Source organism: Salmo salar, chromosome ssa21, assembly GCF_905237065.1.
Source record: "Salmo salar chromosome ssa21, Ssal_v3.1, whole genome shotgun sequence".
NCBI classification, from domain to species: Eukaryota; Metazoa; Chordata; class Actinopteri; order Salmoniformes; family Salmonidae; genus Salmo; species Salmo salar.
This window is the reverse complement of record NC_059462.1, coordinates 44848552-45073462: the sequence shown is the minus strand read 5'-3', so window position 1 is coordinate 45073462 and position 224911 is coordinate 44848552. Positions and strand designations below refer to the sequence as shown.

General features: G+C 43.0%; 3 protein-coding genes across 6 annotated transcripts; 1 reads left to right on the top strand and 2 right to left on the bottom strand.

The window, feature by feature from the left end:
* Positions 1–14218: 14218 nt before the first annotated feature.
* On the bottom strand, positions 14219–25245 carry ccnt2a (cyclin T2a). 2 transcript variants are annotated; one of them, XM_014165473.2, is made up of 10 exons: positions 23837–25239; positions 23116–23197; positions 22902–23030; positions 22520–22580; positions 20391–20453; positions 19659–19704; positions 17468–17631; positions 17219–17289; positions 15911–17057; positions 14219–15804 (listed from the first exon to the last, which is right to left on the bottom strand). In XM_014165473.2, exons 1-10 carry the CDS (start codon positions 23992–23994, stop codon positions 15737–15739), a joined length of 1989 nt encoding a protein of 662 aa, XP_014020948.1. In that variant the 5' UTR covers positions 23995–25239; the 3' UTR covers positions 14219–15736. The 2 variants fall into 2 exon arrangements, with proteins under 2 accessions (XP_014020948.1, XP_014020950.1); XM_014165475.2 differs by lacking the exon at positions 14219–15804 and having other exon boundaries at positions 16423–17057; positions 17219–17266; positions 23837–25245.
* A 1991-nt stretch (positions 25246–27236) lies between these two features.
* Positions 27237–45976, bottom strand: acmsd (aminocarboxymuconate semialdehyde decarboxylase). 2 transcript variants are annotated; one of them, XM_014165471.2, is made up of 10 exons: positions 45786–45976; positions 39023–39067; positions 30489–30585; positions 30278–30327; positions 28736–28972; positions 28444–28537; positions 28237–28332; positions 27944–28116; positions 27671–27769; positions 27237–27554 (listed from the first exon to the last, which is right to left on the bottom strand). In XM_014165471.2, the coding sequence occupies exons 1-10, from the start codon at positions 45873–45875 to the stop codon at positions 27492–27494; spliced, it is 1044 nt and encodes a 347-aa protein (XP_014020946.1). In that variant the 5' UTR covers positions 45876–45976; the 3' UTR covers positions 27237–27491. The 2 variants fall into 2 exon arrangements, with proteins under 2 accessions (XP_014020946.1, XP_014020947.1); XM_014165472.2 differs by having other exon boundaries at positions 28444–28486.
* Positions 45977–47417: 1441 nt separating this feature from the next.
* On the top strand, positions 47418–172959 carry LOC106582396 (transmembrane protein 163). Of its 2 annotated transcripts, none has more exons than XM_014165470.2 (8): positions 47418–48131; positions 63854–63973; positions 133087–133130; positions 134084–134175; positions 139340–139436; positions 171033–171144; positions 171758–171899; positions 172765–172959. In XM_014165470.2, the coding sequence occupies exons 1-8, from the start codon at positions 47948–47950 to the stop codon at positions 172823–172825; spliced, it is 852 nt and encodes a 283-aa protein (XP_014020945.1). In that variant the 5' UTR covers positions 47418–47947; the 3' UTR covers positions 172826–172959. The 2 variants fall into 2 exon arrangements, with proteins under 2 accessions (XP_014020945.1, XP_014020944.1); XM_014165469.2 differs by having other exon boundaries at positions 47421–48134.
* The last annotated feature ends 51952 nt before the right edge of the window (positions 172960–224911 follow it).

The window sequence follows — 224911 nt, the reverse complement described above, 5'->3', positions numbered from 1 at the left end:
TTTTGGACAAGATACCCCCATGGCTATCCAACTCGAGGATTCTCCATTCACTGAGCGGACAGAACGTTGGATTCAGAGAAAGTGAGAGGGGGAGGGGTATGCCTCTTTACCAACAGCAAATGGTGCGCTGACTCTAGTGCAGTGGAAGTCTCAACCCAATGTTCACCCGTCTTGGAATACCTGATGGTCAAATACCGACCCTCAACCTCCTGAGAAAGTTTTCAGCTGTCAAATCAAATGTATTTGTCACATACAGGTTAGCAGATGTTAATGCAAGTGTAGCGAAATGCTTGTACTTCTACTTCCGACCATGCAGTAATATCTAACTAGTAATCTACCAATTCCACAACATCTACCTAGTACAAACAAGTGTAAAGGAATGAATACGAATATGTACATAAAAATATATAAATGAGTGATGACCGAACGGCATAGGCAAGATGTAATAGATGGTATAGAGTACAGTATATACATATGAGATGAGTATTGTATGGTATGAAAACATATAAAGTGGCATTGTTTATTGTGGCTAGTGATACATCTAATTACATCAAGATGGCAAGATGCAGTAGATGGTATGGCGTACAGTATATACATATGAGATGAATAATGTAGGTTATGTAAACATTATCTAATATAAATAATATAAAGTGGCAAGTGATAAATTGATTACATCAATTTTCCCATTATTAAAGTGGCTTGAGTTGAGTCAGTATGTTGGCAGCAGCCACTCAATGTTAGTGATGGCTGTTTAACAGTCTGATGGCCTTGAGATAGAAGCTGATTTTCAGTCTCTCGGTCCCAGCTTTGATGCACCTGTACTGACGTCGCCTTCTGGATGTTAGCGGGGTGAACAGGCACTGCCTCGGGTGGTTGCTGTCCTTGATGATCATTGTTGACTGTCAACAACTACAGACCAGTATCCTTTCTTTCTTTTCTCTCCAAAACTCTTGAGCGTGCCGTCCTTGGCCAGCGTGCCGTCCTTGAGCGTGCCGTCCTTGGCTCTCTTGCTATCTCTCTCAGAATTACCTTCTTGATCCAAATCAGTCAGGTTTCAAGACTGGGCATTCAACTGAGACTGCTCTTCTCTGTGTCACGGAGGCTCTCCGCACTGCTAAAGCTAACTCTCTCTCCTCTGCTCTTATCCTTCTAGACCTATCTGCTGCATTTGATACTGTGAACCATCAGATCCTCCTCTCCACCCTCTCCGAGTTGGGCATCTCCGGCGCGGCTCACTCTTGGATTGCGTCCTACCTGACAGGTCGCTCCTACCAGGTGGCGTGGCGAGAATCCGTCTCCGCACCACGTGCTCTCACCACTGGTGACCCCAGGGCTCAGTTCTAGGCCCTCTCCTATTCTCGCTATACACCAAGTCACTTGGCTCTGTCATATCCTCACATGGTCTCTCCTATCATTGCTACGCAGACGACACACAATTAATCTTCTCCTTTCCCCCTTCTGATAACCAGGTGGCGAATCGCATCTCTGCATGTCTGGCAGACATATCAGTGACCACCTCCGTCACTGACTTCATTAGGAAATGCATCGGCAATGTTTTCCCCACAGTGAAGGTTCGCTGCTTCCCCAATCAAAAGCCCTGGCTAAACTTAAGGACAGGGTTACCGCACACAGGGCTATCACAGCCAACCCAGAGGATACAGCTGAGGACACTAACAAGTACAAGAAGTCCCGCTACGACCTCCGCAGAGCCATCAAACAAGCAAAAGGACAATATAGGAATAAGGTTACAAAGGAAGACCCAGCTGTGATCTGCCCGACGATGCCTCTCTACCAGACGAACTTAATGCATTTTATGCACGCTTCGACAATAACAACACCCCGCCGGCCTAGAGGACTGGGTGATCTCGCTCTACGAGGCAGTGTAATGGAAATGATATGATTAAAGGTTTGACTAAATGATTTCACTCAGAAACCATATAACTTGTTGAAATGTATTAGTAATTATAAGGCTATAATAATATGTTAACTATAATCCAATACAGTGTGTGAGGAGACTAAGACACTGTTTAAGACTAAGACACTGTTACCACTTCAAAATGAACAGGGCAGAGTTGATAAGACGACCTTGGGAAAGGAACAGGAGAAGAGGCCTCCCTAAGTTAGGGAGAGAAACAACGGCCTGGGAACGGCTTAGTTGGCAGGAGATTAGAAGACAGGTGGCAAGGTTTGATAAGGAATATATGTGTACTGTGGAAAAATACAGCCACCTAAAGCGGGGTGGAGTTCTCTACTGATGTAAGTTTATTTGTGTGTGTGTGTGTGGTAATATAAAAGGCTGTGTGCATTGTATGAATTTTAGAGCTCTCATAAATAAACGTTTTGACCATTGTTGGCTGGGTCTCCGTCTACTTCATTCAACCAGAATCTTACACACTCTGGTGGGGCAGACTGAGTAGTTTAATTGAAGTTCGGTTTAAGAACATTGATAACTTAATTCCCGTAACAGGCAGACGTGAGTAAGGTCTTTAACAGTGGTGGAAAAAGTACACAATTGTCATTTTTAACTGCCTCCTACACCACCTCAGAAGCTAGGATATGCATATTATTAACACATTCGGATAGAAAACACTCTGAATTTTCTAAAACAGTTTGAATGGTGTCTGTAAGTATAACAAAACTCATATTGCAGGCAAAAACCTGTGAAAAATAGATTTAAAAAAATGTGAATTTTGTGACTGTACTATTTAGTGTCATTGTTTTATAGATACCATAGTGAGAAAGGATTCATTTCGCAACACCTACGGCTTCCACTAGATGTCAACGATCTTTATAAAGTTGTTTGAAGCGTCTATGATAAACAGAGAGCAAATTAGGATGCAAGGAAGTTGACATGTCGTCACTTCATTTTTTGCGCCTGCGCATGAATCTGAGAAGCGTGAGTTTGTCATTAATTGTTTATCAAGACATAGGATAGGTTGTGTGAAAATATTACTGATGTTTAACGTTAAAAATGGAGCAAAAGATTAATGCTAAACAACGTTTGACATGTTTGAACGAACGTAAATAGATTATTTACTAGGTTTTTTTAGCTTTTCGGCGTGATTTTACAACCCCCCCACCACGTTTTGTGGGAGCATAATGAACGCTAACTACTTGGTGTTATTTGGACATAAATTATGAACTTTGTCAAAAGAAACCACATTTGTTCCGGACCTGGGATTCCTGGCAGTGCCTTCTGATGGAGATAATCAAAGGTAAGGGGATATTTACAATGTTATTATCGATATTAGATGATGCTAACTGTATAGCATAGCTTATTGTTCTTAGCATAGCACCCCGTTTATTGCAAAATGTGATTTCCCAGTAAAGTTATTTTGAGATCTGGCCATTCGGTAGCAATTACGAGATGATAATATATTATTCTTTGAATGACAATATTATAATTTACCAATGTTTTCAAATAGTAATTTTGTTATGTTCACCGGAAGCATTTCAGAGAATGAAAAAATCGGAATTTCACGCTACTGTAAAATGCTGTTTTTGGATATAAATATGAACTTGATGGAACAAAAAATGCATGTATTGTATAACATAATGTCCTAGGAGTGTCATCTGATGGAGATTGACAAAGGTTAGTGCATAATTCTAGCTGGTTTCTGCTTTTGGTGACGCCTGACCTTGAATTGAAAATGGATGTTTGTACTTTTGTGGCTATGTACTGTCCTAACATAATCTAACTTTATGCTTTTGCCGTAAAGCCTCTTTGAAAATCGAACAATGTGGTTAGATTAAGGAGATGTTTATCTTTTAAATTGTGTAAAATAGTTGATTGTTTGAGAAATTGAAATTATTAGATTTTTGATGTTTTGAATTTCCAGCCTTGTTAGCAATCCCGACTCGGGGTTCATTGCTAACCTGTAGCCCCAAGGGTGTTTTCAAACTTTGTGAATTGTTGCCAATTGTTGTGAACTCAGTGCGCTTCGCTTAATTTTTTTGTGCACTGTGAACACTCCAAATGAACTCAGACCCTTATCTGCTTTGTTTGTAACTTATTTTAATGTTGCCGCTACCATCTCTTATGAAAAGAACTTCTAGACATCAGGACTGTGATTACTCACCACGGACTAGCAGAGTCCTTTTTCTTCATTCACTACTCTGATGAGCCCGAGGATATATACGGCTCCCTTCGGGATCAGGCCCCGACCCCAGTGATCTGCATGAAGAGAAGGCGGAGAAAGAGAGGCCGGAGAATGGGCTGCCTTCTGAGCAGTCGGAGGCGATCGAATAAACCCCCACTTCCCTCTATTCTGCTAGCAAACATGCAATCTTTGGACAATAAAATGGACGAGTTAATGGTGAAGATTAAACTGCCAACGGGACATTAAAAACTGTAACATCTTACGCTTCACAGAGTCGTGGCTGAACGACGACAATATCAACATACAGCTGGCTGGTTATACGATGTAACGGAAGGTGGCATCTGGTAAGACAAGGGGCAGCGGTCTATGTATTTTTGTAAACAACAGCTGGGGCACGGTATCTGAGGATGAGTTTCTCATGGTAAGCTGCAGACCACACTACCTACCGAGGGAGTTTTCATCTATATTCTTTGTAGCTGTTTACATACCACCACAGTCAGAGGCTGGCACTAAGATAGCATTGAATGAGCTGTACTCCGCCATAAGCAAACAAGAAAACGCTCACCCAGTGGCGGCGCTGCTAGTAGTCTTGGACTTTAATGCAGGGAAACTTAAATGTGCTCAAGAACACTAAGGTAACCTGCCTAAATGACTACCGAACTGTAGCACTCACGTCTGTAGCCATGAAGTGTAAAAATTGTCAAAGACTCCAGCCACCCTAGTCATAGACAGTTCTCTCTGCTACCACACGGCAAGCGGTACCGGAGCGCCAAGTGTAGGTCCAAGAGGATTCTAAACAGCTTCTACCCCCAAACCATAAGACTCCTGAACATCTAGTCAAATGGCTACCCTCCCCTCCACACCACTGCCACTCTCTGTTGTCATCTATGCATAGTCACTTTAATTAACTCTACCTACATGGACATACTACCTCAACTAACCGGTGCCCCCGCACATTGACTCTGTACTGGCACTTCCATGTATATATTGTTATTTTTTACTGCTGCTCTTTAATTACTTGTTACTTTTCTCTTATTCTTATCCGTATTTTTTGAAACTGCACTGTTGGTTAGGGGCTCGTAAGTGAGCATTTTACCAAACCTTTTATGCACTCTGGCCGAAAGGGACGGTTCCATCAGTGTGACACGCTCTCTGACATCATCGTGGCGTGGCTACTTTCTTATGCACACTTTATAGTGAATAGATTCTCTTATACCTCAAAGTCACATTCCTATCTTAAAAATACATTAATATTTTTTTCATTCTATATGCACTGTATTGGATGAAAACTTGACAGTATTCTGTCCACACAGTTAATGACATCACAAAATGAAAAACAATATGGAATTAGTTTTCTATAGCTCCCCACTAAGCGTTCCCCACATTCTTATGTTAAAATTATTGTTCCAGTATTCACATTTGACCGTGTTAGAGTTTCGGCGGGAAAACTGTGAAACAAAGAACATTCCTTGGGTTAAATACTGGAGGGGGAGAGAAAGTTTCCTTCTCCTGTAATTTACAACAGGGTGTGAACTGTCAACCTTCCAACTTAAGGAACCAGAGTAAAACATTCTCAGAACCTCCCTGCTACCTAAAAATACATGTTTTTAGAACATTACCAAAAATGTCATTAAAGGTAACTATGTTTGGACTTTTAGGAAATGTTATGTTAAAGTAATGAAATACATACATACATACATACATACATACATACATACATACATACATATAGTTGATGTCAGAAGTTTACATACACCTTGGCCAAATACATTTAAACTCAGTTTTTCACAATTCCTGACATTTAATCCTAGTAAAAATTCCCTGTCTTAGGTCAGTTAGGATCACCACTTTATTTTAAGAATGTCAGAATAATAGTAGAGAGAGTGATTTATTTCAGCTTTTATTTCATTCATCACATTCCCAGTGGGTCAGAAATTTACATACACTCAATTAGTATTTGGTAGCATTGCCTTTAAATTGTTTAACTTGGGTCAAACGTTTTCGGGTGGCCTTCCACAAGCTTCCCACAATAAGTTGGGTGAATTTTGGCCCATTCCTCCTGACAAAGCTGGTGTAACTGAGTCAGGTTTGTAGGCCTCCTTGCTTGCACACGCTTTTTCAGTTCTGCCAACAAATTTTCTATAGGATTGAGGTCAGGGCTTTGTGATGGCCACTCCAATACCTTGACTTTGTTGTCCTTAAGCCATTTTGCCACAACTTTGGAAGTATGCTTGGGGTCATTGTCCATTTGGAAGACCCATTTGCGACCAAGCTTTAACTTCCTGTCTGTTGTCTTGAGATGTTGCTTCAATATATCCACATAATTTTCCTGCCTCATGATGCCAGCTATTTTGTGAAGTACACCAATCCCTCCTGCAGCAAAGCACCCCCACAACATGATGCTGCCACCCCCATGCTTCACGGTTGGGATAGTGTTCTTCGGCTTGCAAGCCTCCCCCTTTTCCCTCCAAATTTAACCATGGTCAATATGGCCAAACAGTTCTATTTTTGTTTCATCTGACCAGAGGGCCAAAAAGTATGATCTTTGTCCCCATGTGCAGTTGCAAACCGTAGTCTGGCTTTTTTATGGCGGTTTTGGAGCAGTAGCTTCTTCTTTGCTGAGCGGCCTTTCAGGTTATGTCGATATAGGACTCGTTTTACTGTGGATATAGATACTTTTGTACCTGTTTCCTCCAGCATCTTCACTGGGTCCTTTTCTGTTGTTCTGGGATTGATTTGCACTTTTCGCACCAAAGTACGTTCATCTCTAGGAGACAGAACGCGTCTCCTTCCTGAGCGGTATGACAGCTGCGTGGTCCCATGGTGTTTGTACAGATGAATGTGGTACCTTCAGGCATTTGGAAATTGCTCCCAAGGATGAACCAGACTTGTGGAGGTCTACAATTTTTTTCTGAGGTCTTGGCTGATTTCTTTAGATTTTCCCATGATGTCAAGCAAAGGGGCACTAAGTTGGAAGGTAGGCCTTGAAATACATCCACAGGTACACATCCAATTGACTCAAATGATGTCAATTAGCCTATCAGACGTTTCTAAAGTCATGACATCATTTTCTGGAATTTTCCAAGCTGTTTAAAGACACAGTCAACTTAGTGTATTTAAACTTCTGAACCACTGGAATTGTGATACAGTGAATATGTAAAATAATCTGTCTGTAAACAATTGTTGGAAAAAGGACTTGTGTCATGCACAAAGTAGATGTCCTAACCGACTTGCCAAAACGATAGCTTTTTAACAAGAAATTTGTGGAGTGGTTGAAAAACTTGTTTTAATGACTCCAACCTAAGTGTATGTAAACTTCCGACTTCAACTGTACATGTAATTCTGTGTGATTATTTAGTAAATAAATAATTAAGCCAATTTGTGTATTGCTGATTTGACTTATTAGCTAGGGTTCGTGCAGATAACCAAGTACTTACGACAATCAGAATGAGATTGATCGAGGTGACGATTAATAATTGACTGCTATTGATATTAAAGATCTTCAGATCTTGTGTAGGCCTTCATTGTAAATAAGAATTTGTTCTCAACTGACTTGCCTAGTTAAATAAAATTAAGAAAAGTTTTGACTGTACAGACTAATTGAGCATGGCCTTGCTATCGAGAGAGACTGCCATAGGCAGACCTGGTTCTCAAGAGAAAGGCTGTGCCCACTGCCCACAAAATGAGATGGAAAATGAGCTGCTCTTCCTAACCTCCTGCCAAATGTATGACCACCTTAGAGATACATATTTCCCACAGATCACAGGGAATTTGGCTGTTAGGGGCGGCGGGTTAGTGGTTAGAGCATTTGGCCAGTAACCGAAAGGTTGCTGGATCGAATCCCTGAGCTGACAAGGTAAAAATATGTCATTCCGCCCCTGAACAAGGCAGTTAGCCCACTGTTCCCCGGTAGGCAGTCATTGTAAATAAGAACTTGTTCTTAACTGACTTGCCTAGTTAAACAAAGGTTACTTAAAAAAAATATATATATATATGTTAGGTGAAATACAGCAGTGTGCAATCACAGCAGCAAGATTTGTGGCCTGTTGCCATGAGAAACAGGCAACCAGTGTGTAGAGAGTGAGGGGGACACTTAACAGCTAAGACCATTTTTATTTGGCTTTATTTAACTAGGCAAGTCAGTTAAGAACAAATTCTTATTGTCAATGACGGCCTAGGAACAGTGGGTTAACTGCCTTGTTCAGGGGCAGAACGACAGATGTCAGCTTGTCAGCTCGGGGATTTGATCTTGTTACTAGTCCAACGCTCTAACCACTAGGCTACGCTGCCGCCCCATTTACAAACCCCAATTTTGCCTTCAGTGGTCAGGGCTCAAGTGTGACATCTCACACTTCTCAAAAATATTTCCTACAGATCACACGGACCCACAAAGAATTTGAAAACAAATAAAAACTACTGCAGTGTCCCATCACAGTAGTAAAATAAAAGAAATACTGCAGTGTCCTATCACAGTAGCAAAATAAAAAAAATACTGCAGTGTCCCATCACAGTAGCAAAATAAAAAAATACTGCAGTGTCCCATCACAGTAGCAAAATAAAAAAAATACTGCAGTGTCCCATCACAGTAGTAAAATAAAAAAATACTGCAGTGTCCCATCACAGTAGCAAAATAAAAAAAATACTGCAGTGTCCCATCACAGTAGCAAAATAAAAACATACTGCAGTGTCCCATCACAGTAGTAAAATAAAAAAATACTGCAGTGTCCCATCACAGTAGTAAAATAAAAAAATACTGCAGTGTCCCATCACAGTAGTAAAATAAAAAAATACCGCAGTGTCCCATCACAGTAGCAAAATAAAAAAAATACTGCAGTGTCCCATCACAGTAGTAAAATAAAAAAAATACTGCAGTGTCCCATCACAGTAGCAAAATTAAAAAATACTGCAGTGTCCCATCACAGTAGCAAAATAAAAACATACTGCAGTGTCCCATCACAGTAGCAGAATAAAAAAATACTGCAGTGTCCCATCACAGTAGTAAAATAAAAAAATACTGCAGTGTCCCATCACAGTAGTAAAATATGTCTTGAGTGGTCAGGGCTCAAGTGTGACATCTCATACTTCTCTAAAAAGGTAATAATCATTATTACACCCTTACCTAATCCATGCACTGGGTTGTGGGGTATTAAAGACAATGCCAATGCAATGCTAACTGGATAAAATAGCACAAAACATGATCGTTGGCTCATGTCGTTGCGATGCCAGGGGCGTGGGTTTGGTTCTAGCTGGGGCCCCCCTTGTTTAAATATATGCACACATTTGCTTAATGGAATTCACGTGTATCAAAGCTGGGACTGAGAGACTGAAAAACAGCTTAAATCTCAAGGCCATCAGACTGTTACACAGCCATCACTAACAGAGTGGCTGCTGCCTACAAATAGACTTGAAATCATTGGCCACTCTAACAAATAGATCAATAGTCACTTCAATAATGCCACTTTAATAATGTTTACATATCTTGCATTACTCTTCCCATACGTATATAATGTATTTTATACAGTCTACTGCATCTTGCCTATGCCGCTCAGCCATCGCTCATCCATATATTTATATGTACATATTCTTATTCCATCCCTTTACTTAGATTTGTGTGTATTAGGTAGTTGTTGAGGAATTGTTAGATTATTTGTTGATATTGCTGCACTGTCGGAACTAGAAGCACAAGCATTTCGCTACACTCACAACAACATCTCGTACCATGTGTATGTGACCAATACAATTTGATATTATTAAAAGTCTGACAAAAGTATGTTTTTCCTAAAACGTTAAACCGGAGGCTCAAAGGTGTTTTCTCTGACAGGGGGAGAGTTATCTATAGAATATTGTGTCTATTATATGAACAGGATGTCTGAGGAAGAGGATGGTGATCTGGGAGAAAAAAAGGCCACATTCTCAATGTGTGAGGTCAGTGTCAGAGAGAGGTAGTGAAAGAGAGGGCATGTGTGTGCATGCCTTGTCTGTGTAATAATAATAATAATACATGGGTGACTATATTTGTCCTATTTCAAACAATCATATTTAAAAGAATCATGAAAATCTAATAAGAATCTTGTATGGCAGAAGATTATTTGGACCTGCTAAGATTTTGTATGTCAGTGGTGTATTTGTATGTGTTCATTTAATTACATTTTGTTTTTTTATTAGTCAACATAAAAAACGACAACACTGTGAAGGAAATAAGGTTATATTCTCAGAACATACTTTTCTTATATTCATAAATTAATCATATTCTTATACTTTCTCAAATATATCATACCATATCTTTGTAGGAAATTCACCACAATCACGTATGTCATATAAAGCATAGAAGTTAACACATATACTGTACACTACATGACCAAAGGTATGTGGACACCTGCTCATTGAACATCTCATTCCAAAATCATGGGCATTAATATGGAGTTGGTCCCCCTTTGCTGCTATAACAGCCTCCACTCTTCTGGGAACACTTTCCACTAGATGTTGGAACATTGCTGCTGGGACTTGCTTCCATTCAGCCACAAGCGCATTAGTGAGGTCGGGCACTGATGCTGGGCGATTAGGCCTGGCTCCCAGTCGGCGTTCCAATTCATCCTAAAGGTGTTCGATGGAGTTGAGGTCAGGGCTCTGTGCAGGCCAGTCAAGTTCTTCTACACTGATCGACAAACATTTTCTGTATGGACCTCGCTTTGTACACGGGGGCATTGTCATGCTGAAACAGGAAAGGCACAAAGTTGGAAGCACAGAAACGTTGAGAATGTCATTGTATGCTGTAACATTAAGATTTTCCTACACTGGAACGAAGGGGCCTAGCCCAAACCATGAAAAACAGCCCCAGACCATTATTCCTCCTCTACCAAACTTTATAGTTGGCACTATGCATTCAGGCAGGTAGCGTTCTCCTGACATCCGCCAAACCCAGATTTGCCCATGGGACTGCCAGATGGTGAAGTGCGATTCATCACTCCAGAGAACGCGTTTTCACTGCTCCAGAAACCAATGGCTGCGAGCTTTACACCACTCCAGCCAACGCTTGGCATTGCGCATGGTGATCTTAGGCTTGTGTAAGGCTGCTCGGCCATGGAAACCCATTTCATGAAGCTCCCGACGAATAGTTATTCTGCTGATGTTGCTTCAAGAGGCAGTTTGGAATGCGGTAGTGAGTCACAACCGAGGAGAGACGATTTTTACGCGCTACAGCACTTGGCGGTCCCGTTTCGTGAGATTGTGTCCTACCACTTCACAGCTAAGTCATTGTTGTTCCTTTCCACTTCACAATAACAGCACTTACAGTTGACCAGGGCAGCTCTAGCAAGATAGAAATTCGACAAACTGACTTGTTGGAAAGGTAGCATCCTATGACGGTGCCCCGTTGAAAGTCAATGAGCTCTTCAGTAAGGCCATTCTACTGCCAATATTTGTCTATGGAGATCGCATAGCTAACTTAAAGCGGTGTCCACATACTGCTGTAAATACATGTTTAGATACTTATTTTTGGCCAAATACCCTTCTGCCATACAATATTCTTATTTGAATTTCATGATTGTTTTACATATGGGTGTTTGAAATAGGACAAATAGTCACCCACGTAATTATTATTAGACACAAGGAGCGCACTCTCTACCTGACACACATTGAGAAAGTGGAGGGAAAAAAGGCAGCAATCACCATCCTCTTCTTCCTGTCCTCTCCTCCTCCTCAGACTTCCTGTTTATATAATTCTCCCCGTCAGAAAACAGCTTTGAGCCTCCGGTTTAACGTTTTAGGAAAAACATACCTTTTTCAGACTTATAAGTACATTCCATTAAGCAAACACTTCTATTTTACTTACAGTAGTGTGTGCATACATTTTCAGATGGGGGGGGGGCTCACAGGAATCAAACCCACAGCCCTGGCATTGCAAGCAACACAATCATGTTTTGCGCTATATTACCAAGTTAGACTTGTATTTCTCCCCCTCAACTCCTTTTTTTCTCCCCTCCTGAATGGTGCTAGAGGTCCGCAGGACGTCGGACATCTGGAGCGTGGGGTGCACCGTGTTTGAGACAGCCACTGGGAAGCAGTCACTGTTGCACAGGGACAGTGTTCTCCTTGCATTGTTCTACATCTGTGAGGAGAGGCCCAATGCCTGACGGGTTCTCAGAGGACACCAGGGACTGTGTCTGGCTGTCCAGGGGAGTTGATTTATGATTCTGTACTTACAAGCAAAATGTTAAATATAATAATTTTAAAGGAATAGTTCAACCAAAGAACTGTATCCTTGCCTTGAATGTAGTCTCTGGATAAGCAGAGATTGGAATCTACACTGTGGGTCAGTATAGAAAGCTACAAAGACTAAAACAAACCAAGTGTGGATACAAATTTCAGTAACTGTTAATTACGTCAACCATCACTAAGTCAAACAAAGGTAAATGTGACATCTTACCCACAGTCAGTAAATCATAATAAAGTGCAGCCAGGTTGAATAACAATCGGTCATCTTTGAAGTGACCAGAAACAGCACCCAGCTGCAGAACACCTATTGGGCCACCTTTTCTAAGGATGTCATTTTAGTTTAGAACCTACACTCAATGTTTGGCGCTATTTCCGGAGTTCATCAAGAAGTGAAAAGCCGTAAGACCTATCAAGATTGTATATACACTACCGTTCAAAAGTTGTTTGTGGTCCCTTTAAAATGTACTTGTTTGTCCATTAAAATATCAAATTGATCAGAAATAAAAAGTGTAGACATTTAATGTTGTAAATGACTATTGTAGCTGGAAATGGCTGACTTTTAATGGAATATCTACATAGGCGTTAGAGGCCCATTATCAGCAACCATCACTCCTGTGTTCCAATGGCCACATTGTGTAGCCTTTTAAAATAATAAACTTGGATTAGCTAATTGATCATTAGAAAACCATTTTGCAATTATGTTAGCACAGATGAAAACTTGCTAATTAAAGAAGCAAAACTGGCCTTCTTTAGACTAGTGGAGCATCACCATTTTTGGGTTTCGATTACAGGCTCAAAATGGCCAGAAACAAAGTCCTTCCTTCTGAAACTCAGTATATTCTTGTTCTGAGAAATGAAGGCTATTCCATGCAAGAAATTGCCAAGAAACTGAAGATCTCATACAACGCTGTGTACTACTCCCTTCACAGAACAGCACAAACTGGCCCTAACCAGAATATAAAAAGTGGGAGGCCCTGGTGCACAATTGAGCAAGAGGACAAGTACATTAGTGTCTAGTTTGAGAAACAGATGCCTCACAAGTCCTCAACTGGCAGCTTCATTAAATAGTACCCGCAAAACACCAGTCTCAACGTCAACAGGTGACTCCGGGATGCTGGCCTTCTAGGCATCCCAGAGGTGTTTGTTTCTCAAACTAGACTAACGTACTTGTCCTCTTGCTCAGTTGTGCACCGGGGCCTCCCACTTTCTATTGTGGTTTAAGCCAGTTTGCGCTGTTCTGTGAAGGGGTAGTGCACAGTGTTGTACGAGATCTTCAGTTTCTTGGCAATTTCTCGCATGGAATAGCCTTCATTTCTCAGAACAAGAATAGACTGACGTGTTTCAGAAGAAAGGTCTTTGTTTCTGGCCATTTTGAGCCTGTAATCGAAACCACAAATGCGGATGCTCCAGATACTCAACTAGTCTAAAGAAGGCCAGTTTTATTGCTTCTAATCAGAACAGTTTTCAGCTGTGCTAACATAATTGTAAAAGGCTTTGAAAATTATAAACTTGGATTAGCTAATAATGTGCATTTGGAACACAGGAGTGATGGTTGCTGATAATGGGCCTCTGTACGCCTATGTAGATATTCCATTAAAAAAAAATCTGCCGTTTCCAGCAACAAGTCATTTACATCATTAACAATGTCTCCACTGTTTCTGATCAATTTGATGTTATTTCAAAAATACATTTCTAAGTGACCCCAAACTTTTGAACGGTAGTGTAAATCTGTCAAATTCACATAATATACAGTATTTAAATTCCTTTTCAAAATGTATAGGCTTGAAACCTTCATCACCCTTGGAACAAGATCTTGCAGAGGATACAAATAGGGCATTTGTCTAACATTTTGCTTCCATTCTCTTCATATAAACATTCAGTACATACCAATCATACAACATAGGTCAAGTTAAGGTAGTGTTAACCTTAGGATTTATTTGTAGAACTTAAATAAAATCATAAAACTGGTTGTCCAGATTTGCACTTGCCTTCTTGTTATCAAACCACTGTCTGTGCCCAAGAGTATAAGTACTGGTGGAACATAGCATCTTGGCCCCAATACCAACTGTCTGCACACTGAAATAAGGACTAACCAGTCAAAGAACAGTTCTTAGTTTGTGTCCAGAATTGAGAACGATATCTGCCATATACAGTAGGAAACTGAGCTGTATCAGCAACACTGATGGAACGTTAAGCCCAATAACCAGGCTACTTTTCTGCCACGTCACTGGACATCAACAATCCTACATTATTTACCATTACTGATTAACAGCTTTGCATCTATCAGCTACAGGGTCAAGCCAAGTAACCATTTCATGTAAATGCACTTCACAGCAAAGGTTAGGCATGTAAACTATAGCACTAGTATTACTGTCCTCGTGTCTTTATTTTTTTTTGCGAGGCAGCCTTTGGCATCCAGCTTTAGGTCATGTTGGAGGTCCCCCCCAAAAAAATTGTTGTACAAATTGCATGGCCTCTGACAACATGCCAGGTGGTTGGTACTGTTTGTAGGGTCTGCACTGGAGGAAATCCAGACCCTACAAAGGGATGGAAAGGTCGAAGGCCGAGTGCACTCTACCGGCAGCCATGCGTAGTACAGGCTCTAAGCACAACAGTGGAACGCTGCAGTCAGAATCACCAATGATAGGACTCCTACATCAAGTTACAAGTCTTTTTCTCCATCATATATAATATATATATCTTGTTATACTTACAAGCAGTTCCAAACCTGAGTATTTATGGTATAGCTTTTTAAACATACAAAAATGTATGTACATTTATCTCCACTTTCTGTAAACAGCAGTCTGCATTCTGCTTTATCCCTTTGATGATAGAAACATGCGGATCATCGATACAGTATTGAGTATAAAAAAAAAAGGGAAAAAAGACTTTCAACAAATAAAATCCAGCTTCCATTGGCGGCCATGTTTGGCGTGCCTGGCCTTCCTTCTCTACTACCAACTGAGAGAAGCCCCCCTCCAGCCGTAAGAGGACCGCTTGCCTTGTTTTCTCACCAGAATGGATTAGTTGTGGAAATGCTGTTTTAATTATTATTTAAAAGAAAATAAATTGCATCTTTCATGCCTTTTCAGTATTTATAATACCTTTTTTCAACATTTAAACTAGGATGACCCCCTAACTCTCACGTCCACATTTCAAGACCCATCCAGAGAATATGGAGAGGACTAAGCAGCAGTTATACATACAGAAACAGGCAGGACTATATCAGCACTGCCAAGAGATCAGATGATCGGGAAGCATAATAATTAGATTTCTGTCCTACACTTTGCTTTATATTTTTTGCTTTACCTTCCATTTCCTTGCTATAAAGGGTTCATGAGTTTATTCCTTGGGCACTTAACAGGAAATGTGAGCATGTCAAAAGTGTCTGTTTGGTGCTGGCAGTACCCCAGCCGGCGACCTCAGGGCCGCGGCTCTCCACTGGCTTCTTGTCCAGTTTCACTAGGGTGTTGAGATGTCCGTAGCCCACCTGGTATGTGACAGGGGGAGGAGGGGGAAGGGAAGGTTAAAACCAGAGCTGTGAGACGACACACACTGTGACTGCAGCTGAACAGAGGAACAATGAGAGGAACTACCTGCGCCGCCCTTGGAGCTTTTGCTCGTTTTGGAGGAGTGGTGGTTGTGGCCGGCAACGTTGGGGTGTGCCCTCTTGCGGGAGGAACTGGAAACAGAAGCAAGGGCCGGGCCCGCCAACCCCTCAACGCTCCCTAGCCCCAGGGGGCTCCGGAGGAGGGCCGGCCCGACACCTGCTGGCCCCTCGAGGCCTCCCCGGCCATTGCCACTGTGCTGTGCCGCGTGGAGCTGAGAGTGTCCGTGCTGCTTGTGGTGGCGGTGGGCAGAGTGGTCCCGATGCTTCTCCTTGCTCACCAGCGGGCTGGAATGTTTGCTCTTGGGCCCGCCCTCATCAGAAGAGCTGTGGCGCTCAGAGGACACCTTGATTTTCATCTTCAGCTCCTCTTTGCTGGCCACGCCCCCCTGAGAAGGAACTGGGAGGCGGAGTTTGAGTGAGCCCCCCTTGTCCCGTTTGTCAGAGGGGAGCCTGTCCTGGCCTGGAATGGCCAGCTTCATTTTAAGAGGAGATGCAGTGGTGCCGCTGCTGCTCCCTGGGTTAGGGTGGGGCTGCATGTGTTTCCTGTGGTCTGACTGGACAGAGGGTATATAGGCATCCCTGCCCTCAGGCTCCATAGCCTGTTGCTCTGTCTGTTTGCGTTTCTGCTGCACCGCCAGCTCGGCAGCATGCTTCTCTCTGTACTTGTCCAGGGACATTTTCTGGGCAGGCGGGGGCTGCTGTTGCTTCCCCCCCCCCGCTACAGCCTTGTGTTCAAGTTTAATAGTGTTGAACTCCATGGTCTTATCTGGTCTGTGTGGGTTCAGAGAGCTGTGCTGCAGAGACAGTGAAGCCCCCTGCTGGAGGCCTAGTGCATCTGTTTTGAGGGAATAGCCTCCTCCCTCCGAGCGACCCCCCGTGTCCTGGGGCCAGTCGCTGGGGGCGGTGAAGGTGTAGGAGCTGCCCTGCATGGAGGCGATGGAGTCCAGGGAGAGGGGTCCACTGGCGTGACCCGGCAGTGGGACAGGGAACGAGGAGGCAGCTTTGGAGAAGGCTGAGTTGGAGACCCCAGGGATGCCGTCTCCCAGGGAATGTTCGTGGACCAGGGAGGGTCCTGGGTAGGGGTCGTTCGCCTGAGAGCCATCTCCCTTGGGCTTCTTGGCAGCTTGTGTGGCCTGGGGGAGAAGAGAGAATGATGACGTGGTAGTGAAGAGCATGAAACTGTACAATGAAACTACACTAAAATAAAATCAGCAGACAGCAAGGACAATCTACAAATGTCTAGAGAGAGTGCGAGGTCTTAATGATGATTCACTGGAGAAGAACTTCAGCTTACCCTCCAGTTCCGGATCCTCTTCAACCTGCTCGGCGTCTTCTCCAGAATCTGAAGGAAGTCGTGTGTCAGTTCTGAAGGACAGGACACACTTGGTTTTAACACCTAATATAAAATGGCAATAACATATAACCACACATTTCTCATTGACGAAAACAAAACTATTCTCCCAAACTAAAAGATTGTAAGTAGGCATTCTGCATGTCTTTCCGACTACGAGCGTGAACTAATGAACTATAATCAAAGACTCACCATCAAGAAGCTCCAGCGTGACAGAGTTGTCCACGTATTCCCACCAGTGTTTCCCGTCAGTGGAGACAGGGATCTCCCAGTTGGACCATTTACAGGCCAGGTGGATGCAGACGCAGGCGATGACTGTGGGTTTATGCTGCAGGCAGAACGTGGTGAGGTGGAGGCTGCGCAAGGAGAGGCCGGAGCGCAACGACAGGCCACATGGAGAAGAGGGGCAAACACAATAAGTCACAGGCGTTTTAGGCTGAGGTAAACCATAGTACACAGTATTGAGAACAGAAGAAGCATTGCAAAATAAATGTTATCGTTGACACAGTTGCACACTTAACAAAAGAACAAACAATTACTGACATGCAGAATAGATCATGAGTCAGTTTCACATTATGGCTACCATCCTAGTGTTTACCAAAAGGAACTGCAGATATAGCAATAACTTCACATTTGCGTCAAATTCAAATAAAGACTAGTAGGTTTTTTGGTGGGAACGTGACCCAATTTCACCATTCATTAAAGAAATCCACCACCAATAAATAACACTTGGTCAACATTTTATGGTAATGTAGAAAATGAGCTTGCAGTAAATTCAAGAGACACTCATTTACACTAACTGGTTGTGGTGAGAAACGCCTTCTAGTCAACTGTAATCCACGTTGACTCAAGTTCTTTGGAACTCAAGTTATATAGAAATAGATGAAGCTACAATATTGAACCTTGAACGATTTAAAAAAGGGCCAGAGAGCTAGATGGTATTTCAAATGGAAGACTATGGTAAAAGCTGGATGGTAACCTTGTGCCACAATAAGTTAAATGCCTGGACATAATGCATATTAAAAGGAGAATATTTTAATATCCCGTATCACTGCGCTGCCTGAGACTAGTCCACACAATCCTGAAAAACATCAAATCTAAGAAGTATTCACCACGGTGACTGTAACCCTAATAGAATCCAAGCCATAGAATACTAAAACATATATTCCCATTCAAGTCAATTATATTTCTAAGGCTTGGGTACCGTTTCCACTTTTCCCTTCACTGTTTAGTCTACAGGGTACGGTCAGTAACCATGGCGAAATCTATTTTTATGACCCAAACAAGGCCTTTCTGTGGCTGGTCAGAGTTCAGGCATTAAGCACTTCATCCTCTAATTACCACAATGTCTACGGCACAGCGTCAAGCTCTTTAATTCTCTGTTTACTGTTCGTCATAAGCCTCTCCAGTTCTAATGCAGCCTGCCTTCTTTAGAACAGGCAGTTTTTGGAACAATGTTGTCTTTAGCTCGATCATATTTTTTTCCAAACTAAAAATAATACTTTTCATACGATTGCTGGATGCGTTAGCAGCAGCTTAATTATGACCAGGCCCAACTTAAAAGCATTTATCAAGATCTGTGTCCAGACATTGTAGTTAGTTTGAGGGCATTTTTTTGGGCTATGGGAAACAAAAAGGCTATATTAAATCCCAACCCAACGTCATGGCAAAACTAACCCTTCAGGACCTTGTTCTGCCATTATTTGCAGAATATAAACTGTATGGTTGTTTGTAAGTAAAAAGCCAAAAAACAAGACTAATACTTATGAAGGATGAACAGATATTTTGCAATACAATGAAATGGTGTATTAAAACATGTATTTTTCTCTTCAAATTCAAAAACATGCCATCTGAGAAGGTCCTTAATGGGTTAACATCAAACATGTTAATTAGCGCTTCCATTTGTTCTTTCTCTATATTATTTATATATATCCATCTCATTACATGAAAAATTTGCTTAACTGACTGAAAATGTTTCATTAAAATGTTAACTGTGAAAAATGTTACTTACCAGGACGACTTCTATGTTATGTTTACAGCTGTGTAATCTTTAGCTGCTATTCAGGCTACCAAAGTGTCTTTTTAGACTTATGCACTTTTGTAACCAAGCAACCGTGAGGTTCAAGCCCACCACTACACTTCACATTGGGCATTCAACCCCACTGTGCCAACTCTGGTCCCTTGTACAATACACCGCACTGCGACCGGGGCCGGTACAGCCAACCACCCCACCCCGGGCAAGAGAGGGGGCTAGCGTCCCAGAAGCCATCGGCGCATAGAGGGCCGTTGGACACAGAAAGGGTACCCTGCTTACAGGAAGCTATAGTGTGCAGTAGTCACAGTGCAACAGGGGGAGGGGGGGGGGGGGTGTCAGGATAACAACCTGTTGGTAGCCATGAAATAGGAAGTCTGTGCCAGATCCTTGCTTGCTGTAAGTGAAAGAAAAGAGGGTTAAGGTTTTTGCTGACCAGTGTGCTCTGTTAATAATTATAAGTTGAAATGTTACCTTTAAAGGTAGACTCAGCGATATGATGCAGATGCTAGGGGTGTGAATGTTTAAACATTAACGAAATGAGGATCCTTAAGGCTAAAAGAAATCCTTAACCTTTTTCCGCAACAAATTTTCGCAACTACTAAGTGTTGAAGCATGAGGCTCAACTTCACTGTTTTGGTCCCGTGGCTATCACGCTCTAACAACGTGAAGGCAACCTGCGAGCATGCGCAGATACTGTGTGTGACGCTGTCAGAGCGAAGTCTTGCATCTCACTATCTGCAGTGCTGCTCATTTCGCTGTGTCTACATTTAATGTACTGTACGTCATGTTTAGTGAAAACTCAAAGGTCAACAACGATTTGTTACACAATCATGTCAGCATTTATCCTCCTACACGACTAGAGGGTCATGGCTAGAAGTGATCCAGCTTTTGTCAAATTAATGTTTTTGCATTTAAACTAAAACTTTTCCTAACACGCTACATTCATTTTCCTAACCTACTGCTTAAGTTCTCATAAGCTGCTACGAAAGGTCCAATCTGATATTAATTTGACAAAACCTGGATCCCTTCTAGTAATGACACGACTAGAGGGCATGAAAGAGCAAAGAAGGAAGCCTCTACCTCTCACTAGCTGGGAACATTTCACGACATCAGTGTGTGGATGTTCAATAGTTATTTCAAATCCTGGAACAAAATACATGACAGGTGAGTTTCAACAGGAACAATTTGTCAAAGATGCATCAAAGTAATGTTCCATCCATGGTTCTTCCCCTTTATTCTTCAACACAAGAGCACAGTCAGGATTACATGCGGATTATGAAAGGCAGTTCCTCTTTCTTTACATCTAATTAAGGGTGAGTATATTGACGTTGTATAACAAAAATGGCCGCAGATGGTGGCAACATAATTGGAGTATTCCGTAGTTGTGGAGACCACAAATTGGAACATGGATGGGACTGCTGTCTGCTAACATCTGAGATTCATCAAGATACCATTTCGACCTGCAGCAATAGAATATTGGCATTGAGGATTGTGACGTTACCGTGACATACAGTGCATTCAGAAAGTATTCGGGCCCCTTGACTTTTCCCACATTTTGTTACGTTACAGCCTTACTCTAAAATGGATTAAATAAAAAAAAAAGTCATTATGGGGTATTGTGTGTAGACGAAGCAAAACAGGTGGTACATTTTTTTTAGCAAATGTATTACTAATAAAAAAACAGAAATAGCTATTACATAACTTTGACTCTTTCCTATGAAACTCTAAATTGAGCTCAGGTGCATCATGTTTCCATTGATCATCCTTGAGATGTTTCCACAACTTGATTGGAGTCCACCTGTGGTAAATTAAATTTATTGGACATGATTTGGAAAGGCACACACCCGTCTATATAAGGTCCCACAATTGACAGTGCATGTCAGAGCAAAAACCAAGCCATGAGGTTGAAGGAATTGTGCGTAGAGATCCGAGACAGGATTGTGTCAAGACACAGATCTGGGGAAGGGCACCAAAACATTTCTGCAGCATTGAAGGTCCCCAAGAACACAGTGGCCTCCATCATTCTTAAAATGGAAGAAGTTTGGAACCACCAAGACTCTTCCTCTAACTGGCCACATAGCCAAACATAGCAATCAGGAGAGAAAGGCATTGGTGAGGTGACCAAGAACCCAACTGTCACTGATAGAGCTCCACAGTTCCTCTGTGGAGATGGGAGAACCTCCAGAAGGACAACCACCTCTGCCACACTCCGCCAATCAGGCCTTTATGGTAGAGTGGCCAGACAGAAGCCACTCAGTAAAGGGCACATGAAAGCCCACATGGAGTTTGCCAAAAGGCACCTAAAGACTCAGATGATGAGAAACAAGGTTCTCTGGTCTGATGAAACCAAGATTGAACTGGCCTGAATGCCAAGTGTCATGTCTGGAGGAAATCTGGTACCATCCCTACGGTGAAGCATGATGGTGGCAGCATCATGCTGTGGGCATGTTTTTCAGCAGTAGGGACTGGGAGACAAGTCAGGATTGAGGGAAAGATGAACAGAGCAAAGCACAGAGATATTTATGAAAACCTGCTCCAGAGCGCTCAGGACCTCAGACTGGGGTGAAGGTTCACCTTCCAACAGGACAACAACCCTAAGCACACATCCAAGACAACACCAGGAGTGGCTTCGGGACAAGTTTCTGAATGTCCTTGAGTGCCCCAACCAGAGCCCGGACTTGAACCCGATCGAACATCTCTGGAGAGACCTGAAAATAGCAGTGCAGTGACGCACCCATCCAACCTGAGAGCTTGAGAGGATCTGCAGAGAGGAATGGGAGAAACTCCCCAAATACTGGTGTGCCAAGCTTGTTGTCATACCCAAGAAGACTCGAGGCTGTAATCACTGTCAAAGGTGCTTCAACAAAGTACTGAGTAAAGGGTCTGAAAACTTATGCAAAAGTGATTTTTTATTATACATTTGCTAAAATTTCTAAAAAAACGTTTTGCTTTGTCATTATGGGGTATTGTGTGTAGATTGCAGGGGGGAAAAAAGCAATTTAAATCTAAATCAAATGCTGTAAAGAAACAAAATGTGGAGAAAGTCAAGGGGTCTGATACTTCGAGTACACTGTACCTAATTTAAATAACTGAAAAATGGAACACGAGGCAATTCATCAATGCCTGGCAGCAACGGTCCAACAGAATATTGAAACATAACACTTTGTATACTAGATCAAGTTCTTACTATACTCTCAGTCATTACTTACCTAAAGTCTGCAGCACTATGGTTTCAAGTATCACCAGCTCTTGAGCTTGCTGGAGGTATGCCTGAAGTTCAATAGACAATCATTACATGACATGTGTAATGTGTCTATCGATACCCCTATTCCAAAGTAACAGTATGGGTTATTTCTTAGTGCCAGATGTTTTAAATGTAGTCTTGCTACTAGGAATATCATCACTAAGAACATGCCGAGAGAGGACAGACATCCGTCTAACAAAGACTGCAAATTGCTTCTGTCATACTACGGTCAGACTCAGCTTACCCTCTGGTGACACACCCCAAACTACACAAAAGCAAGTGTTGATGCCATTGACAAAAACAGGGAGAATAGCAAAACCTACAATACCCATAGTACCCAGACTTACATTACTCTTCGTATCAAGCGGGGCCTCTTGAGGGTTTAGACAAGCATGTGAAACCTTAATGACATGCTCCAGTTTCCGAGGTTGCTCTTCAACTTTTGCAGCTAGGAATAATGTGGTTGGAGAAATGATCTGTAACAGGAGATAATTCATTGTAATACATTATGTAAACAGGTTGCATATTTAAGGAAAATAGTCAGGCTGACTAAATACTTACATTTCTGTGGAATTTGGTGAAAGAGTGGTACATATAAAATCTATGCATGTAAACAATTGCTGTATTTATAGTAAGTTGTGAGCTGGAGAAAACGGGTTAAGGAATTCAAGTATGTTCAAATGTAACTTCAGTAAATACATGATTTGTTGTTGGGTAGATAACACAACAGGGTAACCGTGCAAAAGAAAATGACAAGCCCAACAATAATGCACGTTCTTGCATTGCCGTTGTATGGGCCGTGGAACTAGCTCGCGCTAACTACACAGAAACTCAATGCTGGTTTGCTAACGTTAGCTAGCATGCTGGGCAGCCGTCATTTGGCTATGTGGATATTCATAATAAAACGAAAAACACATCAACGTTAGCTAGTTAACATTTCAATTAGGGGAACTAACAGGGAAGATTAGTAAACTAATGTTAGCTAGCTAACTTACTGCCAAGCTAACAGCTTGCTAACTGGCGCCAGATACATGGCCTTCATGTTGATGACGGATTATGTTTGCTAACTAGTCAATTTGGCTGTATCATTACTACACAACACCGAATACATTAAAGCGACCACTGGCACATTTGTAATGTTCTGATATTACAAACTACGGATAGTGAGTGCCTCTGGCGCGTGCCCCCAGCTCCCACACAGCACCCTGGGAAACGGGCCTACAAAGCACCATGTCTATACTTCCTTCGACATGTCTGGTGATGATTGTTTATAAAAGGATACACGTTGAGTCTCTGGCCCATATCTTGAATGAGGTTTGCCGCCTGCTGTCGGTAAGAGAGCTCTCTATCCGGCTCCACTCCCGTACGGCGGGACGGCGTGGCTTCCAGCTGCTCCCGGGTGAAAAACCATTTTGACGAGGATCCCCGGCACGCCGCCATAGCTCTCCAGCATTCGCACAGGACACCGATAACCGGATGGACGCAAGTACGCTGAAACCATGATTGGCACGTCCCGGAAACCACAATATTGTTTTTTTTCTTCCTTCTTTGATATTTGTTTAGGCACGGCCAAACCAACTAGTCGTGCTTTATCGCCACCATTCGCCCTGGATTGTGAACTTCACAGAATGCAAAGAAATCGCTACGCCATTTCCTGGTTGCTAGCTACAATTATAATAAGCTGTGTTCGAATACCCATACTAACATACTGTATACTACATACCATTAGGTCATTTTAGTATACTGTAAACAAACGGTATCGTTTAAGTTGAGCATATTAGAGCGTTGCCTGTCTACCGGAAGCGGATGACGTTGCTATGCAACTTATTGCTAGGTTGTTAACGTAACAAATTACTAGCTAAACATTTTACGATTTCGGGTGTGTTTGTAAATTCAATCTGGGGTGCCAGAGTGAGCTCTGGGCGTTCATAAATCCAGAGTGTTTACAGAGTTGATCTGATCGTTCAACGGCAGTCAAGCACCCAAACTAACTGGCTAACGTTGGCTAGCTACTTCCAGACACAAATGAGAGAACACCTCACTCTGACCATTTTACTCACCCTAACAGCTGATTAGACTGTTTTCATGTTATCCAGAGCGTAGGTGACTGTAACTGGGCTGCTGTCAGCAATTTCATTAGTCTTTGACACCACCGGCCATATTGGTGTTGAGTGTTTGTAAATTCATAAGTTATTCTGCCGAGAGCGCTCTGAAATCGGAGTAGATAGCCAGAATTAACAGTCTATTGAAACGCACAACGACTATACCACTTAGCTGAGAATGATATGAATAATCAAGTCAATAAACGTTGGGTAGTTAGACAGCAGATCGTTAATATACTGGCTCGCAAGTTCGATGTATTAGGTTACCATACACAAATTGTCGGCCCTAAAAGCACGGAAATAGTGTCCACTGAATGAATACTTCGTATTTTGGCGAATTTTGTACGACATCCGGAAACCTTTTGCATACTAACTAATATCCATACTATGACCAAAAAGCATACTATATACTTAATTCACGTCACTAATAGTGCGGTTAGTATGAGTATCGAACACAGCTATACTTTGCCCTGTTTTAGTTTATGTGACAAAACAAGCTAGTGTAGAGAATCATTGTGCCATCTAAACCGCTGAGAAAAATTATTTTCCAGAACCACAAATATTGCATTATAAGCTGTTTGAAGCTGGTGTACAAAACGAAAGTAAAAGATGCAACAACAAAAAAAATGTAAGAACTGGAAGCAAAAAAAATAGCGCACATAGAACCGATCTACCGCTTCTTAGACTTGCTTTCAATGAGACTGATAGATGTATAACTCATAGTTCTATGTGAATTTGGTCGGGTCGCCCAAATCCTTAGATACTACATCCCTTTTTGGACTTATAAATTAATTATATATACCCATTGTTTATTGAAGAATTTAACTTATAAATGCCTCGAGCTGTCTTACCACATGATAACCCAAAATATAAGCTTGTTTTCCTCTAATGTTTGTAAACAATGCAAATGTAAAGACACTGTATAGCCTCAAAACATGGTTAAAACTATAATTTTGATATTATGGATGGTCAGTCCTTACATCCATAGCTATGTCTATGGAGAGTGGTTACATTTCTCCAGCCCCATCCCTCAGCTTTTTCCCGAAAAAGGGGCAGGGAATCTTTAGATATTGTTTCTTCTACTGATTGCCTCATTAATTAAGAACATTCCTTTTCACATTTTTTTTGTCAAAGACTCCAACCACCCGAGTCAGACTGTTCTCTCTGCTATGGCACAGCAAGCAGTAATGATGCACCAAGTCTGGAACCAACAGGACAGCTTCTATGCCCAAGCCATAAGACTGCTTAATAGTTAGCTAAATAGGTAACCAAGTATCTGCATTGACCCCTTTTTGCACTAACTTATTTTGACTCATCACATACGCTGCTACTGTTAACTATCTGTCAGTTTATTCCTAGTTATATGTACATATCTACCTCAATCGGGGTGGCAGGTAGCCTAGTGGTTAGAGCGTTGAGCCAGTAACCGAAAGGTTGCTAGAGCGAATCCCTGAGCTGACAAGGTAAAAATCTGTCGTTCTGCCCCTGAACAAGGCAGTTAACCCACTGTTCCTAGGCTGTCATTGTAAATAAGACTTGTTAACTGACTTGTCTTTAAAAAAATAATAATAATTGTACCCCTGCACATTGACTCAGTACTGGTACCACAGGAGGTTGGTGGCACCTTAATTGGGGAGGTCAGGCTCGTTGTAGTCGCTGGAGCAAAATAAGTGGAATGGTATTGAATCCATTCAAGGCATTATTATGAGCCATCCTCCCCTCAGCAACCTCCTGTGTGTGTTAACCTTATGCAACTTTCCAAATACAGAAATCATCTCTGTAGGATGCATACAGGGATGATTTCTGTATTTTGAAAGTAACATATCCTGAAAACTTGATTGTTGACAAGCAAAATATTTTAGACTATGTCAACAATGGACTAATAAAACAAATACCAAAATATTGTTTTTGGGTGGATTTTTCCTTTAAATTAAGACCAAATAGCCAATTTTGACTTTGTGGCTGTGGAATCTGTACAGATTGGAGGCCAGGCAATGACAGTTCATTCAGTTTCTCACCGCTCTCTAATGGTGTCACGACTTCCGCCGAAATTGGTGCCTCTCCTTGTTCGGGCGGCGATCTACGTTTCATTGTCCATTTGTTTTGTCTTTATTGTACACACCTGGTTTCCATTACATTATGATTTATTCCCTATTTAACCCTCTGCTTCCCACATGGTTTTTGTGCGTGTTTGTTTGTTGTTAAGTGTTCACTATTTCTGTGAGCTGGAGTATTTTCCCTGCGTGGAATTATTGTTGTGGTTTATTCGACTAAAGCACGTTTTTTACTCAGTTCTGTGTCCTGCGCCTGACTCCGTCCTACCAGCTGCACTTTGACACTTGACAAATGGTCATGGCTAGAAAGGATACCGTTTTTGTCAAATTAACGTCAAACGTCTTTAGCTAACCCTTTTCCTTACCGTGGCCCAATTCTCCTAACCTGCTGCGTAAATTATCCTAACCTGCTATGAAAAGACTGATCTGACAAAAGCTGTATCCCATTTAGTCAAAATCCTCTCTCACCTGCTGGCTGGTGCAGCTGTTTGTTTGAATTTGAATGAACTGACTGAATATTTGAAGCTGTTTGAAATGGACATTCAATTTTATTTAGTCATAAACAGCAAAAAGAGTGTTGACCACAGATGACTTCCAACAGTGTAAACAAAAATCATGATAAATTATCTAAATAGATGAAAAGTATCTTCGTAATTAAATATTTACATTTTGGTCACACAATAGGTTGTATCTGTTTTATGGTCCTGCCAATACTCAAGAGTAATTTGAAAGTCAAACATTGTTTTCCATTTTTGTTTTGACAGTATCTTCATGCTGTAAATCACTGAAATTGTTCTCTTCTAATCCCCAAAAAGTCCAGTGCATTGCCTGCAAGCAGTTTGTCCTGAAAAGGAAAAGCAAACACATGAAAATTCATAAACCAACATGTTCCCGCTCTTATTCTTTTATCACAGACACTTTTTGCAAGAGAAAGAAAGCACATTCAGTGGGTTACCTTACCTTTAAACCACCATCAAACTCCTTCATGGACTCTATTAACGCTCCTGGCTGCAGCTCACCCAGTGGGAATGGATAGTCTGTTCCTAACATCACCTTATCCTATGGGAGAAAATAATAAGAACTGAGACTGTAATAAACACTTGTGTAAACTCTACCAATACAAACTTCAAACCTTCAAGCCATTTAAACTACTTACTAATGAGAAATATAATTTGTCTAGATCAGTGAAGATAACTACATTGCCATTTAGAAATTAGACACATCACTGCATACCTTTCCAATCACATCAATAAGTAGCTTGAGGGCGATGGGGTCATGCACTAAGGAGTCAGTGTAGAAGGAGCCCAGGTATTTCCGTGGGTTGACTTTGTTATCCACAGCACAGAGGTCAGGACGGACCTGGAACCCATGTTCAATTCGGCCAATAGTGAACGGGAAAGAACCCCCTAAGGAAAAAACGTTGCTTCACACGTCAATCTTTCAAGGGTGATTCTTGGATTCTCCTAATTCATACTTCTACTGTTTACTGAATGTCATTATTTGTTCCTCTATATATTGTAAATTACCTCCATGAGCAAAGCAGACCTTCAACTTGGGAAATCTCTCAAAGACACCTCCGAAGATCATTGAGCAAATGGCCATGGTAGTCTCGGATGGCATACCTGTACAAAAAAATAAATAATGTTTACTCATTTGTGACAATGTCATCCAGGGAGGCTGTGACATGGCATTGATTGATCAGAACAGAGCTGAGTCTTTACCCTCTTACTCACCCACTAACCAGGGGAGCCAGTACTTGGCCATCCTCCCATCGATCTGCATGTCCCATGGGTGTACAAAAAATGAACAGTTCAGTTCCTCAGCAGCCTATAGAAAAGCGGGAATATCACTTTCTTTTCATAATCGACATCATTACACAGTCATGATGAATTGATACTCGAACTTCAAATGTGTCTAGTTCATAGGCCACTACTATCTGGTCCACAAACTATCTTAGGTTTAGTCTAGACGGAGCCAGAGTATGATTTTCAGTAGGGTTTCTATCTGGCTTTGTATGGCTCTTACAGCATAGATTGGGTAGAGTTCGGGGGCGTTAAGATCCCAGGTGTTAATGTGGGAGCCGATCTGGACACCAGGGAAGCCCAGCTCCCTAACACAACGCTTCATCTCCAGCACAGCCAGGTCAGGAGCCTGCATGGGCAGGGTACCCAGCCCCACGAAGCGCCGGGGGTGGAGCGCCACTGTCTTAGCCAGGTCGTCATTCAGGATCCCACACAGGTCCAGGGTGTCATGAGGTTTGGCCTGTCACAACAGGGAAGTGAACTCAACACAACCAAAGCCATAGTAATGCATTGGCAGCTATGTTTACAGTGAAGTAAGCACATCAAAGTCTTAGAAAAGGGAGAAGTGAGGTAAAAAAAAACATGTCAGAGAGTAAAAGTAAGGATATTTTTTTACATTTTTGCATTGTAACTTAAAAAGAATACCATAATATATCGCTAATAGTGGAATGATAGTGTTTCACAGTATTACTTACCCGACAGTGTTTATGATTGGCTGTGATATTTACCTGTTGATTTCTCCCACCAGACTTTTTGGCTGTGTGGTCTTGTGGAAATCGCTCTGTCATTTCCTGGTTGCTAAAATTCTACACTGTTCACTTAATTTCAGTGTGTGGTTGCAACCTGGTCTCAGAGCATTTCTGATTATTTTGTATGTTAATCAGATGATGCTCCAATTAGTATGATATGTTACATTTCATATGGTATGTAATAGTTTGTGGATGTCCATCACCTATTTCGTATAATAAGTTGTGAATTATAATTTGTATGATATTTTACTAATTTATCAAATGTACAATATGATATGAATTTGCTAAATGTATTATATGTTACAAATTTTGAAAATGTACAATATATTACAAATTTGAATATATGTGCAAAACCTATGATATGTTACAAATTCTAGCTAGGTGGCTAACATCGTTAGCAAGGCTAGGGGTTAGGGTTAAGGTTAGGGCTAAGTTTAGGAGTTAGGTTAAATGGTTAAGTTTAGCATTAGAGGAAAGGTTGTTTTCTCACATAAACTGAAATTGAGTGAACAATGTAGAATTGTAGCAACCAGGGAATGAGTGATTTCCGCTAGATATCACAGCCACAAAGCCAGAACAGATTTCACAGTTTGACAACAGATGCTGCTCTGGCGGGAGAAATCAATAGGCGAATATCACAGCCAATCACGACACTGGCGGGTAAGTAATGCCGCATTCAAAACAACCTGGAACTCTGAAAAACAGGAGGTCAAATCATGACGTCAGTGATCTTCAGGTCGGAAAGTCGGAGCTCTAGAAAGAGGCCTGAGTTCCTGAGTTGGAATTCCGAGTAGAAGCTAGTTTTTTCCCGAGTTCCCAGTTGTTTAGAACGCGCTGAGGTCAGAAGTTGGGGATTTCCGAGTTCCCATTTCCGAGATCCCAGTTGTTTTGAATGTGGCATAATAGTGTGAAACTATTAGCGGCAGATATATTATGGACATTTTCTGAAATATCCTATGTGAAGCATCTTTAACAAAAATCTATTGTTTATTTTTGCCACTTGCAGACAGACTTACCCAGTAGTTAAACATGACAGGCACTGTGGACAAGGCTTGGACCGTCACCCCTAAAGTAGAGCATCATCATCATCATCATCATCATCATCAAAACCCACAACATTCCAATACAGACTTACTTTACAGGCAACATGAATGACTCTGCCGTCTTCAAAATATGCTGTCAAGAGGATTTTGACATGAGGATGATATTGGATATGTGTGTATATACCGTGTGCATCCATGTCCCGAATCCTTGCGTCTGCATCCCAACAGTTCTCCTGGATCACACGGAACAACTTCCCGTCTTTCATCATTTTTGCTTCCCCCTAAAATATGGATTGGCACAAAACTCCAGAGAGTGAAGGACACTTGATTTGTCTTTTTTGGTTTCTATGCCTTCCATTGTCTTCATTGCTTCATGCCTACAATTGATGTTTGATGAGCAAGAACACTTCTATGGCCTCCCGAGTGGCGCAGTGGTCTATCTGTGTTACTAGCGATTCTGGGTCCGAGTCCAGGCTCTGTCGCAGCCGGCTGTGACCGGGAGACCCATGGGGCGGCGCACAATTGACCCAGCATCGTCCGAGTTAGGGGAAAGTTTGGCCGGGATCAATGTCCTTGTCTCATTGCGCACTAGCGACTCCTGTGGCGGGCCGGGCGCAGTGCACGCTGACACAGTCACCAGGTGTACGGTGTTTCCTCTGACACATTGGTGCGGCAGGCTTCCGGGTAAAGTGGGCATTGTGTCAAGAAGCAGTTGTGTTGGTTGGGTTGTGTTTTGGAGGACGCACGGTTCTCGACCTTCGCCTCTCCCGAGTCCGTACGGGAGTTGCAGCGATGAGACAAGACTTTAACTACCAATTGGGGAGAAAAAGGGGTAATAAACAATAGAAAAAAAGAAAAGAAAAAAACAAGAATACTTCTATGTCATATAAGAAGCAAATCACTCAAGTGGAATTGAAATGTGTATGTGTAATCAGCCACCTGATGGCAGCAAAGAGAAACATTTGGAAACTAGAGAGGGAGTTGAAAGTGTCTCATTGGCTATTACTTTACATTTAGGTGTCAACACACACAAAAGCAAGTACATGTACGCACACAAGTTATGTTTACAGGCAGCCCAAGTCTGATCTTTTTTTCACTAATTGATCATTTGATTAATCAGATCAGCTCTGAAAAAGATCTGATGTGAAAAGATCTGATGTGATTGGTCAATTAGACCAATTAGGGTAACAAATATTTCAACACAGCCATAGTGACACACAGGGGTGTTGCTGGACCCAGTGGGTGCCAGTGTCTGTATGACATCTTACTGTGCTGCCCACTCACTACCCACAGATGGCACCAAGAGGGAGGCTTGGCTTTGTGTTGGCCTCTCGAGAACCAGGCTTCGAGGCGTGACAACGATGTGATATTTGAGGTATGGCAACACTAGACTAGCTTTGTGTGAATGAGATCTTGTAGAGAGCCCAGGAGAGCCTGAGTAGAGGGCTGGCCTGCTCATTAGGCAGGATTAGGTGGTCGCCTACAGCCACAGATTGACAAGGGCGGAATTTTCTGAGCTAAACTGAACAAGATGTACCTACAACAATACATAAAACCTCACATAATTCTGGCCCAAATCAACAACAATTTCTCTCAACCAGTGGCATGTGGGTTTTTTAGGGGAGCATTGATGCCACGCTGTGATAAGCAGTGCCCACTTTGTCAAAGGCAGGGAGGCAAAATATTTATCTTGTCCATTCTCAGCGCGCCTCTCCAGGGTCCTCTTGGAGAGACACATCGCTGCAGCGCCCTACCAACATTCCGTCAAGAAAAAGAATGTAACATAAATCATGTAGCAGATATAGCATATGGTAGAATAGAGTATGTGGAGATACAATGTAATGAGACGGACACTTTTTACATCATGCAGGTTTCTCCGATCAAATAGCCTAACCTAAATGGCGCCCAATCAAATAAAAAATGCGCTGACATGTTAACAAACAACATATCCTAAAAACAGGACAGATCAAAGTAAAATGAACAATATGGGATGGAAAATCAGGCTACTCAACTGCTGTCCAGGAGTTTCATCCCGTGAGCTAAAATATGATCAGTGATTTCAAGTTTGTATCCTTACATTTTTATCCTTACATCCTTACAAAAAGAAAATACTTCTGCATTTCTCGCTGTGTAAACACATTGCAAACAGGCTCAGGATAACTCCTCCTGATAAAGTTAGGTAGCTGATATTCAGAGCTTAAATAGCCAAACTGATTAGTTACAGGATTCAGGACCAATCAAACCAATTCACATTTTATTTTTCACTTGCGCCAAACACAACAGGTGTAGACCTTACAGTGAAATGCTTACTGACAAGCCCTTTAATCAACAATGCAGTTTTAAGAAAAATAAGTGTTAAGAAAGTTTTTACAAACAAAACGAAAGAAAAAAATATATAAATTAAATTTAAAAAATAAAAATAAAGAAGAAAAATAGAAAACTAATAATTAAGGAGCAACAACAAAATAACAGTAGCGAGGCTATATAGGGGGTACCTGGTCAGAGGCACAGGTTAGTCGAGGTAATTGAGGTAATATGTACATGTAGGTAGAGGTAAAGTGACTATGCATGGATAATAAACAGAAAGTAACAGCAGCGTAAAAATGGGGGTGGAGTGGGGGTGACAATCCAAATAGTCCGGGTGACAATCCAAATAGTCCGGGTAGCCATTTGATGACCTGTTCAGGAGTCTTATGACTTGGCGGTAGAAGCTGTTAAGACGCCTTTTTGTCCTAGACTTGGCGCTCCGGTACCGCTTGCCGTGCGGTAGCAGAGAGAACAGTCAATGACTAAGGTGGCTGGAAACTTTGGCAATTTTAAGGGCCTTCCTCTGACACCGCCTGGTATAGAGGCCCTGGATGGCAGGAGGCTTGTCCCCAGTGATTTACTGGGCCGTACGCACTACCCTCTGTAGTGCCTTGCGGTCGGAGGCCGAGCAGTTGCCATACCAGGCGGTGATGCAACCAGTCATAACGCTCTCGATGGTGCAGCTGTAGAACTTTTTGAGTATTAGAGGACCCATGCCAAATCTTTTCAGTCTCCTGAGGGGGAATAGGGGTTCTTGTGCCCTCTTCACGACTGTCTTGGTGTGTTTGGACCACGATAGTTTGTTGGTGATGTGGACGCTCTCAACTTGCTCCACTACAGCCCCATCGATGAGAATGGAGGCACGCTCGGTGATCACGTTGAGGGAGAAGTTTTAGGCTGTCTCATCGTTGTCGGTGATCAGGCCTACCACTGTTGTGTCATCGGCAAACTTAATGATGGTGTTGGAGGCGTGCTTGGCCATGCAGTCATGGGTGAACAGGGAGTACAGGAGGGGTCTGAGCACGCATCCCTGAGAGGCCCCCGTGTTGAGGATCAGCGTGACAGATATGTTGTTACCTACCCTTACCACCTGGGGTCAGCCTGGCAGGAAGTCCAGGATCCAGTTGCAGAGTGAGGTGTTTAGTCTCAGGGTCCTTAGCTTAGTGATGAGCTTTGAGGGCACTATGGTGTTGAACGCTGAGCTGTAGTAAAAAAATAGCATTCTCACATAGGTGTTCCTTTTGTCCAGGTGGGAAAGGGCAGTGTGGAGTGCAATAGAGATTGCATCATCTGTGGATCTGTTGGGGCAGTATGCAAATTGGAGTGGGTCTAGGGTTTCTGGGATAATGACCAGCCTTTCAAAGCACTTCATGGCTACAGACATGAGTGGTACAGGTCGGTAGTCATTTAGGCAGGTTACCTTGGTGTTCTTGGTTACAGGGAATATGGGGGTCTGCTTGAAACATGTAGGTATTACAGACTCGGTCAGGGACAGGTTGAAAATGTCAGTGAATACACTTGCCAGTAGGTCAGCGCATGCTCCGAGTACACGTCCTGGTAATCCGTTTGGCCCTGCAGCCTTGTGAATGTTGAGCTGTTTAAAGGTCTTACATCGGCTACGGAGAATGCGATCACACAGTCGTCCGGAACAGCTGATACTCTCATGCATGCCTCAGTGTTGCTTGCCTTGAAGCGAGCATAGAAGTTATTTAGCTTGTCTGGTAGACTTGTGTCACTGGGAAGCTCGCGGATGTGCTTCGTCTTTGTAAACTGTAATAGTTTGCAAGCACGAGTTTGCAAGCCTGACGAATCTGGAGGATAGAGTTATGGTTAGATTTGCCAAATGGAGGGCGAGGGAGAGCTTTGTATGCATCTCTGTATGTGGAGTAAAGGTGGTCTAAAGTTTTTTTTCTCTGGTTGCACATGTAACATGCTGGTAGAAATTAGGTTAAGAGGATTGACGTTTCGCTGCATTAAAGTCCCCTGCCACTAGGATCACCACCTCTGGATGAGAATTTTCTTGTTTACTTTTGGCCTTATACAGCTCGTTGAGTGCCATCTTAGTGCCAGCATTGGTTTGCGGTGGTAAATAGACAGCTATGAAAAATATAGATGAAAACTCTTTTGGTAAATTTTGTGGTCTACAGCTTATCATGAGATACTCTACCTCAGGTGAGCAAAACCTTGAGATTTCCTTAATATTAGATTTCGTGCACCAGCTGTTATTTATAAATAGACACAGACTGCCACCCCTTGTCTTACTGGGGGCAGCTGATCTATCTTGCCGATGGACCAAAAACCCAGAGAGCGGAATGTTATTCATGTCGTCGTTCAGCCACGACTCGGTGAAACATAAGATATTACTATTTTTAATGTCCGGTTTGTAGGATTGTCTTGATTGGAGCTGATCCATTTTATTATCCAATGATTGCATGTTGGGTAATAGGACTGATGGTAAAGGCAGATTACTCACTTGCCGTCAGATCCTTACAAGGCACCCCGACCTACGTTCCCAATATCTCCGTCTCTTCTTCATGCGAATGACAGCAATTTGAGCCTTGTCGGTGTCTGAAGTAAATCCTTTGCGTCCGACTTATTATAGAAAGAATCTTTGTCCAGTACGAGGTGAGTAATCGCTGTCCTAATATCCAGAAGCTCTTTTCGGTCTTAAGAGACGGTGGCAGAAACATCATGTACAAAACAAGTTACAAATAACATGAAAAAACACACAATACTACAATTGGTTAGGAGCCTGTAAAACGGCAGCCATCACCTCTGGCGCCATCTTCTCCATCCGTTCTGGACCAGCCTTGATCCATAATAAAGCCAATACAAGGGTCTTTTTTACAAACGGTGGGCCTACCACATGGATGGGCATTCATAAAATTCCATTGAGGGCCAACATGGTAGGCTACACCCCAGTAAGCACGGGATGACGTCTTTGGAAAAGCATTCTTTTTTTTGTGTTTTACAAATGGTAGGCCTACCACATAGATGGGCATTCTCAAAATTCTATTTCAGGCGACACTGTAGGCTATACCTCAATAAGCACAGGCTGACACATTCTGGACATCATTTTTTGGTCCTGTCCGGATGGCCTTGATTTCCACGTCCACGGATGTTGGATTTTGGTACGATCTGACCCAAATAATGAACATATCATAGACGTCTATGTTTGGTTCAGATTCTGTCCGGTCTGGACCAGCCTTGATTTGTCCCAAACATAGACGTCTATAAATTACGGCTATTTAATTTTCTTTCAGAACTGAAAATGAACCTGATTTCAACGTCCGAAAAATACATATTTTCAACTTTCATTCAGAACTGAAAATGTATCTGATTTCGACATCTGGAAAATACGTCTTTTCACTTATAATTCTGATTGAAATTAAACCTAATTTCAACGTCTGTAAAAGTACGTATTTTAGAAGTCTTTTCAACTTAATTTTGCTTACTGGGAGTATTCTAGTAGGGGAGCCAATGTTTTTGTCTCGTCTAGGGAGGCAGAATGGCCAGGACCAGCCCTGCCTGTGTAGTAGCATTGCAGGCCAAGGTAACTGCTGTATGTGGCATTATCACATCTCATGGAACATGGGCAGGCAAGCTCTCATAACAAGGAGTTAGGTCACATCTCAATTCAGTGAGAACAATGTACACCACATACACAAATGGCAAGTACACTACAGCCCCATTCAACTTCGAAAGCTTGCTGATACATGGACTAAATAGGCTGTATGCTTGATACATGGACTAAATAGGCTGTATGCTTGATAAAAAAAAATATATATATTATTTCACCTTTATTTAACCAGGTAGGCAAGTTGAGAACAAGTTCTCATTTACAATTGCGACCTGGCCAAGATAAAGCAAAGCAGTTTGACACATACAACAACACAGAGTTACACATGGAGTAAAACAAACATACAGTCAATAATACAGTAGAAAAATACGTTTATATACAATGTGAGCAAATGAGGTGAGATAAGGGAGGCAAAAAAGGCCATGGTGGCAAAGTAAATACAATATAGCAAGTAAAACACTGGAATGGTAGATTTGTAGTGGAAGAAAGTGCAAAGTAGAAATAGAAATAATGGGGTGCAAAGGAGCCAAATAAATAAATACAGTAGGGGAAGAGGTAGTTGTTTAGGCTAAATTATAGATGGGCTATGTACAGGTGCAGTGATCTGTAAGCTGCTCTGACAGCTGGTGCTTAAAGCTAGTGAGGAAGATAAGTGTTTCCAGTTTCAGAGATTTTTGTAGTTCGTTCCAGTCATTGGCAGCAGAGAACTGGAAGGAGAGACGGCCAAAGGAGGAATTGGCTTTGGGGGTGACCAGAGAGATATACCTGCTGGAGCGCGTGCTACAGGTGGGTGCAGCTATGGTGACCAGTGAGCTGAGATATGGGGGGACGGTTGAAGAGCATGCATTTAGTTTTACTTGTATTTAAGAGCAGTTGGAGGCCACGGAAGGAGAGTTGTATGGCATTGAAGCTCGTCTGGAGGGTTGTTAACACAGTGTCCAAAGAAGGGCCAGAAGTATTCAGAATGGTATCATCTGTGTAGAGGTGGATCAGAGACTCACCAGCAGCAAGAGCGACATCATTGATGTATACAGAGAAAAGAGTTGCCCAAGAATTGAACCCTTTTGCACCCCCATCGAGACTGCCAGAGGCCCGGACAACAGGCCATCCGATTTGACACATTGAACTCTATCATAGAAGTAGTTGGAGAACCAGGCGAGGCAATCGTTTGAGAAACCAAAGCTACTGAGTCTGCCGATGAGGATGTGGTGATTGACAGAGTCGAAAGCCTTGGCCAGGTCAATGAATACTGCAGCACAGTATTGTTTCCTATCGATGGCGGTTACGATATCATTTAGGACCTTGAGCGTGGCTGAGGTGCACCCATGACCAGCTCTGAAACCAGATTGCATAGCGGAGAAGGTGCGGTGGGATTCGAAATGGTCGGTAATCTGTTTGTTGACTTGGCTTTCAAAGACCTTAGAAAGGCAGGGTAGAATAGATATAGGTCTGTAGCAGTTTGGGTCTAGAGTGTCCCCCCGTTTGAAGAGGGGGATGACCACAGCTGCTTTCCAATCTTTGGGAATCTCAGACGGCACGAAAGAGAGGTTGAACAGGCTAGTAATAGGGGTTGCAACAATTTCGGCAGATCATTTTTGAAAAAAAGGGTCCAGATTGTCAAGCTCGGCTGATTTGTAGGGGTCCAGATTTTGCAGCTCTTTCAGAACATCAGCTGACTGGATTTGGGAGAAGGAGAAATGGGGAAGGCTTGGGTGAGTAGCTGTGGGGGGTGCAGTGCTGTTGACCGCGGTAGGGGTAGCCAGGTGGAAAGCATGGCCAGCCATAGAAAAATGCTTATTGAAATTCTCAATTATAGTGGATTTATCGGTGGTGAGAGAGTTTCCCATCCTCAGTGCAGTGGGCAGCTGGGAGGAGGTGTTCTTATTCTCCAAGGACTTTACAGTGTCCCAGAACTTTTTTGAGTTTGTGTTGCAGGAAGCAAATTTCTGCTTGAAAAAGCTAGCCTTGGCTTTTCTAACTGCCTATGTATATTGGTTTCTAACTTCCCTGAAAAGTTGCATATCACGGGGGGCTGTTCGATGCTAATTCAGAACGCCACAGGATGTTTTTGTGTTGGTTAAGGGCAGTCAGGTCTGGAGAGAACCAAGGGCTATATCTGTTCCTGGTTCTAAATTTCTTGAATGGGGCATGCTTATTTAAGATGGAGAGGAAGGCATTTAAAAAAAAAAAACAGGCATCCTCTACTGACGGGATGAGGTCAATATCCTTCCAGGATACACGGGCCAGGTCGATTAGAAAGGCTTGCTCGCTGAAGTGTTTCAGGGAGCGTTTGACAGTGATGAGTGGAGGTCGTTTGACCGCTGAACATTACGGATGCAGGCAATGAGGCAGTGATCACTGAGATCTTGGTTGAAAACAACAGAGGTGTATTTAGAGGGCAAGTTGATACATGGACTAAATAGGCTGTATGCTTGATACATGGACTAAATAGGCTGTATACTGTATGACGTGAAATCTGTTGCTAAAGTCTGTAATAAATCATGCATCAAGTAAAACATTTAATCTCCATTATACTGTAGAATGTGCACATTTTATAAGTATATGGAAAGGTAACAGAAAACATATGCTTCAACATTAAATGTTTTTTTTCTTCTTTTTTTTCTTTCTATTGTGTTATTGACTGTACGTTTGTTTATTCCATGTGTAACTCTGTGTTGTTGTTTGTGTCGCACTGCTTTGCTTTATCTTGGCCAGGTCGCAGTTGTAAATGAGAACTTGTTCTCAACTGGTCTACCTGGTTAAATCAAGGTGAAATAAAAATATATATATATATTGTACTGTACTGTTGAGTAACCTAACTTGAGACTCACCTTGCAGTGATGGTGAAGCTGGATAAATCCATCATATCCATATCTCTAAAGAACAAATAAAACTGTCATTAGAGTGGGTTTATGCCGTCATGATAATGAATAATTAAGTGTTTTGCTAAGCATAGGACATTTTGAATTTCCTGATATTATTTTAATACATTCACAAAGTCATATCTCCTGGCTCCCATATATCGAAAGCTACAACTTTCATTACTTCTCATTATGCACCTTGGTTCGGTTTGTACACAAAGTAGGCCTGCAGAGATAAAAAACAGACCAGCCAATGTCATAAGCCATTTTAATTAGAATAAATTACCTATGAGCCACTTTCACAACAAATGGGAACAGAGACAGAAAGGGAGGAATCGGAACGCAATCAACACCATCCCATTTCAGTCCAGTGATATTTATGTAGGTGTGGCATGGGTCTTGAAAATAAGGGAGAGCCGCACACTCTAGGAGCTCAGATGCAATAATTTTAATATCCAACGTTTGGACAGCCAAGCTGTCTTCATCAGGGTATCATCACTAACACTGCGAGATGACTCGTTTATATAGTGTCAGAAGACACACAGGTGTCTGTAATCATGGCCAAATGCGGCCTAATATCATTGGTTAACTCTGAAATATAAAAACGGCATACAAAAGAACAAATGGATAGCATACGATCATAGATACATTTTAGACTACACAAGCTTACAAACAATTACAATGGCAAAGTCACAAAAATCACAAGAATGGCTTCAAATCAAAGTCTACATTGAGACCGAAGGGAGCAAGGGTCTTTAAATTAAAGATCCAGGCAGCCTCTCGTTTTAACAATAAATGATCAAGGTCACCCCCTCTCCTAGGGAGGGTGACATGTTCGATGCCAATATAACGCAGAGACGAAATCGAGTGGTTTGCTTCCATAAAGTGGGCCGCAACTGGGTAAGTCAAGTTTTTGCACCTAATGGTGCTACAATGCTCTGAGATACGTACTTTTAATTCACGCTTTGTTTTACCCACATCATTTTTACCACAAGGACAAGTTATAAGATAAATAACTGCCTTAGTGGAGCACGCGATAACACCTTTGATTGGGATCTGTTTCCCTGTTTGGGGGTGTTTGAAAGATCTACATTTATAAGTGCCATTGCATTGAGCACAGCCATTACACTTGTAATTTCCATCCAGTAGGGGAGCAAATAGACGTTGTTCAGGAATATCTTGGGGTGGTAAATCAGAGTGTACCAATTGGTCTCTGAGATTTCTGCCCCGCGAGAATACGACCAAGGGAAGGTCCGAAAACACATTACCGAGACTATCATCAGATTTTAGAATGTGCCAATGTTTGAGAACGATTCCCTTAATTTGTTCAGAGCACTTTGAATAGCGGGTAGTTAGAACGCAAGAATGCGTCTTTGTAACGGCTGTCTTCATAAATGGACCAAGGCGCAGCAGGTATGTGAATACTCATATTCAATTACTAATAAGGAGTAAAGCATCCACTTAACATTACAATACAGGTGACAACAGCTACAGTTCTGCAGGCTAGAAACGCAGTGCAAAAACAACCACCCACAACCCCAGAGAAAAACACACACACCTATATAGGACTTCCAATCAAAGGCAACTCAACACACCTGCCTTCAATTGGAAGTCCCAATCAACAATACAAACATTCCCCATCCACAAAACTGCCACGTCCTGACCCCAAAACTAAAACAATAGCTCCATCTGCTGGTCAGGATGTGACATTACCCCCCCCCCTCAAGGTGCAGACCCCGGAATGCACCTACCAACAGAAAACACCAACAAAAAACCCATAAACAATAACCCCTAAACAATAAGGGAGGGAAGGGAGGGTGGCTGCCGTCACCGACGGCACTGTGCTACACCCTCCCTCCCCAACCCACCTATCCTGGAGGTGGCTCAGGTGTAGGACGTGGACCTCGCTCCACCTTCGGCGTCGCCCACTTTGGTGGCGCCGAGCAGACGGGCCACTCGGGCTGACCCTGGCAGATGGACCACTCGGGCTGGGTCGGAAGGCATGCGGGCCACTCGGGCTGGGCCGGAGGGCAGGAGGGCCACTCGGGCTGGGCCGGAGGGCAGGAGGGCCACTCGGGCTGGGCCGGAGGGCAGGAGGGCCACTCGGGCTGGGCCGGAGGGCAGGAGGGCCACTCGGGCTGGGCCGGAGGGCAGGAGGGCCACTCGGGCTGGGCCGGAGGGCAGGAGGGCCACTCGGGCTGGGCCGGAGGGCAGGAGGGCCACTCGGGCTGGACCGGAAGACAGGAGGGGCAGTCGGGCCACTCTGGCAGCTCCGGGCAGTCGGGCCACTCTGGCAGCTCCGGGCAGTCTGGCCACTCTGGCAGAACCGGGCAGTCTGGCCACTCTGGCAGAACCGGGCAGTCTGGCCACTCTGGCAGAACCGGGCAGTCTGGCCACTCTGGCAGAACCGGGCAGCTTACGACTGGCGGGCAGCTCTGGCGACTTACGACTGGCGGGCAGCTCTGGCGACTTACGACTGGCGGGCAGCTCTGGCGACTTACGACTGGCGGGCAGCTCTGGCGACTTACGACTGGCGGGCAGCTCTGGCGACTTACGACTGGCGGGCAGCTCTGGCGACTGTTGACTGGCGGGCAGCTCTGGCGACTGTTGACTGGCGGGCAGCTCTGGTGACTGTTGACTGGCGAGGCTGGGCTGACACACTAGACTCCTGATGCGTGGGGCTGGTATTGGACGTGCCAGCCTGGAGACACGCACCTCCATGCTAGTGCGTCTAGCGGGAAACACCGGACCGAAAGGGCGCACTGGCGGTCTTGAGTGCAGGGTTGGCATCACCCCTTCCGGCTCGATGCTCACCTTGCCCTGGCACCTGCGGGGCGCTGGTACTGGGCGAACTGGGCTGTGCGTCCGTATAGGCGAGATGGTGCGTACCTCAGTGTAACATGGCGCCCTCCACCTCATACGCACCTCCCTGTAGTCACGGGTAGCTGGCTTACGGCTCTTCCCTGGCCTGGCCAAGCTACCCGTGTGCCCCCCAAAAAAATTATTGGGGGTGCCTCTCGGGTTTCCTAAGCTCCCTTAACTTGTCCTCCCAGAATTGTCTTTCGTCCTGCCAGGTCCATTCCTTACGTTCCTCCTGGCGCTGCTCCTTCCTCTTCCGCTGCTTGGTCCTGGTTTGGTGGGTGGTTCTGTAACGGCTGTCTTCATAAATGGACCAAGGCGCAGCAGGTATGTGAATACTCATATTTAATTACAAATAAGGAGTAAAGCATCCACTTAACAATACAATACAGGTGACAACAGCTACAGTTCTGCAGGCTAGAAACGCAGTGCAAAAACAACCACCCACAACCCCAGAGAAAAACACACACACCTATATAGGACTTCCAATCAAAGGCAACTCAACACACCTGCCTTCAATTGGAAGTCCCAATCAACAATACAAACATTCCCCATACACAAAACTGCCATGTCCTGATCCCAAAACTAAAACAATAGCTCCATCTGCTGGTCAGGACGTGACAGTCTTTTTGCGAGACTGACCTTGAAAAAGGTCATGTCTCATTTTGTTTTGAATTTTCTCAATGGCAATATTAATCTGATCATTTTTGTACCCCCTCTCCTTGAACTTTCTGTGCGTCTCAGCCATATTTCTGTCGAAATCTGATTGTTTTTTACAAATTCTTTTGATTCGACAGAATTGGCTGTAGGGCAAACTATTTTTCAAGGGAAGTGGGTGACAACTATCAGCCCTCAACAAACTGTTACGATCAGTAGGTTTCCTGTAAAGATCAGTATATAGAACATTATTTTCACACAAGATCAGAAGATCAAGAAAACTGATTTGACGTGTATCAGATTGCATAGTAAATCTCAAATGTTCAGAACAGGAGTTAAGAAAAGCATGGAATGCCTGGAGCTGTTCTGCATCACCCCTCCATAGAACAAAAATATCATCAATATACCGTTTCCAAATAATGATGTTAGGCAAGAAAACATTTTTGAGAGGGTTGAAAATGGACTGTTTCTCCATGTAACCCACATAAAAGTAGCATAGTTAGGAGCCATGGGGGATCCCATTGCAGTACCCTCCGTCTGAATAAAGAAATCATTTAGAAACACGAAATAGTTATGTGTGAGTACTATTTCAGCCAATGTTATAATGCAGGCACTGGAAGGTAGTTCATTAGGGTCACGTTGCAGAAGAAAATGTTCCATGGCTTCAATACCGCCCTCGTGTGGAATATTTGTGTATAACGACTCAACATCAAAAGTAACTAACAAGGTATTCTCAGGGAGAGGATAAAGAGATTCAATGATAGAGATCATACTGCTGGTGTCCTTTACAAAGGAGGGGAGCTGTTCTGCGAATGGTCTAATAAAAAAGTCAACAAAAGTCGATAAAGGGGCCGTTACTGCATCAATGCCTGCTACAATAGGGCGCCCTGGAGGTTTTGTAACGTTCTTGTGTAATTTCGGCAAAGTATAGAAAGGGGCAATTTTAGGGTGTTGAATAGCCAGAAAGTCATGTTCTTTTTTGGTTATCTGACCAGAATTTAAATACCCATCTAGGACAGTAAAGATAGTATTCTGAAATTGGGAAGTGGGGTCACTTCTGAGTTTCTTGAAAAATGTGTTGTCTAGCAGCTGTCTATGACACTCATTTACATAAACTGTCCTATCCATGAGTACAACCGACCCACCCTTATCAGCAGGACGAATAAGGACTGACGTATCGGATTGTAAATCAAGCAAAGCTTGTTTTTCATCCTTAGGTAAATTATGGAAAGATTTGGACTCCTGTTTGTTCTGAAGGAGATGTGCAACATCTTTTTCAACAAGTCTGCAATATGTCTCGATAGAGTGATTGCGATTGGCTGGAGGTACAAAATAACTCTTGCTTCTAAAAGGAGTCGGAGTATGTAGAGGTGAGTAACCTACTGGTTCAATAGAAGTGTCAGGATTGGGGGAGCTAAAGTATTCCCTTAAACGGATGTTTCTAAAAAACTTGAACATGTCTACCTTAACATCAAAATCGTTGCACTGGGTTGTAGGCACAAAGATAACCCTTTATTAAGCAAAGAGACATGGGCAGGGCTCAATATCTTGCTTGATAAATTAAAGACACTCAGTCCCGTGGGTTCTGGGACCGTGTGAACGGTCTCCTCTGCCTCTGATAGTCGTTTCTTCTTACCCCGTCGGGTGCGGCATCTCGTCGATGCGCGTGCCTGCGGCCACCTGCGCCCTTCCGTCGGCCCAGTCTCTCGTTGAATAAAAAACTGCCACTGGAAGCCGATGAGGCGCTGGTTGTAGAGTGTTGGTCAGACGGGTGTGGATGGAAGTAAGCGTCATCCCTCCTGCGTCTGTCATGGAGAGGAGCAGGGCGTCCTTTGTCAGGGTTTCTCCAGAAGTAGACTTTATCCTCGGCCTTGTCTTTTTTGTCTTGGTTGAATTTCTTGATTTTAAGTTCCTTTATTTCTGTGGACAACTTGTCCTGGAGCGCTTGGTTAGTGGCATGGGTCTTGAACAGGTTGCAGCCGTTTATCTGGTCCTAAGAATAATAGGTCTAACTACAATAAGGGATGGAATGGAATGGGATTTGTTCAGTCATTTTATTCAATGAGTCCACAGGTTGGTGCAAAATGCACAGGGCAGAACACATAAGCCTCTGATGCAGCCATGTTGTTTAATAACACTGTTATAAACATGTCTGTATAATAAACTAGGAGTGGCATGGGTCAATATTTTTATTTATTTTTAATTTTAATTTAACTTTTATTTAACTAGGCAAGTCAGTTAAGAACAAATTCTTATTTTCAATAACGGACTAGGAACAGCCTTGTTAGGGGCAGAACGACAGATTTTTACATTGTCAGCTCGGGGATTCAATCTTGCAACCTTTCGGTTACTAGTCCAGTGCCTAACCACTAGGCTACCTGCCGGCAATATGATGCAATTGGAGTCATGTTGACTACCAGGGTGACTGGGCCTCTGTCCTGACTGACTCCTGTTGTCCTCTGTGGCTTTCTCACCCCCACAAATGATTTTTTTCCCCAGGATAAAACATGGCGTTTGTTCAAAGTGGCTCCCTATATAGGGCACTACTTTTGATTTGGACCATGATTCCCACAAGCCCTAGTGAATGTTGGGAACTGGGTGGCATTTGGGATGCACACATGAACAATCATTAGCTAAGGTCAGGCCTATTGACAGAAAGACAGTCTTTAGAGGACTGGGTCACTGCCAAGCATTGATTAATGTTTAACAAGTCAGTGCAGAGATTTAATAGGGGTGGTAAAACTTTTCACAGGATTTCCTTACTGGCTGCATAGAAAATATAAAAACATTTCTTTAGAGTTCTCGATGATATTCTTGTTAGTTTCAAATGAACAGTCTTCATCAAGGACTTTGGTATTCTGACAAACACAATTATAACATGTTACTTCATTTATTTGAGGCCTTCATGATTTTGCTCTAAAACTAATGATACGTTTTTTTGCCAGATGCGAGGACTCAGTAAAAAAAAACACAATTAGATAACCAGATGTATTGATTGAGACAAGATATAACTCCTAGATCCACCACAGCATGTGCGGTGCCAAGCGGTGACTGTGCATACTGACATTATGTAAATCAAACGTCAGGTAGACTATTAATAATGCACCATGTACCGGGCACGAGAAGTAGCCTGATAGATTACATCCTTTCTATTAAAAAAATGTTTTTTAAAGTTGTCAATGCATCTTGTAAAGTAGTATGGTATCACATAGCCTACCTCTTTCAGATTGGGCCATTCCTTGGGTAAAATGTGATTATGAATATCAATCTTCATCCTGATGAATCTACTATGACAGGTGTTTTTCATACAATTCGCCTAATGTGAGACAGGTAGTAAACGGTGTCTATCATGAGCATTGAGCAAGGTTATTCTCCGCCCTACTGCCCTGCCCCCTAAACACTCCAATGAAAAGCAGGTGAATGACTGACAGGGCATAGTCTCTTCTCACAGACACCGTGCCAGGGACATGGGCGGACTGGGACAAGAAATCTAACACAGCGGACCATGTTTTCCTCGAGACCTCCATTATTAGCCGGATATTGTTGATTTTGAGGAGAAAAAAACAACAACTCAGACCAGCCCAGGGCTAGGGCCAGACCGCTTCTAGACTCACAGACAGGGCACAGACAGGGCACACAGGGTTTTACACACAGCACCCAAACAATAACTGGGGCTGGACAAAGAGATCCAATACATCAAGAAGAGAGGAATGTATGTTCACTTTCCTTTTCATCTAGGTTATCCTTCAATCAGCTTTTATTATCAGTGGGTCATAAATATTTGTGTAGCAGACTTATTGACTAATAGTTCAAATCAAATCAAACATTTGATTTCAACTGTGCACTGGGGGACACAAAGGGTTTTGACCCCCCCCCATTCTCCCAAATGCAGCATCTGTTGTGCTATAGGCTATCTACAGGAGGTCCTGCATTACAAGAACATGCTGAATCAGCAGGTTATACTATGAGCCTCATTTTGGATCCAATGTATTACAGACACATGCAGTAGTATAGAAAATGGTCAAATGAGTTAGGCTATTGGATAGTCTATAAGTTGCAAAAACAAAACCTATTTTTGGGTTGATGGGTTGAACCAGAGAGAGTATGCTAGTTTATTATACAGACATGTTTATAACAGTGTTATTAAACAACATGGCTGCATCAGAGGTATTATGTGTTCTGCCCTGTGCATTTTGCACCAACCTGTGGACTCATTGAATAAAATGACTGAACAAATCCCATTCCATTCCTTATTGTAGTTAGACCTATTACTCTTAGGACCAGATAAACGTCTGCAACATGGACTCAGGGCTCCACGTAACATAGTAAAGGTAAATCTGTCTCCCTCCATTTCCATTTAGTATGACGTGTTACATTTGTATGGTATGTATTCATTTGTGGATGTCCATCATCCATTTCATATATGTTACAAATGACAATTCGTATATGTTATGAAATGCAATTCATACAAAATGTTATGAATAAGCTATATTTATGATACTTTACGAATTCCAATTTGTTTTGGGTTATGTTGGCTAGGTGGCTAACATTAGCTAGCTAGGGTTATGTTATGGTTAAGGTTAGGACTTTGGGTTAGGGTTTATGGTTAGGGGAAGGGTTTTAGCTAACATGATAAGTAGTTGCAAAGCAGCTAAAAAGTAGTAAATAGTTGCAAAGTTGATGATTAGTTAAAATGCTAAAGTTGTCCATGATGTGATAAAAAAATGTAACCGTTGGGTTGCTAGACAGTCAGTCGTGTTATATGCAGACCCATACTCCCTGACCTTGGCATAAGTAACCTTCTGTCTTATGTAAACACATCAAACATAACATATAATACTGATGTTTTACAGAAAGAAATTAAATACATCGTTTATGGTATCGAAATCCAGGAATTGATTGACAGTTGGGTGTTTTCGAGCTATGTTCTTGCATTCTGCGCATGGTTGCGTGTGATGGAAGGATTTCGAGGGAGGGGTAGAAAAGTTGTCGCGTCAAAAGTCGACAATTTAGCATCACATGGCAGCCTTGTGTCTTTATAGCAAATGCATGTCGATAATAATCAGATCTATATTACAAAACTCAAGTAAATGAACCCATGTATGAATCTGAGCAAATTCACCTTGATTTATAAATCTTCTCACTGCAGTTCCCTCTATCGTGCGAAATCTCGTCGTCAGAGAGAGTGGAGAGAGAGGGGTGTGGCCGTCAGGGGTCTGTTGCTGCTGATGCTGTGGAGATTGCGTTTATCTCTCATCTCCGCCGTCTGCACTTCGTCCTGTCAATACCGGCGTCATTCGCGCCCTGGATGGCTGCATTTGGAACTCCGGTGTGAGTTATTTTTTTCCCCGAGGACTTTTGACTTATAAGTAAACAACCATGACTGACCCAATGACACAAGATTCATTCCCTGTACCGGATCCCACAATCGTGGATCCTTCGGCCGTACGGAACGGCGGATGCGCGTCTAATGCGAATCTATCCAAAATACCGAGTCAGGACGATCCTTTTAATGTGGACCGGGACCAAGAGATGAGAATCACCGACAGCGTTGATGGTCAAGGTAGTAAGTAATTCAGGGATTACAAACTTTATTGTTGTAAAAGTAAATCCTCACCTTGACGTGATTGATGGGCGCTTCTGGAGTTTATTTATAGCATCTGGAAAGTGGTTTTGATCAATTATTAATTTGATCAATTATTAATGTGTTGCTATAATAACTTACCTGCATAACATCAGAGACATGGCAATTTGGCAATGCAACTGGAGATAAATAATAGGCAAGCATCCCTGTCTCTATAGAGCACTCGTATTGTAAACATGTTGTGTCTGTAGGCATTATTGTAGGCTATTTCTTCCTGATGATCACCAAAACCCTTATCTGAATTTGTAGAGGTTATCAAACAATAAAACAATGTATGTACATTTTGAGCCCAAACTCAATGTGTGAAATCTTTTTTACAGAGAGATAAGATGCAGTGGTTATGAAAATGCCCTCAATATTCAGAAGTTTTGTCACACACACACACACACACACACACACACACACACACACAGGTCATACTAAATGGAAATGGAGGGAGACAGATTTACCTTTACTAAGGTCTGACATAAGGTCTATACATAACCTATGTTATACAGTATACTTGTGATCTCTTTCACAAGTCTTATCATAATCCTTTTGTTATCCCCATGGAGACTTGGATAGGAAAAAAAAACAACATCCCAACATGGATATGACCAAGACCCCAGTCATAACATCCCAACATGGATATGACCAAGACCCCAGTCATAACATCCCAACATGGATATGACCAAGACCCCAGTCATAACATTCCAACATGGATATGACCAAGACCCGTCATAACATTCCAACATGGATATGACCAAGACCCCTATCATAACATTCCAACATGGATATGACCAAGACCCCTATCATAACATTCCAACATGGATATGACCAAGACCCCTATCATAACATTCCAACATGGAAATGACCAAGACCCCTATCATAACATTCCAACATGGATATGACCAAGACCCCAATCATAACATTCCAACATGGATATGACCAAGACCCCTATCATAACATTCCAACATGGATATGACCAAGACCCCAATCATAACATCCCAACATGGATATGACCAAGACCCCTATCATAACATTCCAACATGGATATGACCAAGACCCCAATCATAACATTCCAACATGGATATGACCAAGGCCCCAGTCATAACATCCCAACATGGATATGACCAAGACCCCTATCATAACATTCCAACATGGATATGACCAAGACCCCAATCATAACATTCCAACATGGATATGACCAAGACCCCAATCATAACATTCCAACATGGATATGACCAAGACCCCAATCATAACATCCCAACATGGATATGACCAAGACCCCAATCATAACATCCCAACATGGATATGACCAAGACCCCAATCATAACATCCCAACATGGATATGACCAAGACCCCAATCATAACATCCCAACATGGATATGACCAAGACCCCTATCATAACATTCCAACATGGATATGACCAAGACCCCAGTCATAACATTCCAACATGGATATGACCAAGGCCCCAGTCATAACATTCCAACATGGATATGACCAAGACCCCAATCATAACATTCCAACATGGATATGACCAAGACCCCTATCATAACATCCCAACATGGATATGACCAAGACCCCAGTCATAACATTCCAACATGGATATGACCAAGACCCAAATCATAACATTCCAACATGGAAATGACCAAGACCCCTATCATAACATTCCAACATGGATATGACCAAGACCCATATCATAACATTCCAACATGGATATGACCAAGACCCAAATCATAACATTCCAACATGGATATGACCAAGACCCCTATCATAACATTCCAACATGGATATGACCAAGACCCCAGTCATAACATTCCAACATGGATATGACCAAGACCCAAGTCATAACATTCCAACATGGATATGACCAAGACCCCAGTCATAACATTCCAACATGGATATGACCAAGACCCCTATCATAACATTCCAACATGGATATGACCAAGACCTCAATCATAACATTCCAACATGGATATGACCAAGACCCAAATCATAACATCCCAACATGGATATGACCAAGACCCCAATCATAACATTCCAACATGGATATGACTAAGACCCCAATCATAACTTTCCAACATGGATATGACCCACTCCCACTTGGTTCGTCGTCTGTGTAACAGTGTGGACTTACACACGTTGGCCCTTTTCCATGCCAAATTATTAACTCAGTTTCTTTGCTTCATGCTGTAGTATTTCTATTTAAGATGAATGTAATGGAAATCCATTACCGATTGGGTCATATGGTAGTGGTGTCAGTTCAGTTAAATCTATTGGGTCATATAGTAGTGGTGTCAGTTCAGTTAAATCTATTGGGTCATATGGTAGTGGTGTCAGTTCAGTTAAATCTATTGGGTCATATAGTAGTGGTGTCAGTTCAGTTAAATCTATTGGGTCATATAGTAGTGGTGTCAGTTCAGTTAAATCTATTGGGTCATATGGTAGTGGTGTCAGTTCAGTTAAATCTATTGGGTCATATGGTAGTGGTGTCAGTTCAGTTAAATCTATTGGGTCATATGGTAGTGGTGTCAGTTCAGTTAAATCTATTGGGTCATATGGTAGTGGTGTCAGTTCAGTTAAATCTATTGGGTCATATGGTAGTGGTGTCAGTTCAGTTAAATCTATTGGGTCATATGGTAGTGGTGTCAGTTCAGTTAAATCTAGGGTCAAAGTAGGAATTCTTTGGGAAGTTGAAGCTCATTTACCGCATTTCTACACAATTTAAAAACTAAAAGGTTATTTGGAGAACAGCAAAAACAAACAAATATGACTCCAGCCTTTAATGATCACCGCAATATCAGGTTTAAAGGTCTGTGGAACGGCATATACAATGTCAACCACTACTCAACCTCATCATAAATTGACTAATTTACTTGTGGAACGGCACGTACAGTGCAACGTGAAATAAATGCATAATACACTCTATCAAGTCACAACAAGGCCGACTTCTAATGCCAAGTTTGGGGAAGCAATTTTTTTCAGCTTTATAATAAAAGATTGCATGCATCTATCATCGCATTTGCAGACTAATGTACAATATGACATCCATCTAACCTGGAGGAGGAAATTGTGCCCCTCAAATCTTTACAGTGGTACTGGACCAATGATAAAGACAGTGAATATGCATCACTCACTGGGGAAATGGCCGATGTTCTCCGCTGGTGCCTATAAGATAGACTACTGTTCTCTCAATCGGGAATTGAACATTTTGATAACTAGAGACAGATTAGAGTCTTTTCCTTGGCTTCTCTTTTCAGCATTTAATTTGCTTTCTAAACTATGTTTCCTACGATTGTATTTTGAAATATTGTGATAAGCCTAGGGCTATTTAACTGCTTCTCACTGACCGGTCTAACTCAACAATCAGCTAGCCTATTTGGTAGCAGTAACTCAACAATCAGCTAGCCTATTTGGTAGCAGTAACTCAACAATCAGCTAGCCTATTTGGTAGCAGTAACTCAACAATCAGCTAGCCTATTTGGTAGCAGTAACTCAACAATCAGCTAGCCTATTTGGTAGCAGTAACTCAACAATCAGCTAGCCTATTTGGTAGCAGTAACTCAACAATCAGCTAGCCTATTTGGTAGCAGTAACTCAACAATCAGCTAGCCTATTTGGTAGCAGTAACTCAACAATCAGCTAGCCTATTTGGTAGCAGTAACTCAACAATCAGCTAGCCTATTTGGTAGCAGTAACTCAACAATCAGCTAGCCTATTTGGTAGCAGTAACTCAACAATCAGCTAGCCTATTTGGTAGCAGTAACTCAACAATCAGCTAGCCTATTTGGTAAACTCTTTGCTGTGCGCTCTGCCCAAAGTGTGCACTTAAAACAATCCACAGTACATTTTTTAAATAAGCTAATGTGGCCATATCATGCTCTCTGGCGTAGCATTTTGAATGATTTCATTTATTTAAGTATAGGCATGAGTAATTATATAGCTACTTTTGGCAAATGTAATAAAATGTACTTTAGGGGAAGCTTATCATCCCCTAGCCTATTGGACACGCCACCTATGTCAACATCAATGTGAAGGTAACTGGTGAAAATTGCAGTTGCTGGCTGCAAGGCTTACAAGGCCGAGTTCAAATGCTGACATCAAATTCAATTTGTGCACTGCCTAACTGTCTGGCACGTCTCTGCTCTCTGAGAGAAAGGCATCAGGCTGGCAGCTGCTCTTTGAGCTGCTCTCCGCATGGTCCTAAAGCCAGCCTCTAACCAATGCTCTAAACAGCCGTTGTATTTTAATCGGGATTGGAATTATACCCAACTGAGGCCTCTGTCATAGGGTGACCAGAGCAGATGTAATGAGATGGTAACTAAAGAGACTCTATGTAGGAGGATTGTACACTCAGGAAAAAAAGGCGCTATCTAGAACCTAAAATGGTTCTTCGGTGGTCCCCATAGGATAACCTTTTGAATAACCCTTTTTTGGTTCCATGTAGAACCCTTTTTGGTTCCATGTAGAACCCTTTTGGTTCCAGGTAGAACCCTTTTGGGTTCCCTGTAGAACCCTTCCACAGAGGGTGTTAAATGGAACCCAAAAGGAGGACAGGCGAATAACTCTTTTGGAAGCTTTTTTTCTAAGAGTGTAGGTGCTGAAGCTCTCTAATGAGGCCCAGTCAATGTGTTAGAGAGCCTTAATGATGCTCGTTGCCCATAGGGATGAGTCTGAAACATACCGACTGGAAAGAGATGAGAGAGAGAGAGGGACATCAAGGAGGAAATGTTTTTGAACGGTTTGCATTAAAACAGTAGAGCCCCATACCCCCACCACCACTCCCTCCACATATGCTGCCTCCATCTCACCCCCATTTACATACAAGACTGTAGCCTTGCTGCCTTTCAGAACTGCAGTCATTTGAATATGCCTGTTAAGGCTGAATGCATAGTTTCAGAAGTAGGGCTAGAGAGGAGACTATAGCTTTATGGCACAGATTGTTAGAGCTGTCCATGTTGTTCACTACAGATATGCAGTACATGTTGGATGTAACATCTCTGTGCCTGTGTCTACAACTGTGCCTCTTTGCTTCTCATAGCTTTAACATGAGCTTTCCGAGTCTTCAGAACCCCCATCTGTAATATCATGTGTTACCTGGAATCACCCCAACCAATCAATTCAGTGCTTTGAATAATGTATGTGTTTTTAATTGACAGCTGGCAATATAGGAGACTGTGCGGAGGAGTGGAATGTCAGAGTGAATCGAGATTATGTTGGAACCACCTTTTAAAGCAGGTTGACGTTTATTGTCTTTAGTTTTGTCCTTGAGGCAGCACTGAGCGAGTTCCCCTTAGATTTTTATTTTTATTTAACCTTTATTTAACTAGGCAAGTCTTTATTTAGATAGGCCACCTGCAAAGTCAAAATTGTCTATATTTTAAAAAAGCATGTTTTTTTTGTTGTTGTCTAATTTTAGGTTAGGTTTAGGCATTAGGGTTAGCAGTATGGTTAAGGTTAGGCTTAAAATCAGATTTGATGACTTTGTGGCTGTGCTAGCTAGTGACCACTGAATAGCTGCCTCCAGAACAAGATTCATGATGAAAAATGCTAACCTGTCCTTTTAAAAGGGAGGGTTCCATGTTTTTTTTTTTAAATGCATTAACATTCTATTAGAGATTACAGTCATAGCCTAGAGTGCCATGGGAATCTAATCACATATTCATTAGAGGGCGAAAATTGGAATTACTTCCAATTTGAGTACCGGTATGTTGAAGATTATGAACATGTAGTGAGGTAATCTAGTTAATCCACAAAACCAGCATAGATTGAAAATTAATGTATTTCTATGGGATGAATTAAACACACTCTTAAAACGAGGGTTCTTTGGAAGGCAAGGAGTTCTAACTAAGAACCTTTTTTTGAAGAAATGATCCTTTGGAAGGCAAGAAGTGTTCTACATAGAACCCTTCTGAATCTGAATAAGATTTTTGATAGTATTTTTTTCTTTCTTTTAAATAGTGCCTGAGCATGAGTGTTTACCTCAGTGTTTAAACTTTGAATAATCTGGTCAAGTTAAAAATATGTGTGAGAATGTTTTAAACTGTGGGAATATTTGTGCATGTATCTCGTATTCCCCTAATGATTTTTATGTATACAATACTGACATAGTATATACAGTGCATTCGGAAAGTAATCAGACCCCTTGAATTTTTCCACATGTTGTTACGTTACAACCTTTTTCTAAAATGGATTAAATGGATTTTTCCCATCATCAATGTACACGCAGTACCCCATAATGACAAAGCAAAAACAGGTTTTTAGAAATGTTTGCAAATTTATAATTTTTTTTGAAAATATCACGTTTACATAAGTATTCAGACCCTTTACTCAATACTTTGTTGAAGGACCTTTGGCAGCGATTAAAGCCTTGAGTCTTCTTGGATATGAAGTTTCTTCTATTCTTCTCTGCAGAACCTCTCAAGCTCTGTCAGGTTGGATGGGGAGCGTCGCTGCACAGCTATTTTCAGGTCTCTCCAGAGATGTTCGATTAGGTTCAAGTCCAGGCTCTGGCTGGGCCACTTAAGGACATTCAGAGACTTGTCCCGAAGCCACTCCTGCGTTGTCTTTTCCTGTGTGCTTAGTGTCGTTGTCCTGTTGGAAACCTTCACCCCAGTCTGAGGTCCTGAGCGCTCTGGAGCAGGTTTTCATCAAGTATCTCTCTGTGCTCTCTCTGTTCATCTTTCCCTCGATCCTGTCTAGTCTCCCAGTCCCTGCCGCTGAAAAACATCTCCACAGCATGATGCTGCCACCACCGTGCTTCACTGAGGGGATGGTGGCAGGTTTTCTCCAAATGTGACGCTTGACATTTAGGCCAAAGAGTTCAATCTTGTTTTCATCAGACCAGAGAATCTTGTTTCTCATGGTCTGAGAGTCCTTTAGATGCCTTTTGGCAAACTCCAAGCGGGTTGTCATGTGCCTTTTGCTGGGGAGTGGCTTCCGCCTGGCCACTCTACCATAAAGGCCTGATTGGTGGAGTGCTGCAGAGATGGTTGTCCTTCTGGAAGGTTCTCCCATCTCCACAGAGGAACTCTGGAGCTCTGTCAGAGTGACCATAAGCTTCATGGTCACCTCCCTGACCAAGGCTTTTCTACCCCGATTGCTCAGTTTGGCCCCATGACCAGCTCTAGCAAGAGTGTTGGTGTTTCCAAACTTTTTCCATTTAAAAATGATGGAGGCCACTGTGTTTTTGGGGACCTTCAATGCTGCAGAATTTTTTTATGGAGCATTGCCTCGACACAATCCTGTCTCTGAGCTTTACGGACAATTCCTTCGACCTCATGGCATGGTTTTTGCTCTGACACCTTATATAGACAGGTGTGTGCCTTTCCAAATCATGTCCAATCAATTGAATTTACCACAGGTGGACTCCAATCAGGTTTGTGAAACATCTCAAGGATGATCAATGGAAACAGGAGGCGCCTGAGACACATTTTGAGTCTCAAAGCAAAGGGTCTGAATACTTATGTAAATAAGGTATTTTTGTTTTTTATACATTTGTAAACATTTCTAAAAAACGGTTATTACTTTGTCGTTATGGGGTATTATGTGTAGATTGATGAGGATATTATTTATTTAATCCATTTTAGAATAAGGCTGTAACATAACAAAATGTGGAAAAAGTCAAGGGGTCTGAATACTTTCCGAATGCACTGTATCTTTGTCATTATTTCTTTCTTTCAAATTAGTATTTTCTGTTATTTTATTGAGCAGAGAATAGAATATTAGAATGCAGTCTGAGTGAACCAGCAGTGTATTGTATGGTACACAGAAAATCGGCCAGTGATACCTGTAATGAACACGATGGGAGACAGAGAGCTGGTTTCAAGCGCAGGGCGCAGCAGGTGTTTATTGTTAAAGGACCACAGGAGGAGGCAGGTAGCTGGGTCCAGAGGCAGGCAGAAGGTCATACACCGGGGGTCCAAAAAGGCACCAGTACAGGCAGGGAAAAGGCTATTAACGTAGGTTGATAACAGGAAATCAGATAGTCTAAAGTACAGGCAGGCAAGGCAGGCAAAAACGATCGTTAGTGAGGCAGGCAAAAACGATCATACACGGGAGGATTAAACTATGGGGCAAAACAGAGCTCCGAATAGAAGTGTGTCACAAAACAAACAATACCTCACAATGATGGGGTGCAAAGAACCGAACTAAATAGTGTGTGATAATGACATGCAGGTGTGTGAACAGGTGGTTAGAATTCAGGTGATTAGGATCTGGGGAGTGAGCTGCGTTCAGGGGATCAATGTGTTTAAGAGTGTGAGCTGGAAAGTGGGCTGGAAAGTGAGCTGCATTCAGGGGATCTACGTGTTTGAGAATGTGAGTTGGAAGCAGACGTTACAATACTTAGTTATTTATCTTTGTGTAGCATAAGATCAATCCAGTTTACATCATTTAGGTAGTCTCAATAATCAATATTCCCTACCCTGGCATTTTATCTGAATGCAGGTTGCAGGTGATTAAAAGTTCCAGTTGTTGGATACCCTCACTCTGGCTGGATTCCAATAGGAATTACACATCACTTTGCAAGCCAGCATAATGTGACTTGCAGGCCTGATGTGGCCTGTAAACCAGGAGTTTCTGACCTTCCGGCTCTAGGTAGAACCTTTAGAGGATCAAAGTGTTCTTGGTTGAACTCTTTTTAGAAGGCTCTGGTTAAAACCATTTACAGACGGCTCAATGAATAACCCTTCATAGAGGGTTCTAGATGGAATCATCTGCAAAGGGTTCTACCTAGCACCGAAAAGGGTTGCCTTTTGGCAGCGGTAGGCGACTAGATTCAGATTTTTGTCGTAGCAAAATGGTGGGGGGCTGGAAAATAATGAGAATAATTTGTACACTGCAAATTGACCACAACTAAGCCCAAAAAGAGATTGTATTTGAAAATAACAATAATTTCATATACCTTGATTACATTGAGACACGATCACTAATGTACATGTTTTTATTAAATCTTTTATTTGTGGGAATACTTGGGGACAGATTTCTTATATAAAAACATTGGGCGACCCAAAAATAGTTGTGGCCCGCGAGTCCCCTGTTGCTGACCTCTGCCCTATGGGGACAAACCGAAGAACACTATATGGTTCTACTTTGTAGCGAGTCTACATACTGTGATCTTTACCCTCCATAATTCTGGGAAAAAGAAAGTATGAATCATCCAATGTATGCAGTTTATCATCAAATGTAGGGTCAGTATCTATGATGTTGTGTGTGTGTGTGTGTGTGTGTGTGTGTGTGTGTGTGTGTGTGTGTGTGTGTGTGTGTGTGTGTGTGTGTAGAACATCAGGGAAGAATGCAGCTTCGTTCAACTCACATGATCCACATTTAGGATCAGCAGTGGAAGCATATGCCCAAAAACCTCCCTCCACACACACACACACACACACACACACACACACACACACACACACACACACACACACACACACACACACACACACACACACAGAAAGAGAGAGAGCTGTTATTAACTCTATCCTATAAGAACTGTATGGAGCTGGGCCATGTGACTCTCGACCACCAACTAGCCTACTCTTCTTAAAGCTGACCTAAAGACCATAGAGGGTAAGGGGGATTTTGAATTTGACTTTCACCCCTGACTGACTTGGTTTGAGACTCATCCCTGAGGACACTTGAACATGTGACTCCCTTTCATTTCCGTTTGGAAGAACTAATGCTGCTGAGACACAGCTTTACAAGCTGATTTCAGATCAGAGGTCAACAAGTTGTCAGATCTGTGTGGTCCTCATAACATTCCTGCCTCCCACTGAACTCAAATCAATGAGTAAAGGGAATGAGATATGAGCTGGTAAATATTTCACTACGATTTTCCCCCAGGGAATTTCTCCCTTTTCCTCTTGTGGCTGTGACTGTAACACAACAATTCCTTGATTATGTCAATTGGTCGTCAGCGAGACGAGGATGAGAGTACAATGAGAGGAGGGGTTCCCTGTAGTTTTCTTCCATTATGATGTCTGTAGGTACGATCTCCTGTCAGTCAGTGTGTATAAAGAGCTAAGAGTCAGTGCTTATTCACACAAACCCCATGGCAATGAAGAAGGAAGGACTGCCGGATTCATAATCACAACATCTAGTATTGAGTTTGAGTTTAAGTTTATTTTTTATTTTTACAGGGACAGTGCACATTAATCAACATTTCAGTAAAAGTGCCGGTTTTAGCCAACCGGCTAATTTTCAACCGCAGTCCCTGGGCAGGTTTTTAAAAACAATTACAAAACAGACAATCAATAAGCAGTGAGCACACACACAGCAACACAGGACAAGCAAGACATAGCATGCAGACAGAGAAACATAGCACAAAAAGCAACAAGACATTGAGGGTCTCTGTGGTGTAAGTCTCTCTCTCTCTCTCTCTCTCTCTCTCTCTCACCCCTCTCTCTCTCGCTCTCTCGCTCGCTCTCTCCATTTTTTTTTTCAATTCCATTTCAGGGCTTTATTGGCATATGTTAACTTTGCCAAAGCAAGTGAAGTAGATAATAAACAAAAGTGAAATAAACAATAGAAATTAATAGTAAACATTACACTCACAAAAGTTCCAAAAGAATAAAGACATTACAAATGTCATATTGTGTGCAAATAGTTAAAGTACAGCGAAAATAAATAAACATAAATATGGGTTGTATTTACAATGGTGTTTGTTCTTCACTGGTTGCCCTTTTCTTGTGGCAACAGGTCACAAATCTTGCTGCTGTGATGGCACGCTCTGTTATTTCACCCAGTAGATATGGGAGTTTATCAAAATTGTTCTTGTTTTCAATTTCTTTGTGGATCTGTGTAATCTGAGGGAAATATGTTTCTCTAATATGGTCACACATTTGGCAGGAGGTTAGGAAGTGCAGCTCAGTTTCCACCTCATTTTGTGGGCCGTGTGCACATAGCCTGTCTTCTCTTGAGAGCCAGGTCTGCCTACGGTGGCCTTTCTCAATAGCAAGGCTATGCTCACTGAGGCTGTACATAGTCAAAGCTTTCCTTAAGTTTGGGTCAGTCACAGTGGTCAGGTATTCTGCCACTGTTTACTCTCTGTTTAGGGCCAAATAGCATTGTAGTTTGCTCAGTTTTTTTGTTAATTCTTTCCAATGTGTCAAGTAAATATATTTTTGTTTTCTCATGACTTGGTTGGGTCTAATTGTGTTGCTGTCCTGGGACTCAGTGGGTTCTGTTTGTGTTTTGGAACAGAGCCCCAGGACCAGCTTGCTTAGGGGACTCGTCTCCAGGTTCATCTCTCTGTAGGTGATGTCTTTGCTATGGAAGGTTTGGGAATCGCTTCCTTTTAGGTGGTTTTTAAAAGGTCTTTTCTGGATTTTGATAATCAGCGGGTATCGGCCTAATTCCGCTCTGCATGCATTATTTGGCATTTTACATTGTACACAGATTATATTTTTGCAGAATTCTGCATGCAGAGGCTCAATTTGGTGTTTGGTGAATTTTTGGTTGGTGAGAGGACCCTAGACCTCACAACCATAAAGATCAATGGGTTCTATAACTGATTCAAGTATTTTTAGCCATATCCTAATTGGTGTGCCAAATCTCTCAGCTCATTCACAGCGTTGTGGAAGTTGCCTTTGGCGCTGATGTTTAGGCCGAGGTATGTATCGTTTTTTGTGTGCTCTAGGGAAATGGTGTACAGATGGAATTTGTATTTGTGGTCCTGGCAACTGGACCTTTTTTGGAAGACCATTTTTTTGTCTTACTGAGATTTACTATCAGGGCCCAGGTCTGACAAAATCTGTGCAGAAGATCTAGGTGCTGCTGTAGGCCCTCCTTGGTTGGTGACAGAAGCACAAGATCATCAGCAAACAGTAGACGTTTTACTTCAGTTTCTAGTAGCGTGAGGCCGGGTGCTGCAGACTGTTCTCGTGCCCTCGCCAATTGGTTGATATATATGTTGAAGAGGGTGGGGCTTAAGCTGCATCCCTGTCTCACCCCACGGCCTTGTGAAAATAAATGTCTGTGTTTTTTGCCAATTTTAACCTCACACTTGCTGTTTGTGTACATGGATTTTATAACGTCATATGTTTTTCCCTCAACACCACTTTCAATCAATTTGGAGACCCTCATGCCAAATTGAGTCAAAAGCTTTTTTGAAATCAACAAAGCATGAGAAGACATTGCCTTTGTTTTGTTTGTTTATGAATTAGGGTGTGCAGGGTGAATACGTGGACTGTCATACGGTAATGTGGTAAAAAGCCAGTTTGACGTTTGCTCAGTTCATTGTTTTTACTGAGGAGAAGTACGAGTCTGCTGTTAATGATAATGCACAGGATTTTCCCAAGGTTGCTGTTGACATATCCCACGGTAGTTATTGGGGTCAAAGTTGTCTCCACTATTGTGGATTTGGGTGATCCCTTCATGGTTCAAAATATTGAGGAAGATGCCAGAGCCAACGATGATGTGAAAGAGTTTAAGTATAGCCAATTGTAATTTGTGGTTTGTATATTTTCTCATTTCGTTGAGGACACCATCAACACCACAGGGATTTTTGGGTTGGAGGGTTTGTATTTTGTCCTGTAGTTCATTCAATGTAATTGGAGAATCCAGTGGGTTCTGGTAGTCTTTAATAGTTGATTCTGAGATTTGCATTTGATCATGTATATGTTTTTTCTGTTTGTTCTTTGTTTCGGGTCAAAAAGATTGGAGAAGTGGTTTATCCATACATCTCCATTTTGGATAGATAACTCTTTGTATTGTTGTTTGTTTAGATTTTTCCAATTTTCCCAGAAGTGGTTAGAGTCTATGGATTCTTCAATTACATTGAGCTGATTTCTGACGTGCTGTTCTTTTTCCATAGTGTATTTCTATATTGTTTTAGTGATTCACCAAGGTGAAGTATTTGATCCCCTGCTGATTTTGTACGTTTGACCACTTACAAAAAAATGATCAGTCTATAATTTTAATAGTAGGTTTATTTGAACAGTGAGAAACAGAATAACAACAACAAAAAATCCTGAAAAACGCATGTCAAAAATGTTATAAAATGATTCACATTTTAATGAGGGAAATAAGTATTTGACCCCTCTGCAAAACATGACTTAGTACTTGGTGGCAAAACCCTTGTTGGCAATCACAGAGGTTAGATGTTTCTTGTAGTTGGCCACCAGGTTTGCACACATCTCAGGAGGGATTTTGTCCCACTCCTCTTTGCAGATCTTCTCCACGTCATTAAGGTTTCAAGGCTGACGTTTGGCAACTCGAACCTTCAGCTCCCTCCACAGATTTTCTATGGGATTAAGGTCTGGAGACTGGCTAGGCCACTCCAGGACCTTAATGTGCTTCTTCTTGAGCCACCCCTTTGTTGCCTTGGCCGTGTGTTTTGGTTAATTGTCATGCTGGAATACCCATCCACGACCCATTTTCAATGCCCTGGCTGAGGGAAGGAAGTTCTCACCCAAGATTTGACGGTACATGGCCCCGTCCATCGTCCCTTTGATGCGGTGAAGTTGTCCTGTCCCCTTAGCAGAAAAACAACCCCAAAGCATAATGTTTCCACCTCCATGTTTGATGGTGGAGATGGTGTTCTTGGGGTCATAGGCAGCATTCCTCCTCCTCCAAACACGGCGAGTTGAGTTGATGTCAAAGAGCTCCATTTTGGTCTCATCTGACCACAACACTTTCACCAGTTGTCCTCTGAGTCATTCAGATGTTCATTGGCAAACTTCAGACGGGCATGTATATGTATTCTTGAGCAGGGGGATATGAGCAGGGGTATATGTATTCTTGAGCGGGTGCTGCAGGATTTCAGTCCTTCACGGCGTAGTGTGTTACCAATTGTTTTCTTGGTGACTATGGTCCCAGCTGCCTTGAGATCATTGACAAGATCCTCCCGTGTAGTTCTGGGCTCATTCCTCACCGTTCTCATGATCATTGCAACTCCACGAGGTGAGATCTTGCATGGAGCCCCAGGCCGAGGGATATTGACAGTTCTTTTGTGTTTCTTCCATTTGCGAATAATCGCACCAAATGTTGTCACCTTCTCACCAAGCTGCTTGGCGATGGTCTTGTAGCCCATTCCAGCCTTGTGTAGGTCTACAATCTTGTCCCTGACATCCTTGGAGAGCTCTTTGGTCTTGGCCACGGTGGAGAGTTTGGAATCTGATTGATTGATTGCTTCTGTGGACAGGTGTCTTTTTTATAGGTAACAAGCTGCGGTTAGGAGCACTCCCTTTAAGAGTGTGCTCCTAATCTCAGCTCGTTACCTGTATAAAAGACACCTGGGAGCCAGAAATCTTTCTGATTGAGAGGGGGTCAAATACTTATTTCCCTCATTAAAATGCAAATTAATTTATAACATTTCTGGCATGCGTTTTTCTGGATATTTTTGTTGTTATTCTGTCTCTCACTGTTCAAATAAACCTACCATTAAAGTTATAGACTGATCCTTTCTTGGTCAGTGGGCAAACGTACAAAATCAGCAGTGGATCAAATACTTTTTCCCCCCACTGTAGGTCTGAGCTTTTTCAATCACTCCCTTGAGTGCTGTTGCCACACTTCCCTGCAGTGCTCTCAGGTTGTTTGTGCCTGTGTGTATTATTATGTGGCTAGGTGAACCTAGTTGGTCCTCAGACAGAAGGTCTAGGGCGCGCTTGGTTTTTGGTCACTGTGTGTTTGGGAAAGTTTAGACACTGTGTGTTTTGGAAAAAGTGTGTGTGTGTGTGTGTGGGGGGGGGGGGTTGTCAGGAGGGCTATCAGGGTGGCAGAAAGGAGGGGTGTTCAGAGGGGGTGGTATCCCGTGGGCTTGGGTTTCTTCATTTGTCTGTCGTGCTGTGATGTCGAGGCTATGGTCAGGGGCTATGGAGGTGGGCTGTTCTGTTGGCTTCTCTGTGGGGGTGGCCAGCTCTCTAATGGGTTGTTCTCTGCCACACAACATCCCCCTCACCCTCTCCTCCAGCACTCTGATCCTTTCCTCTAGTGCTCTGTTCTTCTCTTGCTCCTGCTGTTTCTCCTGTTGATGTTGCCTCACCACAGTCCAGAGTGCAGATATGTCTCTCTACACCTCCAGCTCTCCGGGTCTGGTTGAGGGTGTGTTGTTGTGTTCACCTGCTGTTCCAGCTCCACCTGTTTTACCTCCAGCTGGGTGAATTTATCCTTCATCCCCCCTCTCCCCCGATCTCTCTCCCCCTTTCTTTATCTCTCTCTCTCTCTCTCTCTCTCTCTCTCTCTCTCTCTCTCTCTCTCTCTCTCCCTTCCCCTCTCTCTCTGTCTCTCTGTCTCTCTCTCTCCCCTTCCCCTCTCTCTGTGCCTTCTCTTGTTAGCAGTCTGTCTTCATGGATCGGCAATCACACCGCCACCTGTCAGCACTTAACTACCTTTGCAACAGCAAACTTAATTCACCCTTTATCAGAGAGAACAACAAATTAGTGAACCCTGGTGTCTCCTGAGAAGCTTTTAGTCAAGCTAATTATCTGTAGCTGTGTTGTAGCTCACTGGGATTCATCCACCCTTTACCTTCCTGCAACACTGCAAATTACATCTATAAGTGCTTTCTTGGCTGGCTGGGGGAAGGGGAAGGAGAAGAAGTAACTCCATTGTCGTTTGAAGCACTGTTAATTAGCCCTTGTTGTAGCATGTTGTTTACCTCCTGCCTTTGGCTAGACGTGCATGGGGGTAGCTATTAATCCCAGTTTCTCACCTCTCCACAGGCCTGCTGGAGAGCAGCATGCGACTAAAGCCCCACGAGGCTCAGAACTACAGGAAGAAGGCATTGTGGGTGTCTTGGATCTCCATCGTGGTGACAATCATCCTGGCAGTGGCAGCCTTCAGTGAGTACATACCATTTAATGGTGTCCTTTAATGGTGTTGTTTTATTCACTGTAGCCTGGTGTCCTTCAACAGTCCTATATTGTTAAGTGACTATCCCTGAGTGACTGTGGTTCTGGATGTTCCTCGATGAGCATTGCTATTAGGTTGCTTCAGGCCAAGGTAGTTATTCATTAGGTAGTGCCCTTCATCCAATGATTTCCAATGCATTTCAACCATTGACTAAACATTAGTTTTAAACCAAGTAAGTATAAAGTATATTATATTAAGTATATTTTCTAATCTTGTTACACTAAATTAGAACTCAGTCCAACAAGAAAAAGTTCAAAAGAAAGAATGAGTGGGAAAAAAAGCATTTGAAATCCAAACCAACCAGCTGCTAAAATTCTGGCAGATTGGCATTACTGTAAGAAAACAACAGAAAGAGAACTTGGCTATCAGAAAGAACAGAAGACCAAATCTAACTCCTGTTCATAATATTGTAAATTGTAGTTATTTTGAAGCCTTCACAATGCACTGTGAAAGAAAGCTGGCCAAATCACCTGAAATTCTTGAAAATAAGTTTGCAGTGCTGTCATTCATTGCTAGTCACCACATGTCAAAAAGTTCACTTCATGATGACTCATTCCCCTTGGAGTATTCTGGGGTTTAGATTCAAGAGAATAAATAAGGGTAGAAAAAAATCGTTTTTTTCACTGACAGATGTTTGACTGTAGACTTACAGACTGGCAGACTGACTGCAGACTTACAGACTGGCAGACTGACTGCATGCAGTAAGCCCGGAGCCACTTTGTGATTCACAATGACTGAACAGCAGGGTTAACGTGCTTTAAATGGGCTTGAACATTGTTAGTTTGTTATCGACCGGGGTAATTAATATTCTGTCCTCGCCACACACCAGTCTAAGGACCAGGGAATAGACAGATGAGCCGAGGCAAAGTCGCAGTGCATTATGGGAATTGACGGGACATCTGTGTTCAGCATCTAGGATATGGAAATGGAGTTTGTTGTCAGGGACCTTTCCTGTCCTATGTCCTATATCGCTCTAAGACATCTGCTCTAAGAACATCCTCAAACTGAACCCGTAGAATTCATTTCCCCAAACACCCGTTTTTCTGTGGCAATTGACGAGACTCTAAGTGACTAAATAGACCCAGAAAAAACTACAACTAAACAAAAATGATTTTTCAAATTACTTGACTAAAACGAGATGAGATGAAATTATCTCTGTAATTAAAATCTGACTACTGAATGGACTGGACAAGAGTTTTTGGAGAGATTGAGAGCTTTTCAGTGATAAGCACAATGAATATTAGCAGCACAGATGCGCAGCATGGTTCTGTTCAGCAGTGGGAAGGATACGCCACACCCGGTACACACAGCCTAACATTTATTTGGACTCTCGCCACCATAAGACACGTTCCTGTGTATTCTCACCATACCTGCTTTTTAGTGTAGCCTCATCACACAGCTGTGTGTTTTGTTAAGCTTGTTTGGTCCTTGTGTTGTTAAGACTTGAATTGAAATGGCCTCCACAAAGCTGAATTTCCAAATGGACCGTCCGATAGATAGGGTTTCACAGCCATAACCAAAGGATCACACACAATGCTCATATAATGGACTTGGCTACATACCGTATGATTGAGTGTGTTGTTCAGAGAGGCAAGATGACAATACAAAGATACAATCTGTTCTTGTCAAATGTCACTCTAGGGCTGAATTCTATCATAATTCTTCCATCATATCTGCCATATTACGGTTGATGTTAAATCCTCACATTCTGGATGAAACAGGAAGCATATCAAGCAGAAATTAGAGAGGGACATTTGGATCAAAACAGCTTGATTATCCACATAGTAATGCGTGTCTATGGTGGAAGAAAGTTTATCTATACTGAGTGTACAAAACATTATGAACACCTGCTCTTTCTATGACATAGACTGACCAGGTGAATCCAGGTGAATCCTATGATCCCTTATTGATGTCATTTGTTAAATCAACTTCAATCAGTGTAGATGAAGGGGAGGAGCATGGTTAAAGAAGGATTTTTAAGCCTTGAGACAATTGAGACATGGTTTGTGTATGTGTGCCATTCAGAGGGTGAAAGATTTAAGTGCCTTTGAACGGGGTATGGTAGTAAGTGCCAGGCGCACCAGTTTGTATCAAGAACTACAACGCTGCTGGGTTTTTCACGCTCAACAGTTTCCCCTGTGTATCAAGAATGGTCCACCACCCAAATGATATCAAGCCAACTTGACACAACTGTGGGAAGCATTGCCGGAAACATGGGCCAGCATTCCTGTGGAACGCTTTCGACACCTTGTAATTGAGGCTGTTTTGAGGGCAAAATGGGGGTGCTCAATAGTGTTCCTAATGTTTTGTACACTCAGTGTATATTCTGTTGTTGCACCTTCCAGACTAGTGACATTGATATTGTAAAAATAAAATATATATTGACAAAGAGGCAAATGAGGCAAGGATTTGAAAGGTATTTCACGTCTATTCAACAAATGCTAGGCCTGCGTTAAACTATTGGAGTTTAGCAATGTGTCGTTATTATCATAGACAGTATCTGTGGGATTGTGTGATGCCAGATGATAATTGAAAGCCTTTAAATTATTGTGCCTGATCTATCTTCAATTGTCTATGCCTTCAAAATTTTAACTGAACTTTCTTTGAGACCCACTCAGACACAACATTAACGGAATGGATATCTCATTAACAATATAACACAGAATATTCCGTTGTGCAAAGGCCAGGCATAATAGGTTAAGATATGGTGCATTACTGTTCTGTCTGCTGAGAGAGCATTGTATAATAGCAAAGCTGCTCAATATTCAAAGAGGGTGTTCTTCTCAACAAGCTGATTTAAGATAGCCTACAGCCCTGTTAGGGATTGTAGATGTATTCTGGGGGGTGACAAATGGTGTGCTGCTCGATACATCTGTCCCTCTGTCTGGTTCCATTTGATGTTATGTGAGGAGGGAGAGAGATATGCAGAGAGATAGGCAGAGAGGGAGGCAGAGAGAGAGGCAGAGAGAGGCAGAGAGAGAGGCAGAGAGAGAGGCAGAGAGAGAGGGGGAGAAGCAAGAGAGAGCAGGGAGAGGGAAATGAGAAGGAGAGAGATTGGGATAGAGAGAGGGAGAGACAGAGACAGAGAGAGAGACAGACAGAGTGAGTCAGATAGTGAGTGAGAGAGAGAGAGAGAGAGAGAGAGACAGAGAGAGAGAGGGGGAGAAGCAAGAGAGAGCAGGGAGAGGGAAATGAGAAGGAGAGAGATTGGGATAGAGAGAGGGAGAGACAGAGAGAGAGACAGAGACAGAGACAGAGTGAGTCAGAGAGTGAGTGAGAGAGAGAGAGAGAGACAGAGAGAGAGAGGGGGGAGAAGCAGGAGAGAGCAGGGAGAGGGAAATGAGAAGGAGAGAGATTGGGATAGAGAGAGGGAGAGACAGAGAGAGAGAGACGGAGATGGGGATAGAGGGAAAGAGAGACAGAGGGAGAGACAGAGGGAGAGAGATGATGAATAAAGCACATCAGTGCAGTCTCATGTGACTACTGTTATGGGTGGTCCAGATGATTCCTGTCTGAATGTGGAGAGAACTCTGGTTGGGCTTTAACTCAGTCTGAACACAACCACTGGAGTTAAAAATAAACACTCAACGATTCTGCTTATTGGTTATGCAGTTCTCATTAAAATAACTTTGTGCACACATGCAGGTATAAGGGACATACTCTCACAGGTAGTAAAACAGTTTAATCTGGTAGCTAGTGCAGGCAAATGTTCACAGAAATCTGTATATTAGGGCTGCACAATGAATACATTTTTTATCGAAATTGCAATATTGGCATGTGCAATATCCATATTGCAAGAAAAAAAATATCCATATTGCGTTTAAAATGTATTTTAAACTCCATGAATGTAACATTCAAATCCCCTGTGAAACTCTGACCAGTACTTTGGTTCGTACTCTGTCACAACATTTATGCCAAACAACACCAACCATAGAATCGGAATACTCATTTTAATTATATTATTCCAAAAGTTCACTCAAGTGTTTTGATCTAAATCTAAAATAAAATCTCAATATTTGGGAGAAAAAAAAAATGCTATTATTATTATTTTCCCGTATCGTGCTGTATATTGAACATCGGAAAAAATCTATCCAAAAGTGATGGATGATCTGAAGAATGAATGATCTGATTTGAGACCACTTATGTCGTAGAGGTAACCCTTCAACTGGAATCACTGCCCTCCAAGTTGGTGTGGTTTCCTACAGTATGTTGCTCCTAGACCTCCAGCCTTCCACCCTGGTTTTAAATTAAACATTAGCTGGTTTTCACAATCCGCCGTGCCTCCAGGCTCAGTGCACCTCACCTCCTTCTCCATTCCCTCAGTATTTTCTAATCAACTTTAAATCCAATTAGCTCACTTGCAACCAAAGTGCAGCATCAGAAGTGCTTTTAGAGCAGAGCAGGGGAATGAATGCATTCCCATCTTTAGAAGATTTCCAGATTAAAAAAGAAATACATTTTTTTAAACCTTCATTTAACTAGGCAAGTCAGTTAAGAACAAATTCTTATTTACAATGACAGCCAATTGTGCACCACCCTGTGGGACTACCAATCATGGCCAGATGTGATACAGCCTGGAGTTTTTTTTATTTTACCATTATTTAACTAGGCAAGTCAGTTAAGAACAAACTCTTAATTTCAATGACAGCCTAGGAACGGTGGGTTAACTGCCTTGTTCAGGGGCAGAACGACAGATGTTTACCTTGTCAGCTCAGGGATTTGATCTTGCAACCTTTCAGTTACTGGTCCAACGCTCGAACCACTAGGCTACACTGCCACCCAGGTACTGCAGTGACACCTCTTGCACTGAGATGCAGTGCTTTAGACAGCTGCGCCACTCAGGAGCCCCTGATAGCTACAAGATTATTAGTTTTCCATTCTTATAAAATTACATTTTCATATAATATTCTGTTCTTTGTAGTGGATAAGGCATACATTTTCATCTGATGCTATTTTATTGGGTTGGTTTCTAATACAGTTTTTCCCAAGGTTTCTAATACAGTTTTTCCCAATTGTTTACACACTAAAACTGGCCCATGAAGCACAATGACCCAACCTGTAACTCATTTAGCAGAACCATACACCAAATCTGCAATACTACTGGCACATGTTTTGCTTTACACTCAGATTGCTATTCTATAACAAACGTTTGGCAAAACACAACACATAATTCTCTAGCTCCGGCACAACCTTCACAACTAAAATATATTGTGTCGAAATGAAAAGCAACACTGTTCAACAAGCTAAGCTCAATTACCAATTGATCACTTTCTCTCGTCACATGTTCACACACTAATTGCGTAAATGTTCATTTTGCAATCAAACCTTGGGTATGGATAAAAAGACCACAGGTGAGTACTCCTGTGTTTGGAGAACAATAGAAGCAAACTTGGCAGAGAGAGGTAGAGGTGGAGGTGGAGGAAGAACAGGGAGAGTAATCTCGGATGAAATTTGGGCAACTGTGGTGGACCATGTGGTCAACCATTGGTTTGACCTTGAGAGAGGCTGGGCAGAGAGTCCTTCATCGTAGCATCCATCATCAGGACATTCCAAAATGAGAATAGGTATGCACTACAGACATTGGACCTCTCTACTACTTTTACTACTTGACAGTAGTACAACATAAAGCACAGTAAAGACTGTAGATTCCAATACATACTGTAAGGGGAAACAAAGTCAATGTTTCATGTATTACTGTATGTATGAAATTGAGAGCTATACTACTTTGTAACATGTTTATCTTGTATACTGTATGACTGTAGTGTTTACTGTACTGTATGGAGGAAACTGGGAGCTATACTACTGTGTAACATGTTTATCTTGTGTACTGTATGACTGTAGTGTTTACTGTACTGGATGGAGGAAACTGGGAGCTATACTACTGTGTAACATGTTTATCTTGTGTACTGTATGACTGTAGTGTTTACTGTACTGTATGTATGGAGGAAACTGGGAGCTATACTACTTTGTAACATGTTTATCTTGTGTACTGTGTGACTGTAGTGTTTACTGTACTGGATGGAGGAAACTGGGAGCTATACTACTGTGTAACATGTTTATCTTGTATACTGTATGACTGTAGTGTTTACTGTACTGGATGGAGGAAACTGGGAGCTATACTACTGTGTAACATGTTTATCTTGTGTACTGTATGACTGTAGTGTTTACTGTACTGTATGGAGGAAACTGGGAGCTATACTACTTTGTAACATGTTTATCTTGTAAACTGTATTACTGTAGTGTTTACTGTACTGTATGGAGGAAACTGGGTGCTATACTACTTTGTAACATGTTTATCTTGTAAACTGTATGACTGTAGTGTTTACTGTACTGTATGTATGGAGGAAACTGGGAGCTATACTACTTTGTAACATGTTTATCTTGTGTACTGTATGACTGTAGTGTTTACTGTACTGTATGTATGGAGGAAACTGGGAGCTATACTACTGTGTAACATGTTTATCTTGTGTACTGTATGACTGTAGTGTTTACTGTACTGTGTATGGAGGAAACTGGGAGCTACACTACTTTGTAACATGTTTATCTTGTGTACTGTATGACTGTAGTGTTTACTGTACTGATGTATGGAGGAAACTGGGAGCTACACTACTTTGTAACATGTTTATCTTGTATACTGTATGACTGTAGTGTTTACTGTACTGTATGTATGGAGGAAACTGGGAGCTATACTACTTTGTAACATGTTTATCTTGTGTACTGTATGACTGTAGTGTTTACTGTACTGTATGTATGGAGGAAACTGGGAGCTATACTACTGTGTAACATGTTTATCTTGTGTACTGTATGACTGTAGTGTTTACTGTACTGTATGGAGGAAACTGGGAGCTATACTACTTTGTAACATGTTTATCTTGTAAACTGTATGACTGTAGTGTTTACTGTACTGTATGGAGGAAACTGGGAGCTACACTACTTTGTAACATGTTTATCTTGTGTACTGTATGACTGTAGTGTTTACTGTACTGTATGGAGGAAACTGGGAGCTATACTACTTTGTAACATGTTTATCTTGTGTACTGTATGACTGTAGTGTTTACTGTACTGTATGGAGGGAACTGGGAGCTATACTACTGTGTAACATGTTTATCTTGTATACTGTATGACTGTAGTGTTTACTGTACTGTATGGAGGAAACTGGGAGCTATACTACTTTGTAACATGTTTATCTTGTGTACTGTATGACTGTAGTGTTTACTGTACTGTATGGAGGAAACTGGGAGCTATACTACTGTGTAACATGTTTATCTTGTATACTGTATGACTGTAGTGTTTACTGTACTGGATGCTATTTTGTTTTTGTAGAACTGAAAGACGACCACCACGTGGTGGTAGAACGCGTCTATTTACAGACAAACAGCAGGCTGCCATTGTGCAAATGGTAGTTGAAAATAATGCCATAACAACAGATGATTGAAAACCCTGCCATCTTCCATAACATCAGAGTGAGCTTATCAACCATAGCCCGCATCCTTAAGAAACACCATCTCCGGATGAAGCACATCTACAGAATCCCATTTGAACGTAATTCCCAAAGAGTGAAAGATAAACGGTACTAATATGTGCAAGTAATGTACTAGTATTATACTCTTGAAACATTAGAGACTCACTGATGTTGCCAGTGAACTTTACTATACAGCAATTACAGTATTTACTGTCATTTCAGAGAATCATGGAGTTGGATGTCAATCCCATGCCCCGGGATATTAAATTCATAGATGAGGCTAGATTCAATTTAGCGAAGACGAGGAGGAATAGAGGGGAAGGAGCATCATTGGTCAACGCGCCATTATTAAGGTACCTGGCCAGCGCGGGAAAATGTCACCATATGCGCAGATATGAGCCACAATGGGGTCCTCCACCGCCATGCCACCCTTGGACCATACAACACTGTCTATCTCCTTAATTTCCTAAACACCGTACATGACAATCTTTTTCAGCCAGAGCAGAGAGGTCCAGGTGATCCTGAGCTGCAAATGTATGTTCTAATTTGGGACAATGTGAGTTTCCATCGGACTGCTCAGGTCCGCAACTGGTTCCGTGACCATCGCAGGTTTACAATTCTCTATCTCCCACCATATTCCCCATTTCTCAACCCCATTGAGGAGTTGTTTTCAGCATGGCGGTGGAAGGTGTATGATCGCAAACCCCATGAACGTATGACCCTTCTCCAGGCAATGGAGGCTTGTGTTGACATTCCAGCAGAGTCATGTCAGGGGTTGATGCGTCATGCCAGAAGATATTACCCCCGCTGGCTGGCCAAGGAGAATATCGGCTGTGTTGTTGATGAAAATCTGTGGCCGGACCAAAACAACAATGACTGATTTTGTTTTCTCAATGGAGTATTTGTTTCTTGGCTTATGATTTAGATTGGAAAGTTTCTTTCTCTATTCCATACAATTGATCTAACATACAGTACAGTAGTACAAATAAGACTATTTATCTTGCTTTGCATATGCAAAATATATTTACTGTATGTTTGCATTTTTACTGAATGTGTGCTAACAGTCTGCTGTTTGACACGTATTGAGTCATGTTGAAATATAAAACATACATTTTATTTGTGTTCCTTTCTTGTTTGAGTACACAAACAATATACACTATAACAACAATCTTAGTCTTTACACTGAAATAGGTTCTGATAGTAGTGTTTTGAATATGTCACATTAGTGGGATCTCATTTGTCACTAAGTTAGATTCATTACAGTTTACATTTTAGTAATTTAGCAGATGCTCTTATCCAGAGCGACTTACAGTAGTGAATGCATACATTTCATACATTTTTTTTCTTCGTACTGGTCCCCCGTGGGAATCAAACCCACAACCCTGGCGTTGCAAACACCATGCTCTACCAAGTGAGATGTGTGTGTCTCATTTGTATGCAGAGTTCCATCTTGAGCAGTGAGTACATGATTTTGATTGCTGTGTTTCATTTTGCAAGATGTCTGTGGGGTTTGGGGAAATTGTCTAACTGTTTTGTGTTTTGTGTTTGAGAGTTTTGAGTACCTGAGATATAGTTTCAGCGAATGTAATAAAGCTGTACATTCCATGATGAAACTACAATGTTGTGTTGTGAAAAGATTTAACCTTGTGAGAACATGTACACATAAATGTACCTGAGGTCATTACTCACACATTATTCAGGGATTTGACTGTGAGTGAAGAAGGCAGAAGTCTAGCTACCTTTCTGTCTGAAAGCTCCACTTAACCTGTGGTGAATATTACAAGGTGGGTCCCCCAAATGGCACCCTATTCCCATAGGGCTCAGGTCAAAAGTAGTGCACTATATAGGAAATAGGGTGCCTTTTGGGGGTCACAAAATATATATACACTACCGTTCAAAAGTTTTGGGTCACTTAGAAATGTCCTTGTTTTTGAAAGAAAAGCAATGTTTTTTGTCCATTAAAATAACATCAAATTGATCAGAAATACAGTGTAGACATTGTTAATGAACTGCTGTAGGAAGAGATCAATGTGTTACTGGAAAAGCAGGGAGCAGTGAGCTCAAGGCTGCACAGCTTTAATATTCTAGTGACTTGTGTCCTAATATTGTATTCTTCCACAAAGGCTGCACACGTAATACAGTGGTCACCACCTCTTCACTGGGTTGACCCTGGATGAGAGAATGAAACACTGGCTGTCATTAGAGCTAATGAATTTGACCCATTTCTTGTCTTTTGCTGGGAGTCATTGGAGTGGACTGCATCTCTCTGAGTCGCTCTTTACTGCGGCAGGCAGCCAGGTAGAGCAATACAGACAGATGCAGTGGGCCCTGATCAAAGGCTGTGCTAATGTCTCGCCCCCAGCTAGCTCAGTAGAAAGTAGGAGCACAACTTTGACTGTCTCTTGGCTGCCTGCCGCAGTAATATTTGGTCCTGAACCATGGCCAGGGTCTGGTCTACTGTGGTGGACTGAAAGTCTGTGTGTGTGTGGAAGTATCACTGACTATTCATCTTGTATATTATCAGGGTCGCCTCAGAGCACAGATTTGGTGGGGGAGAATAAATAAAAACAAAAAACAAGTAGAAACGTGCCTCTCCACTGTCTCCCGAGGTCTTGTGGTATGAATACCTTTTTGTTACATGTGTCTAGGTGACTGGGCTGTTGGCAGATTGACTGGAGATATCACTCCCCATGAATAGTGATGGGGTGTTGAATACCTTGGATTCTGGCTTCAGCATAAAACAAGCACAGTATCTAATGTGAGTGGTGGTACTTTTTCCACATTTTGTTGTGTTACAGCCTGAATTTAATATGGATTAAATTGAGATTTTGTGTCACTGATCTACACACAATACCCCATAATGTCAAAGTGGAATTTTGTTTCTAAAGTTAATACAAAATTAAAAGATGAAATGTCTTGAGTCAATAAATATTCAACCCCTTTGTTATGGCAAGCCTAAATAAGTTCAGGAGTAAAAATGTGCTTAACAAATCACATAATATGTTGCATGGATGCATTCTGTGTTCAATAATATTGGTTAACATGATTTTTTTGAATGACAGCCCTAGCTTTGTACCCCACACATACAAAAAAGCAGACACTGAATATCCCTTTGAGCATGATGAAGTTATTAATTAGGCGCTGGATGGTGTCTTAATACACCCAGTCACTGCATAGATACAGGCGTCCTTCCTAACTCAGTTGCCAGAGAGGTAGGAAACTGCACAGGGATTTCACCATGAGACCGATAGGGATTTTAAAACAGTTACAGAGTTTAATGGTTGTGATATTGTAACGCCCTGGCCATAGAGAGGGGTTTTTGTTCTTTATTTTGGTTAGGCCAGGGTGTTACATTGAGTGGGCGTTCTATGTTTATTTTTCTATGTTGGTTTGTTTTTTTGGTTTGGCCGTGTGTGGCTCCCAATCAGGCACAGCTGTAGTTCGTTGTTGCTGATTGGGAGTCACACATAAGTAGCCTGTTTTTCCTTTGGGTTTTGTGGGTGATTGTTTTCTGTGTAGAGTCAATCCTGACAGGACTGTTTTGCTGTCGTCTTTTGTTCATTTTTGTAGTGTTCTCTTTTTCAATTAAAATTCTAATGATGAACACATCCTCCGCTGCACCTTGGTCTAATTCTGACGACGGCCATTACAGATATGAGAAAACTTAGGTTGGATCAACAACATAGTTACTCCACAATACTAACCTAAATGACAGCGTGAAAAGAAGGAAGCCTGTATAGAATGAAATAATCCAAAACATGTATCCTGTTTTCAACAAGGCACTAAAGTAATACTGAAAAACAATCTGCAAAGAAATAAACTTTTTGTCCTGAATAGGAAGTGTTACTTTTTGTCCTGAATAGAAAGTGTTACTTTTTGTCCTGAATAGAAAGTGTTACTTTTTGTCCTGAATAGAAAGTGTTACTTTTTGTCCTGAATAGAAAGTGGTACTTTTTGTCCTGAATAGAAAGTGCTACTTTTTGTCCTGAATAGAAAGAATTCAAATCTACACTGGAGTTGCTTGCCAAAACAACATTGAATGTTCCTGAGGGGTCTGGTTACAGTATTGACTTAAATCGGCTTGAAAATCTATGACAATACTTGAAAATGGCTTTCAAGCAATGATGAACAACCAACTTGACGCACTTGAATAATTAAAAAAAATTATAATTGGGAAATATTGTACAATCCAGGTGTGCAAAGCTCTTAGAAACTTAGCCAGAAAGACTTACAGCTGTAATCACTGCCAAAGGTGATTCTAACATGTAATGTCTCATGGTGATTCTAACATGTAATGTCTCATGGTGATTCTAACATGTAATGTCTCATGGTGATTCTAACATGTAATGTCTCATGGTGATTCTAACATGTAATGTCTCATGGTGATTCTAACATGTAATGTCTCATGGTGATTCTAACATGTAATGTCTCATGGTGATTCTAACATGTAATGTCTCATGGTGATTCTAACATGTAATGTCTCATGGTAATTCTAACATGTAATGTCTCATGGGGGTGAATACTTATATAATAATTTATTTTGTGTAGATTGTTGATGACGATCAAAATGACAATTAAATCCCACTTTGTAACACAATGAAATGTGGTAAAAGTCAAGGGGTGTGAATACTTTCTGACGACACTTGCTGAGATTCACAGATCCACATGAAATTGGGAATTTACAGTGTCTCGTGAGGGTCATCCTGTTAACTATGCTGAAACACAATTTTTTTCAATAGTCATCAAATGAATGACACAACAGGCCCAGTCTCCTGATACACATTCCTAGAATGTATTGGGTCGCCCATTAGGATTAGGCCTGTATTGTAATGGTTTACAATGCCTATAGTGAGTAAACCTATGGCTAGCCTATAGCTATCTTTGAAACTATAGGCTATTTTTGCTAAAATCTACATACTAACCACAAAACCTTACACCAAACCGGCAAAACATTATACATCTCTTGAAAAAGCAAATAATTCTTGCAAAACTCTTCAAACTCTTTTAAAAATGGTGTTTTTGCATCAATACAGGACACACAAACCATCATTTGAATAAGCACACGAAGCACTAACTACGCACTGATACTATAAATGAAAAACACTTGTGGCTTTTGCTTTTTCTGTGTGCAGAGCATAGCAGTTTGCAATAAAGTTTTGTCATACATGTAGTAAACACACATACACACAGGTATCCAAATGTGTAAAGTATGGATGTGTATTCTGAATATAACACACTATCAATACAAATACAGAGAAAATATATATTTTTCTTCTCAAAATGTTCTATTACTCCTCAAACAACAAAAGTGCAGTAGAAGAACCCAAAACATTTGTGCTACAAAAAGATGTGGCTACATCTCACCTTTGTGGGTCTGGCCAGAAGACTTCATCCACATCACATGCGATGTTGTCTTGAGTTAGGCAGCGTGGGAAGTATCGCCTGGAGTCCTGTATCCAGGCCTGGCATGACCCCTGATCGATGTCTCCACAAGCCTCCTCCATTGCCTGTAGAGGGGGTATGCATTGGTGGGGCTGGCGATCATACACCTTCCAATGCCATGCAGATAAGAATTCTTCAATAGGATTCAAGAACGGAGAGTATGGGGGGGAGATTGAGTGCGATGAAAAGTGGGTGACCTGTGACCTGTGAACAGACCACAGCAGCCCGGTGGAAACTAACATTGTCCCAGATGATAACGTACCTGGACTGCTCTGGCCCCTGGTCATTAGGGATTAGTCTGTTGTGAAGGTTGTCCAGAAATGTGATAATGTGTGCAGTGTTGTATGGGCCTAGGATTGCTAATAACCGCACACATTGTTATGTTGCCACCACGTTGTCCCGGGACGTTGATGATGGCACGGTGTCTGATGATATTTCTGCCGCGGCCCCTTGTTTTTGCAAGGTTGAAACCTGCCTCGTCCACATATATTAGCTCATGATGCACTGCATCTGCTTCTAGCTCCATGACTCTCTGAAAGAGACAAGACAAAACAATGTAGCACAGTACAAAAAGACAGGGATCAGTCAATATGATGTAGCACCATGCACTTCCAGATCCAGTACCAATGATAGGATAGTATAGCTTACCTGCACATATTCATATCCCAGTTGTTTTACACGGTCTGAGTTTCTTTCGAAGGGGACTGTGTACAGCTGCTTCATCCTAATTCTATTGTGTTTCAGTAGACGAGACAGTGCAAAGGGACTCACTCTGTTGGTGTTTTGGAATATGGTGTTATCTGCCATTATGTGGTCCTGCAGTTCTCGGAGTCTGATGAAGTTATTTGCAATGACCATATTTACAATGTGGGTCTCCTGCTCTGGGATGAACAGTCGACCTCTTCCACCAGATATTGGTTTTCTTGCAGTTCTGTAAAAACATTTGAATTGTTTTAGTGATAGATCCTTCTCATTATGAAAGTACAGTACATATTACTGTACCTGTCACGTCCTGACCAGTAAAAGAGGTTGTTTGTTATTGTAGTTTGGTCAGGGCGTGGCAGGGGATGTTTGTTCAGAGTGTTTCGGGTTTGTTGGGCTATGTTCTTTGTTAGTCTATTTCTATGTTAGTTCTAGTATGTCTATTTCTATGTGGTGTTTTTTGAGTTGACCTTCAATTGGAAGCAGCTGCCCCTCGTTGCTTCTAATTGAAGGTCCTATTTAAGAGGGGTGTTTTTTCTATGGGATTTCTGGGTAGTTATTTCCTGTTTTGTGTTTGTTCACCTGACGGGACTGTTTAGTGTCGTTTGTTGTTTTTGTATACGTGTTTCTTTTGTTTTTCCTTCTTTAACCTCTAGAGGATACAATCCCGCTAAAGTGATTGGTTGGACAACAACCAGTGAGATAGCACGGCGCGAAATTCAAAACAAAATAATCTCAAAATTAATATTCAAGTATTATACGGCATTTTAAAGATACTCTACTCGTCAATCCAATCACATTGTCCGATTTCAAAAAGGCTTTACGGTGAAAGCAAAACATTAGATTATTTTAGCATAGCACCTTAGCAAAAAAATAAAAAATCAATTTTCCAAGCACGGATAGCCATCACAAACCAGATATACAGCTAAAATTAAGCACTAACCTTTGACAATCTTCATCAGATGACACTCCTAGGACATCATGTTAGACAATACATGCATTTTTTGTTCGATCAAGTTTATATTTATATCCAAAACCCCATTTCTACATTGGTGCGTGACGTTCAGAAAATGTTTTCTCCCCATAACCTCCGGTGAATAGGCACATTTAATTTTCAGAAGAACTCATAAACGTTGACAAAATGTAGAATAATTATTTAGGAATTAGAGATAATCTACTCCTTTATGCAACCACTCTGTCAGATTTCAAAATAACTTTACGGAAAAAGCACATTGTTCAATATTCTGAGTACAGAACTTAGCCTTCAATGCTAAGCTATACAGTTAGCCTACAACCACAGCATCGACAAATCTCAAAAAATATGTTCGAAATATTTACTTACCTTTGCTGATCTTTGGCGGAATGCACTCGGATGGGCACCCACTTCCACAAGAAATGTTCATTTGTTCTGCAAAGTCCATCATTTATGTCCAAATACGTCCATTTTGTTGACCCATCCAGAACACTTTACAATGCCATGTGGCGTGGACGCAAATCCATAGACGAAATGGTCAAAGTTCCATTACCGTTTGTAGAAACACGTCAAACGATGTTTACAATCAATCCTTTAGGGTATTTTTTAACGTAAAATTGCGATAATTTTACAACCGGGCAAGAGGTATTCATCCCAGAAGAAAAATAAAAATCTATGAAGTCATGTGCACGCGCATCGTAAGACACCTGCCCTCAGACTGGCCAGTGATTGACTGAGCCTTCTGCCCGGTAACAGGTGACGGATGAAACCAGTTCCTAAACATTGTTGACAGCCAATGGAAGAGTTAGGAGGTGCAATGTAAATCCTATGTCATCTCCCGTCTGGATTATTGCAACTCGCTGTTGGCTGGGCTCCCTGCCTGTGCCATTAAACCCCTACAACTCCCGCTGCGTTTTGGTCCAATCCCTACGACACCCGTGACAGAACTACCCACCACCAACGGACCAAGCAGCGGAGGAAGGAGCAGCAGCAGAGCTATAAGGAGTTTTGGACTTGGGAGCAGATACTAGCGGGAGAAGGACCATGGAGGAAGGCTGGAGAGGACAGAGAACGCTATGCTGGGACACGGCTAGCAAGAAGCCTGAGAGGCAGCCCCAATAATTTTTTGGGGGGGAGGCACACGGGGAGATTGGCTTGGGCAGGCAGTAGACCCGAACCAACTCCCGTGCTTATTATGGGGAGCAGCGGATCAGAAGAGTGCCGGTGTATGCGGAAGTGCGCACGATCTCGCCCATGCGCACGTACAGTCCGGTGCGAGCGATCCCAGCCCCTCGCAAGTGCCGTGCTAGAGTGGGCATCCTGCCTGGAAGGAGGATGCCTGCGCAGCACATCTGGCCACAAGTGCGCCTCCTAGGCCCAGGCTACCCTACGCCTGCTTTACGCACGGCAGCCATCAGGCCTCTGCACAGCCCAGTTCGCCCTGTGCCAGCACTCCGCTCGTGCAGGGCTACTATTACCATCCAGCCAGGATGGGTTGTGCAGGAGGTGCGCTCCAGACCTCCAGTGCCTACTCATGGCCCGGTGTATCCAGTTCCTGCTCCTCGCACTAGCCCTGAGGTGCGTGTCTCTAGGTTGGCGCCTCCAAAGCCAGCAACACGCACCAGGCCTCCAGTGCGTCAGCCCAGTCTAGTACGTCCTCTTCCCGCTCCTCGCACTAGCCTTGGGGTGCATGTCTCCAGTCTGGTACCTCCAGTACCAGCCCCACGCACCAGGCCTCCAGTGCGTCAGCCCTGTCCAGCTCGCCCTGCTCCTGCTCCTCGCACTAGCCCTGTGGTGCGTGTCCCTAGTCTGGCGCCTCCTAAGCCAGCCCCACGCATCAGGCCTTCAGTGCGCAGTCCCCGTCCAGAGCTTCCGGCAACAGTGCCCCATCCAGAGTGTCCGGCAACAGTTCCCCGTCCAGAGTGTCCGGCAACAGTGCCCCGTCCAGAGTGTCCGGCAACAGTGCCCCGTCCAGAGTGTCCGGCAACAGTGCCCCGTCCAGAGTATCCGGCAACAGTGCCCCGTCCAGTGCGTCCGGCAACAGTGCCCCGTCCAGAGTGTCCGGCAACAGTGCCCCATCCAGAGCTTCCGGCGATAGTGCCCCGTCTAGAGATGGCCCACAGTCCGGAGCCAGCAGAAACGGCCCACAGTCCGGAGCCGGCAGAGAAGGCCCACAGTCAGGAACCGACAGAGACGGCCCTCCAGTCCGGAACCGGCGCAGCCAGAGTCGCCCTCCAGTCCGGAGCTCCCAGAGTCGCCCTCCAGTCCGGAGCTCCCAGAGTCGCCCTCCAGTCCAGAGCTCCCAGAGTCACCCTCCAATCCGAGGTCTCCAGCGACGCGCATCAGCCCGAGGTCTTCAGCGATGCGCCATAGCCCAGAGACTTCAGAAGGGGTAAAATATAATAAGCTTTTAGCGGGGGTGGACAGGTTAGTTTGGGGAGTAAGGCCGGAGCCTGAGCCACCTCCGTAGTTGGAGGTTGCGGGGGGGGTGTAGCACAAGAACCGTCGGTGACGGTGGCCACCCTCCCTTCCCTCCCTTTAGTTAGGAATATTTTTTGTTTTGGGGTTTATTTTTTTTGTGTTTATTTTTGTGTGAGGTGCTTCCGGGGTCTGCACCTTTGGGGGGGGGTTACTGTCACGTCCTGACCAGTAAAAGAGGTTGTTTGTCATTGTAGTTTGGTCAGGGCGTGGCAGGGGGTGTTTGTTTAGAGTGTTTCGGGGTTTGTTGGGCTATGTTATTTGTTAGTCTATTTCTATGTTAGTTCTAGTATGTCTATTTCTATGTGGTGTTTTTTGAGTTGACCTTCAATTGGAAGCAGCTGCTCCTCGTTGCTTCTAATTGAAGGTCCTATTTAAGAGGGGTGTTTTTTCTATGGGATTTGTGGGTAGTTATTTCCTGTTTTGTGTTCGTGCACCTGACGGGACTGTTTAGTGTCATTTGTTGTTTTTGTATACGTGTTTCTTTTGTTTTTCCTTTTTTAATAAAATAAGATGAGTTTACACGTTCCCGCTGCGTTTTGGTCCAATCCCTACGACACCCGTGACAGTACCAGTAAGACTACAGCACTTACAGTTACTTACCGGTTCTCATTTCGAAATATCCGGATGATACCTGCAACAGTATAGCGGCTCAGATTTGGTTGAACCCGTTGCCCAGCTTCCCTCATGCTCATCCCATGGTTGAAAACATGGTCAACCACAGTCACTCTGAATTCATCAGTTATTGTGTTCCTCTTCCTCTTCATCTTCCCCGTTCTCTCCTTCTCCCCGTCCTACTTCACCTCTTCCTTCTCCTCCTCCTCCTCCACCTCTTACTTCTTCATTAAAAAAAAATATTATTTCACCTTTATTTAACCAGGTAGGCTAGTTGAGAACAAGTTCTCATTTGTAACTGCGACCTGGCCAAGATAAAGCATAGCAATTCGACACACAACAACACAGACTTACACATGGAACTCTCCTCGTCCTCATCCTCATCGTCCTCCTCTTCCTCCTCCTCGTCCTCCTCTAGTCCTCTAGTTCTCACCACTGTCCAATATTGGCCTCCATTGTTGTCCAAACCAAATGTTTACCTGTGGCCTATTTATAGTGCTCAAGCTCTGATTTGTAAGTGAACTCATTATCTAAAAGTGTTTTCACATGTGTCAATGTGGAAAGTCAATTGGCGAAATAGTGTAGCAATGTGGAGACCAATGTTTACAGTTTTGCTAGAAGTGTGTTATTAAATTGCAAACTGAGTGTAAAGCAGTGAGTTGTGTTTACAGTTTTGCAGAAAGTGTGTTATAAAATAAAAAAAACTGAGTGTAAAGCAGAGAACGTGCATTCAGTTTGGCACACTTGGTATATGCATTGGCTACAAGTGTTTATGGTTTCAGAGATAGTGTTTCAAGAATCACTGTTAGTGTTTAAGCATTCAGAAAAAACTGTAATCAAACAAGGTAACCCAACTATGTTGAGTTAATTTTAGTAAGTAACAGAAAGTCCCCACTGACACCAAACAATTCCTTATTAAATACCTGGTAAATGTAATGGAAACAGTACTGTAAAATAACGTGATAAAGTGGAACCTAGTCAGTGAAGTAGCTCAACAATCCCAGGGCTGATTCCTGAAGAATGCTAGCCTGGTTAAACCAGACTGAATGAGCAATGTTGAGTGGTTTAACCAGGCTTGGAGAATACTGTGTTAAATAGCTCAACAATGGTTTACAGTGCCTGTAGTAAGTAAACCTATAACTAGTATCTGTTAATCAAACAAGGTATGGTATGATCATCTTGTTAGTAGCTCAACAATCCAGGACTGATTCCTGGATAGTGTAGTGTCACTATTAGACAGACAGACTCTCTCTCAGCTGGTCATCGTTGGAAAGCAGTGACTCAGTGCCCTCGACAGGAAGTTGTTAGCCTGCTCACATGCCAGATGTAACATTTCACAGTTCCCCCTATCCTCTCAGCACACCAAATCAAATCAAATGGTATTTATCAGCTTCGTAAATAAGAGGTGTAGACTTATAGTGAAGTGTTTACTTAAGGGTCCTTTTCCAAAATTGCAGAGTTAAAGATACAGATACAAAATTATAAACACGAGTGATAAATACAAAGTGAATAATGAATAACACTGACAAGTAAAAGTAACATGGCTATATACAGGGAGTTCCCTTACCCAGTCGATGTGCAGGGGTACGAGGTAATAACATGGCAATATACAGGGAGTTCCAGTACTGAGTCGACGTGCAGGGGTACGAGGTGCAGGGGTGCACCATATTATTTATATTTTATCTCTGAACTTTCTTCAAACTACAAATCTACCATTCCAGTGTTTTTCTTGCTATACTTTATTTACTTTGCCACCATGGAATTTTTTTGCCTTTACCTCCCTTATCTCACATCATTTGCTCACATTGTATATAGTCTTATTTTTTTTTTCTACTGCATCATTGATTGTATGTTGTTTTACTCCATGTGTAACTCTGTGTTTTTGTATGTTGTCGAACTGCTTTGCTTTATCTTGGCCAGGTCGCAATTGTAAATGAGAACTTGTTCTCAACTTGCCTACCTGGTTAAATAAAGGTGAAATAAATAAATAAATAAATAAAATAACATGGCTATATACAGGGAGTACCAGTACTGAGTCGATGAGCAGGGGTACGAGGTAATAACATGGCTATATACAGGGAGTACCAGTACTAAGTCGATGAGCAGGGGTACGAGGTAATAACATGGCTATATACAGGGAGTACCAGTACTGAGTCGATGAGCAGGGGTACGAGGTAATAACATGGCTATATACAGGGAGTACCAGTACTGAGTCAATGAGCAGGACTACAAGGTAATAACATGGCTATATACAGGGAGTACCAGTACTGAGTCAATGAGCAGGGGTACGAGGTAATAACATGGCTATATACAGGGAGTACCAGTACTGAGTCGATGAACAGGGGTACGAGGTAATAACATGACTATATACAGGGAGTACCAGTACTGAGTCGATGTGCAGGGGTACGAGGTAATAACATGGCTATATACAGGGAGTACCAGTACTGAGTTGATGAGCAGGGGTACGAGGTAATAACATGGCTATATACAGGGAGTACCAGTACTGAGTCAATGTTCAGGGATACGAGGTAATAACATGGCTATATACAGGGAGTACCAGTACTGAGTGGATGTGCAGGGGTACGAGGTAATAACATGGCTATATACAGGGAGTACCAGTACTGAGTCGATGAGCAGGGGTACGAGGTAATAACATGGCTATATACAGGGAGTACCAGTACTGAGTCAATGAGCAGGGGTACGAGGTAATAACATGGCTATATACAGGGAGTACCAGTACTGAGTCAATGTTCAGGGATACGAGGTAATAACATGGCTATATACAGGGAGTACCAGTACTGAGTTGATGAGCAGGGGTACGAGGTAATAACATGGCTATATACAGGGAGTACCAGTACTGAGTCGATGAGCAGGGGTACGAGGTAATAACATGGCTATATACAGGGAGTACCAGTACTGAGTCGAATGAACAGGGGTACGAGGTAATAACATGGCTATATATAGGGAGTACCAGTACTGAGTCAATGTGCAGGGGTACGAGGTAATAACATGGCTATATACAGGGAGTACCAGTACTGAGTCGATGAGCAGGGGTACGAGGTAATAACATGGCTATATACAGGGAGTACCAGTACCAAGTCGATGAGCAGGGGTACGAGGTAATAACATGGCTATATACAGGGAGTACCAGTACTGAGTCAATGAGCAGGGGTACGAGGTAATAACATGGCTATATACAGGGAGTACCAGTACTGAGTCAATGTTCAGGGATACGAGGTAATAACATGGCTATATACAGGGAGTACCAGTACCGAGTTGATGAGCAGGGGTACGAGGTAATAACATGGCTATATACAGGGAGTACCAGTACTGAGTCGATGAGCAGGGATACGAGGTAATAACATGGCTATATACAGGGAGTACCAGTACTGAGTCGATGTTCAGGGGTACGAGGTAATAACATGGCTATATACAGGGAGTACCAGTACTGAGTCGATGAGCAGGGGTACGAGGTAATAACATGGCTATATACAGGGAGTACCAGTACTGAGTCGATGTGCAGGGGTACGAGGTAATAACATGGCTATATACAGGGAGTACCAGTACCGAGTCAATGTGCAGGGGTACGAGGTAATAACATGGCTATATACAAGGATTTCCAGTACCAAGTAGATGTGCAGGGGTACGAGGTAATAACATGGCTATATACAGGGATTTCCAGTACCAAGTAGATGTGCAGGGGTACGAGGTAATAACATGGCTATATACAGGGAGTACCAGTACCGAGTCGATATGCAGGGGTACGAGGTAATAACATGGCTATATACAGGGAGTACCAGTACTGAGTCGATATGCAGGGGTACGAGGTAATAACATGGCTATATACAGGGAGTACCAGTACTGAGTCGATGAACAGGGGTACGAGGTAATAACATGGCTATATACAGGGAGTATCAGTACTGAGTCGATGAACAGGGGTACGAGGTAATAACATGGCTATATACAGGGAGTACCAGTACTGAGTCGATGAGCAGGACTACGAGGTAATAACATGGCTATATACAGGGAGTACCAGTACTGAGTCGATGAGCAGGGGTACGAGGTAATAACATGGCTATATACAGGGAGTACCAGTACTGAGTCGATATGCAGGGGTACGAGGTAATAACATGGCTATATACGGGGAGTTCCATTACCAAGTAGATGTGCAGGGGTACGAGGTAATAACATGGCTATATACAGGGAGTACCAGTACCAAGTAGATGTGCAGGGGTACGAGGTAATAACATGGCTATATACAGGGATTTCCAGTACCAAGTAGATATGCAGGGGTACGAGGTAATAACATGGCTATATACGGGGAGTTCCATTACCCAGTCGATGAGCAGGGATACGAGGTAATAACATGGCTATATACAGGGAGTACCAGTACCGAGTCGATATGCAGGGGTACGAGGTAATTGAGGTAGCAATGTTCATAATGGTAGGGGTGACACAACATGGACAAGCAGTCTAGTCATCCTCACACTGTAGGTTATGTGTGGTGGGGATTGAATAGTCAGTGTTTGACTAATGAGTGTGACCGGTCTGGTGGGGCCTCAGGCCTTGTTTCAACAGTACTCGTCGTCATCTTATAACTGTAACTATGTGGTCCATGGTACTTATCTTGGAGCTGTGGTGGAATTGTACCCTCTTCCCCTCCCCCTCTGGTTCTTCTGATTTGAGAACACAGAGGAGCATTCTCTTCCTTTTTTTATTGTAGTTCGATAAATACATCGCCGTCCCTCCGATGATGTGTTTGTACCTATCATATGACGGGTTTATTAAGTGCTTTCTTTATGCATGCTGTGAGAAGTCATGACCATTTTGCTTCAGCCGTGATGATTTCATATTTTCTAAGGCCACGGAAATGTCACAGTGATTAATCACTGTCTTATTTCTCACAGCAATAGACTATTCATAATCTGTTTCCTCTTGAAAATTCACAGTTGTTCTGCTGCAATAGTCGACACAGTTAGACTTTGGTCAATGAGCTTTAATTTATGCTAAACTCAAACGAATTATAGATAATGGATTTTTGTTGATACAGTATTTAGATCAGTCTAATTGAATAGAAACCAGTGTTAGACCATGTCACTTGCAAATTAGCCAGATTCTGAGAAAGTTATAGAGAATAAATAGAAAAACAACGCTTCAGGTTATTGGTCCTGTTCCGAGGACACCACCAGTTTCCCCCAGAGGATCTCATCAGGTCACAGACCAGACCAGCATGACCGGTGTCAAACAGTGGCACAGAGCATCTGGTTACTGTGTAGAGTGGCTATATGGAGGGATTAGGACTCAATCGTAGACCATTTCTAATGGGATTTGGTGCTAGATTGAGACAACATATGTAGCGTTTACTGTGAATGCAGTCTCCTCGGAAGCTGTGACATTGTATTTAAATATAAATTGCTCTAAAGCGCTGATCTTCATGGCTATGGATTGAATCCATCGCTTAGTCTAATGTTGACTTCAAGTTCAGGTCAGGTGAATCTGTATGAATCCTAGCATTTTGATAAGTCATATAACTCATCATTTGACCCTCTCCGCCTACTTAAAGGTTCAATATGCAGAAATGTTTGCCTAATTTCAGTTTATAAAACAAGCAGGTATAGAGAATCATTGTACTATCTAAACTGCTATGAGATATATTTTCCATAACCAACAATATTGTATTTTCAGCTGTTTGAAGCTGGTGGACATAACCGAAAGTAACAGATGCAAAAATGAAATTTAAGCAAGGGAAGCATAGAAATAGCAGACGTTGAACAGATGTACAGCTTCTTAGACTTGCTTTCAATGAGAATGACAGATCTATAACTCATATTTCTATGTGAAATTGTTTGGGTTGCTCAAAAAGTGACATATTGCAGCTGTAAGTGTTTATGTGGCCCTGCAGTCGAAGGTCACTGATGGCAACTGAGTGGACTGAGTGTGCTGATTAGATACAGCAGCTGATTTAATGGTTGGAGGGCTTTAGCGGTTTATGGGATGTAGAGGGGATGTATAGGGGATGTGTTCTTCAATATGTGCTTCACTTGTCCCAATCCAAAGGGATGTACAGCATTGTCTAAGTCATTGTATTAATGTACTGTATTTGCCTATTTATGGTTTATTTGAATAGGGACTGATACAAACACATTGACACATTGAATTAACAATCATCTGATGCATTCCACCATAGTGTATACAGCTTTCCTTCCATCAATTCTGTGTCTCAGTCAAATGCAATGTTCCTCTATGGGACAACACCTCAGTAATGGACACACAAAGAGGGTGGTTAGGACCAGATCATTTTTCCAGCCACACCCTGATCACAGACACTTCTCATGGGATTATGTGTATAATCCCACCACAAATCCACCAGATTGATCCCACCAGACTGTTAAATGCCTAGGTCAAACATCCATAGAGGCCCACTGACCGACCCAGCCAGCTAAAAGGCCTCTAAAAGCACCAAATCAGCCTCTTCATGACCTCCTAGCCTGTCAACTAATGCTAATCTCCTCATGGCAGTCAAAATAACTGCTCCATAATATGTTTTATTCAGAGTTTAAAGCAGATAAAAATAGATGTAATTTCTCTCGGGTTGTCAAAACAACAAAGTTATCTGTCATCAGTGCACAAATGTTCACTCTTATGTCCCTACGATAGGCCTACACCATGTGACTGTGTGTGCTGTGTGGCGTGCTCAGTAGTTCATGAACAAGGTGTATTCACCTGTGTATTCATCTGTATACGACCACCTGGAGCGTGTGTTCTGTACATTTAGTCATTGGCACAGGTGTACATGTTGTTGACCAACCCCTCTTACGTCACAGGTACTGGCAGCTGCTGTGCTGAGGTGAGTGGGCCATGATTTGATGAGTAGTCTGGCAATCCTGATCCTCTCTCTCTCTCTCCCGATAAGTACTCTGGTCAACCTGTTCACACCAAGACAGTGGTGAAGAGGGTACGACAAAATCTGTTCCCTCTCAGGAGACTGAAAAGATTTGGCATGGGTCCTCAGGGGCAGATAGGGCTTAAAGGCAGTTGTCAAGGAGATGATAGGCTATCTGTCCCTCAGCATCAGGAATTGCCAATGTCTTTCTCCTGTCTGAGTGGATGGAAGCTGTTGGAGCATTAAACCAGATTTATCTCTGATCTGACATGTTGTTTGTTACGCCCAATTAGGTTTTATGAGGGGCGTGCTGCGATCCCAGTAGGCCCTGGTAATGCTCCTATCAACAGAGAGAGCAGTGCTCTAGCAACATCATCAGCAGTCACTGTCGCTTAGAGAGCTCTGCGTCTAGTCAGGGACTTCCCACACTAACACCTTCTGAGACCAATTTAATGGGAGATGAAAAGTCTACTGTTGACATGCTTTTGGTTGTGCATTTGATAGAGCTAATAATAAATACTGCTATAATGTGTCTTAACGTTTTATAGGATCAGCTAAGCATTGCTTCCTCTTTTATCAGCACAGTCCATATATACCACTCCCCTGCTGTCTGAAAGGAGAAAGTGACAGAGTGGTGTGAAGAGCGATATCTGGCAGAAGGAAGGGTAGGGGGTGAGGATGATGGGGATGGTGAGGTTGCCTAATGAGACCAACATAGCGTGGTTGTGATGGCCCACGTCCCCAAAGAGGAGGTGGTGGCCTTGTTATCACTGGGGCTGTGTGTGACCCTCTCACTCCCAACCAGTCAGCTTCAACCATGCTGGTGACGTTTCTCACTCAGTGAGCAGGTGCTACCCATGTTCTGTATGACGGCTCACATTTCAGTTGTACAACAACTGACTAGGTTTCCACTTTTTCCTTTCCCTTTTTTTCCACCTCCACAGCCACCTTATGCACCACGCTATCAGCAAGAGACAAGCACGTCTTACTCAATCAAATCCAGAGGGAAAGTATAGCTCATTTAAACACCTTTGCCCATATACACTTTGTCACACGTTTCAAGAATAAATGTCTTCTCTCTCTGTGCACACATACAGTTGAAATGTCCCTCCTTCCCTGCACTCGAAGCATCCCACCATGTTCTATGTCTCAATATTTTAGCTTGCTGTGGGAAGAAGATGAGAGTGCATAGAGCCAACTTTCTCTGCATCCACAGATAGATCTGTATAAAACATCCCAGAGAAATCACCAATAGGTATTGATCAATGGGCAGTATATGGTATCCGTTACCAACGGTCTGGTTCAGGCCTTGTGTTACCAATGGTCTGGCTCAGGCCTTGTGTTACCAATGGCCTCGCTCAGGCCTTGTGTTACCAATGGCCTGGCTCAGGCCTTGTGTTACCAATGGTCTGGCTCAGGCCTTGTGTTACCAATGGTCTGGCTCAGGCCTTGTGTTACCAATGGCCTGGCTCAGGCCTTGTGTTACCAATGGTCTGGCTCAGGCCTTGTGTTACCAATGGCCTGGCTCAGGCCTTGCGTTACCAATGGCCTGGCTCAGGCCTTGTGTTACCAATGGTCTGGCTCAGGCCTTGCGTTACCAATGGCCTGGCTCAGGCCTTGTGTTACCAATGGCCTGGCTCAGGCCTTGTGTTACCAATGGTCTGGCTCAGGCCTTGTGTTACCAATGGTCTGGCTCAGGCCTTGCGTTACCAATGGCCTGGCTCAGGCCTTGTGTTACCAATGGTCTGGCTCAGGCCTTGCGTTACCAATGGTCTGGCTCAGGCCTTGTGTTACCAATGGCCTGGCTCAGGCCTTGTGTTACCAATGGTCTGGCTCAGGCCTTGCGTTACCAATGGCCTGGCTCAGGCCTTGTGTTACCAATGGCCTGGCTCAGGCCTTGTGTTACCAATGGTCTGGTTCAGGCCTTGTGTTACCAATGGTCTGGCTCAGGCCTTGTGTTACCAATGGCCTGGCTCAGGCCTTGTGTTACCAATGGCCTCGCTCAGGCCTTGTGTTACCAATGGTCTGGCTCAGGCCTTGTGTTACCAATGGTCTGGCTCAGGCCTTGCGTTACCAATGGCCTGGCTCAGGCCTCGTGTTACCAATGGCCTCGCTCAGGCCTCGTGTTACCAATGGCCTCGCTCAGGCCTCGTGTTACCAATGGCCTGGCTCAGGCCTTGTGTTACCAATGGCCTGGCTCAGGCCTCGTGTTACCAATGGCCTGGCTCAGGCCTTGTGTTACCAATGGCCTCGCTCAGGCCTCGTGTTACCAATGGCCTGGCTCAGGCCTTGTGTTACAGGGTTATTTGTTACCTGAAAATGCATTTCACTGTGCTCCAAATTGGCCTCCGGAGAAAACTATGTTCCCCTAATGTACCTGTATGTTATTTTTTGGTTGTTGATATTGAGGAGATGAAAAGACAACGGCAGACCTGAGAGCAGTTTCTAGACAGGATGGATTGATTCCTGTAGAAATGGAAGGTGTATGGGTGGGTATTGTTAGTCATCCAAACAGGTGCAGGCTACTGTCCTTTACTCAGCGCCCCCTCACATATCAATTAAGCTGCTATATAATTGGTTATTCTTTTGTGGCTTGGTAGTTCAATATTCATTTGAGAAATAAGTTTCCAGCTATGGGTTGAGAGAATTTAGAACTAAGGTGAGAAGCAAATGTTTTTCGGAGCCGTCTGAATCCTTGAGACAGTGGCCTTCTCTGACACACAGACAACTGCTCTTGACACAGCACAGTAATTTCCACTCCATTTGAAGGCCATCACTAGGCACCTCTCTCCCAGATAGAGTTAAGGGTCCTTCAGTCCTTCAACCAGGGCTGTGACACATACCTCCCCGATTAGCTTTCAACACGAAGGCACTGGCTATATTCTGTGCATGTACACAAACAATAACCATAGAGATGTTTTATTGGCTCCCATCATGGGCATAATGGGGTCAACAACTGGGTTTACCTGTTACATAGAGACCCTTTCCAGAAAATGGCATTAGTTGAGCTCTATATTTTTAGTGATTAATGTTGATCATGACAAGCCCATGATCAGATCAATGTCAGACCATGGCTAGGCAGAAGATCATGTGGCTGTTGTTATGAGGACATTGTTGTGGTGTGATTTATCTGCCCTGTGGTACAGTTCATTTTAAATGACCATTCTTACTGATACTCCATGCCTCACCACATGTTGTTGACTGAGATTCTCTGAAATGCAGGGTTTGTCTTTGATATTTGACTAAATTGATTTGTTATTCCTTTTTTTTACTTCTCTGACCCTATCTTCTTTTCTTCTCTGACTGTCACTCTCATCCCTCGCTCCTCTTACCCCTCCCTCCTCTTATCCCTCCCTCCCTCCCTCCTCTCATCCCTCCCTCCTCTCATCCCTCCCTCCTCTCATCCCTCCCTCCTCTCATCCCATCCTCCTCTCATCCCTCCCTCCTCTTGTCCCTCCCTCCTCTTATCCCTCCCTCCTCTTATTCCTCCCTCCTCTTTTCTCATCCCTCCCTCCTCTTTTCCCTCCCTCCTCTCATCCCTCACTCCTCTTTTCTCATCCCTCCCTCCTCTTATCCCTCCCTCCTCTCATCCCTCCTCCTCGTATCCCTCCCTCCTCTCATCCCTCCCTCCTCTTATCCCTTGCTCCTCTTATCTCATCCCCCCTCCTCTTATCCCACCCTCCTCTTTTCTTATCCCTCCCTCCTATCATCCCTCTCTCCTCTTATGCCTCCTCTTTTCTCATCCCTCCCTCCTCTCATCCCTCTCTCCTCTTATGCCTCCTCTTTTCTCATCCCTTCCTCCTCTTCACCCTCCCTCCTCTTATCCCTCTCTCCTCTTATCCCTCCCTCCTCTTTTCCCTCTCTCCTCTCATCCCACCCTCCTCTTTTCTTATCTCTCCCTCCTCTTATTCCTCCCTCCACTTTTCTTATCCCTCCCTCCTCTTATCCCTCCCTCCTCTCATCCCATCCTCCTCTCTTCCCTCCCTCCTCTCATCCCTCCCTCCTCTTATCCCTCCCTCCTCTTATCCCTCCCTCCTCTCATCCCTCCCTCCTCTCATCCCTTCCTCCTCTTATCCCTCCCTCCTTTTATCCCATCCTCCTCTTTTCTTATCCCTCCCTCCTCTTATCCCTCCCTCCTCTCATCCCTTCCTCCTCTCATCCCTCCCTCCTCTTATCCCTCCCTCCTCTCATCCCTCCCTCCACTTATCTCTCCCTCCTCTTATCCCACCCTCCTCTTTTCTTATCCCTCCCTCCTCTCATCTCTCCCTCCTCTCATCCCTCCCTCCTCTTATCCCTCCCTCCACTTATCTCTCCCTCCTCTTATCCCCCCCTCCTCTTTTCTCATCCCTCCCTCCTCTTATCCCTCCCTCCTCTTATCCCTCACTCCTCTTTTCTCATCCCTCCCTCCTCTTATCCCTCCCTCCTCTTTTCTCATCCCTCCCTCCTCTTATCCCTCCCTCCTCTCATCCCTCCTCCTCGTATCCCTCCCTCCTCTTATCCCTCCCTCCTCTCATCCCTCACTCCTCTTTTCTCATCCCTCCCTCCTCTTGTCCCTCCCTCCTCTTTTCTCTTCCCTCCCTCCTCTTATCCCACCCTCCTCTTTTCTTATCCCTCCCTCCTATCATCCCTCCCTCCTCTCATCCCTCCCTCCTCTCATCCCTCTCTCCTCTTATGCCTCCTCTTTTCTCATCCCTCCCTCCTCTTCACCCTCCCTCCTCTTATCCCTCTCTCCTCTTATCCCTCCCTCCTCTTTTCCCTCTCTCCTCTCATCCCACCCTCCTCTTTTCTTATCCCTCCCTCCTCTTATCTCTCCCTCCTCTTATTCCTCCCTCCTCTTTTCTTATCCCTCCCTCCTCTTATCCCTCCCTCCTCTCATCCCATCCTCCTCTCTTCCCTCCCTCCTCTCATCCCTCCCTCCTCTTATCCCTCCCTCCTCTTATCCCTCCCTCCTCTCATCCATCCCTCCCTCCTCTCATCCCTTCCTCCTCTTATCCCTCCCTCCTTTTATCCCATCCTCCTCTTTTCTTATCCCTCCCTCCTCTTATCCCTCCCTCCTCTCATCCCTTCCTCCTCTCATCCCTCCCTCCTCTTATCCCTCCCTCCTCTCATTCCTCCCTCCTCTTACCCCTTGCTCCTCTTATCCCACCCTCCTCTTATCCCTCCCTCCTCTCCTCCCTCCCTCCCTCCTCTCATCCCTCCCTCCACTTATCTCTCCCTCCTCTTATCCCACCCTCCTCTTTTCTTATCCCTCCCTCCTCTCATCTCTCCCTCCTCTCATCCCTCCCTCCTCTTATCCCTCCCTCCACTTATCTCTCCCTCCTCTTATCCCCCCCTCCTCTTTTCTCATCCCTCCCTCCTCTTATCCATCCCTCCTCTTATCCCTCACTCCTCTTTTCTCATCCCTCCCTCCTCTTATCCCTCCCTCCTCTTTTCTCATCCCTCCCTCCTCTTATCCCTCCCTCCTCTCATCCCTCCTCCTCGTATCCCTCCCTCCTCTTATCCCTCCCTCCTCTCATCCCTCACTCCTCTTTTCTCATCCCTCCCTCCTCTTGTCCCTCCCTCCTCTTTTCTCTTCCCTCCCTCCTCTTATCCCACCCTCCTCTTTTCTTATCCCTCCCTCCTATCATCCCTCCCTCCTCTCATCCCTCCCTCCTCTCATCCCTCTCTCCTCTTATGCCTCCTCTTTTCTCATCCCTCCCTCCTCTTCACCCTCCCTCCTCTTATCCCTCCCTCCTCTTATCCCACCCTCCTCTTTTCTTATCCCTCCCTCTTATCCCTCCCTCCTCTCATCCCTCCTCCTCGTATCCCTCCCTCCTCTTATCCCTCCCTCTTATCCCTCCCTCCTCTTATCCCTCCTTCCTCTTATCCCTCCCTCCTTTTATCCCATCCTCCTCTTTTCTTATCCCTCCCTCCTCTTATCCCTCCCTCCTCTCATCCCTTCCTCCTCTCATCCCTCCCTCCTCTTATCCCTCCCTCCTCTCATTCCTCCCTCCTCTTATCCCTTGCTCCTCTTATCCCACCCTCCTCTTATCCTTTCTCTCATCCCTCCCTCCTCTTATCCCTCCCTCCTCTCATTCCTCCCTCTTTCTCCCTCCTCTTATCCACCCTCCTCTTCTTATCCCTCCCTCCTCTCATCCCTCCCCCTTATCCCTCCCTCCACTTATCTCTCCCTCCTCTTATCCCACCCTCCTATTTTCTTATCCCTCCCTCCTCTCATCCCTCCCTCCTCTCATCCCTCCCTCCACTTATCTCTCCCTCCTCTTATCCCACCCTCCTCTTTTCGTATCCCTCCCTCCTCTCATCCCTCCCTCCTCTCATCCCTCCCTCCTCTTATCCCTCCCTCCTCTCATCCCCCCTCCTCTTATCCCTCCCTCCACTTATCCCTTCCTCCTCTTATCCCTCCCTCCTTTTATCCCACCTGCCTCTTTTCTTATCCCTCCCTCCTCGTATCCCTCCCTCTTCTTATCCCTCCCTCCTCTCATCCCTTCCTCCTCTCATCCCTCCCTCTTCTTATCCCTCCCTCCTCTCATTCCTTCCTCCTCTTATCCCTTGTTCCTCTTATCCCTCCCTCCTCTTATCCCTCACTCCTCTCCTCCCTCCCTCCCTCCTCTTATCCCTACTTTCTCTCATCCCTCCCTCCTCTCATCCCTCCCTCCCTCCTCTCATCCCTCCCTCCACTTATCTCTCCCTCCTCTCATCCCTCCCTCCTCTTATCCCTCCCTCCACTTATCTCTCCCTCCTCTTATCCCACCCTCTATTCTTATCCCTCCCTCCTCTCATCCCTCCCTCCTCTTATCCCTCCCTCCACTTATCTCTCCCTCCTCTTATCCCACCCTCCTCTTTCTTACTCATCCTCCTTCATCTTCTTATCCCCTCCTCTTATCCCTCCCTCCACTTATCCCTCCCTCCTCTTATCCCACCCTCCTCTTTTCTTATCCCTCCCTCCTCTTATCCCTCCCTCCTCTCATCCCTCCCTCCTCTTTTCTTATCCCTCCCTCCTCTTATCCCTCCCTCCTCTCATCCCTCCCTCCTCTTATCCCTCCCTCCTCTCATCCCTCCTCTCATCCCACCCTCCTCGCCTGGGCCTTGTTCAGATCTGAGACGAGACAGAGACTATTAGACAGCAGAGACAAGATGAGACTTGAAAAAGACAAGATTAGACTTGGCAAAGGCTACTTTCATTCTCTCTGTCTCTCAGTTTTCACCCCCCCTTCAAAATTAAGGGCAGAGTATTGAAAAGTGACAATATAATAAAAATACATGTTGCTATGATGAGTCAATGAGGAATGTGCAACTTGAGGTTTGTTTGTGTGAAAGCCTTATGGGTGGGTGGAACACAAGGGTTTGTGATGAAACAATGTCTCAAACTTCTCCAAGTGACTGATTGGCTGCTCTACAACTATGATTGAGTTGAACATCCAATCGGTGTGGAGTAGGGGGCACTGCTTTTTGCTGTTGCCGAGGGAGATAATGAAACTACCTTGGGCTGACAGGATTGGTGTGGCTCAGGTATCAACATGGGAGGCCCATCCTCCATCCTCCAGTTAATCATCTTTCACTTTCACCACTTCAGCAGTTTCTTTGGGCTGCAGGAAAAGGAAGAAGTCAGAATCATCCATTTAGGATGTTAGACGTTTTGATGCTCACTGACATGACTAGATCAGATAGGGTGTATTGCGGATCTGATAGTTAGATCACCGTAAATACAGGTATAACTATATGACAAGACAATTTTGGACTTTAACAGGCTATATGTTATGTTCAACGTCAAAGCTTGCTTTGTAAATGGCCAAACATCGCTAATAAACTGTTAATTTGCATTTATAGCTTGATTTATAGATACTGTAAAGCATTTCATAACGATACATTTATTTAGCTACTCCCCATGTGTGTTCTCTGCAGTGCGATAGATAACCGAAGTGTTGTATTCAATGTTCCCTCTGAGCACATTTTAGGTCTTTGGAAACTTGAACATTGTGAGAATTTTGTGTAACTTCCGGCGTGCGTTTACAGTGAACACTTGGGTTGTACTCTGACAGTTTTAGAGAGTAGCCAATAGGCTATGCAGTCGAAGGCCATGCAGCCAAATCGCGTTGGATTTTGAAAAATGTGTTTCTATTGAACATGCCATACAAATAAAGGCATTTTGATTAATTATGTGACGAGTGCCTTGGTCCTCCTTTCTTTTTGATGACCAATTAACCCCTTTTACCAAAGAACAGCTTCTGTCTACCAAAATGTACTATTGTGTACCTTAGTAGTGCTTCCCTTCCTCCTCTTTCTAAAGGCTATTGTGGCTATTTGAGCATAATGTAGACCTACCAACAAAACCAATGGAGTTAATCTCATAACATTTTCACATGGAAATAGCTTTTAATTTCTATGATATAGCCTACAGTAGCCTAAATGTGTTCAATGCAGACCTACATTGCATGAGACTTTTAAAAACGTTTTTTACATTATGAAGGGGTTGATATTCAGAATTTTTTACTTGGTCTGTAACACCATGGGTCAAGTAGGTGACTGTAAATGGCATCTCTAGATCCAAGTTGGCGTAGCAGTCAGATGTCTTTTGTCCTCGTCTTGTCTTTTGTCCTCGTCTTGTCGTGTCCTGTGTTTATATCGTGTATATATCTTTTTATATCTGTTTTCTTCACATATATTTAAAATAATATTTTTCTTAACCTCAAATTCAACATACTCTCATGCAATCCGCCTCACCCAATGTGGTATGGATCTGCTATTTTCTTTACTGCAGAACCGGAACCCCGAACAGAAGCTAGCCAGGTAACTAGCTACTAGCTAGTAGTCAGCTACCTTTAGCCCGGACAACTCTCGCCAGTCTGCACAGCGTGACTCAAACCAGAGCAAATCGGACTTATTTTTCTCCATATCTCCGGATTCCTACTGCAAGCTCTGAACCTTTTTCACCTGGATCATTGCAGCTAGCTAGCTGCTATCCGAGTGGCCACTCCTGGCTAACGTCTCTGTCCCGAAGCAAGAACCAATTAGCCTGGAGCTAGCCTTTGCTAGGCCCATCTCCCAGCTAGCCGAAGAGGTCCATAAGCCAATCCTTGGGCTACAATACCTATTTTGCCAATTGGCCTGGACCCCCGCCGAACCATCACGACTGGACTACCAATGTAATTCGCCCGAGGGGGTTTTTTCAACTGGCTCCTCCATCCCGACATCCCCTGAATGCCCATCTGCTAGCCTGCTAGCCGTGGCCCGCTAGCTGTCTAGAGCATATCGGACTGTTAGCTTAAGAGACCCATCAGACAACTTTTTTGGCCACTATACCTATTTTGCCAATTGGCCTGGACCCTTTTACCACACGGAGCCCTGCTGATCCACGACGACTGGTCTGCCGACGTAACAGCTCGAGGGGGCTACAACTGACTTCTCCCGTCACGACGTCTCTCTAAGGCGCTTCTGCTAGCTTGCTATCCCCGGCCCGCTAGCTGCCTGAATCGCCGTGTCTCTGGCCCGCCAAGCCACTCACTGGACCCCTATGATTACCCGGCTACGCATGCCTCTCCCTAATGTCAATATGCCTTGTCCATCGCTGTTTTGGTTAGTAATTATTGCCTTATTTCACTGTAGAGCCTCTAGCCTTGCTCAATATGCCTTAGTTAACCCTTTAGTTCCACCTCACACACGTGGTGACCTCACGCTCTCAATTGTTGACTTCTGTAACCGTAAACGCCTTGGTTTCTTGCATGTTAACATTAGAAGCCTCCTCCCTAAGTTTGTTTTATTCACTGCCTTAGCACACTCTGCCAAACCGGATGTCCTAGCCGTGTCTGAATCCTGGCTTAGGAAGACCACCAAAACCCCTGAAATTTCCATCCCTAACTATAACATTTTCCGACAAGATAGATCTGCCAAAGGGGGCGGAGTTGCAATTTACTGCAGAGATAGCCTGCAGAGTTCTGTCTTACTATCCAGGTCTGTGCCCAAACAATTTGAGCTTCTACTTTTAAAAATCCACCTTTCCAGAAACAAGTCTCTCACCGTTGCCGCTTGCTATAGACCACCTTCTGCCCCCAGCTGTGCCCTGGACACCATATGTGAATTGATTGCCCCCCATCTATCTTCAGAGCTCGTGCTGTAAGGTGACGTAAACTGGGACATGCTTAACACCCCGACCATCCTACAATCTAAGCTTGATGCCCTCAATCTCACACAAATTATCAATGAACCCACCAGGTACCGCGATAATTGAGGATTGCAATAAGCATTTTTCTACGGCTGGCCATGCTTTCCATCTGGCTACCCCTACCCCGGTCAACAGCCCTGCACCCCCCACAGCAACTTGCCCAAGCCTCCCCAAATAAAAAAATAAAAAATGGTATTGTGTTGTATAATTCAAGAAACTATTTTACAAAATACATAAATGATTATTACCATGCAGAGAATTAGACAATGTAGGGTACCTCTCTGCCTATTGGCTTATTTGCATATTCAAGCCTGTCTCAAAATGCAACACTGCCCCTTTTAATTAAGACATAAGCTTTTTACTTGACTGGCTTTTCAAAAACATCTTGAAATGTGGCCTACACGTTTTGTGTTCTTGTAGGAAGTAGTAACTCGCCATGGCTGACCTATACATATCTATAACTGGGCTAATAGATGACTAACTAGCAAAGAATATCAACAAATGTGCATACACGTGGTTCTGCGCTCTGATCTGGATTGATCTGAAAAGCCCATTCACTCGCTGGTGATTGAAAGACTGCTCCTTGGCGCGAATAGAACTGTACCCCATTGCGCTCTGGCTCTGCCTACAACAAAATCACACACTCAATCTTGCAACGTTAGATATGCTTTGGTTTGTTGCATTGAAAAGGGGCTGATATAATTTTGATTCGGTCACAAAAAAAAACACTTTAATCTATATAGGGTAAACTAATGGGGTGAACTCAGTGAAATTAAATCTGTTGCGTTTCTGTGTGACATGGCATTTCTTCTGCGTGGCAGTCCTGGAGGAGGTGCGCGGCCACCCGCCCACGTGCGCTGTTTAGAGGGAAAATTGGTTGTGTTATATAATTACTGGTACTGTCATCCAAAGGGAAATGAAATGGTCATTTCCAACATTAGGAGGATTCATTTAGACATTGCTGGTGTGATTTAGTGTGTGACTCTATGCTTACAATGTAAGACAGGAAGTGCTGGAAGAAATGGCAGCCGTTTTACGGTGCCTAACCAATTGTGCTATTATATGTTTTTCTTTGTGTTATTTGTAACTTATTTTGTACATAATGTTTCTGCAACCATATCTTATGGCAAAAAAGAGCTTCTGGATATCAGGACAGCGATCACTCACCTCGGATTAGACTAAGATTTTTTTCTTCAACAAGCAGGATGCACAGGATGTACTTCAGACACCCGACAAGGCCAAAATCCCCTTAATTGGCAAGAGAAAGGGATGCAGGTATAGAGGACACAGGGCGGGGAGCCTCGTTAGGATCCGCCAACAACGAGTGGGAAATCTTCCCTTACCGTCAATATTACTTGCCAACGTACAATCATTGGACAATAAATTAGAGAGGTACGATCATGAATATCCTACCAACGGGACATCAAAAACTGTAATATTTTATGTATCACTGAAACGTGGCTGAATGACGACACGGAAAACATTCAGCTAGCGGGATATACGTTGCACTGGCTAGACAGAACAGCACACTCCGGTAAGACAAGGGGTGGTGGTCTGTGCATATTTGTAAACAGCTGGTGCACGAAATCTAAGGAAGTCTCTAGATTTTGCTCGCCTGAAGTAGAGTATCTTATGATAAGCTGTAGACCACGCTATTTGCCAAGAGAATTTTCATCTATTTTTTTTGTGGCTGTTTATTTACCACCACAGACAGATGCTGGCACTAAGACCACACTGAGTCAGCTGTATAAGGAAATAAGCAAACAGGAAACCGCACACCCAGAGGCGGTTCTCCTAGTGGCCGGGGACTTTAATGCAGGGAAACTTAAATCAGCCTTACCTAATTTCTATCAGCGTGTTAAATGCCCAACCATGGGGAAAACAATTCTAGATCACCTTTACTCCACACACAGAGACGCGTACAAAGCTCTCCCTCGCCCTCCATTTGGCAAATCTGACCATAATTCTATCCTCCTGATTCCTGCTTACAAGCAAATATTTAAGCAGGAAGCACCAGTGACTCCGTCTATAAAAAAGTGGTCAGATGAAACAGGACTGTTTTGCTAGCACAGAGTGGAATATATTCCGGGATTCTTCCGATGGCATTGAGGAGTACACCATATCAGTCACTGGCTTTATCAATAATTGCATTGAGGACGTACTACATCGGCTCCGACGCTTGTCGGATGTGGCAGGGCCTGCAAACTACTACAGACTACAAAGGGAAGCACAGCCACGAGCTGCCCAGTGACACAAGCCTACCAGACGAGCTAAATCACTTCTATGTTCCCTTCGAGGCAAGCAACACTGAAGCATGCATGAGAGCATCAGCTGTTCCAGACGACTGTGTGATCACGCTCCCGTAGCCAACGTAAGACCTTTAAACAGGTCAACATTCACAAGGCCACTGGGCCAGATGGATTACCAGGACGTGTGTTCCGGGCATGTGCTGACCAACTGGCAGGTGTCTTCACTGACATTTTTAACATGTCCCTGATTGAGTCTGTAATACCAACATGCTTCAAGCAGACCATCATAGTCCCTGTGCCCAAGAGCACTAAGGTAAGCTGCCTAAATGACTACAGACCCGTAGCACTCACGTCCGTAGCCATGAAGTGCTTTGAAAGGCTGGTCATGGCTCACATCAACACCATTGTCCCAGAAACCCTAGACCCACTCCAATTTGCATACCGCTCAAACAGATCCACAGATGATGAGATCTCTTTTGCACTCCACACTTCCAGATGGGCCACCCCCAGGTGGTGAGGGTAGGTAGCAACACACCTGCCACGCTGATCCTCAACACTGGAGCTCCCCAGGGGTGCGTGCTCAGTCCCCTCCTGTACTCCCTGTTTACCCATGACTGTATGGCTAGGCACGAATCCAACACCATCATTAAGTTTGCAGACGACACAACAGTAGTAAGCCTGATCACCGACAACGACGAGACAGCCTATAGGGAGGAGGTCAGAGACTTTCTCAGTGCTATGAAGCACAACACAAAATAAAGTGGGAGATGTGTTGAGAAGTCAATGGTACTGTGACTCATACATTAACAGTACATTCAAATCAAATCAAAGTTTATTTGTCACGTGCTCCGAATACAACAGGTGTAGACCTTACAGTGAAATGCTTACTTACAAGCCCTAACCAACAGTGCCATTTTTGAGGAAAAAATTGCTATTAGGTAAACAACATAAGTAAATAAAAATACATTAAGCAAAACAGTAAAATGACAGTAAAAATAACAGTAACGAGGTTATATATAGGTGGTACTTGTACAGAGTCAATGTGCGGGGGCACCGGGCTAATTAACCTCTTACATCTAGATGTTCCGCTAGATGTAAGAGGGTGTGGCGCGAATTACAAATTCCAAAAAAATCCCAAAACTTCAATTTTTCAAACATATGACTATTTTACACCATTTTAAAGACAAGACTCTCCTTTATCTAACCACATTGTCTGATTTCAAAAAGGCTTTACAACGAAAGCAAAACATTAGATTATGTCAGGAGAGTACTCAGCCAGAAATAATCACACACCCATTTTTCAAGCTAGCATATAATGTCACAAAAACCAAAACCACAGCTAAATGCAGCACTAACCTTTGATGATCTTCATCAGATGACACTCCTAGGACATTATGTTATACAATACATGCATGTTTTGTTCAATCAAGTTCATATTTATATCAAAAACCAGCTTTTTACATTAGCATGTGACGTTCAGAACTAGCATACCCACCGAACACTTCCGGTGAATTTACTAAAATACTCACGATAAACGTTCACAAAAAACATAACAATTATTTTAAGAATTATAGATACAGAACTCCTGTATGCAATCGCGGTGTCCGATTTTAAAATAGCTTTTCGGTGAAAGTACATTTTGCAATATTCTGAGTAGATAGCCCGGCCATCACAGGCTAGCTATTTTGACACCCACCAAGTTTGGCACTCACCAAACTCAGATTTACTATAAGAAAAATTGGATTACCTTTGCTGTTCTTCGTCAGAATGCACTCCCAGGTCTTCTACTTCCACACCAATGTTGTTTTTGTTCCAAATAATCCATAGTTATATCCAAATAGCGGCATTTTGTTCTTGCGTTCAAGACACTACCCGAAGGGTGACGCGCCGGCGTGTATCGTGACAAAAAAATTCGAAATATTCCATTACTGTACTTCGAAGCATGTCAAACGCTGTTTAAAATAAATTTTTATGCGATTTTTTTCCGTAAAATAGCGATAATATTCCGACCGGGAGACGTTTTTGTTCAAAGACTGAAAATGTAAAATGGACTCTTCACGTGCACGCGCACACCCGTTTCATTGTTCTCAGATCGACCACTATCCAAATGCGCTACTGTTTTTCAGCCAATAACTGCAGAGTCATCATTCAACGTTCTGGCGCCTTCTGAGAGCCTATGGCAGCCTTAGAAAATGTCACGTTACAGCAGAGATCCTCTGTTTTCGATAAAGATGCCCTAGAAGGCCAAGAAATGGTCAGAGAGGGCACTCCCTGTATGCAATCTTCTCAGGTTTTGGCCTGCCATATGAGTTCTGTTATACTCACAGACACCATTCAAACAGTTTTAGAAACTTTAATTATATGCATATTCTAGTTTCTGGGCAGGAGTAATAACCAGATTTTTTATCCGGCCGTGAAAATACTGCCCCCTATCCTAAACAGGTTAAGGTAATATGTACATGTAGGTAAAGCTTAAGTGACTATGCATAGATAATAAACAGAGAGTAGCAGCAGTGTAAAATAGGGTGTTGGCGAGTGGGGGGTGGCAGGACACAATGCAACAGTTCGGGTAGCCAATGTGCAGGGGCACCGGTTAGTCGAGCTAATTGAAATAATATGTACATTAATGTATAGTTCAAATGAGTGGCTTGGGGGAGGAGTGGCGGGACACAGTGCAAATAGTCCGGGTAGCCATTTGATGACCTGTTCAGGAGTCTTATGGCTTAGGGGTAAAAGCCTTTTGGTCCGAGACTTGGTGCTCCGGTACCGCTTGCCATGCGGTAGCAGAGAGAACAGTCTATGACTGGGGTGGCTGGGGTCTTTGACAATTTTTAGGGCCTTCCTCTGACACCGCCTGGTGTAGATGTCCTGGAGGCAGGCAGCTTAGACCCAGTGATGTACTGGGCAGTACGCACTACCCAATGTAGTGCCTTGCGGATGGAGGCATGAGCAATTGCCGTACCAGTCAGTGATGCAACCAGTCAGGGTGCTCTCGATGTTACAGCTGTAGAACCTTTTGAGGATCTGAGGACCCATGCCAAATCTTTTCAGTCTCCTGAGGGGGGAATAGGTTTTGTCGTACCCTCTTCACCACTGTCTTGGTGTGTTTGGACCATTCTAGTTTGTTGGTGATGTGGACACCAAGGAAATTGAAGCTCTCAACATGCTCCACTACAACCCCGTCGATGAGAATGGGGGCGTGATCGGTCTTCCATCTCCTTTGTCTACAATAGGAGTCACTATAGAAATATAGTCCACATACCAAATGGCACCCTATTCTGATACGGCTATGGTCAAAAGTAGTGCACTATATATGGAATAGGGTGCCTTTTGGGACACAGCCATGGTGTCTGAGTCTGCTCAACCTGCGACCAATGAGCCTGTCTGCCTGTTACACTCTAAAGCAATCCATAGTGATTTAGCCCTGATTTGAGGTTGTTTTGGCACTATTTCATCTTGGGTCAACCAACCATTTCACTGAGATTAGACAGAGAGCCAAATGTTTCCCCTCAGTTGGGTGTAGCAGCTCTATCGTTTTTTTTAGGTTAGTGGCTGTGGCCTTGCTAAGGGAAGCCAGTGGAAGACTGACTGAGTAGGTAGTGAATTGGTTCAAAAGAGCAGGGTCATTCTGCTCAGAGTCAGACAGTATGATACTCCTATTAGCACTACAGGCCACTGTGTTTTGTTGATATTAATTGGTACAAAAGAGCAGAGTCAGTCGATTTCATACACGTACTGCCAGGCTGAAGTACAGGTTGATAATTATTGTCATGAATCTTGCCCTGGAGATAGAATTGAGCGATTTCTGCAGAGCTGCCTCCAGGGCAAGATTCATAACAATAAATGCCAATCTGCTGGCGAAGGCCACTGTATTTTGTAGATGATATAAATAGCAAGACTGAAGATTTGTACCTCAACTGGGAGTGTGTGTTGTAAAAACCCTTCTAAGGAACTTTATTCTTGGAAGAATGTATGAAACATTGATATGCAATTTGACGTTAACATGACTTATTTAGACAACATTCGCTGTCTGTCTTTGCATATAATATTAACTACCTTAATTCAACATAGTATATTTAAATCAGAGTGTGTGTGTGTGTGTACTATGCGTGTGTGTGAATTGATTTAAAGTGAAACCCTAAACAAAAGGCAAATCGCCATCTTCAATTTGCCCAGGAAATGAATCCTATGTATTACCCAGAGTTACTTTGAATCAGCATCTCTGAAAGGTCAGCCAGGCTAGGTCAGAATGCAAGACAACAACGATGAGGCTGCCACTTTGTATAATTCCAATCATTCTGTGAGAGACTCACAGAGATCCTCACACACAGAGCTCTCTATTTTTGCCATTCAAGAAGCCTTATTTTGTGTGGTTATGTGAAGATATGTCCACCAAGGACGTATATTTAACATACCTTGCTACATGTGATATTGCTAAGGTTTAATGGTGACTGTAGGAAAATCAATTTGTTCTATGCATTCTGCCCTTGTGTGAGAATTGTGAAATCCAGTCACAGTATTGTCACAATTGTATGGGCCTTAAAGGTCAGCTGGATGACTGTTAACAGCCCAAGCAGATCTGCCCTTGGCTTTCTTTCATTGCATATTTCCCCCATCAACAGACCAGACTGCCCAGAGACCAGTAACCTGAGCAGGTCTGTCAAGTGCTGTCCAGACAGCTATCTACCTTCTGCCCCATTAGAGACCAGTCTAACCATGTTAAGCCCCAGTGCTGAACTCAGGTCAATCCAATCTATTAACCCACCACTGCAGCCAGGCCCCCACCACCCACTGCCACAAGGTTGCTCTTTGATTAGAGGAGAAAGTCTGGGAGTTCCGACGATAGCCGCCATCCTAATGTCAATCAATCAATCAAACCTAATACGGATTAGAATAACAGCTCCTAATACAGTATGCTTTTCTCCCCCTCTGAAACGTGTATCTCTCTCTCTCTCTCTCTCTCTCTCTCTCTCTCTCTCTCTCTCTCTCTCTCTCTCTCTCTCTCTCTCTCTCTCTCTCTCTCTCTCTCTCTCTCTCTCTCTCTCTCTCTCTCTCTCTCTCTCTCCTCTCTCTCTCTCTCTCTCTCTCTCTCTCTCTCTCTCTCTCCTCTTTCTCTCTCTCTCCTCTTTCTCTCTCTCTCGTGAATGACACATCTTAATAGAGACGTTTGTTAAGCTATGTTACGTCAATTTTCTATCAAATTGTGTAGATAACGATGGTCGTGAGGAAGGAGGACATGTCGGTGGCCATTTTAGGACACACCTTAGGACGAGGACCTGAATCATGACATCAGTAGATAAACACACTGCTGGTTCAGCTGCTATGGAAACACAATGACTAACCACGTTAATGTATTCTTACCCTGTTTCTTGCCACTAAAAGCCAGAGCAGCAGCGGGCCCCAGAGCTCCCCTCAGTCTAAAAATAAAAGGATGATGCAGGCCAGCAGGTTTAGACTAGCCCAGCCATCCTCCCTCCTCCTCCTCTGGACTAACCCAGACACACCCCTCCTCAGGAGAGGCACTGCGCTGCCTGCTCCCAGGGCTGGCACGAAGCTGGCACCCACGACCTGGCCACTGATGAAGGTCTATTGACTGAAACATTGGTTCTACGGAGAGATCCATTACATTGTTTGGGGACTAGTCAGGATTGCCACTGTGCTGGAGTTATCTTCTGCTGGTATGTGCCAATCCTTTATCTTGGAGTGAATTATCACTGTAAAACCTTAGTTTGATTGGTAACTTTGGGCCTGTACTCCACCATGGGCTATTCAGTCTGATTGTGTCCTGTCAAAAAGATCTTGTTCTTCAGGGAATCACAGACAAACCTCTTCTCCCACCCCTCCTATGCCCAATGGGTTGGACTGGCTGCTCATATCTCCCTAATCACCCTAAGGAAAGACATTGTAAGCAGATTCCTGCTATTCAGTTGTCTAGGCTGATGGATTGCGAAGCAGCCTTGGCTCCCAGGCCTCCCTAGTGACCTGGACAGAGTCCAGACAGAGAATTCACTGTGTCGATAAACACCGTGTGGAATGTACCAATCGTGCCTCAAGAGCTGGATGAGGCTATAGAAATGTTGTTGATAGTCTGGCTGGCAGGATGCAGTTATATCAATTCAGGACTGACCGAGGACTGATACTTGGTGCTGATAGTCTTCTTATGTCACTCATTTGCCTTCTGGAACACTGCAAATAGAGGAGATTAATAGTATAAGCAGCATTAATAATGTTTTGTAGTAACAGACAAATTAAGGGGAGGGAAGGGTGTGTGTTTTTTGTTTTGTTGTGAGGACCCCAATTTTCAGGTCCTGAATTTGTCCAAATGCTATTTTAACCTTAAGGGTTAGGTTTAGGGTTTTGGGGTTAGAATTAGGGTTAGGTTTTGGGTTAGGTTTCATGTTAGGGTTATGGGGGTTAGGGTTAAGGATAGGGTTAGGTTAAGGGTTAGGTTAAGGGTTAGGGTTAGGGGTTTGGGAAAATATGAGTTTTAATGGTAAAACATTTTTACACTCCAAAAAGTCCTGAGTATAGTGTCCCAGTGATCAGAGCTGTGAATACCTGAGTCTAGTATAGTGTCCCAGTGACCAGAGCTGTGAATACCTGAGTCTAGTATAGTGTCCCAGTGACCAGAGCTGTGAATACCTGTGTTCAGCGGATATTTTCCTGGTCAACATGTATGCTATATGTTCCTGGTCAACATATACTGTAGGCTACTGCAGCCACTGTGGATAAACATGAGTAAGAATGAACCTTCCAGGAATGCAGTGAATTGCTAGCCATTTCAGGGTTCCGTAACACCCCTATTGTTTATCAGTATTAATCATTGCTCAGTTTAACTCAATCTTGATAATGTAGGCTATATTTCCCAAAGATTGGAAAGCTGCCGCGGTCATCCCCCTCTTCAAAGGGGGTGACACTCTAGACCCAAACTGCTACAGACCTATATCTATCCTACCCTGTCTTTCTAAAGTCTTCGAAAGCCAAGTTAACGAACAGATTACCGACCATTTCGAATCCCACCGTACCTTCTCCGCTATGCAATCTGGTTTCAGAGCTGGTCATGGGTGCACCTCAGCCACGCTCAAAGTCCTAAACAACATCATAACCGCCATCGATAAGAGACATTACTGTGCAGCCGTATTCATCGACCTGGCCAAGACTTTCGACTCTGTCAATCATCACATTCTTATTGGCAGACTCGACAGCCTTGGTTTCTCAAATGACTGCCTCACCTGGTTCACCAACTACTTCTCTGATAGAGTTCAGTGTGTCAAATCGGAGGGCCTGTTGTCCGGACCTCTGGCAGTCTCTATGGGTGTACCACAGGGTTCAATTCTCGGGCCGACTCTCTTCTCTGTGTACATCAATGATGTTGCTCTTGCTGCTGGCTGCTCTCTGATCCACCTCTACGCAGACGACACCATTCTGTATACTTCTGGCCCTTCTTTGGACACTGTGTTAACTAACCTCCAGATGAGCTTCAATGCCATACAACTCCCCTTCCGTGGCTTCCAACTGCTCTTAAACGCAAGTAAAACTAAATGCATGCTATTCAATCGATCACTGCCCGCACCTGCTCGCCCGTCCAGCATCACTACTCTGGACGGCTCTGACTTAGAATACGTGGACAACTACAAATACCTGGGTGTCTGGTTAGACTGTAAACTCTCCTTCCAGACTCACATTAAGCATCTCCAATCAAAAATGTAATCTAGAATCGACTTCCTATATCGCAACAAAGCATCCTTCACTCATGCTGCCAAACATACCTCGTGAAACTGACCATCCTACCGATCCTCGACTTCGGTGATGTCATCTATAAAATAGCCTCCAACACTCTACTCAACAAACTCGATGCAGTCTATCACAGTGCCATCCGTTTTGTCACCAAAGCCTCATACACTACGCACCATTGCGACCTGTACGCTCTCGTTGGTTGGCCCTCGCTTCATACTCGTTGCCAAAACCACTGGCTACAGGTTATCTACAAGACCCTGCTAGGTAAAGCCCCGCCTTATCTCAGTTCACTGGTCACCATAGCAGCACCCACTCGTAGCACTTGCTCCAGCAGGTATATCTCACTGGTCACCCCCAAAGCCAATTCCTCCTTTGGTCGTCTTTCCTTCCAGTTCTCTGTTGCCAGTGACTGGAACGAACTGCAAAAATCTCTGAAGTTGGAGACTCAAATCTCCCTCACTAGCTTTAAGCACCAGCTGTCAGAGCAGCTCACAGATCACTGCACCTGTACATAGCCCATCTGTAAACAGCCCATCTATCTACCTACCTCATCCCCATACTGTATTTATTTATTTATCTTGCTCCTTTGCACCCCAGTATCTCTACTTGCACATTCATCTTCTGCACATCTACCATTCCAGTGTTTAATTGCTATATTGTAATTACTTCGCCACCATGGCCTGTTTATTGCCATAACTTACCTCATTTGCACTCACTGTATACAGACTTTTTGTTTTCTTTTGTTCTACTGTATTATTGACTGTATGTTTGTTTATTCCATGGGTAACTCTGTGTTGTTGTATGTGTCGAATTGCTATGCTTTATCTTGGCCAGGTCGCAGTTGCAAATGAGAACTTGTTTTCAACTAGCCTACCTGGTTAAATAAAGGTGAAATAAAATAAAAAAATAAGAAAATTCAGTAGGAACAGACAAGCAGTCAATGTGTCTGTGGGCAGTAGATAGAGAGAGCCTGGGCTTTCTGGGCAGGAGTGAGAGACAAAGAGAGGGAGAGGGAGAGGAAGAGAAACAGAGAGAAAGTGATAGAAGAGATTGCACAGCATACACTGGACTCTCTCTGTGAGATGTGTTGTTATAGAGAGAAGAAACTCACCAGAGACTCTCTGTGGAGAGCTGAAGAGGAGCACTACCGCAGAGAGCTGGCAGACGGTAACTGTTTAAATTTCTTCAAGGGCCACTGCCCTCGGTATAACTGTCAGCTGGGCATCAGCCAGCCAGTAACCAGATGCTGTTATTTGCCCTGGAGTAGGTGAGGGAAAGAGAAGAGTCAAACCCAGCAGAATCTCAAAAAGGGACTGAGAGGAACGATAATAAAGTGGCAGAGAGAGAGAGGGAAGGTGAAGGACAACTGAGGCCAGAAACATGACACATCTGTGCCTGCTGACAGTCATCTATTTGAGACTGACAAACCCTCTGGAGAAAGAGCCGTAGAGTGATGCTGCAAACCCTCTGGAGAAAGAGCCGTAGAGTGATGCTGCAAACCCTCTGGAGAAAGAGCCATAGAGTGATGCTGCAAACCCTCTGGAGAAAGAGCCGTAGAGTGATGCTGCAAACCCTCTGGAGAAAGAGCCGTAGAGGGATGCTGCAAACCCTGTAGATAAAGAGCCGTAGAGTGATGCTGCAAACCCTGTAGATAAAGAGCCGTAGAGTGATGCTGCAAACCCTCTGGAGAAAGAGCCGTAGAGTGATGCTGCAAACCCTGTAGATACAGAGCCGTAGAGTGATGCTGCAAACCCTGTAGATACAGAGCTGTAGAGTGATGCTGCAAACGCTGTAGATACAGAGCCGTAGAGTGATGCTGCAAACCCTGTAGATACAGAGCCGTAGAGTGATGCTGAAAACCCTGTAGATACAGAGCCGTAGAGTGATGCTGCAAACCCTGTAGATACAGAGCCGTAGAGTGATGCTGCAAACCCTGTAGATACAAAGCCGTAGAGTGATGCTGCAAAGCCTGTAGATACAGAGCCGTAGAGTGATGCTGCAAACCCTGTAGATACAGAGCCGTAGAGTGATGCTGCAAACCCTGTAGATACAGAGCCGTAGAGTGATGCTGCAAAACCTGTAGATACAGAGCCGTAGAGTGATGCTGCAAACACTGTAGATATCAAATTTCAATCAAATTTATTTTTATATAGCCCTTCGTACATCAGCTGATATCTCAAAGTGCTGTACAGAAACCCAGCCTAAAACCCCAAACAGCAAGCAAAGCATGTGAAAGAAGCACGGTGGCTAGGAAAAACTCCCTAGGAAAAACTCCCTAGAAAGGCCAAAAACCTAGGAAGAAACCTAGAGAGGAACCAGGCTATGAGGGGTGGCCAGTCCTCTTCTGGCTGTGCAGGGTGGATATTAAAACAGAACATGGTCAAGATGTTAAAATGTTAAAATGTTCATAAATGACCAGCATGGTCAAATAATAATAATCATAGTAGTTGTCGAGGGTGCAACAAGCACGTCCGGTGAACAGGTCAGGGTTCCATAGCCGCAGGCAGAACAGTTGAAACTGGAGCAGCAGCACGGCCAGGTGGACTGGGGACAGCAAGGAGTCATCATACCAGGTAGTCCTGAGGCATGGTCCTAGGGCTCAGGTCCTCCGAGAGAAAGACAGAAAGAGAGAAAGAGAGAATTAGAGAGAGCATATTTAAATACACACAGGACACCGGATAAGACAAGAGAAATACTCCAGATGTAACAGACTGACCCTAGCCCCCGACACATAAACTACTGCAGCATAAATACTGGAGGCTGAGACAGGAGGGATCAGAAGACACTGTGGCCCCATCCGATGATACCCCGGACAGGGCCAAACAGGCAGGATATAACCCCACCCACTTTGCCAATGCACAGCCCCCACACCACTAGAGGGATGTCTCCAACCACCAACTTACCGTCCTAAGACAAGGCCGAGTATAGCCCACAACGATCTCTGCCATGGCACAACCCAAGGGGGGGCGCCAACCCAGACAGGAAGACCACGTCAGTGACTCAACCCACTCAAGTGACGCACCCCTCCCATGGACGGCATGGAAGAACACCAGTAAGCCAGTGACTCAGCCCCTGTAAAAGGGTTAGAGGCAGAGAATCCCAGTGGAAAGAGGGGAACCGGCAAGGCAGAGACAGCAAGGGCGGTTCGTTGCTCCAGCCTTTCCGTTCACCTTCACACTCCTGGGCCAGACTATACTTAATCATAGGACCTACTGAAGAGATAAGTCTTCAGTAAAGACTTAAAGGTTGAGACTGAGTCTGCGTCTCTCACATTGGTAGGCAGACCATTCCATAAAAATGGAGCTCTATAGGAGAAAGCCCTACCTCCAGCCGTTTGCTTAGAAATTCTAGGGACAATTAGGAGGCCTGCGTCTTGTGACCGTAGCGTACGTGTAGGTATGTACGGCAGGACCAAATCGGAAAGATAGGTAGGAGCAAGCCCATGTAATGCTTTGTAGGTTAGCAGTAAAACCTTGAAATCAGCCCTTGCCTTAACAGGAAGCCAGTGTAGGGAGGCTAGCACTGGAGTAATATGATCAATTTTTTTGGTTCTAGTCAGGATTCTAGCAGCCGTATTTAGCACTAACTGAAGTTTATTTAGTGCTTTATCCGGGTAGCCGGAAAGTAGAGCATTGCAGTAGTCCAGCCTAGAAGTAACAAAAGCATGGATTAATTTTTCTGCGTCATTTTTGGACAGAAAGTTTCAGATTTTTGCAATGTTACGTAGATGGAAAAAAGCTGTCCTTGAAACAGTCTTGATAGAGAGATCAGGGTCCAGAGTAACGCCGAGGTCCTTCACAGTTTTATTTGAGACGACTGTACAACCATCCAGATTAATTGTCAGATTCAACAGAAGATCTCTTTGTTTCTTGGGACCTAGAACAAGCATCTCTGTTTTGTCCGAGTTTAAAAGTAGAAAGTTTGCAGCCATCCACTTCTTTATGTCTGAAACACAGGCTTCTATCGAGGGCAATTTTGGGGCTTCACCATGTTTCATTGAAATGTACAGCTGTGTGTCGTCCGCATAGCAGTGAAATTTAACATTATGTTTTCGAATGACATCCCCAAGAGGTAAAATATATAGTGAAAACAATAGTGGTCCTAAAACGGAACCTTGAGGAACACCTAAATTTACAATTGATTTGTCAGAGGACAAACCATTCACAGAGACAAACTGATATCTTTCCGACAGATAAGATCTAAACCAGGCCAGAACTTGTCCATGTAGACCAATTTGGGTTTCCAATCTCTCCAAAAGAATGTGGTGATCGATGGTATCAAAAGCGGCACTAAGATCTAGGAGCACGAGGACAGATGCAGAGCTTCGGTCTGACGTCATTAAAAGGTCATTTACCACCTTCACAAGTGCAGTCTCAGTGCTATGATGGGGTCTAAAACCAGACTGAAGCGTTTCGTATACATTGTTTGTCTTCAGGAAGGCAGTGAGTTGCTGTGCAACAGCTTTTTCTAAAATTTTTGAGAGGAATGGAAGATTCGATATAGGCCGATAGTTTTTTATAATTTCTGGATCAAGATTCGGCTTTTTCAAGAGAGGCTTTATTACTGCCACTTTTAGTGAGCTTGGTACACATCCGGTGGATAGAGAGCCGTTTATTATGTTCAACATAGGAGGGCCAAGCACAGGAAGCAGCTCTTTCAGTAGTTTAGTTGGAATAGGGTCCAGTATGCAGCTTGAGGGTTTGGAGGCCATGATTATTTTCATCATTGTGTCAAGAGATATAGTACTAAAACACTTTAGTATCTCCCTTGATCCTAGGTCCTGGCAGAGTTGTGTAGACTCAGGACAATGGAGCTTTGGAGGAATACCCAGATTTAAAGAGGAGTCTGTAATTTGCTTTCTAATGATCATGATCTTTTCCTCAAAGAAGTTCATAAATTTATTACTGCTGAAGTGAAAGCCATCCTCCATTTGCGAAGGCTGCTTTTTAGTTAGCTTTGCGACAGTATCAAAAAGAAATTTCGGATTGTTCTTATTTTCCTCAATTAAGTTGGAAAAATAGGATGATCGAGCAGCAGTGAGGGCTCTTCGATACTGCACGGTACTGTCTTTCCAAGCTAGTCGGAAGACTTCCAGTTTGGTGTGGCGCCATTTCCGTTCCAATTTTCTGGAAGCTTGCTTCAGAGCTAGTGTATTTTCTGTATACCAGGGAGCTAGTTTGTTATGACAGATGTTTTTAGTTTTTAGGGGTGCAACTGCATCTAGGGTATTGCGCAAGGTTAAATTGAGTTCCTCGGTTAGGTGGTTAACTGATTTTTGTCCTCTGACGTCCTTGGGTAGGCAGAGGCAGTCTGGAAGGGCATCAAGGAATCTTTGGGTTGTCTGAGAATTTATAGCACGACTTTTAATGCTCCTTGGTTGGGGTCTGAGCAGATTATTTGTTGCAATTGCAAACGTAATAAAATGGTGGTCCGATAGTCCAGGACTATGAGGAAAAACATTAAGATCTACAACATTTATTCCATGGGACAAAACTAGGTCCAGAGTATGACTGTGGCAGTGAGTAGGTCCAGAGACATGTTGGACAAAACCCACTGAGTCGATGATGGCTCCGAAAGCCTTTTGGAGTGGGTCTGTGGACTTTTCCATGTGAATGTTAAAGTCACCAAAAATTAGAATATTATCTGCTATGACTACAAGATCCGATAGGAATTCAGGGAACTCAGTGAGGAACACTGCATATGGCCCAGGAGGCCTGTAAACAGTAGCTATAAAAAGTGAGTGAGTAGGCTGCATAGATTTCATGACTAGAAGCTCAAAAGACGAAAACGTCATAGTTTTTTTTTTTGTAAATTGAAATTTGCTATCGTAAATGTTAGCAACACCTCCGCCTTTGCCGGATGCACGGGGGTATGGTCACTAGTGTAACCAGGGGGTGAGGCCTCATTTAACACAGTAAATTCATCAGGCTTAAGCCATGTTTTAGTCAGGCCAATCACATCAAGATTATTATCAGTAATTAGTTCATTGACTATAACTGCCTTGGAAGTGAGGGATCTAACATTAAGTAACCCAATTTTGACATGTGAGGTATCACAATCTCTTTCAATAATGGCAGGAATGGAGGAGGTCTTTATACTAGTGAGATTGCTAAAGTGAACACCGCCATTTTTAATTTTGCCCAACCTAGATCGAGGCACAGACACGGTCTCAATGGGGAAAGCTGAGCTGACTACGCTGACTGTGCTAGTGGCAGACTCCACTAAGCTGGCAGGCTGGCTAACAGCCTGCTGCCTGGCCTGCACCCTATTTCATTGTGGAGCTAGAGGAGTTAGAGCCCTGTCTATGTTCGTAGATAAGATGAGAGCACCCCTCCAGCTAGGATGGAGTCCGTCACTCCTCAACAGGCCAGGCTTGGTCCTGTTTGTGGGTGAGTCCCAGAAAGAGGGCCAATTATCTACAAATTCTATCTTTTGGGAGGGGCAGAAAACAGTTTTCAACCAGCGATTGAGTTGTGAGACTCTGCTGTAGAGCTCATCACTCCCCCTAACTGGGAGGGGGCCAGAGACAATTAATCGATGCCGACACATCTTTCTAGCTGATTTACACGCTGAAGCTATGTTGCGCTTGGTGACCTCTGACTGTTTCATCCTCACATCGTTGGTGCCGATGTGGATAACAATATCTCTATACTCTCTACACTCGCCAGTTTTAGCTTTAGCCAGCACCGTCTTTAGATTAGCCTTAACGTCGGTAGCCCTGCCCCCTGGTAAACAGTGTATGATCGCTGGATGATTAGTTTTAAGTCTAATACTGCGGGTAATGGAGTCGCCAATGACTAGGGTTTTCAATTTGTCAGAGCTAATGGTGGGAGCCTTCGGCGTCTCAGACCCCACAACGGGAGGAGTAGAGACCAGAGAAGTCTCGGCCTCTGACTCCGACTCGCTTAATGGGGAGAACCGGTTGAAAGTTTCTGTCGGCTGAATAAGCGACACCGGTTGAGCATTCCTACAGCGTTTCCCTCTAGAAGCCATGAGAAAGTTGTCCGGCTGCGGGGACCGTGCGAGGGGGTTTATACTAACGTTACTATCTGTACTTACTGGTGGCACAGACGCTGTTTCATCCTTTCCTACACTGAAATTACCCTTGCCTAACGATCGCGTCTGAAGCTGGGCTTGCAGCACAGCTATCCTTGCCGTAAGGCGATCGTTCTCCTGTATATTATAAGTACAACGACTGCAATTAGAAGGCATCATGTTAATGTTACTTAGCTTCGGCTGTTTGAAGTCCTGACGAACCATGTCCAGATAAAACCTCCGGGGTGAAAAAGTTGAATGAAAAAAGTTGAGTGAGGGAAAAAGTAAAAATATGAATGAAAAAAGTTGAGTGAGGGAAAAAGTAAAAATATACGGTAATGAAAAAGTAAAAACCGTCAGGTAGCAAAGATCGGCAACAAAACGCACAGCAGCGTAAACAAGTCTGCAAGTTGTGACCGGAAACCTGGAAACTAATTTAACCATATAGAGCTGTAGAGTGATGCTGCAAACCCTGTGGATATGGACCTGTAGAGTGATGCTGCAAACGTTTCCTTCTCCATCAGACTGATTACCTGATGAAAAAAACAACCTATTGCCTTTTCATCCCTCACACTGGACAACAGATTCACCTGCTGAGCAGCAATGCTGCATTTCAAGATGAGCTGAGAGTGAAATTTGTGTTTTGTGTGTGTGTGTGTGTGTGTGTGTGTGTGTGTGTGTGTGTGTGTGTGTGTGTGTGTGTGTGTGTGTGTGTGTGTGTGTGTGTGTGTGTATTCCTGTGTGTGTGTGTGTGTGTGTTTATGTGGCTGTAAAGAGAGGGTTAGGATGGAGCAGGTGTAGTACGGAGGACCACTGCTGGTCGGTCTGTGTGTAATCTGAGCTCAGCTGAATAATGTTATTCATGAAAGAAAAGGAGGTGACTCCACAGCCAGTCCCAGTTAGTTAGCCTGGTCTCAAGAGGCACCGTGGAACCATGGAACCTACATGGAGCTGGGAGGAGACGGCACTAGGCTGCTGTTAGTGACCTCGATCCATCAGCCCAGATTAGACATGCCAAGGTAGCGCTGGTTACAAAGCGTACCTTTTCACACATCAAGGCAGGCACCAGGCAGCTGTCAGACTCAGCTCTGCACTCAATGGCTTCAACATAGGAACCAAACAGATATATCCAGGGCTCTACTCTGACATCCCCGCATGCGCCTAAATTGAAAAATGTAGGCGCATAGAAGAGATGTTTAGGAACACAATGAACATTTTTTTTATATTAAAGCTAGAATCCTGAATCTTTCCAGAAACACTGGTGCTCCTAAATAAAAAATTCCAGGTCGTACAGCAAAATATTTAGGTGCATATGCAAGTAAAATGGTCGCGCTGTAGAGCCCTGATATCCTGTTCTCATCCTGTCTAAAGGCTTCTTTCTTTTTATATCCAGACTGTTTAATTACCCTACAGTAATCCAGGATAATGAATCATAAACTGCTTGATATCAGGCTGCGGCAGTGTAAATTCTTGCCACTGGCAAATAAACAGTCCTCAAAGATTTGAAAGCTAATAATAAGTTTGTTTAGTAAATGGTTGTAATGTTGTTTGGCCTTTAATGTGTTGGTGGCTAAGCTGAAATAGCTGCAAGGGGAAAGGTGAATGTGTTTGTGTATTTACTACAGACTACAGTCTGTGTGTTTCTTTGTGTGTGTTTCTTTGTGTGTGTGTACGTGTGCTTGTGGGCGTGTGTGCTGGTGTGTATGTGTGTGGTATTAAGTCATTCCACGTGTGGGATTAACATAGTAACAGCAGAGCAACATCACACGCTGTAAGCCTCAACAAAACACTTTAATACACACAGGTCACACATCCTAAACTGTAACTGTACTATGTGTGCCTTTGTTTGAAGAAACCCCACTCTTATTCAGCCCTCTCCCCTTAAAGTTGAATTTATACCAGTGATTTTTCCATTAAACTATCCCACTGGGCACAGTGGTCAATTCAACTGCTATTCCACGTTGGTTCAACGGAAACATTGTTGATTTAACCAGTGTGTGCCCAGGAGAACATGGCACACATAGTTGTAACCATTGGCAGTGGTGGTAACATTGTTAGATCTCTAACCCTCTATTGCCATTGTTTCCAAAGGTTCTTACGGTCAAGGTCTGTCTTTCAGGGCTTTGATGGTAAAAACCAGACTGAGAAAATACACATCAATTATTTCTCTCCAAAATATTTGTCCTGAATTCTCCTAATTAAGCTGTTCCTCTGTTGGCTTCTCACTGCGCCCTCCCTCCCACGCACGGCTCAGTGTAAATGACATCAGTCAGATGCTGTAGATTGGACAGTTCTCCACCGGCAGATCTTTAATAGTGCAAAAATGCTTTTCAAATGGATATAACCGTAATTTGCCAGCTTACTGCATGGATTTGCAATAAGAGAAAACAAAGCAGACAAAACTAAATCTAATGCTGTGAGCTGTATGCGGTAGATGCAGTAGATTACAGTAGGCAGACGCAATCCCACAGGATTGAATTAGTACTGGAGTCAACAGCGAGTGAGTTTGTATTTATTGTAATGAGGTGCTGTAAGCCTTTGCAGACAGTCAATGAACAAAACAACCTGGGGGACTTTGAAAGGTGATGCTGTTGCTATGCTGTGTTTTCCTGAGAGAATGTTCTGAGATGTCCTTCAGCACACGGCATGATGTTACTCAGAGCTGTGAAGAAAATACTGTATATCATATGTACTGACACTGTAGAGACTGTTTTACCTCAGCATATAACATTTGTACCACTTTCCATGTCCTTTTTGTTGTTGTGGGTCAGCGTTGATACCACCAAGGACTGTCTCCTGTAATGTACTGTATATTTGTACCCTGCTTTAGTCCAGACACCTGCACCCCACTTTATTTGGCACAAACTCATCATAACAACAGAAGCCTCGGTGGCAGGCAGCCGAATCCCAGGTGGCACTTCCCTTACTAAAGGAATCGATCGTTTGCACTGAAATCGATGTGGGAGAGAGCCTGGGAGGTGCTGCAGGAAAAAGGGAGGCTGGGGGAGCCAGTGTGGACTGTGGATTGAGAGAGAGGGGGAGGGGAATGGAAGGGAGGGGAAGGCTGAGGGAGGCAGGGCAGGGGAGGGGAGGCTGGGAGGAAATAGGGAGGTGGGGGGAAATAGGGAGGCAGGGGAAGGAGGGGGAAGCAGGGGGAGAGAGGGAGGTGGGTTCTTCCCCTGGTTCTGCAGGCTGTGGACTGGAGTGCTCCTCTTAGCCAGAGCAGAGCCACCTAGTGCTGTAGGGTCTGAATTATTAAACACAACATATTGCAGCTCAGCAGTGGGGGAAAGCCATGTCGGATGTGTCTACTTTTAAATTGGGCCGCTGTGAAGAGGAGTGGTCTCAGGCTCTGTGAAGGGGAGGACGAAGGTGGTGATTTGGGAGGAAGGGGAGCAGTCTGAGCAGTCTGCAGTGGGAGCCTGTTAATTAAGGAGGAAAGAACCGGAAGCCAAGTGCTTTGTTTTAACAAGCTGCTGCTGCACCAGGGATTTAGTTATCTTTATCAACATGAGACAATTAGCTAACAGACCAAGATAAAGGACTAAATCACGTAAAATCAAATCAAATTGTATTTATCACATACACAGTTCACTGCAGGTATAAAAGTTACACTGAAATGCTTGTACGCTAGCTCCCTCAACACTGCATTACAATAATTAATTATTCTGAACAAATAAATTAAAAAATAACACTAAGCCATAGCTCTTAATGACCCTTTTCTCAACCTCACTCTTATGTAGTACATGCAGACGTGCACCAGTACACACACACACACACACACACCTCAGGGATCTGAATATTCATCATTTGGAGTTGCCTGCCAGTGATTTCTAGAGCATTCCCATTTCCATGAAAGTTTCAAAGTCTTCCTCTGAGCTAGATTACAGTTTTTTTCTCCTCATTATTTCAATGGAATCTGTGTTTTCCTGGAATCACAATGGCACTCACTTTGGTGATATGTGTTACATTCTGGGTTTCATTACTCTAATATCATTTTCTCTAAACCACCAAGAGTTAACAAATAACAACCTAGGGACCATTTAAACTACTATAGATTCAAATGGTATAGGATGTTCTCACTGAGATACAGTGTAATAGGACTATACTATAGGAATCAACCTCAGAGCATCAACATTAGCCTGACTAATGGAACAACCAGGCTAGCTAACAGTCTCTCCATGGCAAAGTGGATGAGTTCATGGAAGCAGTGTTCGTATTCTCCCACGTAATATCACTGGCAGTGAGGCTTTTGCCAAGCAGATTATTTCATTTCACATATTCATTGATAGCCATTGAAATCACAAAACCAATTACTGCTGCATTCTCAAGATCAGTTTCTTTCTTTCTTTCTTTCTTTCTTTCTTTCTTTCTTTCTTTCTTTCTTTCTTTCTTTCTTTCTTTCTTTCTTTCTTTCTTTCTTTCTTTCTTTCTTTCTTTCTTTCTGTTCTCATTACATTCAGAGGAGAGTTTATGCATTGTTCTCTGACAGCACTGCATCTATACTGAACAAAAATATAAACGCAACAATTTTCAATGATTTTACTGAGTTTCTGTTCATATAAGGAAATCAGCCAATTTAAATAAGTTCATAAGGCCCTAATCTATGGATTTCACATGACTGAGAATACATACCTTTAAAAAAAAATGGTGCTCACAATGGGGCTCACAATGGGCCTCAGGATCTCATCATGGTATCTCTGTGCATTCAAATTGCCATCGATAAAATGCAATTGTGTTCTTTGTCCGTAGCTTATGCCTCCCCATACCATAACCCCACCGCCACCATGGGGCACTCTGTTCACAACGTTAACATCAGCAAACCGCTTGCCCACATGACGCTTGTGAGGCCGATTAGACGTACTGCCAAATTCTCTAAAACAACGTTGGAGAAGGCTTATGGTAGAGAAATGAATATTCAATTCCCTGGCAACAGCTCTGGTGGACATTCACCATGCCAAAATGCACGCTGCACCATGCCAAATGCACCATGCCAAATGAGACATCTGTAGCATTGTGTTGTGTGACAAAACTGCACATTTTAGAGTGGCCTTTTATTGTCCCCAGCACAAGGTGCACCTGTGTAATGATCATGCTGTTTAATCAGCTTCTTGATATGCCACAACTGTGAGGTGGATGGATTATCTTGGCAAAGGAGAAATGTTCACTAACATTAGAGAGAAGTAAGCTTTTTGTGCATATGGACAACTTCTGGAATTGTTTATTTCAGCTCATGAAACATGGGACCAACACTTTACATGTTGAGTTTATATTTTTCTTCAGTGTAAGATTAGAGATGCTATATGGATGCAGATTGCAGATGACCCTCCCCAATTCAGTTGGACTCTTCCAGGATCATTGACTGGCATTACAGGAGGGCTTGGTGGATCACCCCCGCCCGCCCCGCCCCTCACCTCTACTCCCCTCCTTATCGGGGCAGCAGGTAGCCTAGTGGTTAGAGCATTGGACTAGGTCCCTGAAGGTTGCAAGATCAAATCCCCGAGCTGACAAGGTAAACATCTGTTGTTCTGCCCCTGAACAAGGCAGTTAACCCACTGTTCCTAGGATGTCATTTGAAAGTAAGCATTTGTTCTTAACTGACAATTTGTTCTTAACTGTAAAATAAAAAAAGCCAATAAAAAGTGGCATCACTCTGCCCTGCAACTAAATTTTACACCCAGGAATCTGGGTCTCTCCACGGGAAAGATGAGATGTAATAAAATGTTGTTTTTTTTGCCACAAATTATTCCTGTGACTATTTGTCATAGTAGGGGGTATTATGGATTTTAAATTAAAAGGAGGGAGAGTTGGGGTTTAAAGGGGCGAGATGTGATGCTTGTCCCCTTGCTTTCTGTGACATGTCTGACAGAAATATATTTTGTTCTCATGGAATTAGTATTGATCCCCTCTTAGGGATTTACCCTAGGGTTCATTAAAAGTGCCTAGGACTGGGCACCAACCAGACCACCACAGTCCCTGTGCCCAAGGAAGCGAAGGTAACCTGCCTAAATGATTACCGCTCCGTAGCACTCACGTCGGTAGCCATGAAGTGCTTTGAAAGGTTGGTCATGGCTCATATCAACACCATCATCCCGGAAACCCTAGACCCACTCCAATTCGCATACCGCCCCAACCTCCTGAACAAAAGGAACACCTATGTGAGAATAATGTTCATTGACTACAGCTCAGCATTCAACACCAAAGTATCCACAAAGCTGATCCTCAACATTGGGGCCCCTCAGAGGTGCATGCTTAGTCCCTTCTTGTACTCCCTGTTCACCCACGACTGCATGGCCAAACACGACTCCAACACAATCATTACATTTGCTGACGACACAACAGTGGTAGGCCTGATCACCGACAACGATGAGCCAGCCTATAGGGAGGAGGTCAGAAAGCTCTCCCTCAATGTGAGCAAGAAAAAGGAGCTGATCGTGGACTACAGGAAAAGGTGGGCCAAACAGGCCCCCATTAACATCGGCGGGGCTGTAGTGGAGCGGGTCGAGAGTTTCAAGTTTCTTGATGTCCACATCACCAATGAACTATCATGGTCCAAACACACCAAGACAGTCGTGAAGAGGGCACGACAACACCTTTTCCCCCTCAGGAGACTGAAAAGATTTGGCATGGGTTCCCAGATCCTCAAAAAGTTCTACAGCTGCACCATCAGGAGCATCCTGACTGGTTGCATCACCGCCTGGTATGGCAACTGCTCGGCATCTGCCCATAAGGCGCTACAGAGAGAAATGCATACGGCCCAGTACATCACTGGGCCAAGCTTCCTGCCATCAAGGACCTATATACTAGGCGGTGTCAGAGGAAGGCCCAAAAAATTGTCAAAGAATCCAGTCACCCAAGTCATAGACTGTTCTCTTTGCTACCGCACGGCAAGCTGTACCGGAGCGCCAAGTCTGGGACCAAAATGCCAAGCCATAAGACTGCTGAACAATTAATGAAATGGCCACCCAGACTATTTACATTGACACCCCCCCATTTGTTTTTTCACTGCCGCTACATGCTGTCTATTATCTATGCATAGTCACTTTACCCATAACTACATGTACAAATGACCTCAACTAACCTGTACCCCCGCACATTGACTCGGTACCGGAACCCCTTTATATAGCCTTGTTATTGTTATTTTATTGTGTTACTTTTTATAATATTTTACTTTAGTAAATTTAGTAAATATTTTCATAACTCTTTAACTCTTTAAAGGCTTGTAAGTAAGCATTTCACGCTAAGGTCTACACCTGTTTCATTTGGCGCATGTGACAAATAAAATTTGATTTGATTCACACTCTAGGATGCAGAGTTCTTCCTTTAGGAGGAGAATGGTTATCTTTCACCAAGAAAGAAAAAGAGGGTAGCTGCACACTCTATCGCTCAGATACAATAGAGTACATTAGATAGCAAGCTGCCTTCATCAGGACATCTTTCCACCAAGCCACTTCCTCTCAGTTCAACAGCTCACTGCGGTTGCCACATTTTGAGACATTGCTGTGGAGTAAAGTTTGTCAGCCCTCAGGACCATCCTAACGGCCACAAGCTGCGCGTCTGGTTCTGTGGATCTGAATGTACAACGTGCGTGTAGTCTGCAGCGCAATAAGCACGTTTTGGAAATGATAGGAAAGTGACAGGCATACCGTAATTCCACGGTTCACATGTGTGTTCATTTGCACACAAAAAAATCGCACAATGATGGAAAGACCTGTAAGTTGTCCTTGTTAATTCAGGCAGAGAAGAGCTCCAACTTCTTAATCATAGCTTCAATTTTGTCCCGTACATTGAATATAGTTGTAATCTGTCCCTGTAATTCTAGATTCGGATAATTCAGGCGAGAAAAAAAACATCACCCAGATAGGCCAGTCGTGTGAGAAACTCGTCATAATGCAAGCGGTCAGACAAGTGAAAATTATGGTCAGTAAAGAAAACTTTAAGCTCGTCTCCCAATTAAAAAAATGTGTCAATAATTTGCCCCTTGATAACCAGCGCACTTCTGTATGTTGTAAAAGTGTTACATGGTCGCTGCCCATATCATTGCATGGTGCAGAAAATACCCACAAGTTCAGGGGCCTTGCTTTAACAAAGTTAACCATTTTCACTGTAGTGTGCAAAACGCCTTTCAAGCTGTCAGGCATTCCCTTGGCAGCAAGAGCCTCTCGGTGGATGCTGCAGTGAACCCAAGTGGCGTCGGGAGAAACTGCTTGCACGCACGTTACCACTCCACTATGTCTCCCTGTCATGGCTTTTGCGCCATCAGTACAGATACGGACCGTTAGTGGAATTCCCGCGAGAGAATAACGGTTAATGTGATTGGGTGTTAATTATTTGACTAGGCTACATGTATTTGACATTGTGTTGTTATTTCGCTGAACACTAGATGGTTCAATTTGATTTTTGGAACGAGGCTACTCAGGCGAGAAAAAAACCTTACCCAAGTGTATAGCCCCGTTGGAAAATATAAATAGACTGTTTGAAAATGTGAAAAAAAATGTGAATCACGTTTTTATTTGGCGTACCCCGGCCGGCATTGCTCGCACCCGTGCCCCAGTTTTGGAATACCTGCGCTAGGGGAACGGGCCTGCCTGCTCTGCTCAGAGTTGAGGAGGAGGAGAAGACAGGTGGAGAACAGAGAGGAGGAAAAACGCAAGGAAATCAAGGTAGTGGCAGCTGCACAAATAACTGGGCTTTGACTTCTCAAACATGTCCGAAAGCTTACACAATATGATGCCCCGTCACCTTATTAATTCAGCCTCTTACTTAGATGAACCACTAAATTAAACTTAGGAGATGCATTAAAGCAGAATTCTGTGTTTTCACGCAGGACAAAAAGCTAAAACACATAAGAACTATCTTGCTACGTTTTGTAAACAGATGTAAAATCCTTCTTTATTGTAATCTCTGCTCGGTATCAGACTAATTTCATGCTTTAGTTGCACTTCTCACTTCTCAGTTGCCATCACTAACATTGAGTGGCTTCTGCCAACATACAGACTCAAATCTCTAGCCACTTTAATAATTAATAATTGGATGTAATAAATGTATCACTAGTCACTTTAAACAATGCCACTTTATATAATGTTTACATACCCTACATTACTCATCTCATATGTATATACTGTACGCTATACCATCTACTGCATCTTGCCTATGCCGCACGGCTATCGCTCATCCATATATTTATATGTACATATTCTTATTCATCCCTTTACACTTGCGTGTATAAGGTAGTTGATGTGAAATTGTTAGATTACTAGTTAGATATTACTGCGCTGTCGGAACTAGAAGCTCAAGCATTTCGCTACACTCGCATTAACATCTGCTAACCATATATATGTGACCAATAACATTTGATTTGATTTGAGCTACTTTTCTCTGTTACTTTTTCTTGTAGCCAGCCTACTTTTCTCCAGTAAAATGCCAAATTAACTTTAAGCAAAACGTTAGGAAATGTAGCCGGTTACATTCTTTCTATGATAAACATTGATAACAAACATGCATCATTTTTGCAGAAAATACTTGCTCTTTCATTGTAAGCTCATTTACTTGTGTGGCTACCAGCCAAATAACGATGTATATCTGTTGTCATCTGATGAAAATTAAGCTATTTTCTGCTAAATGTGTTGCCCTAATGTATTTTCTGTGAAGAAAAATTATAGTTGCATGTCCCTGATCATGCTATTGAAGTAAAAAACACTGTTTACTTTCAATATAAAACACGACCCCTGTCAATACACAGCTGGACTCACCTGCTCACACTGTCACCCGCTGTGTCATTTACAAACAAACACTTGACTGGCTCAACTGTTCTGGGGAACTACGGTAAGCTTCATCATGTAAAATAATGTGACAGGTTAAATGAAGAACGTGATCTGCTTTATCTCCTAACATTGCACAAGTTGACTGCAGGTATATACTTAAAAAGTAGCTACAAATATTAAAATGTATTAAAAAAAATTAAAAGAAATAGATTCAACGGTATTGACAGTATTGAAAAACCATCCAGTGGCTAAACGGTATACGGTATACCACCCAAGCCTAGTGTAGTGTTGCAGCTTGTGTCCCTGGGCTCAGATTAGCCACTCCTGCCAACTGAACGACCCAGCCTTGGCTTGGCTTCCACCCAGTCACAGTCTTTATATAACAGGCTGATAATTAGGACTTTACGGCTGTAGATAAAACCCTGACAGGTTCCTTAGAATTTACATTTTCTCTATCTCAGATCTTCTAGGGTCTTTGCAGGTGTTTAGGGCCAAGTCCGTAATCACTGTCTTTGTGAAGGTAGTCATTACAGTACTAAAATGAGACTTGATTTAATATATCTAAAAATGCAAACTGATTCTTGAGTGTGGTGTGACTGAGTGAGTGAAGGAGTGAGTGAGTGAGTGAGTGAGTGAGTGAGTGAGTGAGTGAGTGAGTGAGTGAGTGAGTGAGTGTGTGAGTGAGTGAGTGAGTGAGTGTGTGAGTGAGTGTGTGTGCAGTATATCACCAGATTGATATGTACACATTATGTCACATTACTATACAGTACCAGTCAAAAGTTTGGACACATCTACTCATTCAAGGGTTTTTCTTTATTTGTACTATTTTCTACATTGTAGAATAATAGTGAAGACATCAAAACTATGAAATAACACTTGTGATAACAAAAAAGTGTTAAACAAATCAAAATTGTTTTTATATTTGAGATTCTTCAAAGTAGCCACCCTTTGCCTTGATGACACTTTTAGCCATACATAATGGCACTAATACGGAGTTTATGCACTAGGCATATCACTTCTTCACTATGACTTAAAACATTTCATCTATACACAGCATGGCCTGGAATCTCTCAGTGAAAACTTACTTACTTACTCTAAGTTAATGTCTGAAGTTTTTCAAGATGCTGTGGTAAAGTCGTAGTCATATACAGTACCAGTCAAAAGTTTGGACACACCTACTCATTCAAGGGTTTTTCTTTATTTTTACTATTTTCTACATTGTAGAACAATAGTGAAGATATCAAACTATGAAATAACTCATATGGAATCATGTAGTAACCAAAAAAGTGTTAAACAAATCAAAATATATTTGAGATTTGAGATTCTTCAAAGTAGCCACCCTTTGCCTAAATGAAAGCTTTGCACACTCTTGGCATTCTCTCAACCAGCTTCATGAGGTAGTCACCTGGAGTGCATTTCAATTAGCAGGTGTGCCTTGTTAAAAGTTAATTTGCGGAGTTTCTTTCCTCCTTAATGCGTTTGAGCGAATCAGTTGTGACAAGGTGGGAGTGGTATACAGAAGATAGCCCTATTTGGTAAAATAACTCCATATTATGGCAAGAACAGCTCAAATAAGCAAAGACAAACGAGAGTCCATCATTACTTTAAGACATGAAGGTCAATCTATCTGGAAAATTTCAAGAACTTTGAAAGTTTCTACAAGTGCAGTCGCAAAGACCATCAAGTGCTATGATGAAACTGGCTCTCATGAGGACCACCACAGGAAAGGAAGACCCAGAGTTACCTCTGCTGCAGAGGATAAGTTCATTACAGTTACTAGCCTCAGAAATTGCAGGCCAAATAAATGCTTCACAGAGTTCAAGTACAGACACACCTCAACATCAACTGTTCAGAGGAGACTGCGTGAATCAGGCCTTCACTGTCGAATTGCTACAAAATAGCCACTGCTAAAGGACACCAATAAGAAGAAGAGACTTGTTTGGGCCAAGAAACACGAGCAATAGACATTAGACCGGTGGAAATCTGTCCTTTGGTCTGATGAGTCCAAATGTGTGATGTTTGGTTCTAACTGCCATGTCTGTGTGAGACGCAGAGTAGGTGAACGAATGATCTCTGCATGTGTGGTTCCCACCGTGAAGCATGGAGGAGGAGGTGTGATGGTGTGGGCGTACTTTGTTGGTGACACTGTCTGTCATTTATTTAGAATTCAAGGCACACTTAACCAGCATGGCTACCACAGTATTCTGCAGTGATACGCCATCCCATCTGGTTTGCACTTAGTGGGACTATTATTTGTTTTTCAACAGGACAATGACCCAACACACCTCCAGGCTGTGTAAGGGCTATTTGACCAAGAATGAGAGTAATGGAGTGTTGCATCAGATGACCTGGCCTCCACAATCACCCGACCTCAACCCAATTGAGATGGTTTGGGTTGAGTTGGAAAAGCCAACCAACAAGTGCTCAGGAAAAGCCACCAACAAGTACTCAGCATATGTGGGAACTCCTTCAAGACTGATGGAAAAGCATTCCAGGTGAAGCTGGTTGAGAGAATCCCAAGAGTGTGCAAAGCTGTTGTCAAGAAAAACTGTGGCTACTTTGAAGAATCTAAAATCTAAAATATATTGGATGTTTTTAACACTTTTTTGGCTACTACATGATTCCATATGTGTTATTTCATAGTTTTGATGTTTTCACTATTATTTTACAATGTAGAAAATAGTAAAAATAAAGAAAAACCCTTGAATGAGTCCAAACTTTTGACTGTGTACAAATGTGTATCTGACATGTTGAGAAATGAGGTAAAGAAATGAGATGTGTTTAGTTACCGCTGAGAGTGACACTGCTATTTGTCTCACTTAGGGAAATACCCAGTCACACTTCTCTGATCAGTGTTGGACATAGAGAGAAAGCGAGAGAGGGAGAGAGGAGAAGACGAGAAAAGGCTGTCTGAGTTAGAGGGGACGGTCGAAGATGAGGAGGGAAGAGTTACACAATTTAACTTTGATACTGCGGAGACAGAGGAGACACCTCTCTGTTGACTCAATTTTCTACAGAATACAACAGAATACATTTGATTCAAAACTCTCCTGTATGTTTCCCACAGAAGATGATGTATACATTGTGTGTAAGAATGAATCAGATGTGACTATGTCGATAGTGCAGTCATCAAGCCAACAATGGAAGCAGCCTCTATCAACTATAACAACAACCTCATCTGTATCTTTCTATATCTATGTCCTCTTCCCCAGCTACAGGGCTGCTTGTCTGCCAGGCCTGGTTGACTCCCTGATAAATCTGTATTATCAGCTGAGTACTGTGGTATCTCTCTTTGCTTTTACACTGAACTGTTTTTTTCTGAGATGCCGAGTGCCTCTGAAAGCAAAGCTGAGTAAACCAATTACTAACAGTATATCAGCAACAGAGAATAGAGCGAGATTGATGTTTTCATGTCTTCTCAAGAGTCTTATTCATCCTATAAATACTGAGCGATGTTTCTTCGACTTTCTTCAACTAACCTCACCAAGGCTACACTCATTAGAATGGCTCAATACCCTCACCCACTAGCCCCCTCCCTCTCATCACCCACCAGCCCCCTCCCTCCCTCCCATCACCCACCAGCCCCCTCCCTCTCATCACCCACCAGCCCCCTCCCTCTCATCACCCACCAGCCCCCTCCCTCTCATCACCCACCAGCCCCCTCCCTCCCATCACCCACCAGCCCCCTCCCTCTCATCACCCACCAGCCCCCTCCCTCTCATCACCCACCAGCCCCCACCTTCCCATCACCCACCAGCCCCCTCCCTCCCATCACCCACCAGCCCCCTCCCTCTCATCACCCACCAGCCCCCTCCCTCTCATCACCCACCAGCCCCCTCCCTCCCTCCCATCACCCACCAGCCCCCTCCCTCTCATCACCCACCAGCCCCCTCCCTCCCATCACCCACCAGCCCCCTCCCTCCCATCACTCACCAGCCCCCTCCCTCTCATCACCCACCAGCCCCCTCCCTCCCATCACCCACCAGCCCCCTCCCTCCCTCCCATCACCCACCAGCCCCCTCCCTCCCTCCCTCCCATCACCCACCAGCCCCTCCCTCCCATCACCCACCAGCCCCCTCCCTCTCATCACCGACCAGCCCCCTCCCTCTCATCACCCACCAGCCCCCTCCCTCTCATCACCCACCAGCCCCCTCCCTCCCATCACCCACCAGCCCCCTCCCTCTCATCACCCACCAGCCCCCTCCCTCTCATCACCCACCAGCCCCCCTCCTTCCCATCACCCACCAGCCCCCTCCCTCCCATCACCCACCAGCCCCCTCCCTCTCATCACCCACCAGCCCCCTCCCTCTCATCACCCACCAGCCCCCTCCCTCCCTCCCATCACCCACCAGCCCCCTCCCTCCCTCTCATCACCCACCAGCCCCCTCCCTCCCTCCCATCACCCACCAGCCCCCTCCCTCCCTCCCATCACCCACCAGCCCCCTCCCTCTCATCACCCACCAGCCCCCTCCCTCCCATCACCCACCAGCCCCCTCCCTCCCATCACCCACCAGCCCCCCTCCCTCCCTCCCTCCCTCCCTCCCTCCCTCCCTCCCTCCCTCCCTCCCTCCCTCCCTCCCTCCCTCCCTCCCTCCCTCCCTCCCTCCCTCCCTCCCTCCCATCACCCACCAGCCCCCTCCCTCTCATCACCCACCAGCCCCCTCCCTCCCATCACCCACCAGCCCCCTCCCTCTCATTACCCACCAGCCCCCTCCCTCCCATCACCCACCAGCCCCCTCCCTCCCTCCCATCACCCACCAGCCCCCTCCCTCCCTCCCATCACCCACCAGCCCCCTCCCTCCCATCACCCACCAGCCCCCTCCCTCCCTCTCATCACCCACCAGCCCCCTCCCTCCCTCCCATCACCCACCAGCCCATTCCTCCTTCCCATCACCCACCGACCCCTTCCTCCCATCACCCAAAAGCCCCCTCCCTCCCATCACCCACCAGCCCCCTCCCTCCCATCACCCACCACCCACCAGCCCCCTCCCTCCCATCACCCACCAGCACCCTCCCTCCCTCCCATCACTCACCAGCCCCCTCCCTCCCTCCCATCACCCACCAGCCCCCTCCCTCCCTCCCTCCCATCACCCACCAGCCCATTCCTCCCATCACCCACCAGCCCCTCCCTCCCTCCCATCACCCACCAGCCCCTCCCTCCCATCACCCACCAGCCCCCTCCCTCCCACCACCCACCAGCCCCCTCCCTCCCATCACCCACCACCCACCACCCACCAGCCCCCTCCCTCCCATCACCCACCAGCCCCTCCCTCCCATCACCCACCAGCCCCCTCCCTCCCATCACCCACCAGCCCCCTCCCTCCCATCACCCACCAGCCCCCTCCCATCACGCGTGGTCATGGTTCTGGAATGTAGACAGTCACACTTACAGGCTTACCTTGGTCCCTGACCCATTTCACAAGCAAGAAAGCCTCTCTTGCTGTATTCCTGATGTCCCTCTTCATTACCTCGCATGGTTTCTCTGCATGGATTAATGATTCCTCTTTGAGCCGTAACAAAGATACAGTTGCTATTGTTATAGGCTAGCTGCTGTGCTGGTTAGAAATTCTGCAGTCGGTGGTAAGGCTAATGAGTAGAATCCCTGTAGTGACCTGCTATACTATTAATCTTCTTCTGGGTTCTGTATCTGTTATGAGGAAGTGCCTTAAGTTGTGGCAGCATGCATCCCTGGTTCAGTGTCGCTGATGGTCTGTCTGTCTGCTAGTGTGGGTGCTGTGCTTGCACCCTATTCCCAATACAGGTTACTGAAGACGTGGATATTAATAAACCAACGCTGAGCTGTTAAGGCAGTTGGTGCCATCTGTGTTTCAGCAGAAAGAAACATCACTGTTTTGACCAGGGCACTGTATATGGAATAGGGTGCCATTTTGTGATGCAGACCTGGTCTGGGAGAGGAGAGTGTGGAGCCTAGGCAGGCCTTGACAGGCTATGTTGGCTGGCATCCTGGTGTCTCGATCCAGCCTCCCTCCAGACGGCCTGGGCTGGGAACACACTAAGCCAGGGCTCCCTGTAGAGGACTGGATGTTGACAGTACAGCCAACAGATCCACTCATCCTGCTTCATCCTGTTATGCTGTCGCAGCTAACAGACTGTTGTATCTCTTATGTTTTATGTGCAAGCGACACTGATGTTTTCATGTCTTCTCAAGACTCTTGTACATCCTATAAATACTGAGCGATGTATCTTCGGCTTTCTTCAACTAACCTCACTGAAGGTTACACTCATTAGAATGGCTCAATACCCTCAACCATCCCTCCCTCCCTCCCTCCCATCACCCACCAGCCCCTCCCTCCCTCCCATCACCCATCTTCCCCTCCCTCCCTCCCTCCCATCACCCACCAGCCTATTCCTCCCATCACCCACCAGCCCCTCCCTCCCTCCCATCACCCACCAGCCCCTCCCTCCCATCACCCACCAGCCCCCTCCCTCCCATCACCCACCACCCACCACCCACCAGCCCCCTCCCTCCCATCACCCACCAGCCCCTCCCTCCCATCACCCACCAGCCCCCTCCCTCCCATCACCCACCAGCCCCTCCCTCCCATCACACTTACAGGCTCATCTGTCACTCTGTCCTCCGGGTGTCTGTTTGTATTGTTAGTATCGACCTGGCCTACGGTGATGACGGAGGGGATAAGAGGTTGTTGGTATTTGTAATGTGGTGCCAGTCTGCCAGAGTGTCGTACCTTCATGCATCATGGGTCTGTCTGTCACCATGGAACCCTTCACCACAGAACCTTTTTAAGCCTTCTAAGACCCAGACCATCATATCCTTCATGGCAGCCATCGAGTGGTGGATCAAAGAGACTAAGATAAAAACCCTGGTGAAGACAAACAAACTCTCTTCCAGCACAGTTCGCCCTCAGACTGCCCGTCTCCATGGTGATCTTCCTAGCGACAGGGAGTCCTGTGTGACTGTTGTCGACCTGAAAACGAACTCATCATAGAGGAAATTTTAAAGCCCTCAGCTTCACAAGCCAGAAGGAACAGAACACGATGTTGTGAACAGGAGAATATCGGGTCAGAATCAGATGAATAAAGCATGTTATTATAACCAATGAGACTCAGTCAAATGCTACCTATGCACAAGATGCTTCAATGGATAATTCTTCTATTTCATTCTCAACTCTAACAACTGAGCATTGAAAAGGAATCGAATGGAATGTGTTCACAGACCTTTATTCTCAATGCATTTCAAACCTAGGATTATAGCTGTTCAAATCCATACCATTTTTGCTCAGAGATGAGTACAGCAAAGTGCTAGTCTCTGAATAGTTAATGCTCCTCTTAGGTGTGCTGATAATATGAATTATGTACAAACAGAATAGGTTATCAGTGTTTCGATCTTTCTCCCAACCAGGGAAAGAACTCTTACATAATAAAAAGTGTGCGCATGTTTGCCTGTGGGAGAGCAATATTTACATGGATGTTACTGTAATCATTCCTTTTGCTGTTAGAATCCTATGCCTTTTGTTCCCCAGACAATCATTTATTTTCTCTCCCTCTCTCTCTTCTCTCTCTAGCTGTTTCATTCATGAGACACAGCGCATCAGCCTTCGGATTTGCCGTGAGTTCCATTTATACATATTAATTAGTCATAAAGTCATGGTGTTAATTTATTAACGCTGGTTGGGTTTGGACGCGATGCTGCCATCGTCTCCTTGGTAACAGCCAGGGAAGCATGAGAACACATCAGAACACTGTGATAACAGAGCAGTCCCCACAGACCATAGAAATAGAATCCCTTCTGTTTTTATTTATATGCCACAGACACTGTAATAGGAAGCTCTGGTTTATTTCTTCATTTGGATCCCCATTAGCTTTTGCAGAAGCAGCAGATACTCTTTCTGGGGCCACAAAAAAAACATAAAACATAACAAAACACATAACAAAACACTGATACACTGATAGACAAGCACACAATTATTTTATTCAACGATATACAAACAATATAACTACAATATAAAACAAACAAGATTGGCATCTAGAATGCAATTAAAGCACACTATAATTCCATGTCAGGTATACAGGACAGGTTACTGAAGACATGGATGTTAATAAACCAACGCTGAGCTGTTAAGGCAGTTGGTGCCATCTATGTTTTAACAGAAAGAAACATCACTGTTTATGTGTGTTATCCCGCTTTTTCTAAGGAATTGACATCCCAAAGTAATTGTGTGCTAGTTGGTAGCTATAGCTGCATGAAGCCAGAGGGTAGCAGTATGATTACAACCACAGTGAGTGTGTCTGGTAGTGCCTGCAGGCTTGAGTCCGTCTTCAGACTGCCGAGCTGTAGTAGTACTAGGCCGTTAATGGCACCACAGGGGATAGATGTGTTGGTCTCACAGTAAACAATCCTGCAGTTCAATAACCACGCTACTCTAGTGGAAAATATAGGGTGTTTAGGGTAGTTGTGGAATGGATGGCGGGACTGTAGACTTCAGTGAATATGATGTATGTTAATTTACTATTTTACTATTTGATGCATCCCCACTGGAGACCTAATGCCTGTCTTTACAGTTTGACGCCACATTGGACGTGCTATCTTCAATCATCGTGCTGTGGCGTTATAGCAACGCAGCAGCTGTCCACTCTGCCCATAGGGAATACATGTGAGTAAAACGGCCACAAAATTGAATGTTGCATGGTGTTCCCAAATAGAATGTTCCCCGTTCACCAGCATAGAAACAGTTCTCCCCTAGTAGCCTACTGGATTAAATTCAATTTTCCTTGAATCTATATCAGTGTCTTGTACATAGGGCTGTGGGGGTCATGACATTTTGTCAGCCGGTGATTGTCAAGCAAATAACTATTAATATAAACAAATATATAATCTCCTGGCATCCACTCATAGCCTACAAGCCACTGATGCAGACCTTTGGAACATCTACATTTTAAAAAGTCTAATAAATCCATGTAATATAGCCTACACCATCCTTTTGTCCTTATGTTAGGCCCTGATCTGGCTATGCCATATGGCTGTGGGCTACACTAGTTCATTTAGCAGACAAGAATTGCTTAGAATTCTGTGGCATTATTTTATATTATTTTATAGTATGAAGAATAAAATTGAACAAAGCTGAATAAAATAGAAAGGATATTTTCTCCAAACGATTTGAGGGAGTGCGCACAAGCAGCTATTCTGTGTTGGGCGGTTAACAATGAAACAGGTCCTCCTATATGCTTCAATTAGAGTTATTTATGTCAGTTTAGTTGTGATACAAACATTGGGCTATATGTTTTGATTTTTAATACATACTAAGGCTGCATGATGCGACTCTAATGATGCTTTGAAAAAAGTTGCATGAAAGGCATGAGCTCTGGAGACACTTCATCAGTCTCTCATTCACAATTCTACAAACACTTGATAGTGCCTCGAATTTCCTAGCTGCATTCCCTTTGTATGGCCATAATGCACCCTAAAAACATCCTTGCCTTTTGCGGCCAGTGGCTGTTGTGCTCTTGGGCTGAATATAATAATTATAATTCCCTTCTCCCGGCTGCTCGCTCTGAAGCACCTCTCACTCACAAGGCTCTCCGTCACGTGACTGGATCTTTCTCAAAGGCTACAAGTGAAGACAGACACATTGGGGACGCAACTGCCCTCGTCCTCATCCAATTCCGAGGCGCATATTGAAGATATTGGAATAATTGTCCACATTTACTTTTCGTCAGCCAACAAGATGAGTAAGCCTAACGAACAGAAAAAGCACTAGCCTATGTCAATCTACTATCCCCATAGTACAAAGGTTTACCAATTCTATTCTGTGCAAGAAAAAAATATTACAAACATAGTCTGGGACAGTTGTTGGATCTGATAGATCCCAAATTAATACAACCACCAGCCTCAAATGTTTTAAAGTAATGAGGCTGATGCAACAGATCAGAACGTTTAGCCTAAAATGTTGATAAACTATTCAGATATTTCTTCACATTAGAAGCGCAGCAATATGCACACAGCAGTAGGCTATAAGCACAAATGTTCTATTAGCAGGAAAACACCATTCTCAAAAGTGACCGCAAATGTGATTATGCATGTAGTCTTTTATTATAAAGGTGCATTTTTATGGTGAACATTATCTTCCCCAAACTTGAAACTTACCCACTGCACATGTATGCCAGTTAGGCTTTACATCCGTTATAAAGCAGATTAATGTGCTTAATTTTAAGAAGTTATTTGGCCACTTTAGTTGTGATACAAACATTATTAAAACATATAGGCCTATGGGCTAGGCTACATGAGGTGTGTGACTATTATTTGAAAAAGCCACCAAAAATTGCATGCGCTGTTTCTTGTCTTAAGCTGGGCATCATTCACAAGTGATAATATATCATTCACAAGTCATAGTGTGAAATTAGTTAAAATAATATATGTGTGAAATTTGTTTTTCTATTTAGAATGAATCGTTATTATGCACATGTCTCAAAACAGGGAAGGGGAAAAAATCATGGTATCTATGCACTTAAATAGCGCTATTCCCATGGTAAATTTTCATGCCAGCCATGTATGTTATAATCCTGTTGAAAAGAGAAGCAATGTGCTTAATATTAGGAAGGTTGAGAAAAATAAATATAGTATGCCCAGCCTATAGAAAGCTGATGGGATCCTCCTCTTTTTAATAGAGGCCATCACTCTGTTTTCTCACGCAATTGCATAGCCTATAGAAATGTTGCGCAACATGAGCTCATGGGCTCTCATGAAGTGTTTGATTAGATTTTCGATTACATTTGCATTGATGTCAGAGTGATTAGAGGGACAATAGAGTGCTGAGTACCAGGTTACCAGGTTGTTAGCAAGTTTGGTAGGCTAGTAATGACCATCAGTAGCATCAGAGCTTGGAGAAACCTAATTAGCGTGACTAAACGGTCACGTGAAATTTGACTGCCGTCATGACTCGTGATCGCCGGTGTGGCAGTAATATGGTCACCATAACAGCCCTACCATATTGAGCTGTTATTACATGTATTTTTAGTCCAGTCAGCCTGGTAGAACGTCTTCTAAATTACTCAAATGTAAAACATATTTACAGTATATCTTCCACAGAGTTACAGGATACAGTATATCTTCCACAGAGTTACAGGATACAGTATATTTCTTTAAAAAAAAATATTATTTCACCTTTATTTAACCAGGAAGGCTAGTTGAGAACAAGTTCTCATTTACAACTGCGACTTGGCCAAGATAAAGCAAAGCAGTTTGACACATACAACAACACAGAGTTACAAATGGAATAAACAAACATACAATCAGAAATACATTAGGAAAATCTATATACAGCATGTGCAAATGAGGTAGGATAAGAGAGGTAAGGCAATAAATAGGCCATGGTGGCAAAGTAATTACAATATAGCAATTAAACACTGGAATGGTAGGATGTGCAGAAGATGAATGGGCAATTTGACATACTGGGGTGCAAAGGAGCAAGATAAATAAATAAATAAATACAGTATGGGGATGAGGTAGATTGGATGGGCTATTTACAGATGAGCTATAGTGATCTGTGAGCTGCTTTGACAGCTGGTGCTTAAATCTAGTGAGGGAGGTAAGAGTCTCCAGCTTCAGAGATTTTTGCAGTTTGTTCCAGTCATTAACAGCAGAGAACTGGAAGGAAAGGCGGCCAAAGGAAGACTTGGCTTTGGGGGTGACCAGTGTTACAGGATACAGTACATATTCCATGGTGTTACAGGTTACTGTATATCTTCCACAGTGTTACAGGATACAGTATATCTTCCACGGTGTTACAGATTACTTTATATCTTCCACAGTATTACAGGGTACAGTGGTGTTACAGGTTACTGTATATCTTCAACAGTGTTACAGGGTACAGTATATCTTCCACAGAGATACAGGGTACAGTATATTTTCCACAGTGTTACAGGATACAGTATATCTACCACAGTGTTACAGGGGTTCATCCTAGTTCATATCTTGTTCCTGGTTCGACAGCATCTCACTGTTACTTCCTCAGCACTGCAGGTTCTACAATGATAAAGGACACCAACGCCCGTCTACCATCCATCTTATGTATGCCCACTGTAGGGGATGGGAGTACAGGAATGGAGGGGGGAAGGGATGGATGGATGAAGACATTCTCATTCTCAGTCAAAACCAGAGATAAATGGGGAAGTAATGGCGAAGGAAGAAAATGACATCTTTCTCCGGCTCCAAGGAGGCACTAAACTGTGAAGCTGCTGCTGGAACTGTTGCCAGGAACCCAGAGAACTGACACCTTTCACTTTTCTTTAATGTGAACAGATCTCCCCTTCCTCTCTATGCCTGATTAAACCTGTGTTAAAATAGCACTCAAAAACTGGAGAACCAGTACAGCAATTCAAGTGTACCACGGAGAGGTGAAGCTAAAAAAAACTGCAAGGCAATTTGTTAACTTAAAAATGTATTTTAGTTAAGATTTTTGCTTCCATTTTTACTGGATGATGACAAGGGAATCAACCCTCAGTAAACCCATGTAACTCATGAATTATAATTTATACAGTTGTTAATGTGATATCTATGCATATATCATACTACACACTACATAATCCTACATTTACCACATAAAATCTACACTCTTAGAAAAAAACATGCTAAGTAGAACCATACAGGGTTCTTTGGTTTGTCCCCATAGGGGAACCTTTTTGGTGCTGGATAGAACCCTTTGTTGTGTGTACGGTTCTTCAAAGAACTCCCAGTATATGGTTCGACCTAGAACCCTCTATGAAGGGTTCTGCCCAGAACTCTCTATGAACGGTTCTACCAAGAACCATTGTATCATCTAAATGTTCTTCCTAGAACCGTCTGTGAAGGGTTCTACCGAGAACCCTTTTATTCTTTGGAGGATTCTTCCTAGAACCCTCTATGAATGGTTCCACCAGCATTATTATCCTTTAAATGTCATTATTTATGACAGTAGATGACATACTATATATCATAAGGCCTTATTTTCAGGGCCTAGTTATACCCTAACACAGTGTTGTTAAGAATTTCCTGGTTTATAGGCCACAACAGGGCTCATTATCAAGTCACATTATGTTGGCTTGCAAAGTGATGTATAATTCCTGTTGGAATCCATTCAGAGTTAGGATATCCAACAAGTTGAATTGTTAATCACCTGCAACCTATATTCAGAATGACTGCCAGGGCAGGGAAGATTGAATAATGAGACTTCCTCAATCATCTAAACTGGAACAACCATCTCAGTAACGGGTGGAATAAATCAAATTATTAACAGATTGGATTAGTTTAGAAAACAATGTTTTTTATCTTTGTGTAGCATAAAATGTATCAACCAAGCAATGTACTGTACATACAACAACACTGATATTACAGAAAATCTAACAATTCTGAAAATCTCCCTGCAATAGAGCATGCTGGGAAATATTATATATTGTTCTATGTAAAAGCCTTCTTGCCTTCCAAAGAATCCTTCTTGCCTTCCAAAGAATCATCAAAGAACCCTTTCTTCCAAAAATGGTTCTTAGGATGTTAAAGGCTCTTGGTGGAATCCTTTGCCTTACAAAGAACCCTTGTTTTCCAAAAGGGGTTCTTCTGATCAAAACAGTTCTTGGTAGAACCCAATCCCCCCACAAATAACCCTTTTTTCTAAGAGTGTAATGGTATGGTAATAGTATGATAATAGTATGCTAATGGTATGATATGGTAATGATATGGTAATAATAATGGTATGTAATGGTATGGTAACGATGGTAATGGTATGGTAATAGTATGGTATGGTATGCATTATGTGGTAATATGTTTTGGTTTCTGTCTGTCCACAGAGCGTGTGTGGTCCTTGGGGTGGTCTTCATCTTGTCCTCCCTGTGCATTCTGGGAAAAGCCATCCATGACCTGGCCACCAAGCTGCTTCCTGAAGTGGTGAGAGACACCCCTCACACACACACACACGCATGCACGCACGCACGCACGCACACACGCGCACACGCGCACACACACACACACACACACACACACACACACACACACACACACACACACACACACACACACACACACACACACACACACACACACACACACACACAAATAGACACAGCTGCAAACACCAACACAGAAAACCCTGTAGTGAGACATCAGTGTGATGAATCAGTTATAGTAGAATCTTTCCTCAAAGTCGTCACTATGTTTTATATACGAGAAGATGTCTTTTTATAGCCCCCTTTTTCAACCTTGTGATGTCAAAGAAGTCTTCCTCTGTCCCTCTCTGATTCACCTCCCATGTGGTGAAGGGCAAGGCCTGCTGAGGTTAAGGCAAGGCAAAGGAAGCAGAGAAAGGAGTGGCTAGGTTAATCCTGGAATAGTCTCATCTCACTGCTGCCAGGAAATGCAACCTGTTCTACACTTCTGTAGATTGATGCTGCGGTAGAGATTTAAAAAAGTTGCCGCATCAAACCAACAACGTTTCTGTTCTAGGTAAATAGGTATATACAGTATGCAATGGCTGTTATCAGAGCAGAATTAGCACTTTTTCAGACTTGGCCCTTACAATTTATTCCATTATATATAATTAGGTGCACAATCTTCACATATCCAATGTGATAGTACAATTGTAGGATATTGGTTTGAAGGATTAAATGTTTCAATGAATGCAAATTAACCTCAACCCTCACATTTTCTCTCACTTTCACATTCTCTCTCTCACTGCCTCTACTCTCTCTCTCGCTTTTGTGCTCTCTCTCTCTCTCTCTCTCACTCACTGCCTCTACTCTCTCTCTCGCTTTTGTGCTCTCTCTCTCTCTCTCTCTCTCTCTCTCTCTCTCTCTCGCTCTCTCGCTCTCTCTCTCTCTCTCTCTCTCGCTCTCTCTCTCTCGCTCTCTCTCTATCTCTCTTTCTCTCTCTCTCACACTCTCTCTCTCTCTCTCTCTCTCTCTCTCTCGCTCACTCTCCCTTTTGTTCTCTCTATTTGCTGTCTCGGTTGGTAAATGATGGTAAATGAGTGATTTCTCTCTGATTTGGAGCCAACACCAGTAATCAGTGAGGCTGTAAAGTCTTTTAAGTCTGCTTCATGGCAACGGTGCGCCAACAGCTGCTGTACGATACAACCACTGGTCTGAAAACGACCAATTAGCTGCTCATTACCACGACAGTCAGGAAGTACAGTAGCTGATCCACAGCCCAGCCCAGAGTACAGGTCTTCACGGGTCCAAAAAGTTGGACCCAATATGCGTAAATAGATTTAGAGACCCGTTCCGAATGGAGGGAGAGAGGTGCCACTCTAACAGTCGGGGAGGGGCCGTACTGTTATCGAGTGACATGGGGAGCAGTACACTAATAGCTGCCATAGCTAGGTTATTTATCATCCACTATGATTACGTAGTACCTGTCCTGACTGCATCAAACCGGGAGAAGCTAGTTAAGCTAGCTATATAGCTAGACTAACTGAGGCTGCATGCATTTTCTCATCCTACAGTTGCAAACAACAACAACTCCATTCAGAATATTAAGTAGCAGCCTACCTGTTGGCTCTTGGTCGTTGTAGTCTATCCTTCTCCTTTAACATGGAGTGAGGCTCTATGACTGTAGCCTATTGCTGCTTTGATGACCTATGATTGGCCAATAACAACAACAAGCTACATGCGCCACGCTCATGAAAAGCAAAGAGCAGCAGCATAAATTATACAATTTCTCTCTCTCTACTGCAGCATTCATGTTCTGACCTGTACGGGCCCTTCTGGTCAGTTCAAATTACACATACCTCAAACCCATGACAATCATGTCAGATCCGACCTAGACCTGTGACATTATTTAGAATTCTGTATCCGGGCCTGCTCGGGTCCCGGGTTCCAGGTTCCGGATCAGGTCTCGGTTGTTCGGGCACAGATGGATCCTTGAAGACCTCTAGCCCAGAGTCCAACCTTGCATTGCGTTGTCAGGACAGAGGTGGAGAGAGGAAACGGGAGAGAGAGAGTGGGACTGAGAGGGAAGGGGGGTTAGAGGAAGTGAGAGAAAGAGAGAGAGAGAGAGAGAGGAAGAGAGCGAGAGAGAGACTCAAAGTGAAGAAAGGAGAGGATTGATAGATTAAGATAGAAATTAGTTCTCTCTCTTCCCCTTCAGTCCACCCCCCCTCTCTCTCTCTCTCTCTGTAGCCAGTGAACATGTCAGATGCTGCACTCTGCTCTTTTTTTTGTCTGTTCAGCCTCTTAGAAGTTAATAAGTCCCAAGAATCCTCTCTGCTCCAGTTTAGGTAGCTGCTGGTTGGCTGGCTGGTTGGTTCAGTAGACAAGGGCCTGTAATGGTCAGGGCTTTGTTTGAGACAGAGTTTTACAGTATTAAAGGCAGTAATGAGAGTGATTTTGGTACTGTAGCAGGGGTTCTTAAAGTGGGGTCCGCAGACCAACCGGTACTGCAGGCCAGATGTCAAAATATACCCCAAAAATGTTTACATTAATATTTCTAACAACAATAGATTCAATAATTTTTTACGAGGGATCCGTGGAATAAGTTTAGAGGGTGTAATATAATACAATAGAATATAATGTAATATTAACAACTTACAATGTATGTTCTTAACCCTGGGCAACATGGGCCTGGGAGGCTCACAGTGATCCACAAATTAGAATAGAATACTTACTCCATACTTACTGTATTCCCCCCAATTTGTTGTTAAAATTTTGTACATACAGTTGAAATCGGAAGTTTACATAAACTTAGGATTGAGTCATTACAACTCATTTTTTCAAACAGTCCACAAATTTCTTGTTAACAAACTACAGTTTTGGCAAGTCAGTTAGGACATCTACTTTGTGCATGACACAAGTAGTTTTTCCAACAATTGTTTACAGACAGATTATTTCACTTATAACTCACTTTATCACTATTCCAGTGGGTCAGAAGTTTACATACACTAAGTTGACTGTGCCTTTAAACAGCTTGGAAAATTCCAGAAAATGATGTCATAGCTTTAGAAGCTTCTGATAGGCTAATTGACATAATTTGAGTCAATTGGAGGTGTACCTGTGGATGTATTTCAAGGCCTACCTTCAAGCTCAGTGCCTCTTTGCTTGACATCATGGGAAAATCAAAAGAAATCAGCCAAGACCTCAGAAAAAGAATTGTAGACCTCCACAAGTCTGGATCATCATTGGGAGCAATTTCCAAACGCCTGAAGGTACCATGTTCATCTGCACCAAAAATAGTATGCAAGTATAAACACCACGGGACAATGCAGCCGTCATACCGCTCAGGAAGGAGACACGTTCTGTCTCCTAGAGATGAACGTACTTTGGTGCGAAAAGTGCAAATCAATCCCAGAACAACAGCAAAGGACCTAGTGAAGATGCTGGAGGAAACTGGTACAAAAGTATCTATATCCACAGTAAAACGAGTCCTATATCGACATAACCTGAAAGGCCGCTCAGCAAGGAAGAAACCACTGCTCCAAAACGGCCATAAAAAAGACAGACTACGGTTTGCAACTGCACATGGGGACAAAGATCGTATTTTTTTGAGAAATGTCCTCTTGTCTGATGAAACACAAATAGAACTGTTTGGCCATAATGACCATCGTTATGTTTGGAGGAAAAAGGGGGAGGCATGCAAGCTGAAGAACACCATCCCCATGGGGGTGCTTTTCTGTAGGAGGGACTGGTGCACTTCACAAGATAGATGGCATCATGAGGAGGAAAATTATGTGGATATATTGAAGCAACATCTCAAGACATCAGTTAGGAAGTAAGTTAAAGCTTGGTCACAAATGGGTCTTCCAAATGGACAATGACCCCAAGCATGCTTCCAAAGTTGTGGCAAAATGGCTTAAGGACAACAATGTCAAGGTGTTGGAGTGGCCATCACAAAGCCCTGACCTCAATCCCATAGAAAATGTGTGGGCAGAACTGATAAAGCATGTGCGAGCAAGGAGGCCTACAAACCTGACTCAGTTACACCAGCTCTGTCAGGTGGAATGGGCCAAAATTCACCCAACTTATTGTGGGATGCTTGTGGAAGGCTACCTGAAACGTTTGACCCAAGTTAAACAATTTAACTTCTCTAGGGCCAGTGGGACGATTTCGTCCCACCTACGTAACAGCCAGTGAAATCCCGTGGCGCGTTATTCAAATACCTTAGAAATGCTATTACTTCAATTTCTCAAACATATGACTATTTTACACCATTTTAAAGACAAGACTCTCGTTAATCTAACCACACTGTCCGATTTCAAAAAGGCTTTACAACGAAAGCAAAACATTAGATTATGTCAGCAGAGTACCCAGCCAGAAATAATCAGACACCCATTTTTCAAGCTAGCATATAATGTCACAAAAACCCAGAAGACAGCTAAATGCAGCACTAACCTTTGATGATCTTCATCAGATGACAACCCTAGGACATTATGTTATACAATACATGCATGTTTTGTTCAATCAAGTTCATATTTATATCAAAAACCAGATTTTTACATTAGCATGTGACGTTCAGAACTAGCATACCCCCCGCAAACTTCCGGTGAATTTACTAAAGATTTACTAAATTACTCACGATAAACGTTCACAAAAAGCAAAACAATTATTTTAAGAATTATATATACAGAGCTCCTCTATGCACTCGATATGTCCGATTTTAAAATAGCTTTTCGGTGAAAGCACATTTTGCAATATTCTAAGTAGATAGCCCAGCATCACAGGGCTAGCTATTTAGACACCCAGCAAGTTTAGCCTTCACCAAACTCCGATTTACTATTAGAAAAGTTTGATTACCTTTGGTGTTCTTCGTCAGAATGCACTCCCAGGACTTCTACTTCAATAACAAATGTTGGTTTGGTCCCAAATAATCCATAGTTATATCCAAACAGCGGCGTTTTGTTTGTGCGTTCAAGACACTATCCGAAAGGGTAAAGAAGGGTGACGAGCACGGCGCATTTCGTGACAAAAAAAATCGAAAAATTCCATTACCGTACTTCGAAGCATGTCAACCGCTGTTTAAAATCAATTTTTATGCCATTTTTCTCGTAAAAAAGCGATAATATTCCGACCGGGAATCTGCGTTTAGGTAAAAAGACGAAAGAAAATAAAGCATGGGGTCGACTCGTGCATGCGCCTAAGCCCATTGTCCTCTGATCGGCCACTTGCCAAAAGCGATAATGTGTTTCAGCCTGGGGCTGCCTCGATATCATTCACCTTTTTCCCGGGCTCTGAGAGCCTATGGGAGCCGTAGGAAGTGTCACGTTACAGCAAAGATCCTCAGTCTTCAATAAACAGAGACTAGAAGAACAAGATCTTGTCAGAGAGGGCACTTCCTGTAAGGAATCTTCTCAGGTTTTTGCCTGCCATATGAGTTCTGTTATACTCACAGACACCATTCAAACAGTTTTAGAAACTTTAGGGTGTTTTCTATCCAAAGCCAATTATATGCATATTCTAGTTATTGGGCAGGAGTAGTAACCATATTAAATCGGGTACGTTTTTTATCCGGCCGTGTCAATACTGCCCCCTACCCCCAACAGGTTAAAGGCAATGCTACCAAATACTAATTGAGTGTATGTGAACTTCTGACCCACTGGAAATGTGATGAAAGAAATAAAAGCTGAAATAAATCACTCTCTACTATTATTCTGACATTTCACATTCTTAAAATAAAGTGTTGATCCTAACTGACCTAAGACAGGGAATTTTTACTCTGATTAAATGTCAGGAATTGTGAAAAACTGAGTTTAAATCTATTTGGCTTAGGTGTATGTAAACTCCTGACTTCAACTGTACATGCATTGTAATTTAAATCTAAAATTCTTAGTTGCTACATCCATTTTTGGTATGGAATACCATGATATACCCATTGATTCGTGAGAAATATAACTTAGAAATGCCTCATGGACTTAGTTCTACTGTCGTACCCCATCAGAACATAAAATATAAGCTTGTTTTACGCCAATGTTTGTAAACAGCGTAAATGTAAACAAATACAATATTGCTTCAAAACTTGGATAGAACTATTATTTTGATATCATGGATTGTCAGTCCTTGCATCCATTGCTCTGTCTAGGAATTTGAGAGTGGTTACTGTACATTTCTCCATGCTCATCCCTCAGCTTTTTACCAAATCAGAGATGTTTGGAATTGCAGGAAATTAGCTTGAAAACTGCAACATTTGCTCTCCGATGACAATAGGTGGGCCTTTAAAATGTTCCTTCCCAGGGCCGATGACATGCACTGCCAAAGTCAGAGTAAATCTCCTTGTATGCTATTTCTATCTGACTGGAGTTGTGAGGGAGACCCTGATGAATTTTCCATCACAAAAGGGGTCCCCAACCCAAAAAGTTAGAGAACCCCTGCTGTATAATTAAGCAATGCCAGAGGAGGTGTGGGATATTGCCAATTTTTTGGGGGTCATGCCCGCATTCAGGGCTCAAACCACCCAGTTTATAATACAGTTTAGACTCTATAGTGATTGAACAGATCAGGCTCCAACAGGCCTGTCTTCACATACTCACACACATTCTCACAATCTCCCTCCAACTCTTTCTGGCCTGGCTCTGTCTATTTCACAACATCCCTCTTCATCCTTCTCCCATTTGTCTCTGCTTCTCTGACTCTTAACAGTGATGACTGTGAAGGAAGCGAGTTTAAAAAGAGTCGATACAATCTTTCGCCTGACAGATTTTTACTGCAGTGTCCAAATGTAACTCACTTTCCCGCAGCAATCTTTCTCTAACTCTGGTGTAATTTATACGAAACACAATCTGATCTCGAAGCGTAGACGAGGTTAGGTCTACAAAATTGCACGTCTGTGCTTTTAATTTCAAATCTGTAACAAAGACGTGAAACTTTTCACCTTGCTGTTGTACACGACAGCGAAACACACAACGTTCATATGTCTCGTTGTTCTTAGGTGAACAATATGCATCACAATGATCCATTACCTCTGTGAACTCATCTTAATCCTCCTCATTTCCAAATGTGAAGGTACTGAATATACTGATCCCTGTGGTCCTGCTATAGTAAGAAAGAGAGCAACGTTCACTCCGGGTACCATGCATTACTTTGTGGGTTACATCGAGCACAGACAACATCACCATCAATCATAGCTAACGAGTTTTAAATGTTATTCTGCCATTGACATACATAAACCACAGATGTTGTAAAAGAGTGTCGTAAACCATCACTCAGAACCACATTGACGCAGGTCCAAAGACTAATTTGGCTGGCTCTCCTTCTAAACAGTCTCAGTAGGCTCATCTATAGTTAACCTGCCTGGGCCTGTGGCCAAATCAAACCTACCCCAGGGGTCCATTGTGCTGAACACACACACACACACACACACACACACACACACACACACACACACACACACACACACACACACACCTGCCCCTGGGGTTGAGAGGCGAATCATCAGCCTGACAAGATTAACTGGTCCAGGTGCTTGAAAGATATGGTGGATAGAGGTCAGGTCTAGTAAGATACAGTGTATAGTGGATAGAAGTCAGGTCTAGTAAGATACAGTGTATAGTGGATAGAAGTCAGGTCTAGTAAGATACAGTGTATAGTGGATAGAGGTCAGGTCTAGTAAGATACAGTGTATAGTGGATAGAGGTCAGGTCTAGTAAGATACAGTGTATAGTGGATAGAGGTCAGGTCTAGTAAGATATAGTGGATAGAGGTCAGTTCTAGTAAGATACAGTGGATAGAGGTCAGGTCTAGTAAGATACAGTGTATAGTGGATAGAGGTCAGGTCTAGTAAGATACAGTGGATAGAGGTCAGGTCTAGTAAGATACAGTGGATAGAGGTCAGGTCTAGTAAGATACAGTGTATATTGGATAGAGGTCAGGTCTAGTAAGATACAGTGTATAGTGGAGAGAGGTCAGGTCTAGTAAGATACAGTGGATAGAGGTCAGGTCTAGTAAGATACAGTGGATAGAGGTCAGGTCTAGTAAGATATAGTGGATAGAAGTCAGGTCTAGTAAGATACAGTGTATAGTGGATAGAGGTCAGGTCTAGTAAGATACAGTGTATAGTGGATAGAGGTCAGGTCTAGTAAGATACAGTGTATAGAGTTCATGTCTAGTAAGATACAGTGGATAGTGGATAGAGGTCAGGTCTAGTAAGATACAGTGGATAGAGTTCATGTCTAGTAAGATATAGTGGATAGAGGTCAGTTCTAGTAAGATACAGTGGATAGTGGATAGAGGTCAGGTCTAGTAAGATATAGTGGATAGAGGTCAGGTCTAGTAAGATATAGTGGATAGAGGTCATGTCTAGTAAGATACAGTGTATATTGGATAGAGGTCAGGTCTATTAAGATATAGTGGATAGAGGTCAGGTCTAGTAAGATACAGTGTATAGTGGATAGAGGTCAGGTTTAGTAAGACACAGTGTATAGTGGATAGAGGTCAGGTCTAGTAAGATACAGTGGATAGAGGTCAGGTCTAGTAAGATACAGTGGATAGTGGATAGAGGTCAGGTCTAGTAAGATATAGTGGATAGAGGTCAGGTTTAGTAAGACACAGTGTATAGTGGATAGAGGTCAGGTCTATTAAGATATAGTGGATAGAGGTCAGGTTTAGTAAGACACAGTGTATAGTGGATAGAGGTCAGGTCTAGTAAGATACAGTGTATAGTGGATAGAGGTCAGGTCTAGTAAGATACAGTGGATAGAGGTCAGGTCTAGTAAGATACAGTGTATAGTGGATAGAGGTCAGGTCTAGTAAGATACAGTGGATAGAGGTCAGGTCTAGTAAGATATAGTGGATAGAGGTCAGGTCTAGTAAGATACAGTGTATATTGGATAGAGGTCAGGTCTAGTAAGATACAGTGGATAGTGGAGAGAGGTCAGGTCTAGTAAGATACAGTGGATAGAGGTCCGGTCTAGTAAGATACAGTGGATAGAAGTCAGGTCTAGTAAGATACAGTGTATAGTGGATAGAGGTCAGGTCTAGTAAGATACAGTGTATAGTGTATAGAGTTCATGTCTAGTAAGATACAGTGTATAGTGGATAGAGGTCAGGTCTAGTAAGATACAGTGGATAGTGGATAGAGGTCAGGTCGAGTAAGATACAGTGGATAGAGGTCAGGTCTAGTAAGATATAGTGGATAGAGGTCAGGTCTAGTAAGATACAGTGGATAGAGGTCAGGTCTAGTAAGATACAGTGTATAGTGGATAGAGGTCAGGTCTAGTAAGATACAGTGTATATTGGATAGAGGTCAGGTCTAGTAAGATACAGTGGATAGAGGTCAGGTCTAGTAAGATACAGTGGATAGAGGTCCGGTCTAGTAAGATACAGTGTATAGTGGATAGAGGTCAGGTCTAGTAAGATATAGTGGATAGAGGTCAGGTCTAGTAAGATACAGTGTATAGTGGATAGAGGTCAGGTCTAGTAAGATACAGTGTATAGAGGTCAGGTCTAGTAAGATACAGTGGATAGAGGTCAGGTCTAGTAAGATACAGTGTATAGAGGTAAGGTCTAGTAAGATACAGTGTATAGTGGATAGAGGTCAGGTCTAGTAAGATACAGTGTATATTGGATAGAGGTCAGGTCTAGTAAGATACAGTGGATAGAGGTCAGGTCTAGTAAGATACAGTGGATAGAGGTCCGGTCTAGTAAGATACAGTGTATAGTGGATAGAAGTCAGGTCTAGTAAGATACAGTGTATAGTGGATAGAGGTCAGGTCTAGTAAGATACAGTGTATAGTGGATAGAGGTCAGGTCTAGTAAGATACAGTGGATAGAGGTCAGGTCTAGTAAGATACAGTGTATAGTGGATAGAGGTCAGGTCTAGTAAGATACAGTGGATAGAGGTCAGGTCTAGTAAGATATAGTGGATAGAGGTCAGGTCTAGTAAGATACAGTGTATATTGGATAGAGGTCAGGTCTAGTAAGATACAGTGGATAGTGGAGAGAGGTCAGGTCTAGTAAGATACAGTGTATATTGGATAGAGGTCAGGTCTAGTAAGATACAGTGGATAGTGGAGAGAGGTCATGTCTAGAAAGATACAGTGGATAGAGGTCAGGTCTAGTAAGATACAGTGGATAGAGGTCCGGTCTAGTAAGATACAGTGTATAGTGGATAGAAGTCAGGTCTAGTAAGATACAGTGTATAGTGGATAGAGGTCAGGTCTAGTAAGATACAGTGTATAGTGGAGAGAGGTCAGGTCTAGTAAGATACAGTGGATAGAGGTCAGGTCTAGTAAGATACAGTGTATAGTGGATAGAGGTCAGGTCTAGTAAGATACAGTGTATAGTGAATAGAGGTCAGGTCTAGTAAGATACAGTGGATAGAGGTCAGGTCTAGTAAGATATAGTGGATAGAGGTCAGGTCTAGTAAGATACAGTGGATAGAGGTCAGGTCTAGTAAGATACAGTGGATAGTGGATAGAGGTCAGGTCTAGTAAGATACAGTGTATAGAGGTCAGGTCTAGTAAGATACAGTGTATAGTGGATAGAGGTCAGGTCTAGTAAGATACAGTGTATATTGGATAGAGGTCAGGTCTTGTAAGATATAGTGGATAGAGGTCAGGTCTAGTAAGATACAGTGTATAGAGGTCAGGTCTAGTAAGATACAGTGTATAGTGGATAGAGGTCAGGTCTAGTAAGATACAGTGGATAGAGGTCAGGTCTAGTAAGATACAGTGGATAGAGGTCAGGTCTAGTAAGATACAGTGGATAGAGGTCCGGTCTAGTAAGATACAGTGTATAGAGGTCAGGGCTAGTAAGATACAGTGTATAGTGGATAGAGGTCAGGTCTAGTAAGATACAGTGTATAGTGGATAGAGGTCAGGTCTAGTAAGATACAGTGTATAGTGGATAGAGGTCAGGTCTAGTAAGATACAGTGTATAGTGGATAGAGGTCAGGTCTTGTAAGATATAGTGGATAGAGGTCAGGTCTAGTAAGATACAGTGGATAGAGGTCAGGTCTAGTAAGATACAGTGTATAGAGTTCATGTCTAGTAAGATATAGTGGATAGAGGTCAGGTCTAGTAAGATACAGTGTATAGTGGATAGAGGTCAGGTCTAGTAAGATACAGTGTATAGTGGATAGAGGTCAGGTCTAGTAAGATACAGTGTATAGAGTTCATGTCTAGTAAGATATAGTGGATAGAGGTCAGGTCTAGTAAGATACAGTGGATAGTGGATAGAGGTCAGGTCTAGTAAGATACAGTGGATAGTGGATAGAGGTCAGGTCTAGTAAGATACAGTGGATAGTGGATAGAGGTCAGGTCTAGTAAGATACAGTGGATAGTGGATAGAGGTCAGGTCTAGTAAGATATAGTGGATAAAGGTCAGGTCTAGTAAGATAGTGTATAGTGGATAGAGGTCAGGTCTAGTAAGATACAGTGTATAGAGTTCATGTCTAGTAAGATACAGTGGATAGTGGATAGAGGTCAGGTCTAGTAAGATAGTGTATAGTGGATAGAGGTCAGGTCTAGTAAGATACAGTGTATAGTGGATAGAGGTCAGGTCTAGTAAGATACAGTGTATAGTGGATAGAGGTCAGGTCTAGTAAGATACAGTGTACAGTGGATAGAGGTCAGGTCTAGTAAGACACAGTGTATAGTGGATAGAGGTCAGGTCTAGTAAGATATAGTGGATAGAGGTCAGGTCTAGTAAGATACAGTGTATAGTGGATAGAGGTCAGGTCTAGTAAGATACAGTGTATATTGGATAGAGGTCAGGTCTAGTAAGATACAGTGGATAGTGGAGAGAGGTCAGGTCTAGTAAGATACAGTGGATAGAGGTCCGGTCTAGTAAGATACAGTGTATAGTGGATAGAGGTCAGGTCTAGTAAGATACAGTGTATAGTAGATAGAGGTCAGGTCTAGTAAGATACAGTGTATAGTGGATAGAGGTCAGGTCTAGTAAGATACAGTGTATAGTGGATAGTGGTCAAGTCTAGTGAGATACAGTGTATAGAGGTCAGGTCCTGTAAGATATAGTGGATAGAGGTCAGGTCTAGTAAGATACAGTGTATAGAGTTCATGTCTCGTAAGATACAGTGGATAGTGGATAGTGGTCAGTTCTAGTAAGATACAGTGGATAGTGGATAGAGGTCAGGTCTAGTAAGATACAGTTGATAGTGGATAGAGGTCAGGTCTAGTGAGATATAGTGGATAGAGGTCAGGTCTAGTAAGATACAGTGTATAGTGGATAGAGGTCAGGTCTAGTAAGATACAGTGTATAGTGGATAGAGGTCAGGTCTAGTAAGATACAGTGGATAGAGGTCAGGTCTAGTAAGATACAGTGTATAGTGGATAGAGGTCAGGTCTAGTAAGATACAGTGTATATTGGATAGAGGTCCGGTCTAGTAAGATATAGTGGATAGAGGTCAGGTCTAGTAAGATACAGTGTATAGTGGATAGAGGTCAGGTCTAGTAAGATAGATTGTATAGTGGAGAGAGGTCAGGTCTAGTAAGATACAGTGGATAGAGGTCAGGTCTAGTAAGATACAGTGGATAGTGGATAGAGGTCAGGTCTAGTAAGATACAGTGGATAGAGGTCCGGTCTAGTAAGATACAGTGTATAGTGGATAGAGGTCAGGTCTTGTAAGATACAGTGTATAGTGGATAGAGGTCAGGTCTAGTAAGATACAGTGTATAGTGGATAGAGGTCAGGTCTAGTAAGATACAGTGGATAGAGGTCCGGTCTAGTAAGATACAGTGTATAGTGGATAGAGGTCAGGTCTAGTAAGATACAGTGGATAGTGGATAGAGGTCAGGTCTAGTAAGATACAGTGGATAGAGGTCCGGTCTAGTAAGATACAGTGTATAGTGGATAGAGGTCAGGTCTAGTAAGATACAGTGTATAGTGGATAGAGGTCAGGTCTAGTAAGATACAGTGTATAGTGGATAGAGGTCAGGTCTAGTAAGATACAGTGTATAGTGGAGAGAGGTCAGGTCTAGTAAGATACAGTGTATAGAGGTCAGGTCTAGTAAGATACAGTGTATAGAGTTCATGTCTAGTAAGATATAGTGGATAGAGGTCAGGTCTAGTAAGATATAGTGGATAGAGGTCAGGTCTAGTAAGATACAGTGTATAGTGGATAGAGGTCAGGTCTAGTAAGATACAGTGGATAGTGGATAGAGGTCAGGTCTAGTAAGATACAGTGGATAGTGGATAGAGGTCAGGTCTAGTAAGATACAGTGGATAGTGGATAAAGGTCAGGTCTAGTAAGATACAGTGTATAGTGGATAGAGGTCAGGTCTAGTAAGATACAGTGTATAGTGGATAGAGGTCAGGTCTAGTAAGATACAGTGTACAGTGGATAGAGGTCAGGTCTAGTAAGATACAGTGTATAGAGGTCAGGTCTAGTAAGATACAGTGTATAGTGGATAGAGGTCAGGTCTAGTAAGATACAGTGTATAGTGGATAGGGGTCAGGTCTAGTAAGATACAGTGTATAGTGGATAGAGGTCAGGTCTAGTAAGATACAGTGTATAGTGGATAGAGGTCAGGTCTAGTAAGATACAGTGTACAGTGGATAGAGGTCAGGTCTAGTAAGACACAGTGTATAGAGTTCATGTCTAGTAAGATATAGTGGATAGAGGTCAGGTCTAGTAAGATACAGTGTATAGAGTTCATGTCTAGTAAGATATAGTGGATAGAGGTCAGGTCTAGTAAGATGCAGTGGATAGTGGATAGAGGTCAGGTCTAGAAAGATACAGTGGATAGAGGTCAGGTCTAGTAAGATACAGTGGATAGAGGTCAGGTCTAGTAAGATACAGTGTATAGTGGATAGAGGTCAGGTCTAGTAAGATACAGTGTATAGTGGATAGGGGTCAGGTCTAGTAAGATACAGTGGATAGTGGATAGAGGTCAGGTCTAGTAAGATACAGTGTATAGTGGATAGAGGTCAGGTCTAGTAAGATACAGTGTATAGTGGATAGTGGTCAGGTCTAGTAAGATACAGTGGATAGAGGTCAGGTCTAGTAAGATACAGTGTATAGTGGATAGGGGTCAGGTCTAGTAAGATACAGTGTATAGTGGATAGAGGTCAGGTCTAGTAAGATACAGTGTATAGTGGATAGGGGTCAGGTCTAGTAAGATACAGTGTATAGTGGATAGAGGTCAGGTCTAGTAAGATACAGTGTATAGTGGATAGAGGTCAGGTCTAGTAAGATACAGTGGATAGTGGATAGAGGTCAGGTCTAGTAAGATACAGTGTATAGTGGATAGAGGTCAGGTCTAGTGGTGTGTTTCAGGGTGGTGTGTTTTGTAAAAAGGGTGTTTGATTTAGTAATTCCGGGTTTTGGTTTATGTCTAGGTATTTCTATGTGGAGTCTAGTGAGTGTATGTCTATGTTTGGTTAATTGGGGTTGGGACTCTCAGTTGAAGGCAGGTGTTGTCTATCTGCCTTTGATTGAGAGTCCCATATAGTAGGGTGTGTTTATGTTTGCTTTTGGTGGGTGATTGTTCTGTGTTTAGCCTAGTGCCTTACCAGACTGTCAGTTTGTCAATCGTTCGTGGTTTTTGTTTGTTGTTTTGTATTCATTTTGAAGTGAATAAATGTTCAAAATGAACAATCACATACCTGCTGCGTATTGGTCTACCTTTTCCGACGATGATTTCGTTATATCGTCAGAAGACGAAGAAATCCCTGACAATACTGGATAGAGGTTAGGTCTAGTAAGATACAGTGTATAGTGGATAGAGGTCAGGTCTAGTAAGATACAGTGTATAGTGGATAGAGGTCAGGTTTAGTAAGACACAGTGTATAGTGGATAGAGGTCAGGTCTAGTAAGATACAGTGGATAGTGGATAGAGGTCAGGTCTAGTAAGATACAGTGGATAGAGGTCAGGTCTAGTAAGATACAGTGTATAGTGGATAGAGGTCAGGTCTAGTAAGATACAGTGTATAGTGGATAGAGGTCAGGTCTAGTAAGATACAGTGTATAGTGGATAGAGGTCAGGTCTAGTAAGATACAGTGGATAGAGGTCAGGTCTTGTAAGATACAGTGGATAGAGGTCAGGTCTAGTAAGATACAGTGTATAGTGGATAGAGGTCAGGTCTAGTAAGATACAGTGGATAGTGGATAGAGGTCAGGTCTAGTAAGATACAGTGGATAGTGGATAGAGGTCAGGTCTAGTAAGATACAGTGGATAGTGGATAGAGGTCAGGTCTAGTAAGATATAGTGGATAGAGGTCAGGTCTAGTATGATACGGTGTATAGTGGATAGAGGTCTGGTCTAGTTAGATATAGTGGATAGAGGTCAGGTCTAGTAAGATACAGTGTATAGTGGATAGAGGTCAGGTCTAGTAAGATACAGTGTACAGTGGATAGAGGTCAGGTCTAGTAAGATACAGTGTATAGAGGTCAGGTCTAGTAAGATACAGTGTATAGTGGATAGAGGTCAGGTCTAGTAAGATACAGTGTATAGAGTTCATGTCTAGTAAGATACAGTGGATAGTGGATAGAGGTCAGGTCTAGTAAGATAGTGTATAGTGGATAGAGGTCAGGTCTAGTAAGATACAGTGTATAGTGGATTGAGGTCAGGTCTAGTAAGATGCAGTGGATAGTGGATAGAGGTCAGGTCTAGAACGATACAGTGGATAGAGGTCAGGTCTAGTAAGATACAGTGGATAGAGGTCAGGTCTAGTAAGATACAGTGTATAGTGGATAGAGGTCAGGTCTAGTAAGATACAGTGTATAGTGGATAGGGGTCAGGTCTAGTAAGATACAGTGGATAGTGGATAGAGGTCAGGTCTAGTAAGATACAGTGTATAGTGGATAGAGGTCAGGTCTAGTAAGATACAGTGTATAGTGGATAGTGGTCAGGTCTAGTAAGATACAGTGGATAGAGGTCAGGTCTAGTAAGATACAGTGTATAGAGGTCAGGTCTAGTAAGATACAGTGTATAGTGGATAGAGGTCAGGTCTAGTAAGATACAGTGTATAGTGGATAGAGGTCAGGTCTAGTAAGATACAGTGTATAGTGGATAGAGGTCAGGTCTAGTAAGATACAGTGGATAGTGGATAGAGGTCAGGTCTAGTAAGATACAGTGTATAGTGGATAGAGGTCAGGTCTAGTGGTGTGTTTCAGGGTGGTGTGTTTTGTAAAAAGGGTGTTTGATTTAGTAATTCCGGGTTTTGGTTTATGTCTAGGTATTTCTATGTGGAGTCTAGTGAGTGTATGTCTATGTTTGGTTAATTGGGGTTGGGACTCTCAGTTGAAGGCAGGTGTTGTCTATCTGCCTTTGATTGAGAGTCCCATATAGTAGGGTGTGTTTATGTTTGCTTTTGGTGGGTGATTGTTCTGTGTTTAGCCTAGTGCCTTACCAGACTGTCAGTTTGTCAATCGTTCGTGGTTTTTGTTTGTTGTTTTGTATTCATTTTGAAGTGAATAAATGTTCAAAATGAACAATCACATACCTGCTGCGTATTGGTCTACCTTTTCCGACGATGATTTCGTTATATCGTCAGAAGACGAAGAAATCCCTGACAATACTGGATAGAGGTCAGGTCTAGTAAGATACAGTGTATAGTGGATAGAGGTCAGGTCTAGTAAGATACAGTGTATAGTGGATAGAGGTCAGGTTTAGTAAGACACAGTGTATAGTGGATAGAGGTCAGGTCTAGTAAGATACAGTGTATAGTGGATAGAGGTCAGGTCTAGTAAGATACAGTGTATAGTGGATAGAGGTCAGGTCTAGTAAGATACAGTGTATAGTGGATAGAGGTCAGGTCTAGTAAGATACAGTGGATAGAGGTCAGGTCTAGTAAGATACAGTGGATAGAGGTCAGGTCTAGTAAGATACAGTGTATAGTGGATAGAGGTCAGGTCTAGTAAGATACAGTGGATAGTGGATAGAGGTCAGGTCTAGTAAGATACAGTGGATAGTGGATAGAGGTCAGGTCTAGTAAGATACAGTGGATAGTGGATAGAGGTCAGGTCTAGTAAGATATAGTGGATAGAGGTCAGGTCTAGTATGATACGGTGTATAGTGGATAGAGGTCTGGTCTAGTTAGATATAGTGGATAGAGGTCAGGTCTAGTAAGATACAGTGTATAGTGGATAGAGGTCAGGTCTAGTAAGATACAGTGTATAGTGGATAGAGTTCAGGTCTAGTAAGATACAGTGTATACTGGATAGAGGTCAGGTCTAGTAAGATACAGTGTATACTGGATAGAGGTCAGGTCTAGTAAGATACAGTGTATGGTGGATAGAGGTCAGGTCTAGTAAGATACAGTGGATAGTGGATAGAGGTCAAGTCTAGTAAGATACAGTGGATAGTGGATAGAGGTCAAGTCTAGTAAGATATAGTGGATAGAGGTCAGGTCTAGTAAGATACAGTGTATAGTGGATAGAGGTCAGGTCTAGTAAGATACAGTGTATACTGGATAGAGGTCAGGTCTAGTAAGATACAGTGTATAGTGGATAGAGGTCAGGTCTAGTAAGATACAGTGGATAGTGGATAGAGGTCAAGTGTAGTAAGATACAGTGGATAGTGGATAGAGGTCAGGTCTAGTAAGATATAGTGGATAGAGGTCAGGTCTAGTAAGAATATAGTGGATAGAGGTCAGGTCTAGTAAGATACAGTGGATAGAGGTCAGGTCTAGTAAGATATAGTGGATAGAGATCAGGTCTAGTAAGATATAGTGGATAGAGGTCAAGTCTAGTAAGATACAGTGGATAGAGGTCAGGTCTAGTTTGATACAGTGTATAGTGGATAGAGGTCAGGTCTAGTAAGATACTGTTTATAGTGGATAGAGGTCAGGTCTTGTAAGATACAGTGTATAGTGGATAGAGGTCAAGACTAGTACGATATAGTGGATAGAGGTCAGGTCTAGTAAGATACAGTGTATAGTGGATAGAGGTCAGGTCTAGTAAGATACAGTGGATAATGGATAGAGGTCAGGTCTAGTAAGATAGTGTATAGTGGATAGAGGTCAGGTCTAGTAAGATACAGTGGATAGAGGTCAGGTCTAGTAAGATACAGTGTATAGTGGATAGAGGTCAGGTTGAGTAAGATACAGTGGATAGAGGTCAGGTCTAGTAAGATATAGTGGATAGAAGTCAGGTCTAGTAAGATACAGTGTATAGTGGATAGAGGTCAGGTCTAGTAAGATACAGTGTATAGTGGATAGAGGTCAGGTCGAGTAAGATACAGTGTATAGTGGATAGAGGTCAGGTCTAGTAAGATACAGTGTATAGAGTTCATGTCTAGTAAGATACAGTGGATAGTGGATAGAGGACAGTTCTAGTAAGATACAGTGGATAGTGGTCAGGTCTAGTAAGATATAGTGGATAGAGGTCAGGTCTAGTAAGATATAGTGGATAGTGGATAGAGGTCAGGTCTAGTAAGATACAGTGGATAGAGGTCAGGTCTAGTAAGATATAGTGGATAGATGTCAGGTCAAGTAAGATACAGTGGATAGTGGATAGAGGTCAGGTCTAGTAAGATACAGTGGATAGAGGTCAGGTCTAGTAAGATACAGTGTATAGTGGATAGAGGTCAGGTCTAGTAAGATACAGTGTATAGTGGCTAGAGGTCAGGTCTAGTAAGATACAGGGTATAGAGGTCAGGTCTAGTAAGATACAGTGGATAGAGGTCAGGTCTAGTAAGATACAGTGTATAGTGGATAGGGGTCAGGTCTAGTAAGATACAGTCTATAGTGGATAGAGGTCATGTCTAGTAAGATACAGTGTATAGTGGATAGAGGTCAGGTCTAGTAAGATACAGTGTATAGTGGATAGAGGTCAGGTCTAGTAAGATACAGTGTATAGTGGATAGAGGTCAGGTCTAGTAAGATACAGTGTATAGTGGATAGAGGTCAGGTCTAGTAAGATACAGTGTATAGTGGATAGAGGTCAGGTCTAGTAAGATACAGTGTATAGTGGATAGAGGTCAGGTCGAGTAAGATACAGTGTATAGAGTTCATGTCTAGTAAGATATAGTGGATAGAGGTCAGGTCTAGTAAGATACAGTGTATAGTGGATAGAGGTCAGGTCTAGTAAGATACAGTGTATAGAGTTCATGTCTAGTAAGATATAGTGGATAGAGGTCAGGTCTAGTAAGATACAGTGGATAGTGGATAGAGGTCAGGTCTAGAAAGATACAGTGGATAGAGGATAGAGGTCAAGTCTAGTAAGATATAGTGGATAGAGGTCAGGTCTAGTAAGATACAGTGTATAGTGGATAGAGGTCAGGTCTAGTAAGATACAGTGTATACTGGATAGAGGTCAGGTCTAGTAAGATACAGTGTATAGTGGATAGAGGTCAGGTCTAGTAAGATACAGTGGATAGTGGATAGAGGTCAAGTGTAGTAAGATACAGTGGATAGTGGATAGAGGTCAGGTCTAGTAAGATATAGTGGATAGAGGTCAGGTCTAGTAAGATATAGTGGATAGAGGTCAAGTCTAGTAAGATATAGTGGATAGAGGTCAGGTCTAGTAAGATATAGTGGATAGAGGTCAGGTCTAGTAAGATATAGTGGATAGAGGTCAAGTCTAGTAAGATACAGTGGATAGAGGTCAGGTCTAGTTTGATACAGTGTATAGTGGATAGAGGTCAGGTCTAGTAAGATACTGTTTATAGTGGATAGAGGTCAGGTCTTGTAAGATACAGTGTATAGTGGATAGAGGTCAAGACTAGTACGATATAGTGGATAGAGGTCAGGTCTAGTAAGATACAGTGTATAGTGGATAGGGTTCAGGTCTAGTAAGATACAGTGTATAGTGGATAGAGGTCAGGTCTAGTAAGATACAGTGTATAGAGTTCATGTCTAGTAAGATACAGTGGATAGAGGTCAGGTCTTGTAAGATACAGTGTATAGTGGATAGAGGTCAAGACTAGTACGATACAGTGTATAGTGGATAGAGGTCAGGTCTAGTAAGATACAGTGTATAGTGGATAGAGGTCAGGTCTAGTAAGATATAGTGGATAGAGGTGATGTCTAGTAAGATATAGTGGATAGAGGTCAGGTCTAGTAAGATATAGTGGATAGAGGTCATGTCTAGTAAGATACGGTTTATAGAGGTCAGGTCTAGTAAGAGTCAGTGGATAGTGGATAGAGGTCAGGTCTAGTAAGATACAGTGTACAGTGGATAGAGGTCAGGTCTAGTAAGATACAGTGTATAGTGGATAGAGGTCAGGTCTAGTAAGATACAGTGGATAGTGGATAGAGGTCAGGTCTAGTAAGATACAGTGGATAGTGGATAGAGGTCAGGTCTAGTAAGATACAGTGGATAGTGGATAGAGGTCAAGTCTAGTAAGATACAGTGGATAGTGGATAGAGGTCAAGTCTAGTAAGATATAGTGGATAGAGGTCAGGTCTAGTAAGATACAGTGTATAGTGGATAGAGGTCAGGTCTAGTAAGATACAGTGTATACTGGATAGAGGTCAGGTCTAGTAAGATACAGTGTATAGTGGATAGAGGTCAGGTCTAGTAAGATACAGTGGATAGTGGATAGAGGTCAAGTGTAGTAAGATACAGTGGATAGTGGATAGAGGTCAGGTCTAGTAAGATATAGTGGATAGAGGTCAGGTCTAGTAAGATATAGTGGATAGAGGTCAAGTCTAGTAAGATATAGTGGATAGAGGTCAGGTCTAGTAAGATATAGTGGATAGAGATCAGGTCTAGTAAGATATAGTGGATAGAGGTCAAGTCTAGTAAGATACAGTGGATAGAGGTCAGGTCTTGTAAGATACAGTGTATAGTGGATAGAGGTCAAGACTAGTACGATATAGTGGATAGAGGTCAGGTCTAGTAAGATACAGTGTATAGTGGATAGAGGTCAGGTCTTGTAAGATACAGTGTATAGTGGATAGAGGTCAGGTCTAGTAAGATACAGTGTATAGTGGATAGAGGTCAGGTCTAGTAAGATACAGTGTATAGTGGATAGAGGTCAGGTCTAGTAAGAGTCAGTGGATAGTGGATAGAGGTCAGGTCTAGTAAGATACAGTGTACAGTGTATAGAGGTCAGGTCTAGTAAGATACAGTGTATAGAGGTCAGGTCTAGTAAGATACAGTGTATAGTGGATAGAGGTCAGGTCTAGTAAGATACAGTGTATAGAGGTCAGGTCTAGTAAGATACAGTGGATAGAGTTCAGGTCTAGTAAGATACAGTGTCTAGTGGATAGAGGTCAGGTCTAGTAAGATACAGTGTATAGTGGATAGAGGTCAGGTCTAGTAAGATACAGTGGATAGAGGTCAGGTCTAGTAAGATACAGTGGATAGAGTTCAGGTCTAGTAAGATACAGTGTATAGTGGATAGAGGTCAGGTCTCGTAAGATACAGTGTATAGTGGATAGGGGTCAGGTCTAGTAAGATACAGTGGATAGTGGATAGAGGTCAGGTCTAGTAAGATACAGTGTATAGTGGATAGAGGTCAGGTTGAGTAAGATACAGTGGATAGAGGTCAGGTCTAGTAAGATATAGTGGATAGAAGTCAGGTCTAGTAAGATACAGTGTATAGTGGATAGAGGTCAGGTCTAGTAAGATACAGTGTATAGTGGATAGAGGTCAGGTCGAGTAAGATACAGTGTATAGTGGATAGAGGTCAGGTCTAGTAAGATACAGTGTATAGAGTTCATGTCTAGTAAGATACAGTGGATAGTGGATAGAGGTCAGGTCTAGTAAGATAGTGTATAGTGGATAGAGGACAGTTCTAGTAAGATACAGTGGATAGTGGTCAGGTCTAGTAAGATATAGTGGATAGAGGTCAGGTCGAGTAAGATATAGTGGATAGTGGATAGAGGTCAGGTCTAGTAAGATACAGTGGATAGAGGTCAGGTCTAGTAAGATATAGTGGATAGATGTCAGGTCAAGTAAGATACAGTGGATAGTGGATAGAGGTCAGGTCTAGTAAGATACAGTGGATAGAGGTCAGGTCTAGTAAGATACAGTGTATAGTGGATAGAGGTCAGGTCTAGTAAGATACAGTGTATAGTGGCTAGAGGTCAGGTCTAGTAAGATACAGGGTATAGAGGTCAGGTCTAGTAAGATACAGTGGATAGAGGTCAGGTCTAGTAAGATACAGTGTATAGTGGATAGGGGTCAGGTCTAGTAAGATACAGTCTATAGTGGATAGAGGTCATGTCTAGTAAGATACAGTGTATAGTGGATAGAGGTCAGGTCTAGTAAGATACAGTGTATAGTGGATAGAGGTCAGGTCTAGTAAGATACAGTGTATAGTGGAAAGAGGTCAGGTCTAGTAAGATACAGTGTATAGTGGATAGAGGTCAGGTCTAGTAAGATACAGTGTATAGTGGATAGAGGTCAGGTCTAGTAAGATACAGTGTATAGTGGATAGAGGTCAGGTCGAGTAAGATACAGTGTATAGAGTTCATGTCTAGTAAGATATAGTGGATAGAGGTCAGGTCTAGTAAGATACAGTGTATAGTGGATAGAGGTCAGGTCTAGTAAGATACAGTGTATAGAGTTCATGTCTAGTAAGATATAGTGGATAGAGGTCAGGTCTAGTAAGATACAGTGGATAGTGGATAGAGGTCAGGTCTAGAAAGATACAGTGGATAGAGGATAGAGGTCAAGTCTAGTAAGATATAGTGGATAGAGGTCAGGTCTAGTAAGATACAGTGTATAGTGGATAGAGGTCAGGTCTAGTAAGATACAGTGTATACTGGATAGAGGTCAGGTCTAGTAAGATACAGTGTATAGTGGATAGAGGTCAGGTCTAGTAAGATACAGTGGATAGTGGATAGAGGTCAAGTGTAGTAAGATACAGTGGATAGTGGATAGAGGTCAGGTCTAGTAAGATATAGTGGATAGAGGTCAGGTCTAGTAAGATATAGTGGATAGAGGTCAAGTCTAGTAAGATATAGTGGATAGAGGTCAGGTCTAGTAAGATATAGTGGATAGAGGTCAGGTCTAGTAAGATATAGTGGATAGAGGTCAAGTCTAGTAAGATCCAGTGGATAGAGGTCAGGTCTAGTTTGATACAGTGTATAGTGGATAGAGGTCAGGTCTAGTAAGATACTGTTTATAGTGGATAGAGGTCAGGTCTTGTAAGATACAGTGTATAGTGGATAGAGGTCAAGACTAGTACGATATAGTGGATAGAGGTCAGGTCTAGTAAGATACAGTGTATAGTGGATAGGGTTCAGGTCTAGTAAGATACAGTGTATAGTGGATAGAGGTCAGGTCTAGTAAGATACAGTGTATAGAGTTCATGTCTAGTAAGATACAGTGGATAGAGGTCAGGTCTTGTAAGATACAGTGTATAGTGGATAGAGGTCAAGACTAGTACGATACAGTGTATAGTGGATAGAGGTCAGGTCTAGTAAGATACAGTGTATAGTGGATAGAGGTCAGGTCTAGTAAGATATAGTGGATAGAGGTGATGTCTAGTAAGATATAGTGGATAGAGGTCAGGTCTAGTAAGATATAGTGGATAGAGGTCATGTCTAGTAAGATACGGTTTATAGAGGTCAGGTCTAGTAAGAGTCAGTGGATAGTGGATAGAGGTCAGGTCTAGTAAGATACAGTGTACAGTGGATAGAGGTCAGGTCTAGTAAGATACAGTGTATAGTGGATAGAGGTCAGGTCTAGTAAGATACAGTGGATAGTGGATAGAGGTCAGGTCTAGTAAGATACAGTGGATAATGGATAGAGGTCAGGTCTAGTAAGATACAGTGTATAGTGGATAGAGGTCAGGTCTAGTAAGATACAGTGTATAGTGGATAGAGATCAGGTCTAGTAAGATACAGTGGATAGAGGTCAGGTCTAGTAAGATACAGTGTATAGTGGATAGAGGTCAGGTCTCGTAAGATACAGTGTATAGTGGATAGAGGTCAGGTCTAGTAAGATATAGTGGATAGAGATCAGGTCTAGTAAGATACAGTGGATAGAGGTCAGGTCTAGTAAGATACAGTGTATAGTGGATAGAGGTCAGGTCTCGTAAGATACAGTGTATAGTGGATAGGGGTCAGGTCTAGTAAGATACATTGGATAGTGGATAGAGGTCAGGTCTAGTAAGATACAGTGTTTAGTGGATAGAGGTCAGGTCTAGTAAGATACAGTGGATAGTGGATAGAGGTCAGGTCTAGTAAGATACAGTGGATAGTGGATAGAGGTCAGGTCTAGTAAGATACAGTGGATAGTGGATAGAGGTCAGGTCTAGTAAGATAGTATATAGTGGATAGAGGTCAGGTCTAGTAAGATACAGTGGATAGAGGTCAGGTCTAGTAAGATACAGTGTATAGTGGATAGAGGTCAGGTTGAGTAAGATACAGTGGATAGAGGTCAGGTCTAGTAAGATATAGTGGATAGAAGTCAGGTCTAGTAAGATACAGTGTATAGTGGATAGAGGTCAGGTCTAGTAAGATACAGTGTATAGTGGATAGAGGTCAGGTCTAGTAAGATACAGTGTATAGTGGATAGAGGTCAGGTCGAGTAAGATACAGTGTATAGTGGATAGAGGTCAGGTCTAGTAAGATACAGTGGATAGAGGTCAGGTCTAGTAAGATATAGTGGATAGAGGTCAGTTCTAGTAAGATACAGTGGATAGAGGTCAGGTCTAGTAAGATATAGTGGATAGAGGTCAGGTCTAGTAAGATATAGTGGATAGTGGATAGAGGTCAGGTCTATTAAGATTCAGTGGATAGAGGTCAGGTCTAGTAAGATACGGTTTATAGAGGTCAGGTCTAGTAAGATAAAGTGTATAGTGGATAGAGATCAGGTCTAGTAAGATATAGTGGATAGAGGTCATGTCTAGTAAGATACAGTGGATAGTGGATAGAGGTCAGTTCTAGTAAGATACAGTGGATAGTGGTCAGGTCTAGTAAGATATAGTGGATAGAGTTCAGGTCTAGTAAGATATAGTGGATAGTGGATAGAGGTCAGGTCTAGTAAGAGTCAGTGGATAGTGGATAGAGGTCAGGTCTAGTAAGATACGGTTTATAGAGGTCAGGTCTAGTAAGAGTCAGTGGATAGTGGATAGAGGTCAGGTCTAGTAAGATACGGTTTATAGAGGTCAGGTCTAGTAAGAGTCAGTGGATAGTGGATAGAGGTCAGGTCTAGTAAGATACAGTGTACAGTTGATAGAGGTCAGGTCTAGTAAGATACGGTTTATAGAGGTCAGGTCTAGTAAGATACGGTTTATAGAGGTCAGGTCTAGTAAGAGTCAGTGGATAGTGGATAGAGGTCAGGTCTAGTAAGATACAGTGTACAGTGGATAGAGGTCAGGTCTAGTAAGATACAGTGTATAGTGGATAGAGGTCAGGTCAAGTAAGATACAGTGGATAGAGGATAGAGGTCAGGTCTAGTAAGATACAGTGTATAGAGGTCAGGTCTAGTAAGATACAGTGTATAGTGGATAGAGGTCAGGTCTAGTAAGATACAGTGTATAGTGGATAGAGGTCAGGTCTAGTAAGATATAGTGGATAGATGTCAGGTCAAGTAAGATACAGTGGATAGTGGATAGAGGTCAGGTCTAGTAAGATACAGTGGATAGAGGTCAGGTCTAGTAAGATACAGTGTATAGTGGATAGAGGTCAGGTCTAGTAAGATACAGTGTATAGTGGCTAGAGGTCAGGTCTAGTAAGATACAGGGTATAGAGGTCAGGTCTAGTAAGATACAGTGTATAGTGGATAGAGGTCAGGTCTAGTAAGATACAGTGTATAGTGGATAGAGGTCAGGTCTAGTAAGATACAGTGTATAGTGGATAGAGGTCAGGTCTAGTAAGATACAGTGGATAGTGGATAGAGGTCAGGTCTAGTAAGATACAGTGTATAGTGGATAGAGGTCAGGTCTAGTAAGATACAGTGTATAGTGGATAGAGGTCAGGTCTAGTAAGATACAGTGTACAGTGGATAGAGGTCAGGTCTAGTAAGATACAGTGTATAGTGGATAGAGGTCAGGTCTAGTAAGATACAGTGGATAGAGGTCAGGTCTAGTAAGATACAGTGTATAGTGGATAGAGGTCAGGTCTAGTAAGATACAGTGTATAGTGGATAGAGGTCAGGTCTAGTAAGATACAGTGTATAGTGGATAGAGGTCAGGTCTAGTAAGATACAGTGGATAGAGGTCAGGTCTAGTAAGATACAGTGTATAGTGGATAGAGGTCAGGTCTAGTAAGATACAGTGGATAGAGGTCAGGTCTAGTAAGATACAGTGGATAGAGGTCAGGTCTAGTAAGATACAGTGGATAGTGGAAAGAGGTCAGGTCTAGTAAGATACAGTGGATAGTGGAAAGAGGTCAGGTCTAGTAAGATACAGTGGATAGAGGTCAGGTCTAGTAAGATACAGTGTATAGTGGATAGAGGTCAGGTCTAGTAAGATACAGTGTATAGTGGATAGAGGTCAGGTCTAGTAAGATACAGTGTATAGAGTTCATGTCTAGTAAGATATAGTGGATAGAGGTCATGTCTAGTAAGATGCAGTGGATAGTGGATAGAGGTCAGGTCTAGAAAGATACAGTGGATAGAGGTCAGGTCTAGTAAGATACAGTGGATAGAGGTCAGGTCTAGTAAGATACAGTGGATAGAGGTCAGGTCTAGTAAGATACAGTGGATAGAGGTCAGGTCTAGTAAGATACAGTGGATAGAGGTCAGGTCTAGTAAGATACAGTGTATAGTGGATAGAGGTCAGGTCTAGTAAGATACAGTGTATAGTGGATAGGGGTCAGGTCTAGTAAGATACAGTGGATAGTGGATAGAGGTCAGGTCTAGTAAGATACAGTGGATAGAGGATAGAGGTCAAGTCTAGTAAGATACAGTGGATAGTGGATAGAGGTCAGGTCTAGTAAGATATAGTGGATAGAGGTCAGGTCTAGTATGATACGGTGTATAGTGGATAGAGGTCTGGTCTAGTTAGATATAGTGGATAGAGGTCAGGTCTAGTAAGATACAGTGTATACTGGATAGAGGTCAGGTCTAGTAAGATACAGTGTATAGTGGATAGAGGTCAGGTCTAGTAAGATACAGTGGATAGTGGATAGAGGTCAAGTCTAGTAAGATACAGTGGATAGTGGATACAGGTCAGGTCTAGTAAGATATAGTGGATAGAGGTCAGGTCTAGTAAGATATAGTGGATAGAGGTCAAGTCTAGTAAGATATAGTGGATAGAGGTCAGGTCTAGTAAGATATAGTGGATAGAGGTCAGGTCTAGTAAGATATAGTGGATAGAGGTCAAGTCTAGTAAGATACAGTGGATAGAGGTCAGGTCTAGTTTGATACAGTGTATAGTGGATAGAGGTCAGGTCTAGTAAGATACTGTTTATAGTGGATAGAGGTCAGGTCTAGTAAGATATAGTGGATAGAGGTCAGGTCTGGTAAGATACAGTGGATAGTGGATAGAGGTCAGGTCTAGTAAGATACAGTGTATAGTGGATAGAGGTCAGGTCTAGTAAGATACAGTGTATAGTGGATAGAGGTCAGGTCTAGTAAGATACAGTGGATAGAGGATAGAGGTCAGGTCTAGTAAGATACAGTGGATAGTGGATAGAGGTCAGGTCTAGTAAGATACAGTGTATAGTGGATAGAGGTCAGGTCTAGTAAGATCGAGTGGATAGTGGATAAAGGTCAGGTCTAGTAAGATCGAGTGGATAGTGGATAAAGGTCAGGTCTAGTAAGATACAGTGGATAGTGGATAGAGGTCAGGTCTAGTAAGATACAGTGGATAGCGGATAGAGGTCAGGTCTAGTAAGATACAGTGGATAGAGGTCAGGTCTTGTAAGATACAGTGTATAGTGGATAGAGGTCAGGTCTAGTAAGATACAGTGTATAGAGTTCATGTCTAGTAAGATACAGTGGATAGAGGTCAGGTCTTGTAAGATACAGTGTATAGTGGATAGAGGTCAAGACTAGTACGATACAGTGTATAGTGGATAGAGGTCAGGTCTAGTAAGATACAGTGTATAGTGGATATTGGTCAGGTCTAGTAAGATACAGTGGATAGAGGTCAGGTCTAGTAAGATACAGTGTATAGTGGATAGGGTTCAGGTCTAGTAAGATACAGTGTATAGTGGATAGAGGTCAGGTCTAGTAAGATACAGTGTATAGAGTTCATGTCTAGTAAGATACAGTGGATAGAGGTCAGGTCTTGTAAGATACAGTGTATAGTGGATAGAGGTCAAGACTAGTACGATACAGTGTATAGTGGATAGAGGTCAGGTCTAGTAAGATACAGTGTATAGTGGATAGAGGTCAGGTCTAGTAAGATACAGTGTATAGTGGATAGAGGTCAGGTCTAGTAAGATACAGTGTATAGTGGATAGAGGTCAGGTCTAGTAAGATACAGTGTATAGTGGATAGAGGTCAAGACTAGTACGATATAGTGGATAGAGGTCAGGTCTAGTAAGATACAGTGTATAGTGGATAGAGGTCAGGTCTAGTAAGATACAGTGTATAGTGGATAGAGGTCAGGTCTAGTAAGATACAGTGGATAGAGGTCAGGTCTAGTAAGATACAGTGTATAGTGGATAGGGTTCAGGTCTAGTAAGATACAGTGTATAGTGGATAGAGGTCAGGTCTAGTAAGATACAGTGTATAGAGTTCATGTCTAGTAAGATACAGTGGATAGAGGTCAGGTCTTGTAAGATACAGTGTATAGTGGATAGAGGTCAGGTCTAGTAAGATACAGTGTATAGTGGATAGAGGTCAGGTCTAGTAAGATACAGTGTATAGTGGATAGAGGTCAGGTCTAGTAAGATACAGTGTATAGTGGATAGAGGTCAGGTCTAGTAAGATACAGTGTATAGTGGATAGTGGTCAGGTCTAGTAAGATACAGTGGATAGAGGTCAGGTCTAGTAAGATATAGTGGATAGAGGTCAGGTCTAGTAAGATACAGTGTATAGTGGATAGAGGTCAGGTCTAGTAAGATACAGTGTATAGTGGATAGAGGTCAGGTCTAGTAAGATACAGTGTATAGTGGATAGAGGTCAGGTCTAGTAAGATACAGTGTATAGTGGATAGTGGTCAGGTCTAGTAAGATACTGTGTATAGAGGTCATGGCTCTCATTTCAGACTGGGGAGGACTGGTAGGGAGGAAGTCCTAAACTGAGTCAAAGGTCAGGACAGACAGAGGGCTTGCTGTGGTGGTGGTAGCTCTGTGTGAATGCGTGGATTCCTCTCACGTCCACCCTCCCTAACCCTCAGTGGCCAGTGAGTGGATCCTGATTAAAAATGGAGTAGTTAGATTGGTTTCCCAGCTGCTGTGTGGAAGTGGACTTTTAATTTGAGCCAGGGATAAATGATAGAAAGAAAGGAAAAACACCTTCTGTCTCTCTCTCTCACAACCGCCTCACAGACAGAAGGTGTTTGAGTCTGAACATGCAGAGGGAAGGGAAGATATCTCCATATTAGATAGAGGAACAACCAGTAATGTTGTTCAGTATTGATTCCAGACCGCAGTTTGACTTGGTAAAGGCTTCTGATGTGGGGAGTAATAGGGAACACTCAGAATGTACTGGGGTGCTTTGGGTAGGGTGGTGTGATTTTGTTATTCAATGTGTTTGTATGGGCTAATAGCAGTAAGGCCAAATAAAATGTTTCAGCAAATAATTGTTTAAATATATTTGTTTGATAATTCAAGGGGTCTTAAAATTTCAAATCAAATAGCAAAATTATCCTTGGTATGACCTTAATACAATTACATATAGCTTAGTAGTACCCCCTTCCCTTGCTAAGATAGGGCTTAGACTGTTTAGTGGCAAAAATAAGGTGTTAAATACATGTAAATAAAAAGTAACTAATGTTTCCTGATCTTTTTTATATCTCTCAGATATAGGACAGACGCCTCAGAACAAAGTTCCTTTTAATTTTGGGACTAACTGTTGATCCATGTAGTGAATCTGTTATTCAATGCGTTTGTATATGCTGGCTTAGACAGGTCTTAGACTCTTATGTGTTAAATGTTGCCTGTAAAATAGGCCTACCTGGTTGAATGATATATCATGATGGCAGGGTATGCAAAACATTTGTATCTGGGGGCTTAAATATCTGCAGTGAGCAGTACTACCTTCATATGAGTAATACAAATGCAGTTTTTTTGAGTAAGGTATATGTAAATGTAACGCCCCCACTAAGCCACACCTCCAATCATTTCCCAGTGTGCCTTACCTTTTCCATTGAATTGTAGATTTGCCACCAATGAGTGTATTTGTTAGTGACAGAGATTTTCATTTTCAGTCCTGTGGCCTTCACCAAGTGAGTTCCTAGGTGAATATTATCATTATAACTGAACCATTACATATATCATAAGGCCTTATACAGTGGCCTGAAACTCCTAGTTTACAGGCCACATCAGGCCTGCAAGTTGGATTGCAAAATTCCACAAACTTTCACAAACATTTTTCCAGTAATTTTCCAACCAGGATTTATGGAAATACCTGGGAAATGTAGCTGAATTTTGCAACCCTAACTGTAAATCACATTATGCTGGCTTGCATAGTGATGTGTAATTCCTATTGGAATCTAGCCAGCTTTAGGCTATCCAACAGTTGAAATTTGTAATCACCAGCAACCTGCATTCATAATGACTGCCAGGGTTAAGAACAGTGGGAGGAAACTACCTAAGCCATTTAAACCATTTCAGTAATGGGTGCAAAAATGTAGTTTATAAAACAATTATTTTTGTGTAGCAAAACATTTAATCAATCAATCACTCAATGTACATTCAAAAACACAGATATTAGAAACATGTCCAAAAACTCTACCTGCAGAAGAGCATGCTGGGAAAAAAGTTCATTTGTTTTCATATCTTTAAAAAATTTAGTTGGTGTGACTTCCCGTTAGTTTTGAGTCAGCACCACATAAACATTTTAAGTAATAATGACTTTTCATTGAGTTTGAGTACAATTACTAGAAGTATTTCAGTTAAAAATGCCTTGGAGTTTACAGTGGATATACAGCATATTGTATAAACACAACATGTGTCTATACCAAGCTGTTTGTCACCTTTTGTTTCACTAAGGGCTCTATTCAATCCGGATCGCGGAAGGTCAGCGTTACAGCATGATTGGAATTTAAATGCAATGTTCTCGCGTTAGCGGAGACTGCCTTCACGGTAAATGGTCATATTTCGTCTCAATCGGAAATGACTTTTACATTTCTGTTCTATCACTTCAGCGACACAGATTGAATAGAGCCCTAATACTGGATAGGAGGCATCATGTGTTTGTGAAGCAGTGTTTTATCACAGTAACACCATACCAAACATAATGACCTTGTGGAGAGGAGAGGCACATACTGCAAGCCTGGCTGTGCCATATTAATATTAATGACACTGCTGAAAACTTAACAAGAGCACTCCGTAACTATTTCACTCATCTCACTGTAGATTTTCTACCTTTTGTCCTTTCTATTCTCTCCCTCTCCCCTCCACTCTCTTTCTCAATCTCTGTCTCTTTCTCTCATTCTCTCTTTCTCCCTCTCCTCTCCTCTCATCTCCTCTCTCTCTCTCTCTGTCTCTGTCTCTGTCTCTTTCTCTCTTTCTCCCTCTCCTCTCCTCTCATCTCCTCTCTCTCTCTCTCTGTCTCTGTCTCTGTCTCTTTCTCTCTTTCTCCCTCTCTCTCTCTCTCTCTCTCTCTCTCTATTTCTCTCTCGCTTTCTCTCTCTCCATTTCTCAGGATGACTTCCTCTTCAGTGTGTCTATTGTCAGTGGGATTATGTGTATTATCCTGGCTGTGTTGAAGTTCATGCTGGGGAGAGTGCTGACCAGTAGAGCCCTCATCACTGACGGTAGGCCAGGAAAGACTGACTCATATACACACACACACACACACACACACACACACACACACACACACACACACACATAGACACACACACTCACAAATACTGTACCAAGGGCTTGCACAGCATGCCTACTTGAACTGGAGCCAATTAAAGCAGCAATATAAGGCCTTGTGCCAGGGAGGTGAGAAAAATGGGAGAAAGTCAGAAAAACAAATGATGGTAATACATAAGAGCTGAGGGGGTGGCTGGTGTACGTGGTCCAGCTGTAGACACTCCTCTCCCATGGGCTCAAAGTAGAGCCTCACCCCCTCCCTCCATCCCTCTCTCCCTCGCCCGATACACCCGCTCCCTCACTTGTTGGTTTTCTCTCTCTCTCTCTCTCTCTCTCTCTCTCTCTCTCTCTCTCTCTCTCTCTCTCTCTCTCTCTCTCTCTCTCTCTCCCTCCCCCTTCTCTCTCCCCCCAGGTTTTCACAAAGCAACAATCCAATAAGTCTGAGGTTGCTGTTCTGTTCTCAGACCCTTTTCACTTATTTCCCACCAGACAGACATGGAGGCAGGCACATTACTTTTTAACTCCATGGTGTGTTATTAATGGGGTTCTTCTCTGTGGCTGTAGCGTTTAACTCCATGGTGGGGGGAATCATGGGTTTCTCCATCCTCATCAGTGCTGAGGTGTTCAGACACCACCCTGACGTCTGGTACCTGGACGGATCCATCGGCGTCATCATCGGACTCGTCATCCTCGCGTATGGGGTCAAGTAAGAGAAGTGTAGCCTGCACACACGCACAGACAGACATGTTTGATGTTTTATTTACAAGATTTATATTTGTATAGACTATACCTAATATTGAATAGAAGAAGCATTTGAATTTCACTGAATTAAATTCTATTTCCTTTCATTCAAATTCGAATAGAAATTCTGTATCCTGTATACTACTTCAAATTCAAGAATTGAATTGGAATTTATGAGGCATTATCAATTAAATGTGGAATTGAGCCCAACCCTGACAGACACACATGATACACACCCATTAGTCATAAATAGGACCACATGGTGTATATTGACACACATTCCCCCATGGGAAAAAGAAAGTCACTATCTTATCTTACAGTTAGAGAGGACCACAATGGAAATAAGTCCCAGACTTTATTTAAGCGGTAAGGCACGAGGAGGTGTGGTATATGACCAATATACCACGGCTTAGGACTGTTCTTAAGCATGACGCAACGCGGAGTGCCTGGATACAGCCCTTAGACGTGATATATTGGCCATACACCACAACCCCCTGAGGTGCCTTATTGCTGTTATAAACTGGTTCTCAATGTAATTAGAGCAGTAAAAATAAATGTTTTGTCATACCCGTGGTACATGGTCTGATATACCACGGCTGTCAGTCAATCAGCATTCAGGGCTCGAACCACCCAGTTTATAATGTTTGTTAACCTCCATGACTTTACTCATGTGGATGTGTGTCTTTTTGAAGTTTTATGTGTGCGTGTTTTTAAAATGGTTGATTTAACAATTGTAGTTGTTTTATACACAGTCAAACATTTAATGTGTTATGACACATCTTATCTACTCTTGTATCACATGACATGTCTCTCTTCTTCCCTTCCTCCAGACTCCTGCTGGACATGGTACCCAGGGTGAGACAGACCAGGAACTACGAACGCTTTGAGTGAGCCAGTCACCAGATTAGTGGGATGCTCCGAGGACCAGGGTTACACCTGCCACAGCCCCAACCCCTCCCTTCCGCCTCTCTCTCTCTCTCTCTCTCTCTCTCTCTCTCTCTCTCTCTCTCTCTCTCTCTCTCTCTCTCTCTCTCTCTCTCTCTCTCTCTCTCTCTCATCACACACACACACACACACACACACACACACACACACACACACACACACACACACACACACACACACACACACACACACACACACACACACACACACACACACACACACACACACAGGCCTTAGCCTGGAAAGACTCGGAGGGCAAAACAATGAAAGACATTAAGATGTTGTCATTCTGAATGCCAACCCCTCAATCAAGCTTTTCCCATCCAACCACCCCACCCCCCCCAACCGTTTCTCCTTACCTCCTGACACATTCTGTCCATCGTTACTACTATCCAGAAAAGGAGGGAATGAAAGGGGTGAGAAAATGACTAGGAAGAGGTTGGCATTAACGTCTGGTACCAGAGAGAGGAGCGTTCCTTTGGCATGTCTATTTGAACCCCTTGCCATTGTTGCTAAGCGACCTGGAAGCCCTGGCATTTTGAAAGGCACAAGATCATAATTTTTATATTGATCCAAACCTCCTGGGATCCTTAGTCAAATGTTCCCTTTTCCTTGCCAACACTGATTAGTAAGACCTGTTGTAGATCATCCATCTCATCTTCTGTGACATTCTAAAACCCCTACGTATTGTTAGAATTTATAATGGGTCTGGCTGACTGACTGCAGGTTCAGAGTGCATGTTGGAGTGGAATCCTGCCACTACTTTCTGCCCTGTCTGTCTCCATTACTCTCTGAAATTAGAAGCTGTGTAACTATAGTATACTGAACAAAAATATAAACGCAACATCCAAAAATGTCAAAGATTTGGCTGAGTTACAGTTCATATAAGAAAATCAGTCAATTTAAATAAATTCATTAGACCCTAATCTATGGATTTTACATGACTGGGAATACAGATATACATCTGTTGGTCACAGATACCCTAACAACAATGGGCCTCACAGTGGGCCCCAGGATCTCGTCATGGTATCTCTGTGCATTCAAATTGCCATCAATAAAATGCAATTGTGTTAGTTGTCAGTAGCTTATGTCTGCCCATACAATAACCACACCACCACCATGGGGCACTCTGTTCACAACGTTGACATCAGCAAACCGCTCGCCCGCATGACGGTTGTGAGGCCGATTGGACATACTGCCAAATTCTCTAAAACAACGTTGGAGGCGGCTTATGGTAGAGAAATTAACATTAAATGACCTGGAAACAGCTCTGGTGAACATTCCTAGAGTCAGCATGCCAATTACACGCTCCCTCAAAATGAGACATCTGTGGCATTGTGTTGTGTGACAAAACTGCACATTTTAGAGTGGCCTTTTATTGTCCCCAGCACAAGGTGCACCTGTGTAATGATCATGGTCTTTAATAAGCTTCTTGATATGCTACAGCTGTGAGGTGGATGAATTATCTTGGCAAAGGAAAAATACTCACTAACAGGGATGTAAACAAATGTGTGCCCAGAATTTTAGAGAAATAAGCTTTTTGTGCATATGGAAAATGTCTGGGATCATTTATTTCAGCTCATGAAACATGGGACCAACACTTTACATGTTACATTTATATTTTTGTTCAGTATATATAAAGAGAGCTATACAGTGAACGGTAGATAGGTCTGTGAGCAGCTCACACAGCTGGAGTCATACACTGGAAATGAATGCCCTCTACAGTGCTTCTCCTGGCTTCTTCTGGCTTCTCCTGGCTTCTCCTGGCTTCTCCTGGCTTCTCCTGGCTTCTCCCGGCTTCTCCTGGCTTCTCCTGGCTTCTTCTGGCTTCTCCTGGCTTCTCCTGGCTTCTCCTGGCTTCTCCTGGCTTCTTCTGGCTTCTCCTGGCTTCTCCTGGCTTCTCCTGGCTTCTCCCGGCTTCTCCTGGCTTCTCCTGGCTTCTTCTGGCTTCTCCTGGCTTCTCCTGGCTTCTCCTGGCTTCTCCTGGCTTCTTCTGGCTTCTCCTGGCTTCTCCTGGCTTCTCTACTGACACAGTCCAGGTGCCAGTAGAGGACACAGTGATACATGTATCTATCTCTATGGTAGAGGACTATGGCCAGTCACTCCACGGTAGTCCTCCACTATCTGGCTTCAGAGAGAAACAAAAGAGAGAGAGAAAGGGAGGCCCAAACAGCAGGGCCAGGCTGCAACTGTAGTTCACAGTCAATCTGGAGGGGTGTGGCTGCCCATTGCTAAGATATAGAGTACTGTACATGCACAGAGCAGACCAGACCAGAGCAGACCAGAGCAGAGCAGACCAGAGCAAACCAGACCAGACCAAAACAGACCAAACCAGACCAGATCAGAGCAGACCAGACCAGATCAGAGCAGACCAGACCAGATCAGAGCAGACCAGACTAGACCAGACTAGACCAGACCAGACTAGACCAGACTAGACCAGACTAGACCAGACTAGACCAGACTAGACCAGACTAGACCAGATCAGAGCAGACCAGACTAGACCAGACCAGAGCAGACTAGAAGACCAGACCAGACCAGACCAGACTAGACCAGACCAGACCAGACCAGAGCAGACCAGACCAGAGCAGACCGTCAAGCAAGGCAGAGAGTAGTTCACAGTCAACATTGACTTCAGGGTTGAGGGCGAAAAGCAAACGGTTGGCATAAGTGAAAATATGGCATTACAGTGTCCCACTGAAAAGCTGAGAACAAAGAACACAAGTCGATCAATCACTAGAAGTACAGAAACACCTTTCTACTTGACAAAGCACAAGTAGAAGCCTATCCAGATGGGAGCACACAGTGAACCAGACTAGAGATAGTTACAGTAGCTACAGTAATACCTCTTCCTCCAGATATGCATGCTGTACCACACTGTTTTGTTCTAGATAACAGTGTTAAATCCTGTCATAATAATGACTGTATCTCTCCACAACCTTGTCTGTGATAACCGTGTCTATATAACTGATAGTCATATGTTTCAGTGCCATACATGCTCAGATTCCTAAACGAAGACAACATTATTAGCCAGCTTGTTTACATGGCATACCTTACTTATGTTTACAATGATATATACTGTATGTATCTATGTCCGTAGAGCGTGAGAGAAAGACTGAAGTCAAGGTTAGAAACAAGAAAGTAACTGGTTCAGGTAAAGTAGTGTATGTATGTACAGAACACTGTATTTCAAAATTGTATTCATTACTTTTTAAACTAAATTAGAATTCTTAACATGCGGTAGCCAATAGATGTGATTATGTGCCATGTTTCACAATTACAATAGTTATATGGGGATACATTCGAGTTCCATGTCAAAATTCAATGTACATGTCCCAACTTAATCTGCCTGTCCTGACAGTATGGACAGTAACCAACATAGAGAGTCAATATTATGTGAGGCCATCAGTCACTATGTACGTCAGTGATCTGCTTCACAGCATATTGGATCACCATCAAAGACAATGTACTTTCTCTTACTGTGTACCTCAGCTTACCCCTCATAGTAGTGATGCTAGCACGTTTCCTGTATACTGTACACAAATGACTGTAAATACAAAACATGAAATGTGTATAAATGTTTAATACACTGTTTAGATAGAGCCTTCTAGATGTAGCAAACCAATAGGAATAGCTAAAATGGATGAATAGTGCTATGTTATTTTCTAAACGATAGATTATTCATATTATATTTAAGTCGTAGTATAAGTCTTTACACTGCCAGTTCTGCTCAGCTTTGAGTTGATACACTGTAAACGTGTAAGTGAGAGCTTTCTTTACCCCCACAAAGATGACAATTGCATAAGTCTTCAAAAAAGAAAAAGCACAGAGTTTAGATCTTAAATTCCATCCAAAGAAGCACAGAAATAGGAAGTTAAAGAAATGTTATACTTCCTAGTGTGTCATTCCTGGTCTTACATTGTTAAATTATGTCTGTGCTTACTGCTTAGAAGAGCAGGATACAGTAACATTCAGAATAACACGGACAAACTTCCTCATCAGCTGAATTTAGAGGCTGTTAAAAAAGATTGTAATTTTCCATGGAATTTGTATGTATGTTCTCATGCCTGCGTATTCATTCCAGTGTATGATGTCATACAACTGAGTTGTGCATACTGTACATTGTAAGTGAGTATACTGTAGATGCTATAGATTGACTGACGTTATAGGAGCAACATCTATTTTGTAACTACTTCACTGTATGGATGTGTTTTCTCCAAAATGTCGCCAGATGACGTCTGGTGAAGTTGAATTCGTGCTAAGAATCTGTTACAGTAATTCCCGATTCAAAGCTGTGAAATCATTTCTAGATATGTGTTTAATGGTGTAATTGGCAGCAATGTGCTATTAATTAATTGGCTCATGCGTTTTACTTCGTAAGCACTGGTAATCAGACAAAGACAGACACAGAGATACATGGAAACACACTGGTAATGTAGGGGAGCAGACACAAGCACAATCTCATAGACAACGTGTGTAACCATAGCGATGTCTTCTACTAATCATTTTATGAAGTTATGCTGTAGCAACAGTAGCCCTTTCCACTGTTTACCTTTGCGTAGGCTGACACAAACCCCAGCGTTCTACAGTATATACTTTTTGCTTTTCTAAAACACACACACACACACACACACACACACACACACACACACACACACACACACACACACACACACACACACACACACACACACACACACACACACACACACACACACTCACACTCGTCTAGACACATCATCTTAATGTAAATTACACCTGTGAACAGTTTAAGAGTAGAATCATGTGTCTGATTGTAAATATTTCAATGGTATTACAGATTATGTAAACACTACTGTATGTATATTTATGTAGAACACATATCTGACTATGTGGTACCTCTTCCTCACAGAGGAAAAGTTTTATTGAACAATAAAGTTTTATCCTGCTCATTCATTGAAAATGTTGTAATTCCTTTTCCCCCACCACACAGGGGGAAGCAGAGACAAGCTTATAAAATGTGCGCTCTGCTAGCCTACCAAGAGGAGCTTTTGTCTGGCTTTTGTAGATAACTTTTTTTTTTTTGCCTGGCAACAGTCAAGTACATCAAAGTAACACATGCCAATCTGAACTTAAGTATCTTACAAAGACCTCCCTTCAGTCCCTCTTAGGTTCTGTCTTCCTAAGGTTCACAAATCACTAGAGAAGCCACTTGGAGGCCTATTGTAGCATGTGGTGGGAGTTTAACTGAACCTATTCCCCATTGTGTTGGCAATTGCGTCCTATAGTGACGCAATTGCCCTCATACTTGACAGACACACATACTTGGCGATACACACATACTTGTCAATTTCATTAAACAACTATCTTAACTTGAAATTGGTGATAACTATTTGGATATCTCTCTCATCACCCTACATGTTGTTTCTTTAAATACTGTACTAATGTACCACATGACAAAGGACTGGAGGCTTTGAAGTTATTTTTGGAACAGAGAGGGGGCACAAAGTCCTCTACACGTTTTTTTTTGTTGCACCTGGCGACCTTAAGTACAATAACTATTTTTTCTTTGAAGAAATCAGGGAGCAGCTATGGGCTCCATTTTCTCTACTGACTATGCATGACTATTTGTGGGTTATCTGGAAGACAAGTTAATTCGGAACAATAACCCTTCCTCCCAACATATACTTAAGTGAAAAAGATATATTGCTGATGTGTTTCTCGTTTGGAAGGGTCACTTCAATGTGTTTGAGGATTTTCTCACTTACCTTAATGATATGATTCAGTCTATCACGTTCACAGCTGAGATTAATCATAGAGAGATACACTTCCTTGATACCCTTGTGCGCCTTGACTCAGGGCCTTTGTCCACCACTTTGTATACAAAGCATACAGACAATAACAGTATCCTACATGCCTCTAGTGCGCATCCCACATTTGTGAAGAAGGGATTACAGTTCACACAATTTCTGAGACTGAAAAGCATCTGTACTGGTTAAACAGGCTATGGAAATGTATAGTCAGTTTGAGGATGCTCTCAGTAGAGTATCTACCACTGCTGAGACCTCAACCAGAAGGGATAAAAGTAAAACTGTTGAAATGTGCTCATGGCCTATCCTGCTTGCCAAAATCTTTTTATTTGACCCTCCTCTCTTTTCACAGGGCCAGGAATGTCAGGGACTTCATTGTTCGGGCTGGCACTCATGTTCCGCCCGAAAATAGATGATGGAAATAGATAATGGAAGACTGGAACGAGGTGACCATTGTTGTAGGGATTCCTGTAAAAAAAAAAGTGAGCGTATTTAGCATGCTCTGCCACTGGCAAACAATACACTATGAAACAGTTCCTCACATGAAGCTCTTCTAGCATCATATACCTTATCTCTTGTCCATGCAATAACATGTATTATAGAACACAAGAGTGTTGTAAGGAGAAATGACCCTAAATCCCATATTGCACATCATTTCTCAGAGGCCGGTCATCCCATCTCCTTCATGTCCTTCTGTGCTATACAGCAGATAAAACGTTCACGTAGGGGTGGTCATCCTGAACGTAGTCTTCTCCAGACAAAATGCAGGTGGATGTTCTATTTAAAAACTCTCAACCCATCAGGCATGAATGAAGAATTGTTATTGAAATATTTTCTGTATCTGGAATATTGCCAATTATTGGTGTTCGATACCCCCATCTAGTGGTATCTCTAGCTCCCTACTCTTTTAATTTTTTAATTTTTTATTGCAACAGTAATAACAATATTACACATCAATACAGTGACATTCCTGTGAATACAATGATGAAAATAATAGAACACCAGGCGAGCACCCAAAAAAAGAACCATTCATATGTGACAAGGCAATGAGACATTAACAGGCATTCAGAGACATGACTTCTACGTGTTTTAAGTTTCATAAATTTGAGGGATTTCTGAAATTGTAACACTTCAAGGACAAAAACTACAAAATAAGGAATTACTCCACCCCATTTACATTTGTGAATATAATATTTGGCCAAGAGAATAATAATGTTAATAAAATAGTTATGATGGGATAGACATAGTGTCATTTACTCCCTACTCTTATAATCCTGTGTTATTTATTCTGTCTAAGGAAATGTTCACATGGTGTATGTAAAGGAAATAATTAATGATATTTCTTTGTCCGATTTTGTATATTTTGTATATAATATAGATCATTCATTCTACTGTACTAGGTAATGATTCATGTCCTTGAAATAGAAGGAGTGTTCCCGACGATTTCCACTGATGAAGGCCTGAGGCCGTTTGTGTTTTGTTTTCACCTTTTTATTTATGAACTTTTGGCACTATTATTTTTTTGTGGCACCATGATGTTTTAATAAACATCTTCATTTTGCATTCAAGCCTCAGTTTTGGATTTATTAATTTTTTGACAGCGTCCGGGTCTGCATCTCTTCCAGTATTCTTATTTTGACTCCTATGCACCCGGAACAGACACTACTGGCCTCATCATTTATGAACCGGGAAGGGGACATAAAGCTATGATTAGAGTTTAAAGCCTCATGTCCACCAGATGAGTTAACTCTTTGGGTTCTGACAGAATTCATTCACTGTCAATTGAGAAGCCACACTAGGCTGCGGTGCGTTCTGTGTTCAAATACTGCGGTGGTACAAACGGAAGTTCATCAGTCTAGCCAGTTAGCTAGCAATCTATCTACAAAGCGAAACACTTTGCTAGATAGCTTAACTAAGAAACTGCCAGCACCTAGCTTCCACTTTCAACTGACCATGTAATCCAATCCTATTGGCAGTGTTTCCATGCCGCATTTTTTAGCATGGAGGTCCTGGTAGCAATCGGTGCTTTGGTCGAATACCACATGAAACCCAGAGACATCGAACATGACCATCTCTATACTGCAAACCTTTCTGCAGCCTAGTGAAGCACATGTGCATCAGGTATGGAAAATGCGAACTAGTCATCGGCAAAAAACGACTTAAGGCAAACCTATAGTGCATTTGGTGGACGTACAGCATTATGCCTCGCTTACAAATTGCGTCTTTGCGCAAAATGGTACGCAGCATCATCTGGATATGTATGCAACAAAAGTTAATTCATCTAATGCTCCTATTTCTGTCAACCCTTCTAGGCATACAGTTTGATGCCTATGTTTGATAGAGCCAACGTATGTACCACACAGAACGCACTGCCTCTGCAAATGGAACGCTGCGTTTAATGAATGTACTTCTGATGTACCAGAAAGCAAATCACTGTCGGTGTTAGATCGTTAGGTCGATCGTTAGGTCGTTAGAGTTATAAAAATATGTTTGGTGTTTCCAACTTCAAAACACTAGGTGACAGCATAGGCCAGCACACAGTTTGCTCGAAGCAGGACGGTAACGTCAAAAGCAACACAGCTCATTATACTCATGTAATACAGTTGTACGTAAAATATATATTTTTATACTTTGTTTAAAGTTTCCACTAGAGGACAGTCAGAAGTCAAAGATTGATGCCTTGGTACTTTCATATCTAATTTCTTTGGAATGTCAGAAAGGATAGTATAACTAGTGCCATGAGCTTTTAGCTGTTACTTTTGGATGTACAGATGACATTGAGGCACAGAATCTTCACAGAATTTTGCTAAGCATAGTCTACATATCGCCCTTCTTTATCTGATTATAAAACCATTAATATGATGTGACATGTAATAAAGTGACAACAGTGATAATTAATAGTATAGTATAGTATACCTACTTAGTATTGTAAAGATAGATGGTTCATTACCGAAATGTCTGCTCTTAGGAAAATGTAATCGTTCAGTCTGTCCTATCCTATTACTTTATCATGTACAGTTGAAGTCAGAAGTTTACATACACCTTAGCCAATTAGATTTAAACTCAGTTTTTCACAATTCCTGACATTTAATCCTAGTAAATGTTCCCTGTTTTAGGTCAGTTAGGATCACCACTTTATTTTAAGAATGTGAAATGTCAGAATAATAGTAGAGAGAATGATTTATTTCAGCTTTTATTTCTTTCATCACATTCCCAGTAGGTCAGAAGTTTACATACACTCAATTAGTATTTGGTAGCATTGCCTTTAAATTGTTTAACTTGAGTCAAACGTTTCAGGTAGCTTTCCACAAGCTTCCCACAATAAGTTGGTGAATTTTGACCCATTCCTCCTGACAGAGCTGGTGTAACTGAGTCAGGTTTGTAGGCCTCCTTGCTCGCACACGCTTTTTCAGTTCTGCCCAAACATTTTCTATAGGATTGAGGTCAGGGGTTTGTGATGGCAACTCCAATACCTTGACTTTGTTGTTCTTAAGCCATTTTGCCACAACTTTGGAAGTATGCTTGGGGTCATTGTCCATTTGAAAGAGCCATTTGTGACCAAGCTTTAACTTCCTGACTGATGTCTTGAGATGTTGCTTCATTATATCCACTTAATTTTCCATCCTCATGATGCCATCTATTTTGTGAAGTGCACCAGTCCCTCCTGCAGCAAAGCACCCCCACAAAATGACACTGCCAGCCCCGTGCTTCATGGTTGGGATGGTGTTCTTCAGCTTGCAAGCCACCCCCTTTTCCTCCAAACATAACGATGACCATTATGGCCAAACAGTTATATTTTTGTTTCATCAGACCAGAGGACATTTCTCCAAAAAGTACGATCTTTGTCCCCATGTGCAGTTGCAAACCGTAGTCTGGCTTTTTTATGGCGGTTTTGTAGCAGTGGCTTCTTCCTTGCTGAGCGGCCTTTCAGGTTATGTCAATATAGGACTTGTTTTACTGTGGATATAGATACTTTAGTAGCTGTTTCCTCCAACATCTTCAGAAGGTCCTTTGCTGTTGTTCTGGGATTGATTTGTACTTTTCACACCAAAGTACGTTCATCTCTAGAAGACAGAACACGTCTTCTTCCTGAGCGGTATGACGGCTGCTCCCAATGATGAACCAGACTTGTTGAGGTCTACAATTTTCTTTCTGAGGTCTTGGCTGATTTCTTTTGATTTTCCCATGATGTCAAGCAAAGAGGCACTGAGCTTGAAGGTAGGCCTTTAAATACATCCACAGGTACACCTACAATTGACTCAAATGATGTCAATTAGCCTATCAGAAGCTTCTAAAGCCATGACATAATTTTCTGGAATTTTCCAAGCTGTTTAAAGGCACAGTCAAATTGTCTTTAATTTTCTGACCCACTGGAATTGTGATACAGTGAATTATAAGTGAAATATGTAAACTTCTGACTTCTACTGTATTTGGTTCCTTCTTAACACTTTTCATTTCACAAAAACAGTAGTCTCTGCCTGTTTATGTCACCAGGATGATGAATGTAACTTCATACTCCAGTTCAAATTTCATTAACTCCTTCATATTATTAATTACCTCGTCCTCTAACATTTTTCTGGGGGTTTCTCTCGCCATCCTGAGTGAAATGATTTGGGTTGAGGAAATTATCTTGTGCCACTTCATTCTCCTTGACCTTTCAGTTCAGTTAAGTCAAACCAATTATCTGCTTATTATTATTACCCAGAAGACACTTCAGTGGGGAAAGACGTACTTCCAAAATATTTATACCCAAGGTAAGTCAGACGACTGTGGTAAATGTTTCAACTCACGTATTTTATTTTTGAACATAAATGGCATGGTGCTTTGCAACCTGTAGAGTACAGTTTCTATTAAGATGTCAGTTAAGATCCTGTAGTAAAACTGTAACAAATCCCTTCTTCCATAGTCATTGTGACATTCTTTGTCAGAGCTCCTACACATGCACCAGATGCCTTTGAATGCTTGATGACAGTAGCTTTCAGGGACTCTTCTCTTGTGTCAGAAAAAGGCTTGCTCAGACTTGCAGAAGACCAAGCTTAACACCCACAACTTATTGTATTAAGTAATCATTTGAAATTTACATTTGACATTTTACCAGAAGCTCTTATCCAGAGTAACTTGCAGTACACATAAAACATTGCGTATTTCAGCACAGTTTGTTAACATAGGCCTAAATTGTGCAGCTGCAGGGTCAAAATGAATATGTTTTTGCCTTGCTTTGGCACAAGAGGGATAAATTACAGTCAAAAACAACCACGCAACACCATCTATCCCCCAGACCCAATTATTCACAAGAAGCCACAATACAGTGGCATTGTTGAGCTCTGGCTTAATTGCTGCTCTCCATTACATTAAAACCCGAAGCACAGATACGATGGGATGACTCGGCTTCTCAAATAACACATCGTCACACACTGTTGATACAGCATTCTCATGGAAACCAATGGTTAAAAACCTGTAAAACAAACACCCATTAAAACTTTGTTCAGAGTTTAGCTTATTAATAATACTTAAAGTTGGATAAAGTGCAAAGAAACATCAAGAATGAAGCAGAATGAGTTATGTCACTTTTGACTACCCATATCAAAGATTTTTCCTAACTCTTAGTGTACCATGGCTTGCTTGCCTTCCTAAATGAATGAACAAAAACACCTTGAATCTCTGACTCATACAAAAAAAGAGAAAGAAAAAGAAAACGATGTTCCCTCATTATTTCAACAGACTATCAAAGTGATCACATGTTTTATATCTAAGAACAGTCATTAAAACACATTGGACTGCTTGCAAATTACTTTCTTACAGAAACCATTTGTCTACCGCCATACCTATGCTTGACAAAGCCACACGAATGCCCCTTCCTCTATTCGTTCAAAATTAGCCCTGATTCACATTCAGAGCACTTAAATAAAATGTTTCCTGCCTGACAGCTATGTCCTATGGCGCATCTTGTTTTCCCTGTGATTTCTGTGCCTACTCCCTCTCAGCCCCATCTCCATCCTCCACCATCTCCATCCTTTCAAGGCCCTAATTGCTTCTGGAGTATGTCAGTGTAATCCCGGGCATGGCATGTCAAAGTACTTATTTTATAGCAATGTGACAGTCCTTTCCAGGAACTGTTAAAAAATACAACAACAACACTTCCTGTTTCACTCTTGGGGGGGGGCTTTCGCTACTGCTACTCTCTGTTCATCATATATGCATAGTCACTTTAACCATATCTACATGTACATACTACCTCAATCAGCCTGATTAACCGGTGTCTGTATGTAGCCTCGCTACTGTATATAGCCTCGCTACTGTATATAGCCTGTCTTTTTATTTTTATTTCTTTACCTACCTATTGTTCACCTAATCCTTTTTTGCACTATTGGTTAGAGCCTGTAAGTAAGCATTTCACTGTAAGGTCTACACCTGTTGTATTCAGCGCACGTGACAAATAAACTTTGAATTGATTTGATATATTTGTCCTATTTCACACATGTACAAGTGCGTATTACATTTTCCAGGAGTTCTTATCCAGAGAACCCTCGGAGAGCTGTGTCTGCCATTGTCAAAAAGGAGGGGAGGGTCGAGAGGGGAGGGGACGAGGAGGGGAGGGGATGAGGGAGGAGGGGACGAGAGGGGAGGGGACGAGACGGGAGGGGACAAGAGGGGACGAGAGGGGAGGGGACGAGAGGAGACGGGAGGGGAGGGGATGAGACGGGAGAGGGCGGGACGGGAGGGGAGGAGACGGGAGGGGACGAGGGGATGAGAGGGGAGGGGACGAGGGGACGAGACGGGAGGGGACGAGACGGGAGGGGATGAGACGGGAGGGGACGAGAGGGGACGAGAGGGGACGACAGGGGAGGGGACGACAGGGGAGGGGACGAGAGGGAGGGGACGGGAGGGGACGAGAGGGGAGGGGACGAGGAGGGGAGGGGATGAGGGAGGAGGGGACGAGAGGGGAGGGGACGAGACGGGAGGGGACGAGAGGGGAGGGGAGGGGAGGGGATGAGACGGGAGGAGACAGGAGGGAAGGGGAGGAGACGAGATGGGAGGGGCGGGAGGAGACGGGAGGGGAGGGGACGGGAGGGGACGAGAGGGAGGGGATGAGAGGGGAGGAGACGAGAGGCGAGGGGAGGGGAGAAGACGAGAGGGGAGGGGACGAGACGGGAGGAGACGAGACGGGAGGGGAGGAGACGAGAGGGGAGGGGACGAGACGGGAGGGGAGGAGACGAGACGAGAGGGGAGGGGACGACAGGGGAGGGGATGAGATGAGAGGGGATGGGTGGGGAGGGGAGGAGACGAGAGGAGAAGGGAAGAGACGAGAGGAGAGGGGTAGAGACGAGAGGGGAGGAGAGGGGGAGGGGAGGAGGGGAGACATACTGGAATACAGAAATAGAATAGAGAGGAGAGGAGACATACTGGAATAGAGAAATAGAATAGAGAGGAGAGGAGAGGAGACATACTGGAATAGAGAAATAGAATAGAGAGGAGAGGAGACATACTGGAATAGAGAGGAGAGGAGACATACTGGAATAGAATAATAGAATAGAATCACTGATTTGTCTCTGATTTCCTTTCACCATTGTTGGCTAGATTGTGCAAGCCAATACACACAAGCCAATACACACAAAAGTTAGGATTGTAGTGATACAGGATGCACCAGACTGTTGCAAACTGTAGGCTGCTTCACAAGAGGACAAACTACTGAAAGTATGATAAAATATGATACTGTGTTTATTTGTTAAAATTACTCTGCTCACCCAGTCATGCACGTCAGGTCGTCATTGTTAATATAAACATGTTCTTTGCGCTCTTACCTGATTAAATAAAGGTTTAAAAAATGATTTAAATAGTTAAAGTATTTAACATGTTCCCTGAAATTCTCCTCCACCCACCTCAAGGTTTCCTTTTCAACATTGTCCTTTCACACCTTCTGCCAGTGGGGATGAATACCGTCCCAGTGGCATTGACTACATTCATGTCTTGTCATGTCAAGACTACATGACTGTCACGTCCTGACCAGCAGATGGAGCTGTTGTTGTAGTTTTGGGGTCAGGACGTGGCAGTCTTGTGTGTGTGATTGTTCTGTGTTGGTCTTGTGACTCCTGATCAGGAACAGCTGGGGATCGTTGTTCCTGATTGGGAGTCATATATGTAGGAGTATGTTTGTCACTTGGTTTTGTGGGTAGTTGTTTTTGCACTGTGTGTTGTGTGCCTGCAAAACTGTTCCTGTCTTATATATATATTGTTTGTATTGTTAAGTGGATGCTCTACTCCTTTATTTTTATTAAAGATGAGTATTCACATACCTGCTGCGCCTTGGTCCATTTTTACAGAAGACAGCCGTTACAGAACTACCCACCACCAAAGGACCAAGCAGCGGAGAAGAGGACAGAGGCAAGTGAGGGAGGAATGTTGGAGGCAGCCCCAATAATTTTTTAGGGGGGGGCACAAGGGCTATTTGGCGGGGCGAGATTACAGCCCCAGGCCAGCTCCCCGTACCCTTGTAGGGCAGACTGGACAGGTCCCGTGCTTTGGGGTTGGGGCTGTGGTGAGGCCTGGGATTTTCAGGCCGGTAGGCAAGGTACCAGCGCCCCGCATGTGCCAGGGCGAAGTAGGCATCGAGCCGGAATGGGTGATGCCAACCCTGCGCTCAAGACCGCCAGTGCGCCCTTTCGGTCCGGTGTTTCCCGCCAGACGCACCAGCATGGAGGTGCGTGTCTCCAGGCTGGCACGTCCTATACCAGCCCCACGCATCAGGAGTCTAGTGTGTCAACCCAGCCTCGCCAGTCAACAGTCACCAGAGCTGCCCGCCAGTCAACAGTCGTCAGAGCTGCCCGCCCGTCAACAGTCGTCAGAGCTGCCCGCCAGTCAACAGTCGTCAGAGCTGCCCGCCAGTCAACAGTCGTCAGAGCTGCCCGCCAGTCAACAGTCGTCAGAGCTGCCCGCCAGTCAACAGTCGTCAGAGCTGCCCGCCAGTCAACAGTCGTCAGAGCTGCCCGCCAGTCAACAGTCGTCAGAGCTGCCCGCCAGTCAACAGTCGCCAGAGAGGTCAGACTGCCCTGAACTGCCGGAGTGGCCGGACTGCCCTGAACTGCCAGAGTGGCCGGACTGCCCTGAACTGCCAGAGTGGCCGGACTGCCCTGAACTGCCAGAGTGGCCGGACTGCCCTGAACTGCCAGAGTGGCCGGACTGCCCTGAACTGCCAGAGTGGCCGGACTGCCCTGAACTGCCAGAGTGGCCGGACTGCCCTGAACTGCCAGAGTGGCCGGACTGCCCTGAACTGCCAGAGTGGCCGGACTGCCCTGAACTGCCAGAGTGGCCGGACTGCCCTGAACTGCCAGAGTGGCCGGACTGCCCTGAACTGCCAGAGTGGCCGGACTGCCCTGAACTGCCAGAGTGGCCGGACTGCCCTGAACTGCCAGAGTGGCCGGACTGCCCTGAACTGCCAGAGTGGCCGGACTGCCCTGAACTGCCAGAGTGGCCGGACTGCCCTGAACTGCCAGAGTGGCCGGACTGCCCTGAACTGCCAGAGTGGCCGGACTGCCCTGAACTGCCAGAGTGGCCGGACTGCCCTGAACTGCCAGAGTGGCCGGACTGCCCTGAACTGCCAGAGTGGCCGGACTGCCCTGTTCTGCCAGAGTGGCCGGACTGCCCTGTTCTGCCAGAGTGGCCGGACTGCCCTGTTCTGCCAGAGTGGCCGGACTGCCCTGTTCTGCCAGAGTGGCCGGACTGCCCTGTTCTGCCAGAGTGGCCGGACTGCCCTGTTCTGCCAGAGTGGCCGGACTGCCCTGTTCTGCCAGAGTGGCCGGACTGCCCTGTTCTGCCAGAGTGGCCGGACTGCCCTGTTCTGCCAGAGTGGCCGGACTGCCCTGTTCTGCCAGAGTGGCCGGACTGCCCTGTTCTGCCAGAGTGGCCGGACTGCCCTGTTCTGCCAGAGTGGCCGGACTGCCCTGTTCTGCCAGAGTGGCCGGACTGCCCTGTTCTGCCAGAGTGGCCGGACTGCCCTGTTCTGCCAGAGTGGCCGGACTGCCCGGTTCTGCCAGAGTGGCCGGACTGCCCGGTTCTGCCAGAGGTGCCCGCCTGCCCTGATCTGCCAGGGTGCCTGGCCTGTCAGGATCAGCCCGAGTGGTCCTCCTGCCCTCCGGTCCGGCCCGAGTGGTCCTCCTGCCCTCCGGCCCGGCCCGAGGGGCCCTCCTGCTCCCCGGCCCGGCCCGAGGGGCCCTCCTGCTCCCCGGCCCGGCCCGAGGGGCCCTCCTGCTCCCCGGCCCGGCCCGAGGGGCCCTCCTGCTCCCCGGCCCGGCCCGAGGGGCCCTCCTGCTCCCCGGCCCGGCCCGAGGGGCCCTCCTGTCCTCCGGCCCGGCTCGAGGGGTCCGTCTGCCTGGCGCAGCTATCGGCTCCACCGACGTGGGCGAGGCCGAGGGTGGAGCAGGGTCCACGTCCTGCACCGGAGCCACCTCCAGGATAGGTGGGTTGGGGAGGGAGGGTGTAGCACAGTGCCGTCGTTGACGGCAGCCACCCTCCCTTCCCTCCCTTATTGTTTAGGGGTTATTGTTTATGGGTTTTGTTGGGGATTTTGTTTGTTGGTGTTTTTTCGTTGTTAGGTGCATTCCGGGGTCTGCACCTTGAGGGGGGGGGGTACTGTCACGTCCTGACCAGCAGATGGAGCTGTTGTTGTAGTTTTGGGGTCAGGACGTGGCAGTCTTGTGTGTGTGATTGTTCTGTGTTGGTCTTGTGACTCCTGATCAGGAACAGCTGGGGATCGTTGTTCCTGATTGGGAGTCATATATGTAGGAGTATGTTTGTCACTTGGTTTTGTGGGTAGTTGTTTTTGCACTGCGTGTTGTGTGCCTGCAAAACTGTTCCTGTCTTATATATATTGTTTGTATTGTTAAGTGGATGCTCTACTCCTTTATTTTTATTAAAGATGAGTATTCACATACCTGCTGCGCCTTGGTCCATTTTTACAGAAGACAGCCGTTACAATGACATAAATCAACCAAGGTAATACAGTTCATTCAGATGGATAACTGCTGTGGTAATCATCATTACATAGAACCCCAGAGAGACAGCGCATGCTGCTTCCACCAAATCCCCTTCACAATGTTCCATCTCCCAGCTTCAAGAACCACTCGACATGGGCTGGGGCTCCCTGGGTGAGTGCAGTGCTGTGGCCATGTGATGGAACAACTCTGACAATGAGGGCTGCGTCTTTAGGTCAGTGCAATCCCATCAAAGTGGGAGAGAGCACCTGGAGAGAAAAAATGAAAGATTTAAGATATGGTTTGATGAAGGCTTCAATCTTATCACAGACTCAGATGTCTCCAGGATAATGTGTTCAATCTGTGCAACTTTAAGTGGGGTGGGAGGGGGGCTTGCGTGCGTGTGTGTGTGATTGTTTTTGCATGTTCATGGGTGGAAAACCTTTTTCCTTGTTTAGGTAGAGAGTGGGAACCTTCTTGCCCTGTTGATGTTTATGGTACGGGCTGCATCCTGACATCAGTGCAACCACATCAAAGAGGGAAAGAGTATCTGATTGCACCTAGACATCAATGATACGTTTGGTGAAGGATTTTACACCACAGAGGGTTGGAAGAGGGTCAAGGTGACATCTGCAACCTGTGCTGCTTCACAGTGTGTGTGCGCGTGTGTGCACGTTTGTGTGTGTGTGTGTTTGCATGTTCGTGGGAGGAAAACCTTATTTTTCTTGAGGCAGAGAGTGAAAACCCGCTGTTCCTAAGAGCTCAGTTTCTCACAAAGCAGCTCAATGTTCCTCCACTCAGACATCCTTTGATGTCTCCCAACCTCCTTTTTTCAGCAATTATTTTCTGCATCTTCTCGACTAACTTTGTTATCTTCCTCTAAACAAATAAATATATGTATACGTGGGAGACAAATGGCAGCACGGCTGATACTATAGCCAGTTCCCAGACAGTATTATACAAAAATAACAAACTGACAATCACGTATTCGTTGTAATGTCTTTGGTGTGACCTTAGTCTAGACCAGGGGTGATTGGTGTCACACACAAAAAAACGAATTGCATTCTTAACTGAAGATCATGATTAGGTGATTATTGGAGTCAGGTGTGTTAGCTGGGGCTGGGGCAAAACTGTGGCACCAATCAGGCACCCGAGGGCTGGAGTTGCCCACCCTTGGTCTAGACAAACAGGTTGCTGGAAAACATAGGTGTTACAGTTTATCCTAGAAGGGACAAGAAGATTTCACAAGACATAAAAGGGATTCCAAGGTGCCACATACCGTAGAATCATTCTTATGACAATTGTAAGATTTTGTTTTCCATTATCCAGGTGTTAGCTATCCTCAAGATCTCTGTTGAGTCTTTCCGTCAGACTCTTGGTGATAACAAGTTTAGCTGTGTGTGTCTGGTTGACTGTGGCAGAAGCTGATATTGCTCCCTATTCCCTATAGGGCATCGCTTATGACCAGAGACCTTGTCAGAATTCTGTGGCACACTGCTGGAACACCATGTTCAGACCTGTGTGTTTACTTATCACTGCCTGAAACACTGACCATCCTGCCGATCCTCGACTTCGGCGATGTCATTTACAAAATAGCCTCCAACATTCTACTCAGCAAATTGGATGCAGTCTATCACAGTGCCATCCGTTTTGTCACCAAAGCCCCATATACTACCAACCATTGCGACCTGTATGCTCTCGTTGGCTGGTCCTCACTACATATTTGTCGCCAAACCCACTGGCTCCAGGTCATCTATAAGTCTTTGTTAGGTAAAGCTCCGCCTTATCTCAGCTCACTGGTCACCATAGCAACACCCACCCGTAGCACGCGCTTCAGCAGGTATATTTCACTGGTCATCCCCAAAGCCAACACCTGCTTTGGCCGCCTTTCCTTCCAGTTCTCTGCTGCCAATGACTGGAACGAATTGAAAACATCACTGAAGTTGGAGACTTATATCTCCCTCACTAACTTTAAGCATCAGCTGTCAGAGCAGCCTACCGATCGCTGCAGCTGTACACAGCCCATCTGTAAATAGCCCATCCAACCAACTACCTACCTCATCCCCATATTTGTTTTTGTTTTTCTGCTCTTTTGCACACCAGTATTTCTACTTGCACATCCTCATCTGCACATCTATCACTCCAGTGTCAATTGCTAAATTGCCTTACCTACTTACTTCATTTGCACACACTGTATACAGATTTTCTATTGTGTTAATGACTGTACGTTTGTTTATCCCATGTGTAACTCTGTGTTGTTGTTTTTGTCGCACTGCTTTGCTTTATCTTGACCAGGTCGCAGTTGTAAATGAGAACTTGATCTCAACTGGCCTACCTGGTTAAATAAAGGTGAAATAAATATATTTGAAAACACAATATGAATTACAAATAGCTAATGTTCTGTGGGTCTAAGCTCTCTCTTCAATGATAGACCCAGGGGCTTAGACAGGGATGGGAGGCAGTTGAGGTGAACGTTGAGCAGGTGCCTGAAGTGTAGGATATCCATACCTCAGCTAGAGATAAACAGCTTGCAGCTTATTAAGACTGAGTTCTTATCACATGTTGTAAGGACTCTACGGCAGTTCAGTAATTCAGTCTAAGCTGCAAAGACACTGTGGCTCTCAAGTCACATACTCAGGGCTGATGTCACACTCAGTCAACCTTCTGTAGTGTCGAATGCATGTCAAAATGGGTATCAAATGGATTTTCATTCCTTGTAGAGATCCTCTCCTTGTTGACTGTTGGTGTGTGGTTGAGTCAACCACTAATATATTGAATTGTTTTAAGATGGTCATACCATGGATCATTTACCTATTTGATTTAAAATTTCAGATCCCTTTAGGTATCAAAAAATATTTACAAATTATTTGATAAATATTGAATTTGGCCTTTACTACTATAGCCCATACAAACGCATTGAATAACACATTGATAAATGGCAAAAAAAGACAGTCCAACTATGAATCATAAGGTTTTGAAGTGTCTGTCTTATACAAGTATATTTTGTACAAATATCTAGTGTCCCACCTGCGGGACACAGCCAGTGAAATATCAGGGCGGCAAATTCAAAAACAACAAAATGTCATAATTCAACTTTCTCAAACATACAACTATTTTACACCGTTTTAAAAATACACTTCTCCTTGATGTAACCACATTGTCCGATTTCAAAAAGGCTTTACAGTGAAAGCAAAACATTAGATTATGTTGGGAGAGTACATAGACAAAAATAATCGCACAGCCATTTTCCAAGCAAGGACATGTGTCAATAAAACCCAAAACACAGCTAAATGAAGCACTAACCTTTGACGATCTTCATCAGATGACACTCCTAGGACATTATGTTATACAATACATGTATGTTTTGTTCGATAAAGTTCATATTTATACCCAAAAACAGCATTTTACATTGGCGCGTGATGTTCAGAAAATGTATTCCCACCAAAACGTCCGGTGAACTGTGCACATCAATTTACAAAAATACTCATCATAAATGTTGACAAAATATATAACAATTATTTAAAGAATTATAGATGACTACTCCTGGATGCAACCGCTGTGTCAGATTTTAAAATAGCTTTACGGAGGAAGCACATTTTTCAATATTCTGAGTACATAGCTCAGCCATCACGGTGAGCTATTCATACACCCGCCAAGTTCGGCGCAACATAAACTCAGAATTAGTATCAGAAATATTCTCTTACCTTTGCTGATCTTCATCAGAATGCACTCCCAGGACTGCTACGTCCACAAGAAATGTTGTTTTTGTTCCAAATAATCCATATTTATGTACAAATACCTCCGTTTTGTTCGTGCGTACAGATCACTTATCCAAAGGCATAATGCGCGAGCGCGGAACGAGAGACAAAGTCAAAATGTTCCATTACCGTACTTAGAAGCATGTCAAACGCTGTTTAAAATCAATCTTTATGGTATTTTTAACGTAAAATTGCGATAATATTCCAACCGGACAATAGCATATTCATTCAAGAAGAAAAAGAAGGAACGGCGTGCTCGTGTGACTGCGCATATCCAATCCCTTTGTTGCCAGGCAGTGTTTTCTATCCAAATCTACTAATAATATGCAAATTCTAGTTTCTGGGCCAGAGTAGTAACCTGTTTAAATTGGGTACGTTTACATCCGGCCGTGAAAATACTGCCCCCTAGCCCAGACAGGTTAACCCCCTATTTTTGTTGGAACAAAACTAGCTCCGTACTTCCATTTGTTTGTATGGGTTACCGTCAGGCGAGTCTCATGGGAGAACACCATTGTGTTCTTGAGAGTCTCCCCTTTTCATGGTGGGGTCATATTAGTTTGTAGCTCAAACCACAGGAGGCTGCTGAGGGGAGAACGGCTCATAACCATGTGTTTGATGTATTTGATTTGATACCATTCCACTAATTGCGCTCCAGTCATTACCACAAGCCCGTCCTCCCCATTTAAGGTGCCACCAACCTCCTGTGGCTCAAATGGTTCGGACGCTTCAGACAGAAGTTGACACATCAGAATTACTGACTTCAGATGAGCACCGTGACACTTGTAGGGGTCGTAGAGCAAAACAGCGAGCCAGTTTTGTAGGCCAAACCACTTGGAACCTACAGACTTTTTCGCGAGAAGACCAATTTTCGGGATGTCTCACGGTCTGACAAACACAGCTGTAACTCGGCCACATTCCACCGCCGATGCGGAGGGCCGACATTGATTGGATTGAGACGCAGCCCATGCAAAAACATAAACTGACGGATTTTGATGGGGATTTTTTATTATGTTTCTTAGATTGACTCATGGGTGCATCAATAGACTCTTAAGGATTAATGAGGACGAGCCAACCTTTTGATACAGGATGCAGTAACGACTATTAAAACTGTCACCTGTGATAAAACGAAGGGCCCTATGGTAGACAGCATTCAAAAGTTTAAGTGTATTGGCTGCTACATTCAGGTACAGTTGAAGTCGGAAGTTTACATACACTTAGGTTGGAGTCATTAAAACTTGTTTTTCAACCAGTCCACACATTTCTTGTTAACAAACTATAGTATTGGCAAGTCGGTTAGGACATCTACTTTGTGCATGACACAAGTCATTTTTCCAACAATTGTTTACAGACAGATTATTTCACTTATAATTCACTGTATCACAATTCCAGTGGGTCAGAAGTTTAGATACACTAAGTTGACTGTGCCTCCAGAAAATTATGTCATGGCTTTAGATGCTTCTGATAGGCTAATTGACATCATTTGAGTAATTGGAGGTGTACCTGTGGATGTATTTCAAGGCCTACCTTCAAACTCAGTGCCTCTTTGCTTGACATCATGGGAAAATCAAAAGAAATCATCCAATCATCCAGAGACCTCCACAAGTCTGGGTCATCCTTGGAGCAATTTCCAAATGCCTGAAGGTACCACGTTCATCTGTACAAACAATAGTACGCAAGTATAAACACCATGGGACCACGCATCCATCATACCGCTCAGGAAGGAGACGCGTTCTGTCTCCTAGATATGAACGTACTTTGGTGCGAGAAGTGCAAATCAATCCCAGAACAACAGCAAAGAACCTTGTGAAGATGCTGGAGGAAACAGGTACAAAATTATCTGTATCCACAGTAAAACGAGTCCTATATCGACATAATCTGAAAGGCCACTCAGCAAGGAAGAAGCAACTGCTCCAAACCGCAACAGAAAAGCCAGACTCCGATTTGCAACTGCACATGGAGACAAAGATCGTACTTTTTGGAAAAATGTCCTCTGGTCTGATGAAACAAAAATAGAACTGTTTGGCCATAATGACCATCGTTATGTTTGGAGGAAAAAGGGGGGTGCTTGCAAGCCGAAGAACACCATCCCAACCGTGAAACACGGGGGTGGCAGCATCATCAAATCAAATCAAATCAAATTTATTTTTATATAGCCCTTCGTACATCAGCTGATATTCTCAAAGTGCTGTACAGAAACCCAGCCTAAAACCCCAAACAGCAAGCAAAGCATGTGAAAGAAGCACGGTGGCTAGGAAAAACTCCCTAGGAAAAACTCCCTAGAAAGGCCAAAAACCTAGGAAGAAACCTAGAGAGGAACCAGGCTATGAGGGGTGGCCAGTCCTCTTCTGGCTGTGCAGGGTGGATATTATAACAGAACATGGTCAAAATGTTAAAATGTTAAAGTGTTCATAAATGACCAGCATGGTCAAATAATAATAATCATAGTAGTTGTCGAGGGTGCAACAAGCACGTCCGGTGAACAGGTCAGGGTTCCATAGCCGCAGGCAGAACAGTTGAAACTGGAGCAGCAGCACGGCCAGGTGGACTGGGGACAGCAAGGAGTCATCATACCAGGTAGTCCTGAGGCATGGTCCTAGGGCTCAGGTCCTCCGAGAGAAAGACAGAAAGAGAGAAAGAGAGAATTAGAGAGAGCATATTTAAATACACACAGGACACCGGATAAGACAAGAGAAATACTCCAGATGTAACAGACTGACCCTAGCCCCCGACACATAAACTACTGCAGCATAAATACTGGAGGCTGAGACAGGAGGGATCAGAAGACACTGTGGCCCCATCCGATGATACCCCGGACAGGGCCAAACAGGCAGGATATAACCCCACCCACTTTGCCAAAGCACAGCCCCCACACCACTAGAGGGATGTCTCCAACCACCAACTTACCGTCCTAAGACAAGGCCGAGTATAGCCCACAACGATCTCCGCCATGGCACAACCCAAGGGGGGGCGCCAACCCAGACAGGAAGACCACGTCAGTGACTCAACCCACTCAAGTGACGCACCCCTCCCATGGACGGCATGGAAGAACACCAGTAGGCCAGTGACTCAGCCCCTGTAAAAGGGTTAGAGGCAGAGAATCCCAGTGGAAAGAGGGGAACCGGCAAGGCAGAGACAGCAAGGGCGGTTCGTTGCTCCAGCCTTTCCGTTCACCTTCACACTCCTGGGCCAGACTATACTTAATCATAGGACCTACTGAAGAGATAAGTCTTCAGTAAAGACTTAAAGGTTGAGACTGAGTCTGCGTCTCTCACATTGGTAGGCAGACCATTCCATAAAAATGGAGCTCTATAGGAGAAAGCCCTACCTCCAGCCGTTTGCTTAGAAATTCTAGGGACAATTAGGAGGCCTGCGTCTTGTGACCGTAGCGTACGTGTAGGTATGTACGGCAGGACCAAATCGTAAAGATAGGTAGGAGCAAGCCCATGTAATGCTTTGTAGGTTAGCAGTAAAACCTTGAAATCAGCCCTTGCCTTAACAGGAAGCCAGTGTAGGGAGGCTAGCACTGGAGTAATATGATCAAATTTTTTGGTTCTAGTCAGGATTCTAGCAGCCGTATTTAGCACTAACTGAAGTTTATTTAGTGCTTTATCCGGGTAGCCGGAAAGTAGAGCATTGCAGTAGTCCAGCCTAGAAGTAACAAAAGCATGGATTAATTTTTCTGCGTCATTTTTGGACAGAAAGTTTCAGATTTTTGCAATGTTACGTAGATGGAAAAAAGCTGTCCTTGAAACAGTCTTGATATGTTCTTCAAAAGAGAGATCAGGGTCCAGAGTAACGCCGAGGTCCTTCACAGTTTTATTTGAGACGACTGTACAACCATCCAGATTAATTGTCAGATTCAACAGAAGATCTCTTTGTTTCTTGGGACCTAGAACAAGCATCTCTGTTTTGTCCGAGTTTAAAAGTAGAAAGTTTGCAGCCATCCACTTCTTTATGTCTGAAACACAGGCTTCTAGCGAGGGCAATTTTGGGGCTTCACCATGTTTCATTGAAATGTACAGCTGTGTGTCGTCCGCATAGCAGTGAAATTTAACATTATGTTTTCGAATGACATCCCCAAGAGGTAAAATATATAGTGAAAACAATAGTGGTCCTAAAACGGAACCTTGAGGAACACCGAAATTTACAATTGATTTGTCAGAGGACAAACCATTCACAGAGACAAACTGATATCTTTCCGACAGATAAGATCTAAACCAGGCCAGAACTTGTCCATGTAGACCAATTTGGGTTTCCAATCTCTCCAAAAGAATGTGGTGATCGATGGTATCAAAAGCGGCACTAAGATCTAGGAGCACGAGGACAGATGCAGAGCCTCGGTCTGACGTCATTAAAAGGTCATTTACCACCTTCACAAGTGCAGTCTCAGTGCTATGATGGGGTCTAAAACCAGACTGAAGCGTTTCGTATACATTGTTTGTCTTCAGGAAGGCAGTGAGTTGCTGTGCAACAGCTTTTTCTAAAATTTTGGAGAGGAATGGAAGATTCGATATAGGCCGATAGTTTTTTATAATTTCTGGATCAAGATTCGGCTTTTTCAAGAGAGGCTTTATAACTGCCACTTTTAGTGAGCTTGGTACACATCCGGTGGATAGAGAGCCGTTTATTATGTTCAACATAGGAGGGCCAAGCACAGGAAGCAGCTCTTTCAGTAGTTTAGTTGGAATAGGGTCCAGTATGCAGCTTGAGGGTTTGGAGGCCATGATTATTTTCATCATTGCGTCAAGAGATATAGTACTAAAACACTTTAGTATCTCCCTTGATCCTAGGTCCTGGCAGAGTTGTGCAGACTCAGGACAATGGAGCTTTGGAGGAATACCCAGATTTAAAGAGGAGTCTGTAATTTGCTTTCTAATGATCATGATCTTTTCCTCAAAGAAGTTCATAAATTTATTACTGCTGAAGTGAAAGCCATCCTCCATTTGCGAAGGCTGCTTTTTAGTTAGCTTTGCGACAGTATCAAAAAGAAATTTCGGATTGTTCTTATTTTCCTCAATTAAGTTGGAAAAATAGGATGATCGAGCAGCAGTGAGGGCTCTTCGATACTGCACGGTACTGTCTTTCCAAGCTAGTCGGAAGACTTCCAGTTTGGTGTGGCGCCATTTCCGTTCCAATTTTCTGGAAGCTTGCTTCAGAGCTAGTGTATTTTCTGTATACCAGGGAGCTAGTTTCTTATGACAGATGTTTTTAGTTTTTAGGGGTGCAACTGCATCTAGGGTATTGCGCAAGGTTAAATTGAGTTCCTCGGTTAGGTGGTTAACTGATTTTTGTCCTCTGACGTCCTTGGGTAGGCAGAGGCAGTCTGGAAGGGCATCAAGGAATCTTTGGGTTGTCTGAGAATTTATAGCACGACTTTTAATGCTCCTTGGTTGGGGTCTGAGCAGATTATTTGTTGCAATTGCAAACGTAATAAAATGGTGGTCCGATAGTCCAGGATTATGAGGAAAAACATTAAGATCCACAACATTTATTCCATGGGACAAAACTAGGTCCAGAGTATGACTGTGGCAGTGAGTAGGTCCAGAGACATGTTGGACAAAACCCACTGAGTCGATGATGGCTCCGAAAGCCTTTTGGAGTGGGTCTGTGGACTTTTCCATGTGAATGTTAAAGTCACCAAAAATTAGAATATTATCTGCTATGACTACAAGATCCGATAGGAATTCAGGGAACTCAGTGAGGAACACTGCATATGGCCCAGGAGGCCTGTAAACAGTAGCTATAAAAAGTGAGTGAGTAGGCTGCATAGATTTCATGACTAGAAGCTCAAAAGACGAAAACGTCATTGTTGTTTTTTTTTTGTAAATTGAAATTTGCTATCTTAAATGTTAGCAACACCTCCGCCTTTGCCGGATGCACGGGGGTATGGTCACTAGTGTAACCGGGGGTGAGGCCTCATTTAACACAGTAAATTCATCAGGCTTAAGCCATGTTTCAGTCAGGCCAATCACATCAAGATTATTATCAGTGATTAGTTCATTGACTATAACTGCCTTGGAAGTGAGGGATCTAACATTAAGTAACCCAATTTTGAGATGTGAGGTATCACAATCTCTTTCAATAATGGCAGGAATGGAGGAGGTCTTTATACTAGTGAGATTGCTAAAGCGAACACCGCCATTTTTAATTTTGCCCAACCTAGATCGAGGCACAGACACGGTCTCAATGGGGAAAGCTGAGCTGACTACGCTGACTGTGCTAGTGGCAGACTCCACTAAGCTGGCAGGCTGGCTAACAGCCTGCTGCCTGGCCTGCACCCTATTTCATTGTGGAGCTAGAGGAGTTAGAGCCCTGTCTATGTTCGTAGATAAGATGAGAGCACCCCTCCAGCTAGGATGGAGTCCGTCACTCCTCAACAGGCCAGGCTTGGTCCTGTTTGTGGGTGAGTCCCAGAAAGAGGGCCAATTATCTACAAATTCTATCTTTTGGGAGGGGCAGAAAACAGTTTTCAACCAGCGATTGAGTTGTGAGACTCTGCTGTAGAGCTCATCACTCCCCCTAACTGGGAGGGGGCCAGAGACAATTAATCGATGCCGACACATCTTTCTAGCTGATTTACACGCTGAAGCTATGTTGCGCTTGGTGACCTCTGACTGTTTCATCCTAACATCGTTGGTGCCGACGTGGATAACAATATCTCTATACTCTCTACACTCGCCAGTTTTAGCTTTAGCCAGCACCGTCTTTAGATTAGCCTTAACGTCGGTAGCCCTGCCCCCTGGTAAACAGTGTATGATCGTTGGATGATTAGTTTTAAGTCTAATACTGCGGGTAATGGAGTCGCCAATGACTAGGGTTTTCAATTTGTCAGAGCTAATGGTGGGAGCCGTCGGCGTCTCAGACCCCACAACGGGAGGAGTAGAGACCAGAGAAGTCTCGGCCTCCGACTCCGACTCGCTTAATGGGGAGAACCGGTTGAAAGTTTCTGTCGGCTGAATAAGCGACACCGGTTGAGCATTCCTACAGCGTTTCCCTCTAGAAGCCATGAGAAAGATGTCCGGCCGCGGGGACCGTGCGAGGGGGTTTATACTAACGTTACTATCTGTACTTACTGGTGGCACAGACGCTGTTTCATCCTTTCCTACACTGAAATTACCCTTGCCTAACGATTGCGTCTGAAGCTGGGCTTGCAGCACAGCTATCCTTGCCGTAAGGCGATCGTTCTCCTGTATATTATAAGTACAACGACTGCAATTAGAAGGCATCATGATAATGTTACTTAGCTTCGGCTGTTTGAAGTCCTGACGAACCATGTCCAGATAAAACCTCCGGGGTGAAAAAGTTGAATGAAAAAAGTTGAGTGAGGGAAAAAGTAAAAATATACGGTAATGAAAAAGTAAAAAACCGTCAGGTATCAAAGTAAGATCGGCAACAAAAACGCACAGCAGCGTAAACAAGTCTGCAAGTTGTGACCGGAAACCGGAAACAGTACCTTTCTCTCCCCATGTTGTGGGGGTGCTTTGCTGCAGGAGGGACTGGTGCACTTCACAAAATAGATGGCATCACGAGGAGGAAAATTATGTGGATATATTGAAGCAACATCTCAAGACATCAGTTGGGAAGTTAAAGCTTGGTTGCAAATGGGTCTTCCAAATGGACAATGACCCCAAGCATACTTCCAAAGTTGTGGCAAAATGGCTTAAGGACAACAAAGTCAAGGTATTGGAGTGGCCATCACAAAGCCCTGACCTCAATCATATAGAAAATGTGTGGGCAGAACTAAAAAAGCGTGTGAAAGCAAGGAGGCCTACAAACCTGACTCAGTTACCCACTAGGAATTTGATGAAAGAAATAAAAGCTGAAATAAATCATTCTCTCTGCTATTATTCTGACATTTCACATTCTTAAAATAAAGTGGTGATCCTAACTGACCTAAAACAGGGAATTTGTACTTGGATTAAATGTCAGGAATTGTGAAAAACTGAGTTAAATGTATTTGGCTATGGTGTATGTAAACTTTCGACTTCCACTGTAAATGCTGTTACCATAGTCAAGAACTGTCAGGAAAGTTGACTGTACATTCTGCTTCCTGTTATTTAGAGAGAGGCAAGATCTAATTAAAAAAAACATATTTTCTTTTTAACTAGTTCATCAGTATGTTTTTAAAACGTTAAATCCTTGTCAATCCAAATGCCCAGAAATGTATCGGTGTCACGACTTCCACCGAAGGTGGCTCCTCTCCCTGTTTGGGCGGCGCTCGGCGCTCGTCGTCGCCAGTCTACTAGCTGCCACCGATCCTTTTTCCTTTTCGTTTACTCATGTCTGTTTTGATTGTTCACCTGTGTCTAGTTTAGGTTGTTTAGTTGGTGTATTTAATCTCGCCCTACCCATTTTGTTTCGTGCGGGTTTGCGTTTTCCTGTCTTTGGTTTAGGGTGGCGTATATTTTGTTCATTTTTTTAAACAGGTGTTTTTTCCTAGACTATGTTCTAGATGATTTTTGTGGACTGCTATTTAGTCTGTACCTGTTGTGTTTGATGAACTGTTAATAAATACGAACTGTTAATAAATACGATTTGACAATAGGTGGGAACCTGATCGATAGGACAACCATTCAATTAATAAGTATGTAGTCCATCAGAAACATTTTTGCAAGAATTAGAGAACAACATGCATTTAGTCTTGGCCACATTAAGTACAAGTTTTAAATCAACCGGTGCTTTCTGTAAGACAACAAAATCAGATTTCAACTGTAACACCTGGTCTAGTTGGGCTAATGGCATAGGTAAAAGTATTGTCTGCATACAGATGAATATTACAAGTTTTAACAGATAGACCAATATTATTTATGTAAATAGTAAATAAAACAGGTCCCAGTACCGACCCCTGCAGTACACCTTTCATAATATCCAGGAAACTAGTCTTAACACCATCAGAAATCCCACATTGTGTCCTGTCTGACAGATCCTTCTCAAACCACTTGCAAGAAGTCTGATCCAGGCCTATTTCAGTCAACCTTTGAATGAGAATGTCATGGTCAACAGTATCGAAGGCCTTGGAAAGGTCTCTAAATAAGGCAGCACAATGCTTTTTAGGATCTAAGCAATTTAACACATCATTATAAACAAGCGTAGTAGCTGAAAAGGTGCTATGTCCAGCTCTAAAACAGAACTGGTTCACATTAAGAATAGAGTGAGAAGTAAAAAAAAGTTGTCCAAGGATTCTAAAACTTTGGAAAGGCAAGATCATTTGAGAATTGGATGGTAGTTATCCAAGTCAGATGGATCTCCTCCTTTATGTAGGGGGAGGACATGTGCCGGTTTCCAGATCTTAGGGATAACACCAGAAACAATTGTCGAGTTAACAACACATGTAAGGACCAGCGCTGGAGATGAGAATCAGGTATGGGGAGTCAACATTTAATATAGCAAAGACATTGAACAGGACAGGACCAGCGTCAGCACCGGGTAACATAACGACATACAAACATTAATCCTAAAGCTGGCAACAGAGCTTGGGAACAGACAGATATAGGGGAGGTAATGACACAGGTGAGTGAGTCCAGGTGAGTCCAATAATTGCTGATGCCCATGACGGGGGAAGGCAGGTGTGCGTAATGATGGTGGCAGGAGTGCGTAATGCTGGGGAGCCTGGCGCCTTCGAGCGCCAGGGAGAGGGTGCGGGAGCAGGCGTATCAATATAGGTCAATGGTTCAGCAATAAGTGGGGCAGAGAGCTGCATTAAGAAGGGATCAAGTGAAACAGCCCTTATGGATTGTTTTAACATCAATCTTTTGCAAAGCACTTTGTACAAGTCTTTTTTTTGCTATCGTACCTAACATTTTAACAGTTTACAACAAAGGATTTTTTTTTTTTTTTTATTTATTTTTTTACCAGGAACGTGTCTCTCCGGTAAAACATGTACTTTGCCATGATTGTCAGTTATGTAGCTGCTCTACTGATAATCTCAGTGCGTCCTTGCTGGGATGACACAAATCTACTGCCGGAGAATATCTACACCAAACACATTGGTTCACCGATCCACCGGAGCGGACTATACACAGCATACCATAATGTTCTGAATAATAGCCAAGTCTACCTCGCTCCCTATTCCACTGAACCGCTTAGGCGTGACAAACACAAGTCCAACATTTATCGGAAACTGTTAAACTACCTGTTCACTACCCTGCTGCTCTCCGGGGATGTGCAACTTAATCCTGGGCCTAACATCACCGAGCCAGCGATACTCACCGGAGTGGAAAGCAGGGGATGGCCTCGTCCACAGATCATCGCCGCTGTGGAAGTGGGTGAGTGCTATCGTCCCATGGTCTCTCTCAATTCACCCAGCTCCAGGATAGATTTGGACTCTTCAAACATACCCAAGCCGCTATATGCGACCCCTGACTTTGCTTCTGGTACGCAAGCTGTTTTAAGTAGTTCCCCACATCCAGTGCAAGCGGGAGGGATTGTTAATTCCGCTACCGAACTGCCCCTAATCAAAACGAAACAAAACGGCCTAAACCCAGCTGTCAGAAAACACAGAAAATTTAACTTTTTTCAATGTGTCAATCACTCTCGAGTCATCTGGGACCCACGGGCTAAGCCCAAGGGACTACTAGGAGGGCACTTGAACATTCGTAGTGTCATTCCAAAAAGTGATCAAATTCAACATCTACTCACAGACTCCAACCTTGACTTCCTCTGCCTCTCAGAGGCATGGCTCCATACAAACTCTCCATGTGCTGCTTTGATTGTGCCTGGCTACAATGTTTTCAGGAGAGACAGGATTGAAGGAAGAGGAGGGGGTCTGATGATTTACATTAAAGAACATATCCGATGTAAACAAATTGAGTGGTCATGTGATAATGAACTAGAATGTATTGGCCTGAACGTTACACTGTCTCCCCAAATGTCCTTTACCCTTATTGGAATGTATAGACCACCTTCCACCAAAAGTGTGTTTTTTGATCAGTTTAATAACATGCTTAGGGAATGTGATTTTGGGAAGGAGGTCATCTTAATGGGAGATTTTAATATTAATTATGAAGACAAGTCTTGTAGGAAAACCCTCAAACGGATCACTAATACCTTTGACCTTACACAGCTCGTTAAAGGGCCAACCAGGGTGACTTGTTGCTCTAAAACACAGATTGATTTGGTGTTCAGTAATAAACCAGAGAGAGTGACTAAATCATTCAATATGGTTACTGGGCTATCTGATCATAATTTGACACTTATAGCCAGAAAGTTGTCTAAGAGCAGGTTTAAGCTCTCTACTGTTAGAAAGCCGGATCAACTAAGAATACCTAAGAGTGAATTAAACTATTTTGAAAAAGCAATTAATGGAATTAACTGGAATGATCTCTTGTCCTATACAGATGTGGAAGCTGATAGGTTTTTCTATCCACAATCCAGACTACAATAAATGGTTTCCTAAAGAAAATCAAATCCAAACCTGGCCAAAAGAGCACTCTTCCTTGGCTAAATGGAGAAATTTGGAAATTGATGAAAGAACGAGATTATGCTCTAAAAACAGCCCTAAAATCCAAATTAGAGCATGACAGACGTAGGTTTACCATGTTGAGAAATAAGGTGATGAAAGAAATCAGACAGGCCAAGGCAAACTTTTTTATTAACATAATTGGTGAGGCAAAGGGAAATTCTAAATTGATCTGGGAGAATCTAAAAAAGTTAACAGGGAAAGACCATAGTAACACCGCAAAAAGACTAGAAATCATGGTGAATAACAATCTAACACAGGATGCAGTTGAAATAGCAATAGCCTTCAATTGCTACTTTATTGACTCTGTCAAGGTACTGACACAGAACCCCTCCACTGGTTTATTGGGCTCAGTGCTAGTGAATGACGCTCAACCTGTCTTCATCATAAGGGAGGTTTCTGAGTCAAAGGTGAACAAGGTGATTAGCTCACTAAAGAACTCTAAATCCAAAGATGTGTTTGGGCTGGACTCTACCTTTCTTAAAAACTACAAAGAGTCACTCATTGGCCCCATTACTAAGGTCACCAACACATCTATTGGTCTGGGGGTGTTTCCAAGGGTATGGAAGTCAGCCATAATAACGGCCATCTTTAAATCGGGCGACCCTGCTGATGTGAGTAACTACAGGCCCATTAGTATACTACCTGTGGTGTCGAAGGTTGTTGAAAAGTGTGTAGCAGAACAACTGATTTCCCACCTCAACAACAGCCCCTTCACATTACACTCCATGCAGTTTGGCTTCAGAGCGAAACACTCCACAGAAACGGCCAACTGCTTTCTTCTGGAAAATGTGAAGTCCAAGATGGACAAAGGGGGCGTTGTTGGGGCTGTGTTTCTGGACCTAAGGAAGGCTTTCGATACTGTTAACCATGAGATTCTCATCACAAAATTGTCCAAATTCAACTTTTCCCCCGATGCCTTGAGATGGATGAAATCATACCTTGAAGGCAGAACTCAGTGTGTCAGAGTGAGCAATGAGCTGTCGCCCACTCTTAGCTATGATGTGGGCGTGCCCCAAGGGTCAATACTGGGGCCCCTCCTGTTCAGCTTGTACATTAATGATCTGCCTTCCGTCTGCACTGGGTCTGAAGTTCAAATGTATGCAGATGATACAGTGATATATGTGCATGCAAAGAGCAAACAACAAGCTGCACAAGAACTCACTACTGTAATGGTCCAGGTTACAAAGTGGCTCAGTGACTCGTGTTTGCATCTCAATGTGAAAAAAACAGTTTGCATGTTCTTCACAAAGAGGGCAACAGATGCTACTGAGCCAGATGTCTATGTGTCAGGGGAGAAGCTCCAGGTGGTATCTGATTTTAAGTACCTTGGAATCATACTTGATTCCAACCTCTCTTTTAAAAAGCATGTGAAAAAGGTAATTCAAATAACCAAATTCAACCTAGCTAATTTCCGATTTATACGAAATTGTTTGACCACAAAGGTAGCAAAACTGTATTTCAAATCGATGATACTCCCCCACTTAACATACTGCTTGACTAGTTGGACCCAAGCTTGCTATACAACATTAAAACCTATTCAGTCTGTCTACAAACAGGCTCTCAAAGTGCTCGATAGAAAGCCCAATAGCCATCATCACTGTTACATCCTCAGAAAGCATGAGCTCCTGAGTTGGGAATATCTTGTGCAATACACCGACGCATGTCTTGTATTCAAGATCCTAAATGGCCTAGCTCCCCCTCCACTCAGTATTTTTGTAAAACAGAAAACCCAAACATATGGCAGCAGATCCACAAGGTCTGCCATGAGAGGTGACTGTATAGTTCCCTTAAGGAAAAGCACCTTTAGTAAATCTGCTTTCTCTGTGAGAGCTTCCCATGTCTGGAATACACTGCCATCAGACACACATAACTGCACCACATATCACACTTTCACAAAATGCATGAAGACATGGCTAAAGGTCAATCAGACTTGTGAACATAATCCCTAGCTGTGTATTACCACTTTCCATGTTGTCTGTTGTCTGTAGCTTGTGAGGTGTGGAAACACTTTGTTGTTTTTATGGATTTTGTCTTGTTGCTTTTTGTTCTATGTTGCTCTGTCTGTATGCTACATCTTGCTTGTCCTATGTTGCTCTGTCTGTATGCTATGTCTTGCTTGTCCTATGTTACTCTGCGTGTGCTCACTGTTCAATGATTGTCTATATTGTAATTGTTTTTAATAACCTGCCCAGGGACTGCGGTTGAAAATTAGCCGGCTGGCTAAAACCGGCACTTTTACTGAAACGTTGATTAATGTGCACTGTCCCTGTAAAAATAAAATAAACTCAAACTCAAACATCATAGACATTCCAAATGTTTGAAATGAAAATGAAGTATGTGAGTCTGTTAGTGCATCATTCTCTACAATCTGTTTTGAGGAGACTAAAGGACTCCCTCTAGTGGAGTTAGATGCATTTTCAGAGACTATCCTTTCAAACAGGTGGCCAGCTGGAGGTTATTAAATGGTTATTAAATGGTTATCAAAAGCACCACAAATTTCTATTTTGTCTAGTACTGGACCAGAGACTGTCAAAACCTGATGGGGCAAGGAGGGGGTGGAGTTAAAAAAAAAATATTTTACCACTTTCCATGTCCTTGGGAAAATCAAGAGTGAAGAGGAAATTCATCAACTCCTGGAGGACAGTGATCATTAATTGTTAAAAGTAAAAACAACACGTTTCGGCCCTTAACCTCTTACATCTAGACGTTCCGCTAGCGGAACACCTGCTCCAATATCCAATGATAGGCGTGGCGCGAATTACAAATTCCTCAAAAATACAAAAACTTCAATTTTTCAAACATATGACTATTTCACAGCATTTTAAAGACAAGACTCTCCTTTATCTAACCACACTGTCCGATTTCAAAAAGGCTTTACAGCGAAAGCAAAACATTAGATTATGTCAGCAGAGTACCAAGCCAGAAATAATCAGACACCCATTTTTCAAGCTAGCATATAATGTCACAAAAACCCAGAAGACAGCTAAATGCAGCACTAACCTTTGATGATCTTCATCAGATGACACACCTAGGACATTATGTTATACAATACATGCATGTTTTGTTCAATCAAGTTCATATTTATATCAAAAAACAGCTTTTTACATTAGCATGTGACGTTCAGAACTAGCATACCCCCCGGGGAATTTACTAACAATTTACTAAATGACTCACGATAAACGTTCACAAAAAGCATAACAATTATTTTAAGAATTATAGATACAGAACTCCTCTATGCACTCGATATGTCCGATTTTAAAATAGCTTTTTGGTGAAAGCACATTTTGCAATATTCTAAGTACATAGCCCAGCCATCACGGGCTAGCTATTTAGACACCCGGCAAGTTTAGCCTTCACCAAAATCAGATTTACTATTATAAAAGTTTGATTACCTTTTGTTGTCTTCGTCAGAATGCACTCCCAGGACTGCTACTTCAATAACAAATGTTGGTTTGGTCCAAAATAATCCATCGTTATATCCGAATAGCGGCGTTTTGTTCGTGCGTCCCAGACACTATCCGAAATGGTAAATCAGGGTCGCGCGCTTGGCGCAATTCGTGACAAAAAAATTCTAAATATTCCATTACTGTACTTCGAAGCATGTCAACCGCTGTTTAAAATCTATTTTTATGTAATTTATCTCGTAAAAAAGCGATAATATTCCGACCGGGAATCTCCTTTTCTGCAAACAGAGGAAAAATCACAAAGACGGGGCCGGCCAGGGCACGCGCCTAAGCCCACAGTCCCTTGATCGGCCACTTGAGAAAGGCGATAATGTGTTTCAGCCTGGGGCTGGGATGACGACATTCAGGTTTTTCCCGGGCTCTGAGCGCCCATGGAAGACGTAGGAAGTGTCACGTTAGAGCAGAGATCCTTTGTAAAAGATAGAGATGGCAAAGAAGTTCAAGAAATGGTCAGACAGGCCACTTCCTGTAAAGGAATCTCTCAGGTTTTGACCTGCCATTTGAGTTCTGTTATACTCACAGACACCATTCAAACAGTTTTAGAAACTTTAGGGTGTTTTCTATCCATATGTAATAATTATATGCATATTCTAGTTACTGGGCAGGAGTAGTAACCAGATTAAATCGGGTATGTTTTTTATCCAGCTGTGAAAATACTGCCCCCTAGCCATAACAGGTTAATCTTCATCAAGGTTCTTCTCGTTTCACTTCAGTCAGTTTACTCCTCAATTCGTGCATCTTGGCTGGAGAGAGAAGCAGTGACAGTGATCACTTCCCATTGGGAAAATCAGGATAAAAACATCTTCATTCAAGACCTCTGACTCCAACATTTTAACCAGTTCACATGCATAATGTAGGGACATTTCTGGTCTACTGATTTAAAAAAACCATGACTGGGAAATTAACACCTACCAAACAATGTTTGCCATAAAATTACACAATATATGTCCCAACAGCTTTAAAGAAATGGGTCATTACAATGTTATGACCACATTATGACAGGTTATGACAGGTTATGTCACTTGTTTGACATGTGTTATGACACTCGGTGTCAAGTAAAGCGTTACTAAAATTAACATATGAACTCCTGCTGTATCTATGAGTTTATACAGGCTGTGAAATCAGACTTTGAAAACACCAAAACAAACATAAAAATTCCCTTTAGATAGCTAAAAAGCTGGAGCACAGATTTGGTGCATAATTACCGTTTTAAGCAAAGTTGTACTAGTAAAAGTAAAGCAGCCCCAACGTGATAAATAAGAACATAGTCGTGCGAGAAGTACTTATTACAGAACTGTGACAGAGCAGTTTGCCCAGGCGACTGTAGGCGGGACTGATCAAAGCTTAACACTGCAATTATCTGGTGGGTTCTGTTGGGTTTGGGTTGTGGAGGATATAGAGGCTGTGCAGGCTGGGACAGCACAGTACACCATGTCACCTGCTGGGTGGGGAGATGAAAGTAGTAACATCAGAGGGTTGCACCATGGTTAACACCATCTCATCCAACCATTCGATCGCGTGTGTGTGCATTCAGTGTGGTTGTGTGTGAGAGTGCATCAGCGTGTAAAATCTGTTTCTGCCTGCTTGCGCCAAAAGAACCAAGAAGAACATGTCAGTTTTAGAAACAGCCCAGATGGTATCTGCCTGGGGTCCTTTTCTCCACCTCCACAGGGTATTAGTGTTTAGCTCAGGATGGATCAAGGCTTCTGTAGAATAAGTTTCCAATGGGCCTACAATACAGAATAGAGACTAGAGTATTCCACAAATCAACATGTTTGATTTGCATGGCACAGAAACACTGCTATGTGTTTAAACAAAACAATCTGGCGTGAAATCGAGTTAATACAAAGTGGTAATGTACTCACAGACTTCTCACTTGTGTCTGGACTATTTTTCATCAATGAATGTAAGGAGCTTATCTTTCAATTTGGTGTACTTTGTCACATATTTCAATTTCTCAGCTCCATGTGCTAGAGCTCTTTTTAGGGATGTAAATGCTCAGTTGTGCTACATTTTAGCATATCCTTGACAGCCATTTTGAGTCTTTGGTTTTAGCTGTTGATTTATTGCATCTTTGAGGACAAAAAGCTCATGAGCAACTTTAATGCTAGAAAGACTTCCAAACCCCAAGGATATCTAGAGAGTGTGAAAACTGTTGCTAACCGGCAAGCTTTAAAAGAATATTCAAGTATGTTCTATTTCAGTCTTCTGTGATGTGTCTAAAGTGTAATAATGAGATGCAAACTCAAAATTGAATACATTTCAACTCTATATCTGACCGTGAGCATTTTCCCACTGAAGTCGGTTACAACACCGAACTGCAGTCAGGTCAAGACCCTGGTGAGGACGTGGAGCACGCAGATGAGCTATCCTGAGACGGTTTCTGACAGTTTGTGCAGAAATTATTTAGTTGTGCAAACCCACAGTTTGATCAGCTGTCGGGGTAGCTGGTCTCAGACCATCCCGCAGGTAAAGAAACCGGATGTGGAGGTCCTGGGCTGGCCTGGTTACACGTGTTCTGCGGTTGTGAGGCCGGTTGGACTTACTGCCACATTCTTTAAAACGACGTTGGAGGCGCCTTATGGTAGAGAAACTAACATTCAATGCTCTGGCAACAGCTCTGGTGGACAGTCCTGTAGTCAGTATGCCAATTGCCCGCTCCCTCAAAACTTGAGACATTTTTTATTGTCCTCAGCACAAGGTGCACCTGTGTAATGAACATCTAATTAATATGCCACACCTGTCAGATTGATGGATTATCTTGACAAAAGAGAAATGCTCACTAACAGGGATGTAAGCAAATGTGTGCACAAAAGTTTAGAGAAATAAGCTTCTTGTGCATATGGAACATTTCTGGGATCTTTTATTTCAGCTCATGAAACATGGGACCAACACTTTACATGTTGCGTTCATATTTTTGTTCAGTGTAAGTTGAGGGTTTAAAATTTCTCATAACAAAACACAGAAATACGAATTCCAATTGATTTGGACCCTTACAAAATAATAATACATTAATGCTTGATCCATTTAGTATTTTCTTAGGGCTTGTTCACTTTACACAGTAATCTTGGATGGCCTTGAGGTCAATGAAGAGGAGAGATGTACAAAAATCTTTGGATGATTAAAGTGACTTTGTAGAGGGCATGTGTGGGGTTACGGAATACAGAAGCATTTCTAACACACAGCAAATTAAACCTGTTACCTTCAGAAACACAAATGAACCTATAACAAACTATCGGTGGTTGATGAAAACAGTAGTACACTCATCCTGAAACAGTCACCGATGGTACCCTATTCTGTTTATAGTCCACTACTTTTGACCAGGGCTTCTTGAATAGGGTGTCATTTCGAATGCAATCTATATATTAGCTGCTATTGAATGTTATTACACTGCTAAATACTGTAGATTATTCTATTTAAGAACTCACAACATATAATTTCTCTTTGAATGGAGGTATAAACTTATACAATAACACTTTCAATGCCCTTTGCTACAAAACTGCCAATAGCATCTCAAAGCTTTAATTGTAGCATACGATGGAAAAGGAACAGGCATGCAACGTTATATTATGTAATTTTCAAATCTAATTTCGCTTTGTGGGTATTACAGAATTTCTATGCTTTCCATGTATGCCCATTAGTTTTAATTATGCACATTTCTATCAAATTCTACATCAATAATATTTAGTAACATGCAAGAGAATGTCTGTTCAGATAGAAGGTTTAATTTGCAATTATCAGCACGTGTTCACTGTGAGCAGATCAGCAATGTGTGGATAAATTGTTGACAACAGAGCTCTATTTTCATGTCATCCAACAAATGTAAACGTCTGGAGTTTGTTAAACGGCATTGGCACTTGGATTGGAAATGGTGCTATGGTCAGATGACATGAAAATAGAAGTCTTTGGCTACGCACACCAGTGGTGGGTTTGGTGTTGAAAGAATGATTTACAGTATGCACAGTAAATAACCCATACAGTGATTTCGGAAAGTTTTCAGACCCCTTCCCTTTTTCCACATTTTGTTACATTACAGCCTTATTCTAAAATGGACTTAAAAAAAATCCTCATCAATCTACACACAATACCACGTAGTGACAAAGAGAAAACAGGTTTTCAAAAATGTTTGCAAATGTATTACAAAAATAAAAACAGAAATACCTTATTTACATGAGTATTAAAACCCTTTACATGAGACTCTAAATTGAGGTGAGGTGCATCCTGTTTCCGTTGATCATCTTTGAGATGTTTTTACAACTTGATTGGTGTCCACCTGTGGTAAATTCAATTGATCGGGCATGATTTGGAAAGGCACACACCTGTCTATATAAGGTCCCACAGTTGACAGTGCATGTCAGAGCAAAAAACAAGCCATGAGATTGAAGGTATTGTCTGTAGAGCTCAGAGACAGGATTGTGTCGAGGCACAGATCTGGTACCAAAATATTTCTGCAGCATTGAAGGTCCCCAACAACACAGTGGCCTCCATCATTCTTAAATTGAAGAAGTTTGGAAGCACTAAGACTCTTCCTAGAGCTGGCAGCCTGGCCAAACTGAGCAATCTGGGGAGAAGGGTCTTGGTCAGGGAGGTGACCAGGAACCCGATGGTCACCCTGATAGAGCCCCAGAGTTCCTCTGTTTGAGATGGGAGAACCTTCCAGAAGGACAACCATCTCTGCAGCACTCCACCAATCAGGCCTTTATGGTAGAGTTGCCAGACTGCCACTCCTCAGTAAAAGGCACATGACAGGCCGCTTGGAGTTTGCCAAAAGGCACTTAAAGGACGATCAGTCCATGAGAAACAAAATTCTCTGGTCTGATGAAACCAGGAATGAATTCTTTGGCCTGAATGCCAAGTGTCACGTCTTGAGGAAACCTGGCACCATCCCTACGGTGAAGCATGGTGGTGGCAGCATCATGCTGTGGGGATGTTTTTCAGCGGCAGGGAATGGGAGACTAGTCAGGATCGAGGGAAAGATGAACGGAGCAAAGTACAGAGAGATCCTTGATGAAAACCTGCTCCAGAGCGCTCAATGCCTCAGACTGGGCCGAAGGTTCACCTTCTAATAGGACAACGACCCTAATCACACAGCCAAGACAACGCAGGAGTGGCTTCGAGATAAGTCTCTGAATGTCCTTGAGTGGCCCAGCCAGAGCCCGGACTTGAACCCGATCTAATATCTCTGGAGAGAGCTGAAAATAGCTGCGCGGCAATGCTCCCCATCCAACCTGACAGAGCTTGAGAGGATCTGCAGAGAAGTGCACTATACCTACTGTAAAATGTGGTGGCGGTTCTTTGATTTTGCTGGGCTATTTTGCTACCACTGATCCTATTAAGGTCAACGGCATTATGAACTTTACCCAGTACCTGACATTTTGCCCAAAACCTGGGTACCTCTACCAGGAAGCTCAAAATTGGCAGCAAGGGAATCTTCCAGCAAGACAATAACCCCAAGCACACATCAAATTCCACAAATAAATTATCAATTGACCACAAATAATTTTGAAAAAGGCTCAGTGTCGTTTTTCTTGCAAGAGGGAGGGTGCTAGAGTATTGAAAACAGGGGTGCCAATCACTTTGACCACTATCTTTTCGAGGAAAAAAACAATTTCTCTGAGCAATTGTATTAGTATAAAATAGTATAATTTCCCAATTTTTTCCAACCAGACAATATACAGTGGGGGAAAAAAAACGCATGTCAAAAATGTTATAAATTGATTTGCATTTTAACGAGGGAAATAAGTATTTGCCCCTCTGCAAAACATGACTTAGTACTTGGTGGCAAAACCCTTGTTGGCAATCACAGAGGTCAGACGTTTCTTGTAGTTGGCCACCAGGTTTGCACACATCTCAGGAGGGATTTTGTCCCACTCCTCCATGCAGATCTTCTCCAAGTCATTAAGGTTTCGAGGCTGACGTTTGGCAACTCAAACCTTCAGCTCCCTCCACAGATTTTCTATGGGATTAAGGTCTGGAGACTGGCTAGGCCACTCCAGGACCTTAATGTGCTTCTTCTTGAGCCACTCCTTTGTTGCCTTGGCCGTGTGTTTTGGGTCATTGTCATGCTGGAATACCCATCCACGACCCATTTTCAACGGCGAGTTGAGTTGATGCCAAAGAGCTCCATTTTGGTCTCATCTGACCACAACACTTTCACCCAGTTGTCCTCTGAATCATTCAGATGTTCAATGGCAAACTTCAGACGGGCATGTATATGTGCCTTCTTGAGCAGGGGGACCTTGCGGGCGTTGCAGGATTTCAGTCCTTCACGGCGTAGTGTGTTACCAATTGTTTTCTTGGTGACTATGGTCCCAGCTGCCTTGAGATCATTGACAAGATCCTCCCGTGTAGTTCTGGGCTGATTCCTCACCGTTCTCATGATCATTGCAACTCCATGAGGTGAGATCTTGCATGGAGCCCCAGGCCAAGGGAGATTGAGAGTTCTTTTGTGTTTCTTCCATTTGCGAATAATCGCACCAACTGTTGTCACCTTCTCACCAAGCTGATTGGCGATGGTCTTGTAGCCCATTCCAGCCTTGTGTAGGTCTACAATCTTGTCCCTGACATCCTTGGAGAGCTCTTTGGTCTTGGCCATGGTGGAGAGTTTGGAATCTGATTGATTGATTGCTTCTGTGGACAGGTGCCTTTTATACAGGTAACGAGCTGAGATTAGGAGCACTCCCTTTAAGAGTGTGCTCCTAATCTCAGCTCGTTACCTGTATAAAAGACACCTGGGAGCCAGAAATCTTTCTGATTGAGAGGGGGTCAAATACTTATTTCCCTCATTAAAATGCAAATCAATTTATAACATTTTTGACATGCGTTTTTCTTGATTTTTTTGTTGTTATTCTGTCTCTCACTGTTGAAATAAACCTACCATTAAAATTATAGACTAATCATTTCTTTGTCAGTGGGCAAACGTACAAAATCAGCAGGGATCAAATACTATTTCCCTCACTGTAGCTCAGTATTTGTATTATTTATTTTAGACAGTCATTTTTTCTCATCTTTATCAAGGGTGCCAATATTTTTTGTCATGACTGTACATACAGACAATTGTAGCAGTAATTAAGCCTTGGTGGGAAGAAAAAAACATTTTTGAAGGTTAATTCCTCATACATTTATCATAACTTATTACAATTACATCTTATCCTGAGAATATTAATAATAATTTATCAGTCAGAGATAATCTCTTCTGAGTGTGAATCACTACCTTGCAGTAATGAAACTGAACAAAATAATTTCTGCTTAGTGACAATAACCTATGAAAAGCTACATTTGCACAAAATGAGAATATTACTTGGTAGTCTTCATAGGTGTAATGAAAAAAGTTTACCTTGTTGGAATGGTATAAAAGAGGTATATCTCTCTTGGAGAGTGTTATAGTCATATCTGTACCCTAGCAGAAGGACTATTGTCCAGGAATGACCATAACCTTTCTGAGAATATGCTTTTCCTCTTATATGGCATTATACTATAATGTTAAGCAATTAATTCATATCAGTCTGGCTGGTGGTGCAATATATTCCAGTGACTCTACTGGAGAATGTTCTGGAATATTTGTTGGGGGTTGTGAATGTATGTAACTCAGATGAAGTGGCTTACATAGTGTACCATATGGATAGATCATATTCTTCTAGTTCCTATTAGCTTCCCTTGTCAGGCGTTTACCAGTAGCTGGCAACAAGGGGGTTGCAAAAGTCTGGTAACTTTCACAGAATACGCAGGTTTTCCAGAAATTATGGTTGCAGGATTTCGGATGTCCACCTGTTTATTCCCTTGTGATTCTGGGATTTTTCCTCTTCCAAACCTGGGAATTTTGTCAGCCCTAATGGTGGGTAACTCTTAATGCCAGCTACCGGTATACACATGACAAGGGAAGCTAATGGGAGCTAGAATAATATGTACAGCTGAGTTACATAAGTAACCAGGAAAGTAACTCAAATTTTGAAATCCTACCCACCATATAGTGCTTTGCCAACCTTGATCTCACATACACTCTTAGAAAAGAAAGGTGCTCAGTTAAACCATATAGAGTTCTACGGATTGGGTTCTATGGATAGAACCCTTTTATCTTTTCTTCCAATTCTGAAAATCAACCCTCAATAGAGCATAATGGGAAATATGATAATGATGGGCATGGTTTTGAGTGTTTTACTCAACACAGAGTAAAAAGGACACAATCACCCTCAACTCTGGTTATTAACAACAACACAACAACAGCACTGGGGATCTTTTACACCACTGGGTGTTAAGTTAATTTAACTCGTGAATCAACACTAGAAATTTTACACTGAAAAACCAACACTAGGCAAAACTGGCAAATTTGCAGTGCACCATTTACTGCAGTACACTGCTGGTCCATATACTCGTTTGAAAGACATAATTCATGGCAAAGATACCATCTATGTCAGTACTGTATATGTACAATTACTAAGGGAATGCTAGATATACAGTGCCTTCGGAAAGTATTCAGACCCGTTTGCTTTTTCCACAATTTGTTACGTTACTGCCTTATTCTAAAATGGATTAAATTGTTTTTTTCCCTCTTCAATCTACGCACAATACCCCATAATGACAAAGCAAAAACAGGTTTTTAGAAATGTTTGCTAATTTATATAAAAAAATTCAAACTGAAATATCACATTTACATATTCAGACCCTTTACGCAGTACTTTGTTGAAGCACCTTTGGCAGTGATTACAGCCTTGAGTCTTCTTGGGTATGACGCTACAAGCTTGGCACACCTATATTTGGGGAGTTTCTCACGATCCTCTCAAGCTCTGTCAGGTTGAATTGGGAGCATTGCCGCACAGCTATTTTCAGGTCTCTCCAGAGATGTTCGATTGGGTTTAAGTCCAGGCTTTGGCTTGGTCACTCAAGGACATTCAGAAACTTCCCGAAGCCACTCCAGGGTTGTTTTGGCTGTGCGCTTAGGGTCGGTGTCCTGTTGGAAGGTAAACCTTCGCCCCCAGTCTGAGGTCCTGAGCGCTCTGGAACAGGTTTTCATCAAGGATCTCTCTGTACTTTGCTCCGTTCATCTTCGCCTCGATCCTGACTAGTCTCCCAGTCCTTGCCGCTGAAAAACATCTCCACAGCATGATGCTGTCACCGCCATGCTTCACCATAGGGATGGTGCCAGGTTTCCTCCAGATGTGACGCTTGGCATTCAGGCCAAATAGTTCAATCTTGGTTTCATCAGACCAAAGAAACTTGTTTCTCATGGTCTGAGAGTCTTTAGATGCCTTTTGGAAAACTCCAAGCAGGCTGTCATGCGCCTTTTACTGAGGAGTGGCTTCCGTCTGGCCACTCTACCATAAAGGCCTGATTGGTGGAGTGCTGCAGAGATGGTTGTCCTTCTGGAAGGTTTTCCCATCTCCATAGAGGAACTCTGGAGCTCTGTCAGTGACCATAAGGTTCTTGATCACCTCCTCGACCAAGGCCCTTCTCCCCCTATTGCTCAGTTTGGCTGGGTGGCCAACTCTAGAAAGAGTCTTGGGGGTTCCAAACTTCTTCCATTTAAGAATGATGGAGGCAACTGTGTTCTTGGGGACCTTCAATGTTGCAGACATTTTTTGGTACCCTTCCCCAGATCTGTGCCTCGACACAATCCTATCTCTGAGCTCTATAGACAATTCCTTCGACCTCATGGCTTGGTTTTTGCTCTGACATGCACTGTCAACTGTGGGACCTTATATAGACAGGTGTGTGCCTTTTCAAATCACGTCCAATCAATTGCATTTACCACAGGTGGACTCCAAGTTGTAGAAACATCTCAAGGATGATCAATGGAAACAGGATGCACATGGCTGCAATTTCGAGTCTCATACGAAGATATTTCTGTTTAAAATGTTTAATACATTTGCAAGAATTTCTAAAACCCTGTTTTTACTTTGTCATTATGGGGTATTGTGTGTAGATTGCTCGGGAAAAAAACGTCATCCATTTTTATAATAAAGCTGTAACGTAACAAAATGTGGATAAATTAATGGGGTATGAATATATTTCGAAGGCACTGTATGTACAAATATTCTCATATAAGTTCAAAACATTCCCATACCTGTCTTTTTAAACTAATCAGATTACTCAAACTCCTGATGTTGAAGTTTAAACATTATTTAAAATAAATAAAATGTAAAAAAAAAATGTAAAAGCTGATTCAGAAGGGATCTATGTAGAACCCTTCTTGTCTTCCAAACAATTATCAAATAACCCTTTATTCTAAACACGTTTCTTAGGATGAAAACATTTCTAGGTAGACCTCTTTGCCTTACAAAGAACTCTTGTTTTCCAAGAATTTTTCTGATAATTAATCTGATAATCTTGGTAGAACCCTATCCCTCCGCAAAGAACCCTTTTGGAGCCCTGTTTTTCTAACGTTGAGCATTGGACATAAAGCATTGCATATACTGTAGCCTGCAGTAGCAATCTGTTATAAGAGCAAAACAACTTACATTGCTCATAAGGGACATTGGACTTAATTATAGTACTGAATATATATTGTAGCTTACAGTGGTAATGTGGTGTGTGAGTTAACTGAGAATTACAGTGAGGTGGACAATAAGGCAAGCAGTCTCTAAGTATAATGACTCACAGTTATAGCTGCTGCCATATTGCACCAAGGCATAGTAAGCAACAAGACAAAGGCAAGAACACATGGTTTACCACCTGTTGTCCATGCTTGCGTGTACCAATGGCATGGTGAGTAAAATTAATGGAAGCTGACACATTATTTTTTAACTCCACACAAGCTAATGAGTACAACCTGTCTTGGTGACTTTTAAAGAATATGATTGGGTTAAACTGCCCACACATACACACACTGGGCAAGGAGTGAGGAGCAGCGAGGGAGGGAGAGGGATGTTTTTACTTTGGCAGTGTAAGCACGTTTACCCCTTTGAATGTAATTGAATTGAGAGAGGGAGAAGAGAGAGAGACAGAAAGAGACAAGGAGAGAGAGGGGGGGAGAGAGAGAGAGAGAGAGGGCAGAGAGAGAGGGGGGAGGGAGGAGAGAGAGAGGGGGGAGAGAGGGGGAAGAGAGAGAGGGAGAGAGAGAGAGAAGACAGGCTATGTGCACACTGCCCATAAAAAGAGGTGGAAACTGAGCAGCAGTTCCTAACTTCCTGCCAAATGTATGACCATATTAGAGACACATATTTCCCTCAGATTACAGATCCACAAAGAATTCGAAAACAAACCCAATTTTGATGAACTCCCATATCTACTGGGTGAAATACCACAGTGTGCCATCACAGCAGCAAGATGTGTGACCTGTTGCCACAATAAAAGGGCAACCAGTGAAGAGCAAACACCATTGTAAATACAACCCATATTTATTTTCCTTTTTGTACTTTAACTATTTTCATATCATTACAACACTGTATATAGACATAATATGACATTTGAAATATCTTTATTATTTTGGAACTTCTGTGAGAGTAATGTTTACTGTTCATTTTTATTGTTTATTATCTACTTCACTTGCTTTGGCAATGTTAACATATGTGTAACGATGAGCGAGACACCCTCCAGACCAGCGAGACACCCTCCCAGACCAGCGAGACACCCTCCCAAACCAGCGAGACACCCTCCCAGACCAGCGAGACACCCTCCCAGACCAGCGAGACACCCTCCCAGACCAGCGAGACACCCTCCCAGACCAGCGAGACACCCTCCCAGACCAGCGAGACCCCCGGAGGATCTGCACAGAGAGGATGCACATCAAGAGGACCTACACCAAGACCACAGCACCACCAGCCACATTCCCACCCCAACCAGTCAACCCATCCCCCAACAAACTCTAGCCACACCCTATATAGGCCCCCCACCAGATCAGACCTATGCCCCTGCAGCAAGGACCTCAACATGACAGTGGCACAAATGCCCAGGCTGTGAGCAGACCAGCAGGAAGAACCCCCACTAATACACCCAACCAAGCACCATCCTGCGACCTAAGAGGTATGTATCAGACGCTCAATATGCTCTGCTCACACCTACTGTATTGGTCTGAGTCTAAACCACAGGAAAACAACACTAGACACTATGGAACACAAAGCTTTTATTGTCTCACCTTGGAAAATACAAGGTCTGAGGTCATCTGCCTTTGGACTAAAGAGTAGGAACCCAGACTTCATCAAATAAATTGGAAATACAGACATTGTCATCCTACAAGAAACATGGTATAGAGGAGATGGACCCACTGATTGCCCTCTAGGCTACAGAGAGCTGGTAGTCCCATCCACCAAACTACCAGGTGTGAAACAGGGAAGAGACTATGCTAATTTGCTAATGAGCAGACCCCTCTATTAAATTAGTCAAAAAAGGAACATTTTACATCTGGCTAGAAATGAATAAGGAAATTATCTCAACAGAGAAAAATGTCCTCATGTGTGCTACCTATATTACCCCAATAGAATCTCCATACATTAACGATGACAGCTTCTCCCTCCTAGATGGGGAGATCAACCATTTACAGGCCCAGGGACATGTACTAGTCTGTGGCGACCTAAATTCCAGTAACCTGACACTCTTAGCACACAGGGGGACAAACACCTACCTGGATGTGACAGCATTTCCTCCCAAATATGCCCCCCTAGACACAACTATGTCAAAACAACCAACAAAAAAGGTTCACTCCTGCAGCTCTGTCACATGCGGGGTCTGTACTTATAGTCAATGGTAGACTTTGAGGGGACTCTTACGGTAGGTATGCCTACAGCTCATCTCTTGGCAGTGGTACTGTAGATTACTTTATCACTGACCTCAACCCAGAGTCTCTCAGAGCGTTCACAGTCAGCCCACTGACACCTCTATCAGATCACAGCAAAATCACAGCCTACTTGAACAGAGCAATACTCAATCTTGAGGCATCAAAGCCAGAGGAACTGCATAATATTAAGGAATGCTACAGATGAAAGGAAAGTAGTGTAGAAACCTACCAAAAAACAATTAGGCAACAACAAATTCAATCCCTTTTAGACAACTTCCTTAGATGAAACGTTTCGGTATATAGACAATTGAAATGTATTAATGTCATTTGTTGTTGTTATTTATTTCACTTTGTTTATGATCTATTTCACTTGGTTTGGCAACGTTAACATATGTTTCCCATGCCAATAAAGCCCTTTGAATTGAAGTGAGAAAGAGAGAGAGAACATTTATCTTTGTTCAAACGAGCCAGTGGACATTGATGATATTGTAGCCTACAGTGGCAATCTCGTGTGTGAGCTACCTGAGAATTACAGTGAGGTGGACAATAAGGAAAGTTGTCTGTAAGTATAATGACACAGTTATAGCTGCTGTCATATTGCACAGAGGCATACTAAGCAACAGGACAAAGGCAAGAACACATGGTGTAAAACTGCAGGGTTGGGGAGTAGTGAACTACATGTAGTTCAACTAGTCATTTACCCACATTTTGCAGTAGCTTGGTGGTAGTTGAGCTCAATTCAAATCTTGTGTTTTTAAGTGTTTTTAAGGGTGGAAAAGGGTGGTGATTGGGCAGCGGGCATACATTTTTTTTCAAAATTGTTATACAAGCAAAGAATCCTTACTTTACGAGACCTTTCTTCCAAAATATATATATTTTTCCAACTACTGGAACTACACACTAATTTTGTGCAAAAATAAAATATGGGTGAAGTAGGCAAGAACATCGTTTTTGTATTTAATATGCTAAATTACACCTTCTGTTACCATATGATGCCAAAGTGACCTGTTCTTGCTATTTTTTGTCTATGACATTACAGATTTAACTATGATAATTTTTCACGAAGTAGTTTGCATATAGTGAACTACTTTTTCAGTTATTTTAACTAAAAAACTATATTTTTATTAAGGGTGTTTTTAGTGTAGCCGTCACGTCTGTCAGAATGATCAGACCAACGCGCAGCATGGTTGTAGTACCACATGTTTTTATTTATAGTGAAATGTTGCAATACACCAATTAACTGAATATACAAAAACAACAAACCGTGATGCAGAGAGGAAAACACACTACTCAAAATTAACAACCCACAAACCCAAAAGGCAAAACCCCCTACTTAAATATGATCTCCAATCAGAGGCAACGAGGACCAGCTGCCTCCAATTGGAGATCAACCCCCCCCCCAGAAAAACCACAGAAATAGAAAACCTAGAACACAAAACCTAGAAATAGAAAACAAGAAAACCAACCAAACACCCCCTGTCACGCCCTGACCCATCTAGTATAGAAAATGACCTCTTACAAGGGTCAGGACGTGACAGTACCCAATTTTCATAATTGAGTAAAAGTAAAGATACCTTAACAGAAAATGACTCAAGTAAAAGTGAAAGTCACTCAGTAAAATACTAATTGAGTAAAAGTCTAACAGTATTTGGTTTTAAATATGCTTAAGTATCAAAAATACATGTAATTGCTAAAATATACAAAATATCAAAAGTAAAAGTAAAAGTATAAATCATTTCACATTCCTTATATTAGGGAAATCAGACACCACAATTTTATTTTATTTAATTGTTTTATTTAAGGATAGCCAGGGGCACACTCCAACACTTAGACATCATTTACAAACAAAGCACTTGTGTTTGGTGAGTCCGCCAGATTAGAGGCAGTAGGGTTGTTCTCTTGATAAGTGCGTGAATTGGACCATTTTCCTGTCCTGCTAAGCATTCAAAATGTAACAAGTACTTTTGGGTTTCAGGGAAAATGTATGGAGTAAAAAGTACATGATTTTCATTAGGAATGTAGTGGAGTAAAAGTCAAAGTTGTCAAAAATATAAATAATAAAGTCAAGTACAGATACCCCCCAAAACTACTTAAGTAGTACATTAAATAATTTTTACTTAAGTACATTACACAACTGACAATGCTAGGGATTACCATTGTTTAATTGTATGTAAGTACATATATTGTCCAGATCAGAATATGAAGTGAAGTGCAGTTGCATTGATTGTGTTGAGAGGATTGATGATTAGATCTTTAGGGGAACTGATGCTTTAGCAGGTATTCCCAAACTGGGGTATACGTACCACCAGGGGTACGCGCAATGCTGTCGGGTTTACGCCAAATATGTGATTGACATTTTTTTATATATATTTAAAAAAGACATTTACCATTTTTTTTTATTATTATTTTTACATTTTCAAACAATCCATTTAGATTTTCCAACGGGGCTATACATATGAATGAGTTTTTTTTCTCGCCTGATTAGCCTCGTTTTACTGCCAAAAATAAAATGAAACCATCTAGAGTTCAGCGAAATAACAACACAATGTCAAATACAGGTAGCCTAGTCAAATAATTAACACCCAATCACATTAACCGTTACTCTCTCGCGGGAATTCCACTAACGGTCCGTGTGTAGCCAAACGTAGCTTCTGCTCATTCCGTTTGCTCGAAAATGTATTAATGGTTAAAGAAAGTCAGGCCCGCGTGATCTGAATCTAGGATTACAGGGACTCTCTGTAACTATATTCAATGTGCGGGACAAAATTGAGGCTATGTTTAAGAAGTTGGAGCTCTTCTCTGTCTGCATTAACAAGGACAACACACAGGTCTTTCCATCATTGAATGATTTTTTGTGTGCAAATGAACTCAAGCTTACGGACAATGTCAAATGTGATATAGTGAAGCACCTGAGTGAGTTGGTGCACAATTACGCAGGTACTTTCCCGAAACGGATGACACAAACAACTGGATTCGTTTTCCCTTTCATGTCCTGCCTCCAGTCCACTTACCGATATCTGAACAAGAGAGCCTCATCAAAATTGCAACAAGCGGTTCTGTGAAAATGTAATTTAATCAGAAGCCACTGCCAGATTTCTGGATAGGGCTGCGCTCAGAGTATCCTGCCTTGGCAAATCGCTCTGATAACATTTACATTTAAGTCATTTAGCAGACGCTCTTATCCAGAGCGACTTACAAATTGATGGATTCACCTTATGATATCCAGTGGAACAACCACTTTACAATAGTGCATCTAAATCTTTTAAGGGGGGGGGTTAGAAGGATTACTTTATCCTATCCTAGGTATTCCTTAAAGAGGTGGGGTTTCAGGTGTCTCCGGAAGGTGGTGATTGACTCCGCTGTCCTGGCGTCGTGAGGGAGCTTGTTCCACCATTGGGGTGCCAGAGCAGCGAACAGTTTTGACTGGGCTGAGCGGGAACTGTGCTTCCTCAGAGGTAGGGAGGCGAGCAGGCCAGAGGTGGATGAACGCAGTGCCCTTGTTTGGGTGTAGGGCCTGATCAGAGCCTGAAGGTACGGAGGTGCCGTTCCCCTCACAGCTCCGTAGGCAAGCACCATGGTCTTGTATGGTGCTAAGTGATAAGATACTGATGCCCTTTGCAACCACGTACCTATGTAAGAGTGGATTCTCGACCCTCACTAGCATGAAAACTAAATACAGGCGCAGACTGTGTGTGGAAAATGATGTAAGACTGAGACTCTCTCCAATACAACCCAACATTGCAGAGTTATGGACGTCCTTTCAAGCACACCCTTCTCATTAACCTGTGGTGAGTTATTCACAATTTTATATGTAAAATGGCTAAATAAAGAGCAAAATTATTAATTATTATTATATTATTATTTGTGCCCTGGTCCTATAAGAGCTC

Excerpts from the sequence above, each read along its gene's own strand:
- ccnt2a (XM_014165473.2), bottom strand. The coding sequence starts at position 23,994 with ATGGCGGCGTGCCGGGGATCCTCGTCAAAATGGTTTTTCACCCGGGAG. Across the intron at positions 17,632-19,658 it reads TATTTCATGGCTACCAACAG|CCTCCACCTCACCACGTTCT; the intron begins GTTGTTATCCTG and ends CTCCTTGCGCAG. Across the intron at positions 15,805-15,910 it reads AAGCTCCAAGGGCGGCGCAG|GTGGGCTACGGACATCTCAA; the intron begins GTAGTTCCTCTC and ends GTCACATACCAG.
- acmsd (XM_014165471.2), bottom strand. The coding sequence starts at position 45,875 with ATGAAAAACACCTGTCATAGTAGATTCATCAGGATGAAGATTGATATT. Across the intron at positions 27,770-27,943 it reads TTATTGATGTGATTGGAAAG|GATAAGGTGATGTTAGGAAC; the intron begins GTATGCAGTGAT and ends TTTCTCCCATAG. Across the intron at positions 27,555-27,670 it reads AGTTTGATGGTGGTTTAAAG|GACAAACTGCTTGCAGGCAA; the intron begins GTAAGGTAACCC and ends TTTCCTTTTCAG.
- LOC106582396 (XM_014165469.2), top strand. The coding sequence starts at position 47,948 with ATGACTGACCCAATGACACAAGATTCATTCCCTGTACCGGATCCCACA. Across the intron at positions 134,176-139,339 it reads TCTGCCCATAGGGAATACAT|AGCGTGTGTGGTCCTTGGGG; the intron begins GTGAGTAAAACG and ends GTCTGTCCACAG. Across the intron at positions 171,900-172,764 it reads ATCCTCGCGTATGGGGTCAA|ACTCCTGCTGGACATGGTAC; the intron begins GTAAGAGAAGTG and ends CCCTTCCTCCAG.